Genomic DNA, 208,607 nt, shown 5'->3' with positions numbered 1-208,607 from the left:
GAGTAGTGGAAAAGACACGTGACAAAACAGATGGCCAGGGTCCTGCAGCCACATGGCTCCATGCTATCTGTTGAGGTCTTTGCATAGTTATCCCCATGACCTGGAAAGATGGCTCAGTGTTTTAATAATAGTGTTTTCTTAGTGATTTTGCCTAGGACCCAAGTTTGGTTCTCATTCAGCATCCACATTGTGGTGGCTCACAACTGCCTGTAATCCCAACTTTAGGAGATCTAACACCCTCTTTTGGCTTTGATGAGAAGTCAGTTGCACACGTGTATACACACACACACACACACACACAATTTAAAAAAGTCTAGTCAGGTGTGGTGGCTTACACCTTTAATCCCAGTGCTTGGGAGGCAGAAGCAGACGAATCTCTCTGAAGTTAAGGGCAACCTGGTCTACAAAATGAGATCCAGGTCATTCAATGAAACGCTATCTTAAAAAACAATAACAACAACCAAAAACTCACCCCACCTACCTGTATGAGCACGTCAGGAGACCACCAAGGACATACCAAATCCCTGAAGTGAATTAGCAGCATTGGGTCACTCCTTCTTGGGGCCATACCAAGTGTGCAGAAGCTGATCAGGTCGTGAGTATGTTTTCTCATAGAATGTGTTCCTTCTATCCTAGAACACCACCACGATAGCCATTAAGAGTGCCATGCTGCTGGCCAAGCCCAACATCCTCTGTAAACCTAAGAGACCCCCATGTCTCGCTTACTTTGCTAATAACCTACCCTCCACTGACACACCATGTAGCTTTCCAGGGGCAGAGAAGCAAAAAGGGGTCCAACCTCAGAGGAAGCACTGTGGAACAATAGAGAAATCAGGGACTTACTTGCATTTAGCCTCAGGATCTGCTTTATAAGTAACTGCCTGGGAAGAGCTTTGGAAAAGAAAATTCCAGAAGAACAGCAAATATCCCTACTTATCTAGTAAAGGTACTACCCCACCTATCCTATCATTGCTAGGCATCTTTCCCCAAGGCAGCATTTCCTAATCTACCCCCAGCTGGGTTTTCAGTAGCTGTCTTTGTTTCAGTCACTGGTCAGAGAGACTGCCTGTTTATCCTCCAGCCAGTGGTGTTGCTCAGTCGTCCCCATGGCAACAGACCGGAGAGTCCTGCCCCCTTCCAGAAACGGCCCAGAACCTGTCCCTGCTCTCTGCAGGACTCTGCTGGAAGTCCCTATCTAGAAAGGCCAAGAACGGGAGGGAAGAAAGACTACTGCTGTGGACTGGGGATACTGGGGCTGCCCAGGGGACCGCCCATCACAAATCATCCTGGTCCCATAGTGCAACTGAATGAAGCCTGCCTTAGTCTGCAGCAAAGACCCAGCCATGGGAGGGGCTCCTCACCCAGGCTTCCTGAACATAGCTTGGCCAGGTCTAGAGCCATCTGGACCTGCCCTCCTGTCCAGGCCTCTGCAAGACTGCCCTCCAGAGCTGCTCCAGGCCAGGGGCTACCTGCCAATTGCACGGCTGCCCCACCCCAACTGTCCTCCAGGTTTGTGTCCCTGCCAAGCCCCAACTGCCACTCCAGCTGCTATTGCCAACTGTCGCCCCATCTCCATTCCAAGTGCTCCCTCACCCCCAACCGTCCTTCCAAAGTACCACAGCCAACTGGCAGCTCCTTGCTCTCTAAGCCTTGCCTTCCACCTACCAGCTATGGGGCCAGGGCTTAGCATTCCAGAGTTCCCTGCATTTCCAACAATACTGGAAGGAGCAAAACCACACCTGCTGTGCTCATGGGCTGGGAGAAGAAGATGTACTGAGGCTCAAGACCAAGAGAATAGGTCAGGGCCAGGCCTCAGCAGACCAAGGGGAAGAGACAGGAAGAACAAAGCAGGGAAAGAAGAGAACAGGGGAAAAAAACAGAGCAGAAGCAGATCTATCAGCCAGACCCCTGTGCTAGAAGCAGTCTCAGTGCCCAGTCAGAAACAAGTATGTATCTTAGGTAGAGGCAGACCTTACTAGGCTGAGGAGAAGAGCCCTCATATAGTGCTTTCCTCTGAGAGTTTCTAAGCAGCTAATCCCAACCACAGGTCCTGGGAAGGTCCTGGCATAGGTCAGGACCAGTCCTGCTCCACCGCAGCCTCAGATGTACACCAGCCTTCCACACTTTAGAGTGGACCCTGTTCCTGGGTCTCAGCTGGTGTCCTGGGCCCTCCTGGGGCTCTCTCTGTCTTTGTCTCTGTCTGTGTGTGTGTATGTGTGTGTGTGTCCTATTTATTAATTTATTTTGGTTTTTAGAAACAGGGTTTCTTTGTAGTTTTTGGAGCCTATCCTGGAGCTAGCTCTTGTAGACCAGCCTGGCCTCAAACTCGCAGGGATCCACCTGCCTCTATCTCGGGAATGCTGAGATTAAAGGCTGGGCTGTCTCTTAAGAGTAGATTTTCCACACAAGTTTTAACCATTTCAGGTCCCAGCTATTGTCTTCTTTCCCCTTCTGCATCCCCAAAGTCCCTTCTCCACCTTTATTCAGTAGAAGTGACATGTCACTTCTATAAAGGGACACTTGCCTTATCTAACCACAGGTTGCAACCCTGGCTATCCCAGGGCACCTGGAGTCTTCACCAGGTCGTGGAGGCAAAATTGTTGCCCTCACTGGTACAAGTCTGGGGCTGTAATTCCATCTCAGAACAGACAATGAGGACTGGGCCTTAGTCCCAGCTTTAAAGCCACCGCTCCCCCAGAGGCTACAACCTTCTAGGCTCACATTGCACAGATTGGTGATAACTCCGCAGATAGCACCACAGGTGAAAAGGAGCACCTGGCTCCTCTTGGTATTCCATTTGGGAGTTCCCAGCTCTACTAGCCTGAGATATGCTAGAGAAAGAAAAATTGTTGTGTCAGACTAATCCTATAAGGAAGGAAAAGGCAACATTTTCCCTGAATACCTACTATGTGCCCAGCATCTCCCCATTGATAAATTACTTTCTTTTTTTTTTTTTTTTTTTTTTTTTTTTTTTTTTGGTTTTTCGAGACAGGGTTTCTCTGTGGCTTTGGAGCCTGTCCTGGAACTAGCTCTGTAGACCAGGCTGGTCTCGAACTTACAGAGATCCGCCTACCTCTGCCTCTCGAGTGCTGGGATTAAAGGCGTGCGCCACCATCGCCCGGCGATAAATTACTTTCTTAAAGTCACCCAGCCCTTCATCCTGAGCTAGGGCCTGGGACAGAAAGTGAACAGAGTGACTGTGACCCACAGAGGACAGTGGATGGGACTCTGTCCTGCCTTTTGAGATGTAAAATCTCAAAAAATAGATACATATAATTTAAAAATAAAACTGTAGGATCCAGCCATGACAAGCTCAATAGAGACCTGGGTCTCAGTAGTTTTCCCTAAGGCAATTCCTGGTTGCAAAAAAAGACCACAAACTGAGACTACGCAGGCACCACTCAGGAACAGACCATCCAAAGGAAATTCCTAAGGTTCCAACCACTGTAGATAGGATCGCCTGCCAGCACACACCCATCACTTTTCACCAGAACACCCCCACTCTTAAAACCCTGGCTGTCCTGGAACTCACTCTGTAGACCAGACTGGCCTCAAAGAGCCACCTACCTCTGTCTCCCAAGTGCTGGGATTAAAAGTGCATGACACCACACATCCAGGTGAGTGTCCAAAAGAGAAAGGGTGTGGGCTGGAGAGATGGCTCAGCAGTTAAGAGCTCTGGGTACTCTTCCAGAGGACCTGAGTTCAGATCCCAGCACCCACATGGCAGCTCACAATCGTCTTTAACTCCAGTTCCAGAGAATCTGACACCCTCACAAATACATACAAGCAGGCAAAACGCCAACGCACATAAAATAAAAATAATAAAGAAATATTTTTTTAAAAAGAGAAAGGGCATGAATGTGTGTTTGTACGTTTGTGTCCTTCCTATGTTGCCCAGTCTGGAGTGCGGTATTTATTCACAGGTACAGCCCCACCTGTGTTTTGACATGCTCCATTTCCAACCTGGGTAGGTTCATCCCTCCCTTAGACAACCTGGTGGTCCTGGCTCCTGGGAGGTCATCATACTGATGCTGAACTTCATGCAGACCTGATCCACACAGCTCAGTATAGCCTAGAACTCCAGGACTCAACAGATCCTCCTGCTCAACTCCCCAGTAGCTGGGACTACAGGTGTGCACCACCTCGCCTGGCAGAAGACACCTTTAAAAATACTGTACTGCCTTCTCAATTTCTGTCCTTCACCATTTCCAGTTGGAAACACTTAGAAGCAGAGTAATATTTTCTTCTAGCACAATCCAGCCCAGTTGTTTTCTTGACTTTGCTTTATAAAGAATGTCTTAGATCATCTAATATGAAGTTCACGTACTCATCAAAGCTAACAATACAACTCTTTTTTTTTTTTTTTTTTTTTTTTTTTTTTTGGTTTTTCGAGACAGGGTTTCTCTGTGGTTTTGGAGCTTGTCCTGGAACTAGCTCTTGTAGACCAGGCTGGTCTCGAACTCACAGAGATCCACCTGCCTCTGCCTCCCAAGTGCTGGGATTAAAGGCGTGCGCCACCACCGCCCGGCAACAATACAACTCTTATACAGTCACATCTGAATTTGAGATCTGAAAGACCCGGATAAATCCAGACCCCTCTAGCAGAAAGAATAGAGCCAAAAATCTAGCAGGGAGAGAAGAGCCAAAAATCTAGGTTAGCCGGTTCAGTGACTCTTCCAGGAACTAGCTGACCATAAAGTTAGATTATAATCTTGAGAATAATCTTGAGAAATGGGGAGTTACCCCCTTGTGATTCTCACTGGTATTTTTGGAATTTTCCAATGACGCCCTCCCTACCCACTTTGGGTTGTGGTTTCTTCCCCTAAATACCCCCTCTCCCAGCCACTTGGGGTCGAACTCCTCTACCCGAGTGGGAAATGAGTTTCAGCCCCAACTGGTTTAATAAACCTCGTGTGATTGCAGCAAGGATGGTCTCTAGTGAGTTCCTGGGGGGTCGTGTTATCCCGAGACTTGAGTGAGAGTCTCCCCGCTCCCGGGGTCTTTCAGATCTACTTTGCAAGTGTCTGAAGGTGTAGTTCCAAAGCCCAGAGCTCATAGGCTGCTGTGTAGGGTACAATGGGCTGCACAATCACCTTCTGTCCTTCTGGCCCTGGCCGTGGGTGTGATGTGGTGGAAGTCACAAAAGGTAACTGAGATCTTTTAAGGTTTGTGTATGTGCCTTCTTGTCTGTGTGTGTACCACATGCATACAGTGCTAACAGAGGCCAGAAGTGGATATTAGATACTCTGGAACTGTAGCTCAGTGTGCTTGTCTACTACACAAGGCATTGGTTTGTCCCTCAGTGCCTCTCTTTCTAGCTATATATGCATGTCTATGAACAAATTTGCATGTAGACAGATATATGTAACTGAGATTTTTTTTTTTAGACTAAAACATCTCACGGCATATAATAACATAAAGGCAGTTGTGAACCACTAGGAGCCAAGGGTTCTTTAGGAGCCATCCACTCTGTTTTATTTTTAAGAGGAGGTCTCTTATTGGGATCTGGGCTCCTGATTAGGCTAACATAGGCTAGATACATTGGCCAGTGAACTAGCTACACATATCTATTTGTCTTTACCTCTCCAGCACTGGGATTGCAGGCACACAGTCGCCACTGCACCTCAGCTCTTTATGCGAATGGTGAAGACTGAACTTAGGTCCTCCTGCTAGCATGGGGAGCACTTTACCAAATGGGAGCATTATCAAGGCTATGCCCATGTAGACAGAGGCCAGGATGGAAGGTGGCAGACTCTCTCAGCAGTGTTCCGGTGAATCCTGTGTGTAGCCTGAGAACCCAGAGCTCACCACACAACAGCACTCAGAAATATAAGACCAGCATCCCTGAATCTGTGGTTTGTACCCCATGAGAGAGTTTGGGTGATGAGTTGAGTAATTAATATTCTGAAGTGCTAATTCCTCTGTTTGGTTGGTTAGTTGGTTGGATTTTTGTTTTTTTTTGAGACCGATTTTTCTCTGTGTAGCCCTGACTGTCCTGGAACTCCCTCTGTAGACCAGGCTGGCCTCGAACTCACAGAGATCCAACTGCCTCTGCCTTCTGAGATTAAAAGCTATTAAAGGCATACTCTACCATGTCCAGTTTGAAGTGAAGTAGAAATAAACCAGTTTTGAGACAGTCAGTGGCTACACAGAGAAGCCCTATCTTATAAAAACAAAACAACAAACAGAAAATGGTGGAAATAAATAGCTGGCCTGAGAAATACTGAGTGGCTACTCAGCTCTCAACCCGAGAGCTCATGGGGGTTGTTTCGTTTTTGTTATTGGTTGGTTTTGCTTCTCTTCCCCCTTTAAAAAATAAAATTTTTTATTTTGTAATAACTTTAGTTTCATGTTGTACAGCACAGAGAATTCTTGTATGGCCGCTCCAGGCTCTAAGGTTGTCTGGCTTTGCCACAGGTATGTTATCAGGAAGCCCTTGCTGACACATCACTACACTGAGGCTTTCTTTGGACCTAACCCCTCGTTCCCGAAGCCCTCCTCTGTTCTCCAGTCCCTCCCATGGCACCATCATACTTAGAGATGTCATGTCTTACATTTTTGTAGGCTGAGGCAGGTTCTTATGAGCTTCAGTTTTAAGTCTCACTGATGAGGTGTTGAGTAGGCAGTACCTCAAGTAGGATCTATGGGGTGTCCTTTCTGTTGACTAAAGTAAGGAGTTTCAGAATCTCTAAGAGATGAGGTACCTGACATCCACATGATTACCCCCTAGTGCCTGGTGGGGTCACTTGTCTCCAAAAAACAAAACAAATAAAAATAAATAATAAAATAAAGGTGTCTTCTGCTGGGAGCTCAGCCTGAAACATTTATTTATATTGTTTTGGTGACCTGTTACACAGTGAAACCAATAATAATGATATAATAATAGTAGCAATAATAATAACTCAGTTACAAATAACTGCCCATACACAAATTTACAACTACAGAGAGAAAGAGAGGCACTGAGGATCAAACCAGTGCTTGTACATTAGACAAACACACTGCACTACACCCTCAGCTAATCATAAAAAGCATTTTATTATTATTTCTGGTTATTTGAGACAGGGTTTCTCCGTGTAACAGTCCTGGCTGTCCTGGAACTTGCTCTGTAGACCGGGCTGGCCTCAAACTCACTGAGATCCCCCTGCCTTGCCTCCCGGATGTTAGGATTAAAGGCGTGTGCCACCACTGCCCAGCACACTTTGATAATTTTTAAGAAAAATGCAAAACTGATCATGCTGATGTACACTTTTAATCTTAGCAGTCAGGAGACAGAGAAGGCAGATATGTATTGGGTTCCAGGTCAGTAGGGCCACACAGTGAAACCCTGTCTCAAAAATTTAAAATAAATAAATAAATAAATAGAACAAGGTAACACCTCAGCTATTTTATCTATATTGGCATTATGTACGACGTCTTGATGTGGGAGTTCCCTCTGTGTGCTGTGATTACCACTGATGAGTAAAGGAAACTGCCTTAGCCTGTTGATAGGGCAGAATTTAGGTAGTCAGGGAGGACTGGACTGAATGCTGTCCTAGAACTAGTCCTGTAGACTAGGCTGGCCCTGAACTCAGAGATCCTCCTGCCTCTGCCTCCTGAGTGTTAGGATTAAAGGCTTAGGTCACCACTGCCCAGCAGCATAGTTAAACACATCTTTAATCCCAGCATTCGGGAGGCAGAGGCAGGAGGATCTGTGTGAACTCAGCCAAATTAGCCCGTGTTACATAGCAAGTTCCAGCCGAAACAGAGCTATAGAGTGAGTTCCTGCTTAAAACATTATTTTTCTCCAGGTGTTGGTGGCACATACCTTTAATCCCAGCACTTGGGAGGCAGAGGCAGAAGGATCTCTGAGTTTGAGGTCAGCCTGGTCTACATAGCGAGTTCCAGGACAGGTTCCAAAACTACACAGAGAAATCCTGTCTTGAAAAATCCAAAAAATCACTCGGGAGGCAGAGGCAGGCAGATCTTTGTGAGTTTGAGGCCAGCCTGGTCTACAAGAGCTAGTTCAAGCTACAGAGGAACTTTGTCTTGAAACACCAAAAAAAAAAATTTTTTTTTTTCATTTGTGGCTAGAGAAATAGCCTAGTAGTTAAGAACACTTCCTACTTTTCGAGAGGACCGGAGTTCCGTTCCCAGCACCTACATCACTCACAACTGCCTGTAAATCCAGCTCCAGGAGATCCCTTCCTCTCTTCAGGCTTTCTTGGATATCTGAACATGTGTGGTAGCAGACAAACACACACATAAATAAAAATAAGCAACAACAACAAAAATCCCTAGCAGGATGACCTCCAGTTGTTGCCAAGCGAGACCAAAGAACTCTTGTCTCCTTTCTCAGCTGCACAGTTGTAGGTTAAAGCTTTAGTGTCCCTGTTATGTCGTACATTTCAGGAGGTCCTACAGCTCAGAATCTAAAACCTGTTCCTGGTCAGCACAATCTAGAGGAAGCAGAACACCTCCTCCCCAGGCTGGCTCAGATGGACTAACTCCATCCTCCTCACCATTGGTCCTCTGCACCTCAAGGAGCATGAATTCTACTGGGCACCAGCTTTGCACATAAGAGGTTGCCGGCTCGTTTTTTACCAGACCACCTGCCAGTCCCATCCCTCACCCCTACACTAGTTGGGGGTACCTCTAATATCCTCTCAGCCCCAAAGGCCTTTCTTGCTTCTGCCATTTGGTGACCCTCAGAAGACCTAGCAAATACTCCAAACTTGGTTCCTAGCCACCAAGATAAAGTCCTGCCAAGCTTCCCTTGGTATCTTGTTCACTCCCCTTCCTGTTTCCCTTGGTCCCTGTGACCTGATGCTCCACAGCCATCTTGGCCAAAGTTGAAGTCGCTCCATACGGTGCTAGGCAGTCAGAGTCTGTACCTACAAACCTTTCTCATCTTGTTAGCATCATTGTCATAGGAGAGTTGACCACTATACAGTGCAGGTGTCTGAGGGGTAGGAGGACTGGGGAGGAAATGCTGAGAAAGGGCTGAGATTTGGGAGGGTGTTTTTAGTCTTAGGTAACTGATACACATTTCCTTCCTAGGATCTGGGCTCAAAATTATCCTGGTTGCTCTTGGGAGGAGGAGGCTATATTGCAGACTCAGACTTGCTTGGTCCTGAGACCTGCCTGCTATATGGCAGAGAGCAAAATCTGAGGATTTTTTCCCCTGGGCCTTTGCCATCCTGAAATCCAACCCAGGATACACTCACGTCCTAGGAAACTCAAAGTTGAGGGCTAGAAGGGGCTGGAGTCTTGGTCAAAGCCTTATGGGAGAACGGGAGTCCTGCCCTTGGTTAAGCAGCACATTCAAGCAGCCACTCCACCTTGTGTGGTCCCCCCTGCTTCACAACCCCAAACCCAGATTGTCTAGGTGGTCAGAGTTCCCCTTTCCTGGAGCTATATGGAATATTGTCTTTCTACTGGGGTAGAAAACCAAAAACCAGGCTCTCTGACTCAAGCCCCAGGTGGCAGGCTCCATTTCCACCTCCCCTGGGGATCCTGGTGTCGGGGTGGAGGCTGGAGGCCTTATCAGACCACAGGTTTTCCTGAGGAAGGAAGGCTGGGTGTGTATTCCAGGACAGGCGCCTCTTTGGGTGTGCCTAGGCCAGTGAAGAGGGATGTGTGCTCTGCCATTCCTCCTGGAGCAAAGATAGCTTCTCCTTGGGAAACTCTAGACCACAAAGACAAACCAATCCATTCTGGAGGTTAGAAGCCTGCGGGGAAGGGCACACATTCCCTGAAATCTCAGACAATGCCTGTATCATCAGGGGAGAGTCCACAGCAGCCCCTTCAGATGCCCAGAGGGTCCTGTCACCTGTCCAATGGAAGAGATGTGCCCCACAGTCATGCATGGTTGGGGTCACCAAACCACATATATGACATGAACGAAAAAAAACAAAAGAATAGCTGTTATACGGATGCCAAACAAGATGCCTCAGTTTATGAACATTTATCAAGCTATATCCTTGGAATATGGACACTTTCCCGTAGGCATATGATATATAAACTACACGTGGGGTGGGGGGTGGTTTCTAAGAAACTCTCCACAGATCCTTTCAGAGGAGAAGAATGTTCCCTGAGGACTGCTTGCCCTGCATCCTGATTGGGCCAGTCCCTGAGCCTACCTTTCTCTCCTCAGGGAAGTCACAGGACCCTCAAAGAGGGAATAAACCCAAGGAGGGAAAGGGTGTCCTGGGAGGAGTTGTGGTTTGGAGCAGGGCCTGGCTGGCCAGGCTGACCACCAATGATGTCTCTGCCTTGCTAGGCAAGGCTTGTGAGCAGCCCTCCTCCTTCCCCTCTTCTAGAGTAGAAGGGTTAAGCTGTGTGGTTGGGGCCAGCAGATGCTGAGCCCACCTCACTGATGTGGGCAACTGGCCAAGGAGCACTAGCGTGAGACAAGGGAACTGCCTCGCCTCACCCACTAGAGGTTGCCTCCTACCTCCTCCCTCCTGGTCTGATCTCAGCAGCCTCTACCCCTTCCGCTTCCAGAGGCCCAGGGGCTATTTTTAACTTGGCCGAGCTGCCAGAGTAGAAGGTGGACCAAGCCCTGGGGGGAGGAGGGCCCAGGAGAAACGGCTTAGCAGTTGCTGTCCGGCTCCCACCCTCTGGAGGTCCAGGCATCCTAAGGGCACTAGTCAGTCATGCTTAACCTTACAGGAGAAATACTATTCCACTCACCACCACAGTTACAAAGGAAGTGCAGACAAATCTGAAGTTCAGAAATGTGCTCGAGACAGACATCAAATGCACACATCTACGATACTCAAATCATATTTATTCTTTCTCTTTCTCATGTTTGTGTGTGTGAGTGTGTGTGTTATATACCACACACACACACACACACACTCTCACACACAAACCCCAGGAAGACAGAGGCACAAGTGCCCAGAGGCGACCAGTTGTGGAATGTAAGGACCAGATGCTGACGTAACGAGGTGCACAGCTTGGCCAAGTTTGTCCTCCTTCACAAGTACCAGCCCATCAGGGATACTCCAGGATCCACGGCCTGGGACCACAGGCTTCCCAGGAATCTGAGTTGAGCTCCAAGGCATCCTCCAGCACCGTAGTGCTCACACAAAGGAAACTCAGGACTGGCTGGAAGGGCAAGGGTACTTAGAAGCTCTCCTTGTTCCCACCCTGTTCCCTCCTCTTGTCCCTCCCTCCCAGCCTTTGCTTCTTAGAGCAGCTGTCCCTGACCTCGGAAAGAACTGGAGTCTGATCTGCATGCCTAGGGGCTGGGATGGGGGCCTCATTTACTTCATCAGGTCCAGAGCGAAGAGGCAGCAGGAGAAACAGGGCCTCAGGATGCCATGACTCCAATTCCCTTCCACCCTCTCGCCCCATCTCCACTCTTGGGTGGCTCCTGGGAAGAATAAGGGTGGGGAAATGGGGGTGGACAGGACATCCTCTTGGCAGGACATAGGACGACAGGCCGGAGGTTCCCAGACCCTGCAGGGCCATAGGGGAAAAGGTCAGTGGGGCCTAGGGCTCACTAGTACTAGTGCCTCAACAGCCAGACCAGGGCACCGAGAGTGAGAGAATAGAGTGCCAAAGAGATACCCCAGCTACTGAAGTGCCTCTGGACTCCAGCCAGTTACACCCAGAGAAAATACAACCACTGACATACCCAGGCACCACCTCTGAGAGTGGCATCACAAATGTGTGGGAGAAACCAGGGCCCAGCTGGCCATGTCTACCTAACTGGATTTACAACAAGTTCTTTCTGTTCCAAGCAAGCCCACTGCCCTTGGAGGGTCAGCCAAGTACAATCCAGTGGGGGAGGGGAATGAAAGCCCTAGGGACCTTTTTTATGCACTTGCCTCAGGGGCTAAAACTGGCTACTGTAGTTTGAACCCTAGGCTAGGAGAGAGTGGTCCTTGGAGGAGCTAGAGGATGTCAGACAGAAAGTTTGCTTCACTACACGGGGCCTGCCAGGACTTGTAAGAGCCCCTATTTCCCTACTAGGACCTGAGAGAACTAACTTCCCTACCACCACTCATGAAAGCCCCATTCCCATCCCTTAACAGGATCTATGAGAGTTCCCCTCCCATATCAGAGTCCATGGAAGTTCCTCTACGCTATTAGCCTCCTTCATGCTTGGCATAGTACCCACTGGCTATCTGTGTGCCTGACTTAACTCTGAGAAGGAAATGGCACCTGTGAACACTTTGATACAGAGCTCAAGTCTGGATTTGCCTGTTCCCCTTCCTAAGAGGGTCACAATGAAACCCAGTGTCTCTGCTCCTAGGGGTCCATGCATGAGACATGCTCTATAAGTGGTAATGATGGTTCTGTGTTTAAGAGTACTGGTTGGGGGCTGGAGAGATGGCTCAGAGGTTAAGAGCATTGCATGCTCTTCCAAAGGTCCTGAGTTCAATTCCCAGCAACCACATGGTGGCTCATAACCATCTGGCCTGCAGGCATACACACAGACAGAATATTGTATACATAATAAATAAATAAATATTTAAAAAAAAAGAAAAAAAGAAAAAAAAAGAGTACTGGTTGTTGGGCTGGAAAGATGGCTCAGAGGTTAAGAGCATTGACTGCTCTTCCAAAGGTCCTGAGTTCAATTCCCAGCAACCACATGGTGGCTAACAACCATCTATAATGAGATCTGGTGCCCTCTTCTGGTATGCAGGCAGGCATGGAAGGAATATTGTATACATAATAAATAAATATTAAAAAAAAGAATAAAAAAAAGAGTATTGGTTGTTATTGGGTGGTGGTGGCGGCTCACGCCTTTAAATCCCAGCACTCGGGAGGCATAGGCAGGTGGATCTCTGTGAGTTCGAGGCTAGCCTGGTCTACAAGAGCTAGTTCCAAGACAGACTCCAAAGCTACAGAGAGAAACCTGTCTTGAAAAAAACCCAAAACACCAAAACCAAACAAACAAAGAGAAAGAATACGAGTTGTGAGCTAGGCAAAAGTGATGCAGACCTTTAATCCCAGCACTCAGGAGGCAGAGAGGGGTGGATCTCTGTGAGTTTGAGGCTAGCCTGGTTTACAGAGTGAGTTCCAGGACAGCCAAGGATACACAATAAAACCCTGTCTCGAAAAAGCAAAAACCAAAACCAAAACAAATAAACAGAAAACCAGAAGAAGAAGCACTGGTTTGCCCTTCCAGAGGACCAAGGTTCAATTTTCAGCACCTACGTGGTAGCTCACAACTGTCTATAACTTCAGTCACAAAGGATCCAAAGCCCTCTTCTAATCTCTAGAGCACTGTATGAATGTGATGCATAGAGATGCAGGCAGACAAAACACTCAGATACATAAAATAATTTTTTTTACCACAGAGAAACCCTGTCTCGAAAAACCAAAAAAAAATAATAATTTTTTTATAAATTTTTATTATCTTATTTTAATTTATTTATTTTGTTTTTTTTTTCAAGACAGGGTTTCTCTGTGCAACAATCCTAACTGTCCTGGAACTAGCTCTTGTAGACCAGGCTGGCCTCGAACTCACAGAGATCCATCTCCTTCTGCCTCCTGAGTGCTGGGATTAAAGGCTTGTGCCACCACTGCCTCATAAAATAATTTTTAAAAATTCAACAACAACAAAGACAGGTGGTGGTGGCACATACCTGTAATCCCAGTCCTTAGGGGGCAGAGGCTAATGGATCCCTGAGTTCAAGGCTAGGCTGGTCTACAGAGTGAGTTTCAGGACAGCTAGGGCTACACAGAGAGATCCTGTCTCATATATATATATATATATATATATATCTTTTATTTATTTACTTATTTTATATGTATGTGTCTGAGTATACGTGAGGACATTATATGCGTACAGGAGTCCATGAAGCTTAGAAAAAGGTATTGGATCCTCTGGACAGTTTTGAGCCACCATGTAGGTGCTTGGAAGTGAACCTAGATCCTCTACAAAAGCAATAAGCACTCTTAACTACTGAGGCATTTCTCCAGTCCCACCTCCAATTTTAACATCTTTTCAAATTTAATCTCTATAAAAGAATCTAATTTGTACTTATGATAGTCACCCACATTAAGCACAGTACAAATGAATTTTAACAAATTCATGACCATGTCCATTGTCATAGACTGCCACGGTTCTAGCATTTTATTTTTTTTTATTTTTTTATTTTTATTTTTTTTTACTTTTATTTTATTGTTTTATACGTGTAGGTATTTTGCTTGTGTTTGTTTGGATCCCCCAGAACTGGAGTTACAGACAGTTGTGAGCTGTCATGTGGTTGCTGGGAATTGAACCTGGGTCCTCTAGAAGAGCAGCCAGTGCTCTTAACCACTGACCCATCTCTCCAGCCCCGGTTCTAGCATTTTATGTGAACAGAATCATGCCTTTTGTATGGTGGTGGTATGTGGGGGGTGGAGGTGGGGATGGTGGTAGTGGTGCGTGTACGTGCGTGTGTTGCTTTGAGTAGTACTAGGAATTAAATCTAAGATCTTGTGCCCAGTAGGCAAGTGCTCTACCACCGAGCTACATCCTAAACCCTCTTACTATTTGTTTGACCTAGTTGACCAAACTGTACTTAAATTCACATGGTCGCCAAAGCAGATCTTGAACTTTAATCCTTTTGCCTTAGCCTCCAGAGGAGTTGGAACAACAGACCCATGACGTCGGCCTTGTCTCCATACGTGGCTCTATGCATGGCTGTTTTTTACTTAGCATAACATCTTTGAGATGCTTTCATTCCCATTGTACAGAAGCATCCAGCTTGTTTATTGGTCACCAGTGGATAGATACTTGGGTTTTCCTAGTTTTGAGACATTATGATTCATACTATGAACATCTGAGGACAAGTCTGTATAAACATGTTTAATTTCTTTCCAATAGACTCTTTGGAACAGAAGCTGGGTGTGTTGCTCAGTGGTAGACTGCTTGCCTAGCCCGTTCTAGGTTCTGGCTTCAATACCCAGCACTGCAAAACAACAAAAACAAAAGTGAAAAAGAAAACGGTTGTTCTGTATTTTTTTCTAAATTTTTTTACATATTTGTTTTTGGTGTCCAATATCAATTGCAGACCCCTAAAGGTGGAGATCTCACTTCTGTTGCTCGTTGTCTTAATCTGGTTTCTGTTTCTGTGATAAAATACTTACCAAAATCAACTTGGGGAGGAAAGTTTATTTCCCCATAGAGTTTATAGTCCATCATGAAGGGAACTCAGGGTAGGAACTCAAGGCAGGAACCTGGAGCAAAGGAACTAGAGCAGAGGTCATGGAGGAACACTGTTTCCTGGTTTGCTCACTCTTTTTTTTTTTTTTTTTTTTTGGACAGGGTTTCTCTTTGTAGCCCTGGCTGTCCTAGAACTTAGAACTCACTCTGTAGACCAAACTGACCTTGAACTCAGACTTCCCAAATCTTGGGATTAAAGCTGTGCATGCTGCCACTGCCACCATAACCACGCTAACACCAATTTTTTTTTAAAAGAGTATCTCACTATGCAGTCCCTACTAGACTCAAACTTGCTAGGCTGACCAGGCTGACTTCAAACTAACAGAGATTCTTTTACCTCTGCCTCCCAAGCATTGGGGGAAAGATGTGCACTGCCATACCCAGTTCACTATGCTTTCTCATAGAACCCAAGACCACCTGCCCAAGAAGTGGCATTGCCTACAGTAGGTTGGCCTCTTTCAAATCAACCATTAATCAAGAAAATGCCCTACAGCTGGGCGGTGGTGGCACATGCCTTTAATCCCAGCACTCGGGAGGCAGAGGCAGGCGGATCTCTGTGAGTTCGAGGCCAGCCTAGGCTACAAGAGCTAGTTCCAGGACAGACTCCAAAACTACAGAGAAACCCTGTCTCGAAAAACCAAAAAAGCCGGGTGATGGTGGCGCACGCCTTTAATCCCAGCACTCGGGAGGCAGAGGCAGGCGGATCTCTGTGAGTTCGAGACCAGCCTGGTCTACAGAGCTAGTTCCAGGACAGGCTCCAAAGCCACAGAGAAACCCTGTCTCGAAAAACCAAAAACAAAACAAACAAAACAAAACAAAACAAACCTGTAACTAATCAATAATTAAAATATCGGCTGGATAAGCTGTTCTGAGGGTGGTGAAGGTGGAAGTGAAGAGGGCAGAGAATGAGGCCCCAGATCACTATCACCAGGGACAAAGAAATGACCACAAAATGAGCTACCTTCATTTGCCCTGATGGTGTCCAGGGCTGAAACCCAGCTAGGCAGAAAAGGAAGTCTACCCTGGCATCTGATGCTTGTACGAGGGACCCTTGCTGCCCTGCTGGCACTACCCCCACCCAGGTCCACAGGCCCTGTCTGGGACTTTCCAAGGGCAGAGCCAATGACCTAGTCTTTGCTAGGGCAGTTAGGGCACCCAGGCATTTCCTGCGAAGCCTCCCTTCCTTTGCTCCCTACCTCCCACGCTGGGGGGTTTCCATAAGGTCAAAGCCTGCTGTTTTCACTTGAGAGAGGGATCAATTATTTGACCCACTGCTGCCCCTACAGGAACCCTGATGATGGGAATGGGACAGGGATGGCAGGCAGATCCTCCATTTCCCTGGTCCTCATACCTGGATACACATGGCAACTGCCAGGAGCCTGGCACAGAGGGTAGCTTCAGAGCTGTACTCCAAGCCTGCGTGCAAAGTTACTTGCCTTGGGGAGGGTGGACTCAGGGCCTGGCTGGGATGCCACCTTCTTCCTGCGGCCTTATTCTAGTGCTTCAAAGGCTTCTTGAGGCTTTGTGGTCACTCTGGGCTCCTGGGCAGCTGGAGCGGCTGGGCAGGCACATGCAGCCTCAGAGTTTTTTGTTTGTTTTGTTTTTTTCAAGTCAAGGTTTTCTCTGTGTAGCTTTGGCTATCCTGGAATTCACTCTGTAGACCAGGCTGGCCTCAAACTCACAGAGCTCCACTTGCCTCTGCCTCCCAAATGCTGGGATTAAAGGTGTGCACCAGCCACCATCACTTGTCTGCAGCCTCAGTTTTGACTCAGCTCAGGGCAGCTTCAAAGTGGTGAGGGTTAGACAGTTTTGTGGTTTGTGCTTATCCCCAGAGCTAGGGTGGTGGACATCAGAACGTCTCCTCTGCTCCTTTGCCCTCTCTGCCTCACTGCCTTCCCTGAAAGGGTCCAGACACTTTCCTGCCCCACAGATCCTGTCTTGAACCAGGTGCCTCTTGGGGCGTGTGATATGTACAGGTGTGGGTGGCCAGAACTTTGAAGTCCCAATTACAGGAGCCTCAGGAATCAAGGTGTGGGTACCTCTTTTCCTCTCTTTTGTCCCTTCCGTTCTGTTCCTTTTCTGTTCTCCTTCCCATAGTGGGTAGGTCCCAGAGGAGAGAGGAAGAAAGGGGACAGAGAGGGGCCAGTTTGTCTAGGTTTGCCCTGAGATTCTGGCCTTTACCATTCAGGCTGTAGTGGGTTGGACCCCACTATAGTTCCCTGGTCTGAGTGGATGCAGTGGAGTGAGCTGTAGCCCTGGTGCAGCTGTCCTAGACTGGGGCCAATGCTGAGAACAGAGAGTGCCTGGGGAATGGGGCAATTTCCAGAATCCCCTGGGATCAGCTCTGGGACAGTTGCCATTTTTAATCTGTGCAAGTGACTTAGAAGGAGCCGCGAGGGCCATAACCTAGATCGGCTCAAAGTAAGCTGGGTAGGTGAACCCCCTCCCCCAACCGTGAGCCAGAGTGCAGTAGAGGCCCTGGTCACAGTCTTTTTTCTATCATGTAGGACACAGATGTGGGTCTGGGATGGTTCTGCCTGTCTAAGGCTTGTCCACACTTCAAGGCTCTGGATTGGCTCTCTTCTCCCCGTTGGAACTCAGATGGCTATAAGGCCATACACTTCCCAGATTGGGGTTACCCTTGAACTCATAGTCCTGGATGCTTAGGCCTCACTGAAGCCAACTTACAGAGTACCATCCAGGGAGATTGAGTTACAGGCCCAAGGGAGGAAGGCACAAGGCAGGCAACTTAGCCAGGAAGCTGTTTACTTCTGCCTGGCTCCAGCCCAGACGTCACTCTTAGGAATCACTCTGAAGCGCTTTCATACTTTTCATACTTTTCAATGACTTCCCGGGGCAAGGGGGACTACGCAGCTGCCTGACTTCAGTCTCCCTTTCAAGCCCCAGTCCCCCACTTCCTGCCCCTGGGCTCTCCGGTTGTGACAAGCTTAGTGAGTGGAAGGTGACAGGGTGCTGAGCAGGGTCCTTAGGTCAAGCCTTGGTTTCCATGAGCTTAACATGAACTATCCCTTCTGTAGCACCTTCACTCTTCAGTTTTCCTATGGTTCCTTTGAAGAAGCCAGGAAAGGAGCTAGAGAGATGGCTCATCGGTTAAGAGCACTACCTGCTCTTCCAAAGGTCCTGAGTTCAATTCCTGGCAACCACATGGTGGCTCACAACCATCTGTAATGAGATCTGGTGTACATGCAGGCAGAACACTGTATATATAATTAGTAAACAAATTTTTTTTTAAAAAAAAAAGAAGTCAAGGGGGCTGGAGAGATGGCTCAGTGGTTAAGAGCATTGCCTGCTCTTCCAAAGGTTCTGAGTTCAATTCCCGGCAACCACATGGTGGCTCACAACCATCTGTAATGAGGTCTGGTGCCCTCTTCTGGCCTGCAGACATACACACAAACAGAATATTGTATACATAATAAATAAATATTTAAAAAAAAAAAGAAGTCAAGAAAAATGTGGATAACCTCTTCACTGTAGGGATCTTGGTACCCCCTCATGGATTTGAGCCTCTTTTTTTTTTTTTGTGGTTTTTCGAGACAAGGTTTCTCTGTGGTTTTGGAGCCTGTCCTGGAACTAGCTCTTGTAGACCAGGCTGGTCTCGAACTCACAGAGATCCTCCTGCCTCTGCCTCCCGAGTGCTGGGATTAAAGGCGTGTGCCACCACCGCCTGGCGGATTTGAGCCTCTTTTATGGGACCCTTTTGACTGGATTCTTTTCCAACATCTATAACTGGTTTTCAGGTCCCCACTGGTCAAATAACTAAGAGTCAGTGAAGTGCCCCAGGCTGGTGAGATGGCTCAGCTGGTAAAGGTGCTTGCTAATAATCCTGATGGCCTGAGTTTAATCCCTGGGTCCCACGTGGTGAAAGAGAACTGACTCTCATAAATTGTCTTTTAACCTATTCTCTCTCTCTCTCTCTCTCTCTCTCTCTCTCTCTCTGTCTGTCTCTCCAGCTTTATTGCCTCCCTTTCCCAAGACCCAGGGCTGATGATCTAAGTCCAGACCATAGTTTCTATCTGATCACCAGGAAGGTATCACAGGGTCTACAGGGGAAGGATCCCTATGGGCTTCTGACTGTCAGGGCTTCTGCTGCTGTTCTTGTCAAAGGTCATGACAGTGTCCATGAAATCTATACCCACAGGATAGACACCGTAAAAGTCTAGAGCTGCCCTAGGTGGTGTAGAGCTTTCATGTACAAATTCTTTTCCAGAGTGGGAAAGACTCACTAGTTCAGAAGGACTTCTACCTGGCGGTGGTGACGCACGCCTTTAATCCCAGCACTCGGGAGGCAGAGGCAGGAGGATCTCTGTGAGTTTGAGGCCAGCCTGGTCTACAAGAGCTAGTTCCAGGACAGGCTCAAAAGCTACAAGGAAACCCTGTCTCAAAAACCAAAAAACAAAATAAAAACAAACAAACAAACAAAAAAGAAGAAAGGGTCCTTGGAAAACAATGTCCCTGTACACATTGTAGCCACATTTGCAGAGGGGAAAGCTCTAGAAGACTCTTGGGGACAACGGGGTGAAAGATCCCCAGGAGTTGGGAAACTCTCACTCAAGTCTTAGGATAACACGACTCCCCAAGAACTCAGAAGAGACGGTCCTTGCTGTAATCACATGAGGTTTATTGACAGAAGCCAGCGCCCTGGGGCCGAGACTCATATCCCATGCAGGGGTAGAGGAGTTTGATCCCAAGTAGCTGGGAGAAGGGGTGTTTAAGGGAAGAAACCACAACCCAAAGGGGGTAGGGAGGGCGTCATAGGAAGATTCCGAAAATACCAGTGATACTCACAAGGGGGTAACTCCCCATTTCTCAAGATTGTTCTCAAGATTATAATCTAATTTTGTGGTCAGCCAGTTCCTGGAACAAAATTACTGAACAGGCTACCCAGGACAGTTTTACACAGCTTGCCCCAGCAGCAGTGAAGCTTATCATACGTTGCCAAGAAAAGCAAGCTACGGGCTGGGGAGGTGGCTCTGCTCTTCCAAAGGTCCTGAGTTCGATTCCCAGCAACCACATGGTGGCTCACAACCATCTGTAATGAGATCTGGTGCCCTCTTCTGGCCTTCAGGCATACACGCAGACAGAACATTGTATACATAATAAATAAATAACTAAATAAATGAAAAGCAAGCTACTGTGTACACTAAACTTATTTCCGTAAACAGAAATAACAAAATAAGAGGCTGTAGTTATGGCTCAATGTTCTGCTTGCTTACTGTGCAGAAAACTCTTAGTTTGCTTCCCACTACATAAGAAGAGTATGGTGGTACACATCTGTAATCATAATCCCAGCACTTGGGAAGCAGAAGCGGAGCTATCAAAACTTCAGCGTTATCTTCAGCTGATCTGGACCAGTCTGTGATACATGATATTCTATCAAAAGAAAAAAGGGGTTGGGATAGGGTTAAATATTGGTTAACAATATTAAAATTCACTTTATATAAAACCCTGGATATTTCCATAGTAGAATAGCTAAAGTCTTTGCTTTGAGATTTATAAGCCAGGAGTGAAACTGCCCCCTAACCACACAACGACCCTTCAAATTGTATCTGAGAACCCAGAGACCATCCATGGCTTGAATCCCATGGAGAGACTGCTCACTCTCACAGTTTGTAGAAAGGGTACCCTGACTACATCTGATCCCACCCTGAGATCTGTGGGAAGCAGCATGATCATTCTCCTCACTACTCTCAAGGCTCTGACACTGGCCTGTTCCCACTGGCCCACTCCCTCAGGTCAGGTAATACAGGGGGTGTCAGCAGCAGTACTGGGCAAGAATTAGTATGTCTTCCCTTCAGTCTCTGGTGGGGTTTAGGCTCTCATTTCTTCCTCTTCATTGTAAGATATGTTGCTCAAAAGGTGTCCAATGTGGCTATAGGGTTTCACTGTGACTGAAAGTTCAGAAGGGATAATTTGTGGCCTTATCACCCCAAGATGGGTGTTAGAGCCCTCTGGGGAGGGACAACACACCAGATCCTTCATCCTGGGCCAGGCAGAGACAATGGAGCAGCTCTTCAAAGAGCCAGGAAGGAGAGGGTTCCCCACCCACCCCACTGTCCTTCAGGGCGCTGGATAATTGATTCTCTGTGACTCCAGATGTTCAGCAGCTGTCTTGACCATTTCCGCCCCTTCTCTTGACCCCTTATCCGCCAGGAAGAGTCCCCTCCTGTCCTTGGGCTCCAAACCACCCCCACCTTCCCTGCACCCCATTTCCTGAGCAGAGGCGTTTGTATAAAGTCAGCTTCTTTTCCTGAAGGCAGCTTCAACTTTCCCAAAGCCAGGGTGCTGCCATGGTCAGCTAGTGCTGAGCTAAATATCCTCTTCCAAGGGGCTCTGATCCTGGCTCCTGCCCTTCTGGCCTCTGGGACTGGTTTTCTCTCTTTCCTTTCCTTCTCCAAGGGTAGCTTTTCAGACTCAACAGCATAAATCAAGAGCCTCTAGGGAGGTGAACAGAACTGGTCAGAGAGGAAACAGTGCCTCAGTGGGGGAAGGGGGACATCCTGGACTAGCAAGACCCAGTGGTGGTGGGGGGTGGGGGTATGGTGCATACTCAGAGATCTCCTTCGAAGGAATGAGTGACAAGGATTCTTCCACAAACTGATAAGCAGGGACACAGAGTCCAGCCCCCCATCCCCCACCCTGTTACACTGCTGTAAACAGAGGGAGCTGAAGGCAAAAGGATTCTGCTTGCTGCTGCTGTTGCTACTGCTGCAGTGGGTCCAGTGGGGGTGACGGTGGGGGTTCTTCAGCAGAGGACAACTTCAATTTTGTCACATGCTTCCTTCTCTGAACAGAGTTGGTAGTTCTGGGACAGTTGGGCTCCTGTGAACTGGTGGGATCAAGGACCAGGCCAGACACACACTACTGCCTGGAAACCCTTGCGATTGATTAGTGGCTCCAGTCCACTGACCTCTGCCTCCCAAATCTGGTCTCTAGATCTCCCTATATCTTATATCTTCCTTCTCTTTACAGGGGCAAGCTAAGGGCATTTGGGCTTGGCAGGAGAATACCCTGTTTCTGAAAGTCTCAGAGCAGATCAAGCTGAGAGACTGCGTTCAGGATTAAACAAGAGGCAGCATTTCCATGTGCCATGCATACGGCCTTTCAGGATACTGCCAGTGCCACTGAAGCTACTCTACCTGCAGAGTCTGCAGCTTCCAAATTCTCCAAGAGCCTTCTTTGCCAGTCGCTTGTACCTGGGTTGAAGAGGAAGGGACATTTGTTCTCTCTTCTGCTATGGAAGTCGCTACTGTATCTCATACAAAATGAAACTGATGCCTTGCTCCTCAAGGCAGGTAACATCAGCTTATAAAAAATTTCTAGAGAGTGAATGCCCATCCTCCCTAAAGTTTCTACCTTCATCCCTAACCTTCTTTCTTTCCCTACAGGGCCAGAGGTGGACATTTCAGGACTGTAAGAACCATGAATATCTTCATGATACTGTCAATCCCTTGACCAAAGGTGAGGTATACCCCAGGACCTAAGGAAAGGAGACTAAAGAACCTGAACCTGACCAGTGAGCAGAAAAACCCAACTGGAACAAAACCGGACAGTCAGGAGAATCTGGGACTTGGAGCTGGATGCATATGCATCTGGGGCAGAATTGCCAGATTTAGAAAAACAAACCTAAAAACAGGACATGTCATTAAAAAGAACTTCAGAACCTGTGATTGTGGCATGTGCCCTTAATCCTAGCACTCACAGGCAGGCGAATCTCTGAGTTTGAGGCCAGCCTGATCTACAGAGTAAGTTTCAGGACAGTCAAGGCTACACAGAGAATCTTTTGTCTTGAAAACAAAACATGAAAAAAACTTTAGATAACTTTAAAACACAGGTATCTTGGGCTGGAGAGATGGCTCAGTGGTTAAGAGCATTGGTTGCTCTTCCAAAGAACCTTAGTTCAATTCCCAGCACCCACATGGCAGCTCACAACTGTCTGTAACTCCTGTTCTAGGGTATCTGATACCTTCACAGATCTGCAGGCAAAACGCCAAAGTATACAAAATAAAAATGGATAAATAATAAAAAAGATAAAAGAGGGAACCCTGTGTTAGGATGGGGTGCTTAATTATAAAAAAACAAAAAACACAGGTATCTTTTGATTTTACATGCTGATAGATACACCATAAGTTGCAAGTATTCTTTTTTTTTTTTTTTTTTTTTTTGGTTTTTCGAGACAGGGTTTCTCTGTAGCTTTGGAGTCTGTCCTGGAACTCCCTTTGTAGACCAGGCTGGCCTCGAACTCACAGAGATCCGTCTGCCTCTGCCTCCCGAGTGCTGGGATTACAGGCGTGCGCCACCACCGCCCAGCTTTCTTTTTTCTTTTTCTTTTTTTTTTTTTTTAAGGGAAGTGGTGGCAAGGGTCTCCTTGTATGCTCCTGGCTGACCTGGAACTTTCAGCAATATTGTCTCACTCTCCTAAGTCCGGGGATATAGGTGAGTACCACTGTGTGAGTTAGAGGGTTTCTCTGTAGCTTTGGAGCCTGTCCTGGAACTAGCTCTTGTAGACCAGGCTGGCCTCGAAGTCATAGAAATCTGCTTGCCTCTGCCTCTGCCTCCGAGGGCTGGGATTAAATATGAGCCCCAGTTTTGTTTTGTTTTTCAAGCCTGGGTTTCTCTGTGTAGCCCTGGCTGTTCTGGAATTCAGTATACTAGGGTGGCCTTGAATTTAGAGATTTATCTGCCTCTGTCTCCCTAGTTCTAGGATTAAAGATGTGTGCCACCATATCAAGCTTATAAAACAAAAAGTTTTATTAAAAAATAATTTACTTAAGGGCTGACATGAAGGCTCCTAAGGTACAGGTGCTTGCTGCTAAATTTGACAATCTGAGTTCAATCCCCAGGACATAGATGGTAGAAAAAGGGCACCAATGTCCATGAATTGTCTGATGATGGAGTAACATGTGCATGCCCCAAAACATACAAACACACAATAAATACATTTTTAAAAATGTGTTTAATGCATCTAATATACTGAGCACCATAGTGTTGTCTAGCCTATTTTAAGTATACTCGGAACACTTATATGAGCCAATAGCTGGGCAAAATCATTGAACAGAAAGTCTACTTTTACAAAGAAGTGTTGACTACCTCATGTATTTTAGTAAATACTGTCCTGAAAGTAATGTCATGGGGACCACAGCTAGAACCCCAGCACTCACACCTGAGACAGGAGGACTGTGACTTGAAGCTAGTTGGAATTACACATTGAGACCCTATCTCAAAAACACACACAAACACAGACACGCCCACACCCACAGAGAGAGAGACACATACAATTTTGTTGTTTAAATTGAACTTTGAGCCGGGCGGTGGTGGCACACGCCTTTAATCCCAGCACTCGGGAGGCAGAGGCAGGCGGATCTCTGGGAGTTCGAGGCCAGCCTGGTCTACAAGAGCTAGTTCCAGGACAGGCACCAAAGCTACAGAGAAACCCTGTCTCGAAAAACCAAAAAAAAAAAAAAAAAAAATGAACTTTGAAAGGATATTAGGCATTTTATCTGTGTTTGGCATAGGGATGGGAATTTTATTGACAGTCCTACTCCTCTGTTTTATGAACAACAACATTCCTCAGCTGAATCCTGAAGCTATGGAGTTGCCTTGGGCGGTCAGTGCCTTAATTCAAAAGTAGAACAGGAGAGCAGAGAATGGTCGCTTAGGCCAGAAAACTGTCCTTAAAAGCCTGAGGTCTCTCAAGGAGTCCTGGCTTCTGGGCTCAGAGGATCTGACTGAATTTCTGTGCTTTTTGCATTTGTCCGCTAAGAGTTCCTGAGCACTGCGGTATGCTCTCCCCAGCTCAATCTGACCCTCAGGTGGGTTGGCCACCTTCAGTGCAGGAGAAAAAGGGGAACTCACCCACAAGAACCCTCTAGAAAAGAGGAAGGCACAGTTTGTGGGTTGGTTCAAGTGGGAGAGAGATGCTCAACCTGGGGTTGAAAAAGAGGAACCACAGCTAGGCAGGACCCACCTGGAGGTGATGGCTGCTGTTGGCCCAATGAAAGGAGGATTCAGAAAAGGTGTGTGTGGTGAGTGTGTGTGTGAGTGTGTCGATGAGTGTCTGAGTGTGTGTGTGTATGAGTGTGTGTATGTGTGTGTGTATGTATGTGTGTGAGTATTTGTGTGAGTGTGTGTGTATGTATGTATGTGTGTGTTTATATGTGTGTGTATGTGTGTGTATGTATGTGTGTATGAGTGTTTGTGTGTGTGTATGAGTGTGTGTGTGAGTGAGTGAGTGTATGTGTGTTGTGGGAAGATGTTCCTAGTCCACCCTTAGCTCCTTCCAGGGAAGGTAAGTGTGGAGCTGCAGGCGTAAGACTATGAGAAAACACACCTAACTCCAATGGCAGCTCTGTTCTAACCTAGATATTTGCAGGGAAATGTAAACCAACGAACCCCAAGGTCTAAGGAGGGGTTAAGAGTGTGTTACCCATGAGAAGTTTGGCCCAGGTGTGGGAAATCCCTTTTGCTTAATTCTCTCTTCCCCTCAAAAGGAAGAAGTCAAGGCTGTTCATTTCTAGCCTTTTTGGTTTCCTATCTTCAGTGGAGGAGGCGGGAGAAGCTAAAGGTGCTAGAAACATGGTAGGCAGCTCCTGTGAGGTCTTAAGGTTTTGTCCCAGGGTGTGGAACAGAACCTGAGATACACCAAGCCTTAAAACCCTTTATGAGCCCATTACCCGAGTGTCACTTTCCCCAGCAACAATGACTCACAAAACTGAGAGTGATACAGATATCCCTTAGCCCTGGAAGGCACAGGTCACAATGGCCATTGGGGCTAACCAAGAGGAGTAATGCTAACAGAAAGCCGTGCTTGGCGCCTGCTCCCGCAGCCGCCGGCTGGGCCCGGCCTGCGTCTCCTGCTGCTATTTCACTACCTGGACTGGGCCTTCTGGCCTTGGGGCTAGCAGGAACAGGGCAGAGCTTCACTGCCCATGTGTGTCATCTGCTTTGTGAAGGCACTAGTGCACGTGTTCAAGATCTACTTGACAGCGAACTACACTTACAATTTCCGCGGCTGGCCGGTGGACTTCCGCTGGGATGACGTGCATGCCGCCGGCTCTGGCAGCAGTCATCGAGCCTTGACATGTGCTGCAGCTGCAGCAGGTGTGTGGCTGCTACATGATGCAGCACTGGGCGCGGACACACTCACCAGGTCTCCACGTGGGGCTCGGAGCCAAGCACAGTGCCTCCTTCAGCAGATCCGTGAGCTGCCCAGCCAACTCGCCAGCTATGCGCTGGCCCATTCCCTGGGCCGCTGGCTTGTATACCCTGGATCTATGTTTTTGATGACGCGCGCGCTATTGCCTCTACTGCAGCAGGGCCAAGAACGCCTAGTGGAGCGCTACCGTGGGCGGCGTGCCAAGCTGGTGGCTTGCGATGGCAATGAGATTGACACGATGTTCATGGATCGTCGCAAGCATCCAGGCAGCCATGGCCGTGGCCTGCGACTGGTTATATGTTGTGAAGGCAATGCTGGCTTCTATGAGATGGGCTGTCTGTCCGCACCTCTGGAGGCTGGATACTCAGTGTTAGGTTGGAACCACCCTGGTTTCGGGGGCAGCACAGGAGCACCTTTTCCTCAACATGATGCAAATGCAATGGATGTGGTCATCAAGTATGCATTGCACCGCCTGAACTTCCCGCCAGCACATGTCGTGGTTTATGGCTGGTCTATTGGAGGCTTCACAGCCACCTGGGCCGCTATGACTTACCCAGAACTAGGTGCACTGGTGTTGGATGCCACCTTTGATGATCTGGTGCCACTAGCGCTGAAGGTCATGCCCCACAGTTGGAAGGGGTTGGTGGTACGCACTGTAAGGGAGCACTTCAATCTCAATGTTGCCGAGCAGTTATGCTGCTACCCAGGCCCAGTTCTGTTGCTCAGACGCACCCAAGATGATGTTGTCAGCACCTCGAACCATGTAGCTACTCTGCCATCCTGTCCAGGGGAGGGCGATGTGGAAGGTAACCGTGGCAATGAGCTGCTCTTGCGCCTGCTACAGCACCGATACCCGTCTGTGATGGCCCGCGAGGGCAGCACGGTGGTAACCCGTTGGCTGCGCACCAGCAACTTGGCTCAAGAAGCTGCATTCTACGCGCGCTACCGCGTTGATGAGGAGTGGTGCTTGGCAATGCTGCGTTCTTATCGTGAGCGCCGCCAGGAGGAGATGGATGATGCTGAGGCCTGGGGGCCACACGGACCTACTTTCCCCTGGCTTGTGGGTCAAGGCCTGAGTGCCCGGCGGCGCCGGCAGCTTGCACTGTTCCTGGCTCGCAAGCACCTCAAAAACTTGGAGGCAACACACTGCAGCCCACTGGAGCCTGAGGACTTTCAATTGCCCTGGGGACTGTAGCTATTGTTTATGGGACTCACGAATTTGGGCAGTTTACACCTTTCAGCTCCCATCAACTGTTCCTCTCCTTACACCCCTACAGAAAAGCTGGCCCGACTGGGGATTTTGGTGTCTGAGAGAGTGGGCAAGTATATATTGGACTGTACTTGTCTTCACTTTTTTTTCTCTTCTCCGCCACTTCTCTCCTTTCTCTTCCTTCCACACATGAATGCCTGTGTCTGGTTCTTGAAGGAATGTAAAGGTGAAACCTGACCCAATTTTTGGTAATGTGATGTCTGATAGTGGGAGGCCAGGGAGGCTGTGGGGCTACAGGAGGTGCCTTTCACATGGCTTGGACTGCAGGGTAGCTCCTGAGAAGAGGACACCAACCAAATATTCAAGTAGTTCCTAGTGAAAGGAAAATACTAGCTGGGCGGTGGTGGCACACGCCTTTAATCCCAGCACTCAAGAGACAGAGGCAGGCAGATCCCTGTGAGTTTCAGGGCCAGTCCGCTCTACAGAATGAGTTCCAGGACAGCTGAAGATAAACAGAGAAACCCTATTTGTAAAAGCAAGAGAGAGAGAGAGAGAGAGAGAGAGAGAGAGAGAGAGAGAAAAGAAAAAAGAAAGTAAGGAGAGTACCAGCCACTACTGACACTTGTAGGACCTCCTTGCTAGCAGATCTCAGCAGTTACAGTGCCCCCTTCTCATTTCCGTTCTATGAAGAGAGATCCATAGAGGGACCATAGACTCAGAGTAATAGCCCACAGGGTAGCCTGGATCCCAGAGATCCTGAATGATTGCTTGTTACTTGGGCCAGACCTGGGTTAGGTCTGGGCCTTGTTCATGGCTCAAGAATGAAAAGCAGCCAGGCGGTGGTGGCGCATGCCTTTAATCCCAGTACTTGGGAAGCAGAGGCAGGCGGATCTCTGTGAGTTTGAGACCAGCCTGGTTTACAAGAGCTAGTTCCAGGATAGACTCCAAAGCAACACAGAGAAACCCTGTCTCGAAAAACAAAAAACCAAAACAAACAAACAAAAAAGAATGAAAAGGAAAAGATGGGCATGGTGGTACATGCCTTTAATCCCAGCATTTGGGAGATGGGCAGATGGATCTCTGTGAGTTTGAGGACAGCCTGTTCTATGGAGGGAGTTCCAGGACAGCGTTATACAGAAAAACCTTGTCTCAACCTCCTCCGACCCCCACAAAACAAAACAAACAAACAAACAAAACCCTGCAAAGCAGAGCAAGTCTTCAGCTCACCACCATCTGTCCTGTACTCATTATATGGAGTAGAGACTGCTGACTGTTCACGCCATTTCCTGCCCTGTGGACAGGGCACGACCAGGCTGGGTTAATCAAGACAGTAAATGGAGAAGATATATTAATGGATATCCCTGAACAGGATACTGTCATAATCAGTGAAGCACCCAGTCCTGTGCAAGAAGACACCTGTAGGGAGAAGAGCCAGAGAACGGAGGGACAATGGGAAGCTCCCAGGAACTTCCAGAAAGCTGCTCACAGGGAAGTTCAACTTTGTAGGAGACTCAGTTCTGGAAGGGGGGGGGGATATCATTTAAGGACCTTTCTTCCAGGAAACTAAAGGCCAAAAGAAACCGTGAGAGTAGACAGCTGCCCAGTGGTCACAGCTCCCTCATCTGAAGTTGGAGGAACTTTCTCCTGTTAGTGTTGACACACTAACACCACAAGAACGTCAAAACTCTGGAGGGATCTTTGGAAAATTACTTTAGCCTCAGTTTGCTCACCTGAAAACTGGGAGGAGGCGTCAGCGCTGTGAAAAGAGAGAAAACACTTGGGTACGTGCACAGGACTGGGCTTCAGTTACTGGGAGGGTCCACCGGCCCCTGCTGTGTTCGGGGCTCTGTGAACTCTTCCAGTACCAGACGCCTCCGTCTGGAGAGAGCGGCGCCTGCAGGGCAAGAGGATGAATCGCGTTTTCTCTATTTTTACTGCAACCCCCAGACAATAAAAATGTCTTCATAAAGAGGCTGCAAATACAACTTAATTCGTAGAGTGCTTGCTTAGCATGCATTAAGTTCTGGATTCTCGATCCCCCAGTACGGTGTAAATCGGCTGTGATAGCTTACTCCTGTAATCCTAGCACTAGGGTCGTTAAATTCAAGGTCATCTTTGTCCACGTAGTCAGCTGTCTCAAAAATCAAAATCAAAACTAAAAGAAATTCTCGGAGGCAGGGAGAGGTTGACTGCGGGCTGGGGGGTGAACAGGCCTGAGTTTGACCCGCCGAGGTGCTCGGTTGAGGGGCTCGTGGGTAGCCGAGGACATGATGGGGTGAAGCGCACTGTGGAAAAAAAAAAAAAAAAACGAACCGTCCCTCGAGCTTCGGCTGCTCTGGCCTTTTTACCCAGGAATCTCACTGGCTAAACCAGCCTGGAAGAATTACTTCCCGCTTCGCCGTAGTTTGGAGCTCTAAAATTGAATGATTAGTCTCACGTAAGGCCAGAGGACGTTCTCATTGGACACCACTTGAGCGAGGGCCGGGAAGAAGGCGGGGCCCAAGCCCAAGCGGAAGTAAGGCGGCGCGGCGCTGATTACGTAATACTGCTGCGGCCCGACAGTTCCACGGGCTCGCGTGTACGCGGCTGCCTGGTTCCAGACCTTGGCTCCTGCAGGGCTTACGATCCTCGCTCCGACGCCAGCTACGGTGCAGCTGTCACCCGAATATGGACTCCGCCAGCCAAGGTACCAGCAGAAGGGCATGGGCTGCGTCGCATTCCGGCAGTCGCGGCTCGGCCCCTCGGTCCTCTCAGCCTCTGCGGGTCCGATTCACGGTCTCTCTTCGGCCGACAGGCCCTTGACCTCAAGGCTCCTGATGGTCGTGGTGTGGGTTCTGTCTTGCCACGGCGCCTGGGTCTCCCCTGGGATCGCCCTGTAGCGGCCTTTATCGGCGCCCTGCCGGTTCCTAGAGTTTGCTAACTCCAGACATTCTCCCTGTGCCTCCCGCCACTTGCGGCCCTCTATCTTTCTCCGGGCCCCTGGGAATACCCCATCTGGTGTTGGACTCTAGCCGAGGTGTTGTGGGCGGCTCTCTACAGGGAAGGGGCGGTGCAACCATCCTTGTGTTTAGAGCAGCGCCCCTTGGGTGGTAACGCCACTGTTACTTACTTAAGAGGTTGCCTCACGGGAGAAGGGTAGAGTGAATCAGGGCACACCCAGAACAGATCTGTTGCCAAAACAGACACTGAGAAGTGTGGCTCAGGCTCAGACTAAAATCTTAAGAAGATGGTATACAAGTGGGGGTGCTTACTCACGCTTACATTAGCTAAACTCAAAAAGCTTTTCTCCAGTTTAACCTGCACCGACACATTGCCTAAGCATTAGAATATTTTTGTTGTTGTTGTTTTGTTCTTTGAGACAGTTTCTCTGTGTTCCTTTGGCTGTCCTGGAAGTCGCTCTGTAGACCATGCTGGCCTCAAACTCAGAGATCCACCTGCCTCTGCATTCCAAATTGCTGGGATTAAAGGCGAATCTCCTTTCCCCGACTCCCAGGCAGAAATTCTGGGTTCTTATACATGCTGGACACTCTGGATGTTTTCCTACTTTGATGGGTGTTTGCAAATTCATTGAGCTTTGGGCATTCTCATGGAGTTTTCTTTCCAGGAGCCTCAGTTAGTCTAAATCTTTTCCAGCTTTGTCCTGATTACTGCTTATTCCAGGCAGCTGCCCTTGTCTCAAGAGTTTTCTTTGCAACCTTTCTCCCCTGAGAATCTTCTTTGCAGCTAAGTTTCACTTGTCTCTGAGGGACTTTCAGCTTTTATTGTTGATTCTGGCAGGGAGGGCCTTAGTAAATCTAGTAGGTTTCAAGGATTTCCTGAAGCTTTTGAGTTGTTTGCCTTCCTGCTGAAGGAGCTTTCCCTGCAGGATGAAGTCTTTGCATTTCAGAGGAAATAATTTACACAACGGTGGTAAAAACCTTTCCCTAATTGGTGTGAGACCGAGGTTCTAGCCTGGCACCAGGATGAAAAGGAAAACAAAGAGATGAGCGGGGAGAGGAAGAGAGCACAAATTTGAAACCACTGGCATCCTCAATAGATAGTAAACACAAAATTTGGTTCCTTTGTGTGCTGGCTAGTTTCCATGTCAACCTGACACAAGTTAAGAGTCATGTGAGAAGACATGTTTTTTTGTTTGTTTTTCCAGACAGGGTTTCTCTGTGTAGCCCTGACCTGGCTCTAGCTCTGTAACCAGGTTAGCCTCAAAATCTAAAATCAAAATATTTATTTTTATCTTAGGTTTGTATTTTGTCTGTGTATGTCTGTATACCTTGTGTGCCTGCTGCCTGTGGAGGTCAGAAGAGGACATTGGACCCTTGGGAACTGAAGTGACAGGTGGTTGTGAGCTACTGTGTGGGTGCTAGGAATTGAACTAAAGTCTTTGGAAGAGCAACAAGTGCTCTTAGCCACTGAGCAACCTCTCCTGTTCCATAAATAAATAAAATTTCATAAGCTACTTGCATGAAACAAACAAAGTCAGTTACTTAAAAAAAAAAAAAAAGAGTTGGGCCATGGTGGTGCACTCCTTTAATCCCAGTACTAGGAAGACAGAGGCAGGTGGATCTTTGAGGCCAGTCTGATCTACAGAGTGAGATCCCAGACAGACAGCCAGAGCTACTTTAGAAAAACTTTGTCTCAAAAAAACAAACAAAACCTTTAAAAAAAGATGTTACTGCTGAGTAGAACATCTAGTTTTTTAATGTTTTCAATTTATATTTAGTAGATTTTAGAATTTGTGTAGTTGACAAACTTATGTGTGATTAAGGATATTTTTCTTTCTAGTCTGTGCGTTTGACCAGGCTGGCCTTAAACTCACAGAGGTTTGCCTGCCTCTGCCCTCTGGGTGCTAGGATTATAGATGTGAGGCCACCATGCTCGAAAAGAATGGCTTGCTTTATGTGGTCCCTTCCAAGATATTTGTGCAGATAGGAAGATGTGCTGATGTGAAGTAAAGATGGTGACTGCAAGAATTTGAAGAATTAGTATTAGAGGTGTGTGGAAGAATGTACTTTTTCCTATCTTTGTACATATGGCAGTCTCCTGTTTGTGAGAGGATCAAGGATGGAATTAAAGGTGATTTTTGTTTTGCCGATTCCTTCCTGGGGCTGGATGACAAGCATGTATTCCATGCATGTAACCTTTAGCCTTCCCTGAGTTGAATTTCGGAAAGTAATAACGCTATATTTACTTTCTTCACTCAAAAAAAAAAAAAACAAACAAACCCAAAATTCAAAGATTTATTAGATTGGACTGCTTTCTTTGAAGTAGGGTTTCCTGCTGTAGATGGTAGTATTTCACAAGGGAAACGAGAACTATGGTTTGGCTGCCTTAGCTAGTGTTTCTTGTACTCTAGCAGTGCAGGTGGTATTGGGTTTGCATCTCAAGTGCCCAAGAAGTAGCTGTTCTGCATCCAATCCTCAGATCATCTTATGCTTTTAGAGGTATTTCTAGTTTCCATTGTTCTCCTGCCTTTTTTGGCCACCTATTTCCTTCTATTCTTGCATTTTTCCTAGTAGAGTAACAACTTGACACTTCTTGACTTCAATTTTTGTCTCTGACAGATATCAACCTGAATTCTCCTAACAAAGGTGTGCTGTCTGATTTCATGACTGATGTCCCTGTCGACCCAGGTGTGGCCCCCCGGACCCCAGCTGTAGAGGGCCTGACAGAGGTGGAGGAAGAAGAGCTCCGGGCTGAGCTTGCTAAGGTGCCTTGGTTTTATTTCCTGTTCTGGGGTAATCATGAATCCTTTTGGGTTGTACTGAAAGTAGAACAATTTATCCTGTGACCTGTATTGCTGGGGTGTTACCTGTTCTCTGTCTGCTGGGTTATCTCTTTGTATGTGCCTAGTTCTAAAGTGTGGACTTGAATCACCTGTTAGAGGAGACAGGGCCTGATCTCATTTCACCACCTCTGTCTGTCTGGAAATACTAGGTGCTCCATGAAGACGATGTCTACACAATAATGTCTCCAAGTGTACTGTTTTTTTTTTTTAAAATACTTATTTATTTATTATGTATACAGTATTCTGTCTGTGTGTATGCCTGCAGGCCAGAAGAGGGCACCAGACCCCATTACAGATGGTTGTGATTGCTGGGAATCCATGTGGTTGCTGGGAATTGAACTCAGGACCTTTGGAAGAGCAGGCAATGCTCTTAACCTCTGAGCCATCTCTCCAGCCCCTCCAAGTATACTGTTTGCAGATACTCACACTTGAAAGTCATTTCTAAGACCTCATGAATCTGTATCCACTGGCTCTTTTTAGTTTTAGTTTGTTTGAGGTTGGTCTCAATTCATAACCCTCTCTTCTGAGTGCTGGGATCATGGGCAAGTGGCACCATATTTACTTTTGTTTCTTTTTCTTTTTTTTTCAAGACAGTTTTCTCTTTAACAGCTCTGACTGTACTGTAACTCACTCTGTAGACCATGCTGGCCTCAAACTCACTCACAGAGTTCTGATAGCCTCTCCACCCGAGTACTGGGATTAAAGGTATGCGCCACCAACACCCAGCTCATTTTTCTTTTTATTATCTTTTTGATAAGGGGTCTCATCCCCTAAGCAGGGTCAAGGATGATTTGTTTCCTGGGACTATAATTTTTCATCATGCTTGACTGAAAAATTCGTTTTCAGTATAGCTGTTTATACTGGGACTAAAAATATTGGGAACACATTCTGTTGTGGGAAAGCTTCAAAGTTTTCTTTACAGAAGTTACTTTTCTTTTAGAAGTTCAGAGCCTGGCGGTGGTGGCGCACGCCTTTAATCCCAGCACTTGGGAGGCAGAGGCAGGTGGATCTCTGTGAGTTCGAGACCAGCCTGGTCTACAGAGCTAGTTTCAGGACAGGCTCCAAAGCCACAGAGAAACCCTGTCTCGAAAAACCAAAAAAAAAAAAAGTTCAGGTTCTTCTTATTAAGACTCTTTCTTGCTGGGAAGTGGTGGCACATGCCTATAATCCCCAGCACTTGAGAGGCAGAGACAGGTGGATCTCTACATTGAGTTCTGAAGGCCAGGGCTACACAGAGAAACCCTGTCTTCAAACAGAGAGAGCGCAGAGAGAGCACACGCTCTGCTAGGGCTCGTTTGGTTGTCTTGAGACTTAGGGAAAATGGGAAGAGTGGTTGGCAGTCCTGGAGAACAACTGACTAGCAGTTGGGTGCTGATGCCTGTTAAAGGCAGAGGAGCTGCCATTGGGGATGCTTTTTTTTTTTTTTTTTTTAAAGACAAACTGTTTCTGTAGGTGAAAACTTCTAAGAAAGTCTCATTATAACATGGGTAAGGATGTTTAATGGTCACTTCCTGTAGTAGTCATAGCCTCTTATGTCAACTACTTTTTTTTTTTTCTTGTGGTGCTGGGATTCTAATTTGGCCTCATATACACAAGCAAGCACTCTACCAACTGAGCTATATCCCCAGCCCTGCTTCTTTTACAGGTGGAAGAAGAAATTGTCACTCTGCGCCAGGTCCTGGCAGCTAAAGAGAGGCACTGTGGAGAGCTGAAAAGGAGGCTGGGCCTTTCTCCTTTAGGGGAGCTGAAGCAGAACCTGTCTAGGAGCTGGCATGATGTGCAGGTCTCTACTGCGTAGGTACCACTCCCACTGTGGCACAGTGGGGATGTTCCTTTGGCTAAGGAAGTGCCTCTCTTTCTTGTGGATGGGGTGTATGAGTGCTGGGGAATGAGATGCTCTACAACAGTCAGTATTAAATGAGACTGCTGGGAATAGGTGACCAGAAGACTTGAGTTCTTAGGGACTGTGCCTGTGTTTACTCAGAGGGTGAAATCTACATGTGTTTGAAAAGGAGCATGGAATTAGCTAGGTGTCCAAGTAGAAAATGTTTCCCCTGGGTCCAAATTCTTCAGAGAACCAATGAAGTCCTTAGACATGGGTACCAGTCTCACATGTCACTGAGCTATCAGAATCTGGTGAGAGTTTACCATGTTTATGTCCATGTTTCTCCTGTTACAGCATTGCTTTGTGGACGTCTCCAGAAGCTTTTTACTAAAGAAGCAAACATTTATACTTTGTAAATTTCACCTCTAGAAATCCCGTTTCTGTAGTAGGGTATTGAGGACTTTGGGTCCGGTCTTTTACCTGTCAGGCAGGCAGGGACCATGGGCTGTGCCCTTCCCAGGAGCCTTTTGCTCTTAAACGACCAGGTGCTCCTGTATTGTGATTGGAAGAGAGCATGCTCATCTCTGTCTTATAGAGTCCTAGCTAGCCCTGGGCCTACACACAGGTGTGGTAGTGGCTCTAGACTGTTTGGGTGGGCTGCACAGCAGGAGTCTTCTGTCTTCTTGGAGTCTTACTTACATGCAGCCTGCAGCCTGGGTTGGAATCGTTCCAGATATTCATCACAGACTTTCTGTTTCTAGCTATGTGAAAACGTCTGAGAAACTTGGAGAGTGGAATGAGAAAGTGACCCAGTCTGACCTGTGAGTGCCCATGCTGTCAGTGTCCTTCCTCTCTCTTCTCTCCGTCTTGCTGGGACAGGGAAGCTGTGCATCTTTGGCACAAACTGTCTTTCAGTGCTTGCTGGCTATTGTTCTCTTCCCAACTTAATAATTAAAGGATGTTTTAAACACCTGAAGGATAGAGTACAGTAGTTAAGAAATCTACTCAGTCACCAGACCATGCTTAAAATTCTCTGCCTGCTTATATGAGGTTCCTGACGTGAGTGGGCACTGTCTTTGAATATCAAATATACCCTGACTTGTGGCATTGACATGGTGATTGATGTCATTTGACCTGTTGGTGGTGGTAGATTTTTGTGCTTGTCTTCCTGCGCTCTACCCCAGAGTCACCTCCAGCTGTTGGTGTGTGAGAGACTCTTGGATGGGAGTAATGGTGTCACATGTTGGCGGGTTCATGAAGTTCTGTGGTCTGGAGGAGCTGCACTGTCAGCCTCATAAAATATCAGGGGAGCATAAGTTATTTGAGGAGGGCCCTTGTATGTCTGTCAAAGTTCAGTTTAGTGACGTCTGTTGTTTGGGGATCCTTAATCTAGGTAATGATGTCATCTACCCATGTACTAGTCTGATTATAATATCTTTGCTGGATTGATGCATAATTTAATCAGACTTCAAGAGATGGTTTCTGGCAGGATTTGACTGCCAGAGAATAGTCCTTTTAGAAGGAAATGATGAGATGACATGGTTACTTTAACACTTAGGGGAGAAATCTTTCCATGTTTGACCTGAAGGAAATTCTGATGAGCTTATCTTTTTTTTTTTTTTTTTTGCTTTTTCGAGACAGGGTTTCTCTGTGGCTTTGGAGCCTGTCCTGGAACTACTGGTACTAGCTCTGTAGACCAGGCTGGTCTCGAACTCACAGAGATCCACCTGCCTCTGCCTCCCGAGTGCTGGGATTAAAGGCGTGCGCCACCACCGCCCGGCTATGATGAGCTTATTTTAAAGGTGTCTGGGGACCTCCTTAGTTTCCTTTGTATGAAGGGCCTTAAGGTCTGGTGTCATATGGGAAGCAATCAGGTATAGAAAGCTCTGGTTTTCTTTGGTTCAACATTAGCTTTCCTATGGGTACTGACAATTATCTTTAGGACTGAACTGGACAGTTTGCTGGAATCATATATTCCCTAGGTGTAGACACTGTCATCTGTTTTGCTAGAGACCTAGACAGGCAGACAGGCTCATAATGCAGATTCAATGTGAAGGTAGTCTTGTGAGAAATGTATATTCATTGTGTTCGAAAAATTGCCTGACATAGAGTTGTCTGGTATGCCATCTCAAAGAACTCACAACAAATACATGGGATTCTATATCTCCCAGAGAAATCTATGGTTTTGTGTGGAAGTGTAGTTTATTAAACATCCATTCCAACTTCCTCTGGCAGAGGCTTTCTGGGGTTTTGCCCCATCTTTTCGGGGGAGAGCTGTCAGCAGTGATTCCTAAGATGGAGGCATTCTGCATTGAGAAATCAGGGTAATGGGAATAGGACTAAAGATGCCACTTCTTCTTATCCTCTGCTTGGTTAGTGCCTATCTTTTTTTTTAAAACAGATTTGATTCAATTTTTATTTTTCTTGTATAAAAACCCTTATCTTATGACCACAGCTGGAGCCTGGGTCCTCTGAACAGAGACTCTGGTGTGGGTTTTCACAAGATGGTCAGTGAATTCCTGATAAGGAGACTTGGTGAACACAGTCTCTTTCCAGAGGTCGGGGGTCATCAAAGGTGGCCTTGGCAAAGTTGCCGAGGGTGGCAGTGCAGCCCCTGGCTGATGTGTAGCAGTCATCAATACCAGCCATCAGCAGTAGCTTCTTGGGCACAGAACAGAGACTGTGACAGTGCCTCTGGGGGCAGGGATGAGGTGCACAAACAGAGCCACAGCAGCCTGTCACTTTGTGGCAGTGTGGGACTTGCCAATCTTGTTCCCCCAGTAGCCTCTTCACACAGGGACAATGGAAAGCTTGGTCAAGATGGCCCCTCGGATGGCACTGGCTACCTCCTTGGAACACTTAACACTGAGACCAACATGACCGTTGTAGTCCCCAGTAGCAACAAAAGCCTTGAACCTGGTCTGCTGGGCTGCCCTAGTCTGCTTCTGCCCTGGCATGATCTTCAGAACCTCATCCTTTAGGGATGCTCCCAGAAAAAAAAAAGAATCAATAATCTCCGATTCCTTAATGGGCAGGGAGAAGAGGTAGATCTCTTCTACGGACTTGATCTTCGTGTCCTTAACCAGGCCGCCCAGCTTGGTGATGGGGATCCATTCCTTGTCTTCGGCTTTACCTCTGCGAGCCCTGTGCCTCGGCCTCAGCCTCAACCACAACCACTGTTGAATCCTCCTAATCCTGGGCCCCCGGGTCCTCCCGGTCCTCCCGGTCCTCCCGGTCCTCCCAGTCCTCCCATTGCACCAGCGTCATCTGCCATTTGGTGTTTTCCAGAAGAAGAAGCTAGTGCCTGCCTTGACCAGAATTTAGGAACTGGATTGCTGGCAGGATTGACTCTGCCTAACATTTTCACAGAGGAAGGTCATATATACAAGCTTCCTGACCTTCTTGACCCATGTGTTTGTATTTTCCTTTTAGCCAGTAGCATGCTGGAGGACTGGAACAACATGGGGCTCATTAGGCATGAGTGTCTGCCCCTCTGTGTATAGCCATGGGAAAGTTGTACTGCACTTACACAGCACAGTCATTTGTGTATAAGGAGCATCCATATTCTGAGGGCCATGAAACTTTATTGCTTTCTTTTTATAGGTATAGTGTACCACTTAACTGTGTAGTTACTAGTTGGTTCATGTTTTACTTTGAGTTCTTTGGGCTACAGTTAGTGTCAATCAGGGTAAGTTGACAGAGAAGCCCCTGCTTCTAATTTTGCAGCCTAACAAGGTTGCCCAGGTGCGAATATTATGAGAATTAGTTACTGTGGACAGGGAATGGTATCCTCTGGTAAGCCTAAGAAAATGAGGTTAGCTTCAAAAGGAAGACTCTGAAAGGGCAAGGAAAGTACATCCACAATTGCTGACAGACTCGTGCCTGTTCTAGGTTCTTCTTCGTCGTTGTCGTCCTCCTCCTCCTCCTCCTCCACCTTCTTCATTTTAGTCTTTTTGTTTGTTCTGTTTTTCGAGACAGGGTTTCTCTGTGTAGCTCTGGTTGTCCTGGAACTTACTCTGTAGACCAACCAAACTGGCTTCAAGCTCACAGAAATCCACCTGCCTCTGCTTCTTTGAGTGCTGAGATTAAAGGTGTGTCCCTCCATCACCAGCTTGTTCTGGGTTTTTTTTTTTTAAAAGGTTTATTTATTGTGTATAGGGTGCTCTGCCTGTTGCATGTATGCTTGCATGCCACAAGAGGGCATCAGCTCTCATTATAGGTGGTTTTGAGCTATCATATGGTTGCTAGGAATTGAACTCAGGACCTCTGGAAGGGCAGTTAACCTCTTAACCTCAGCCATCTCTCCAACCCTCTATGTTGTTCTAAGACAGTGGTTTCTAACCTTCCTAATGTTGGTGACCCCCAACCATAAAATTATTTTTGTTGATACCATACCTGTAATTTTGCTACTGTTCTGAATCATAATGTAATTATCTGATATGCAGAATATCTGGGACAAGACTCCTGTGAAAAGGCCCTCCAAAAGTAGTCTTTTTTTTTTTTTTTAAATATTTATTTATTTATTATGTATCCAATATTCTGTCTGTGTGTATGCCTGCAGGCCAGGAGAGGGCACCAGACCTCATTACGGATGGTTGTGAACCACCATGTGGTTGCTGGGAATTGAACTCAGGACCTTTGGAAGAGCAGGCAATGCTCTTAACCTCTGAGCCATCTCTCCAGCCCCTCCAAAAGTAGTCTTGAACTAAAGGTTGAGAACCAGCGTTCTAAGAGGTCTAAGTCTCAAGCAGCACAGTACAGTGCTCTCTAGTTGTCTGTCTCTGATTTCTAGCTATCACTTTCTGAGCTTAGCTTCCCCAATATGCATGACATGTAATGATTCCCAGATTGCCAAGGAGTAGGTTTGTCTGGGTAGTTTGCCTGCAGCGATGGATCTGGGTGATGACCTTATGACATGCCTTCCTTCCCTCCCTCTCTTCCTTCCTCTTTTGCCTCCTTTTTTGAAATAAGGTTTTGCTATGCAGTTTAGTCTGGCTTCAGACTTTTCATTGTTCTTTAGCCTCCCAAGTGCTGGGATCATAGGCTGTGCTATCATGACTGACTGACTGGAATATGTTTGTGTTTCTCTCTTTCTCTCTGCCTCTGCCTTTTTTCTGCTGCTCCCCCCCTTTCTAGGTTGTAGTTACTTTGAATTTTGTAGCAGTGTAAATGAATGTAGACAGACTGTAATAATATATACAGCTTTAATGGGGAAATAGACTTACAGAATCACAGGTCCCTGAGGAGAACAGGAAAGCAGAAGAGGCAGTTGGGAGCAAGCCCACAATCTTTATAAGTAAAAAATATCCTTGGGGGACCCCGCCCCCTGCTAGCAAGTTGATTGGCTGGGTCTCTCCTACAGAATTTATATTTCTGCAAATAAATGCTGCAGTCCTTAATCACCTTGAACTTGATGTTTTAAAGAAATACTTTGTTTTCAGTGAAGTATACTTACAGAAATCTTGCTTCTCACTTCCCTGGCTTTGGTAGGAAAGTGCTATGTAACTTGGGTTTGTGTAGGCTCAGGAGGAGGCTGCAGGGCCTTTGTGGGTCATCAGTCCTGTCTTTAACCTGTGGGTTGGCAGGTGCTCTTACCAGACCTCCTATAGGAGTTAGGGCCAGGAAGGGTTTGGAAAGCCAGTTACTGATACCCTAACTTCAAGCTTTGCCAGGTATGTTGGAGAGAAGTTCTTTAGGTAGCCATGGTGATACTGAGCAGCCTCACGAGTCTTGATCTACTCCTGGCTCAGCTTCAAGTTCCCCAGCTCCATTCAATGGGGAGCTATGACCTAAAGGTTTTGAATGAGGCATTTGGTTATTTGGTTATGGTCTTTGTTTCTGAGACTGCTGTGTCTTTTATGTGGTAGCAGAGCCAACAGGGAAGCAATATTCTTTTTGGGGGAGGCGTTGAGACAGGGTTTTCTCTGTAGCTTTGGAGCCTGTTCTGGAACTTGCTCTGCAGGGGAAGCAAGATTCTTATGATGAACTCCTTAGTATCTCTGACCATAATGACATTCATCCCATTGGGTTAAGGCTGTAGAGTCGTGTCTCAGTGCGATGTGTGTATATGTGAATAAGCAACATAGGGAGTGGGGGGAGATGGGACTGGTGGTCTTTGCTGCGGGCCACGGCTGCCCATGCACAGTAGAGGGAGCATGAGCAAGGGATGTTCACATTCTGGAAGGATATTGTGTAGAAAGTGCTGGAAATCAGAGGGCTCTTCAGTGTAATGAAGGCACTGCACAGGTGCTAACCCAAACTGGGGACATCCTTCATGAATGCTCTTCAGCTTGTGCCTTCTTTTCTCAGAAGACTATTTATGTGGGAATTGGAAGGGGAAACTTTGAGCTTGAATTGGCTTGATCAGAAGCTGAGAACTTTGTTTGCTGCTGCAGTATTACCTGCCCGAAGTGCTGCCAGGGCCAGCATGTCTGTGCTCTGTTTTCTTTGTGGCCGGCAGTTTTTGGCTCCCTGAGCAGTCAGAAGTACCATAAGAAAACAAGAGAATGGCAAAGTCTCAGATCAGGTTTAGATGAACTGGAAGTTGAGGAACTGGAGTAGATCATCACTGTAGAGGCCCAGGGAGCATGGCCCCCACCACCCAGTGAGTGTTTACCCTGGTTTTCCCATGGGTGTTCTCTACACACTTGGTTTCTTTGGTGATGAACCATTGCTGCCCTTGCTTTGTATGTAGTTAATCTAAGTGGTGTGTCTTTTTCCCAGCTACAAGAAGACTCAAGAAACCCTTTCACAGGCAGGACAGAAGACATCTGCTGCCTTGTCTACCATGGGCTCTGCCATCAGTAGGAAGCTTGGAGACATGAGGTAAGCAGTTTCAAGTGGAAACCTGTTTCAAGTCAAGGGTTCAGACACATAACATAGGGACCCCCATGATAACCTGCCAATCTACCTATAGACTTGTTTGTGGGAATTCCTCTGACTTCCGTTGTTTGTCTTTGGCAGTTTATTTATTCCTTGGGGAAAGAAAGGTCACTAGTCTTTTTTTCCCTGTAGCTCTTTTGCAAAGCAGTGATGTGGCCTTGGAGTCATGATGGAATGGGGTGTCTGTTAGGGCAGGTGACATGTTGTCCTTAGGATCAGTTTGGGACTTCTTGAACGATGAGGTGGTGCTATGTCTAGTGGTGGGTAGTTGCTGGTTATACCACTGGTATCCTGGCCAACTCCCAGGAACTACCATCCTGTTCTTCCTGAAAAATAGGTTGCTTGCTCGTTTAAGGTGTTCTCACTCTGTGTGTGTGTGTGTGTGTGTGTTAGCATTTTTGTTGTCCTTTTGAGATAGTTCCTCACTCTGCAATCCAAGCTGGTCTTGAACTCATGGTAATTCTACTCCATCAGCTTTCTAAATGTGGGGATTATAGGTATGAGGTACTCTGAGCTCTTACTCCTTTTTTAGTGTGTTCAGAGCATTCTCGGTAGATACCTGATAGGGTGTTAGTGTTGATGGAAGTGGCTCTTGAGCCATCTTTTTTTCTTTCTTTGAGATAGAATCTCACAGTGTATACTTATCTGGCCTTGAACTCACTCTTGTGGATCAGACTGGTCTCAAACCCACAGAGATCTCCTAAGTATTGTACTGAAGTATTGGATACCATGTCTAACCTGTTTAGGCATCTTTTTGGTTTTTTTGTTTGTTTTTTGTTTTTTGGAGACAGGGTTTCTCTGTGTAGCCCTGGCTGTCCTGGAACTTGCTCTGTAGACCAGGCTGGTCTTAAAAGTTATGGAGAGCCGCCTGCCTCTGCCTCTGAATTGCTGGAATTAAAAGCTATGTTTAGCTATCTTGATTGAGCTGTTTTTTTATATGGCCTGCCTTTCTTTGGGAGCATAAATCATGATCCTGTGTTATTTCTTCTCCTTGTTGGAAAAGAAATAAAGTTTCTATTTTCTTTTCAGAGAACTGGGATTTGCTATTGACCCCGTGGTATGTAGCCTTAGGACTATGGCAGGCAGTTAGCAGTGCTCCTGTGGCAGTAATACTGGCATAGCATTGTCTGGTCTCACTGTTCTGGCTTGTGTGGACCAACCACAGTGATCAGGAGGGTTTTCAGAACAAGGTCAGTGAAGCTGGTTCTCTCCAGTTGGGTGGTGGTGTTGTTTTCACAGTGCCCAAAGGGCTTCCTGTTTACTGTGTGTCTTCCCCTGTGGAAGAGAACATATTTGTTGTTGTTCGTATTAGTGTTATGAACTCTGATCTCTCTGGTCCATAGCAGAGTTCCATCATCTCACAAATAATCACAGTGGTTTCTGAGGCCTGGGCTTATCATGCTAATAGTTTCTTGAGAATGCCCATTGGCCTCAGGAAATATCATGAGTTTAGGAGGAGCAGATGGATGTCTCTGTCCATGGTGGACCAGTCCTAGAGCCATTGAAGTTCCAGGCACCTCTGATATACCCTCCACTTGAGATGGGAAACTGGAAGTAGGAAGTAGGCTTGATGATCCTACTTAAACCTACAGAGTGATGAGTGCGTTCTTCAGTGGCTCCTTCTGTGTTGGGAGTAGCCTCTGCTCAAGACCACTCATAGAGTCCAGCAGTGTAGAGGGGGAGGAGTCGCCAGCTATGTTCTACCTGGTAAGCAGCAGCCCTTGGACTTGCATGTTCTAGGTTGGCCTTTGTGATGCAGCCTAGAACCTTAGTGCTAAGCCTCTAGTATGTTCTAGGTCATCTTATGGTGCTTGGGTTCCTGTTTAGCTTTCAGAGAATGCAAGGTGCTCCGTGGACATGAAGTGTTGACCCAGCCTGGCTGGCTCACTGTGTCATATCTCAAGTCTTTACTCACTGGGCTACTTATGTCTCAGGTATTTTCTTTAGACCTGTCTTTGCTCTCTGTCCTTTAACCTGTAATTGTATTATTATACATGTAACAGTGCTCAGAAATACAGTGCCATGAACCACATGATTGCCAGATTTCTTATTTGCTTTTTGTGGAGTCAGGATGGAGCTATGTATTCTGCTGTTCCTATCAGTTTAAGCACTAAAGAGTCATCCACAGAGTGTCTTCTCACATGCTAACCCTACTTAACCTTCCAGATTTTGAACAGAGGGACATAGGGCTTCTGTTGGGGGTCTTGTATGGTATTGGCCTCCCTTGCTTAATAATGCTGTCTTTCTTCTTTTCTCCTGCTGCTATCTTTCAGGGCTCATTCGTTCTCACACTCCTTTAGGTAAGGTGACGTTGGACATGACAATGGACACACCTGTATTAGGGCAAGGTGGACTCCGGTAGGCCTATGGGAGGCTTTGCTGGGTGAAAGTAGGAAAGCCAGTACAGTGGAAGCCCCCTTTGCCTCAGGATGGTACTAGTAGGCAGCTACTTGCTCATAAGGCATGGTCTATATGACTATCCCCTATGAGCGCCTCATCTGGACCTGACTGGACTGCATATTTCTGGGTCAGTAAAAGTGACTGACCTAACGTTAGTGGTAAATGTCCATACCTAAGTTTATGCCTGAGAATAAGCATTTGCACATTGGAGGAAATACCAACCCTGCACCTTGTGTTCTCAATCCTGTTATGTGCAGGCTGGACTTGAATTCAGAGATTTGCCTGCCTCTGCCTTCCTAGTGGTAGGACTAAAGGTATGCCCTGCCAGTTTCAGTTTTCCCGTTTTAATGCTCTTCCTGATCAGTGCCACACTGCTCAGCAAAGCCAGCATTAGAAACCCTTGGAGCTGGAAGAGAGAGAGGGTCCGTAGCTCACTCTGGTGCTGGGAGAGTCTTGCCTCCTCTTATATGATCTAAGCTGGCAAGTGTGGGCTGGTCTGGCGCCACAGGCTAATTCTTGCTTCCTTCTCTGCTTTCACCATGCTTCCAAGCAGCAGCTACTCCATCCGCCACTCGATAAGTATGCCGACCATGAGGTAATGTATTCCTGCTTCCATTTCTCCAGAAATGTCTCTGGGTGGGGGTGGGCAGCAATACCAGTCATACCTTGTACTTCTTTGTCCCCCGCAATCCATGTGTCTTCATTTTCCTGGCAGCTTCCTCTCAGCTAAAGACTGTCTGTTGGCTGGCAAGGAAGAGCTCATGGGAAGGAAACTTCTTTTGAGGCCTCCAGAGGAGAACCATTTTGTGAACCTTTGACCCAGACTTAGCTTTGCAGGCTCTAGCTCTGGGTGCCTGTGGTTTCAGCAGGGAGGGTTAGCAAGGCTGGCACATGGATCTCTGGAGACCTCATTCTCAGCCCAGCAGGACCATCTCTAGTATAGTCTGTTGCTTCCCACCTGTTTGACCAAGCATAATGCCTCAGCAAAGTCCATCCTTGTTAGGAAAATTGTTGTGTCTTAGTGTGTGAAGACCTTTCTCCTCTGTCTTCCTACCCTCTATTATTCCAAAAGTGTGATTTTCCTTTTATGTGGTTTGTCTGAAGATATACTTGAAGGACTCCAAGACTTCTCATCCCAACACAAAAAAGAAAAGGAAGAAAAAATAACTAGATGATAATATGACCAAGAGGTGGTTTTCTTAGGTTGATGCTTACTTGCACTCTGGGTGTGTTGATTCCAGTGATTTCCTAAAATGTGGGAACTGACTGCATGATTTATGATAATGGGGACACCCAAGAATGTCTTTTATTTTTTCAGTGCTTGAGGACCCCACTGAGCTGCATCTGAGCTTAATCAGGGCTGTCTGCTTAGATTAGAGCAGGGATCCTGCACACTGTAGTCAGGGGTTTACAGTACTCTTAAATGTAAATGTACGGTTGGAACATCTCCCAACCGTAAAACACTCAAAATTACCCTGTGTAGAGTCTGCAGGGTGTGTAGAGTCTGCAGAGTGTGTAGAGTCTGCAGAGTGTGTAGAGTCTGCAAAATTACCCTATGTAGAGTCTGCAGAGTCTCCTTTCTGTTGTGTCCCATTTTCATGGGGAGAGTTTAGAAGGTGGGCGTAGTCCTAGCCCTAGGTACTTCAACTTGAGGAGGGTGAGGTAACAAAACACCTTTTCACGCCATTATCTCCCTTATCTCTTTAAAGGAACTCTGCAACCTTCAAGTCTTTTGAAGACCGAGTAGGGACCATAAAGGTAACTTCCTGGGCTGTCTGTTTTCTTGAAGCATGGGTGTGATCTACTGAATCAACTTCTTCATTACTGAGGACTGTTATTACAGGAACTCCTGTAGAGGTCTTTTGTACCTTTCATGTTGTTCCTGCAGTAATAACATACTACAGAACTTGGGTAAAGTCTCTGGATACAAAACAGTGTGTTTTTGTTTGTTTCTGATTTTTTAATTTTGAGACAGGGTCTCATTGTATAACAGTCCTGGCTGGCCTGGAATTTACTATGTAGACTAGGCTGGTCTTGAACTCAGTTCACCTGCCTCTGCCTCCTGAGTTCTAGGATTATAATTGTAACCATCAAACCCAGCTAAAACTTATTCATCAGTGCCTCAGTGGTCATGCCCATCTTTTTCTTGGCCTTGCCATCTCCTAATCTGTTCTTCATCTCTATAATTTTATCCTTTCAAGAATGTCTCTTAGGTTGTAGAGATGACTCCTCAGTGGGTAAAACACTTGCAGCACAAGAGTGATAACTCAAATTTAGTTCTTTCTTGTAAAATGTATTTGGGGGAGGGTGTGTATGTATGCCTTGGCATACACGTGGAGGTCAGAAGCAAATCTGTCTCTCCTTTTACTCAGGTGGTCAGGTTCAGTGGCAAGAAACTTTACCTGCTGAGGCCATTCTTGATGGCCCAATAACTGGAAACCTAGATCCCTAACATGAAAATTCAGATAGATGTGGTAGCCCGCCTATAATCCCACAAAATTCTGGAATTAGCACCAAGGTGTCTTTAGAACAAGCTACCTAGCGAGATTAGCTAAGTCACTCAACTCAGGGTTCATTGAGATAATCTGCTTTAGTAAATAATGTGAAGAAAAATATCTAATATCAACCTTTTGTGTCCACATGCACTCATATATACTATGCACACAAAAGCAGAATGTTTTATCCCAGCAGCTGGGAGGCAGGAGCAGGCAAATCTCTGTGAATTCTAGGCCAGACTGGTCTACATAGAAAATTCCAGGACATATATTGATATAAAATATACCCTGTCTCAAAAAAAATTGTGTTTTGCTTGTAAGTGTGTATATGTACTTTATACGTGCCTGGTCTTGTGGAGGTCAGAAAAAGGCAGTTGTGGGCCACCATGTGGGTGTTGGGAACTGAACCTGAATCCTTTCCAAGGGTAACAAATACTTTTGATCAATCAGCCATCTCTCCAGCTCTTTCCCCCAGATACTTGTTTCTTAGTATACAGAATGTAATCAATCTAGTGGAACCACACAGTATGAATGTTTTTCTAAACACCACAATGTATAATTCTTAGGAAACCCATACAGACTGTTGTATGTCATTGACTCATTTCTTTTCATTGCTGACCGGTGTTCATGTTGCATAAACCTGTGTAGAGAGTGGAACATGGTCCCTGGACCTGTTCTGTTTTCTGTTGTGTTTACTTTCTCTGTTTTTTCTATAGTCTAAGGTTGTGGGTAGCAGAGAGAATGGCAGCGATAACCTCCCTTCCTCACCTGGAAGTGGTGACCAGCCATTACCGGATCATGCCCCTTTCTAAGCTCGTCCTAGCTTATCATCCACAGAATACAGAAGCACACCCTCATCATCACAGCTGCAACTCTGCATGACAGAGCAACCGGCCAGGGCCAGTGAAGAGCTGGTTTTGAAGACAGTCATACCCATCTACGTGCAGATGTGGCTGCTGCCTTGGCATGAATTAGAGAACAGTCTTGTGTATAAATATTTTACACTGCAGTTCATAGATGAAGCAGATCACTGCGCTGTCCTTTCCAGGGCCACAGGAAGTGGACAGGGGCCCACGTTCTTTTTGCGGTCTCACCAGGATGCTGAGGGAAGAGTTGTCAGGGGTATTGCCTGCCCTCCTCCCCATAGCTCAGAAGATCATACTGCATCATTTGAGAAATGAGAGAGTTCTCTTATTTTCTGAGGCCCCAGAAAGGAAACAAACAACCGCTTCATTCTTAGAGAACAACCTGGCTGTGACCGAAGCAAATCCACTATTTTTTAAATGTGATGGACTTTTCAAAAATTAAATAGAAAAAAGTGAGGCAAAACAACTTTAGCCTCATTATTGAATATTTCTTTGCATTCAAGCCTTACATTGCCTTATGCTTTATTTGTTTATAGTCTTTTATATCCCTATAAATGAGGAGTCTTTAATGGGTTATGGGTACTATGTAGAGTTTTATCTCTGTCCCATCTCATACTCTGCCAGTACCAGTTAGTACATTTTATTTCTCTAACACTTTCTCCTGGTATGCAAAACTTGGTTCTTTTGAAGAATGATATTTCCCAGTAGCTTTCCAGTCTGGCCCACAAGGCTCTTGTGCTGTGGGTGAGGAGGGCAGAGAGAAGGAAAAAAGCCTCAGTCTCTGGCATTTTAATGACATGTACCCTGCATAGTGTTGCTCTGCTGACAGCGAGCAGGGCTCTGGTCCGTAGTACCTGCCTGCCTGCCCGCCCATGACACAAAGAATAAATGAGAGGCAGAACCCACCCTGCAGGTCACCCAGGGGATGTGGTTTTCATTCAGCCAGAACTCTGCTGTCATCTTTTCTCAGGAGCTACAAAGATTTCTTTCTAAGTTTCCTTCTCCTGCCTCCAATTGCCACATTCTACATCCTCTCAACGCCAGGGCCCTAGCTGTTGGGAGGCATGGTCTGGAGGGAGGGGCAGCACTGTGCCTTAGTGGCTCTTAGCAGGGCAAAGACTTTGTTGTGTGCATATCTCTGCACTCCTGAGGTGAGGTGGGGTCTTTCCATTTTCTTGTCTGGTTTGATATGGTGTAATGTATCCTTTGATTATCAAGTACCTTGGTTTCTTCGGACACCCTTAGAGTACTATACCATACAAAACAAGGAAAGGTGAGGAACTGGGGAGTTGAAGAAGAGACATCGTGATGTCTTTTCTTCCAGGGTTAAAACAGTTGTGTGAAGAGGCGACAGGAGTGCAGGTCAATGATGTATCTTCCTTCAGGAATAACAGGAAACTTGTCAATAAAGCATTCCTTTGGAGGAAAATCCACATCCATTAGTTTGGTGTATCTTTTAGGATAATGACAAAAGAATTGGGGAGTAAATGCACATGATTCCTTGCTTTGAACGGGGGCAAGCAGGAGACACTCATGTACAAATTACAAGTCTTTGGTGTGCATATAAACAGAGCGAATTGTGTAGAAGCTGCATCTCTGAATGAGACCAGGGATGCATGCCAGGCATGCAGTTAAGGGGCTTGCAGTTCTTCATCAAGATTGGCTCCACTGAAGGGGCCTTTTTGTTCCTGTGATCATCTAGCATTTTTGCTGGCTTTTGCTGTGAGTCTCAGTCATCCTCAGGAGCTCACCTGGCAGAAGTGGGCATTGGGAAGACCAGCATTCTTAAGCCCTACTAAGAGAAGACTGTCACTCCATGGCACAACCACTCTTAAGAGGTATGATCCTGTTTCTGCCGGTGCGGGGTCATGTGAAATGATGAGTGATTTCCTCCTAAGTGCTTAGTGAACAGGGTAAATTGGAATTGTTGGCCTGATCAGGAGAACTGAGTGGTATGGTCAGTGAGTGGCTCTCACACTGGGCAAGTTCAGACAGCAGGGCAACAACTGGATCTGAACTAGAAATTCAGTATTTGCCCTGGGTTATATTGGAAGACAATTCAGTGCACTCCAGTCATTAAGCAGATACCTTAAATTAATCAGTGGATAAGAGACTGCTTGCCAGGCAGGCTTTGTGGGTACATGATTGTGTTCATGGATCCAGTTATCAAGAATTGCACTTCTTGAGGAAGATGTGTTCCTGTGAGTAACTTTGGCTCTAATAAAATGAGGTGTGATGAAGGTATTTTGACAGTATGGTGTCCTGGAATGAGTGGGATAGGTAGAACCAGGGCACATTTGAGGGGCTCGTAGTAGCAGAGAACAGCCATATTTGAAGACTCAGCTTAAGGGTAGGGTGCCTTAGTTAAATGAAGGGATAAGATAAAGCCCTTAGCATCAAAGGCAAATATGAAAACCCCCTCAAAAAGAATTTTTTTTTCTTTTTTTGGAGACAGGGTTTTCTGTGTTGTTTTGGTGCCTGTTCTTGGAACTTACTCTGTAGACTAGATTGACCTTGAACTCAGAGACCTACTTGCCTCTGCCTCCTGAGTACTGGGGTTAGAGGCATGCACCACCACTGCATGCCTTTAACCCCAAATTCTTTTTTTTTTGCTTTTTTTTTTTTTTTTTTCGAGACAGGGTTTCTCTGTGGCTTTGGAGCCTACCCTGGAACTAGCTCTGTAGACCAGGCTGGTCTCGAACTCACAGAGATCCGCCTGCCTCTGCCTCCCGAGTGCTGGGATTAAAGGCGTGCGCCACCATCGCCCGGCTTAACCCCAAATTCTTAACTACTGCCCATATTTGTCAGATAACTTCCTGTCAAATGCTGTCTTAAAGGTTGGCTTGCTAGCTTGGCATAGTGGTGCACACCTTCAGTCCCAACACTGAGGAGGCAGATAGTCGGATATCTATAGCAGGCTTTCTTGGACTCCCAGCCTTCAAATCATGACACAGAGGTTAATTATGAATGCTCTGCCTTATTTAAGCTTATTTCTAGTTACTTTTTTTAAAAAAATTTAAATTAGCCCATTTCTATTAATGTATATGCTGCCCCAAGACTCATTTACCTCATATATATACTTACTGTCCATCCTGCTTTCCTGCTTCCCCCTGTCTGTCTGCCCCCCCCCCCCCCAACTGACTGGCTGGCTCCCCTTTTCTCTCTGCCCACCTGTCCCTCTTCTGCCTAGTTATGGCCATTCTGCTTTTTATTAGACCGGTCATGTGCCTTACGCCTGCAAGTTGAAACAGCAATACATCTTTACATAGTTAAATACTCTTTCACAACAGATGTCTGTGAGCTTAAGGCCAGTCTGGTCTATGAAAAGTTCCAAAATAGCCAGGGCCACACAGAGAAACCTTGTCTTCAAAAACAAACAAAACAAAACAAACAGACAAAAAAGAATAAAAACAAAAAAGATTGGCTCATTTAATTGTGAAGTTGTAATTTTCTTAAACATCATGCTTTTGCAGTCGACTGAAGAGCTGTCACAAACAGTTATGTGTGTGTGTTTTGTAGCCATTTTTTTCCCTATAAGTATTTTATATATATATTTTTTTTTTTTTTTTGGTTTTCAAGACAAGGTTTCACTGTGTAGTTCTGGCTGTCCTGGAACTTATTATGTAGACCAGACTAACTTCAAACTCAGAGATCCGCCTGCCTCTGAGTGCTGGGATTAAAGGTATGTGGCATCACCACCCAGCTATTTTGTATGCACTTTAATGGCTATATTCCATTTGAATGTGCTTACTTGTACAGTTGGGTTGCAATTTTCCATTTTCACTATTACAATAATTATTTTCTTTTCCATTTTTGTTTTTCGAGGCTGTTTCTCTGTGTTGCTCTGGCTGTCCTGGAACCCACTTTGTAGACCAGGTTGGCCTTCAACTCACAGAGATCTGCCTGCTGCTGTCTCCTAATTAAAGGTATGGGATTTTTTCCATTTTCACTATTAGTTATGACACTGTTACAAACATCTTAGCACATAAAACTTTTGTATTTGGAGATATTAGAAAATCCTAGCTCTGGAGGGACTCACCTAAGGATCCCAAGGTGGACAGCTTTATAGCTTCAGTCTTCAGTCGGTTCCAGGTCCATTTTGCTATTTCTTCCAATTATGGAATCTTTTTTAAAAAAATTTATGTATATTGGTGCTTTGCCGCATGCATGTCTATGTGAGGATGTCAGATCCACTGGAACTGGAGTTAGAGACAGCTGTAAACTACCATGTGGGTGCAGGGAATTGAACCCAGGTCCTTTGGAAGAGTGGCCAGGGCCCTTAACCTCTAAGCCATCACTCCAGCCCCCAACTGTGGAATCTTTTCACTCATGTTCTCCCTCTCAAATGGTCTCCTTACATAGCTTCAACCTCAAAATTCAAGAGCCTTCTCTGTCTGCTGGAATGGCAGGCTTGTGCTAGTACACCTGGCTTTCCTTCCCTTGTGTCAAATAGATAAATGGTCTCTCTGCTTATTGATTTTTGTGAGCGTTTTTTTGTTACTTGCTTGATGTTGCACAACTTACTGAGTTTCTTGAGCTGTCTGCTCCTGACAGTCTGAGACTGGAAAATGTGCCAATTTGAGTTCAGACGGAGTGAGGAAAGGTAGAAGATGAAGGGAGAAGTAAGTGCATTATGGGTGCCTTGAGTGACATTTGCTTTGATTTTGAAAGCTGACTTATGGTCACATTAGTGGCACCTTGTTCATAACTGACAACTCTTAATTGTACTTAAGGTCTGCTCAGCAAGAGGGAAATCATGCCTGATACTGGAAACCTAGCCAACTCCCGGGATCACTTTACTAAAACAGCATAATCCCTAATCATATCCTAAATATGTATCCTTATACCCACAGATATGTGTAGTTTTCACCCTCTTTCCACAGGTGGAGATCATTACAGAAAACTGCGACTAATTAAAATGCAGAGTTATAGTCCAGTCCCGACTGATCAATCTACAGCACAACTCCTGCACTTAAGGCTTAGGGATCGTTGTGGAAAAGGGGAAGGAGAGATTGTAAGAACTAGGGGAACAGAAAGTTTGCTGTAAGATTGTGTTTCCTAGAAATGTCAGAGAAGCTACATCCATGAAGTCTAACCAACATGGCTGCCTAACTGGCTTGAACAAGGACAACAGGAATTCTCAGAGCTGGAGAAAGTCTTCCTGAGGAAAGAGCATAGCACTTGGTTATACCATACCAAATAGTCAGTCTTGAAAACATACTATTAACAGGTTGTATTCATATATCTAGGAATTATGTATGTAACAACAAGAGGCCATGAATTTGAAAGAGAGAGGGGGAGGGGAAGAAGGGAGGCGAGGGTATGTGGAAACATGAGAGGGTTGGGAAGGGGGAACTGATGTAATTATCTAAAAAAATTGTAATTAAAAATGGTAGGTAAGAATGAAAATGAAAGAGTAGTAGGTTTTTTTGGGATAAGGTTTCTCTGTGTAACGGCCCTGTCTTGGAACTCGCTTTATAGACCAGGCTGGCCTCAAACTCTGAGATCCGTCTGCCTCTACTTCCCACTATGCCCAGCTAAACAATAGGAGTATTACAGGGGGTAATTGGCAGGAGTGACTAGGTTTCTCCGTAATAAATCAACAGGTTGAAGAAGGATTGTACGGGAGAGCAGGAAGGAAAGTCCTTATCTTGTCCAGCACATGACTGCAGGTGATTTCCTAGAGGATGGTTAAGTAATGGCGGTTGGTTTTTCAGTGACTGGGGAGACAAGCAGAAGCGTTCTTTCTGGGTGGTCTCCAGAGATGACCAAAATCGTTAGTCCCTTAGCAGTGGCTAGAGATGAAGATGGTCTCCCTCTCCCCACCATCTCCGTCTCTAAATTTTGGTAAGGATTAGTAAATTTTTTTGAGGCTTAAGTGAAGCACTGAGCAAACTCAACTGCAAGACGGGTGCATTAACTCAGTGGAGTGCAGCCTCGGCTTTCCAGGGCATTTTGAGTCACTTCTTGTGCCCTCACGCCTAGATCCTGTTCCTGCGCGGTGGGGGCTGTGGCGTCCGGCTTCCCTTAGTAGCTGCGGGCTCCGCCCACCACCGTAACCTTCCCCGCAGACCCTCCCGTAGGGCTCGGCACACCGACTCAGCTGAGCCCCCGCGCGGCACTGTCACGTTGGCCCCGCCCACTCTGCGTGGCGCGCCGGGCGCCTGCGCAGCCGCCTGTGACCGGCCGAGCACACGTCCTTCCGGGGGCGCAAGTACCAGTTCGTGAGCGTGCGCGTTCTCGCCGCCGCCGGTGCCGCTTCCGCCGTCCTCTGCCGCTGCTGCCGCTGCTGCCGCTGTCGCCGCCCCGGATCCTCAGGCCGAGCAGTGGGACGGCCGGCTGCCCAGCAGCACCGCGGTAGGGAGTACGGAACCGCGGAACCGGTGGACAGGCGGGCGGGCCGACAGGTGAGCTCACTGCCGGGTGGCCCTCAAATTAGGTGGGGCGGCGGGAGCCGGGTGTAGGAGACAGGAGCGGGGTGACGGCGCCGCAGAACGAGGTGAAGGCTGCTTTCAGCCGGAAATGGCGGCCGGCCTTCGGTCGGGCTGGGTCCCGGGCGCCGCTAGGCCCCACTCGGCCCCACTCGACCTTGCACACGGCGGGGCTGCGCGGGGACGAGGCTTTCCAGGCTAACCCGGGTCCACACGCGCCGCCGCCTCCGCGGCACCCGGGACGCAGAAACTCTGCTGTAGGGAGGCGGGCAGTGGAGGCTCCGAGGCTTGTTCACAGCCCTGGGGCTCGGAAGATTGTCTTATAGTTGTTAATTCCAAAAGCATTTACCTGTAAAAACATATTTTATGTGCTTCACAACGGCATTTTAAGAGGCGCTTTTGTGTAATGCTGTTAAGCGAGACTTATTAAAGACTCATCCGTTTAGGCTCCAACTTGCGTTATGTGACTGGATTAAAAACTTGTTTTTCCTTGTGCCTAGATGATTTCTCCGAACTCTATTTTAAATGTATCTTCGGAAAAAGACTGCAAAGTAGCTTTGCTTTCAGATTGGACTTAAGGAAAATTGGGTCGCCGTTTGTTTGATTTGCAGCTGATCATACTTTTAGACACCATATCTGAATTGCTAGTGAGTTGTCTGTTTCAAAAAAACAAAACAAAACACTACTTAATATCAGAAAGAATTATATTGACCTATTTATTGTCATGGTTACCTAAAGGCAGAACTAACGGTTGTAGGATATTTTTTTTCATTTACTTGATTTAAAAAAAAAAAAAAAAGAAAAGAAAAGAAACAGTGGTCTGTTTGGTGACATTAAAAGCCAGCACTTAGGTGCTTCTGGACAGTTTCTAACTTATTAGGACTCCGTTACCTGTCTCAGTGTTTTATTTGGGAGGGGGGTGCTTTGAGGCAGGGTTTCTCTGTGTAGAGTTGGCTGTCCTGGAACTCGCTCTGTAGACTAAGCTGGCCTTGAACTCTGCCTGCCTCTGACTTTAGTGCTGGTACTAAAGGCCTATGCCACCACTGCCTGGCCTTCATCGGTGTTTTTTATGCTTGGGTTGGCCTTGTTTATGTGGGCTCTGAATACAGACCCTTTTGGGAAGAGGTGGCACATCACTCCTTGGAGAGTGAGTTCCCCACCTCACACTTTCCTTGCTCCAGCAGCCTCCTTGCTAGTCTGTGAAGAAATTTACATGCTCAGTCCTTGATTCTTTCTTGAACATTCACTTTCTGTTCTGTGAGACATTCTTAGATTCTACTACTTATAATTTCAGCTCTGCTACTTCCCATTTTCTCCCTTCCTTAATTTTCACACAGCACTTGCCTCTTGCTTAATGTATTAACGTATTTAACGTTTTTTTTTCTAGGTAAGGTTTTGTTTTTTAGAGAAGTCACATAGTAAGCCCAATAAGTATTTATTGAATGAATGCAAATGAACTCAGTAGGCTTCTCACCAGGAGGTCAGTCAGTGCCTTCAGACACTAGAGGCACTGGGTTCCTGGAAGAGTACTGGGAAACTTGTATTCTCAAGGACAGACCCACCAACTTTCCCCTGCCCATTGAAAACAGTACAGTCAGTTAATAGGGTATTAGAAAGGTGCTTAGGACTTTCCTGTAAATTTGTTGCAAGTTTTGATCTGTGATTATTTGAAAGTTACAAGCTTTTTTAAAGTCAAATATGCCCCACTGGTTAAAAAGTAAAAGAGCTCTTAGAAAATTTGTCTTTGGTTACTTGTCTGTTGGGACTTGAGGTTACAGTAAGATGAAGGATGAAGTCATCCGATTCTTATTTCTTTTGAAGGAATGTTTTGTTTTTGTGAACTGGATCTTACTACATAGCTCTAACTAGCCTGCAGCTTGTGATCCTCCTGCTTCAGCCTGGCAAAGGACTTGAATCATAGGCATTTACTATCATACCCGTGCAAAAGAGTGAGCAGCTACTGGTGCCCTCAGTTGGAAGCCCATTATCTGCCGTGTTATGACAACCCAGGAGAATTATTTGTGACTGACAGACCCTGGAGTCCTAAGGCCTTTGCTTACTGTCCATCTGAGCGTAGAAGAATATCCAGATTTCTCGGTGTTCTGGAACAGTTCTGTTAGTGTGTGGTATCCAGATTTCTCGGTGTTCTCGAACAGTTCTGTTAGTGTGTGGTTCAGTGTTGGATACAGGTTGCACAGTTCCAGCCACTTTTATCCAAGGGCGCACTGGAGAGCATGATGCTTCTGGGCATAGTTGTAGGCCCACCCTGACAACCTGCTGTGCTCAAGATGTAACTTAATAAACGTCAATGGAATTCAAGGCTTCTCAGCCAGATTCTTCCCTTCGTTGACCGATAGCTTAAAGTGTCCCATAATCTGTCAGTGCTGTGTCTTTAGGGCCCAGGTGCACGATGCTCATGGATGTTTGGTGAATAAATAACTAAAATGCAGCAAAGCTGGGGCCTTTTTTCTTTGTTTGTTTGTTTTTGGCTTTTTTTTTTTTTGAGACGGATTCCCTGTAGCTTTGGAGCCTGTCCTAAAACTAGCTCTTGTAGACCAGGCTGATCTCAAACTCACAGAGATCTGCTTGCCTCTGCCTCCCAAGTGCTGAAATTGGGATTAAAGGCTTGCACCACCTCTGCCTGGCTGAAGCTGGGGCTTATTGCTTCTGAAAGCAGAGAGTGAGGTAAGCATGAAGTGTGGGATTTGAAGCTTGTAATATTATGGGCAAATTGTATCAGCAAATGAAAGCAGTTTTTCTCTTGTAAAGAAACAAACTCCTGAAATTTTCAGGAACTGATTAGGGAACTGTTTGTATGGAAATGGAGTACAGGCATCAGTCCACAAGTGAGGAGCCTGGTGTTCCTGGGTTATAAAACATTTAAAAATGTAGTCTTCAGGGCTGAGGATGCAGATCAGAGGAGAGTGGTTGTCAAGCGTGTGCCAGGCCCTAGATTTGAGCTCTACACCTCAAAGAAAAAGTAAAAAGTTGCATTCTTAAAAATGAGGCTTATTATTCTTGTACTGTATAGAATCTGAGTGATGCATTCAAGGCCAGTGGCCTTTTGTTAGTCAAGCTTCCTACTCTTGCTGTCCTTCCTCCCTCTTCTCCGAATCAGCAGAATGTGCTGGGTTACCCTTCCTGAAAGAGGACAAGGCTGGAGCTTGCAGCACCAGGGTTGCTTCTGTCTCTGAGGCTCTGTACTCTATGAAAAGAGAGAGATGGTTTCCACCTCACCTGCCTTTTGAAGCAAAGGAAGGATAAGTAGGATATTTTCCTGATGACTTCCTAAATAGAAGTGACAAAGATTCTAAAAATGGTAATAGCCTTATTTTGTGAAAATGTCTACCCCTAAAACATCCTTAATCGGGCTACTGTGCCAGGCCAACTCCGATGAAGGCAACCCTGACGAGGATTAGCAGTTAGTCTGTTAGTTGGCAACTAAACAGGAAGATTTAAGGATTAGATTACTCAACAACCTTCGGTGTGGGTTTTGCCTCCTGACACTTTGCATTAACTTTGAGTGTATTTATTAATGAAAAGTGTGTGTTCTTCATTCATGACATTTAATAGGTATTTTTGTTTTTTTAGTGTGTGTGTTGTGTAGGTATGTGGTTTAGTGTGTGTGTTGTGTAGGTATGTGGTTTAGTGTGTGTTGTGTAGGTATGTGGTTTAGTGTGTGTGTTGTGTAGGTATGTGGTTTAGTGTGTGTTGTGTAGGTATGTGGTTTAGTGTGTGTTGTGTAGGTATGTGGTTTAGTGTGTGTGTTGTGTAGGTATGTGGTTTTGGTGTGTGCACCCTCCTGTGCACACAGAGGTCAGAACAGAATATTGGGTGTCTTCCTCTGGGTATTACTTATTGCCTTGAGTCAGGGCCTCTCAGTGACCCAGAAGCTCCTTCAGTTGTGTGGCTAGTGAATTTATAGGATATGTTTGATTCTGCTCCCAGTACTGGGGTTACAGGTACACAAAACTGTGCCAAGGTTTTAAAGTGGGTCCTGGGATTCAAATATGACTTCATCTTTGCAGAGCAAATGCTCTTACCCACTGAGCCATCCCAGTCCTCAGTATAAGTTTTTACAAAATAATGGCTTCAAAATTTTGAGTTTCTCAAACATTGATATTTTTATATCAAAATTATCGATTATAGAAATGAAATGATCTCATTCTTTAAAGAAGTAGAATGAGGCCAGTTTTGGAAGAAAATTGAAAGTTCCATGACCAGTTTTCTCTCTACTGATTTGTATGCAGTTTTATTTCATTCCATAATTACACTGCATCTTTCCTTTTTGTTCTTTGAGACAAAGTTTCTCTGCAGCTTTGGAACCTGTCCTGGAACTCCCTCTGTAGAATATGCTGGCCTCGAACTCACAGAGATCTGCCTGTCTCTGCCTCCCAAGTGCTGGAATTAAAGGCGTGTGCCACCACTGCCCTACTACCCTACATTTTTCCCAAGTAACATTTGTTAGTGGCAGAGAACTTTGTTGTTTATTTCTAGACATTTTTTAAATTTGGGCGTGGGTTTGAGACAGGGTTTCTCTGTGTAGGCCGGCTGTCCTGGAACTCACTGAGATCCTCCTGCTTCTGCCTCCCCAAGTGTTGGAATTTCAGGCATGTGCCTCCTCCATCCCCCTCCACCAGCTATTTTTAGACAGTTTAAACCCAACTAATATTCTTAGGTTTTTGTGATGTATTATGTTATGTTACTCATTATCCTGAATTGTTGGTGATGTTGTTGTCAGCTTAATTGCCAAACATTGAGATTGCACGCACGTGTACACACACACACATATCATGGTATTCTACAGTATAAACTGTACTGAGGTGTTTTTTTTTATGTGTTCTAAGGAATGCTTGCCTATTAGCTATAAGGTTACAGTCCTGGTGAGTCAGAGGATTGGAATGAGGAATCAGGTGTGTCCGGTCAGGCTAACTCGGGAAAGAAGTGTGGCCATCTTAGAAATCTTCCTTAGATGATTGCTCTTTTCATCAAGTTGAATGCTTTCAGTGAAGAAAGCATTATGGTATGGTTGATACGAGTCACCCTTAACAGGTGGTAGTCAAGTGCCTAGAAGACCCCTCATCTCATTCTGCTAAGTGAAAGTGAGGTGGAGGGTGTGGGCAGAAGTGGCCTGAGTTTTCTTAAGGAGAAAGTGCTGTTGCCTCCCTTTATTTTCTCTCTTTATAGGAAGGAAGTAGCAGGACTGTTGAGTTTCTTTGTTAAGTAGAAGTGCATTTTATTGTAGCTTTTCTTAGACAAATTCTGGGTTAGAATTTAAACGTTTTTTTTTAACATATTACCAATTTTTATTCTCTTCTGGTATTTGTGTCTTCTCTGTGTTTGCAATGCCTTGGGTTGCCTTTTGTCCAACTCATTAAGCACCCTTGAGATTTGTTTAGGTATGCCTCATAAGGGAAATGAATTTTCTTAAAACCTTTTAGCTACTCTTACAGCCCTCCCTGCATGGGAAATCTTTTGTAGAACAAAACCAGAAGACATGAGCCAAAGGTGGCTTAAATTCCTAGGAGGTATCAGAAATTTATCACCCATGGTCTTCATTGTATTAGAACTGTGAGTTTGACAAGCCAAGAAGCATTTTATACAAACCATCTTAGTAATTTTAATTATGTGTATGGGTGGTTTGCCTGTATGTACATCTATGCATTGCTTTGCGTGCCTGGCGGTGAGGCGACAAAGGATGTTGGATTAACTGGAGTTACATATATCTGCGAGCCACTGTGTGAGTGCTGGGAACCCAAAGCCACCTTTCCAGACAGTTCCAAAACAGTCACCCACCAATAATTCTTCTTCCTTTCTTTCGTGTGTGTGTGTGTGTGTGTGTGTGTGTGAGAGAGAGAGAGAGAGAGACAGAGACAGAGACAGAGACAGGGTCTTGTGTTTCCCAAACTGGTTTTAAACTTGCTATGTAGCCTGAGGATGACTCGTCCTACCTCCTCCACTTCCAGTAGATGTATCTGACTGTGTGATGGAAATTCTTATCCTGTCTATTGGTATGTTTTTGTTTTAATTAATTTATTTTTTAATTAAATCACCCTGAGCATGGTGTGGTAGCGCATGAGCCTTCGCTCCCCAACACTTGGGAGGTAGAGGCAGGTGGATCTCCGTGAGTTCAAGGCTAGTATGGTTTGATTTGCAAAGTGAGTTTCAGGACAGCTAGAGCTACACAGAGAAACCCTGTCTTGGGAAAAAACAAACAAACAAAAAACAAACATAATCACCCTGAATGAGTATTTTTGTTTGTTTGTTTGTTTTTGTTTTTCGAGACAGGGTTTCTCTGTGGCTTTGGAGCCCGTCCTGGAACTAGCTCTGTAGACCAGGCTGGTCTCGAACTCACAGATATCTGCCTGCCTCTGCCTCCCGAGTGCTGGGATTAAAGGCGTGCGCCACCATCGCCCGGCCCTGAATGAGTATTTTTTGTCTGCAAATACAACAGTTCTTTTCCCCTTCCTAAAACCTCTAAATTAGATTATTAGGTTAAACAGCCAAACTAAACAGCAACACCCTTCTGTAATAAGGATTTGGGAGTCTGAAGCACAGGGATTGTGAGTTCAAAACTGGGCTGGATAGTGAGCCTGACTTAAAAAAAATTATAAATTAGTTATATAGTGGAGTACTTTTATTATGTAAATCATAGTTGCAAAAGTGAAGCTGGCTCCAAAAGTTGTGTATGAGGTTCTGTCTCACTTTCTCTTGATTCTTCTTGTTGGCTTTGCTTCTAAACTGGTTGCAAGAGATTAATCACATTTTTGGCATCCCATCAAGACAGAGTAACCTCTTAGGTGAAAAGAACCACTATCTCTTTCTCAGAAACTCGGAGCTGATCTTCCTCCTCCCACAGAACATGAGGATCATGGATGACGTAAAGGCAGCTATGTCACTGGAAAGCCTGCCCTACTGGGGTGATCACTAATGAGCTCCCTGCATGACTTGCAGACAGCTCTCCACTGGTGTGTTTTCAAAGTAAAAAAACATGCAGTCCTTTCTGTGGATGTCATTAAAAGTGACATCAGATGGGCCTTAGTGACTCACACCTTTAGTCCCAGCACTTGGGGGCCAGCCTGGTCTACAGAGTGAGTTCCGGCATGCCCAGGGCGGTTAACCAGAGAGAAACCCTGTCTTGAACCCCACCTCACCCCTTCAAAAAAAAAAAAGTGAAACATGTTATAGTCCAAGAACGTACTATGTTAAACAACTATCCATAGATGTCAAAGCTTAAAATAGCACATTTAAATATCTGATGTTGGTTCGTTACACTAAAGATACAATGAGCAAGAAAATGTGGTTATTTCCATATACTATCTCAAACATATTAATGGCACAGTCGTATGAATAATTCTGAAGTTTTAGTGTTAATTTGATAGTGCTTCTCATGATTTACTGCATAGATGAAACCCAGTTAGTGTAGTATCGCCTGCCTCCCTCCCTCTCTCTCTTTCTCTCTCTCTCTCTCTGTTGAGGCATGGTCTCTGTGTAATTCTGGATGTCTTTGAATTCATTATGTAGACAGGCTGTAATTTTATTCTTTTAATTAAGAAGTAATTACATAGTTTTATCCCTTTTATTTCCTTCAGTCTCCCCCTCCTTGTCGTCTTGTTCCTTCTTGAATTTGCAGCATCTTTTTCTTTAATTGTTGTTACACATACATATAAAAATATAAATACAATCAACTCAGTCTGTTTAATGTTACTTGCACATATATGATTTCAGGACTGACCACTTTGTATTGGATAACCAGTTAGGGGAACTCATCCCAGGGGAAGACTATTTCTCCCTGTCTCAGTGTTCCATAGATGTCTGCCCCATGAGATCTCCCTCTTCCAAGTTAGCATGTTTTTTAGTGCTGTGTTTGTTCAGGTCTTGTTAAGGCGACCATATTGTTGAGGTATCATTGGTAAAGAAGGTTGCCTGTCATTTCTAGGAGATAAACTCCATAGCAGATTTCTGGTCTTCTGTCTCTTGCAGTCTTTCTGCTCCCTTTCCCAAGATGTTCCTGGTGTCTTAGGCTCCGGGGTTGTGTTGTAGGTTATCAGCTGGACTGGATACCCCATGATCAGTTTTTTGTTCTTTGCATTTTGACCAGTTGTGGATTTTTGATGTTTGGTTTGGTTTTTATTTTCAATTGGTTTTCTCTAATGGTCTTTGTCTGGTAAAAATGAATATTATTTTTTGAGACAGGGTATATTATAGCCCAGGCTTGCCTTGATTTCTTAGTCTTGCTGCCTCTGCTGTCCACTGTTGGGATTACAAAGTCTATACCACCATGTGTGTTTGTCCTATATATAATAGCTCTCTCTTTTTTGCATATATTATTTTTTACTGATATTTATTGAGCTCTACATTTTTCTCTGCTCCCCTCCCTGCCTCTCCCCTCCCCCCTTCAATCCTCCCTCAGGGTCCCCATGCTCCCAATTTACTCAGGAGATCTTGTCTTTTTCTACTTTCTACTTCCCGTGTAGATTAGATCTATGTAAGTCTCTCTTAGTGTCCTCATTGTTGTGATTAGATCTATGTAAGTCTCTCTTAGTGTCCTCATTGTTGTGATTAGATCTATGTAAGTCTCTCTTAGTGTCCTCATTGTTGTGATTAGATCTATGTAAGTCTCTCTTAGTGTCCTCATTGTTGTCTAAGTTCTCTGGGATTGTGGTTTGTAGGCTGGCTTTCTTTGCTTTATGTTTAAAAACCACCTATGAGTGAGTACATGTGATAATTGTCTTTCTGTGTCTGGGTTACCTCACTCAAAATAATGTTTTCTAGCTCCATTTTCCTGCAAAATTCAAGCTGTCGTTATTTTTTTCTGCTGTGTAGTACTCCATTGTGTAAATGTACCATATTTTCCTTATCCATTCTTTGGTCAAGGGGCATTTAGGTTATTTCCAGGTTCTGGCTATGACAAACAAAGCTGCTATGAACATAGTTGAGCACATGTCCTTGTGGCACGATTCAGCATCCTTTGGGTATATACCCAGAAGTGGTATTACTGGGTCTTGAGGAAGGTTGTTTCCTAATTTCCTGAGAAATCGCCACACTGACATCCAAAGGGGTTGTACTAGCTTGCATTCCCACCAGCAATGCAGAAGTGTTCCCTTTTCCCCACAACCTCTCCAGCATAAGTTGTCATCAGTGTTTTTGATCTTGGCCATTTTTTTTTTTTTTTTTTTTTGGTTTTTCGAGACAGGGTTTCTCTGTGGTTTTGGAGCCTGTCCTGGAACTAGCTCTTGTAGACCAGGCTGGTCTCGAACTCACAGAGATCCGCCTGCCTCTGCCTCCCAAGTGCTGAGATTAAAGGCGTGCGCCACCACTGCCCGGCGATCTTGGCTATTCTTACAGGTGTAAGAAGGAATCTCAGAGTTGTTTTGATTTGCATTTTTTGATGACTAAGGATGTTGAACATTTTCTTAAGTGTCTTTCAGCCATTTTAGATTCCTCTGTTGAGAGTTCTCTCTTTAGGTCTGTACTCCTTTTTTTTTTTTTTTTGGATTATGTGATCTTTTGGTGTCCAATTTCTTGAGTTCTTTGTATATCTTGGAGATATGGGGTTAGTGAAGATCTTTTCCCATTCTGTAGGCTGTCGTTTTGTCTTGTTGACCATGTCCTTTGCTTTACAGAAGCTTTTCAGTTTCAGGAGGTCCCATTTATTTATTGTTTCTTTCAGTGTCTGTGCTACTTCTGGGGTTATATTTAGGAAGTGGTTCCCTGTGTCATTGTGTTCAAGTGTACTTCCCACTTTCTCTTCTATGAGGTTCAGTGTGGTTGGCTTTATGTTGAAGTCTTTGATCCATTTGGACTTGAGTTTTGTGCATGGTGATAGATACGGGTCTATTTTCATTCTTCTATGCCAGCACCACTTGTTAAATATGCTTTCTTTTTTTCTATTTGATATTTTTTGCTTCTTTATCAAAGATCAGGTGTTCGAAGGTATGTGGATTACTATCTGGGTCTTCTATTTGGTTCCATTTGTCTTCCAGTCTGTTCTTATGCCAATACCAGGCTGTTTTCAATACTGTAGCTCTGTAGTAGAGTTTGAAGTCAGGGATTGTGATGCCTCCAGAAGTTCCTTTATTGTACAGGATTGTTTTGGCTATCCTGGTTTTTTTGTTTTCCATATGAAGTTGAGTACCGTTCTTTTGAGGTCTTTGAGGAATTTTGCTGGGCATTGCGTTGAATCTGTAGATTTGGTAAGATTGCCTCTTTTTTTTTTTTTTTTTTTTTGGTTTTGGTTTTGGTTTTTCGAGGCAGGGTTTCTATGTGGTTTTTTTGGAGCCTTTCCTGGAACTAGCTCTTGTAGACCAGGCTGGTCTCGAACTCACAGAGATCCGCCTGCCTCTGCCTCCCGAGTGCTGGGATTAAAGGCATGCGCCACCACCGCCCGGCTAAGATTGCCTCTTTTATTGTTTGTTTTCTTTTGTTTTTGTTTTTCGAGACAGGGTTTCTCTGTGTGGCTTTGGAGCCTGTCCTGGAACTAGCTCTTGCAGACCAGGCTGGCCTCGAATTTACAGAGATCCACCTGCCTCTGCCTCCTGAGTGCCGGGATTAAAGGTGTGCACCACCACTGCCTGGCCTATAATAGCTCTTTTTAATAAGTAGTATCTTTTTTAGATGTTCTAAGGGTCCACCAGGGAAATTAGTTGGAGAGAAATAAAAAGACTTAATTTAAAATTTGATACTGAAGCTGGGTGTGTGACACATGTCCACAACCCCAGCATGCAAGAGGCTAAGGTGAAAGAATTGACTGACTGTTTGAGACCAGCTTGGGCTGTATGTATGTAGCAAGGTCGAGATATCATTTTGAAAAGTTCTTTTAAAAAAATTACCAAGATTGTAAAATATAAAGCAGATCTCAAGTCACTGGGAACAATAGTCATTGTTCATTTAGCAACCAACTAGCTGATGGTTGAGATCGTGAAAAACTCCAAAAAATGAGCCGGGCGGTGGTGGCGCACGCCTTTAATCCCAGCACTCGGGAGGCAGAGGCAGGCGGATCTCTGTGAGTTCGAGACCAGCCTGGTCTACAAGAGCTAGTTCCAGGACAGGCTCCAAAACCACAGAGAAACCCTGTCTCGAAAAACCAAAAAAAAAAAAAAAAAAAAAAAAAAAAACCTCCAAAAAATGCCTTTTTTGTTAATTTTTTTTAAATTTGATTTTATGTTTATCAGTGTTTTTGCCTGTATGCATGTGTGTGCATTGTGTATGTCAGAAGAGGGTGTTGGATCTCCTTGAAGTGGAATCACTCATGGTTGTGAGCCACCATGTGGGTGCTCAACTGTTCTCTGCAAAAGCAGTGCGTGCTTTTAACCTCTGAACTGACTCTCCAGTCCTGAATCCGTGTTTTTAGTAACAGTGCTTCATTTTATGAAAAACTCAAACAGTTCTCTTATCTTAGTAATTTTCATATCTTTTTAAAAAAATTTATCTCCTAAAAATCCTAGACAACTTTGTCGCTCATGGTGTTTTTGTTTTTGTATTCATTTTCCCTTTTTTTGAAAAATAACAAAATAATAATATTTTGGGGCAAAATAATTTTTTTAGACTTTATTTTTTATTTTATTTTATGTGTAAGGTTGTTTTGCCCATACACATACATGTTTGGTGCCTCCAGAGGCCAGAGAGGACATCATATCTCCTGGAACTGCAATTGTGAGCTGCCTTGTGGGTGTTGTATAAGAGCTTGGGTCTTAGAAGTGTTCTTAACTGCTGAGCCATCTTCTCACTGGGCCAAAAAAAAATTTTTTTTTAAGAGTACGTGCTTTTCATTAACAGAAATGTATTTTACCTTCCTTTTATATTTGAATGTGCAATTTCCCTCATCATTTCTCTAATTATTGTTGGATCTATTGGAAATCTTACCCTTTTACCCCTTAAGGTACTTAGTTTCCAGTGAACACAAAGAAGGAAGCAGTTATAAATAGCCTGACATATTAGCAGTTTGTAGCTTGGAAAATCTATGAATCCCAACTGCTGGAAGCAGGTGTTTTCTTGTAGTAAAATCTGTCAGTATGGCACAAAACATAACATACTTGCTAGTTGTCGTAGCTACCTTTAGTCTCTGTGCGCTAAAGAACTGGAAGCAAATATTTATCTTTGTTTTGCTGTGCCTGAGAACTTTTGGTTCGCTCAGGTTTCCCTTAGCTTCAACTTTAGATGCTGGGAACCCTAAACTCAGTCTTTGTATTGCAGGGAGGGGTGGTTAGACAGGATCTCACTATATAGCTTAGAACTTTTGATCATCATTGCTTCAGCCTCCCAAGTATTAGGGTTATAGGTATGGGTCCCCAAGTCCAGCAATGGAGGAATCTCTTTTCAAAAGCATATACCTGAGGCTTCTAGCTGTACTATTTAATCTACAATGTAATTCAGTTTAAAAAAAAATAAAATGATGAGGTCATCACAGATTTGTTTTGCTTCGTTCAAAAAGTAAACTCAGCCATGATCCCACTTGCTTTTGGAGAGTCATGGACACAGTGATCTTGGTAAGGTACCTTTACTTGTCTAATTGCTAGGACAGGAGAGAGTGGGGGCGTGGAGGAATGTCCACTTGGGACATTTGCTTGAGATTCCCACTCCTAATACTAAACTGTTAAACAAAACCATAGACAAGCTAGTTTGAATAGGCTTATAGCAAAGAAATGATTCATGAATTGGGCAGCACTCTGAACCAGTAAAGATGCAGGGAACTCCACCCAGCAACTAGGCAGGTGGTATTTATATACAGGAGAGAAATTGTGGAACAAAGAAATAGTTTGTTGGTTACAACTCAATTTCAGCATTATCTTTTTGGGGTATTGGGTGTTTTAATACTTAGCCCTTTGAAATTTGGTGTGTCTTTTTCAGTTTGTTATGTTTCAGTTGTTGTATCTGATTTTAGGCTACTTACATGCTGGATTTGATGTTGCAGCATGTAGGCAGTCACTCTAAATGCATGTTCATTTGCTACTTTAAAATCATCCTCAGGGGGCTGGAGATATGGCTCAGTGGTTAAGAGCACTGACTGCTCTTCCAGAGGACCCGGGTTCAATTCCCAGCACCCACATGGCAGCTCACAACTGTCTGAAGATCCAGTTGCAGGGGATCTGACACCTTCACACCAATGCACATAAAAATAAAGTTAAATGAAGCATAAAAAAATTTAAAAAAAAAAAAAAAAATAAAATCATCCTCAGGGGCTGGAGAGATGGCTCAGTGGTTAAGAGCACTGCCTGCTCTTCCAAAGGTCCTGAGTTCAATTCCCGGTAACCACATGGTGGCTCACAACCATCTATCTGTAACGAGGTCTGGTGTCCTCTTCTGGCCTGCAGACATACACACAGACAGAATATTGTATACATAATAAATAAATAAATATTTTAAAAAATAAATAAAATAAAATCATCCTCAGGTGGATTATACTGGCCAGTTAGGTATCCAACATGAATTTCTCCTAAGAGTAGTAGCCTTAGGCTAGGGTATAAGGGCAGAACGCTGATGCCATGTTTTTATTTGCAGAGGGCGGGGGGTTGAAACAGCATTTCTCTGTAGGTTTGGAGCCTGTCCTGGAACTAACTCATGTAGACTAGGCTGGCCTCGAACTCATAGAGTTCCACCTGCCTTTGCCCCCGATTGCTGGGATTAAAGACATGTGCCACCACAGCCCGTCTCTGATGCCACTTTTTATCAGTTATGTCTCAGAATGTATTCCATTAAAATACTTTTTCAGACCGGGTGGTAATGGCACACGCCTTTAATCTCATCACTCGGGAGGCAGAGGCAAGCGGATCTCTGTAAGTTTGAGACCAGCCTGGTCTACTTAGTGAGTTCCAGGACAAGCTCTAAAGGTACACAGAGATATCCTGTCTCAGAAAGAAAGACAGAAAGACAAAATACTTTGTGTCATCTATAGTATTTCATGAATTCCGAGGTAGGTATTGTATGTCTTTTTTTTTTTTTGGTTTTTCTAGACAGGGTTCCTCTGTGGTTTTGGAGCCTGTCCTGGAACTAGCTCTTGTAGACCAGGCTGGTCTCGAACTCACAGAGATCCGCCTGCCTTTGCCTCCCTAGTGCTGGGATTAAAGGCGTAAGCCACCACCGCCTGGCCGGTATTGTATGTCTTAAGCTTCAGCATGTTTTGAAATCTGCCCCATTAAGTCCGTTATGCAGTGGGAACTAGACCATGATCAGGGTGAATGGATCATTCAGTTGACAATATTCTAGAACGAATGAGCATTTGCAGTGCTCTGAACATGTGTCAAAAATGTTTAAATAGATGTTGTAGTCTATATACTGTTCTAACAGAATTTTTGGTTTGCTGTGTTTTCTTGTGTTTTGAGACAGTTTGGCTATGTAGCCTAGATTGACCTTGAATTTGGAATTCTACAGCTTTAGCATCCCTTCAGGACATTACAGTATGTACTGCCGTGTTTACCATCAGAAGTGTTTTTATAAGTCTATATGTTATTTGTAGTTACAGATTTGAATGTTGCATATCTTAGTTTTGTTTTCTGTTGCTGTACTAAAACACCCTAGCAGAAGCAATTTAAGAGAGAAGGGGTTTAGTTCGCATACAATTTGAGGTTACAGTCCATCATTTTTTTTTTTTAAATCATGGTGGTAGGAACGTGAAGCAGCTAGTCACATTATATGCACAGTTAAGAGTAGAGCACATGAATTAATGCATACTGGTGTTCAGTTCATTTTTTCTTTTACACAGCCCAGATCCCATGCCTTAAGGAATGATTCTTGTTTTCCTGTAGACAGGTAGGTTCTTAATTTTGTGACCAATCACAACGCACATATTGCTTGAAAGATGCTGGGTGTTTTTTTGTTTGATGTTCTTTGGGGAAAGGTAGAGACAGTATTGATGTTTGCTGCAATTGCATACTTGAAATATGCTGATCATACTGTGTTCTAAGTTATTGGCTCCCTCACACTCTCATTGCCAGCTGATACTCAAGTGTTAACAATGTGGATTTTAGTTTAAAAGTCCCTCCAGAAACATCATTGTATTTTAGTCTTACTGGTTGATTGGTTGATTGATTGATTATTGTTGTGATTGATTGATTAGTGTTGCACCACCACTGCCTAGTCTGTGTGGCTGACTAGTGTGATACAAATGAGATATCACTACATTTCCTCTTTTTTGTCTAAAATAACTAATATAAGAAAGACTATTAAGTACTATAACTCTGTATAATATATACAGGCAATAAATATATTAACATCTAGTCCATATGCATTTGACAAATTCATTGAAAATACTCTATTATCTGTCCTATCGTGGTGAGTCCAAAGTCTTGTACCTAATTTACTTTCTATCCTAATTTTCTGCATCTGGTAAACAAGAAAAACTATAACTGTCTAGTCTTCAACTCCCTCAGAGACCCAAGAAGGAAATAACATTAACTGGGTAAGCAGGATGTTTGAGCAAGCGACTTCCAAAAATTGTGAGAAATGACAGAAAGCTGCCTGCCTGGACAGTCACCCAAAGTTCCTCTGCAATGTTGGCCATCCATCTTTGGCCTACAGGCCTAGAATATCTGACAGACTTTTCTGTGAAGCAGAGGTTTTGAAGCACTGTCCTACCTTGTCTGGGCAAGGTTTAGGAGTCACTGTGTTTTGTGTCCTGCTTGTCCAATTAGGACAGCAACAGCGTACTGGTAGCATTCGAGGCAAAGGCATTTTCTTGCCCAGTGGCTTACTTTTGCCACAAACAAAGTAAACTCAATGTGTAATTTCTTTGATGCCCATTATCTTCCCTGAAGTAGATTGGTTCTGCCAGGAGCAGACATGTCTCATTGTCATAAAAAAAAGGGCTGATGTTTTTAGAACATTTTAAATGCTATATTTTGTTGATCCCTGAAGTGAAGATGACCTGTCTATTTAAAATATATCTTTTTTGACCTTGAAAACATACTTTTTCAGACTACAAGTTTGATTCTAATAGGTGATTGACTACTAACCTGTGTTCCCTTATTATTCTAAACAGCTGGTAATACTAATCTACAAGGACTAGAGAGTTGCATTACATTGTTGAATGAGTTGAAAGGGTACAGTGATTTGAACAAGAATAGAAATGTATGTATAGTATGTTCCAACAAAATTAATCTAAAATTTGTATAAAATATACAAAAGCCCAATCAAGTGTGCAGCATTTAAAATTAGTAGTTGCTTTTTAAAAGTAGATTCAATAATCTTTTTATTTTATTATCTATATCCTCCCTTTTTTGTTTTCAGAGTAGATTCAGTAATCTACCCTTTTATCCTATCATATCTATATCTACCTTTTTTAAAAAAAAACAAGAACCTTGAATCTAGTTTCCTTATTTATTTATTTATTTATTTATTATGTATGCAATATTCTGTTTCTGTATATGCCTGCAGGTCAGAAGAGGGCACCAGACCCATTACAGATGGCTGTGAGCCACCATGTGGTTGCTGGGAATTAAACTCAGGACCTTTGGAAGAGCAGGCAGTGCTTTTAACCTCTCAGCCATCTCTCCAGCCCTTGAATCTAGTTTTCTTTGTTTAGCTTTTTTCCTGACCGTTACCAATAACAAACTTGTAACCAATCCCCTACATAATGACAAACATCCAAAACCCATTGAATGACCAAAAACTGCCCCCCACCTCCGGGAATGTGGGCGTCATATTCTTACATTTACTTCCTGCTGTCTGGGGGTGATGACATCTTTAGGGCATCTTGAAAAGAAAAATTTGGGTTAATTGTCAAGTCCTGGGAGAGGTAGCTGTATCATTTATTGTCAAGTCTCTACATAATGGGAAAGTGCAGGACTTGACTCAAGTCTGGGGTAGAGTAGTCTGTTAGGCTGGATCATCTCAACTAGTCACCTCAAAATTGTTCTGAGCAGTTTTTAGTCCACAGCTGGTCTTTAGGGGTAGTGTTTTTCAACTTGGTGGTATTATCATAGTCCTGGAGGAATCGTCATTGTGGGGCCCCATCCTCTTCTTGGAGACTTCAGAGGTTGCTGTTAGGTATGCTCGTGGTTCACTACAGAAAACCCAAAACATGTACAGGGATGAAGATGAAACCTTTTCCTAGATTTAGTTATTATTCTATATATTAATATCATGACAAAATTTAAAATATGTGTGTATATATAATATTATATAATAATATATAATATTATATATATATAATAAATCCTTTTAAAGAACTTTTTTTTGGGGGGTGGGGATTTTCGAGACAGGGTTTCTCCGTAGCTTTTTGGTTCCTGTTCTGGAACTAGCTCTTGTAGACCAGGCTGGCCTCGAACTCACAGAGATCTGCCTGCCTCTGCCTCCTGAGTGCTGGGATTAAAGGCGTGCGCCACACCGCCTGGCTTTAAAGAACTTTTTATGATTTATTTATTTTATGTGCAGTTTTGTGAAGGTGTAAGATCCCCTGGAACTGGATTTATAGGCAGTTGTGAACTGCCATGTGGGTGCTGGGAATTGAACCTGGGTCCTCTGGAAGAGCACTGAGTGCTCTTAACCGCCAAACCATCTCTTCAGCCCAAAGTTTTTTACCTTTTATACTGTTAAAGAGTCAGTATAAAACCAAAGGATTATGAGATGAGTGGCCATAAAATAGTTCTTAAATTTTTGTTTATCGCCGGGCAGTGGTGGCGCACGCCTTTAATCCCAGCACTTGGGAGGCAGAGGCAGGCGGATCTCTGTGAGTTCGAGACCAGCCTGGTCTATAGAGCTAGTTCCAGAACAGGTTCCAAAGCCACAGAGAAACCCTGTCTCGAAAATCAAAAAAAAAAAAAAAATTAATAAAGCCGGGTGATGGTGGCGCACGCCTTTAATCCCAGCACTCGGGAGGCAGAGGCAGGTGGATCTCTGTGAGTTCGAGACCAGCCTGGTCTACAGAGCTAGTTCCAGGACAGGCTCCAAAGCCACAGAGAAACCCTGTTTCGAAAAACAAAAACAAAACAAAAAAAATTTTGTTTATCTTCTGTCCCATATCAGGTGGCTTTTCTAACATGACACAGAGATTTTGGATTTCACTTTAATTTAATAAGCCTGCTTGGGTTTAGAGAAGGAGAGAGCCACATTCCAACTCCAAAGCCAGCTTTAATCTTTGATTGGACTGGGACTACAAAAGGACCATTTGCATTATATGTCTGTAGAGAACAGCAGAAATAAACATTTGGGAATATTTATGAAATTTTATTCTGTTGGAAATGTGATGTACCAATAGGCCAATTTACTCTTTCCTTGAGACATCTTTTCTGGATGATTTGTCCTTTTTCTTCAGATGTCTCATTTGTCCATAGTCTTCAGATTCCTTAGCTGGATGTCTTCCTTCTCCTGAAAAGACAGAAACAAAACCCTTCCCCACCCTAACTTTGTGGAGATTCTCTTTTGGCAAATTATATCTGATGAAATGAAAAGCATTTGTTAGTTTCATATGTAGGTTTCGATTAAACAGCCATGGTGCTTTATGAAGTATCTTCTCTTGTAGATAAAAGCTCTCTCCTGTTCAGATTGAATCTTCATCAGTTTTGATGGTATCCATAGCTTTTCTTCTCCTGTAGAAACAAAAGTAAAACCCCTTCCCCAATGTAACATTATGTCCTGGTTTCCATTCTGAGGTCAGTACATCTTTAAAGTATATTGGCTGATATTCTGAAGTTTTTTTCCTAATGAGACTATTTAATGTCTTCCTGAAGCTGCTATTTCTTTGTTATTAGCATTTGGAAAATTCAGAGTAAAGCATTATGCAATCTATTTCTAGGGGTGTTTATCATCCACGTCTGTTTATTTAACATCCTTTAGAGTTCAATTTGATCTTTCTTTAACTGCCTACCCTGTAGGATTGTGTGGAATACCTGTAATATGTATATTTTAATAACCAAAAAACTTTTTTTTTTTTTGGTTTTTCGAGACAGGGTTCCTCTGTGGTTTTGGAGCCTGTCCTGGAACTGGCTCTTGTAGACCAGGCTGGTCTCGAACTCACAGAGATCCACCTGCCTTTGCCTCCCTAGTGCTGGGATTAAAGGCATGCGCCACCACCGCCCGGCTCTGTTTCATTTTTTTTTTTTTTTTTTTGGTTTTTCGAGACAGGGTTTCTCTGTGGTTTTGGAGCCTGTCCTGGAACTAGCTCTTGTAGACCAGGCTGGTCTCGAACTCACAGAGATCCGCCTGCCTCTGCCTCCCGAGTGCTGGGATTAAAGGCGTGCGCCACCACCGCCCGGCTCTGTTTCATTTTTTAAAGAGACATGCTGGAGCATTGTCTGTCTTTATTAGTGCAGGTGTACCCATGTTGACCATAGCTTCTAGCAAATGTGTGATTACCAAATCAGCATTTTCTGAACTCAAAGCAGTTGCCTATTGAAAACCTGAATAGGTATTAATGGTGGTTACATATTTTAGTTTTCCAAATTCTACAAAATAGAACGCATCCATCTGCCAGTTTTCATTTCTTTGAATACCCTTTGGGTTACTTACTGCAGGTGGTGGTGTTTGGCTGTATAAAGAACAAGTAGGACATTTCCTTATAATGTCTTTGGCTTGTTGCCACATGATAGTAAAGTCTTTTTTTTTTAAACCTTTGCTATTGGCACGAAATCCTGAGGTCTTCAGCACATTTCCAGTCAATAATTGATCAGTTTCCCATATGGGATCAGATATGTGTTATATATATGGGATAATGCCTATTTCTGATAATATGTTGTAACTGGATAAATAATGAAGTCACTGTATCTTCTGGTATAAATTCATTAGTGAATGACTTGATTCTCTTTCCTGTTTCTCCAATTCTGTCCCAAGCATTCCAAGCTGCTGTGTGGCATAAATCCAGAGTGGTCATCACATACAGCTCGCCTCCTTATAGTAGCATATTCTCCTCCAAGGATTTGATCTTGGGAAGTTTCCCCCCCTGTAGCTTTACATTGTTCTTCAATAATATTAGCCTCTTCTCTGAACTGGGTACTCAAACACTGTTCGCTGGTTCTATGTAGTCGTTAGGGATAATTCTATTACAAACTGACCCCGAGTTTAGAATTTGCTTCACAAAAGGTGAATGCATGCCATATGAGACTATTCTTCCTTGAATCTCCTTAAATCTAACATTGGCACAATAGTCCAGTTAGCTGTAACAGCATATGCCATTTGATGATTCCTGAAACGTTACTGGATATTTTAAGGTTGGTTATCTGAAAACCTTAGGCTGTTCCTCTCTGTTCTTATAATGCAATGCTGAAATTGGCTCTCCATTAAATTTCTCTATCTGGATTTGAATATCTCTGTGATGTGTTTTGTTAGGTTTTTCTAAGGCCTGTTTCTTAGCACTCAGATTAACCAGCTTTCTTAATGATGAGACAAAGATGATAAAGTTGATAGTGTTTACAATTGATATCATATCAATCCAATCTAAATTAGATACCCTCTCAGTTGGTCCATTTTCTCCCGCCCCCCCCCCCCCCCCACAGGGTTTCTCTGTAGCTTTGGAGCCAGTCCTGGAATTAGGCTGGCCTTAAACTCACAGAGATCTGCCTTCCTCTGCCTCTCAAGTGCTGGAATTAAAGGCGTGCGCCACCACCGCCCAGCCAGTCGTTCCATTTTCAAACTATCTAGCATATTATCATACAGAGACCAAAATCCTTCCATTGAAATGGTTTCTCTCTCTCTCTTTTTTTTTTTTTTTTTTTTTTTTTTTTTTTTTGGTTTTTCGAGACAGGGTTTCTCTGTGGCTTTGGAGCCTGTCCTGGAACTAGCTCTGTAGACCAGGCTGGTCTCGAACTCACAGAGATCCCCCTGCCTCTGCCTCTCGAGTGCTGGGATTAAAGGCGTGTGCCACCACCGCCTGGCTCTCATTTTTTTTTTTAAATTTTGCTTTTTGTATAACTCTGTGTAAGCATATGCCATGTGTTCTGAGAGGCCAGCAGGAGTTGGGCAGTTGTGATCTGCCCAACAAGGACAGAGGGAACTCAACCACTGCGTCATTCCTCCGCCTGCTTTTTTTTTTTAAAGGTCACCTTCCATTTCTTTTTTTTTATGTATTTATTTATTTATTATGTATACAATAGTCTATCTGTATGTATGCCTGAAGGCCAGAAGAGGGCACCAGACCTCATTACAGATGGTTGTGAGCCACCATGTGGTTGCTGGGAATTGAACTCAGGACCTTTGGAAGAGCAGGGAATGCTCTTAACCGCTGAGCCATCTCTCCAGCCCCCTCCTCCGCCTGCTTTAAATTGTATTTATTTGTTTGTTGTGTCTTTAATCCCAGAACTCAGGCTGGGTTCTCTGGCAGAAGGGTGGGGGAGCAGAGCCGGACCTGCCATACTTTTCCTGGGGCTGAGCAGAAGGATGGCTAGTGTTGACCACACACACACACACCACCACCACCACCACCACCACCACCACCACCACCAACCAGGGAAAAACACATACATCATTTAATTGCATCCAGCCAGAATTTAAATAGGGCTGAGATAGGGGTGGGAATCTTGGGATGGGTTGAGGCAGAGTAAGGAATAAGGGCCAATGATATTTTGCCACATTAGCTGTGGCTGGACAGAGGCAGGTTTAGGTTGTACTTTGCTGAGTCACTCATATGGAAGTCATGGCCAAAGACAGGTCTCCAAACTCTGGGATCAGGAAGTTATACTGAGCCTCACGCCCAGGCCTTATGAGGCCCAACACTGGTCTACAGAGTTTGTTCCAGGACCTAAATGGCTGCACAGAGAAACCCTGTCTTGAAAGACCAAATAAAATACCTGTTTGCTTGTCATTTTCATTTTCTTTTCTTTTCTTTTCTTTCTTTTTTTTTTTTTTAAATTTAAGTAGGGTTTCTCTACATAGCTGTGGTTGTCCTGGAACTCACTCTGTAGAACAGGCTGATCTTGAACTCACAGAGATCTGCCTGCTGAGTGTTAGGGTTAAAGATATGTGCCACCACTCTTGGCTTAACTTTTATTTTGAAATGAGGTCTTGTGGCATTGTCCCTGTTGACCTCAAACCTGTGGTCTTCTTGCAGTAACTGTGGTGGGTGTGTAGTCGGTCTCTGTTTACTTTCCTTTGCTGTTATCCCTCTTCCTGCTTCTCAGCCTCAAGGGAGTAGAGTGTCTTCTGTCACAGTTGAAATTACTTGGCGTGAGTGAGAGGAAACGTGGGTAGCACAACAAACCCGCAGAGGAGTTTATTAAGGGGGAGGTTACAGGCCTGGTGAGGTTGGGGCGGGGGGGCTGAAAGATGGCACCTAGCACATGCCTACAGGGGATGCTGTGGCTGCAGCTGCATCATACATAGATGACAACCATGCCGCCTGTGGACCATGCCTGAGGGCTTGTCCGCACACATGGCCCTGGAACCCGGAAGTGTCAGCCATATTGTGCCTGAAATAACAGTAGTTTAAAATTGATCATATTGCATTAGTAGTCATTTTTTATAGATATAAACCCATTTTGTTTATCTGCTTACTGTTGATATATTTCCAAGGTTTAAATATTAAGTGTGCTTGGGGATCAGTGTTTGTAGCAGTAGAATTGCTGAATCATGGAAAGTACATGCTTAACTTTTGGGGGACATGGTTTGAGACACGGTTTCTCTGTATAGCTCCAACTGTCCTGGAACTTGCTCTACACACCAGGCTGGCTGCAAACTCACAGATCTACCTGCCTCTGCCTCCCAAGTGCTGTGATTAAGGGTGTGCACTACCATGTCTGGCACATGTTTAATTTTTTTTTAATATTTTACTTAACTTTATGTGTTGCTGTGAAGGTATCATATCTCCTGGAACTGGAGATACAGACAGTTTGAGCTGCATGTGGGTGCTGGAAATTGAACTCGGATCCTTTGGAAGAACAACCAGTGTTCTTAACCCCTGAGCCATCTTGCAAACCCCCATGTTTAATTTTTTTTTTTAATATTTATTTATTATGTATACAATATTCTGTCTGTGTTTATGCCTGCAGGCCAGAAGAGGGCACCAGACCCCACTACAGATGGTTGTGAGCCACCATGTGGTTGCTGGGAATTGAACTCAGGACCTTTGGAAGAGCAGGCAATGCTCTTAACCTCTGAGCCATCTCTCCAGCCCCCATGTTTAATTTTTTAAGATACCGCCAATCTTTGTTCTAAAGTGGTTGTACATTTTACATTTCCAACAACATGTAAAGAAATTCATACTGCTTGCATTGGGCAAACGTCCTACCTGTTTAGCTGGTCCTGTAAAATATTATACTTAGAATTTGTGCCATTGAAGCATCACAGTGCAACACATTTCTTGAATGTGTGGTGATGCTGGTGTAAATAAACTTACTGCACATCTCTCACAAGAAAATGGAACACACGTAATTGTATACAGTACATAATACTTGATAATAGCAGTAATTGACTGTTGCTGGCTCATATATGTTTAGACTATATTTTTATTGTTGTCTTATAGTATTCCTACATAGGTCCAGCAAGATGGCTTAGTAGGTAGAGGGTTATATGGCACAACAGGTCTAAAGACTTGAGTTTAATGTGTCTGTGATGTTCTCATGGTGCTAACTGACACAGTTCTCACTTCACAGTGAATAAACTGGCTAAGCCTTTCTAGTGGGTGTGTATTGCTATTTTTCCTGGTTCTATTTTTAATTATCCCCACTAAGACTGGCTGCTTTGGCTTGGCTCAGAGCTAAACCAAGGCACTTTGTATATGCTAAGCATCCTTGATTCAGAAATTCAGAGCATCAAGGAAGAAAGGAGTGGAGGACAGTGGAACATAAGAAGGAATATCGAAGAAGAATACCCAGTCTTGGACTATAACAGTCTTTATTATAGAAGTGATTTTAATAATCCTATATCTACTAATGATTAATTTTTCTATGCTCCTATCCCTTTGTTTCTGCTTCTTTTGAGTCCTTTGTTATAAAACTATTGTTATATAGGCAAGTTGACATATGCCTGTAACCCCAAAAGTTTAAAGGCTAAAGCAGGAGTCTGAGCACAAAGCTAGCTTGGACTACACCATCTTTACAACTTTTAGTTTACAGTGTTGCTCAGTTTTAGAATTGAAAGTAAAGCTAATTAAAATATTTAAATTACAATTTCATCATTTTGTTGTTTGTTTGTTTTTATATCCTGACAGTTCTTCCTCTCCCTCCTTTCCTCTAGTCCCTCTTCCTCCACCTCCCCCTTGCCATCACCCATTCACACTTTCTCTCCAGTAGGAGGAAAGGGTCCCAGAAGCAGGCAACAGAGTCAGAGACTCTGCTTCTACTGTTAGAAGACCCACAAGAAGACCACGCCATACAGCAATTAATAAATGGTGATGTGGGATTCCTCTGTGAATGATGTGAATATGTTTTTATTACCATTGGTTAACAAAGAAGCTGTTTTGGTCTATGGAAGAGTAGAATAGAGCTAGGTGGGAAAACTGAATGCTGGGAGAAAGAAGGTGGAGTCAGAGAAATGCCACGAAGTTGCTGAAGGAGAAAGACACTGGAACCTTACCAGTAGGCCACAGCCTTGTGCTGATACATAGATTAATAGAAATGAATTAATTAAGTTGTGAATGCTAACTAGAAACATGTCTGAGCCATCGACCAAATAGCTTTGTAATTAATAGTTTTTGTGTGATTATTTGGGTTTGGGCAGCCGGGAAGCAAAACACAGTCTCCCATTACAAAATGGGACCTCATGAAACTAAAAAGCTTCTTTATGGCAAAGGGCACTATCAAAAAGACAAAATGGCAGCCTACAGAATGAAAAAAGATTTTCACCAACCCTACATTTGACGGAGGGCTGGTATCTAAAAGATATAAAGAACTCAAGAACTTAGACATCAAAATACCAAATATTTTTAAATATTTTAAAATATGGGGTATAGATCTAAACAGAATTCTCAATAGAAGAATCTCAAATGGCCGAAAGTCACTTAAGGAAATGTTAAACATCCTTAGCCATGGGGGAATTCAAATCAGTGATTCTGAGACTCCATCTTACATCTGTCAGAATGGCCAAAATCAGAAACACAAATGACACTTCATGCTGTTGGATATGGAGCAAGGGGAACATTCCTTCATTGCTGGTAGAAGTGCAGATTTGTACAGCCATGATAGAAATCTGTATGGTTTCTCAGAAAATTGGGACTTGATCTACCTTGATCCAGCTATCTCACTACTGGACACACACCTAAAGGACACTCCTTCATACCTCAAGGACACTGGCTCAGCTATGTTCATAGCAGCTTTTTTCATAATAGACAAAGTGGAAACAACCTAGATGTCCCTCAAGTGAAGAATGGATAAAGAAAATGTGGCGCATTTACCTGATAGAGTTATTACTCAGCTGTTATGATAACATAATTTCATTCCTTTGACAAGGTTTTTAATACAAATTAAATTTTATTAACACATAAAGCTCTTTAGATATTTTTTTTCTCACCCTTTGCCAATTTCAGTCAATTTGGTTTTTCCATTTATTCGCCTTTCTGATTTCTTGGCAGGAAGTTAGTCAGGGTAGGAGTCAGAGGGGATGGAGAACACCAGGAGAGCATGGCCCCCTGAATTAACTAAACAGGGCTCAAATGGGTTCCCAGAGTCTGAAATGGCAAGCACAGGCCTGCGTGGGTCCACACCAGGTCCTGTGTGTGTGTTATGGCTGCTAGCTTGGTATTTTTGGGCTGTTCCTAACAGTGGGAGCGGGTGTATCTATGACTCTTTCGCCTGCTCTTGAGATTCTTTTCCTCCTAATGCCTCCAAAAACATACTTTGAAAGATTCCCAGGATGGAGAAAAGGCTCATTTGTTGAAATTGAGTTCCCAGCAGCCATTCTGGGTGTTTAACAACCATCTGTAACTCCAGCTTTAAGGGGATCCACTGCCTCTAGTGTCCACAGAACCTACCTGTTCTCGGGGCACTTATCTATACATAGATGCACACATACATAAGTAAAAAATATTTTATTTTATTTTTATTTATTTTTTTTCTTATTTATTTATTATGTATACAATGTTCTGTCTGTGTGTATGCCTGCTGGCCAGAAGAGGACACCAGACCTCATTACAGATGGTTGTGAGCCACCGTGTGGTTGCAGGGAATTGAACTCAGGACCTTTGGAAGAGCAGGCACTGCTCTTAACCTCTGAGCCATCTCTTCAGCCCCAGTTAAAAATACTTTAATGCATAGGGTGAACTTCTGATTGGTTCCAAGCAAGATACTTGTGTCTCTTGAGTATTTCCTTATTCACCTTCCTGAGAGCCATCTCATATTCTATCTAGTGTGCAGTCTCTCTCTAATCTGAGTTTTTATGAAAGCTTCAGAACTTCATTGCATAAGCCTGAGAGTAAGTCAATCACAAGTTGGTCTTCTACCTGTTCAGACTGGCTTCAGGAACCGGGGATCAAGAATCCAGAGTCTCATGAATGTGGGCACACACACACAAATATTAAAGAAAAAGTCAACTTTTGTTAATTTCTCGATTTTTTTTTCTTTCTTCTTTGTTATTTAGTTTAAACTCAAACACTGCAAAAGTAAGAAGGACTATTTTATTTGGAATCTCAAGAATGACAGTTCAGGAAACATGGATGTAGATGATTGTTTGGTTTTTTCAAGACAGGGTTTCTCTGTGTAGCTTTGGAGCCTTTCCTGTAACCATCACTACCTGGCTGATGTTGATGATTCTTAACCAGTGTTCTGGCGATAGGTGGAAGTGTTCATGTGAAACACTATTGATTTATTACATGGCAAAAACCACTGGGCTGTGATGTGCACCTTGTTTTGTTTTTTGAGACAGGGTTTATCTGTGTGACAGTCCCGTCCTGTAGACAAGGCTGGCCTTGAACTCACTGAGATCTGCCTGCCTCTGCCTCCCAAGTGTTGGGATTGAAGGTCTGCACCACCACTGCCTGTCTGCGTGGTACACGCCTTTCATCCCAGTACTTGGGAGGCAAAGGCAGGCGATCTCAGAGTTCCAGGACAGTCAGGGGTACACAGAGAAACCACATCTCACAGCCAGGCTGTGTTGGCACACAGCTTTAATCCTGGAATTAAATCCTGGGAGGCAGGTGGATTTCTGTGAGTTTGAGGCCTGCTTGGTCTACAGAGAGACTTCCAGGATAGACTCTAAAGCTAAACAGAGAAACCGTGTCTAGAAAAAAAAAAACAAAACAAACCGTTCTCTGGGCACACTTCTGAAATTGAGAACAGGGCTGGAGAGATGGCTCAGTGGGTTAAGAGCACTGTCTGCTCTTCCAGAGGTCCTGAGTTCAATTCCCAGTAACCACATAGTGGCTCCAAACCATCTGTAATGAGATCTGGTGCCCTCCTCTGGCGTGTGGGCATACATGGAGGCAGAAAGTTGTATACATAATAAATAAATAAATCTTTAAAAAAATGAAATTGAGAACAGATACAGGGGTCGTTTTGTCAATAAAAGAAGTAATTAGTGAAAACAGAAATGGCCAAGTAGCTTCTAAAGGTGTATTTCAGGGCCCAGTTTCTTCACCACAGAGACCTGGGTTCCAGGGTTTGCTTTGAGTAGCTGCTGAAGGGTTTCTGAAAAGCTCATTAACTGTTTTTTTATCATGAGCAATCCTCCCCCGCTTTGACTTTTATTTTTATTTAATTTACATTTTTTCACTTATTTTACCTACTGACCAGTTTCCCCTTCCTCCTCTCTGTCTTGTTCCCTCCCCTACCTCCCATCTATCCCCCTCCCAGTCCACTCCTCCTCTGTCCGTCTTTTGTTCATATTATATTGGTTCCTTCCATTTCTTTAAGGTTTTGTTGTGGGTTTTTAAAGATGGGGGTCTTGGGCTGGAGAGATGGCTCAGTGGTTAAGAGCATTGCCTGCTCTTCCAAAGGTCCTGAGTTCAATTTTCAGCAACCACATGGTGGCTCACAACCATCTGTAATGGGGTCTGGTGCCCTCTTCTGGCCTGCAGGCATACATACAGATAGACTATTGTATACATAACAAATAAATAAATAAATATTTAAAAAATTAAATTAACATAAGGATAGGCCTCAAACTAGATCCTTTTGCCTCAGCCTTCCCAATAGCTGGGGTCACAGGCATGTACTAGCACATCCAGCATAATTTTTTGCTTTTTTCTTTAACCTTTGTAGCTATATACCTCTTTGCTCTGTGTGTGTGGGTGTACGTGTGCTTGCAATTTTGATTGGTGCCTAGTGTGCATGCATACTAGGAAAGTCATCTGCCACTAAGCTGCATCAGCCCAGCCCCTTTTTGCATTTTGCTGTAGTGATTGGGATTATAATATTTAACACATACTCACCCCACATATTTATTTGTGAGGTAGAAGAGGGACACAATTCCACAGCACACTTAGGAGATAAGAGGGTAACTTAGGAGTTATTTTCCTCTTCTACCATGTGAGTTTTGTCAGGATGACAGCGGTGCCTTTATCCACTGAGTATCTTGCTGACCGGTTTTCAATTTTTCTTCATATTTTCCTTTATCTTCTTTTGTAGATTAATCTAACATGGCTGACCAGAGGCAGCGCTCACTCTCTACCTCCGGGGAATCATTATATCATGTTCTTGGGCTAGACAAGAATGCAACCTCAGATGACATTAAAAAGTCCTACCGGTAAGCAGCTGTGTTTTAAGGAAAAATACAAATCCTCATCTGCTTTCTTGTATACTTTCCCCAAGAACCATAACATACATTTTTCTTGACAGACTTTTTTTTTCTTCATCTTTCCCCAGGACAGGTTTCTCTGTGTAGCCCTGGCTAGATCAGGCTAGCCTTGAACTCAGATATCTGCCTGGCTCTGCCTCCTGAGTGCTGGGATCAAAGTGTTTAATCCTAACACTTGGGAGGAAAAGGCAAAAAGGGTATCTGTGGGGTTTTTTTGTTTTGTTTTGTTTGTTTGGTTTGGTTTGGTTTTGGTTTTGGTTTTACGAGACAGAGTTCCTCTGTAGCTTTGGAGCCTGTCCTGTAGACAGGCTGGCCTGAACTCACAGAGGTCCGCCCACGTCTGCCTCCCGAGTGCTGGGATTAAAGGCCACCATGCCCAGCAAGGTCTTTTTTTTCCTATCCTGTTGTGACTTACTGGATTTGAAGAATGTAGCTTTTAGGTACAATATTATACGGTAACCTAAAGGGGTCAGGGGGCTCTCCACCTCAGGTATTCCTGTGGTCGTCTACTTGTGTTGGACTAGAATGCCATCAGTGTACACTCCTGCCATCACTGTTTATCAGATATGCAGTTAGCTGATCAGGACACCAGGGGTTAACAGTAGGATTTCCCTTTGAAAGTTAGAAGTCTGTGCTATAAGCTGTGCTCCTACCCTAGTACCTCAGGACTCCCTTGTGCATGAATCCTAGTGGGGGGAGGCTTACCCCAAAGCAATTACAGAGACTTCTTTTCATTCTAATGAGCCAGATCTCTGGAAAGCTGAAAACTGAAATGCTAAAGGGTAAGCATCTCTTCCCCTGGACTCTGATGGATGAATGTGAGACCAAGGTAGAGCCAGGAAATGGTTTTGGTTACAGGAAGCTGGCCCTGAAATACCACCCTGACAAGAACCCTGATAACCCAGAGGCTGCAGACAAGTTTAAGGAGATTAACAACGCCCACGCCATCCTGACAGATGCCACGAAAAGAAACATATATGACAAGTACGGCTCGCTGGGGCTCTATGTGGCCGAGCAATTTGGGGAAGAGAACGTCAACACCTACTTCGTACTCTCCAGCTGGTGGGCCAAGGTGAGGATGGGGCAGCAGTCAGTGTGAGCTGCTACCCTGAAGGCATTGAAAACTTTAGTGCTTAGTAGGACTGCAGGCACCGAAAGATCTGTGTCTCCTTTCTCTTGACACGGTTTCTGGTCGAGCTGTCCTGCGTGTGCTGTGCAACTGTCAGCCATGTACAAAGTCAGAGTGACCTGTGCCGTAACCCTTAGGTTAGTCTTCAATATTTATAGTTTTAGAGAGAAATCCATTGTAGAGGGGAATTTAAGAGGGAGAGAGCTATGCCATTTGGGTAGGTATGGAAGTCAGCTACATACCAGCAGACAAACTGCATTACAGAAAGTTGGGAGTAAGACTTCAGAGAAAGAGTAAGAAAGCCCAAAGTACCAGAGAAAGCATACTTGGGTTCTGGCCAACATCTGAATTAAAGAGAGAGGGGGAGAGGGAGGAGGGAGGGGGGAGGGACACAAAAGGGAAAGTTAAACCTTTTTGAGTTCAGAAAGGCAGGCAGATTCAATAGAACTTCATGGCAGCCTGTGCTCAGTCCCCTCTTTACAAATTACTTATTATTCTATTTTTCCTGCCTTCTCCCTGCAAGTTCACTCTGTCTATACCTTCTCCTGAAAGCTAGATACCTTAGCATTAGCTGTCTATTCTGCAGTTCTTGTCCTGTTTTCTCTGTGGGGTTATGGCCTCTGGGCCTTTGAGGCTGTACAGTGCTGGTTTTCTCTTTCCCAGGCCCTGTTTGTTGTCTGTGGCCTCCTCACCTGCTGCTACTGCTGCTGCTGTTTGTGCTGTTGCTTTAACTGCTGCTGTGGGAAATGCAAGCCCAAGGCACCTGAGGGTGAAGAGACGGAGTTCTACGTATCGCCTGAAGACCTGGAGGCCCAGCTGCAGTCTGATGAGAGGGGTGAGTGCCCATCCCTGGACCTTGTGAGTGTGGGGTGGAGTCAGCACTGGCCCTGAACGGTATCAACTGTCTTGTCAAACAGGAGGGCACTGACACTGTGCCGAGAGTGTTTGTGGTGGCATCTGGGACTGTTGAGGTGTGAACGTGGACACTTGAGGTAAAGCAGGTGCAGGGAGCTGTTCCTGCCCGTGAACTGTGGTAGCCGTAGATCTGAGGGACCAAAGGTGGGGAGGGTGACAGGCAGGTGGGGAGGGCCGGGGGCTGGTGTGACCTGAGGAAAGTGTGTTGGGTGGAGGTCTGCAAGTAGCCTCTCCCGAGTGTCTGTCCAGGTGGTCGAATGATGTGATGCAAGGACCATGTCGGTGGGCACACAATACGGCTGCTGCCCTTGTGCGATGAGGCTGCCTGCTTACTTTTCAGAGGCTACAGACACACCGATTGTCATACAGCCAGCATCTGCCACAGAGACCACCCAGCTGACGGCTGACTCCCACCCCAGCTACCACACCGACGGGTTCAACTAAATTCAGGAGAGGCTGTGATTAGAGGACGAATCAGCACCTGGCCACTGCAACCTTAGAATCATGAACTGTAGTCACTGAGATGGGGAGGCAACCGTCAGCCTGACCTGCTGTGGCTCGTCAGGGCTCCTCCCACCTCCTCTAAGCCCACCCATCTGTCAATCCTTGATACACGAAGTGCGTAGCATGCAGTATTTAAAGCAGTGTAGCTACGGTCTTCTTCTGTTTTATCCTTTTGTTTAATAGCATGTATGGGTTATGTTCAGTGTCTGTATTGTGGATGCGCTGCAGCTGGGCTGAATTAACTGGATGGCAGTGCTGTCTTGGGTTTTCAGCCAAGTGGGTCCAGTGAGGTTCAGCTGTCTCCTTGTGCTTACAGGAGTCAGGTAGGCACCTGGAGCTACATCTTCATGTTGGCCTCTGTGTCCTGTGACATGGTCTAGTTCATGGCTCTGATCTCATTCTCAAGGCTGCAGACAGGGTTCTGATTTCACCTGTGAAGGAGGGAGCTGGGCCCTATCCTCCCGGCAGCTCCAGCACCTGTCGTTTGCCCAATGTTCCTGTTAGATCTGCTGTGGAGAGCGCAGGTATGCCCTTCTGAAAGGGAGAGCACACGCTGTAGTGTGTCTGTCTTGGGTCTCCTGGCCTTGTGGACTGAAATCCTGTCATTGGCGGCCGGTCCCTTGCTGGTGTGTGGGAAATCATTTGTCTCTGTTCTGCACCTTTCCAGGTCAAAAGCTGGATTGACGAGGCCACAGCCTCCTTTCCTCATTCCTGGGTCATCTTCCACATTCCTTCAAGCCAACCTTGTTAATTTTTATTTTTTATTTTTTTGGGGGACTTTAAGAACCACAAATGGTAGCACCTGCCACTTAGCCATAGTCAGAAAGTCTTTGAGTCCAGTTGTGGGTGGCATATAGCTGCTTATAAAGAGTGAGTGCCCAGGATCAGAACCTCTTCCCTGTGCTTGCCAGAGCTCCATCCATCCCACTTGCCTTCGCTTCCACCTGTCATCATCAATGCCTCCGGCAGTGCTGGAGTGTTGGGTTCCTGGTGCCCCTGACTCGGAAGGGTTGACTTTTAGGGAAGCTTTGGTGACAGTTACTGGACCTGGGATGCCAGCTGCAAGCCACAGAATTACTTTGTGAACTTCTCTCCAGTCAGTATTCCAGTCTTGGTCACAGGTACCATGGTGGGCAGAGTTGGAAAATGTGGTTACCAGGGATTCCGAACCACCCTCCCCTTTTACAGTTAGCTGGATTAGCTGTGCCAGACTAAAGTGAGCCAGGTTCCTCCAGAACCTTCTGCTGGCTGCTACTGACCGTCCGCATTTCCAGTACAGAGGAAGAAGGAGAAAGCTCATGTGGTGGCCCAGACAAACCACCATGTGTTTCCAAAGCCACCATCCACCTCCTGGCCCCTGCTCACCAGGGCCTTCAGGGATCAGATCAGGTTGACAGGAAGTTGCAAGAGGTAGCATTGTGAGGGCAAACTTGGCAGTGATTGAGGGTGCCTATCCAGGTCCTGGGAGAGAGACATTGATGCCAGGGTTCCCAGCTGACCCTACAGGGGAACTACATGAGCCAGAAGCTGGCTTCAAAGTCCTACTATGGGTTTGTAAGTTTGTTTTATTCTTTATAGGATTTTAGGGATATTCATTATCATACTGAGTTAGAAATAATTTGTAAACATCAGACCTATGGCTACATGTAGTGGGACTTGCCTGTAATCCCAGCACTAGGGAGGCTGAGGTAGAAAGATCTTGAGTTGCAGGCCAGTCTGGGCTTTATACAGTAAGACCCCTACTCAAATAAATTTAGTAGAAGGATGAGAAATTAGCGGGGTGGTGGTGGCGCACCTTTAATCCCAGCACTCCAGAAGCAGAGGCAGGCGGATCTCTGAGTTCCAGGCCAGCCTGGTCTACAGAATGAATTTCAGGACAGCTAGGACTGTTGCACAGAGAAAGCCTGTCTCAAAAAACCAATCAAAAACTGAGAATTCATTGCTGGGTCTATTGTTGGAACAAAGGAAGAAGAGGCCACTGGGCAATCTGGGGTGCTGGTCCCATCATCACCCTAGTGTTGGTGCCCTTTCACCATGATGGCCAGGAACCAGGTTATGAGTAGAAAGCTGCAGTCTGGTAGCACGTCCTCCTGCCTGCGGCTCTGTGGCCCTTTCTCTTACATCCCAGTGAGCCAGGTGCTGTTGGGTGAGAACACAGAGGTCGAACCTGGTATCTTTTTGAATTTGTAAAGCTAAGTAAATCATGTTGAACTTAAAACCATCAATACGTGCAACAGTTTCAAGGTGATAATAGTGATTCCAAGGCCACTGAACTCCCTGACCTATCCCTGAACGCAGACTCCCTTGCAGGGTTTTGCTGAGTTGATCTAAAGTCTCCTTGATTTCATTTGCCCCGACCTAAGCATAACTGGTGAGTCTTAGGATCAGCCTGACTATTCCTGACCAAATACTATTAAATGTAAAGAAGTTCATCCAGTGCAGTGAATCCCCCTTAAGAACCAGAAGCCGACCGCTTCTGACCCTGGGGACCCATCTCACAAGGCTAGAGTAGATTTCTGTTTGTGCCCAATGATGTGGTCTTTCCTAGTCTTCCTTTTGACTATGTTTTTAAATTACTTTAGATAATTCTGTGCAATGTTTATAACCTTTCCTAGTCTTCTGATGTTCAGTTAACACAGCCAGCACCCAATGGGGGACCTGTTAGGAAAAGAAATCAGTGCTTAATGTGGTTAGCAGGAAACTTTCCCAAAATTGTTGGTTACTGGGCTTGTTCCCGAATCATAAAGCCAAGTCTCTTCTCAGATGTTCAGGTGCCAGGTTTTACTAATCCCAGTGCCCCTTGTCCTGCTGACCCATGACTTTTATTCCAGGTAAATCTTGTGCAAAGAAGCTGCCGTTGTTGCAGCTGGTAGTCTCCATCATTCAAGCTGTCCCTGGAGAGTCTAGGTGCTGTGGTACGGAGAACTGGTGGGCCATGACCATCTTCCTTGGCTTTCCATGCACCTTTTATTGAAGGATAGCTGTGAACAGTGTAAAACATGTCTGATCTCATTCTTTTCCCAGGGTTTTGAGCTGTGAACCCATGTGTCCCAGCACTGGCCTGTTCCTTTTATTTTGGTTCAGTTTCCTCCTACAGAAATAGCAAAGCTACATCTTTACTATCCTCACAAGCACAGTATGTGTTGTCACATGCTGTGAGTGTGGCTGTGGTGTGTGTTGGTGTGTGTACATATGTGTATATGTATATATCATGCGGCAGGCCTGTCATGCTGCTGTTTGGTGGCAAAGCAACAAGTACAATAAAAGTCGGCTCCAAAACAGCCTGTGGTTTCTTCAAGTGTTGGGCAGGGGTAGGGTCTCTTGGCAAAACACCAAAGGAAACCCTAAACTTACTATGTACAGACAGGTACATGTACTTGAATGCACTGCACTGCATAGGCCCTGGCCAGCATTTGGCTTCAGCTGTGTATGTTGGTCACAAGGGTGACCATACCAAATATATCCCTCGGGACCATGCCAAGCTCACCCGATCATCGAATATATGAGGTCTAGCACATAACTAGAAGCTTTCCTCTCTTGAAACACTAAAACCAATTTATGAGCACCTGTTGAAATCAGTAATCAAGGTGCACGCAGAGGACAGCCTGGGAAGGGGCTTTCTGTGTCCAGTGCCCCATAGGCTGTGCTGCTGGGAGATGGTTTTCTAGGGAACTGTCTTATGCTAAGTTGGAGGAAGAAATTTTAATTTAAAGACAATTTTTAAGAGCTGAATGTAAGTGCATGGAAAGCCTGTACCAGTTTTACCCATTTACTGAAGTCCGGATAGAGCAGAGCACAAACTGCTGTCGGCCCAGGCTACCTGACTTTGGTGTGCCTCCAGGGGCCAAGCTGAAAGCTGTGGTGGTTCCGCATGGTGACCTGTCTAAATGTTGACCTAAAATAAATGTTTTCACTGAAGACCAGATGTGTGTCTTATTAGTGATTCCTGCCTAATTCTGTTCATGAATTTGGCATTGAAATGGCACCTGGTGTTAGCCCCTGCTGGGTCCCCTGTGGGCTGAGGCCTCATTTCCACTTTTCTGATCTAGCTGTGAATACCCCTCCTCAGTTCTGACACCTCATTTCTAAATGCTTTGTCCAGAATAAAGAAAAGAACTTGGTTTTTTTATTGAGAAAAGGAAGAAAAAGAAAAAAAACAAAAAACAAGTTTCCACCTCCTCCCAGCCTCCCATTTCCCTCCCCCTCCTCCCACCCTTCTCCCACTCCTCCCACTCCTCTAAAAAAAATAAATATTTAAAAAAAAAAGAAAAGAACTTGTTAGTCCCTCATGCCTTTAATCCCTGCTAAGGCAGCTGGATTTTGTACACATATGTATATTGGTTTGATTTGTTCTCCAGAACCAATCATCCTGGTTGGACTTGGGTAGAACCCTCCTAGGAAGGACCTGGTTTCTACCCAGGTTCTCACAGTATTCCTAAATTCTTCCTCTGGGAAAACCTAGCTGGAAAGAATAATCTATCTTCAGTTTTCTAGCATAAAGTGCAGGAGAGCCTGGAGCCATGGGATAGGGTCTACTTACCATGTTACAGAGAAGGTGCTCCTGACCTCTGCTTTGGCCCTCTGTCACTAGTGCCTGGCTGCCCCTTGAACAAACCACTCACCTTATCTCCCCACCATTGTAAGATCACCTCTACTCAGCAACTTCCTGTCCCCAACTTGTTACAAGTAGGAAAAAGGCACACACCAAACTTGAATAGGGTTTTTTGGGGAGCCTGTCTTAGGTTCCTAGCCTACCTGTCACAGCCCATATCAAGTACCTGTCAGTATGCACTTGTCTGTCATCTCATTGGGATAGAGTCATCATGACAGCAAGATGCCCAGCAGTTTCCAGAGAAGCTTGTCTTACCCTCTAGAGTCTAGTAGCAGCAAGGTGGGGCCAGACATGAGACTCTGGTTCTGAGAACCTGAGGCTCTTACCATCTTTAAGCTGGGTTTTCTCCCATGGCTCAGTCCTTGCCATAGCTGCCCACACCCACTATGGTAATGTAAATGTTGGGAGGAAATGGTCACAGAGGCTGCCTCCTATATAGATCTTAGGTCGCCCTGTCTCTGGGTCCAAGTCAGGTGGGTATCGAGCTGTGTGGTTCATTTAGACTCTACTTATCCCCATCAGGCAATGAGTGAACTTCAATCGTAAGGAAAGCAGGATGCAGGGATAAGAATACCTTGTCTCTCGGACAGAAGCTGGACCTCATTCTCAACTTCTTACAGTTTCTATTGCTGTGCAGAGACCATGACCACAGCAACTCATAAAGGAAACCATTTAATTGAGGCTGGCTTACAGTTCAGAGGTTTAGTCCCTTATCATCATGGCGGGAAACATGGCAGCGTGCAGGCAGACACGGTGTTGGAGAAGACGCTGAGAGTTCTACATCTTGTTCTGCAGGCAACAGAACTGTACTGGGCGTGGCTTGAGCATATATGAGACCTCAAAGCCCACCCCCACAATGACACTTTCCAACAAGGCCACACCTAATATTGCCACTCCCTGTGGGCTAAGCATTCAAACACATGAATCTATGGGGGTTAAACCTAATCTACTACAAACACTTTGGGGAGACTGCCTCAGCAGAGCCCACCCAGAATACATTCTGCTACACCTTCATTTTTCTAAAGCTTTATTTATTTTGTAAACTGAGTATCATTGGTAACATTTTTACATTCAAATAAGTTAATGTGTTATCTCTGCAATCTGGATAGAAATGAGAGTAGCTCCGACTGGGAACTAACCCACAGAGGCTGTCTCTTCCTCATCACTGCCATCAGGAACTGCATCTGTCCCAAAGTAGCGATCACCAAAATTCCCTGCGAAAAGAAATGGCCTTGTGTGACTGGGTCCTCCTAGATCATCAGCCGTGCCCCTGGACTATGACAGCCTCACCAATGCCTGGGATGATACGGAAAAGGTCATTGACACGCTTGTCCACAGCTGTGGTGATAATCCTCACACGTGGAAACGCATAGGCCACAGAGTGCACACCCATCTCTGCCATGAGCAGGGATAGCAAGAAGATCTTGTCTTCGGGCACATCATGGTCCTGTGTAGCATGGGAACAGGGTAAGTTCCAACACCAAGGGAACCACCTGCAGCCCATCCAGGTCCACTTACCAGGAGCACACGAACAGCCATCATGGCTGCGGCTCCTGTGGATACTGTGCAGTCCATCAGGATCACGTGGTCATCACTAATATCCTTGGGAAGTCTTAGGTAGTGGAGCTGTAAATGTTCGTAAAGTCAGAGTAGGGCCCCACTCTCCCCATGGGCTGGGCATCACTGTAACACCCTTCCCAGCCCTCCCTGGCTGGACACCTCAGGCTCCCCTGTGAGCTGGTTGGTCTGGATGAGGATAGTGCCGATGCGCACATCCTTGCACACGGCACGCAGCGCAGGCTCCATGGTTTCCCCTGCTCGCAGGATGGACACGCCGGTGATCTAGCAGGGAATAGAGGCTGACTGGGCTGCAAGCAAGATGCCTCAGCCTACAGCTTCCTACCCCAGCAGCTACTGCCCTTACCTGCTTTCCAGCATAGCATTTCCCCACGTAGTCCTGCCCCTGTGGGGTCTGTACAGTGCAGTCCTATATAGGGAGGTGGGGTATCTATGAACAGCCAGAGCTGAGCACCCCCCCCCCCCCATCGTAAGCCCACCAGGATGGCCGGACACCTTCCACCCATTCTCCCACAAACCCACACCTGGAAGGGTAGGAAGGACAGTGCATGTTCAATAAGCAGCCGCATCAATCTTTTGGAATAGAAAATGAATTCATCCCGGCTAGTCTCCTTGTCCCTGATGGTGGAATAAGGAAGCTTTAGAACAGGATGGACCAGAACCTGGGAGGGGGAGGAGGACGACGACAGAATTGGAGGTAGCACTCCATAGGTGGGCCTTTACCTGATGATGGTGTGCATGCCTCGTACCTGTGGTGTACTCTTGAGGACACTCAGTGTCTGGGGAAGGGGATGGCACTGGTGGGCTGAGGCCAACGCAGCCCTAGAGATACAAATTGATTGGAATATTTTATCCAAAAGTCCCTTTCTAACCCAGAGGACATCTGAACATCACTGTGGGGATGGGCATGTGCAGGGTGGGAGCTGTCTGCTGGCTATGGCTGACCCAAGAAAAATGCCTTGTCTCCTAAAATGCCAGGCAAAAGTGAGAATGCTCAATTCTGAACATGGAACACACTCTCAGTGAGGCGAATGCTGGGGGGCTGAGGCATGAGGTGTCCCCTCCTAGACTCAGATAAAGTAGAGAGGTCAGACATAGGGAAGAAAGGAGCTTACTGTGGGAACAGATTTCAGCCTCCAAATGGACAGCTTGTCCCCAACTTCTCCTGGGAGCAACATGTAAGCTGTAGGGCCAAGCTCCACTCAGATCCATCCCCCAAGTAGTGTGCAGTCCCTCGGGAGGGAGGGCAAAGCAAGGAGGGCTCAGTGCCAAAGGCTACCCCACCCAAAACCCAAGCCTGGAGAGGGAAGGGCCAAGGACTTGTCAGAGGCAGGAGGGCAGGCTGGTTAGGGGGAAAGGTACAAACAGTGATCTTGGAAGGGAGGGGTCACTGAAGTACAAAGTGCAGGAGCAGTGCAGGGCGTGGGCAGCACACAGCGCGGCACAATCAGAGCTTGCTCTGCTCACATATCCCAACGCAGCTTCCTCTGCTCGCCAGGTGAAGAGCGTGTTCAGGGAGGGAACAAGGCAGGAAACAGGTTTACAAAGAGGAAAAGAACAGAGAGAAGAACACTTAGTGGGAGATCAGCCAAGTCCCTGCAGAAGGTAGCCTGTGGGCCACCAGCTGGCTGAAGACTTGAGGCAGGAGGCTGGCAGCTGTCTTGGCACTGACATCCTTGGTGCCTGAAGGGAGAGCACCACCTACACCGACGTTTTTCCCTTCTGCTCACCAGTAACTTCCCGGAGTTGGAGGAGACCAAGGGGGGTCAGCCACCACTTCCTTGGCTGACCAAAAAAATGGAAAGTGGAGCTGGCTGTGCCTGGAGATTTTTCTCAGAATTGAGGCTTTGTAAGGGCCCTGGCACAGGTCTGTGGCACCCTGGTCTTGGTGAGGCCAAGTGGAGACTCATGCAAGGACAGGAAGCAGGGCTGTTTAGAAGGTTCTGGAGGCATTTCCAACAGTGGCTTAGAACTTCTGGGGCATCCAGTGGGACACAGTGGTTCAACGGGCTCTTCCCAACTCTGAGGAAAGCCTGGAGGAAGGGTAGTTCCCTGATGCTACCTATGACTCTTGCCTGGGCTTTGATCAGCAGTGGATGATAACGGCGTAACAGCCTATCCCAGCTTCATGCTGCAATTGCTCCTTCTGCCTGAGTTGTGCTACAGCTTGAAGACTAAGCTAGGATAGGGCAGGGCCTAGGTGGAGAAGGCAGAGCCAAACCCTCACTCCCCACTCCCCAGGGAGAGTCAAGGGAGCCTTGGCCCATTGTACGGTTCATTTTACAAGATACATCAGCCTAGATGCAGAGCCAGGCTTTACGGTCGCAAAGACATGTCAGGGTGGTCCCTGTCTTGGATCATGAATGGCAGTGTTGTTCCAGGAGAACAGCTTTGTTCTCTGTGGATGGACCCCAAGTTAGGCTGTATGGGGAAAGAGCCTCCATGACACATCTGGCCAAGACAGGTAAAACATAACCCTGAGAAAGGCCAGGCAGTGGTGGCATGTGCCTTTAATTTCAGCATTCCAGAGGCAGAAGCAGGTGGATCTTGAGTTTGAGGCCAGCCTGGTCTAAAGTGAATTCCAAGACTACATAGAGAAACCCCATCTTGAGAAAACAAAACAGTCCCCCCCCCCCCCACCAAAAAACCAAAACCAAACAAACAGAAAAAACCTGGGGAAAAGTCCTTAATTTCTTTGTACCTTAGTGTTCTTATCTGCCAGCAGGGGAGCAGCAGCAAGGCTGCTTACCACTCTACCCCTGTGGTATGGACTGACTGACTGCTTGGCTAGGTGACAGTCGACCCGGAGTTCTATGAAGATGTTGGAAATGCCTCCAAATCTGCAGAGAGTTGTGGAGTCTTACCTGACGCTGAGTTCACGCTGTGGCAGCAACGCAGGGAGACACAAGGGAACGGGTGATGCATCAGTGACCAGGGCAAGCAGCCAGGCTACCCCTAACCCCAGTGACAGACATCCACAGCCCCACGTGGAAATAGCAAACTACAGGAGGAGGCAGGCTTCTAAGGACCTCTGAAGTGGGGACAGGCTGGGCTGCAGCAGTAGTGCCAAGGCAGAACTAATGCCAGACACCACAGCACAGCCATGAACCACCTAATGCCGGCCCCGTAGCGGGAAAATCGGACTCAGTGCTGAAGCCTATAATCCTAGACTAGTGGTCCACCCTTGTTACTCTCAGGGCTGGCAGGGACAGGAGTGCACCCTTTCATGCATGGCCAAATCCCCTTGCCTATCACAGAGGGCTGGGCCATTTAAATAAGCTTAGGAGGCAGGCTCAGAACCTGTAGGGGACAGTGGATGTGTGGGGTGGAGTGCGCAGGCTGCTGTGGGGGGGAGACAGTAGAGAGACAGGGACTTGGGTATTATCAGGCTGACTCACCTCTTCCAGCTGGCTGTGAACGTGCTGCACAATCAGGTCAATGGCTACTGTGTTCCCGCTCCCTGGAGGGGGAGAAAGAGGATAACTTAGAAGCCTTCTGGCCCTTCTGCCCCGCTGGCAGGAAGACAAGGCTGGCAGGCTCACCTCTGGGCACTACAATATCTGCCAGGCGCATGGTGGGCTGGATATACTGATCGAAGGCAGGCTTGACAAACTTGTTGTACTGCTTAATGACGCCCTCAATATCCCGACCTCGCTCGCTGATGTCCCGGCGTAGCCGCCGTACCAGTCGGATATCAGAATCTGTGTCTACAAAGATCTTCATGTCTAGGAGCTGGGTGGGGACAACAGGCCAGTACACAGGGCTGAGGCAGGCATCAAATAGAAGAGGAGCCACAGAGCTAGAGTGGCAACATGATCACCTCATGGTCTATGGGCTGTGATCACTGGGGTCAGCTGCTACAGGACACCCACTGGCCTAACCATTAGTATAAGTAAGGGGCACTCATAGGAAGTGTGCATTAGGACGCATGTGGGTGTGAGGTACAGATGGAGACACCTGACAAGTCAGACAGAATTGGGACTTGGCAGGATGATGGACATATGACTCATTATACCTCCCATGAACACCGGAGAAGTGGGGCTTTGAGAGTTCAGGGTATGGCCTTCTCCAGTCAGCATGTGATAGGTAATCCCTGAAGGAGCCATGTGGAGATTGGGGCTGCCATGTGGAGATGGTAAGAGTCCTCTTGGCCTGGGCCAGGGTCTTGCAGCAAACTCACTGGCTTTAAGTCCTTGTTTGTTCCTCAACAAGGAAGAATCTCAAGAGCAGGGGAAATAGAAGTAGAGCTCTCAACATCCCATATTCAAGGGAACTATGGTCCCCAGAAGCCACATCCTCCTACAGTGGTCAGTTAGCTAATGGTACAGAGCAGTTGTGAATGTCTAAGAGACACCAGGAGGGTTCATCTAGAAGCATCTGATTGGGAGCAATCTGTTCAGAGAGCACAGAGCATGGAAGCCGTGGGGATGGGGCAGGGTATTTAAAAGAACTGTGTTTCCGGGGATGCCTGTGGGGTGGGTGCTCCCAGCAAGCTCTCACCTCCAGCAGTGTCTTGTCAGCAAAGGCCATGATGCCTTCAAAGATGATGACATTTGCACCATATAGTGTTTTCTGCAAAGGAACCCAGGGAGTTTCAATGTTCAGCTCAGGCCCCTGCAGCCTCTGGAAGAGCCCCAAGACCATGGGCCTACCCAGTCCTTTTTCCGGCTATGGGTGGTGAAGTCATAGATGGGTATTTGGACGCTCCTGCCCTGCTTTAGTTTCTTGAGGGTCGAAATGATGAGGTCAAAATCGAAGGCATCAGGGTGGTCAAAGTTGAAGTTGTTGCAGGCAGCCTGTTCCTGCTGCTGCTGCGTCAGAACCTAGGGGAGCATGATGAAGCCCTGTGACCAAAGGTCTACGTTTGTAGGGGTGAAGGAGGTACTCTGGGGAGATGAGCAGGGCCTCACCTTATAGAAGGAGTCCATGGACAGCAGGACCACCCAGGGCACATCTAGCGCTTCAATGATCATCCTGGCTACGGTGGTCTTCCCAGATGCACTGCCACCTCCCAAGCCTGTAGGTGGAAGGTTACCTTGCCATTAGTTGCACTGGGCTGACCATGTAGACTGACCCCCAAGGTGCCTTCCCACACTGCTATTACCAATGGCAAAGGCCTCCTTGGACTGTGTGCCATGTTCATTGTACCATGGTGGCCGCCCGGCTGTGTAGATGGTGCGTTTGCTCGTGCGAAGCAGGGGTGGCTCTGACTTGCACTGGCTGGTGGTACGCTTCCGGGGCGAGCGCCCGGTACCCACTGGTGGGAAGAGTCTGTCCAAGGACCCTGCGTTGCTGCTGTGAAGACGAATGTGCTCAGCCTCAGTCAACAGTCGTCAATCTCCCTGGTCATGCCCAACAGGGACAGGTACAATATGGGCTCAACTGGGGAGAGTGTGCCCAAGAAACGTACCTGTAGCTGGTCCAAGGAGTTAATGGGGCCACAAAACCTTAGACTGTTCACACAGCAAGGACAAGGGACAACAATGAGTGACAAGAGGGCATAAGAAGGTATACACATCTCTGAGTCACAATCCTATCCCTCTGTGGACTATGGTAGGTAGGGCCTCATGCCCAGGAAATGAATACCCAAGGGTAGGGAAGATCCCATTAAGGACTGTGCCCCTCTCCCTAACATAGTCCAGTTACTGCTGCCCTGGAGGATGGTTGTTGCCCCAGGAGGTGAGAGTACAATGTACTGGCCACATACCAGTGACAAGTTATATATTCTAGGGATTTCTCTGGTCTGGCACGCCCTGGTCTGGCACCCCGTCAAGGAAAGTAGGAAAGGAAGAAGGGAGGCTAGAAGACCTATGAAGAACCCACTTTTCAGTATGACTCCTTCTGTGCTCCAAACCAGACAACGTCCAGCAGCCTGTAAATGCCACCTGTGTGGCTGATGTGTGTATGTGCACACACGTATGCACGTTATGTGGTGGTGGTTTGAGATGGTGACCCAAGACGGAGAAGGAAGGACTAACCAAGAGTGTGCAAGAGGGAAATGCAACCCGAAGAAGGTTAGAGCAGCTCTGTAGCTTTGTACATAGCCTACCACTCATGCTAGGTGAGCACTCAGAACCCTGCTGATACCGCAGTTAGTCTGCCTTTCTCGATGGTGCCATTTCCAGCCATGGCCTTCACATCTGAGAATGAGCAGTGGTGGGTTGAATAAAAAGGGCCCCCAGAGTCCCATAGGGAGTGAAACTATGAGGAGGTGTAGCCTTGTTGGAGAAAGTATGTCACTGGGTCCCTGGAGGTGGGCTTTGAGGTTTCAGAAGTTCAATCCAGGCCTACTGGCTCACTCTCTTTCCGCTGCCTGTGGATCCAGATGTAGAACTCTCAGCTACTTCTCCAGCACCATGTCTGCCCCCATGTTTCCTGCCGTGATGATAACGGACTAAATCTCTGAACTATAAGCAAGCTCCGATTAAAAGTTTTCTTTTACGAGAGTTGCTGTGGTCATGGTGTCTCTTCACAGCAGAAGAAACCCTGAGACAAGGAGCGTCTGCAGAGGCTCAATGTGCTACATCACCTTCCTATTACTTGCCGCTTTCCCTGAGGTACAGCCTGATGCAGAAGTGCTAAGAGAAGGCTGGAGAGATGGCTCAGCAGTTAAGAGCACTGGGACTACTCTTCAAGAGGACCCAGGTTCAATTCCCAGCACCCACATGGCAGCTCACAACTGTCTGTAACTCTAGTTCCAGGGGACCTGACGCCTTCACACAGATACACATGCAGGTGAAACACCAGGTGCACATAAAATAAAAATAAATCTTAAAAAAAAATTATTTAATTTGCCAGGCGGTGGTGGCGCACGCCTTTAATCCCAGCACTCGGGAGGCAGAGGCAGGCGGATCTCTGTGAGTTTGAGGCCAGCCTGGTCTACAAGAGCTAGTTCCAGGACAAGAACCAAAAGCTACGGAGAAACCCTGTCTCGAAAATCAAAAAAAAAAAAATTAATTAATTTAAAAAAGTGCTAAGAGAACAAGACATATGCTTAACAGAGGCACTTTCTGGCCAACTGCCTGAAAGGAAATCTGGGTAGGTCACATGATCCCAGCCTCAGCTTTCAAACTTCTCAAGAGGCTCTCGGGTCAGTGGCTTTGCCTGGCATGCTGTGTCTTACCCATGTGGGGTCAAATTGAACTGGCCACTGATGATACACAGTAGTGTTTGGTGGGTAGGGGGGCTGCCTATAGAAATGGCAGGTGGACGTGCCTGTCTAGCTCCTTGTGCGATGCCTCCTACAGTGGCTGGTAAGTAAAGTCTGGAGTACCGCAAGAGAAAGAACACTGTATGGAATACCAGGTAAACCTGAGGTGAATGAGGTAGATTGGCAGGTCCAGAGGGGAACAAGTATCCTGGCTAATGTACCAGGATGTGGCCCTAGACAGTTTCTTTCTACCTCTGGGATGGCCCAGTTTGGGGACAGTGAGCATCATAGAAAGAACCCATCTGTATCCAACCAGGAAAACACACTGCACACATCCTTGGGGACAGAGACAGTAGGCCTGCTTGTTTCTATACCATCCATCCGTACCAGATCTCAGAGAATGAGCACAGGGAATAATTAGTCAGTCTGTTAAGTTCAGCCTCACCTCCATTGCTCTGGAGACAAGTGCAGGAGCTGAGAGCATGGAGCCAGGCATAAACAACACATCTGAATACGGAGACCTGAGTCTGCCAGACAGGGGTCTTAGGGACAGATAGCATGTAAGGGACACAGGTCACGAAGGGGCATCACCTGCATCCTAACTCCGGCCTGCCTGAATGTCTCAGTCAGAAAGGGACACAACTGTAAACCCAAACAATGAGGTCCCCAGATCCCAGACAGAGGGTAACTGGTTGCTCACTTGAACATACTAATCCATCCACGTAAACAAACGGATCTGTGAAGCTTATCTACTGGGCTGTCCTTTCCAGTGGGCAAGAGCTGGGGGGCCCCAGCTAGAGGAAAGAACAGAGATTCCCTAGGGTTCCAGACTGAGTCTTGCCTTGGTCCCTAGGAGCAACATGACCACAGCACGCAGAGTAGCTCTGGGAGGCCACAGAAAACAAAAATCAAATTCAGGTCCTCTGTCTCCCCACTGGGCCTCCTCCACCTACCCCAGGGAGCTGTCCTCAGCTTTTGGGAGGAAACTACTCCAAAGCAGAGCATCTGACTTGCAAGAGGGCCAAACAATCTGATAAAACTCCTAGCACTGCCTGCCTGTAGACTGTGCCCTGGGCATCACTGGTAAACACAAGGACACACAAAGCCAAGATATTCAGACAGAAATTGAGCAAAGGAGGTAACAGGCAGGGGTTGCCTTCCTGGTCTCCCTGATTTTCAGAGTACCAGCTTCCTTGGGGAAATTTAAGTTCCCTCATGAAGATCCCTTCCAAGGCTTGTTCTGCTGATGGGCAGAGTGCCCAGGTGCAAGCAGATCATGGAGAACTTGGCCAGAAATCTGCCTCATGCTACATCTGTACCTAGCCCAGCCCCCCGTCCTCCTCAAAGCTAATACCCGTCTCCTGGAGCCAGAGATAAGGCATCACCCCAGTTCCCACAAAAGGGAAAGAAGCACAACATACTTCATCTCTTATCCACAGACAGACAAAGGGGTTTCTGGCCTCAACAAAAGTTCATTTGTACCAACAGAATTAAGAGACACAGCGAATGCAAGACGCTACCACAACCCACAACCCCAAGCCAGCCACATCTGCAGCCCTGAGCTCTGTTCAGCTCCCAGGAGTACCTGCTGGCTGGTTTGTTTTCAGATATCCATGGGCATGCATCAAACAAGTCAGGAGTGGTCAGTAGCATTGGGAAGCAGGGTTCTCATCAGCAGGGACTCTGCTGCAACTCACCTGCCTTCTGCTCCAAGAGTCCAGCACCCTGAGATCCTGAGGCCAGGGTAAACTGGGGGGCTGCTCATTGCCAAGGACGCAGGGAGGTACAGAGGGCTCAGAGGTGGGTGTCCCTGGACAGTGGGTGGCCCAAGTATGTGTGGTCTAGGTGCTAGCAGTGAGAGTATCACTCCCTCTTAGAACTACTGTCGTCCCCAAGGACAGCTTGGGCTTTCTGGCCACCTGAACTAGTCCTCCATGGGTAGAATCACTCCTATGGACGGCACAGCAGAAGAGCTAGGTGGTATTGGACCCCTACCTAGGCTGGCAGCAGTAGCTTACTATATACAAGGGGTGGGGCACAGCAGCTAGGTAGGCCCAGGAGCCCTACTGCACTAAGGGAACACAATGTTAGTCTCAGAGGCCAAGGCCACATGTATAAGAGGATCATCCTGTTAGGACTCATGTACCAGATATTAATAGTACTGAGTCTGGCCTGCACAATCCCCAGGCCAGTTGGTGTGAAGTGTATTTCAGTGTTAGCCAGTACGCTCATTGGCTACTTGTGAAGGCCCACTGTATTCTAGTACCTTTCCCCCAAATTTCCTGGAAGAAATACGGTTGTGCCCGAATGCACAAACAGGGAGACAAGGAAATCTGAGGCCCCTCCAGACCAGGATGAATGTCAGTGCTGAGTTGGTTGCCTCTCCCATGGCCTCAAGGTGCCTCCTACAATGATAAACAAATCTGAAACTCTACCCTAGCACACCCAAGAATAACTGTGCCATCCCCCACCTTACAGAGGCTCCAGCAAGTCCTATGGTCACCCAGGCCTCATCAGTCAGCAGGGAAACTGGCACCTTCATGTCCACAGCATAGAGAGAAAGGGAAGATTTGGTCCCAGCCTCAGCTGAAATCTTTACTGACTTAAGATCTAGTCAGAGAAGTTCTGCTGGTCTTGGTGTTCTCTTCCAGAGGTGGGTTGGCCTTACTGCAACCTCATCCTACCCAGCTGGCCTCTAGCACAAAGACGGTCTGGCAGGTACTCAGGAAAAAGGAAGTTTCCAAGTGGACTTCACACACCTGAAAAGGAGCCACTCTGGGAGCACCTTGGCGGAGCTCTTCCCACTATCTAGGTAATTCATGGCTATGTCTACATCCCTACTAGACACCTGGAGCAGGACTGGAGCCTATGTATGTTTACATGTATGTGTATGTGTTTAGAGTTGGTCCCTCCGCCTCCACTCTCAGGTGGTTGGCTGGATATGGCCTAGGATTGCTCTGGGAGGCTGACGTTGTTCTGGGCAGGGATGCAGAGTGAATGGGTCCTAGGGAATCCGTTCACAAGTTTGGCTGGCTGATCACAACAGAGAATCCTGTCATGTTCTTTGAGTACCCCATCAGGTGAGGATCACGGAATATAAAAACAGGCCACAGGTCTATGGGAAGCTAACACTGTGCTCAGAAAGGGAAGGACTAATTCCAGGTTTGTTACTGTTCTAACAGAATAGATCCTACTTATTGATTCACTAGCCTTGGCCCCAGAACATCAGACCCTGACCCCTGAACTTCATCTTAACCTAGGATATACCAGGCTATCTGGCTAATAACTCTGGCCCCTGAGGTTTCCTCCTTTTAGGCCTCTATTTTAGGTCTCAGGGTTGTCTGAGGTAGGAAGTAGTGTTGGAAGCTGCTACTCAGTCTTCACTTCCCCCTGGCTACCCACGAGGTGACAGCTCTGTCAACTATGACTCAGATGCCACCACTCACCAGGGAGTTGTTGCAGTCCTCTATCCTTATCAAGGAAATAGGGTTACTGAGGACCTCATTGATAAGGAACCTGCATATGACAACATCATGGAAATAGAGCTGCCTTATAATTTGCACTCCCAGGGGCTGGAGAGATGGCTCAGTGGTTAAGAGCACTGGCTGTTCTTCCAGAGGTCCTGAGTTCAATTCCCAGCAACCACATGCTGGCTCACAACCATCTGTACTGAAAGCCTTCTTCAGGCAGAACACTGTATACATACTAAGTAAATTTTGGGGAAGGGGAGTAATTTGAAATCCGCCTCCCTTTAAAAAAAAAAGTAATTTGCATTCTTCTATGTAGAAACCAGAATCAAATGTCTACAGCGGGGTCTGCAGAGAGGAAGGCTCATCACTGACTACCAAAGGGCTAAGAAAGGTCTCAAGGTTCCTCTGCCATCACTAGATCTATAATCAAGCTACCCCTTTTGGTGCTTCTATGGAAGGCCTGCAAGAGGCAGGGAATGGCTCAGAGATAGTCATCAAGGCCACAATCACAAGATAGAGGCAAGACTGGGAGATTAGAGGCTTCCACGGCCCACTTGCCACACCGTAAGTAAGCCTTCACTCACACACCTCCACCTGCATCCCAAGACTCTGGGTGGGCACCATTAGCTTCCCTCCACTCTATAATTTCAGCCCAATATCCATTTTTCCAGGGCAGTCTGTAGCTTCTCAGTGTTTCCTCAGGAACCCTTGGAGGATGTGGCCATGACCTCTTTGCTTCTGGTTATATCGAGACATTCTCTCTTTGCTTCTGGTTATATCGAGACATTCTGAACTACAAAGTATCACAAACTCAGCCTTGTTAGACCAAACCAAGTCTTTCGGGCTACCAGTTAGAATGCCTTGGAGTGTGTGAACTAGCCGGGACTGACCTTTTCCACCTTCAGCACCTGCCGACCCGAAGTCGTCCGGGCTCACAATTCCCTAAGCGGTGCTCCTAGGTCCTAGAGCCGGAACAGACCAAAAGTGGTGCCACGCGCAGTTCCAAGCGCGGTCACCACCCCCTGGCGGCGGTGGCCTGGAGTTACTACTCGTGATGATCAGGCCGAGCCCTCTCCATGCTCCTGAAAGCCTCGAAAGGGCCCCCAAACATCACCACCCCATCCTACATTTCACAATTACGACTGGCCGCCAGGTGGGTGTGAGCTGGTGAGATCAAATTCGAGGAACTCAGAAGGTCGAGCACGCCCACCAGCCACCTGAGAGCCTAGAGTCAAGTGCGCAAACGCTAGGGACAGAAATCCAGGCCACACCGGTCAAACAGGTTCCCACTCTCCGCGCCTCCAAAAGCTAAGGGCTCGGGCCAGTTCCGCTTTCCATCCTGCTGGGGCCCTCCAGGCCACCTGCCACCTCCCTCTTCCCAGGCAGAGGGTTGCCGACACATGGCCCAGGAGGCCCCAAGGCTCCGAGAACTGGCAAAACCTGTCCAGGAACCGCGCGGCTGTGGACACCGAGCTGCCTATCTGCGGAGATACGGCGGAACCACCCGGGCTTTAAGAAGGGATGCAAGCCGGAGCGCTGACCCCTCCCAAGAGGCGAGCGCGGCCCCTGCCTTATCCAAGCCTGCGCCTACCGGTCCTCACACGCGGTCTCAGTTTGCTCGGCTGGGCGGCCAGGCACGTCTGGGGCCACAGCAGATTGTAGGGGCGAAGGGGCAGCGTCCGCGGAGGCCGGCGGCGCAGCCATGGCGTCCCGAACCTGGCGGAGGCCAGGGAAGCGCGCAGGAAGTCTGGCACGCTACGGACTACGAACCCCACAAGGCCATGCGGCAAGCCTAGGGAAGGGCCCGGGCTTCAACACAAACTCAGCCGCACAAAAGCCCTGGAAAAAAAAAATCAATAAACATTTATTTGATACAGTAATTTTAATACATACAGTTGACGGCCCACCACCGCACCACTCTGGGCCAGGGGATGAGGATGGGGACAGATGATCACAAGGCGGGCAGGACCCAAGCTCACCTCAAAACATCTTGCAAATAAAACACTTTGTAGATAGAATATATATGCATGTATATCTATGGTTACAAGTGATAGCCAGAAATGCACTTGTGTAATGAGAACTGCATTAAAACCAAACCAAGGAACCCAAAGTTTAGGAGGCGCTGCAGTCAGGTATGAGGGGTGACCTGGGAAACCAGGCCTCCAGGGCAAAGGGCCTGGGTTCCACCCAGCAGGGGAACACAGGAACTACTCTCCACTCAGAACCACCATAGGGACAGGAAGGCCCAAAGTCCCCAGGAGGCACCAACATCTGCCTGTATAGGAACATAAAGTGCACCCTGGTTCTGCATGAAATGTCTGCCCTTGGCACTTTTCTGTTTGTTTTTTTTTTAGGGCAGGGCAAGCACTGAGCCAGAGGTAGATCTGTAGAGACCCTGACTTTTGCATTTTGCCAAGGACGGAGGGTTTGTTTGGGCCTCTAAGTCCAAGTCCATCATCTCCTGGAGATCTGCCACGATGGTCCCCTCTTACTGAGGGTCTGTGTAGGCTGGTGGTTATCTTTAGGCAAGAGTAGGGAGGTGGGCAAACTGATGAACCCTGCCCAGGGAGGGCCTTATCACCTTGGAAGAGAGCTTTATGGACTAGCTTGCCAAAACCCCTTACCAGCCACCACCAGCTGGTACCTATCCAACTGCCACGTGACAGCTGCCCCCAAATCCACCTCAAAGACAAAGGAGTTAAAGTGCTAAACATCAAGTTACCAGAACCCCGAGTCCCACATCAAAGCCTACATTCTGGGCTTTGAGGCATGTCCTGGAAAACAGCCCCCAGCAAACCCAGGTACCTGAGAGGCTGGGGTGGATGGTCACACCCCACGGAAGTGTTGTGAAAGTGCACTTGGGCCCTGTTCCCTTCCACAATTGCACACCACCACCTGGAAGTCCCAGCCTACCTATTTACCCACCTCTGTGGCCACCCTCTCATCATGGCAAAGGTGTGTAGGAACTGAAGAGTCCATTAGACAACCCAGCACATAACGCCCCAGCTGCCCAGAGTCAGAGCCTTCCTAGACATGAGTGTACAAGGATTCCATCCCAAAGCTCCTTGGCACCCTTCCCCTGAGGTTAAGGGGCAGGTGCCAGTTAGCTCAGCTCTACCTTCGGCACCAGGAAACCCTTAGCACCAAAACATAAAAATTTTGAGTTTTGTATAAAAAAAAAAATTAAAAAAGGTTGCTACTTGTCACAGCAACAAGACTGGCATCAACAACATCCAGGAGACACACGCGGGCAAATATCAAAATTCACATCATCCAGGATCAGAAACAGGCCTCAGCCCAACCCTATCCACACTGGAAAAAGCCTGTTCTCACCCCTCCAGCCTTTTTCTGGTGTGGCTCACAGAGTGGTGGGGCAGAGTCAGAAAGTAGAACCAAGGAGGCCAGATCTCTCTTCCAGGCCTTGCCCAACCTGCAGACCCTGTTATCCTCAGGGCCCCTAAAGGGGTGGGGTCCAGCCTAGAGCTGAGACCCCATCTTTCACTATCCTTCAGTTTCTGTATCAAATGACTGACACTAGATACTGAGGGCAGATAAAGCAGGGAAAAAAAAAAAGAGGGCTTCCACAGAACTGGGCTTATAGGCCCACCCAACATGGCAGACATAAACAGTCTCTCATAGGCGCTCTTGGGCTAGAGGCTCCTTCTGGCCAGCCTCCGCTTCCTATTGCTGTGGCCCCAAGGAGGAATCCCTTAGAGTGCCAACAAGATCAGAACTAGAAGCTGGAGGTGGAGCATTCTAGTCCTTTGCTCTCAGGTTGGTAGCTACTGGTCTGGGCCTCCCTGAAGGTAGAACATACAAAGTTCTTTCCTTGCCTGGAAGGCTACATACTCCACCATGACAACGCCAGTCAGTGGGGTGAGGCCTGAAACACAGCAGGGATGACAGAGCAGGGGAGCAGGCCCAGAGAGGTAGAAAACATAAGCAAGGGGTCATAAGTGGACGCGAGAGGACAGATGGGTACCCGGGTGGCTGTCAGGGCAGCATGGCAGTAGCTAGACAGGGTCTGTCCTGGGAGGTAGCTGGGAGTACTGGAGATCCAGTGTCGGGTGAATCTGAGGCCTAAGTGGTGGCAGCCAAGCTGCTCAGGTGCCTCATCAGCCCACAATTATGGGTCACCAGGAATGTCTGGGCCTTGAGGAAGTCAGAGTGGGGACCCTACTGGGCCAGAGGGAGGTGGAGATAGGGGCCATTTGGCTGTTCAAGCACACTTCATGCCCCATGGCGCCAAGGTTCTAGATTCTGCAAGGTCCAAGAATGTCCTTGTAGGGACGGCTGGGGCATCCCAGCCTATTGCACTTTTGCTGCTGCCCCTGGCACTCCCGGGGAGCCCCACCTAGCCATGTGAAGTAGCCTAAACAGGGGGAAGGACCACTTTCAGGGAGATCAGAGTGGTTTGCCAACCCTCTGGACAGATGGGGGTGTGTGTGGAGGTGGAGGACAGGTCTGGAACTGGCTCCCCTAATTTGGACAAAGCTGGGCATGGTGGCTAGGCCCTGTGCACTGGGCTCACTTTTCAGGCGCCTTCCCAATTCCAGTCTTCTTCCCAGTGGAGCCTCGGGCCCCCCTGTCTCTGCCTCCTGGGGGCCAGTCATCCCTGTTAGGTGGCAGTTTAGATGCTGGCTCCTCAGAGGACCGTTCCTTGGGCTTGCGGCCCCGCTTCTTTCCTCCGGACAGACTTTTCTTCTTCTCTTTTCTAGGCATCAAGGAATCCTGGCTCCTGGGTTTAGGAGGTGGGTCAGCTGAGGTCCGAAACCAGTTCTAGGGAGAGAAAACTTGCAATCAAGACTAGGGACCTTGATCCAAAGCTACAGAACTCTTTTTTTCCATTAACTTTTTTCAAAGATTTATTTATTAAGTATACAGTGTTCTGTCTGCATATATTCCTGAATGCTAGAAAAGGGCACCACATCTCATTATATAGATGGTCGTGAATCACCATATGGTTGCTGGAAATTGAACTCAGAACCTCTGTAAGAACCGCCAGTGCTCTTAACCTCTGAGCTGTCTCTCCTGCCCTAAATTTTTTTCATTATTATTATTTTATTGTTGTGTGTATGTCTGCATGTGGGTATGGAGGCCAGGGAGCTGGAGCTATAGACAGTTATTAGCCTCTTGACATGTGTGCTGGGAAACACACTCTGGTCCTCTGGAAGAGCCAGAAGTACTACTCTTAACTACTAATACATTTTTCCAATCCATTTAAATTATTTTTTGGTCAGGCATGCAACTACTAGAAGTGGCTTAAGATTGGGTTTCCCCTGCCTTGGGAGACTCCCCTCAGTGGCTAGGTACCAAAATAGGGCATTTTTCTTTTTCTTTTTTTCTTCAAGATTTATCACTCCATGCTCTTGACACTTCAGGGGAAGTGAACTGTATTTTGAGAGAACACCAGATTTCTCAGGGTACACCATCTGAGAATGATGTGGGAGGGTCTTCTATTTTGAGTTGATTTCATTGTTTGATAGGACAGAAAATTAGGTAGGCGGAATAAACAGAACAGAATGCTGGGAGGAAGTGAGGCAATTGCCATGCCTCTCCTCTCTGGTCAGATGTGATGGAGCCAGCCGCCAGGTCAGACATGCTGAATCTTTCCTGGTAAGACACCACCTCGTGGTACTACTCACATTATTAGAAATGGGTTAATCAAGATGTGAGAATTAGCCGATAAGAGGCTAGAACTAATGGGCCAGGCAGTGTTTAAAAGAATACAGTTTCCATGTTATTATTTCTGGGGCTAAGCTAGCTATGCAGGAGCCGGGCAGGACGAAAAGCAAGCCTGCCCACACCTCCTTTCTACTGAGCCACCTGTTCTCTACAGCCCACTCCCAAGGCCAGTCTCCAGGACTAAAAGCCCAGAAGATAACTTTCATACCTCTGCATGAGTCTTAAGGATGTGGTACTTGACACCGCTCTCAGAGCTGAACTCTTTGGGACATAGCAGGCAGCGGTACTTCCCCACCAGATGGTCCCCCTGCAATGCACAGTGGTCCAGTACCCAACCTTCCGAAGATTCAAAGCACCCACATCTGGTCCAAGCCCTTATCCTGTTGCTAAAAGGTTAGGACTGGGGTCAGCTAGAGAGAAGCTCTTCTGTCTTCTTGGATGTGTGTCAATGGTGGGTTTAGGGACTGAAACACTACCCTGTAATAGGATTATTAAACCACAAGAGTAGGAAATAAGAGGAGGATGGGACGAGTCCTTTGGTGAATGTCCTCATCTCAAGTCAAGTGTGCCTTCTGCTCAGGTCAGGATGAACACTTAAACCATATAAAGAGAATCCAGAGTTGGATTTGGAACCAAACAACTAAAGTAGGGAACAGAGAGGGATTCTGGGCCCTCTGTTGAGGACCTTCTCGTCTCAAGCACGAGAGCATTTGCAGTGGACAGGGTAAGGATCTGACACCTATAGAGGTAAACGCTCAGTGCCCCACCCACCTGTTGGGGTAACCCCAGGACTGACCTTGCTGCAGCTGGCAAGATGGGCCTTGAGGCCGGACACACTGGAGTAGATGGCTTCACAGCACTGCAGGCAGGAGACAGCTGTGGAAGGAGCCCTCCCACAACTCTACACAAGGGGCATCCCACCCTCAACTCCAGAGTACTATGGGGCTTCTCTGGGGGCAGGTCCCTGAAGTCCTGGATTTTAGGCAGGGTAAGTAGATGGGTCCTCAGGCTGAAGTCCCTTTTGTTGACATGGTATCTATCTATGTGAAGACTCTACAGAAACCCAGGGTCAGAGATAGGCTGGTCACATTAAATATGGTTACTTCCCAATAGGACACTCACTGTCTTAACCTCTACTGTAGCCTGAAGGGTCAAACCTAAGTCCTCTATCCTGGAGCCCCAATGCCCACTCCCACTATATGCTGGTCCCAGCTTACATCATTGGGACAGTTCACATGGCCTTTCTCCTTGACTTCATTCTTCCATGCCTCCAGCAGCTGGGGGTTAAGTGTAGGGAGGCCTGGCCGAGTGTAGTTGAGCTGCAAAGCCAGGCACAGCACCAGGTGAGCTTCAGGCTGAGGCACATGTTGCTCTGACACAATGCATGTGCTTCTGCAGCAGGCTCATTGCCCCTTCACAGATGGGGTTAGATGGCCAAGGTCACAAGAACATGGCTGCCACAGGGGAATCAAATGAGGCCTGTCCTGGTCAGAGACCAAGAAGTTGGGGGAGCAATTAGGGAATGACCAAGGGCCAAGATCCTGCCCATCCCTTAGGTGGGCCACTCACCCGTGCAGTCTCAGGCACGAGGTCATCCTTCATGCGCCGTTTGGTCCAGTCACGGGCCAGCTCATCCTCTGCAATCTCCTGTAGATGGAACACGGCAACCTGGGCCGACGTACGACGGATGCGACCACTTGGGGTCCGTTCTACTCCAAGCAGGTCCCCAGACTCAGGGATTTTGTCTGTGGGCTCCTCAGGGGGCTAGAGAGCAAGGACACACAGAGGCCGGTCTAAGTCATGGAGAAGGAAGACATCTAGAGACCAGGAATTAGAGTTGGCATGAGTTGTAGGCCATTCGTGGTCTCTGCAGGTACTGGGGGACCCAGGATACATGCCAGTGGTGGGAGATATAGACACACACACACACAAAAACAAGACCCTGGGGCACCAGGCTGCCATCCTTCCTCCCGGGAAACACAAGACCAAAGGCTAGGATTACATCTATCAGAGAGCACATGAACTCACAAACACACGCATGACACAACACAGGCCATTAGAGCAAGGACATGGCAGATTATAGGCCACTCACCGGGGCTGTGTGCTCTGAACGTACATGATAGTCATGGCCAGCTTTGGATCGGTAAGTCTTGCCACAGTGGGAACAGGGGAAGGAGGGACTGTCTACCTCACATGGTGGCTTCCCACAGCGCCGCTGATGGTACTGATAACCCATGAGGCTGGAGAAGGCGGCTCCGCAGCCCTGGGAATCCAGGTCAGAAACCAGGTAAGTAATCATCCAGGTTCCCAAGTCCTGAACTCCCACACATGGGCCAACACAGACCTCTTGGGGGCAGCGTAGCCGTCCCATCTGCTTCAGCACCTTTCGAAGCCTCTCTCGTTCCTCTTGTTCTCCCCCTTCAGAGGCCTCAGCATCAGTGGGCTGGAGACAGAGCAAGCCTCAGACCTGATGCCAGCCAGGAGTTAGGGCCACAGATCCAAAATCAAGCATAGAGGAGCAGCGGTGGAATGAGAGGTCAGCAGTCAGGGCTGGACAGGGAGCGGGGGGTCAGGCAGTGTACCTTGGCACTGTGTTCAGCCATGGTGTGGTAGTTGAGGCCAGCCTTGGACTTGAACTGTTTCCGGCAGTGCTGGCATTTGAGAGCTTCCTGCAACTGTGGACAGGGCATAACTATGAGAAACCCATCAAGGTCAGGGCATCTTCCCTCCCAGTACCCTGGGGGGTGGCGGTGGGTGCAGGAAGCTTACCTTATGGCATACTTCCATGTGCTTTTTGAGCCCCACGAGGGTCTTCCGGGTAACCACATTGCAGGTAGGGCAGATGGCCTCCCCCCGTTCATGGATGGCTCGCTGCCACTGTTCCTCAGGGCCACCTGTGAGGCAGGGCCAGGCCTCAGGCTTGTGGGGCTCCTGAGTGCCCTGGACTCCAGGGGCAGCCCCCATGCCTTTGCTACAGGATCCAGCCCACCATGGAGACCTGTCCTGGGTCCTGCCAGGCAGCCCCCACCTGGGGCTGGGTGGGCCACAGGAGCTGGTGCCTCCTTGCTGACAGTGACAGGGGTGGCCAGCACCTTCTTCCGCACTTCCTCGGAGCCTGATCCTTCTTGTTTCTTGGAGCGATGAACTCGGGCCTTGTCTTCAGCTTTGGCCAGGCCTGTGTGCACACACAATGTGGATAAGACATACAGGCTAAATACTGATAAACTCAGTACAGAGGTCTCCAGCTGGCTGGGGTCTCACCTTTGAGCCCAAAGGTCCCTGAGATAGATGGCTGCTCCCCTGTAAATTTCTTGGGTGTTTTCTGTTTCCTTCCTGACTCAGGGGAGAGAAAATGAGTGCCAAGATTCTGGTCACCGACCTACTGAAAGCCAGAGCCCGCCACGGCAAGCCTCCCAGAGCTCTTATCTTACTGTGCTTTGTGCGCTCAGGGTCCTCCTCTGGGGGGGACGCTGGGTCTGCAGGCCGCAGTGCCTCTTTGCCCACCAAGGGCTTGCTTCCTGGCAGTAGGGAGCTGTTGTTGGGATCTGTACCCAGCTGGAAAGTCACATTCTGGCCCATGGTGGATGGGCCATACTGTCCATTCTCTGACCTTGCCTGCTTGGGCAGGATGGGGCAGGTGTCCAAACTGTCTGCAGCCCTGCAAGTGGCAGGTAAGGTGAGGTCCAGGCGAATCCAGGGGCCCTCTCACCCCCCAGGCACATCTGACAACTTACCACCCCAAATGACTTCCTGTACCTTTTCTTATTGCTGTTCTTGCCTGTAGCACGAGGTGTTTTGTTCTCAGATTTGGTCAGCAATACCATTTTGCAGGGTGGTGTGTGTCTGCTGATGGCAATAGGCCTGCTGACCGGCACTGGCTTGCTGACCACAATGGGCCTGCTGACTGGTACTGGCTTGGTGAGTGGTACAGGTTTTGTAACTGTCACAAGTTTGGTAACCGGCATGTGTTTGGTGAGTGGCACAGGTTTGGTGATTGGGATGGGCTTGGTGACTGGCACAGGCCTAGAGACTGGCATGGGCCTACTGACTGTGACAGGCTTGGTGACTGGCATAGGCCTGCTGACTGTGACTGGCTTACTGATGCCAATGGGTTTGCTGACTCCCACAGGTTTGCTCACTCCGATGGGCTTGCTGACCCCAACAGGCCGGTTGATGGTGACCGGCCGGCTGACTGGGCCAGGCTTGGGGGCAGGCAGGGGATGGTCCATGTGATTCCAAATCCGGTGCTTCTCCAGCTGGGTCTTGGAGGTGAATGCGGCCTCGCAGAAGGGGCAAGGGAAGGCCAGCCTATCTGAGATAGCACCCTGGGCAGGGAGGGCAGGTGTGGGATGGGGCCCCGGGGGCCTCTGCCCAGATGCACTCCCAGGCCTCCTCTTCCCCGACCCAGAGCCCCTTACCCCTTGGCACCGCTGATAGTGGTACTTGAGCCCGTAGATGCTGGGGAACTCTAGCCAGCACCCTGAGTTTGGACACTTCACCCTTGAGTGTGCCTTGAATTCATCTTTCCACTGGTTCATTAGGGAGAGCTGGAGAGAGGAAAAGGTCAAGCTGGTGACCTGCAGCTATCCAGGCTCAAAGCTCCCCCAAACCAAATGAGCTCTTTAACCTCAAGAGCAGACCAAGAGTCAGACCTATGCCATGGACTAGTTAACATAGCCCACTGGGATCTTGTAGCAGTCAGATTCAAGGGCCCTTGGCCACATGCTGAGACAACCTGGCACAGGATGTGTAGGGGGCAGAGAAGGGCAGGGCAGTGGCCTTCACAGGCTGAATAGTATGCTCCCACCCCCATCCCCACCCTCACGGAGCTCACAGGAATATCTCGGAGAGCTTGGTTCTCAGCTTTCGGTCTCCCTTTTTTCTTCCCTTCAGTCCTGTCATTGGCTGGGTTTCCGGGATCAAAGCAGAGTGAGGCCTGGCTAGGCACTGTGTGTCCACTGTGTACCACCGGCATACCTACAGCACAAGAGACAGCAAAGTTTAGTGGCTGTGTGACACCAGCAACTCCCAAGGGGCAGCAAGCCCTGTCCGAGTCTTGGCTTACTTACACCAAGGCCCAGGGGCTATAGTTAACCCAGGCCAAGAGTCTAAACCTCGGGCTAACAATCTCTACTCCATAAAGGTCCTCAGGATACCCAAGGAGGTAGCCTACTTTACCACCTGCTATCTGTATCCTCTAGAATTGATTTCTGCCCTAGCTCCTCACCCAGCTTTGGTGGGTCCTGCAACATGGGAAGCTGGACCTCCTTCCGGCTGCCACCCTTTCCAGATCCACTTTTGCTGGACCCTTGAAGCCGGCGGCCTCCTCCAACACAGAAGGATTCAGTCATTTCTGTAAAGCAAGCGCACAGACCTATGAGCTGAATGGGCCCAACCCAGGACTTTACTAGGGCCATCCTAGATGCCCACACGGGGACTCTAGCTCTGGCCCTCTTTATATGTCACATCCAAAAGCAAGACCAGGGGGCGTCTAACTAAGGGAAGGGGTTTGCGCAGACAAGGTCTCTCCAGATAACTCAGAAGGCATGAGCGCTGTGCTGTGGAAAGAGTCGAGACTCTCACTACATTGGATACACTCGCGGCACCCTCATCTAGACACAGTGCCGTACTGTGTTCAGAAAGGGCCTATGCGATAGGAGGGAGGCTAATAAAATCCCTCTCGGGGGACAATCAACACCAGTAATGGTTGCTGGCTCAAAAGCAGCCATGCCATGATGCCTTATGGACACCTTCTCCTCAGCGCCCTGGACCCTGCCCATTCAGACATCATGTGATACTAACGTACCCAGATGGGCACCCTAGAAGACCCCTCTATGGACACAGAAGCAGCCAACGTGGGTGTTGAAGGCCCACTTCCCCACCACGTGCAACCCATCTCTCTGGTGGGCAAAGTTAAGACTCACTGGAGCTCCATTTTGGTCTCCATGCTTCCTGAGCCATCCCTACCTGCCTGTCTTCTCAGCCTTCTGTGTAGTCAGGGCTCCTCCACCCAGATGATGGCACTGGTTCTGATCCTAAGCCACCACAGGCCAGCAGGCCACCATTTCCTGCTGTTCTCAACATCTAAGTTCCTTGCCTAGGAACCCACTTCAGCTAAACGAGTTATGGCCAATACTGGCCCAAGCTCCAGAGCCTGCCAGGCTGAAGTCACAGAACATGCCTGCGGGGCGAGGGGGTGGGAGGCATCTCACACCCCCTACCCCCGCTCAGATGTCCCAACCCTGGAACATCTCAAACCCTGAAAACTGAGGTGGGGGCGCTCAGCATAGCCATGTGGAGGCCTCTGGGAGGCACCCAAAGCCACAGAAGGGGGCGGTACCAAAGAGCAAGGTTCAAGCAGGTGAGCCCTCTCCTGACAGTTTTTGATTAACTCAAATCAGAGGGGATGTATAGGGGCTGCTATATACATCAGGAGCGCTCAGGTTAGAGGTCAGGACAGTCATTGTCCACTGCCAAGGACAACACCCCATCCTGGGCCTAGGTAGGAGGGAAGGGAGGGTCTTAAATCAACCAAAGTTCTCTGAGTGTCCTCGTTTTGTAGCTTCAGAAGGAAACGACTCATTCAGAATCCTAATAACATTTAAGGCCAAGGGTAAAGGGCGTGCTGCACCCTTCCAGTCCTTCAGTGCCTGAGCAGAGATCAGAGTTAGGGGTGAGGCACGGTGGCCAGAGAAGGCAAAAAAAAAATCCCTCCACCACCTGGGGTCCCCAGGTTCTCGCTTGTAGCCTGCAGGGAATAGGGTGCCGCCGCGGACTCAGGCCACTCGCCTAGCCTGGCGAGCGCTGCCAAGAGGAGCACCTGAAGGCCCGTGGCCACCCACCTGTCACCTGAGGCCGGACACGGACGGCAGCCTGGCCCGGAAGCGCCAACCGCGGGGGGGCGAAGGCAGTGAACCAAAATGGCGACTTTTTCTGGAGAAGGAGGAGGCGGGAGGACGGCGCCGGCGCGGGGAGCGGGGCGCGGCGCGGGTCCGGGCGCGGCGGGGAGGCGGGGAGGCGGGCTGGGCACACAGCTGGTGCGGGGCGCAGGGTGGCGCCGGGGCCGCGGTGGGGCGAGCAGGGCCGGCGCTTACCTGCAGCGCCCAATGGGTGCGGCCGGGCCAGGCCGGAGCCGGAGCCGAAGCCGGGGCCGGGGCCGGGGCGCGGGGCGCGGGCGCGGGGTCCGGGCGGCGCACACTGCGCGCCGTGCTGCGCACATGCGCGCTCCCGCCCCTCCCACCTTTGACAGTTTTACTGCGGGGGGGGGGGGGGAGGGAGGGGGCGAACTCTCGCGGTATTCACGAGGCAGCCGCTGCGGGGAAGGGGCCAGTGGGGCCTGCCTGATCCTCGAGGCTTAGGCTGTGAGCTCAGAAGCTTTGGTGGTACTTGTCTCCAGGACCAAGAGGCCTGCCACGCGTGCCTAGGGCAGGAGTCGCTTTGTTGACAATCCGGTAAACTGAGGCATGTCAGGAACTCTCTGGTTGCACTAGTTGAAGTCGGTCTATGAAGGAAGGTTGCTCTTATAAGACCTCCATAGACTGTCAGTCAGGCTGTGCCCCAGCCTCTATCTGTTTCTGTGGCCACTTTAGTAATCTACACACTGTAAAATCATTGGGCTTTATTGGGATTACTGGCTATTGAATCAACTCCCATCATTATAACGGTGGTCCTAGAACAATGGCCAATACCTAGCTTCTCTGGCCCAGAGTCTGGGCTGCGAGTGTGAGATCTGGGAGTAATGACGCTCCAACCCACAGGATTTGTTTATAAATAAATAAGAGAGAAATAAATTCTCCTTTGACAGACTGGGGAAGGGAAGCTCTAATAAGAGATGAGCTATCACTTGTTCACAGCCTCCATCTCCTAGTGAGGAACTTAGCATTCAGGACGGAAGAGAGGAAAACTGGGCTTTTATTTGGTAACCACAATACCTTTGCTCTGGTTCCATCTGTTTTTTTTTTTTTTTTTTTTGAAACAGTGTCTCCCTGTGTAGCCCCTGGCTAGCCTGGAACTCACTTTGTAAACAAGGCTTGCATCAAATTCAAAGATCTGCCTGCTACTGCCTCCCGTATGCTGGGATTAAAGGCACTTGCCATCTCTTGCCATTTCACCAGGGTGTGGAACATCAGAGTGTTGATGGGGTCAGTGTGCAGACTGAGGTACATTCAAGGTCATCAGCTTTCCCTGTATAAATCTGAGTGTTCACAAGTGTGATATGCCAGTACTCACAGATTAGTATGTGTCTAAGTGACCATGTGTGTCAGGTGGCAGTCGTGTGTAGGCATCATAATGCCATGGTATATCTGCATGTCTCCTAGGTAAAGCTGATGCTCCCCTGTGTTTAGTATTCAGGGCACTAGATGTCAGGGTGTGTGGGGTGTGTATAATATATCCAGGCTATGAACATCCATGTGTAACTACGTGTCAGGATTTAAAGGGCTGATTTTTAAACATTTGTGTGTGTGTGTGTGTGTGCGCACACACAGAGGCCAGAAGAGGACATCAGATACCCTGAAGTTGGAGTTACAGGCAATTGTGAGTTGCCTGAAGCAGGTGCTGGGAACTCAACCACTGCAAGAGCAGCAAGTGCTTTTAACCACTGTGTTATCTCTCCAGTCCCAGCTCGCTGTAACTGACTTTTGTGTGTATCTAGGTGCCAAGTCATTCTGCAACATAGTGTGCTTATGTGCACCACGTGGTATACTATGTCTTGTGTGTTTGTGTTAGTGGGGGATTATGCATTAGTATCTGTGTCCTTGGGTAATTATATCTGTGCATATGGGGATGTTATAAATCTTTGTAGGTATCATTGTTTCTGACCAAATATGCAAATGTGAACCAGGCGGTGATGGCACGTGCCTTTAATCCCAGCACTCGGGAGGCAGAGACCAGCCTGGACTACAGACCTAGTGCCAGAACAGGCTCCAAAGCTGCACAGAGAAACACTGTCTCGAAAAACAAACAAAAAAGGATGGAAGTGTGTTTGTATGTATTCAGGCATGTCTGCGAGCTGTGGTGTCACTGTGTTTGTGGCTCATGCCTCTGTGTTCTTATTTTCATGTCTGATCGTTGTGTTCAGGATGTATGCTTCATATGTTATGTATGTCAGGGCTGTCAGGCCTGGCTGAAAAGTGAGCCCCAACAGATGACAGTGTTAAATTTCTAAACCTGTAGTGATATTTTATATTGGGGGGGGGGGAGAGTCTTTTTAGATGTGACTGAAGTTCTTGAGATCTGTCTGGATTACCCAAGTGGACCCTAAATTTAAAGGGGATATGTAAGTCTGAAGAGAGTGATCACAGAAATAGATTAGTGATGCAGCTTGAGCCCAGGAATACTAGACAAATACAATAGATAAGGATTCTTTACTTTTAGAGGACCTCTGTTTCTGTGCTGGGAATCAAATCTAGGCCTGGGTCACAAACCATGTCCAAGCTTCACTCCCAGACTATGAACCAACATGAACCCACTGTTACATCAGCTCCAGAGAGCCTCATTCCATGTACCCAGGCTGTTGTGTCCCCAACTGGGGTAACATCCACCTCTATGCTAAGAGGTGTCCTGGAGTTACCAGGTAGGTCTCCAGAATGTAACACTACTGCCCTCTAGTGGTTCTATCTGTAGGCATTGTCCTAGACACCCCTTTGCACCTCAGAGATCCAACACCTGGTGGCATTTCAGAAACAGATTTATTTCTGATTTTTTTTTTTTTTTGGTCATAGTATAAAAAGGTGACCAAAAAACCAAAGAAGACAGGACAGGAGCATAGGGTAGAAAAGACAGAGGAGAGAGAAAGGGGGCAGAGAGAGAGAGAGCGAGAGAGAGAGAGAGAGAGCGCGCTCTCTGGTTGCAAGAACAAGGACTGGGGAATTCTAAAAGCAGGCAGACACAACAAGGTGGCCCTCCCATGGGTGGAAGGCATACAGGATGGGAGATGCCAGGTCAGTGGCCTAAATTAACAATAATGAGCAACCTTGAATTGAGGCCAGCTTCTGGCACACAGAGGGGACTGGAGGCCAAGCATCAACTGTCCCTGAGATTTTAGGGTCCCTGGGAGAGTTAGCAGATGGCAGATTGAGAGGGAGCTGCCAGGGACATCCTTGCTATCCCTCTTCCCTGGCAGCACTACTGCCCAAATACCCAAGGAAGAGTTGTTCAGGTGTCTGGTGACACCTGAGAGGAACAGCCCTCCATAATTTTCTTGGAAAAATTATACAGGCTTTCTTGGGAAAGCTGTAGAGAGGTGTGCGTGTATGTACACATGTTTCTTCAAGGTGGTCTCTAAGAGCCAGAGAATAGGGAAGATGCTTAAAAGCAAGACTCCTTCAAAGGTAAGGTTGAGAACATTGCTGAACTGGTGGGCTATGCACGGAGCCACCTGTACAGCACTGGAATCTATGCTGTACAACATACTGACTTTGGAGCTTGAGCATCTTGGACCCCTCTCAACTTCAGTTCTCATGAGTGGATAGGATATGCTGAAGTCTCATAGTCACTGAGTGACACACATGGCATCATACCTAGCTGGGCTGATGACCATCACTGTGGACAACAGGTTGGGCCTGCTGTACTCTGAGAGGGTTAGGGAAGGAATACACCTGAAAAGAGAGTCAAGAAAACTTGTCAGCCGGGCGGTGGTGGCGCACGCCTTTAATCCCAGCACTCGGGAGGCAGAGGCAGGCGGATCTCTGTGAGTTCGAGACCAGCCTGGTCTACAAGAGCTAGTTCCAGGACAGGCTCCAAAACCACAGAGAAACCCTGTCTCGAAAAACCAAAAAAAAAAAAAAAAAGAAAAGAAAACTTGTCCTGCTGTGTGGCTGACCTGGACGTGCCTGGGGAAAACACAGAATTGAAACACTTAAGGGGAGGACTCAGGACTCAGAGGATGGGGGATGGTCACATGTTGGAGGGAGCATAAATAAAACAGACTCCTTGGGAGTCTGGGGACATTCAAACCCCACGCTTGCTCCAGGCAGCTGCCCTGTTTGCTGCCAGCAGCACCAGGGGGTGGACCTGGGCTTGGATCCCAGAAGAAGGGTCTTCAAGGAGGCAGCAACCACCCACCCAGCCATAGGACAGAACCTATAGGGCCTCTCCAGAAGAACCTGGAGCTGGCAGTCCTGTCCCCTCCCTGTTCACAGGGCTAAGTTTAGCCACTAGGGTATCTTGCAGGATCCAAAGGGGCTGTAGGGCCAGCTCTGCCTCATCCTTGGCTGTGGGCTCTGGTCACAGTGTTGGGGTCTGGGGTCCAAGACTAGGCAGCAGCTAGGACATGTTTCCAAAGGAAGCTGTGGGATGGATAGGAGGGAGAGTTGGATTTCTGGTAACACCCCAGGATGGTCCTTACCAGATGCCCCCAGCCACCCTTCTATGGTCAGAATAGTTATCCTACACCCTCAGCCTAGTTCCTTCCCCTCACCTTGGCTGAGCAGCTGCAGGCTCCGCCCCTCCTCGCGCACTTGCAGGTGGAGCACCTGCTGTAGCACCTCCTGCCTCTGGGCCTCTTGGGTCAACCCCATTCTCTGCAGCTTATCTGCATTCAGTCGAAGCAGAGCTCGGCCTAGGGAGAAAGAAGGAAGAAGGCAGTGAGGCAAACAGAGGCTAGGCAGATAGGCCACTTGATAGACTCTCCATCAAGATAAAACAAAACACCGAAGACTAAGAAAGCAGAGCAGATTTTCAGGGGTTCTTAAAGGCAGAAAGGCAGAGAGAAAAACAAGACTGATCAAAAGATAGAGGCCAATCAAAGAAGCATTAAAAACAGAGCAGAGAGAGTGGGAGAGGCAGAGAGACACACACACAACAGAGACACAGAAAAGGGGCTGATTCAGAGGATACAGGTGGAGACAAAGCAGACCAAGTGAGGTGGAGGCTCTCTCTCTCTCAAGCACCCTGGTCCTCCCTAACCCATGACCCACCATACCAGTGATGGCATGCTGGGAGAATGCCTCGACATAGACGAGGTAGTTGTGAGGACAATGCTTCTTGAGCCACTTGCAAACATCCTGCTGGCTCCACAAGACCACTGGCCTCGTCAGACCACCCAAGGAAGGGCTTGTATGGTACAAGCCATAGTGATCAGAGTATAGCCGTGCCTGCAGGTGGGGAGGAAAGGTCAGCAGAATGAAGGTGATCAAAATTGAGAGCAAGGGCTAAGATTAGGTGAGGTAGGTGGGTACCTGGGGGATCTCTGAGCCCGGCTGTTGAAGGAGCTTGATTGGCCTGCTGCTGGATACCCTCTGGCTACGGGAGTCATGCCAGGTGAGGCTGGTGCCTGGTGTCCGAGGCAGGTGGCAGGGAATGTTCTCAGCCGACACTGTGTGCTCTAGGAGGGTCTGGCAGAAGCTGAAATGGGCAGTGGCTGTATGCAGGGATTCCTAGTCAGAGTGGTCAGGGGTAGGCTCCTCTCCTGTGAGCCATCTTCCTGACAAGTAAATCCTTTCTCTACCAATGAGTGGGTAATTTCTCCTCTGGGGGAATCTCAAGCCCCTGAGGTGGAAGAAAATGTGCAAGAGTTGTCTTCAAGACTTCTTTCAGAAGATAAAGTGGACATGCCTTTACCTTTATCAGCTGATAGCTCACTCTGTCTCTAAGGGTGCTTCGATTAGAGGGTGCACTTCCCAAGCCAGGGGAGCCATCATCAGGGCTGCCCTGACTTGCTTTGCCCTTGTCTTGCTTAGGCTGACACATAAGCCTCCCACACGTCATTCAGGACCAGGGTGTATACACACATTTTGTCTTCAACAGTCACTAACTATGACTCATTGACAGCAAAGTTTGAACTTTGGGGGAAAGTTCCTGACAACAGGAACTTGCCAGACACATACTTGATTTCTCTTCCGTGTGGCTCCTGCAGGGCCTACCCCAGAACAACGAGTGTGAATGCCAGCTGGGACTGGACTGGTCAGCACAGATGTACTGAGGACCTTCTTCCCCACTAATTCATTGCACTTGTTAATGAGTTTTAGAGTCATTTATAGGAATTACTACTGACATGAGTCTGGGGATGACCAGTGTCTGGATCCCTGAGGCTTGCCCAGATCTTGGTGCACAGAAAGCACCCATAAACACTTTATATGGACAGATGACTCTATGTGGTAACTGCAAGCCAATAGAAGAAAGAAGGCGGGCTTAAGAAGAGTGTGGCCACCACTCTGAGGTAGCCTGTAGTACTGTAAGACTTATTCTAAGGGAGCAAAGTCCAGGGAATAATAGGCTTTGTAGTCTGAGGGCTTTTCAGAGCCTTCCCTGGACTTCCCTGCATCTCATAAGGGAAACCAGTCTAACGTCTTAGCCACAGCCAGTCGCACCTGCCAGGGCTGCCCAGGCCCCGCCTCTTTCCTCTCTGCCCTGGGTCAGGGTCTGTTTTCCCCAATATCAACCTCTGAATTATATGCCTCTCCGCCCCAACGTTAGGGTTTGGGGAGGGTTTTCTCTGTGTGAAGTAAAGGGTGATCAGAGCGTGGTGTCAGCTTTGTGAAGAAGCTCCTGCCAGTCATCCCCACCCCAAGTCAAGGCCTGAGACTGACCGCCGCCCTTCTGCCCCCGTAATGCTGGACAAAGACTTTCCCGTGGTGGCCGCCCCCGTAAACCCTCTGAGTCCAGCCCCAGTGTTCTTCTTGGGCCCCGTACCCCTCCCGCTCCCACCCAACCGCCCACGATATTCCTGCTCCTGGGTGCATCCCAGCTCACCGTCCACATCCGGGCGCTCCCCGAAGCCTGTACGCACAGCCCCGGCGCGAGCTCGCGGGGGGCTCAGCTTTGACCTCAGCTCGGTGAACATGGAGCCCGCCAGTACGCGGCTCGGGTACACGCCCCTCGCAGAGTACTAGGCGGCCAGTGCGGCCGATGGGCAACGCGCACCGCGTCCCTACCCGCCGGAGCCGGCCGAGCCCGAGCCGGTCTCTGCGGCCCGGGAGTCTGCGCGGCAAAGCACCTGCCGCCCAGCCCTGGGCGCAAGGCGCGCTCCGGGAGCTCGGAGGTGTATCGGCGGCGCGCGGGGCTGCGAATGCTGAGGGTGTCCGCCAGGGCAAAAGGCGTCCTTGCGGACCTGGGTACGACTCCGCGGACAAGCCTCTTCTGCAGTGTACTGGAGGGTCTTTGTAGTTGGCAAGCGAGGAACTGTCGGTCCCCTCGGTGTGGTAACGGTGGGGGCCCTCACCACACCTGTGGCCTCGTACTTACCGTGTTCAGCCAAGGACCGGATCAATCTCTCCCCAACACCCGTGTGTCCTTATTCATCCCTTTCAAAAATTTTATGAACGTTTTGCCCGAATGTATATGTCTGTGCACCATGCACGTACCCGGTGCCCAGAAGCATACATAGGTTCCCTGCCACTGGGGTTATGGTCAGCTGTGAGCTGCCATGTGGGTGAACCCTCTGCCAAAAAAATTAAAATAAAATAAAATAAAAAAAGAGAAGTGCTCTTAATCACTGAGCTGTATCTCCAGCCCCATTTGCTCATTCTTTACTGGAGCATTCTCTTTTCTTAGACCCACTTCCCAGAGACACTAGCTGACTCGCCTGCGGGCCACTTTGCTTTGAACCCCAAGGGGTGCTACGCCTCTCTGTTGAGCCCCTGAATCAGGCTCAGTTCCCAGGGGTTCAGTGTTCGGAGTCAATCCTGTTCCTAAGAACTTGAGGCAAGAATGGTTGAGTCAGTACTCCACTAAAACGCAGAAGTCTGGTTGCCTGGTCCAGCATAGCCTGTAGGCCATAGCAACTTGCAGTTTTTTCTGTCTGCCCCTAGAGCCTGATGCTCTCCCCAGGTGTGGGTGGTGTAAGAAAAGTAGGGCAAAGAGGCAGATTCTATCTCAACAGGTTGAGACTGCTTTATTCAAACACTGAGGGGCCCCAACCAGGAAGTTACAGCTATTTTTGGGATTTAACTGGGGGCAGGGTTGTTTTCCAAACCCCTGGCAAATTGCTTCTGCAGGTAGAGCCCACTGTCCCTGGATCTAGGCAATTCTTTATAGCTTGGGGTTATTGCCCAGAACAGTCTGACCTGAGGCTATTATTACCCAACAGGAAGGACTGACATTGTCTTGCAGGTAGAGTTGCACAGAGGCAGAAAATATCTGTGTAGAGTACAGTGGTGCGCGTCTACTCAGGTCACTGGGCACACAATCACTCCCAAGCTTGTGACGCCGGCCCGCAGTCTCTCGACGGTCGGTGGCCCCCCAGTACAGCCAGACAAGTCGGAGTCCTGGTTATGTTCGCTCAATCAGTCTTCTAAGGCCAGGCGAGTACGTGGTTAAGCCTGCACTGGGACGTTCCTGAGCACTTGTGTTAAATGTTGGGCTCAGGCCGCGTTCCGTTCCTGGCACTGCAACAGAACGCACGACCCTTCCGCCCGCCTAAGCGGCCCTCTGCGCTCTGATAGTTAGTGCCTTGCGCGCTCGCGCGCACGCGTGCTCGTCTTCCCACAGCAAACCCACCCGACCGCCACGACCGGAAATGCCTTGCAAACCCACATCTTTGACTTCCGCTGAGGCTCTGAGTGGGCGGGGCTTGTCGCGCTCTCATTCTCTACTTCCGGGGCGCGGGCGACGTAGTGCTTGCATCTCTTCCAGCTGCGACACCGGGAGGATTCTGTGCCTTTTGCCGCGTACCTGCTCCTTGGCTCAACAACACCACCATGAACAAGAAGAAAAAGCCTTTCCTGGGCATGCCCGCGCCCCTCGGCTACGTACCTGGGCTGGGCCGGGGGTAAGGCAGTGGGCGGAACTTGTACCAGGACGGGTGGCAGCTCGCTTTAGGCCTATTGAGAACTATACTAGTGACCACTAGGGCTACGGAGAGGGACCGCATCTCAAAACAAAACAAACAACAACAACAACAAAAAAGTGCCTGGGAGCTGGGCGGTGGTGGCGCACGCCTTTAATCCCAGCACTCGGGAGGCAGAGGCAGGCGGATCTCTGTGAGTCCGAGACCAGCCTGGTCTACAGAGCTAGTTCCAGGACAGGCTCCAAAGCTACAGAGAAACCCTGTCTCGAAAAAAACCAAAAAAAAAAAAAAAGTGCCTGGGAGGCAGGGCGCAATGGGGGAGGTGGGGGTAATTTAGTATCTTTGAGTTAGAGACCAGTCTGATCTACTTAGCAATTCCCAAGATAGCTAGGTCTACCTTGCGAGTTCCCAGACAGCTAGGGTTACTTAAAGAAACCTTGTCTCAAAACAAAAACAAGATTAACGTTCATCGCGACATAGTCCGGTATAATACCTGCCAGACACAGTGGCCTTTTTTGTCAGAATAAGCGGGTCCATGAGATCTAACTGCCACCCTGAGATGTGACTCATATTTCAGGGATTACGCAGGGGTTTGAGCCTCAGTGTTTTGGTGTTTGAAGTAATATGCATGAAGCAAGTTGGCTGTAAGGAGCACTTAGTCTGCTGTGTATAGTAGGAGAGTGCTACCCCTTTATTCCTAAGCATCTTTTTCCTTTAGGACGTGTGGCCATAGGTCACCTGTTAAAATTCTCATCTCTCGGGACCGGGATGGCCTATGCCTACCAACCAAAGGGCATTGGGTGAATGAATAGCCTACTCCTTTATGCATTTGATTAGACGTAAGTCTCTTGGTTATACTATTTAGATAACACCCATCGTCGGGTGACCTGAATTCACTAGAAGTGGCTTGTTGTTTGTATCAATAAGCACACAAAGAGGAACAGAAATCAAGAGATACTCAGCAGTGTAGCATTTTAGTCAGGTTTATAAACAGGATTTTGAAGTGTCAGATTTGGGAGAAGTAAAGAAAAGTGGAATTTGTGCCATGGGGTGGTGGTGCATGTCTTTAATCCCAGCACTTGGGAGCCAGAGGCCAACCTGGTCTACAGAGCAAGTTCGAGGATAGTCAAGGATATACAGAGAAACCCTGTCTCAAAAAACAAACAGAAAGTCGAATAAAAAGTCAGGTATGTAGCTGGTGAGATTGCTCAGCGGGTAAAGGCTCTGTCAAGCCCGAGTTTGATCCCCAGAATCCACATGGTAAAAGGGGCGAACTGATTCTCTGATGTTGTCTTCTGACCTCTACACACGTGCCAGGTCACACACACTAAATAAATAAATAACAAAAAGTTTTCAAAGGCAGATGGAGGTGTAGCCAGGTGTACCATGCCACAGCCCTGGGTTGATTCCAGCGCCTTGCTCAACATCTTTAATAAAGATAGAAGGGAATAGACTGAGGTGGCTCAGCAGTTAGAGCACTTGCTACTTTTGTAGAGGACTTGAGTTCCATTGCCAGCACCCGCATTACGTGACTCACAGCTTATAACTCCAGTTCCAAAGGCTCTGGTAACTTCTTCTGACTTCCACAGGCACCTGCATGCATGTGGTGTGTATAAACACACAGTTCACACACATACACATAAGTAAAAATAAATTCAAGAGGAAAAGATCAGTTTCAGTGAGGCCAGAAAAGAAAGGAATCCAGAATAGTGGGGTTGACCGCAAGGAGCTGGAGGCTGCGGGAACCTTAGCGTTAGGATAGAGCTCCCATAGTTTATCAGCTACTTTTTATTTTTAATCTTTGTTTGGTTTTGGTTTTTCAAGAAAGGGCTTCTTTATGTACCCTTGGCTGTCCTGGAACTTGCTCTATAGATCAAGCTGTCCTCGAACTCACAGAGATCTGCCTGCCTCTGCCTCCCAAGTGCTGATATTAAAGGTGTGCACCACTACCTGGCTGCGCTATATTGAGGGTTGAAGCGGAGTAGATTGGGGACAGGGATGTTAAACGGATTTCTGGCTGTGGCAGGAGTTGTGGTCTTGAGCAATTTGGGTATGCACAGGATGGAGAGAACTCAAAAGGGAGAAAGATGATTGTGTAGTGTCTCTTACGGAATGGCTGTTAATGGCTGATCATCCTGGAACAGCTGCAGAGTGCATAAAAGGAAACTCAGTTTGGGCCCGGATGAAAGTGGAGAGGTCGTGCTCAACAGGCAATTGGAAATGCGAGGTCAGAACTGGAGAGGAGGGACTTCTGAAGGCCTGGGCAGTGATGTGGAGGAGAAATGGAGACACCTTGGGGTGAAGGAAGCTTTCTCTCACCTACTCATTGTCGGTTAAAAGCAAACAAAGAAGACCAGTATTGGATAAGCACTTCCTTAGTACTAGAATCTTTGGAGGCTCCCAGAAGCGTGAGAAGTGACGTCACTAAACAGTGATCAGAAGGAAGCATAGGATCAGGTCACTCAAATAATGATGTCTTTGGGCTCCCTTCAGTGCCACTGGCTTCACCACTCGGTCAGATATTGGGCCTGCCCGGGATGCAAACGATCCTGTGGATGATCGCCATGCCCCACCAGGGAAGAGAACTGTGGGGGACCAGATGAAGAAAAACCAGGCAGCTGACGATGATGATGAGGATCTGAATGATACCAACTATGATGAGGTGATTTTTTTTTTTGAATGGCTTTTAAAGCTTCCTTCCTTCCTTCCTTCCTTCCTTCCTTCGTTTTCTGAGATGATTTATTTGTGTAGCCTCAGCTGACCTAGAACTATCTCTGTAGCCCAGTCTGGTCTTGAACTCACAGAGGTCTATCTGCTTCTACTTCCTGAGTGCTAGCATCACCACCTGTCTGTTTCTGTTATCTTTAAGTTATATGTATGAGATTGTGTCTGTGTACATGATTGCATGTGCTTGAACCTTCTGACCTGGGTGCCAGGAACTGAATTAGGAGCCTCTGATAGAATAGTGTGTTTGTTTTCCCCCTCCCCGCGTTTCTCGAGATGAGTTTCTCTGTGTAACAGCAAAGGGAGTAGGTAAACCAAATTCAAGGTGTATGAAAAACTCTTATGGAGGCCCAATACCTTGTAAGCGAATTAAAGACTATAACTTTTGTTTATTGTTTCCAGACAGGGTTTCTCTGTGTAACTGTCCTGGCTGTCCTGGAACTCGCTTTGTAGACCAGGTTGGCCTCAAACTCAGAGATCCACCTGCCGCAGCCTCTCAAGTGCTGAGATTAAAGCCATGTGCCACTGTGCCCAGCAGCAGTATGTATTCTTAACTGTTGATCTGTTGCTCTAATCCCCAAAGAAATAGTTTAAATTTTTTTTAGAATATCTTTTATTTATTATTTGACAACTGCACATGTGTATACAATCTATTTCGATAATTGCTCCAGAGCCACCCCAGCCTAGTGCTTCTCAACAGGTCTCCCTCCCATTTTCGTGTTCTCTCTTTTTTTTGGTAACACGTGACGTCCAGTTAGTGCTTCCTGTTAGAAGACTGGCTGATCTTGCTAGCTTTATCTTGTGCAGGTAGCAACAGATGCAGTGTCTGTGCTACACCTAGAGGACAGCATTTCACAGCATCCTCCTCATCCCCTGCTCCTAAATTCTTCCTAATTAATGCCCTTCCGTGCTCTCGGGAATGATGTAGACGTCCTGTTTTAGGTATGAGCGCTTACTGCAGTTTTTTCTTTGCACGTTGACCATTTGTTAGTTTCTTCCTTAACTGTTATCCACTGCCGAAAGATTTTATGGTAAAGGTTGAGAGCAGCACTGGTGTATGGTGTGAACATAAGTAGAAGGCAGTTTATATATCCATTAGAAAAGCAGTAGAGGTAGGCTCCTCCCTGGGGCCTGTGACCTCCCAAGCCGTAGGCTTTTCTGCAGGTTTACAGACCCAGGCATGAATTTATTCCAGTAGAGCAGGCCTCAAGCATTTGACTCTATTGCAACCATGGGTCCATCTTGCTTGGAGGGCCTATATTGTAGATTTCAAAGTTAACTTCTGGGTAATGCTATTAATGACATTTCTCCCTCAGTGGCCTGCATAGCCCCTTCAGGCACTATGAAATCTAGTCAGCGGAAGGAAGTTTCAGGTTCCAATTTGACTGGAATTTTCTATGTGTTGCATAGAACCACATGGTGGCTTAGAACCATCTGTAATGAGGTCTGGTGCCCTCTTCTGGCCTGCAGGCATATACACAGACAGAATATTGTATACATAATAAATAAATATTAAAAAAATAAAAATGCTTTTAAAAAAAATTATGGTCTTCATTTGAGAGGCAGAGGCAGGTGGATCTCTGAGTTCGAGGCCAGCCTGGTCTACTGAGCAAGTTCCAGGACAGCCAGGGTTACCCAGAGAAACCCTGTCTTGAAAAAATAAACAAAAATTACAGTCCTTTAATTAGCTTACAAAGTAGTGGGTTTCCACTAGACTTTTTCACACACCTTTACTTTTTGGTTAACCAACCCCCTACACCTCCTCTCCCTTTTCCCCGCACCCACATTCCCAATTAAATCTTTAAATTCTAATATTCTCTGTGTTCATATTGTATTTAAATACTTTACACATATAAATACAACTTTAAAAGTTTCACAATCAGCCAGGTGGTAGTGGTGCATGCCTTTAATTCCAGCACTCGGGAGGCAGAGGCAAAATCTCTGTGAGTTTGAGGCTAGCCTGGTCTCAAGAGCTAGTTCTAGGACAGGCTTCAAAGCTACAGAGAAACCCTGTCTCACTCTCCTCCCCCAAAAAGTTCTACAACTTTTAAAAACTCCCAATGCTCTTAATTGTGAGTTCTGTAAAATCAAAAACAAGTTATGTATTTTTTTTTTTAATTCCAAGAAAGACACAATCAGATTACAGTAAAACAAAAGCCCAGCAGCGTATACCCATTTTCTGTAGTTCAGTATCCAGCATCTGGGATCACTCTTGATCTTCTGGGCTCTAAAAGGCTTGGGCAGTTCCACCTCTCCAGTTTACCAGGTGTAGCACACATAGCTTGTCTAGTTGGCTCAGGCTGGCTCTACGTCACACCTGCCACTATGCTTGGTGGTCGTCTCTCCTGGCATTTTCTTCTTCAGGGTTCCTGACCCTATCACATAGTGCATTTCGTGCCAACAAAACGAATACCGTCTTACACATTACCAGGTTTGGCTGTCAGCCTGAGATGCAGCCTTAGCTCCCTCTGGATCACAGTTTCTGAGTGCTGACAATACTTCCCAGAAGATCTCACCTTGGTGATGCTGGTAACAACTGATTTTCTTCAGGCCCAGCTGATGAGCATCTATTGACTCAGTGAAAATAGAAAGACCTTCACAGAATAATACATTATATACTGTGAACATTCTTTATAGGGTCCTTGTTTTCCTCTGAGATTTCAAAAGCCAGGGCTCCAATGTCTGCCTTTCTCTCAGCACTGTTCGTCTCCCACATTAAGCTTTGAGCGTTAATGACTTTTCCAGCCCGAAGTCCCACACATTTCTATAATCTTTCACCTAAACAACATGATCAGGTCCATTGCAGCAACAGCTCTGCTCCCCCCTTTTTTTAAAAGATTTTTTTTATGCATTTAATGTATATGAGTGCTCTATTTGCATGTATGCCTGCATGACAGGAAATCCCATTATAGATGGTTGTGAGCCACCATGTGGTTGCTGTGAATTGAATCAGGACCTCTAGAAGAGCAGCCAGTGCTCTTAACTGCTGAGCCATCTCTTCAGGCTACACCCCCTACTTTCCTAAAATATCTGTCTATCTATCTATCTATCTATCTATCTATCTATCTATCTATCTATCTATCATGTGTACAGTGTTCTGCTTGCATGTATGCCTGCAGGCCAGAAGAGGGCACCAGATCTCATTATAGTTGGTTGTGAGCTACCGTGTGTTTGCTGGGAGTTGAACTTAGGATCTCTGAGCCATCTCTCCAGTCCCCCATACCTATTTCTCATCTAGTTTGCTTTCTGTTGCTGTGATGAACACCATGACCAAAAGTAACATGAGGAAAGATTTTATTTTATTTTTGTTTTGTGGGACAGGGTTTCTCTGTGTAGCCCTGGCTATCCTAGAATTCACTCTGTAGACCAGGCTGGCCTAGAACTCAGAGATATACCTGCTTCTGCTTCCCAAGTGCTGGGATCAAAGGCATGGGCCTCCAGGCTGAGCAGGAAAGGTTTTATTTGGCTTATACTTCCATGTAACAATCCGTTATTGGGGGAAATCAAGGCAGTACTCACTGACTTTTTCACCTAGCATTTTGTATAGCCCGTGCCCATCTGCTTAGGAATGACGAGGTCCACAGCAGTGGGGCTCTCCTTATCCATTAGTAACTAAGAAAACGCCTTAGCTGGGCGTGGTGCGCACCTTTGTGAGTTCAAGGCCAGCTGATCTACACAGCAAGTTCTTGGCCAGCAAGGCTGCGTAATGATTCCCTGGCTCACAAAGAAAAAAGAAAATGCCTTACAGACCAGTCTGATTCTTCAGTTAGGTTTCGTCTATGGTGACTCTAGGTTTGTGTTGACAACTGACTCTAACCATGACAGCCATGCCTGGGGTAAATTGAATATTCAAAGTGGTTTTTTTGAGACAGGGTTTCTCTGTGGTTTTGGAGGCTGTCCTGGAACTAGCTCTTGTAGACCAGGCTGGTCTCGAACTCACAGAGATCCACCTGCCTCTGCCTCCCGAGTGCTGGGATTAAAGGCGTGCACCACCACCGCCCGGCTTTTTTTTTAAAGAGGATGCAGGATCTCAGTCTCACAATAACCACATTCACACAGGGTAGCCTGAAACCCAGGAGGCTAGCTTCATACTCAAAGCACCAATCCTGCCTCAGCCTCTGGGACTGCTAGGATTATATTACAGGTGTGTGCCACTGCACACAACCTAGTGTTTATTAGCTATATGTATGTCTTTATTTTGAGAATCTTTGTTCTGTTCCATAGGCCTTTTTTCTCTTTTCTTTTCTTTCTTTCTTTCTTTCTTTCTTTTTTATTTTTCAAGACAGGGTTTCTCTGTGTAGCTTTGGAGCCTGTCCCAGAACTTGCTCTGTAGACCAGGCTAACCTCAAACTCACAGAACTCTGCCTCCCTCTGCATCCCGAGTGCTGGAATTAAAGGCCTGCACCACTACCACCTGACCATAGACCTTCTTTAGACCTTTTGACAGGGGTTTTCCTGCCTTTCTGTCTGTCGCTCTTTCTTTCTTTGTTTTTATTTTATTTATTTATTTATTTTGTTTTTTTGGGGGGACAAGGTTTTTCTGTGTAGCTTTGGAGCCTGTCTTGGAACTCAACTTTGTAGACCATGCTGGCATCAAACTCACAGAGATCCATCTGCTTCTGCCTCCCAGGTGCTGAGATTAAAGGTGTATTCCACTACAGCCTGGCTGGGTTGTTTTCTTGATGTTTAGTTTCTTGGATTCTTTGTATATTCTTCCTCTCTGTAGGCCATCTCTCTCTTTTTTTTATATATTTATTTATTATGTATACAATATTCTGTCTGTATGTATGCCTGCAGGCCAGAAGAGGGCACCAGACCTCATTACAGATGGTTGTGAGCCACCATGTGGTTGCTGGGAATTGAACTCAGGACCTTTGGAAGAGCAGGCAATGCTCTTAACCTCTGAGCCATCTCTACAGCCCTGTAGGCCATCTCTTGTAGAAGGAGTTTTTTGTCCCTCCAGCCGTTCCTAACCACACAGAGACTTATTAATTATAAATGTTCGGTCAATAGCTTAGGCTTGTTACTAACCAGCAGCACTTACATCTTAAATTAATCCATATTTTTGTCTATGTTCTACCATGTGGCTCGGTACCTTATCTTAGTATGGCATGTTCATGTCCTGTTTCCTCTGCATCTCCTGGCGACTCTGTCTTCTTCTGTGCTCTCTTTTTGTCTTAAGCCCCACCTAACTTTTTTTTGCCTAGCTGTTGACCAGTCAGCTCTTTATTAGCCAGTGAGAGTCTACCAAAAAATTGTTCCACAACACTCTCTTCATTTTATTGACATTATTTTTTGCTGTGTAATAGCTTTCTAATTTCATGAGGTTCCATTTGTTGACTATTGGCCTTAATTCGTGAACAAATGGAGTCCTAGTCAGAAAATCCTTACTCCTATCTAGTCAAATATACTTTTTCCTTTAGTAACATTTCAGGCCATATGTTAAGGTTCTTGATCCATTTAGAATTGATTTTTTTTTTTTTTTGCAGGCTGAAAGATAAGGATTTAGTTTTGTTCTTCTACATGAAGTCCAGTTCTACTATAACATTTGTTTAAGATCTCCTTTTCACAGTGTGATTTTGGCATCTTTGTAAAAAATCAGGTATCTGTGTGTACTGATAGGAAATTGAGACCACTCATATTCAGAATTCTTGCTGTGTGGTGGTGGAGCACACCTTTAATTCCAGCTCTCAGGAGGCAGAAACAGGTAGGTCTCTGTGAGTTCAAGGCTAGCCTATTCTGCAGTGTGAGTTCTAGGACAGTCAAGGCTACACAGAGAGACCCTGTCTCAAAAAAGCAAAAATAAATAAATACAAAATAAAAATATTCAAAGTCCTTATAAATGGTGTGTATGGATTCCTGTCATTTTGTTGATTTTTGTTATATGTTTGTTTTTTCTTCCTCTCTTGCTTAACTATAAATAACAAAAAGTTTATTCTTTCTTGTGGCCTCATGGGCAATCTAACTGGGCAATGTATAAACAAAAACAAAACCACCATGAGACAGAAACGCAGATTAAATCAGAAAATAAGAAGTAAAAAGAATACTTATAATACCTGTAGAAGGCATTGCTGGCACAGCTGTGCTTTTAATTGAAAGGTTAAGTTCTGGACGAAATTAGCTTTAACTTCCACAGGAAGGAGCTAACCAGCTTCCACAAGAAGGAGGGCTCAGGTTCATTTTCCATCTTTAGCAGTATGAGAGAGAGAGAGCAGAAAAAACACAAAACTCTGCACTACTTTTGTCTCTTTTGTAAGGTTCAGAACACTACATGTTGGTGTTTTTCCTGGATGTTCCTCTGTAACAGGAGGAGGAGAGGGCCCCTTGTTCTATTCCAGCTGCCCAGCTAGCTTACACCCGAAATAACCACACAGAAACTGTATTAATTAAATCACTGCCTGGCCTATTATCTCTAGCCTCTTATTGGTTAACTCACATCTTGATTTAACCCATTTCTAATAATCTGTGTTCACCACAAGGTCGTGGCTTACTGGGAAAGATTCAGCATGTCTGACCTGGCAGCTCCATAGTGGCTCTCTGCTTTCTTCTTCTTCCCAGAAATCAGTTCTGTCTTCTCCGCCTACCTAAGTTCTGCAGTCTCTTTACTAACCAATGAAAGCAACACACAAACAGAAGGACTTCCTCAGTGTAGATGCTGATGCTCACTTTATTGTTGAATTTTGTTGCTTGGTACAGGCAGCTGAGATTTTTTTTTTTTTAAAGATTTTCTTTATTATGTATACAACATTCTGCCTCCATGTATGCCTGCAGGCCAGAAGAGGGTGCCAGATCTCATTACAGATGGTTGTGAGCCCATGTGGTTGCTGGGAATTGAACTCGGGTCTTCTGGAAGAACAGTCAATGCTCTTAACCACTGAGCCATCTCTCCAGCCCGGCAACTGAGATCTTTCAAGGGACTTTTTTTCTTCAAGACAGGGTTTTGCTGTAGTTGTCAAGCCTGTTCCGCCTGGCTGGGCAGTGGTGGCGCACGCCTTTAATCCCAGCACTCGGGAGGCAGAGGCAGGCGGATCTCTGTGAGTTCGAGACCAGCCTGGTCTACAAGAGCTAGTTCCAGGACAGGTTCCAAAAACCACAGAGAAACCCTGTCTCGAAAAACCAAAAAAAAAAAAAAAAAGAAAGAAAAAAAAGAAAGAGATCTGTCTGCCTCTGCTGGGATTAAAGGTATGAGCCACCACCACCCAGGTTCAAGAGTTTTTTTTCTAAGTGTCTAAGGAACATCTTTCCTTTGAGAAAAAAAAAATGTTTTGTAGAATGTTAATTTTGAAATAATTTTAAACTTGCAGGAACTTGGAAAAATAGTATCGTAAAATTTAGGAAAGGAGCTAAAGAGATGGCCCAGGAGTTTAGAGGACTTGCTGTTCTTCCAGAGGACATCAGTTTTCTCACACTGCTTGTAATTCCATTTCCAGGGGATCCAGTGTTTTCTTCTGCCCTCTGTGGTTGTCTGCACACATAGTCCTGCAAACGTGTGTGCAGACATCATACACACACACACAGACACGTAAATAAAAATAAAATAAGGCAGTTGTTGTGATGTATGCCTTTAATCCCAGTATTTAGGAGGCAGGGGCAGGTGGGTCTCTGTGAATTTGAGGCCAGCCTGGTCTACATAATGTATCCCAGGCCTGTCAGGGATGCGTAGTGAGATCCTGTCTCAAGATAAATAAAATAAAATATCGAGAATAAATGAAAAGATTACTAGGCATACTGGCCTGTGCCTTTAATTCCTGCAGAGGCAGGTGAACCTCTTATGGTTTCAAGACTAGTCTGTTCTACAAGTTTCAGGCCAGCCAGAGCTACATAGTGAGACCCTCTCTTCAGAAAAAAAAATTCTTCTATGCTCACTCAGATTTGTTGCATCTTACACAATTTTAGTAAATTATAGAAACCTTTTAATTAATATTGGCACTATATTAACTACAGATTTTATTTCAGTTTTACAATATTTCTATAAATATGTCTTCTGTCATAGAACCTGGTCTAGGATTTCCCAATGTATTTTGTCTTTTTTGTGCTGGTTAATTTTAACTGTCAGTTGACATAATCTGGAATCACCCGGAAGAGAGTCTCAATAAGGAAATGCTCAGGAACAGGCTGGCCTGTGGGCATGCCTGTTGGGGTTTGTCTTGATTATTGTTTGAGGTGGGCAAACACACCCTGAATGTAGGTGGTACCATTCCATGGGCTGAGCCCTGAATTGTATAAGGGTGAAGAAAGCTACCTGAGCGGAAGCAAGTGAGGGTGTGTTTATTTTTTGCCCTTGACTGTGGATGTATGTGGTCAGCTCTCTCAAAGCCTCTCCTGCCATGATTTTCCTGCAGTGATGGACTGTAACCTGGGGTCCAAAGTCAGATAAACCCTTTCTTCCTTAACTTGTTTTTTTGATTTTTGTTTCACCACAGTGTTATGTGTTGTGTAGCCTTGGCTGTCCTGGAACTTATTCTGTAGACCGTGCTGTCTTTGAACTGGAGACCTACCTGCGTCTGCCTCTGCCTCTGCCTCTCAAGTGCTGGGATTAAAGGTGTGTGCTTCCACTGCCCAGCTCCTAAATTATTATTATTTTTTTAATATTTATTTATTTATTATGTTTACAATATTCTGTGTGTATGCCTGAAGGCCAGAAGAGGGCGCCAGACCTCTTTACAGATGGTTGTGAGCCACCATGTGGTTGCTGGGAATTGAACTCAGGACCTTTGGAAGAGCAGGCAATGCTCTTAACCACTGAGCCATCTCTCCAGCCCCTCCTAAATTATTTTTTAGCCAAGGCATTTTATCACAGCAACAGAAAAGAGCTATAATGGTTAGTTTCTTCCAGCTGGAATAGCTCCTCTGGATATGAGCGTTCTGCTTTCTGTGCTGGTGGGAAAGCTGACCCTTTATTTGTGTTGTTTGGTTCTTAGTTTAATGGCTATGCTGGGAGCCTCTTCTCAAGTGGGCCTTACGAGAAAGATGATGAGGAAGCAGATGCTATTTATGCAGCTCTGGATAAAAGGATGGATGAAAGAAGAAAAGAAAGAAGGTATGTTATTTCATACTATGCTTATCCAACTTCCAGACAAAATAAATTTCTTTTTGTTGTATTTTATTTTGGGCTAGGAAGAAAGTTGTAAAACTTGTCTATATGTCTACTTGACTTCAGAAGCTACGTGGGCCTTGGTCTGTAACACCTGTTCCTGCATAGCTGGGTATTTCCAGAATAGCCTCAAGGCTTAGACTAAAGCTGCCACAAAGGGAGCAGAATTTTGGGTATTGCTTTGACTATGATCAGGGACAGGGTCTCATTGTGAAGCTTGACTGGCCTAGAGCTCACAGAGCTCTGTCTGCTTCTGCCATCTTAGTATGTGCACCACCGCGTCCACTTGGGTCACCCTTTTTTGGAGAAGGATGGAGAGGATTAAACCTGGGATCTTTTTTATTATTTTTCTGAGATAAGATCTTACTATGTAACTCTGGATGTTCTGGAACTCTGTGGAGGCAATGCTAACTTTGAACTGAGAGATCCACCTGCCTTTGCCTCCCAAATGCTGGGACTAGAGGTGTGGGCCACTATGCCCACCTTTGGGGTTTTTGTTTGTTTGTTTGTTTTGTTTGATTTTGTTTTTCAGAAACCTGGGATCTTACCTTGTTTGGGCTATGCAGATACTTTCCACCAAACTAACCCATACCTTTTTTTGGTTATTTATTTATTTGGCTTGTTTTGTGGTACTAAGGAATTGAATGTAACACCTCATGTATGGCAGTCAAATTCTTGACACCTGAGCTATATCCTCAGCCTTTTTTTCCCCTTTTCCTTTTTTTTTTTTAAATGTATTTTTAAAAGTTTTTCTAGACAGAATTTCTCTCTGTAGAACTCAGAGATCTACCTGCTTCTGCCTCCTTAGTGCTGGGATTAAGGGTGTATGCCACCACTGCCCAGCTCTTTTTTCTTTTTTAAGTATTATTATTTTAAACTTTTGAAAATCTCTCTCAAACATTATTATGTTTTAAAACATTGCACTCATTATCTATATGAGTGTTTTGTCTGCATGTGTATCTGTGCAACATGTTCCTTGAAGGAAAAAAGAAGGTATTGGATCCCCTGGGTCTCAAGTTACAGATAGTTGTGAGTTGCCATGTGGGTGCTGGGAATAGAATCCATTGAAGAGCAGCCAGTGCTCTTAACATTGAGCCTTTTTTTTCTTTTGGTTTTTCAAGACAGGGTATCTCTGTAGCTTTAGAGCCTGTCCTGGAACTAGCTGTTGTAGACCAGGCAGGCATTTTACAGAGATCCGCCTGCCCCTGCCTCCTGAGTGCTGGGATTAAAGGTGTGCGCCACCACCACCCGGCAACATTGAGCCTTTTCTCTAGCCCTTTTTTAGTTTTTTGAGACTGAGTTTCTGTACATATCCCTCACTATCATAAAACTTACTTTGTAGACCAGACTGCCTTTAGACCACTTATATCTTATATATTATATCTTCCTTTAAATTGTGTGTGTGTGTGTGTGTGTGTGTGTGTGGCACCCTTGGAGGCTAGAGACTCAAGCTACTTAATATGGGTGCTGGGAACTGAGCTCAAGTTCCCTTTAGAGCAGTATGACCTCTTAACACTAAGTAATTTCTCAGTCCTTTCCTTTCCCTTTCTGTTCTTGAGATGATGCTGTTTCATTATGTAGTCCAGGTTGACCTTGAATTTATGGAAGTCTCTTTCGTTGGCTTGCTGCATTATCAGATTTGTAGGCTATCTTTATTTATATGAATATTTGATATGCATGGATATATGCGTGTAGTTGGATTGTTTTGTAGGAATTATCTGCTGTGGAATAATCCTTTTGTACACTGAAGAATTGTCATTCATATTGGTTTAATAAAAAGCTGAATAGCCTATAGAGGGGGTGACCAAACTATGGATGCTGGGATGAAGAAGGGCGGAGTCAAAAAAAATTACCAGCCAGACACAGAACAGGAGATGAACATGGCATATTAATAAAGGTACCGCCATGTAGCAGAGTGTAAATAAGGAATATGGGTTAACTTAAAATATAAGAGCTAGTTAGTAATAAGCCTGAGCTATTGACCAACCATTTATAATTAATATAAGCCCCAGTGTGTTTGAGTGACTACAGGACAAGAAAACTCTGTCTGCCACCATTGGTTTCCCAGTAATGACATGGAAACTTATTATTAAATATGAAAGATTGGCAGATAGCTTTGACTTGTTTATAACTAGCTCTTATAACTTAAATTAACCCAATTCTATTAATTTACTTTCTGCCTCATGGCTTTTTTTATCTCATCTCCACATTGCTCTTCCTGCTTGCTCTGCATCTCCTGGTGTCTCTGCCTTCTTTCCAGCATCCTTCCAGCCCAGAATTCCTGCCTATCTGTTGGCTGTTTAGCTTTTTATTAAACCAACCAGTGACATATCATCACAGTGTACAAAAAGATTATTCTACAACATTTACCTTTTTTTGTCTAAATTAAAAGGAAAAGTTTTAACTCTAACATTGCAAAACTATATACAATAAGAATCATCAAGTAAGAATTACATTTCCTGCTCTGCATTCCATGTGCTAGGATTAAAGGCCTGTTCCATGTGCCCAGTAGAAACCATACTTTGAGCCTGCCATAGTGGTACACACTTTTAATCCCAGTACTTGGGAAGCAGAGGCAGGCAGATGCCTAAGTTCAAGTCCAGCTTCCTCTACAGCGAGCGTTCTAGGACAACTAGGGCTGACTACACAGAGAAACCATGAATTGAAAAAAAATAAACCATACTTTGAACTTTTGCTTTTTTTGGAACTAGTAATATGGATAAGATAGTTAATAGATTTTCTGTACCCCAGTAGTAGGTTTCTCTGTCAATGCAATAAGCCAGATCAAGCCAATTTGGAAAAGAAAAGGAACAGGTTTATTTGAGCAGAGCAACTCCTGGGTGAGTCCTCCAGTCCCAGAAATGGGGCCAGAGAAGTCACACACCTGAACTAGAGCAGGGAGCTTATCTAGCCTGTAGGTGAGCTGGGTTCGTGCCCAAGTGTGGTCAAAAGCTGGAGTGTTTGGGTGGGGATTTAGGCTGCTGGTGCCTTCAGGGGAGGAGTTGCCATAGCCGCCAAGAATTTGGAATTGGCCTTTTTGGTTCAGAGATTTGGTTCAGAGATTCTCTGAGAAGGTGTGGTTTGGAGGGAGGGAGGGGGGGAGGGAGGGAGAGAGAGACAGACAGAGAGACAGGGATGGGACTATCTGGATTCAGCAGGAGTGAGCTGAAGGTTCCAGCTGAACAATAGTCTCTTGAGTTTTTGGACAGTGATATTGTTGCTATAGCTTCTCGTCAGCAAGGTAACCAATGGGAGGAAACAACTGTTAATTTAAGTCTACCAAATGAGAGTAAAGACCATTACCTAAATCTTTTCAAATTAATAAGCAAGTTTTATTTTCTGTCAGACAAGCCTATCTCCCTAAAGTAGGGTTTGAAAATATAGCATCAGATGCAGGAAAGGATAGGGTTTATATTGTCTAAAAAACTGCAAGAATAAAGGGTTTTTAAGGGTCAGGGGGCAGTTTCAGAGGAATTTTGGTTACATAGGAACTTGGCTGAACATTTTAAAATTAATTTGGTAGAACATCTTATTGGTATATTCAATGTGTGAGTCAAACTCCGTAGTGTGGAGAAGAGCATGTCAAATTCCAGAAACAGGTTAAAGCATGATCAACTTGAATTTTGCAGCAGACAGAAATGAGCTTGTTCTGACCTTAAAACAAAATGACTTCTATCCTTAAGATGGAGTTAGGCTGGTCCATCACAGCTGACACTGTGGAGTACAGTGTTGAAGTGTAGATCAGGTGTGCTGTTTAACGGAGTAAAATATGTTTTTCTTTATAATGGATTTTTATTTCTTTTTTTCTGGACACACAGTCTCTGCATAGCCCTGGCTGTCCTGGAATCATGCATCATTATATAAATGCATAGACCAGGCTAGCCTTGAACTCACAGAGATTTGCCTATTTCTGCCTCCCAGTGTTGAGATTAAGGATATGTGCCATCATACCTGCCTCTAATGGATTTATTTTTATATAAACATATTATCACTCAAGGAACATCTAGGAAAGTAAAATATCTGATTTCTCTAGTTTCTGTTTTCATTTGGTAAATAATTGAACGATTAGATTTGTGATTATATCTACAGTTGCCTAAAATATATTCTAGGTAATTATTAAGTGTGTGGAATTGTTTTTGGTTGCATAGTAAAGATAGACAACAAGACAACTTTATTTTGCATTGGGCATCCAATTTTAAAAAAAAAATTTTTAAAGACATTCATTTTGTATGTATGACTGCTTTGTCTGCATGTCTGTATGTGTACTGAGTGCATGCCTAGTGCCCATGGTTGTCAGAAAAGAGTATTGGATCTGTAGGTGAGCTCTGGAGCTGCAGAGGGACAGCTCTGGAGGGAAAGGTATTCTGATTTGTCTGGAAATCAGGCTATACCTGGAGCTGCAATAGTATAACTCTGGAGGCTGGATAAGGCATCCTGGTATATTGTGAAGTCAGGCTACACCTTAAGCTGGGGTGCAGTGGGGCGTGGTCTCCCGGCAGGATGTAGTACTCCTGCTTCTGTCCCAGAGAGCTGTTACAGCCGAACTGTGTATGGTTCCTGTCCTAACAGAGCTATCTGTTTCTTCTGCTCCACTTTGGCCCAGGATACTGCTTCTGCTTCACCTTCACTCCATTAAAGGGAAGCTGCTGCAGAAATGTTGCATCTCCTCTGGTTCTGGCAAAAAGTTTTTCTGCTCAACTCCCCAGAGTTTCCTAGGAAGCAGCAGATGTAACTGTTTCTTTTGGTTTTTATGCTCAGCTCCTCTAAGGGAGGTTCTTTTCTGCACTTGTGAAAGAAGATCTTCACCCAAAACTCTTTTAAGAAAGAGATTTGGGAAGGAGGAGTCCAGGAGAGGGGCTGTCTCTGCCATGGTAGTAAAGGACAGCCAGCAGCTGAGCAGGCAGAGGGGCTTCTGTAAGGCTTCTTAGGGACGGAGTTTTCCCAGGGAGAAGATTTTCTGCTCAGAGATTGGCTGGTTTTCCTGTTCAGGGATTAGTTAGTTTGTTCAGGGCAGAATTGGCTGTGGTTTCAGGGTCAAACTGTGTTTCTTTCACTGACTCTAGCTTTTTGGCTCTATTTTCAGGGCTAAGGTGTATTTCTTTCCCTGGCTGTCCTTCTAGGACCAAAGTGGTTTCAGAGTTAGGGTGTGTTTCTTACATTCTGGGTTCAGAGCTAAAAGTGTTTCTTTCACTGGCTCAGGTTTCAGGTCCAGGGCATGTTTATTTCACTGGTTCTGGGTTCAGGGTCAGGGTGCTAGGTTTTGTGCTCAGGGATTGATTGGGTTTTTTTGACTGACCCTTTTATCCTGCAGGATCTCTTAGAACTGGAGCTGTGGATAGCTGTGCCTTCTCTACAAGAACAAGCGCTCTAAGCCTATATCTAATACTTCTCCAAACCCTACATCTAATATTTCTAATGCAGGCACATTTTTTTTTCCTAGAGAGCAAAGGGAGAAAGAGGAGATTGAAAAATACCGAATGGAACGTCCCAAAATCCAGCAGCAATTTTCAGATCTTAAGGTGAGCAGATGGGTTGGCACTCTGGTCCTCAGGCCCTCATCTTAGCAGTGGAGGCCAAACTGCTCTGCTGTTGCTACACTGTTGAACCTTTACTAACCTTGCTCTATACTTAGAGGATTAATTGCTTAGGGGAGGTTTGTGCTTCAGTGTATTTGATCATCTGTCCTATGTTTTAAAAAGCAAAGCTACTTTTTTTTTTTTAAGATTCATTGTTTATTTTATGTATGAGTGCCCTTAAATATGCTTTTGTGCCAGAAGAGGGCACCAGATCTCATTACAAATGGTTGTGAGCCACCATGTGGTGCTGGGAATTGAACTCAGGACCTCTGGAAGAGCAGCCAGTGCTCTTAACCTCTGAGCCATCTCTCCAGCCCCTCATTTTTTTTTTCAAATGGGAAACCATCTCTACATCAGTCATTCTAAGGAACAATAGGCCAGAGCCTTGAGGAAGACAGTTATGAAGTTCTGTAGATGACTAACATTTGGGTTCTGCATATTTCCAGAGGAAGTTGGCAGAGGTCACAGAAGAAGAGTGGCTGAGCATCCCAGAAGTTGGCGATGCCAGAAACAAACGCCAACGGAATCCGCGCTATGAGAAGCTGACCCCTGTTCCTGACAGTTTCTTTGCCAAACATTTACAGACTGGAGAGAACCACACATCTGTGGATCCTCGACAAACTGTGAGTATCTGAACGGGCAAATGGGGCTTTTTTAGTCTGAAAAGGGTGCAGTGAGAGGTTGGATGTTGAATGCTTCTGTAGCTGTGATGTGGAAGAGTCTGCATAGCTGTACCTATTTGGACATGGGGAGTAGGGGGCAGTGTTTAAAGGTGGTGGAATCCTCAGCATGACAGTGCAAGTCAGTGTTTTATTCTCCTTAGCAATTTGGAGGTCTGAACACACCCTATCCGGGTGGCCTGAACACGCCGTACCCTGGTGGAATGACACCAGGGTTGATGACACCTGGTACAGGGGAGCTGGATATGAGGAAGATTGGCCAAGCAAGAAATACCCTGATGGACATGAGGCTTAGCCAGGTGAGAATTTGTCATGTGTATTTTCTTAAAAATGGTACTGAAAGGAGGAGAAAGGAACAAATTTAGGGGATGTAGCTTAGTTGGTAGATCACTTGTCTCTGACATCAAGGCCCTTCATTTGATCCCCATCATAAACAAAACAAAACATTCAACAAATTAAAAACATATATGTAAAAATTTTTTAAAAAAAGATTTATTTATTATGTATACAGTGTTCTCCCTGCACGTATGCCTACAGGTCAGAAGAGGGCACCAGATCTCATTATTTATAGATGGTTGTGAGCCACCATGTGGTTGCTGTTGAACTCAGGACCTCTGGAAGAAGAGCCAGTGCTCTTAACCTCTGAGCTATCTCTCCAGCCCCCGTAAAGTTTATTCTTTATGTTTTGTCATGAAATGATACTCTGCCCTTGTCATAGTGTAGATGAGATTCTGTACGCAGGTGAGTACAGGGCATGTGCACTTAGCACAGCAAATAAAAGGCCAGAACCAGGCCGTGGTGGCACACGCCTTTAATCCCAGCACTCGGGAGGCAAAGTCAGGAGAATCTCTGAGTTTGAAGCCAGTCTGGTCTACAAGAGCTAGTTCCAGGATAGGCTCCAAAGCAACAGAGAAACCCCTGTGGCTCTGTAAAAAACAAAAAAATAAAAAAACAAACAAGCAGATGAATAAGTAAAAGGCCAGCCCTGTGTGGCATGCTAGTCTGTCCCTTGGAGGTATGAGGCCATCATACCTCCCAACAACGTCACATACTCTATTGATAAAGCTTACTGTCCTTTTTTAAGCACTGGGAATGAATCCAGGCTCCTACACTTGCTAGGCAAGTGTTCTATCACTGAACTAAATTCCTAACCTTTTGTTATTGTATTTTGGAAAACTTATAATAGAAAGTATTTTACAATAAAAAACCAATAGCTGCTGGGCATGGTGGTGTATACCTTTAATCTCAGCACTTGGGAAGTAGAGGCAGATGAATCTCGGTGAGTTTGAGGCCAGCCTATGCTACAAAGCAAGTTTCTGGACAGTCGGGTTGTTTGGTGGTGGCACAGGCCTTTAATCCTGGCACTCGGGAGTCAGGCAGGTGGATCTCTCTGAGTTTGAGGCTAGTCTGGTCTACAGAGTGAGTTCCAGGACAGTTAAGGCTATACAGAGAAACCCTATCTCAAAAAACAAAATAAGAGGCACACATGACCATGCATTTTTTAATATATTAAACACACACACACACACACACACTTTTTTTTTTTAAATATTTATTTATTATGTATACAATAGTCTGTCTGTGTGTATGTCTGCAGGCCAGAAGAGGGCACCAGACCTCTTTACAGATGGTTGTGAGCCACCATGTGGTTGCCGGGAATTGAACTCAGGACCTTTGGAAGAGCAGGCAATGCTCTCAACCACTGAGCCATCTCTCCAGCCCCCCCACACACACACTTTTAACATGAGTGCTGGGTATTTTAATTTAGGCCCTCATGTTTACTATTAGCCAGACAGCTCACAAAATCTCCAGGCCTTTTCTATTTTTTTTTCTCCTAAATCAGGCTCTTACTTTTTGACTGACCTCCTGGATATGTAGACCAGTGCTCTGGAGCTTTATCTAATTATTCTTTATCAATAAAAACTCGGGAGTCAAATATTGGTGTAAGAATGTTGAATGACCAGAGAAGCAGGGGAGAAACAGCTAGTGACCTTCTGACCTTCACCCTCTCTTCCTCCCTCCCATTACTTGATCCAAAAAGGCTGAGACTTTCTCTGAGCCCTACCCTACTGTTTCCTGTATGTCTCTCTATCTGTCCTCCAAAACCTAGTACCTAGCTCTGCTCTCTGATTCAAAGCAAACTTTATTGGCACACTCAAGAGCATCAGAATGCAGTCAAAATATCCTACAGCAGTGCTCTACCTGCCTCTGCCTCCTGTTTGCCGATTTTAAAGCAGCATGCCCTTGCTGGCTGTTTTTAGGTTGTGGTTTTTGTTTTTAGACAGGGTTGTCCTGTCTTAAAACTCACTCTGTCGACCAGGCTGACCTCTCAAACTTATAGAGATCCACCTGCCTCTTTCTCCAGAGTGCTCGTATTCAAAGCATGTGCCACCATGGCTGGCTAATTTTTAGTTTTTAATGTTGGATTGATACTCAGTAAGTTGTGAAGGCCGTGAGCTCACTGTGTAGCGAGGTGGGCTTTGAACTTTGCCTCTTCCTGCCTCAGCCTTCTAAGTAGTTGGATTATAGGCTTGTGCTACCTGGCTTATCTTGGCAGTTTAAAAAACTCACATTTATAATAGTAGAATGAACTGCTGTATTGAAATTAAAATATTGTAATTACCAACCTTTAACTTAAAATTTCTTGGTTTAAGTCAGTTTTGGAATGTAGATAGGATTTTTCTTTGGGCTGCCAGCTTGGAAAAAAATGACACAGAGACTTCTGAATTACAAAAGCTTGGCCTTGACTTAGGCTTGTTCCTAACTAGTTCTTATAACTTACATTAACCTGTGTCTCTTAGTCTGCGTTCTTTGACTAGGTTATCTTGACTCTGTGCTGCCCATCTGCTTCCTCTGCATCTGGCTGGCGACTTCACCTTTCTTCTTCTGAGACTCCTCTGTCCCCAGAAGTCCTGCCAACCTGCCCCGCTGTTCCATTCTGCTCTTTAAACCAGTAAGAAGGCACTTTGGCAAAGACACATCACAGCATATAGAAATATTATTCCACAACATTGGAAAGACAATTTTTTTAATATATGTTCACTTGAGTATTTTTTCCCCTGGAACTTTTGGGTTCTCTTTCTGTCTTTGTTGCTTTTCTGTTTTTTCTGTTGATGTGATAAAAGACCATGACCAAGGTCACCTATAACCTATAAAAGAAAGCATTTCATTTGGTTTGTGATTTCAAAGTACATAGCACACTTTCTTTTGGACCACCAACAAGCTCTCAAATCATGATGTGGAAACTGGTTATTGGTTCTGAATGTTTGGCCTTATCTTAGCTCTGTTTTAATCTATTTTTTTTAATCTACATTTTGCCTCAGGACTTTACCTTTCTTTCATTCCGCATATCTTACTTTCGTGTTTGTTCTGTGTCCTTCTGTCTGGCAGCTGCCTGGCTTCTGGACCCAGGCATGTTCCTCTTTCTCCCTCATTCTCTCCTCCTCTTTTTTTTTTTAAAGATTTATTTATTTATTATGTTAACAGCATTCTCCCTGCATGTATGATGTGTGCCTGTAGCCCAGGAGAGGGCACCAGATCTCATTATAGAGGGTTGTGAGCCATCGTGTGGTTGCTGGAAATTGAACTCAGGACCTCTGGAAGAGCAGCCAGTGTTCTTAACCTCTGAGCCATCTCGCCAGCCCCTCTTCTTCTCCCTTGAACCTAGATTTCTCCTACTTATTTTCTCTGCCTGTCAACCCTGCATATCCCTCTGTTCAGCTTTTTATTAGCCCAATCAGGTGCCTTAGGCAGGCAAGGTAAAACAACAACACATCTTTACATAATTAAACAAATGCAGCATAAACAGATGCAGCACATTTGCATAGTTAAAGTGATATTCCACAAGAGTGTAAGAGTCCATGGTGGAGTGAAGGAAGAGCTGAGAGCTCAGGTTTTGATCCACAACCACCTGCCAGAGAGAGGGGCGCACTGAGAATGGCACAAGTTTTTTTTTTTTCTCCCGAGACAGGGTTTCTCTGTTATGTAACTTTGGCTGTCCTGGAACTCACTGTGTAGACCAGATTGGCTTCTAACTCACAGATCTGCCTGCCTCTGCCTCCCAAGATTAAAGGTATGTGCCGTCACCTCCCGGCTGGCACAAATCTTTTTTTTTTTTTTTTTTTTTTTGGTTTTTCGAGACAGGGTTTCTCTGTGGCTTTGGAGCCTGTCCTGGAACTAGCTCTGTAGACCAGGCTGGTCTCGAACTCACAGAGATCCGCCTCCCTCTGCCTCCCGAGTGCTGGGATTAAAGGCGTGCGCCACCATCGCCCGGCCGGCACAAATCTTTTGAAACCTCAAAGCCTACCTCCAGTGAGCGTCCTATCCCCTAATTCTTTCCAAATAGTTTCACCAACTGGGGACCAAATATTCACACATGGGCCTATGGGAGCCATTTTTCCCTCAACTCTATCCCTACCCCCAATATCAATTCTTGTAGAAGATTTCTACACTTTCTCTGTAGAAGACATTTTCCTAATCACCAACTGTTGTCTGAGTTACAGTAAGGTGATTTTCCTCCTGACTCTTTTTTCTTGGGTAGATTTGTTAGGAGGGTCTCCAGGGTCCTTGGTAATTCATTCTTTGTTTTAGACATTGCTGGTCATGTCTAACTGATTCTCACCTTTACCTATCTTGTAGGTATCTGATTCAGTGAGTGGGCAAACTGTTGTGGACCCCAAAGGCTATCTGACGGATCTAAATTCCATGATCCCAACCCACGGAGGGGACATCAAGTGAGTATGTTGCAGAATTGGTAGGTTGAAATGGGAACTCGAATTGCCTAGTATGTTGTGGAGTTTTAGAAAAAAGAATATACAGTCAAAATATGACATGGATCTTCTGGCAAATGTAGAAATATATTTGTACTTATTTACTGTATGTGTTAACTATTTTACAAATAGTAAGGTCAGTGCTTATGGTGAGCTAGAAAGCAGCTTGTATTTGTCTCATTTTTCCTGTCTGACATTCAGGCCTCAGTTTGTTTGCTCAGGGCCAACAGAGCTCTTTTGGATTTTGCATTTTCAGAATGTTTTCCTTAGCAGTTTATGCCTTGTGTATGAAGGAGGTGCCTTCTCCCTGATTCTTGTCCTATCTCTGGTCGTGTGACCTGATGTGCCTTCTCATTCTTACAGTGACATTAAGAAGGCACGGCTACTTCTCAAATCTGTTCGAGAAACAAACCCTCATCATCCACCAGCTTGGATTGCATCAGCTCGCCTGGAAGAAGTCACTGGAAAGCTACAAGTGGCTCGGAACCTTATTATGAAAGGGACAGAGATGTGCCCCAAGGTGAAGCCTATAGCACATTGCTCTTGACAGAAAACCCTCTGTGTTCTGCCAGGCATGGTACCTATATGGAGAAATGGAGCCGGAGCAAGGTTATAAGCAGAGGGAAAGGAGTTTCTTGCTTGCTTTTGTATGGAGCAGAGACTGACCCACCATTATAATGGCAGGGTGAGCTGCACTGAAAGGGAAGAACTAGGTAGCTTGTCATAACAAAAGAAACCTAGAGGCTCAGCATTTGAAAGTGCTGACTGCTCTTTAGAGGACCTTAGCTTGATTTCCAGAAGCTACAATGGCTGCTCACAACTGTCTGTAACTCCATTTCAGAGGATCTGATGCCCTCTTCTAGGTATCTGGGGGCCCCAGAGGTAGTACTTACTTCTCCCTTGTGGTTTCTAGGCTGTTCTTACTGAGTTTTTTACTTTTTATTTTTCCCCAGAGTGAAGATGTATGGCTAGAAGCAGCCAGGCTGCAGCCTGGGGACACAGCCAAGGCTGTGGTGGCACAAGCTGTCCGTCATCTCCCACAGTCTGTCAGGATTTACATTCGAGCAGCAGAGCTAGAAACTGACATTCGAGCAAAGAAGCGTGTTCTTCGGAAAGGTAAGCCTTCCTGGCAGGTGTTCTTACTTTCTGATGCTTTGTTCTCTTGGAGAACAGCTTTGCTCCTCTGCTCAGGCTTTCTGTGAGAGTAGTTAAGAAGCTGGTGATGTTGTCTAGGCCTTTTCCTGGACTGGTCCCTCTGCCCTTGAACCTTCTGTAAGGAAGGGACTCTGGTGGGGAGTTCTCACCCTGGTTGGAGCCACATCCCTGCTTTATAAAGTGTGAGTCACTGTCATCCTGATTTTCCTTATTTGCAGTACAGGGACAGCTTGAATTCCAGCCTGCTTCTATGGCTCTGGAGGCTAGGTGAGAGTGTCCTCAGGCAGGCCCTCTGACATGTTCTAAGGTGTTTCTGCAGGGTAGTGTACCCCTTGGTGTAGGTCTGAGGTGACTGATGGTCACATCTGAGTACATGGTCATTGAATTCCTTCCTGCACTGATTGAACTGCACCTCCTGCTACCCATCTGTAGTAATAAGAGCGTTGGGTGCCGTTCTGTAGTAGGAGCGGCGGGGCTGCGTCCTCAGCACCCCGCCACCCGCACGGCTAGCTTTGCCCGAAATAATAACACACAAACTGTATTCATTTAAACACTGCTTGGCCCATTTCTATCTAGCCTCTTCTCGGCTAACTCTCGCACCTGGACTAGCCCATTTCTAGTGTAGCCCACGAGGTGGCTTACCAGGGAGATTCTAGCCTACGTCCATCCTGGGTCGGAGCTTCATCGCGTGTGTCTCAGAGAGCAGAGCTCTCGCGTCCGCCCTGGAGATGGGAGCATGGCGTCTCTCTCTAGAGAGCAGAGCTGTCAGTCTGAGCTCACTTCCTCTTCCTCCCAGCATTCTGTTCTGTTTACTCCTCCCACCTATGTTTTAACCTATGAGGGCCAAGCAGTTTCTTTTTATTGCTTAACCAATGAAATCAACAGATTGATATATGACAATCCCACATCACCCATCCATCGTCAGCTAAAATACAGTTTTGCCTTCGTTTTTTAAAAAGAAAATTAAAGATTACCAGGTAATGGTGGCACATGCCTTTAATCCCAGCACTCAGGAGTTAGAGGCAGGCGGATTTCTGTGTGTTCGAGGCCAGTCTAGTCTGGTCTACAGAGCAAGGTCCAGGAAAGCCAGGGCTACACAGAGAAACCCTGTCTCAGAAACCAAAAAACAGAAGAATTTGTGTGTGTGTGTGTGTGTGTGTGTGTGTGTGTGTGTGTACATATGTATACTAGAGTCCCAGAGGCTAGAAAAGTGTCCATCAAATCCCCTGGAGTGGCGTTACAGTCGAGAACAACCCTACAGGGTACTGGGAACTGAAATGGGTCCTCTGGATGAGGAGCAAGCACTCTTCTTTGAGTCATCTCAGAGAAGTTACAGCATTTGTAGGCAGTTTGTGAATTGCTTGTTACTCTAATTCATAAAAGTAGTGCTGTTGTTCCCTGTACCAGATCTTATCATAAATGCTGCTTTTGAACTTGGCTTCAGAACAGAAGCTGGTATCCAGAGTAAGCACTTTACCTGGATGAGTCATCTCCAGCTGGTAGTTTTACTGGGATTAAAAGCGTGCATCACCACTGATGCTCCCCATTCTGTACTTAACATGTTTATCTAAAATGTGCAGACATTTTTTTCCTTCTATTTGTGGCTTTAGAAAATTATATAGTGTGTATGTGTGTGTCTGTGTATGTGTGTGTACCACAGTGTACATGTGGAAGTTAGAGGACACCTTGCATGACTTGGTTCTCTCTTAATTATTCATCCCAGGGATTGAACTCGAGCTTTCAGACTCAGTGGCAGGTACCTTTACCTGCTGAGCAGCCCTTTTGTGGGTTTTTGAGACAGGGTCTCATTGTGTTCGCTAGCTAGCTGACGCCTTGAACTTAAGGCTGTCCTCTCCTCTGCCTTCTGAGTGCTGAGATTACAGGAGTGCACCGCTGCACTGGGTTTGTGGACACAGGTGGTTTCCCCCTGCAACATCTAGAAGAATATTTCACAGGACTGTCTTACTGTAGAGGTAGTTGTCATCTCCGCACACCGTGTGCAAGCATGGTCAGTGTGCATTAAGGTTCTTGAAAGAGGCAGATTAATTCTGTAGGCTCCATGCTCTGCAATCATGGCTCTTTTGTAAATTGGAAGGTAGATCTGGAAGCTCTGTTAGAATCAAGTGAATGTTTTGTTTTGTTTTTTAAAATAAAATATGTGTATGAGTGTTTTGCCCACATTTACGTCTCTGTATCATATGCGTGCCTGGTTCCCACAGAGGCCAGAAGAAGATGATCTTCTGGGACTGGAGTTAGAGAAGGTTGTCAGTCACCACGTGGGTGCTGGGAATCAAAACCCGGTCCCCCCAAAGAGCAGCCAATGCCCTTCATCGCTGAGACATCTTTCTAGCTCAAAGATTTATTTATTTATTTACTTGTACTGCATCTCTGGCCTCTGAGGTACTGCATGCGCCACATGAGGAGAGCCTCAGATGCCCCTAGAACTGGAGTTCACAGACAGTTGTGAGCCACCAAGTGGGTGCTGGGAACTGAATCTCTATTCTCTACAAGAGCAGCAAGTGCTCTTAACTACTGAGCCATTTTCCAGCCCTTAATTTTTGCTATTTGTTTTTTCCCCCCTCAAGACAGGATTTCTCTGTAGCTTTGGAACCTGTCCTGGAACTTGCTCTGTGGACCAGGCTGGCCTCAAACTCCCAGAGATTTGCCTGTCTCTGTTTTCAGAGTGCTGGAATTAAAGGCAGGTGCTACCACTGCCTCACAATTTTTGCTTTTTGAGACAGTCTTACTACATAGCACTGGTAATTGTGATATAGACCAGGTTGGTCTTGAACTCATAGAGATTCTCTCTGCTTCTCAAGTGCTGGAATTAAAGTTATGCACTACCATAACTAGCTTCCCCCCCCTTTGTATGTGTAAGCAGAGTGTGCTCTCTCTCTCTCTCTTTCACTCTCTCCCTCTGCTCTCCATTGTGAGGTGAGATTGAGCAGTGACTGAAAGGCCTGTGTGGAATTCTCTGTAGATTTCAGTTGCCATCTGGAACAGAGGTAGGTACCCCCTCTCAGTCATTGGAAGTGATATTGATGATGTTCTTTCCAGTATTTTCCTTTTCTTTTTTTTTTTTAAATATTTATTTATTTTATTATGTATACAATATTCTGTCTGTATGCCTGAAGGCCAGAAGAGGGTGCCAGACCTCTTTACAGATGGTTGTGAGCCACCATGTGGTTGCTGGGAATTGAACTCAGGACCTTTGGAAGAGCAGGCAATGCTCTTAACCACTGAGCCATCTCTCCAGCCCCCTTCCTTTTCTTTTCTTTTCTTTTCTTTTCTTTTTTTTTCTCCAAGACAGGGCTTCTCTGTAAACAGCCCTGACTGTCCTGGAACTCACTCTGTAGATCAGGCTGGCCTCAAACTCACAGAGATCCACCTGCCTCTGCCTCCTGATTGCTGGGATTAAAGGCATGTGCCACCACTGCCCGGCTACCAGTATTAGTCTAAGGAGAATTTACTTATATTAAGATTTAGTTACTCTTGATTTTTAGTAAGTGCTTGATTCATTACTGGTTTTTTGTTTTTTTTTTTTTACTGTGTTCTGCCTGTAAGTCTACCAAGAGGGCACCAGATCTCATTACAAATGGTTGTGGGCCACCATGTGGTTGAACTCAGGACCTCTGGAAGAGCAGCCAGTGCTCTTAACAGCTGAGCCATCTCTCCAGACCCCCCCCCCCCCACTTTTGGAATAATGAGCTGCTCTCTAGTATTAATGATGCTTATTTACTTAAGATTTAAGGGTTTTGTTTTTGTTTTTATTTTATTAATCCAGGATCTCGTGTACTGGTCAAGCGCTTCGCTACTGAGCTATAGCCATCCCCAATTTTTAACATTTTAAATATTTTTAAAAGAGACATTGTCTCATTTAGCCAGGTTAACCCCAATCCTGTTATTCGGTTTAATCTAGGAATCTTCCTGTCTCAGCTTCCCAAATACCTAGGTCTATGGGTGTCCATCACTGCACCTGGCTCATGTTCTCTTTTTAGCATTGGTCATGAACTCCTAGGTTCATGTTTGAACACATCACAGAGTGTGTGTGTTTGTGCATGTGTGTGTGTGGTGATGGGAAGGTGGTGTTGATTCCGGGGTTTCATACATGCCAAGAAAGAGCTTTATCCGTGAGCTACACTGCAGCTTTTGTTTGTTTGTTTTGTATTTTAGAGACAAGATTTCTCTGTGGCTTTGGAGCCTGTCCTGGAACTAGCTCTTGTAGACCTGGCTGTCCTTGAACTCACAGAGATCAGCTTGCCTCTGCTCCTGAGTGCTGGGATTAAAGTAGTGTGCCACCACCGCCCAGCTACACTGCAGTTTTTTACAGTGGTCTTCATCCACAGTTTCACTTGTTTCAATTTCTGACATTCATACACAACATGAAAACTAATAGACAATTGTGGAAGTAAGCAGGGTATGGGGACACATCCCATCCTGTGAAAGGTAGAGACAGGAGGATTAGGAGCTCAAAGTCTTCCTTCACTACGTAAAGACATCCTTAATTATATAGCAAATCCTGGAGCTTGGGGGAGTAAGTCACAAACCAAAAACTTGCAGACTGCCGAGATAAGTCATTCACAAGTTTAAGTCACAATATATTCTAGGAATATGGTGAAACTTCTGCCACCTGCCAAGAACCTGGACTGCCTCTGTGGGGTGTCCATGCTACCTCTCATGCTGCTTGCCAGTGAATGCGTCATTGTCTTAGTTATCTAATGATGACACATCACACACACACACACACATCTTAGTTATCTAATGATGACACATCGCACACACACACGCACACGTCCTAGTTATCTAATGATGAAACATCTCTCTCACACACACACACGCACACACACACATGTCCTAGTTATCTAATAATGAAACATCTCTCTCACACACACACGCACACGTCTTAGTTATCTAATGATGACACATCACACACACACACACACATCTTAGTTATCTAATGATGACACATCGCACACACACACGCACACGTCCTAGTTATCTAATGATGAAACATCTCTCTCACACACACACACGCACACACACACATGTCCTAGTTATCTAATAATGAAACATCTCTCTCACACACACACGCACACACACACACGTCTTAGTTATCTAATGATGACACATCACACACACACACACACATCTTAGTTATCTAATGATGACACATCTCACACACACACGCACACACACGCACACACACGCACACACACACGTCTTAGTTATCTAATGATGAAACATCTCTCTCACACACACACACGAGTTTGGTGCTCATGGAGTATTCCATCCTCGTTCTGTAGGAGTTCCTTCCAGAGTTTGCTTATGACTTTTTTTTTGAAGTTTCAGGTATTCTTAAGGGAAAATATAATCAGTAGGTCTTTTTGATACTGGTTATTTAAAATATATATTTAGTAACCTATGGATTTTAGGTTTACAGTTTGATGTCTTACTGAGTATGTGCCCATGTAACCCATGTAACATTGCCCTCAATCTAGACAACAACTAGACAACAAGTCTTTCCCTGTATATAGCCTGTTTTCTTGTTCATCTTATTCTCAAGTTTCAGTGGAGCTGTATAGTATCGATGTGACAAGTCCTGTTGATACAACTTCAATGACCTTCAACTGTTTCTTCTTTCTGGCTTTATGTCTACGTCAACATCAAAGGGCTGACCAAATGGACATGTTTGCAGCTTTTGATTATCACTGTGGGGGGCGGTCTTACCCAAATGGCAGCGTCATCCTGACACCAGTCTCTTATTTGACCGTTCCTAGCCCTGGAGCACGTTCCAAACTCTGTCCGATTGTGGAAAGCTGCTGTTGAGCTTGAGGAGCCTGAAGACGCTAGGATCATGTTGAGCCGAGCAGTGGAGTGCTGTCCCACTAGTGTGGAGGTGAGTCTGCCAGGCTTAAGCGAAGCCCAGTGCCTGAGACTGCTATATGTATGCTGCTTACTTAAGCTACTGTTCCTGGCATTAGAGGGCATTATGAAACCCAGAATGGTATTCTATATAGTAGTTGCTAAGTAAGGTATCGGGTGGCTTCAATTAGTCATGTTACAGGTAAAAGTGCATTGCATGTGGTGGGTGTGAAATACAAGTGGTGCACAGTACACGTTGGTGCACAGTGTATGTGGTAGATGGACAAGACTGAGTCTCTTTTTGCTCATCCCTCATAGCTATAGAGAACTGTGTTGGGCACTACTCAGGCACGTGCACACATTCACACTCAAACTAAAATATTCTGCACATTTTAGGGGTGGAATGTTGCAGTTAGTAGTTTTGGGGCATGAGAATTCCAGAGGGCTAAGCATCATCACACAACTGTCTGTGAACCCATCTGGCTCACTGTTTTTGTTTTTTTTTAAAGATCTGTCTATCTATCTATTATGCAGTGTTCTACCTGCACATCCGTCCGTCCGTCCATCCATCCATCCATCCATCCATCCATCTATCTATCTATCATGCAGTGTTCTACCTGCATACCAGAAGAGGACACCAGATCTCATTATAGATGGTTGTGAACTACCATGTGGTTTCTGGAAATTGAATTTAGGCCCTCTGGAAGAGCAGCCAGTGCTCTTAACCTCTGAGCCGATTCTCCAACCCCCGCCCTCCATTCTGCTCACCTTTTACCCTAGCACCTGCTGTCAAGTCTGGCACACTGCACATTTAAACAGTGCTTAGAACCTCTGATGTAGAGTTCCATCAACTTTCTGTGGTCAGAAAGCACAGCTGATCAGTTGATGTAGTGAAGGGGGCTCCTGTGAATAATTTCAGGCTGTTTATGCTTGAGAACTTTCAGAAAGCACTTTGTAGAAGTGCTGTGGGCTAGTGAGACTGGCTGGCCATCCAGCCCGGAAGATGCCACTTGGTGCCACCAGCCTTCAACACACTTCTCCCTTTTTTCTCCCTTTTTTGTGTAGCTTTGGCTTGCTTTGGCAAGGCTGGAAACTTATGAAAATGCTCGTAAGGTCTTAAATAAAGCACGTGAGAACATTCCTACAGACCGGCACATCTGGATCACAGCTGCCAAGCTGGAGGAGGCCAATGGGAACACTCAGATGGTGGAGAAGATCATTGACCGCGCCATCACTTCCCTGCGGGCCAACGGTGTAGAGATCAATCGGGAACAGTGGATCCAAGTAAGCTGTTGCTCAGTGTTCTTCTAAATACATAGTTAGGCTTTGGTGTTGCATACCAGCACCCAGGAAGCTAAGGCAGGAGGATTACAAGTTTAAGGACAGCCTGGCTAGGCTATATAGCAGGACTCTATCTTGAATGAGTGATAAGTAAATATTTTTCCTTTTTTTTTTTTTTTTTTGGTTTTTGAGACAGGGTTTCTCTGTAGCTTTTGGAGCCTGTCCTGGAACTAGCTCTTGTAGACCAGGCTGGACTTGATTTTTTCCATTTTTATTTTATGTATATAGATGGTTAACTGCGTGCATATCTGTGCTCCAAAAGAGGAACTGGAGTTAATGACAGTTCTAAGCTGCTGTGTAGGTGCTGGGAATTGAACTCAGATTCAGTGCTCTTAACCACTGACTCTCAGATGATTTTTGTGTTGAGGTCTCATATAAGATATAGGCTGGCCGGATGGTTGTGGCACACACCTTTAATCCCAGTAGTCAGGAAGCAGAGACAGTAAGATCTACACCGTAAGATCCTGCCAGATTTCTCCTTTTAAGGCAAGAGTGTGGACAGAACACTGCAGATTGAAAGGGCTGTGGTGCATGTATATTTTATATCCAGCACACATATCTATAATATCTTATTACTACTATACCCAGAGAGGAGGCACAGAGGGGGAGAATCTTCAAAAGGTCAGAAGCTAGCTGCCCTAGAGCACACAGTACGGTATAGCTGTAGCTGGTTTTGAACACTCAGTCTTCAGCCTCAGCTTCCTAAGTGCTGTTTTGTTTTTAGCAAAATCTCAATTGTTTGATTTTACCATATGATTCTGGAGCCAGATGCTGGGGTGAAAGCCTGCTAGCTTAGAGAGGCAGAGAAAGCACCCTGCTGACCTCCCTCCTCTACTGATGTGATAGAAAAGACCTCTCCTATGCTGTCTCAAGCAAAACTCCAACTTGGTGTCCCTCCCTTCTACTTCCTGTGTGTCTTCCTCTCCATCCTTCTGACTCCCTCTTACTCTCTGTGGCTTTTTTCTTGATCACTTCCTGTCAACTGGTTGCTTGCTCCACCTTGTTATCGGCTCCTGCGATGGCCCTTGTAGGAAGTGTTTGTTCTCTTAGCTTAGCCTAAGCAGTGTGGTTCTGACACGCCAAGCACTTTTTCATTTCTTTCAGTTGTTGTTGTTGTTGTTGGTGTCTATCTATCAAATAGATAAAGATTTATCTATTTGAAATACTTAGATGCCAGAGGAAGACATTGGGTTTCCTGCTCTAGCACTGGGGGACAGGGGACTTTTTAGATAGGATTTTTCTGTGTAGTTCTGAACTATCCTGGAACTCACTCTGTAGACCAGGCTGGCCTCCAACTCAGAGAACTGCCTGCCTCTGCCTCCAGAGTGCTGAGGTTAAAGGCGTGCACTATCATGTCTGGTCACGACCAACTTTTTTGTTTATTTTTTTAATTTTGCTTTTCGAGTTTGTTTTGGGTTTCTCTATGTAACAGACTTGACTATCCTGGAACTTGCTCTGTAGACCAGGCTGGCCTCGAACTCACAGAGATTTACCTGTCTCTGCCTCCCAAGTGCTGGAATTAAACATGTATATCATCATCGCCCAGTTCATGCCAGATTTTTATGTGGGTGCGTGGCAGGAATGTGAACTCAGGCACTCATACTTGTACAACACTCTTAACCCAGTCCCTCAGTAAGCTTCTTTGGAAAGTTTTTGTTCACTGTGTCTAAAGATATCACCTCCCCTGCTGAAAGGAGGCATTATTATGGGACTGAGATGTATTATTAATTTTAAAATTAGAGTCTCTTTTTTAATTACATCTGTTATGAGAGTCCACCGTAGGTATGGGGAAGTCACTGGACAGCTTGCGAGGGTTGGTTCTGTTTCTGCCATGTGAGTGTCAAGCTTGGTGGCGTGTATCTTCACCACTGAGTCGTTTCCCCAGTCCTAGAATTTAATTTTGACAGTTTGTTAAATTATAGGTAACATTATAGGGCTGTGGATAAAGCTCATTTTACAATATTTATCCATCATATGGGAGGCCTAGAGTTGAATCTCCAGTATTACACATGCACAGGAAATTCTATAAAATTCATCTTTTATCTGTGTGTGGTGCCGGGGATTGAATGCAGGCATCATGTATGTTAGAAAAGTTGTACCACTAAAGACTGTAGGTGAGCCCTGTCTGAAGCAATATACAGGACTCAAAAAGAATCGGCACTAAATATAAAAACTAGATGAATAAAACTTTAGAGATCATAGGACTTAGAGTCTTGTTTTTAAAGACAGGGTCTATATAGCCCAGACCAGTCTGGAACTTGCCATATAGCCCAGCTGTCCGGGGAACTCAAGATTCTTTTGCCCTAGCCTCCCAAGTGCTAGGACTGTTGGCGTTCTATTGCCCTGCCTAGCTTGGGTTAACGATTTCAACTCTTCTTTGATGGATGAGTACTGAAACAGTCTAAGCAAAAAATAGCTATTTGTTTGCTTGTTTAGACAGGAGCTCTGCTAGCCTGGAATTTGCTGTGTACACCAGTCAGTTCTTCAGTTTAGAGTTCTGTTTGCCTCTGCTTTCTGAGTGCTGGTATTAAAACTGTGAACCACCATGCTCAGCTACATGACTGTATATTATATGATTCTATTGGTATTCATTTCCCAGCCAGGTGTGTGGGTGAGGCCTTTAATCAGAGCACCTGGGAGACATGGGCAGCTGGATCTCTCTCCATTTGATGCCAGCCTGGTCTTCAGAGCGAGTTTCAGGACAGCCAGGGTTACACAAAGAAACCCTATCTTGTAAAGCCCAAAGAATTTTTTACCAAAAAGATTAGAGGTAAAATAGAAAAGGAAATCTGTAGAGAAAAAAATGATTACTTAGAGGTTAGGGAGTTAATGGCTAATAAATTTTTTAATGTTTATTTTTTATCATGTATATATGACCAAGACAACATATAGAAGGAAGTGTTTAATTGGGGCTTAAGTTACAGGGAAATAGTCTATTATCATCATAGTGGGGAGCGTGGTGGGGGGAGGGGATGATGACGGGAACAGCTGAGAGTTTTCATCTATAAGCAGGAGACATTGAGAGTATGCTGGGGATGACAGGAGGCTTCTGAAACCTCAACTTTTCTTCCAGTGGCACACTTTTTCTGAAAAGACCATACATCCTAATTCTTCCCAATCAACCACCAACTGGAGACCAAGTAGTCAAGTATATGAGCCTGTGGGGGCCATTCTCATTTAGACCAGTATGTGCACGTGAGTGCATGCTCTCTCAGGGGCCAAACACTGGGTCTCCTGCACATGAAGTGTTATATATATATATATATAGTTGCTGGAAATTGAATTTGGCTCTGGAAGTGCAATACATGCTCTTAACCACTGATCCAAACCCTGAGAGCTAATGATTATCCTTGCCCCATTGAGTGGTCTTAACACCCTTATGAAGAATCAATTGATAATAAATGTTGAAGATGTATTTGGGAACTCTTAGTTCTGTTCTGTTGGTCTGTATGCGTCTCTTTAGGAAATGTGAGGCCTGCATTCACTCATTATTTTTCTAGTGTTGGAGAGCAAGCCAGGCTCCTGTGTATACTGGGCAAACATTCTACCGTTGATCTACAACCCTATCCCCTGCTTTAATCTTTTCTCATTTGGTGTAATTTGTAGGCGGACTTTTTCCTCCCAGGAGCCAGCTCCTAGATAATCACACAGAGACTTCTTATTAATTATAAATGCATGGCTGATAGCTTAGGCTTGTTTTTAACTAGTTCTTCTGGTTTAAATTAACCCATTTCTCTTAATTTGTTTGCTGCCACGTGGCTCAGGGATTGTTACCTCATCTTGTACACATCCTGCTTCCTCTGTGCTTGGCTGGTAACGTCGTCCTGCTTCATCCCAGTGAGCTCTCTCCCTGTCTGCAGGTCTCACCTTGTTGTTAGTTGTTTTTACTCTTTTGGTTCTTGGTTCGTTGGTGGCCCACCACCCAGCTCCCAAATAAATACACATAGATATGAATGCCTTGCCTTAACGGCTTATTTCTAGCCAGCTTTTCTTTTTTTCTTTTTAAAGATTGATTTATTATGTATAAGGTATTCTGCCTGCATGTATGCTTGCAGGCCAGAAGAGGGCACCACATCTCTTTACACTGTTTTTTGAGTCACCATGTGGTTGTAGGGAATTGAACTCAGGATCTCTTGAAGGGCAACCAATGTTCTTGAAAAGCCCTCTTTCCAGCCCATAGCCAGCTTTTCTTAATATAAATTATTCCGTCTACCTTTGGCCTCTGGGCTTTTATCTTTATTCTGTATACCTTTCTTTACTTCTTACTCCGTGGCTTGCTGTGTAGCTGGATGGCTGGGCCCTTCTTGATCCTTGATCCTTTCTCCCCAGATTTCTCCTCCTATTTATTTTGTCTGTCTGCCAGCCCCACCTGTTCTTTCTTCTGCCTTGCTATTGGCTGTTTAGCTCTTTATTAGACCACTCAGAAGTTTTCAACAGGTAGAAGTAACACAGCTTCACCGAGTTAAACAAATGGAGCATAAAAGAACGCAGCACATCATTGTATCATTAAACAAATGTTCCACAGCGTAAGCAACTGTAGCATATCTTTAACTAATATTCCGCAGCCCCACCTAACCTCTTCCTGCCTAGCTATTGACTGTTGTTGGAGTCTGCTTGTTTGTTCCCGGCTGCCCAGACTCGAAATAACCACACAGAAACAGAAAGTGTATTAATTAAATCACTGCTTGGCCTATTAGCTCTGGTGTCTTATTGGCTAGCTCTTACATCTTAATTTAACCCATTTCTATTAATCTGTGTATTGCCACGTGGCTGTGGCTTACTGGCAAGGTTCCATCCAGAGTCTGTCTCTGGCAGGCCTACATGGCTTCTCCTGACTCTGCCTTCTTTTTCCCAGGATTCAGTTTAATTTTCCCTGCCTAGCTCTGTTCCCTTATAGCTCTGCTATAGGCCCAAAGCAGTTTCTTTATTAATCAGTGGTAATCACAGCATACAGAGTGAAATCCCACATCACCTCCCCTTTTCTGTCTAAATAAAAAGGAAGGTTTTAACTTTAACATAGTAAAATTACATATAACAAAGCAGGTATCAAGCAAGAAACATAATTACAATATTTATATCCACTTTATCTTTTATCATAACTAAGGAAAACTATATATCTATTCTTCAACTTTATCAAAGACTCCAGAAGGGTATGATATTACCTAAGTTTACAGGAAGTGCATTGTAAGCAACTTCCAAAACTCTAGAATGAACAGAGACATCTCACTGCCTGGACAGTCACCCAAAGGTCTTCTGTACCATTGGGCACACATCTGCAGCCTACAGGCACATAGTATCCATCAGACTTTTCCATGAATCAGGAAATTTGAAGATCTGTTCTGCATTGTAATGGCAAAGTCCATCGGTTGCTTTCTTCTGTGTCCTGCAGAATATCTGGAAGACTCTTTCATGAAGCAGGAACCCTGAAGGACCATCACACCTTTAGGCAAGTTCAGCAATCATTTCTCTGTGGGTCCTGCAAGTTCAGTTCATATAGCATACCATCAAGCAGTCTAGGCAAGAACAGTTTCTTGCCCAAATGGCTAACAAACTCCATAAGGAGCCTCTTCAATGCCCTTCTTCCTCTTGAAGTAATTGGTGCTGCCAGAAGCAGATGAGTCTAATTGTCTTGAAAAGTTCTAAGTTCTTAAACATTTTAAATGCCATATTCTGTAGTCTTTGAAAGGTTTGAAGAATGCCTATCCATCTGAAATACATCTCTGTGTATCTAGAAAATCTTAACTAACAACACTACAAGTTTGACTATTATAGATGATTATCTATTAACCTATATTTCTTAATTATACATTACATTTTTTTTTTTTTTTTGGTTTTTCAAGTCAGGGTTTCTCTATGGTTTTGGAGCCTGTCCTGGAACTAGCTCTTGTAGACCAGGGTGGTCTCGAACTCACAGAGATCCGCCTGCCTCTGCCTCCCGAGTGCTGGGATTAAAGGCGTGCACCACCACTGCCCGGCCATACATTACATTTTTAAATGAGCTGTACACACAATACTTTAATCAAAATCAGAAATACATATACACAGTATAGCAAAATTGACCTTAATTTTCTATCAATAAAGCAAGATCTATACCAATGCACAATATCCATCTCTATAGCATATTTACCTTTAAATGTAAACAAACATTTATAAACAATTATTTAGGGAATTTAGGTGTACCTCTCCAAACTGCTTCCTGCTGTTTATTGGGTGAAGTAATTTTTAGGGGTGTTCACAGCAACCTTTTGGGGAGTCTTGGTCCATCAAATCACATTATTTGGGAAGGATTCCACAGGTTCTCATCCTCTGTGGAAACAAAAGCAGAACCTCTTTTCTAAAGCAACATAACCTTAGACTCAAAATTCTGAAAGTCAAGATACCTTTAAAGTACATATGTTGGTTACTTAGCTCCTTCACAGTCAAAAAATTCAAAGACAACACAAAATATACATAATCCAGACTCTGTGTATATTCCACCTTTTTTTTAAGATTTATTTATTTATTATGTGCACAGTGTTCAGCCTCCATGTATGCCTGCAGGCCAGAAAAGGGCACCAGATCTCATTACAGATGGTTGTGAGCCACCCTGTGGGGGCTGGGAATTGAACTCAGGACCTCTGGAAGAGCAGTCAGTGCTCTTAACCTCTGAGCCATCTCTCCTGCCCCTGTATATTCCATCTTTATGTGGCTTGTTTTTACTCTATTACTTTTTAATATTTATTTTATTATCTTTACTCCTTTAATCTATGACTGTCTGTACTCTGTCTCCTTAAAGACTTTGTTTTATTTTTTTTTAAACCATTTACTTGCTTTTATGACTTTCATACTCTTTATCTTCTCTTTCCCAAGCCTACATAACATTTTTAAAACATATTGTGACCCATTTAGAGGTCTTTTATGTCTGAATTTGTCCTTATTGTGTATCAGTAATTTTTTTTTTTTTTTTTTTTGCTTTTTCGAGACAGGGTTTCTCTGTGGCTTTGGAGCCTGTCCTGGAACTAGCTCTTGTAGACCAGGCAGGTCTCGAACTCACAGAGATCCGCCTGCCTCTGCCTCCCAAGTGCTGGGATTAAAGGTGTGCGCCACCACTGCCCAGCTCAGTAATTATTTTCTGACCAGAAGTGCTTCTTAAAATGCTAAGCCCTTCTGCCGGGCAGTAGCACACGCCTTTAATCCCAGCACTCACGAGGCAGAGACAGGTGGATCTCTGTGAGTTTGAGGTCAGCCTGGTCTACAAGAGCTAGTTCCAGGACTGACTCCAAAGCAACATAGAGAAACCCTGTCTCAAAAACAAAAAACAAACAAAAATAACAAAAAATGCTAAGCCCTTCTTATGAACTAACAACGCCATTGCTAGGGGAAATACAGCACTACCTGCTTACCCCACCCAGTCCAGCATGGCGGAGCTGTTTGCTGACTCTGAGAGCCATGCTCACAGCCCCATTTTCAGGCACACAGACAATCTATGTTGCCATTAAGCAAGTTGTAGCACTCTGTTCACAATCCCCATTTAAATGCTCCATAGCTGAACCTCCAGAGTCAAGAGTTCACTCTGGCAGCACAGCTCAGAAAGCCAGCATTTCAAAACCTTGGCCTTTTTTCTGCTACCGCTGAACCAGGAAAACTGCTCTTAAAGGAGCCGCAGCATGCCGCCAGCAAGTAAAGCCCATTCAGGAGAATAAATGTGGCTAAACTTTATTTTTTAGTGTCTAGTATTTCTTTCCAAGCTCTCTAAGGTTGTAAATGGATTTTAGTTGGCCGCGTGGGCACCAATTTGTCGGAAGGAGGCTGGCTGATTGTTCGTTTCCCAGCTGCCCAGCCCCAAAGTAACCGCATAGAAACTGCATTAATTAAATCACTGCTTGGTCTACTATCTTCTTATTGGCAAACTCTTACGTATTAATTTAACCCAACTCCATTAATCTGTGCATCGCCATGAGATCGTATCTTACCAGCAAAGTTTCAGCACGTTTATCTCCAGCAGTGGCTCCATGGCTTCTTCCTGACTCTGCCTTTCTTTCTCCCAGCATTCTGTTTTCCCCGCCTATCTACGTTCTGCCCTATCAACAGGCCAAGGCAGTTTCTTTTTCTTTTTTTTCTAAGCAAAGGTGATGGTTACAAGGCAGTTTCTTTATTCACCAACGGTATTCACAGCATACAGAGGGGAATCCCACATCACCTTTCCTTTCCTCTCCCCTCTCCCCTTTCCTTTCCTTTCCTTTCCTTTCCTTTCCTTTCCTTAATGCTTCAGGGAGGGATAAAGTTCCTGTCTTTCCTTGCTTATTTCTTATCTTGTTCCCCCTAGGTCAGAGCCTGTAGTGTACCTTGACCATTTCATTGGTTTGTGTGTCCCTCCCTGCACATGTTGCTGTGGACGGCTTATTAGTAGCTTTTCCATTTGCTTCAAAAGTATATTTGCGTATATGGGCATATTGTAAGGTGAATTCCATAAGGTGGGATTTCTGGTGCATACATTGTTTTGATAGAGGAAGTAAAGTTGCCTTCTATAGAGGTCAGTGATAGTCCTCAGCTTTCAATCCATGCCCTCCTTTAACTTGGAGGCTGGAGAGATGGCTCAGTGGTTAAGAGCATTGCCTGCTCTTCCAGAGGTCCTGAGTTCAATTCCCAGCAACCACATGGTGGCTCACAACCTTCTGTAATGAGGTCTGGTGCCCTCTTCTGGCCTGTAAGCATACATACAGACAGAATATTGTATACATAATAAATAAATAAATATTAAAAAAAAGAGCGACTCAGCCCACTTGCTGTTGCTGATCTTAAAATGGCACTGAAAACAGTTTAGCATCTTACAGACAAGAATAGCTTAGAGTTTCTTTTCAGATATTTAAATTTGTAATATTTTGGTTTCTGATAAACTGTAAATGCCCTGTAACATTTGTCTGTTGGGTCAGTTGTTTGATTCCTAACCTATTACCAGGATACTTTATTATCCCCAACTTTCAGTAACATATTCCTGTGCCTCATAATGTAGAACCTTTTTTTAAAAAGATGTTTGGATACAGATATTGCTTCTTCTTTGTGTCCCAAATCTGCTGTCCTAAAATTGGAAATACCGTGCTACATGTTGGCCTGCCCGGTGGACTGCTCCTGTGAGTGGTCATCTATTGTGACCCTCCCCCGCCCAGGTTTTCCTCTAATCTCCCTTGCAGCATCCCCACCAACACTACTTCTTGTCTAGGTCAGCGTGTTCCTCCTCTTTTTGCTAGTTTAAGTTGTGAGTTCTAGTCCTAAGAGTACAGATACTTTTGAACTTGTCTTTTGCTTTCACTCCTTTCAAAGTTTCTTTAATGTAAGGTGTATGCCTTGCTACAGCCTCATTTTAGTATGTGTAGGTGCACACGCTACAGTGTAAGAAATCAGATGACAGCCTTTGGATCTCTCCTCCTGGGGATTACTTTCAGGGTATCAGACTTTTACCCCAAATGCCTTTACTGTCTTATCAGCTCTACACTTAAATTAATTTTTCCCGCAGTTTCAGGGATTGAACTCAGAGCCTTGAGTACTCTAGGCAAGTCAGTGCTGTATACATAATCTCCAGCCCACTTTTCATTAATTTTGAGATAAGGTCTTAGTCAGTATTTCAGGTTAGCTTTGAACTGCGGTCTTTATGCTTCTTCTACCTTACAAGTAGCTGATATGACAAATGTGTATCATCACACTTGCCTTTTTATTTTGAAATAAAAATAATTTCAGATACCCAGGAATGCTGCAAAACCTATTTTTAGATGGTCTTTAGTGTCAGAGCTTATTATAAGTTCTTTATGCAGCAGAATCTTGCTCAAAATGTACTGGATGAATAAGTGTGGTTTGATTCAGTCAAACCGTATTTATTGAGCATGTCAATGCGGGGACATGAGGGCAGGAACATCAGTGAATAGAACGGCATGGCAGATAAACTGTTCAGGGTTGCCAGGCTTTATGCCCAAGGCAGCAGGTCTTTTCATCAGAAATAACAGTCACTTTAACAGAAAATCCAAACAAGATTTCTGTGCTTCTCTTTCAGGATGCTGAAGAATGTGACAGGGCAGGGAGTGTGGCCACGTGCCAGGCAGTTATGCGCGCTGTGATTGGTATCGGGATCGAGGAGGAAGATCGCAAACACACCTGGATGGAAGATGCTGACAGCGTAAGCTCACCTGCTTGCTTCCCAGTCTGTAGTCTTGCCAGGAATAGTGACCCCTTAAATGAGTCAGGTTGCTTTCTATATCTTGAGACAGGTTGACCTTAGAGACTTCCTCATTTCTGGGACTTCAGACACATGTATTACATTTAGCTCTGATACACTTACTTTAGGTGGGGTTGCAGTCATAAGGGCAGCAGACTTTTATAAGCCCGGTTTAAGTTTTTGAGTGCTTACTAAATGGAGAAAGCAGCTACTGCAAATATGTGCCTGTTGGCAGCTATGTGTAGCGATAGTACAACTTTGTTAGTTAGGTGGCAGACAACCTTTATGGAATCAGGTTTTCTCCCACTTTGTGGTTCCCACTACTGATTTTATTTCAGGAACATTTAAATAGAATTGCTGCCTCTTAGAGATTATTTCCTCAGAATAGTTTCCCAAAGAGAAAACCATAAAGCTAGATGATAAACATGTTTAAGATACTAAAACAGGGTGTGCACCTTAATCCCAGCACTCAGGAGGCAGAGGCAGGTGAATCTCTGAATTAAAGACTGGTCTGTTCTACAGAGTGAGTTCAGGACAACCAGGGCGTCTCAAAAACAAAAAAGGTTTGTTTTTGTTTTGTGTGTGTGTTGTGGATGTGTGCATCATCCCACTGCATAGGACGTAGAGGCCATAGAACCACCTGTAGAAGTCAGTTCTCCTTCTATCACATGGGTCCTGGGGATCAAACTCGGGTCATTAGACCCTGGCATTAGATGCTCTTTCTTACCCTTGGAATTGACCCCTAGTGTCCTATTAGTAAAATTAAACAGTAACAATGAAAACAAAACTATGTTTTCTTTAGACGCTTGCAGGATCATAGCCTCAGGTCAGCCCGAGAACAGACCTTAACAGGGCTTCATTCTGTTTTTGTTTTATGAATCTCCTTTTTATTATTTATTTATTTGGTTGATTGGTTATGTGGTGCTAGGGTGGAACCAGGGGCCTGCGTATATTGGGTAACTGCTCTACCATTAAGCTACATCTCCTACCTAAATCTGAATTTTGAGTACTAGAGGCCAATGGTTTTACAGAATATATTTTGACCTGGCTGTCTGTTTTATTTGCTTGTGGCTTGTTTGAGGTTTGTCTTTGGAAATAGTGTAGGATGTCAGGTCTTCCTTCGTACAGAGTTCTGATGGTGATGTGTTCTACAGAGGTATAGGTGCTTGTTCACGCTGATCAGCTGTTCCAGGTGGCTGCTGTTAGGATTTTCTTGTATTTTCACTGTTGTTTCCTTTGTGATTAACAAGCATTTTTGAGAAAGCATTTTAAAATTATGTTGTTATCCTCCAGGCATCAACTTACTAGTTTGAGGATCTGTTAATAATGGTTGGTTTTGTTTTTTAATTTGTTTGTTTATTTATTTGTTTGAAGTAATAAGGGCGGCGGGGCCGCTTCCCCAGCACCCCAGCCGCCCGCTCAGCTAGCTTATGCCCCAAAATAATTACACAGACACTGTATTCTTTTAAGCACTGCTTGGCCCTTTAGCTCTAGCACTTACAGGCTAATTCCCACATCCTGATCAACCCATCTCTAATAATCTGTGAGAACCGGTCTTACCGGGAAGATTCTAGCCTATGTCCATCCTGGGTCGGAGCTTCATGCCGTGTGTCTGCCCGGGAGCGGGGCATGGCTTCTCTCTCTGAGGCGTCTGCTCCCGAGAGGAGAGCTGTGAGTCTCTGAGCTCACTTCCTCTTCCTACCAGCATTTTGTTCTGTTTACTCCTCCCACCTATCCTCTAACCAATAAAATGGGCCAGGGCAGTGCCTTTATTAGCCAATGACCTTCCTCCATCATTTCCCCTTTTTCGGTTTAAACAAAAAAAAGGCTTTAACATAGCAAAATTGCATATAACAAAACAGTTATCAAGTAAAAGTTACAATAATCTTTATCATAACTAAGGAAAACTATAACTATAACTAACTATTCTTAACTCCATCAAAGACTCCAGAAAGATATAATATTACCTAAGTAAACAAGAACTAAGAAACTTCAAACTCTAGAAATGACAAAGACATCTCGCTCCCTGGACAGTCACCCAAAGTTCTTTTGTACCGTTGGGGCATCCATCTTCAGCCTTCAGGCCCATGGTATCCAGCAGACATTTCCATAAAGCAGGAAAATTCAAAGTCAGTTCAGTCACTATCTGTTGTGTCCTGCAGAATGTCTCGCAGACTCTTTCAAAATGAATCAGGAACCCCGAAAGATCATCTCACCTTAGGCAAGTTCAGTAGTCCTCTCTCTGCGGGTTCTCTGTGTCCAGTTTATGCAATAGTCCAGGCAAGAGCAGTTTCTTGCCCAAATGGCTATCAAAACTCCATAACGAGCCTCTTCGATGCCCATCTTCCTCTTGAAATAGATTGGTGCTGCCAGGAGCAGAGTGTCTCATTGACATGAAAAGTCCTCAGTTATTAAAACATTAAATGTCCTATTCTGTAATCTTTGAAAGACATGAAAAATGTCTATCTAAAATATATCTCTATATATCTAGAAAATCTAACTAACATGACTACAAACTTGACTATTATGATTATCTATTAACTACCTATATACATTACATTTTTAAATGAACTACACAATCACAATACCTTAATCAAAATCAGAAACACTTATACATATAACAAAATTGACCTTAAATCGCTATCAATGAAGCAAAATCTATACTAATGCAAATTATTCATATCTATATCATATCCCCCTTTAAATGTAAAAGAACATTTATATAAACATTTTTTGGGAATTTGGGCGCAGTTATTTCTCTCCAAACTGCTTCCTGCTGAATGGGGGCGTCGTTAATTTGGTCTTTCATGGTATAACCTGTGTGCTAGTTTCATCTCAGTTGGCAGTTGAGCGAAGCAATTTTCTGAAGGCGTGCACAGGAACCATTCAGGAGGACGTGGTCCATCATACCAAATCGGAATAGAAGAAATGAACAGCGTCTCATCCTCTGTGAAAACAAAATAAGAAACTCCTTTCCAAAGCATCATGTCCTTAGATCCAAATTTCAAAGTCAAGGCATCAAAATATCTATGTCGGATTAGTTCAGCAGCATTTATAAATAAATATCTTTTAGCAGCTGTTGCTCCTTCCTCAGCATTCAAACAATTCAAAGAGAGCATAATAGCATACAGTATCAAGATTCTCTGTGTATTTTCCATCTTTGTGCAGCTTTGTTTTAACCTCTATTTTGTTTATTTTTACTTTTAACTTTTTGCTTTTTGAGACAGGTTCTCTGTATCTTTGACCTGAAGTAACTTTGTAGACCAGGCTGTCTTTGAACTCTCAGAGATCCGCCTGTCTCTGCCTCCCAGGCATTCAGGATTAAAGGTGTTTGCTACTACACCTTGAACTCACAGAGATCTGTTAGTCTCTGCCTTCTAGGCACTGGGATTAAAGGCGTGTGCTACCACACACAACAACTCTCTTTCTTTTTTTTTGTTTTTTACTTTAAGAACTTCAAATTTTAGTCTGCATATATTTTTAACACACTTCAAACCATTTAGAAATTTTCTTTGTCTTTGAATCTCTCTCTACTGTATATCTCTCTTTTTCTGACCACATGAATCTTTAATTTACCAAGCAATCTCAGTAGGACTAAAGGCGTGGCTTTGCCGGCTAGATCCAGTCCATTCCTTAGCTTTCCAGCCTCATGGCGGATATACAGGCTGTAGCTATGTTTACTGCAACAACTGTATGGCATTTCAAGGTCTCTGCCAGCCAGCAAGCTACAACAGACAACACTCAAGTCCTCTCTTGGTAGCCGGCCCTCCTGCCTCAAACAGTCAGAGTTTGCCCTGGCAGGATGGCCCAGAAAGCCGGCATTTTTAAACGGCGCAGCTTTTTTCCTGCTACGGCTGAAAACTGAAAAGCATGCGTTCAGCTTTTCGTCAACACCATTTAAGTGTTTTGTGGCAGGACCTCTTAATGAGCTGCAGGCTTTGGAGCTAAAGCTGAGTCAGGAAGCCTCTCTTATATGAAAGCGCATGCTTGTCTCTAACAAGCAGAGCAGACCCGAGAACACAGCGAGTCTAGTTGCCATCAAACAAATCGTAGCACTTTACTCCAAATACTCTAGTCAAAAGCTCTGTCTCCCGCAGGAGCCAGACAGAGATCTCAATGGCGACACAGCCCCAGGAAGTCGCGCTTTAAAATGACACAGCGTTTTTTCTGCTACTGTTGCCGAATCAGGAAATCTCTCTACAGCACGCCACCAACAAACAGCAAAAATCTGTGTTAAACTCTCTCTCCCTTATTTTTAAGCCTTCTCAGGTTTTTTAAGTGGATTTAGTCCATCACGTGGGGCGCCATATGAAGTAATAAGGGCGGCGGGGCCGCTTCCCCAGCACCCCAGCCGCCCGCTCAGCTAGCTTATGCCCCAAAATAATTACACAGACACTGTATTCTTTTAAGCACTGCTTGGCCCTTTAGCTCTAGCACTTACAGGCTAATTCCCACATCCTGATCAACCCATCTCTAATAATCTGTGAGAACCGGTCTTACCGGGAAGATTCTAGCCTATGTCCATCCTGGGTCGGAGCTTCATGCCGTGTGTCTGCCCGGGAGCGGGGCATGGCTTCTCTCTCTGAGGCGTCTGCTCCCGAGAGGAGAGCTGTGAGTCTCTGAGCTCACTTCCTCTTCCTACCAGCATTTTGTTCTGTTTACTCCTCCCACCTATCCTCTAACCAATAAAATGGGCCAGGGCAGTGCCTTTATTAGCCAATGACCTTCCTCCATCATTTGTTAGTTTTTGACAGTCTCACTATATAGCACAGACTGACTTCAAACTGACAAGAATCCTTCCTTAGTCTCCCAAGTGCAAAGTTTACAGACGAAAGAGCATCCAAGCCAAAGTAATGAACACTGTTTTCCACTGATAGGGTTGTTTCTAGGGTATATGCCAAGTGATTTTCTGTTTTGATTTGGCTTTTATGAGTGGTTTGGCTTCATTTGCACCATATGTGTGTCTGGTACTCACAGAGGCCAGAAGAGGGCGTCAGATCCTCTGGAATTAGAGAAGGTTGTGCAGAGTCCTCTGGAAAGGCAGCCAGTGCTTCTAACTGCTAAGCTAAGTTTTCAGCCCCCACTTTTATTCTTTTAAGATAACATCTGTTGTAGACAAGTCTGGTTTTATACTTCTTGGGTAGCTGAGGATGATCCTCTTACTTTACCTCCCACATACTAGAAGTATAGGTGTGAACCAATATGCCTAGTTTATGTGGTGCTAGAGATTGAACCCAAGACCTTGTAAATGGCTGGCCGTGAAGCATTCTGCCAGTGGAGGAGCTCCATCCCCAGTCTTTGCTTTTGGTTTTCTGAGAAAAGATTTTTCTGTGTAGCCTAGGGTGGTTTTAAACTTGTGATCCTCTTTCCTCGGCCTCCCGCTCAGCTCATAAGTTTTTAGTTTGCTTACTATTTTTGCTACCAAGGATTAGACCCAGAGTCTAGTGCATGTTAGGTGAGTGTTGTACCACAGACCTAGATCCCCAGCCCTTAAAAATCTTCTGTGAGTTGAAACTACTTAGTAATGAAGAGCGTTCCTGTTCACCTGGGTAGGCCAGTGCTTCGTCTTTCTCTGCAGACTGGTGTGACACAGAGCTCAGGGACAAGCTAGTTTACTCTTTGACTCTGAAGGTAGGTCAAAGGGTTTCATCATATTGTAACTGGAAGTATCACTCGGTGGTAGAGCATATGCCTAGCATACACAAAGCATTAGATTCAACTTGTAGTACTAAAATACATACGTAAACTATATACATATAGAAAACATAAACACATGCTCTCTGTGTTGAGTGAAAATTTCTTTGTATCTAAAGGAGCCTAGCACTTCCACAACTTCTTTATTCTAAACACAGAATAACGAGCTTTGCATCTCTCTCCTTTACTGCCTTTGTTAGACACCTCTAAAGATAACAAAAATGTGGGAAGGCCAAGAATGATTTTAGTTTGTTTGATGTAGCCTAGGGTAGCCTGAGCTCAGAATCCTCTTCAGCTTTCTGTGCTTCTGGAGGGCTGGGGTTTCAGGCATGCAGTGTCATGCCCAGCTTTTCTCATTTTTTATTGTCACTTAACCACATTTACTCAGTAACTATAGCTGTTTTCTTTTTCATGCAAGAATGAGAAGTAATGCTTCTAGTGTGCTTAGAAACAGGGGTCCTCTCCTAGTGCTCTTCTTTGGGCCCTGCACACCGTTACTTGATGCTGTAGGCAGTTAAGCCAGTAGAGGTTCTAAAAATCTTTGCAGCTGACCTCATTGTTTTGGTCAGCAGCCACACAGAAGGTTTTTCCTCTCTAGAGTCTGAGCCTTCTAGATATTCATGGTCAGGATATAACCCTTCTTGAGTTCTCTGGTGGTCGAGTCAGAATCAGGCTATGTGATATAGGAAGGATTGGGTCTGATCAAAATCTGGGCATACTTGTGTTCCTCCCACACCTGTTTCTACATACATTGTGGGTCTTGGACACTCCCAGGCTCATTGGCATCTCTCTCTGTGAAGATACCTGACCATCTGAGGAGATGTGGGTGACCAGTTAACTTCCCTGTGGTGTATATGCAGCTGTGAGTACAGCTCTACCTGGGATGTTTTACTGTGTAGTTCTGTCTGGCCTGGAACTCACTGTGTAGGCCCGACTGGCCTCAAACTCGCAGAGATCCTTCTGCCTCAGCCTTCTAAGTACTGGAATTAAAGGTGTGTACCACCGGGGACTGGAGAGATGGCTCAGAGGTTAAGAGCATTGCCTGCTCTTCCAGACGTCCTGAGTTCAATTCCCAGCAACCACATGGTGGCTCACAACCATCTGTAATGAGGTCTGGTGCCCTCCTCTGGCCTGCACCACAGATAGAATATTGTATACATAATAAATAAATAAATATTAAAAAAAAAAGGTGTGTACCACCACACCCAGCTCCACTCAGGCAATTTTGTCATTTGCAGTTGTAATAGTTTGTCCCTAGTGACCATTACATTAACTTGACCCCAGGTTCGTACTCCTTTTTATTGTTGTTGTTGTTGTTTGTTTGTTTTTCCGAGATGATTTCTTTGTGTATCCCTGGCTGTTCTGGAACTCCCTCTGTTCAGGCTGGCCTCAAACTCAGAAATATACCTGCTTCTGCCTCCTGAGTACTGTCTGCAGAACATAGAAGGAGATCTTAGTCTTCTGTGAACCTAAAAAACAGGTGTCTGAACCTGCCCAGTTTGTTGTTGGGTCTCATGGTCACCATGAAGATCATCAGTTAAACTAGTTCTCACCGGAGCTGTCACTACATTTGGCGACTGCCTTTGTTATTTGATGTTACCTATCACTAAAAAATTTTTGAGTGTGTGTGTGCGTGTGTACATGCTACAGCATGTATGCAAAAGTCAGAAGACAGCTTGCATGGGACTTGATTATTTCTTTCTACTATGTGAATCCTGTAAATTAAACTCAGCTGTCAGGCTTGGTGCTATGTCCCTTAACCTGAGCCATCCTGCTGATCCATTACCTATCACTTTTTTTTCTATTTTGTTTTATTTTATGTGTATTGGTATTTTGCTTGCATGTGTGCACTGTGTGTGTATTTAGTGCTCTAGGGGACTAGAAGTGCTGGATCCCATGGGACTGGAGTAACAGACAGCTGTTGTGGGCCACCATGCGGGTGTTGGCAGTCAAACTCTTGGGTCTTCTGGAAGGACAACTAGTACTCTTAACTGCTGAGCCATTTCTCCGGCCCCTACCTGTCACTTTATGTATATGAATGTTGAGGGTTTTTTAAGACTTATATTTAGTTTTGCACATGTATATATATGTGTGTGTATGTGTGTGTGTGTGTGTGTGTGTGTGTGCGTGTGTGTGTGTGTGTGTGTGCATTTGCTGTGTGTCTGCAGATACCTGCAGAGGCCAGAGGAGGGTGTCATATGCCCTAGAGTTGGAGTTTTGGGTGAACTACCTGATTTGAGTGCTGGGAACCAAATTTGGATCCTCTGTAAGAATAGCAAGTGCTCTTAACCACTGAGTAATCTCCCCAACCCCTAAAATCACTTGAATATAAAACAAAAACCAACCAAACAAAAAATCCTAGAGAATCCAGACCTGATGGTACCAGAGCTATTCAGAAAGCTGAGATTGCAGATTGGTTACCAAATAACAGATAGAACGGGCAAGGAGTGTAGCTGGGTGGCAGAATGCTTGTTTACCATTACAAGGCCCTGGTGTGGGAGGATGGGGTGAGGGTGGGGAAACTTAAAGTGGTGTCTGCTGTGATTTTACTAGATTGGTGGGCTTCTCATCCTCTTTATGTTGATTTGTCTTGTACAGGTTTTTTTTTTTTATTTATTATGTATACAATATTCTGTGTGTATGCCTGGTGGCCAGAAGAGGGCACCAGACCTCATTACAGATAGTTGTGAGCCACCATGTGGTTGCTGGGAATTGAACTCAGGACCTTTGGAAGAGCAGGCAATGCTCTTAACCTCTGAGCCATCTCTCCAGCCCTTGTACAGGTTTTGAATGGCTTAAACTTTTTAATGGAAAATACATAGTAGTCTTAATAAAAAGCAGCATGCAAGGAGGGCTGGAGAAATGGCTCAGAGGTTCAGATCACTGATTGTTCTAATTCCTGTCTGTAATAAGATCTGGTGCCATCTTCTGGACTTATATATAGGCAGAACACTATAAATAAAAAATAATTTTAAAAAAGAGCAAATAAAACTCAATGAGGAGATTATTTATAAAGTAGTGTGCAATGATGCACACACACACGAGTGCACATGCACACTCTTGCCTTAACTGTAGCCTGACATATGCATATTTGTGTGCATTTGTTATCTTGCAGGTAGCAACTGGTACTCCTCTTACCAGCTCTTCTTGCATGCCAGGGGACCAGAAGGGTGTCTGTGTCCCCATTCTCTTGTGTTCTTGTCTTAGATTGTAGTTTAATTAGATCAGGGCCAGTGCACATTTGTTACTTGAGGTCATTACTTATCATCTGCCCCATGCAGTTCTACACTACTTTCCTCATAGTGTCTCTTTTCTAGTGTGTGGCTCACAATGCCCTGGAATGTGCACGAGCCATCTATGCCTATGCCCTGCAAGTCTTCCCCAGCAAGAAGAGTGTGTGGTTACGAGCTGCATACTTTGAGAAGAACCATGGTACCAGGTATGTAGTCAGTTTCCACTGTCTATCTGCATGGTACTGGATTCAAACCTCTCTTTCTTTTTTTTTTAGAATAACAAAAAATATTTTACTAAAACATAAGATTTACAGAAGTTTCCAGACAAGCCATACAAAATGGTCACAAGCTTTTTTCTTCTTCTTCTTCTTCTTCTGGGGGGATGGGGCAGAGAATCTACACTTGACAGCAAAGTCACAATATTATTAGTGAGGGCTGTGATGTTTATTTAATGTTCCCATTTTGGTTCAGACAATCAAGCTTGTCCATCTACAGCGTCTAAAGTTAGACTTGGCTAGAGAGCATATGCTAAAAAACTGGTTAGCTGCATTTAACCACTGCAATTAGATCCCATAAGAGGGGGAGGGAGAAAGGAAACCATAAAATTAAAATAAAACTTTCCCCCTAAAAAATAAAATAAAAACACCCATACCCCTGGCAGCTAACCCTGACAACTACCTTCATTCACAGTGCTTTGTACTTAAACCATGATGGGGAAATGAATCCAAGCAGAGTCACTGCTTTTAAACACTTCACAACAACCCGGATGACACTTCTAGCCTCTGCTCATGCTTTCCAACAGTGAATCAGGACAAGACATAGATTTGCTAATGTGCATGTAATCACCAAAGATGAAATGCCTGGGCTTTTATTCTGTAATGTTTCTAAGACTGTGTCCATTAAATGCAAACAAAAAAGGAAGAGTCTTGGCAGAACAGGAGAAGTGATGTACACTTGATGATCTGATGGACTTAAATATTATTCATGGCATATAGCCTAGTCCATGCTCTCGCTGTTTCTATGGCTTGGGCTTCATTGGTCTTCCACTGCTCGGCTACATCATTTGCTAACGGATCATCTGGATTAGGAGCACTTAACAAAGCCTGGATTGATAGCAGAACTGTGCGAATCTGCAGTGCTGGGGACCATTTATCTTTCAAAATATCTAAACATATTCTTCCCAACTTGTCTACATTAGGATGATAAATTTTGGTCATGAAACGTACTTTAGGTGCTGCCATTGGGTATTCTTCTGGAAGGAATAGTTCAAGTTTAAAAGTCACTCCCTCAAAGGGGGAATCTTGGGGGCCAGCAATGACCACATGAAAATAACGGGCGTTGCTCTCATCTGGTTCTGCTTTAATGCCAGGAACTGGTTCTGCCAGCAAACGCTGGGTTTCCTTGATGATCCTGCGGGGCAGCCCGGCCATCTTGTCAGAACCCGAGTTCGGCCTCTGCTCTTGTCCAAACCTCTCTTTCTTGAAGATCAACCAGTGACAGTTTTGGGTCTGTCCCTCTGTGATCATGAACAAGTTACAGTGAGAGTAGATACTTTTGTGGCCCTTGGGACTCTGGAACCGTCTCATTCTTTATAGCCCTTCTGTGATTTGATTATCACTTTGATAGTTGAGAAACGAAGGCATGAAGGAAGCCTGTCCTTTACTAGTGCCGCGTGGGTCTAGGAGTGTCCAGTGCAGGCTGTCGGTGCTCGGGCACTGTCTTCAGCAGTGGGCGGGACAGTGTCAGGGCCCATGCGGTCTGTTTTTCATTTAAGCTGCACTGGCTTTCTGGGGTTTGGCTGGTTTTTGTACACAGAAGGAGGTCCCTGACAATTTTCTTTAATTGTACTCTTTAATTGGAAAAACCTTTGGGTCTGCCTTATTGGCTGTAAATGCTGATTAAATTAGGCATTGCAGTTTCTTGTTTTAAATATGTAACTCCCTGGGGTATTTGGACTCATGTTCCTGAGCACCCTATAGCATTCTCTTTTGGGTCCTCAGCTCTTCCCTGTGTTGGGTGGGCACGGACCTTACTGGTTCACCAACATTGCAGCTGGGACTTTGAGCCCTTGTTTCTTTTCTGGTGTTAGTTAATGTTAGTTTCTACAGGGCCTCTTCCTACCCTGCCAGCTGGCTGGTATTTCAGAGTTAACTCCTTAGGGAACTTGAGAACTTTCTGAAATGATCCTGATGACTCACCTTGTAGAATGTCACTTGGTTCAGTCTTAAGTGCTGATTTGCATGGGATTCTATCATGTCAGGTGTGGGTTGAGACCTCATGACTCATGCCCAAAATGTACACTGCTATTTACTCAAGTGTTTTAATGGTCAGTTTCCTCCTACTAACCTGTTTTTTCTTTGCTGCTAACTTACACACTGATAAAGTCATCAATATTTGGGCCCAGGGCTGTGGGAAACTTAGTGTTGCTTCTGTAGGCACTTTCTGTGTGTTCTTTCACTTGCTGCTGAACACATGAGGCCCATGGGGGTCATCAGTGAAGGTGTTATGACCAAGAGGTGGTGGACCATAGATAATCCAGAGATTTCATACCCAGTATCAAGGCTGACAAGTATTCTTTCTCAATAGTGTTCTAAAGTCACTCTCAATAAGACCTCTTTTTGAGGGGAGGGAGGGGTTATGGGTGTCAGGGACCTTAATCTTTATCAGCGAATCCAGGGTGTCCTCTGTGCTTCAAGATAAAAGGGCCTTCGCTGTCCCCAGACTGCCGTGTTATCACTGCCCCCAGGATACATGACTGTAAAAGGCTCTGCTGTTTAAACAATGCTCTGCTTTATAGAGCCCACTTCAGTAGTTGATTTTCGATTTTTTTATGGGAAAGAAAGATTTCCCCACACTCTCCCCATTGTAAAATCTCATAAATCATTAATAGTATCGAACTTTGGAGTGGTAACTGTCTTTTCAGCATCTTGATGGCTGTATGCTCTCATTTATGGCCTTGACCCTAGTGACTGTGGCCTCTGTTTTGCAGGGAGTCTCTGGAAGCACTCTTGCAGAGGGCTGTGGCCCACTGCCCCAAGGCAGAGGTGCTGTGGCTCATGGGTGCCAAATCGAAGTGGCTGGCGGGGGATGTGCCTGCAGCAAGGAGCATATTGGCCCTGGCCTTCCAGGTAGGTGAAGGATGCCTGTGCTGGGAGGGGCCATGAACATAGCTCTGTTTTGGTCCTTCTGTGGCCCTAGAACTTACCCTGTGCATATTCCTTGGGATATACCATGGTCTGGTCTAGAGACCCTGGATTGTTCGGGTGCCTCGTCTGTGGGGCCAAAGCATGAGGAACACCCCAACCAGCAACACTGACCTCTTAGTCCCTTTTACTTCCTATGACTATAGGCCAGGTAGTCCAGGGTACAAGACTTACATTAGTAAGCTGCCTGGGTGCTTTAGTGCCTTTGTGAGACTGGAGCCCTATTAAAACAGCTACACTTACTTGGCCTAACTAGGCCTAGCTGTATAACACATCCAGTGTGTGTGTGGCAGTGATGGTGACAAATGCATGTGTGTGTGTGTGTGCGTGCGTGTGTAAGCTCGAGGTCAACCTAGGGTGTCTTCCTATTTCACTTTGCACTTTTCTTTTCCTAGACAGGGTTTCTTTGTGTCCTGGCCATCCTGTATCTCACTCTGTAGAACACACAGAGATCCACCTGCCTCTGCCTCCTGAGTGCCACCTGGCCCACCTTATCTCTTTTTAAGGACAGGATCTTTCAATGAACCTGGAGTTTAGAGCTCACCATGGATACCAGCTGTGTTTAGATTTCATCTGTCTACACTCCCCAGTACTGGAGTTACAGATATGCATTGCCATGCCTGGCTTCTGTCTGGGCGCCCAGCGAGCAATTTTTCCACTTAGCCATTTCCCTGGTCTCCGTGTAGCATTTAAAAAAGCATTTTTACCACAAAAAAAATCCTAATATTTTATGATAACATGTGTTAAATTCTTTTTGGTGGGTTACAGTGCTATAATAAATGTCAGTCTGGTATCATAGCCCAGGGCAACAGTAAAATTTGACCCAGAAGCGCTACCTCGGGTCCGTCTTTTGCTCCAGCTGTCACCTGGAGAGACACAGGAACAAGGGGTGGTGCTGTGTGGGATAATCAGTTTTCTCCTCTAGTTGTGTGCTAGAATTCTAGGGTGGTTCTCTTTTCACATAACCATAGACACCTTGGCCGTGTTGCAGAAATATCTAAGGAGGCTAGGTACAAGTTTTGAGGACACCACTTTTATGTCCCCTGAACTCTGAGTTTGTGTAGCTTGGTCTATGCCTGTGGGAGCCTTTGCACAGCATTATCTGTATCTTGATCTACCCTGACCACATGGGCATGCTGGTATGGTTAGCTGAGGGGAAGGGATGAAGATAGATATACAGGCCCTGACACAAAGATGTGAGCGATCTACTCAGGGTTTGGGAGGATTCTAGAGGGATGGCTCTTCAATGCTAGCATTGTTGCTTCATCTCCGTACAAGAGTAAAAGCAGATGTGTTTTTCCCTTTATTTCCCAGGTAAGCTTACTGAGGTCTACATTCCCTAGCTTGCACCAGGAACGCACTAGTCCTCCATCAGGGCGAGGCCCAGCTTAGTTCCCACTGCTGTTCCTGATTAAGTGTGATCTAGCCCTGGTGATGCAGCTGTGCTTGTTCTCCAGGCCAATCCCAACAGTGAAGAGATTTGGCTGGCGGCTGTGAAGCTGGAGTCAGAGAACAATGAATACGAGAGAGCCCGGAGGCTGTTGGCCAAAGCACGGAGCAGCGCACCCACTGCCCGAGTGAGTGGTGACTGGTGGGTGGGGCATGGTTGGCAGGGTTGGCAGGGTGCCTCTTGGCTCATCCATTGCATTGGGAAGGAGTGAGATGAGTAGGGCATGTTATTGGGCTTTACAATGCATTTCTTCAGCCGGGCGGTGGTGGCATATACCTTTAATCCCAGCACTCGGGAGGCAGGGGCAGGTGGAGCTCTGTAAATTCGAGGCCAACCTGGTGTACAAAGCAAGTTCCAGGACAGCCAGGGCAACATAGAGAGACTCTGTCTCAAACAGACGTGTGTGAAAGATGTCTATGACTTCCAGTGTGTGATGGAAAGGCCGTTAGCATCCAGATAAATGGTGGGAAAACTCTTGTGTAATGGTGCTGGTCTGCTCTGCAGGTGTTCATGAAGTCTGTGAAGCTGGAGTGGGTGCTGGGGAACATCACTGCTGCGCAGGAGCTGTGCGAGGAGGCGCTGAGGCACTACGAGGACTTCCCCAAGTTGTGGATGATGAAGGGGCAGATTGAGGAGCAGGGAGAACTGATGGAGAAGGCCCGGGAGGCCTATAATCAGGGGGTGAGCCTCTGTGAAATGGTGGCACACACTTTTAATTCCAGTACTCAGGAGGCAGAGGCAGACAGATCTTTGTGAATTCTATTCCAGCCTGTTCTACAGAGTGAGTTCCAGGACAGCCAGGACTACACAGAGAAACCCTGTCTGGGGCAGGGTGGGGGTGTCTTAGGGAACTCAGCATTGGTCAATTCCCCACACTTTTGAACAAAGTGGAAGGACCAGTCTATGATAGAACTTTGTGCTTGGGACTGAACCTTTATCCTTCATTTTTCTACAAAGCTGCACACCCTATATTTGGGATGTATGGGATTTGGTACATCAAAAGTAGTATAACATACATTTGATGTATGCTTGTGTATGCAGCATGGCCACATACATGCAAGTACGCATCCTGTATACACGTGTGCATGACACATGTCTACAGACATTCTTTGTGTACATGTACATAATACAACTACACACAGTAAACTGCTACACACCGCATGTGCACACAACAGAGCCATGTCTGTAAACCCATGTCAAGAGTATGAAGTACATGTCTAACAGCCTCAAAAGCGTTCTTGGAAACTTAACCTCAGTTCTCACAATTTCATGGATGCTTTCTGAACTCTTATTTTGCTGTATTTTTTGGTCACAGCTGAAGAAATGTCCTCACTCTACACCACTGTGGCTGTTACTTTCCCGGCTAGAGGAAAAAATTGGACAGCTGACTCGTGCTAGGGCCATTTTGGAAAAGTCTCGTCTAAAAAACCCAAAGAATCCTGGGCTATGGTGAGTCCTTGGTAATTGGCTCAGCTTCCACGTTCAGCCCAGGCTCCTGGGCATAGCAGTAAGTGACAGCCTCTGTGAGGAGTCACAGTGCCTGCCTTGGGAGAGCTGGGTCAGGATGGGGAGTGGGCTTCTCGTGAAGGACTCTCAGATGTCAGGAATGAAGCTGAGAAAGTGGATTATAGAAGAGGTAACATAGGCAAGACTTTGAGGAACATGAAGACACTCACCAGAGGGAGCAGAGTGTGGTGGTGAGCACCTGTAATCTTGGGACCTGGGAGGCTGAAACAGAAGGGTGATGAGTTATGCCACCTTGGGCCACCTTGTGTTACAGGTAATGCCTGCAGAGTCCAGCTAGGGGTTAGGCTGGAATGAGAGAGAACACTGCTGAGCAGGAGTAGTTCTTAGGTCTGGGCTTGTTCTGATATCTTCACTTATATCTGGGTCCCCAGACCTGTGGGGTCTGGGATCTCAGGTGGGGCTGCTGCCTTGGTACTAGGCTGTGGGCACCAGTGCTGCCATATCTGCGCAGTATGGAATTCCAGCCTCCTTCCAGGAGGTTCAGTACAGGAGGACTTGCTGAGTAAGCCTGGCAATCTGAACTTGATCCATGGAGGCCATTGAGGCAGTGGTGGGAGCAGTTTCCAAAAGTGATCCTCTGACTTCCACATGTGTGTGGTGGCACGTATATACACATGCATGACAACAATAATAAAGTAAAAAATGTAAAAGCCTTTAAAAGGGTATTTGGCAGAAGGCCAGCTGGGGTAGTGGTTGTGCTGTGATAGATGGGGCTGGGACATCCCTGGGCTGTCTTCCTAGGTTGGAGTCAGTGCGACTGGAGTACCGTGCAGGGCTGAAGAACATTGCCAACACGCTCATGGCCAAGGCACTGCAGGAGTGCCCCAATTCTGGTAAGGGCTTCTGGCTCTCTGGCATAGCACAGAGGAAATCTGTGGGATGAGATTGACTGACTCTCAATGACTCCTTTAAGATGCAGTCTGTGTGTCCCATTTTAGTCTTAGCTTCACTGATTCGGTTATAAAGAACTTCAGACCAAATCCTCAGTCTCAATATGGGAGAGTTTGATTTCATGTTCTGAAGCACCATCATTTTTTTTCTTAACCAAATTTAACTTCTATTTATTATTTTACTTACATGTGGTATATAAGAATGTAGCTGGGTAGTGGTAGTGCACGCCTTTAATCCCAGCATTTGGGAGGCAAAGGCAGATGGATCTCTGAGTTTGAGGCCAGTCTGGTCTACAGAGCAAGTTCCAGGACAACCAGAGATACACAGAGAAACTGTGTCTCACGGGGGTCGGGGGGGAGGGGGAGAAAAATAAAGAAATGTATATGTCACTTGAAAAAAATTGGAATTTTAAAAGGATATAAAGATTGCCTCCAACCTAATATTCAAGAATTTCTTTTCTTAGTGTTTAAAGTATTTCTTTGTTATTATACAGAATTGAATTAAAGTTCTAGTAGGTATTTGATACCTTTTTGGGGGATGGAGGACAAGGTTTTATGTAGCCTGGAGTGGTCTCAGACTCACTATATAATAAAGGCCGGCACTGAATTCTTTACTCTTCTGACTCCACTTCCCAAGTATTAAATTACAAGCCTGCACCGCCATGCCTGGCTACAGTTGTTGTGGTGATTTTGTTGTAGCTTTTTTGTTTTGTTTTTGCTTTTTTTCCTCGACTCTTACTTTGTAGCGTAGGTTGGCTTCTAAGTCATGATCATCCTACTTGAGCTCTTGGCTTCCCAAGTGCTGGGATTACAGGCACGCGTCACAAGCCTAGTTATCATCTCTGCGTGCGCGTGCGGGTGTGTGTTTCAAGGCAGGGAGTCTCTGTGCAGCCCTGCTGTCCGGAAGCTGTAGTCTATTTTTAAAAGCGGTGTGCGATAGTGCTTTCATATTGCCGTTGCCTGTTGCCTGCTCGCTGACTGACTGAGAGTGAAAACTTGCAGCTGCCATACAGAGCACTGTCCAGTCTGCTCTGGCAAGGCCGCTGCAATTCAGGAGGTTGCTGGGTAGGTTGAGGCCCTTGTGGCTGCCTTCCGGACACCCCTTTTAAGGCAGCCTGAGAGGGAGGGTGCATTTCTATGGTAGAAGGGCAAAATTCTGCTTCTGAATTTCAGGTATCCTGTGGTCTGAAGCTGTTTTCCTTGAGGCAAGGCCCCAGAGAAAGACCAAGAGTGTGGATGCCCTGAAGAAATGTGAACATGACCCCCATGTGCTTTTAGCTGTGGCTAAGTAAGTAGTAGTTCTTTGGGGGTTGCTTATCCTTGGGGGTCCTGGTGTAGTGTTGCCAGCATCTTTATCTGGCCATGCTGACTTTGCAGAGTGAGCTGCTTGGGCCTCAGCTGCCAGAACTCCTGCTTCAGTCTTCTGGGCAGCATCTTCTTGAGGTGTTGAGGGACTGTCTAAACACCTGTCTGGTTACCTGTCTTCTCAGGCTTTTTCTCAGCCCCAGGCTTCTGGGTGGGAACTGTTCTCTTTGTTTCAGTACCAGATAGGGCCTGGATTATATGCTGGACAGATTTGTTGATATTCCAACTAGAATTTAAGTATTAAGCAAAACCCCTTTGAAGGGGCTTCAGCCAAGAAGTTTTACTTTCCTTGTGTTAGCAGAACTCAGACCCTTTCAGCTGGTCCTGGGAATAACCCTGGCTGTAATCCGTCGTCTTGTTTAGCCATGGATCATCTGTGATCTCCTGTTACCTCCCAGCACAGGATTGTGCCAGTGGTGGTGATGAAGGCAGAGCCTTAGAACCAGTTTGGTTCTGTTTGAGTGGCACTGAATACCCAGGGTCTGGTGCAACTGCCTTCACAATCCTGCTTGGGCACCTTTGTTATCTGTGGCCCTAGCAGATGAGGGAGGCTTTAGACCCAGCCTTCCTAGCCTGGGCTTCCTTTTCCCAGTGTAACTTCTATATGCCCTCAGACAGAACAGCCATAAACTTCACAAAGGCTTTGTTAAAGTAAATAAGTCACTCCTTGCTGTTCCCAAGGTGATGATCCATGTGCCCGTTATCTTGAGTTTATGCTCTTTAAATCACAGTTTATCTAACACCAAGCAATTAAGAGCACTACATGGCTTAAAAAACAATCAAGTTATCAGCATGAAATTACCCCATTTGGTACGTGAGCACAGCTCAAACAGCTGCCTACAGTGGAAAGGTTAGTTGTTCTCCAGCTGCCTCAGTAAGGGAGGGAAGGTGAATCAAGCCCAAGTCCTTGACTGCAAAAGGCTTCTCCACAGCATGCTGGGCCATCTTTCTCATTGTTCGTCCTGCTGTCCTGTACTAACTACCAGCTGGGGAAGGGAGCCATGGAGACCCTGGTTTGGGTCCTGTCCTGTCCTTTTTCTTTTTCTTTTCCCTTTTCCCCTTTTCCCTTTCCCCTTTCTCCTTTCCCCTTCCTCTTCCCCTTTCCTTTCTCTCTTCTGTCTTCCTTCCTTCCTAAATTTTCTGTTTGTTTTTTTGTTTTGTTTTGTTTTTGTTTTTGAGATAAGGTGTTTTTTTTTTTTTTTGGTATCCCTGGTTACCCTAAAATTCTCCCTGTAGACCAGGCTGGCCTCAGACTCAGAGATCTCCCTGCTTCTGCCTTCCAAGTGCTGTGTGTGATTAAAGACGTGTGCCCCCACACCCCAGAGCTGACCTTTAGGACCCATCTTTGTGTTTGTGTTTGCTCATGCTGCTACAGGGGACTGGACAAGGCAGGATACTCCAGGGTTTGTATGTTGTTGAAGAACAGTCTGAAATTTCAGGTTTTTATAATCAGTCTTAATGTTTGTTAAAGTTAGTTTCATATTTATTTGACCCAGAAAAAATATTAGGTTTAAGAAGTTGAGATGTTATTGTGTGTAAATGTTATAAAAAGCAATGAGGGTCAGTGAAGGACCTGGAGTGATCTCCAGGTATTCCTGGAGCATGGCTCAGGCCTTCTGTAACACATGCCTGGGCTTGCAGATCTCACTAGGAACTAGATGCAGCTGACTCCCAGTCCCAGCAGTCACTATCCTTATCCCATAACAGGCTGTTCTGGAGTGAACGAAAGATCACTAAGGCACGGGAGTGGTTCCACCGCACTGTGAAGATTGACTCAGATCTGGGGGATGCCTGGGCCTTCTTCTACAAATTTGAACTGCAGCATGGCACTGAGGTGAGGCTACCCTAGGATACCAGTGTGCAGTGATTTCCTGCCTGTTCCCCTAGACATTAGAAAGCTCTGTCCAGACCATGGGGAAGGGCAATAGGAAGTGGCCAGGACCAGCAGCTCGTTCCCAGTTGAGGTTTGTTGAAGCCATGCTCATAAGGCAAGGGTGTCCAGGATGTCCTGGACCTCTCATTGGAAGTAGTAGCCAGACCATGTCGAGTCCAGGAAGTACTTAGCTCAGAGATGATGCGCCTAGGGTTCTGACACAGTTCGGCACACAGGTGCATGGACTTGGATGCCATGTTCCCCAAGAGGAGGGGATAGCTTGAAATCTGCTGGGGCCAGATCTGCAAGGGGACAGACAGGCAAGGCTCAGTGTGTACCTAACCCTACCTAAAGTACCCTTTGGTCTCTCCAGGAGCAACAGGAAGAGGTGAGGAAGCGCTGTGAGAATGCAGAGCCCCGGCATGGAGAACTGTGGTGTGCTGTGTCCAAGGATATCACCAACTGGCAGAGAAAGATTGGGGAAATACTAGTGCTGGTAGCCGCCCGTATTAAAAACACCTTTTGATGGGGTGGAGGACAGGGCCCTTTGGGGCAGCACATGGACAATGGACCCAAACCCTATACTGTGTATCTTTCATTCATTAAAGATTTTTATAGAGTTATGTTGGGGCTAGGGTGTCTTTTTCTTTTTCTTCTGTTTGGTCTTTCGCTCCTATTCCCTTGAGTGGTGGTCATGGCCAGTCTGGTTTGGATATAGCCTCCTGCAAGTTCTTTTATGCTCCAAGGGCTTGCTGAGATAAGGACTTGGGAATACAGGTTGTATATAGAATGGGGGCTCTGTCATGGGTCTATGGCACAGAGGCTGAAGGTCATGTGGGGACCAAGCTGTAAAAGAAGGAAAGGCATAGAGAAGCTCCTATGTTTTGTAGGCACCTTTGCTTGTCTTGGGAGGTATGAGCTCACTGGCTTAGGGAAGTACCTCCTGTTCCTGTCCTGAGAAATATCTAGAATTCCTTGGATATTTCTACAGAGAGATCCATGGGGTTCCCTATGGTTAGGGACCATATCCAGTGGTTCCTTTACAGTTGGAAGGGAAAGGACCTGACTACAACATCAGGCTGTTGGGCTGCTGGTGGTTTCTGCTCCTTCTGACTGTTCCCAACTCTCAAACTGAGGGCATTGAAGCAGTTACCGAAGAAGATGCTTGGGTAATGTTTCCTGTAGGGTTGTGGAAAGGTCTGGTGAGCCTGTAATGTCCTGGTTATTTTTCCTCTCTGTGCAAATGAAGGGTTTTTTGTTGTAGTTGTTGTTGCAGTTGCTGAGGTGATCAGCAACTCTTTGTGTATTGATGTAGGATGTCCTTCTGTACACTCTGAATATGTGTTGATTTTATTGGTTGATGAATAAAGCTGTTTTGGCCTATGGAAGGACAGAATATAACTAGGAGGAGAAAGCCAGCAGCTGCCGGAGAAGATGCCAGAGCACCGGTAAGCCATGGGCCACATGCGATACAAAGATTAATAGAAATTGATTAATTTAATTGTAAGAACTGGCCAGTAATAAGCCTGAACCCTCAGCCAAACAATTATAATAAATAAGTGATTATTTTATAAGTGGCTGCAGGACAGTAGAAAAGTCTCTGGCTATAGTGTATCACATTTATTTATTGGGGTGCCTGTATGCCACAGCATACTTGTGGAGGTCAGAGGACAACCTACAGGAGTCTTTTCTTCTTTTATGTTGGCCCCTGAGGCCAAACTCTGGTTGTCAAGGCTTTGCAGCAAGTGCCTTAGCCTGCTGGGCCATCTCACGAGCCTCACACCATTGCTTTCCTTCATCTGGAAGTTGGGCTTTGCTGAGCAGGAGATGAACTGTGTTCCAGAGGCTGCTGTGCTAGGGCAAAACAGCAACCCTGGGACTGGGCCTCCTACTCCTGGATGACCCCAAGGTCTAGAAGGATGAAGTGGGGCCAGCAGTAGAATTTGGGAAGTCCCAAGTTCCAGGCCTGCTGGAACAGGTCTGTCTGGATATGAACTGGGGACTAGTTGCTGGCCTGCCTATCAGGAGAGACTATTGCTCTCTGCCCATTGAGACAGCGCGGGGGTCTCAATGGGGCTGGAGACTCAATCCCAGACCCAGAGCAGCCCTGGATCTGCTGCAGCAGGCAGTTGCTCTGCCCCAGAGTCAGGTTAATTGAAGTGACTGGAGAGAGGGTGGGGAGGGGCTAGGGGCAGGGCTGACTTACTGGACTTTCCTTCCCTCCTTTCTTGCTCCCTCCCTTTGTTGCTGGAGGAGCCAACTTCAAACGCCTCTCCACCTGCCCCCCCTCCCCCCCCCCCCCCCCCCGCTCTCACCAGGGAGGCCCCATCAGCCGATAGAGGACCTGGTGTGACTGCCAGTTGCCTGTTTCATTGTCAGCCCAAAGACCCAGAGGACCCCAGGATCATGTGTGTGGCCTGCTAGAGGGAATAAGAGAAAGCCATCCTGAGAGGCCTATGGTGAGCAGCTGGGGCCTGGGGGAGAGGGCTGGCCTGGGCCAAGAGTCTGGGCATGGGCACAACCCAGGGGAGGCTGTTTCCCTGTGCCTCATAGGAACCCCCAGATGTTTATCAGTTCCAAGTAAAATGACCATTGTTAGTGCTTTTGTCTTGGCCTTCCTACACCCCTTTCTCCTCATACTGGGTTAAGCCTGAGTTATAGGATCTCCCTAGCAGCCAGCCTGTCCCTTGTTGATGCTAGATGTCTTTCTAGGAGTCTCACTGGCCAAATTGGCTCTTGTTCTTAGTGTAGTTTGATGGACTGTTTTCAGCACCCCTCCATTGGTCATGGTTTCAGATGACTTTCAAGAGGGTGCTACTATATTTGTTCTTCAGTGTTGGTGCTGGTATACTAGGCAGAAGCCCTCACCCCCACCCACCTCTATGTGGGAGCTTGTGGTGTGTTCAGTTCAGCTTTCCTGCCAGGGCTGGGAAGCTGAGGCCTGTCATTTCGCTGGGCTCACAAAATTAATTTTCTAGCCCAAGTAGGCTGGAGGCCTAGAGGCAGGTTTAGAAACTGCTCCATTTGGAGGAGCTGCCTCCCTAATGTCACCAGTCCTTTCCCGTTTGGGGTGGGACTTTGCTTCTTCTGCTGTCTCCAGTACTTCCTCCCGCCTTCCCCTTCCAGTGGGGGTCTTGGAGCTCTGAACCATTGTTTCTGCCCTAGTTGGTTTGGTTTGGGGTTAGTGGAGGAGCAGGGTTGGTTCCTGTGGCTGGTTGTAGCAGAACCATCGAAGAAGAGATTGGAGTTCCCATACTGCATGAGATCAAAGTGGCTCCACCCCTAGATCAGGGGTGAGGTCATCCTGGTGAGGCTGTACTCACTTCTTGCTGTATCCCTTCTGATCCCACTCCCTGTACAAGGCCAGTCAGTGAGCCTTTGTGCATCCACGGTACTTAGGTGCTAACTTTTCTGCCTTTCCAATGTAGACTATAGTGCCACCCCTTGTCTGTGGCACCTGTTCTCTGTCTCCTTCCTAGTCCTTCAGAGGTTCAGTGAAAGTATTTCCCTGTGCCCCAATACACACGCCACAAATGTTCACAGAACGTGGCAGTATTTAGTGTTTACGTCTCTTTTCTCTTCCCCAGGACTGCCAGGGTTTATCATAAGCCGTAGCTAGAGTCTGATGAAATTTTTGATCCTACCATCTCACAGATGAGGGGACACCCTTGTGGTGACTCCGAGTGTCTATGGAGCCACTGCTTGTGCTGGAAGCTTAGGTTCTGAACCCTACCTGGTGTCCCCTCCAGGTGCCCCTCAAGCCCACTCTCTACGTACTACCAATGCTGCTGGCATTTCTTGAGTCGGCTCTGGGCTGGGCCGGGTCCCAGTCCTGCAGTGTCCAGGAGGTACTCCGGCACTACCAGGCTGTCATCTTCCAGGACTTGCAGGCTGCCATGCAATGGGCTGGGACGAGAGCCCAGCATACAGAGCCTGGGTCCCGGCACCACCACCTGACTGGAGCTGGTGGAGGTCAGGGACAGCCAGGGGCCTCCTGTGATGCCCAGAAGGTATGGAGAGGTACCCCCACCTACACCTATCTGTACACCTACACCTTCCTCAGGCCCCATCCCCACCCCCGTCCTGCCTTTCCTCCCTTTCCATCTCAGGAGCATAGCATCCTACTGTCTATTGAGTCCCTGGGTCAGACCCTTCTTGGGAGCGTGGCTGGAGTTCCCCACAACGCATTAGAGAAAGCGGCATGGACAGTAGCCGTGCGCACCAAGGCAGTGATGCACAGACACTGCCGGACATCCAGCAGGGTATGTGTCCTCAACTGCCCTTCCACTAAGGACTGCCATACCAATGTCCCGAGGCTTTGGGCTCGAGTAACTCGCTTCCCTCGGGGCTGAGTACAGGTTGTGAGATAAAGGCAAGGGTTCAGGATCTGTATGCACTCACAGCTGGTCCCCACTACCAGATCCTGCAGCCCAAGAGGCGTCCAGAACAGCAGCGTCCCAGTCGGAGGAGACTCCTGCTACGTGCCCTGCACGCTGTCGCCACCTGCTGGGAGAAGCTCTTTTCGCTGAGTGCCATGGCCACCAGAGAATTCTAGCGCTGCCCCTGTCCTTATGCCCACATCTCACGGAAGACTGGAAGCAAGCTTTGGTTCATGTTTTGACAGTGCCCCCCCCCTTCAGCTCATACTGCCTGCACTCAAAGGCCCAGGATGTGGAGAAGAGACCACACTCCTTCATGGCTATTCTTCCACATACCCAGTGAGGCCCCAATAAATGGAGTAAGTGGTGTGGCCTGATTCTTCTACCTTTGCCTGACTGGTTATTGGCCCTGGACCACCCAGGGATTGTGGCAATAGTTGTACCTCCCAGCGTCATACAGCAGGGGGTGCGGGTGGGACGTTGGACCTGTCCTCACGTAGTGTCCAAGGCAGGGAAGCCCCAACCCGCCCCCCCCCCACACACAACTTGGTTAGGGGTTTTAAAACGTCATGCATCCGTCCTGCCCAACACTGGACCGGAGGAGAGGGTGGAAATGGAGAGGAGGGGAAGGCTGAGCTTGGTGGATTTAGAGCAAAACAACCGGATAAAGGAAATAGGACTTAGAGGAAGCCAGCCTTGCTGCCCTGGCCACAAACTAGACCAGGCCATTTCCTGCCGCCCCTGGGGGATGGGCAGAATGGGGTGGGGGACAACTCCACAGACTGCCCCAGACTTGTCTGTTGAACTGACTAGGCTGACCCCACTACCTACATAAGCCTAAGTGGAATGGTTTTAGCCCTGAACAGAAAGAGACAATGTCCCTCAGGCTCCTTGCCCCATCATAGTATCGTGCTCTGTGTCTGTCAAACAGGCAAACAAGAGACCGAAAAGACAGTGGTAGGGCAATCTACAAGAGCAAGAAATAGCCCTGAAGTTCTTCATGTCTCCATTGGTGCACATGTGGTCTGCCCAGTGGGACCTTTTGTTTCTTTCCACAGTTGAAGAAGCTGAGACATGGAAAGGGTGTAGGACCTTCGTTGATCACACAGAAGAGTTGGGATCAGCTTTGGACCCAGAGTGTGGTGTGTAGGAGAGAAATAGAGCTTTCTGGATATCAGTATGCATTTAAATAATTTGATTCAGATTTCTAATGGTCTCACAAGCCACCTTGGAGCACATTTTGGTTCTGCTCCATGGGGTAGAAGAAGTTCCAGTGTGGAAAAGTACAAGGTAGGGCTTGCCAGAGAGCTCCTAAGTACACATACCTTCAGCAAAACCAGTGGAGGAGGGGCGGATGACTGTGGGCCTGGGCATGCTGGGGTATAGCCAATGTCCCAGTAGAGAAAAAGGCCCAATTTTGTTGAAATGTAAGCCATAGGCAGCAGAACTTGACTTGAGTGGAGTCTGGAGAAAGTAACAGTCCGGGCACTGAGCTGGAAGAGGGCAATATGGACAGCCCTCCATGGAGATATCCGTGTACCCATTTTGCAGGGCTACCTGTACTTATACTTGTCCCAACTTTAGATCCTATTGGGAAATCCCTTGAGTCGTAGTGAGCATCCTACAGCCATCTTGCTGTCCAGTTCCACTGTCCAGAGCAGTCAGACTGGGGAGGTAAGGAACAGGGTGTCCTGACTCCCACCTTCCTCTCTTCAAATGAGGAAAAACCCAACAAGCCACTGTCTCCTGGGACTGGAGGTGAAGTAGACGCCTCGAGAGTTTCGGGGAATAAATGTTGATGCCTAAACCCTGTGTCAGACTGCACGTTTAAGACCACCTGAATTCTGTGCCCATGGCTCCTGGACACATCAGCCTGTGGTTATCAACACACTGGAATGACTGTCCTCCTGCAGGATGAGGACAGGTACAGATTCAGGATCAGAGCTGAGGGACAACTAGAATGTTACTGAGACCCTAGGTCCTTTACTCTCAGCCCAGGTACCTAAGTGGAGGAGGCTCCCTGGAACTTCTTTGTAGTTGAGGGTAGGGCATCATCCTCCTCATGCACACCTAACATGGCCCAGCGCAGAAACTGCCCCACAGTTGCTGGCTGCTGACAGAAAGACCTTGGAGATACTGAGGCTGAGACGTGGAACTGAAGACTACTGGTGCTGTCCAACCCCACACAAGCTTTCTCAGGGCTTGACTTTTCAGGGAGGTGGGGTGTGAGGATTACAGATGGGACCCCCCAAGGCACTGGCCAGGCCTGTGCAATTTCCTGCAGCCCAGGAAACAGGCCTCCATATGTAACCCTGGAAGACAGAGACTGGCAGGCTTTGAAGGGAGTCTGGGTACCACGGCCTCCCACGACTAGGAGCCTTTGAAAGAACATCTGGAACTTGGGCAACAGCTATGGATGACAAGCTAGTCCTTTGGTTTGCAAATCCCAAAGTTAATCTTGACTTTGCTACTTGTGTGTTAACAACCCCGCTCCACCTCCCATGATGCAGCAGGGAGTGAGGGCTGCAGCCTCTTCTGTGTTGGGACAGCACTTCCTATCCTGCCACCTACCACACTAGCATAGGAGTGTGGGCAAGCTGAATAAAGGGAGCAGTAAGAACGGGCATGTCTGTCTTGTGCCCTGTGAGAGCAGAGCCACCGTGAAGCATGCAGAGCTCTGAACTTAGCTGCAGTCCTAAAGTTGGGCTCGCTTTGGCAGCACACACACTAAAACTGGAGTGCTATAGAGATCAGCATGGCCGCTGTACAAGGGTGGTGCACAGATTTGTGAAACATTCCATATTTTTTTCTAGTTACCAGTTCCTTGAATGGGAGACAATAAGTAGACCCGGGCCTGGTTCAAGTTCATCATCCTTAGGCCAATCCATTGGTAGGTATCACACCACCATTGTGAAATCCTGTGGTACATGTAAAGGAAGGTTCAGCTAAACAAAATAAAAACAAAAATAAAAATAAACAATTGGGCTCCTACAGGGATTGGGTAGCACTATAGTCAGGGCTGTGGAGGGGAAGGAGATATCTCCCTGGCCTGCAGACTCCCTGGCCTTGTGGGCTTGTGGGTACTCCGCACTTGCAAGACCTGCAGGTGTGCAAGAAGGCTGCTTCAGCTGTAGCTAACTGGAAACAAACAAGGCCCTCTACTCCAGGAAGCACACATTACTGGGGCAGGGGTTGGGGGGGAGTGAGGCAGGTGTTGAGGCCTATTGTCCCTGCCAGTAGCCTTCAGGATCCTGGGGGTGGGGAGAAAGGGACAGTCCCCATCCTGCCCTCTCCTCGGGAAAATTTAGCTTTGTAAACAGAAACACCCACATACACCACACACCCTACTCCACTAGGATCTGGAATAACTAGCAAAGAGGTAACACCTGCTATGGGAAGTGAGTCCTTGTTTGGGTGGAAATGGGAAGGGTCAGGCTCTTGGCAGCAGTGCCCTGCCTGCTGTGGGGGAAGTGGGACATCCTGGGGTACCAACTCCTGGGTCTCTTGCTGTGTAGATGGGATTTCTGCTGCTTGTCTGTTTGATGCCCCCTGTGCTCAGTGGTGCACTGGGTAGCATTCCAGTCCAGTTGTTAGTTTGTGGCTCAGAGAGAGAGAGGCAGCCAGGGCTCCCAGGTGAGCAGGCTCTGTCCTTGGACTGCCCCTGGCGCCCCCTACCCGGCACAAGGCCAGGGGTCAGGACTGCAGAGCAAGATAAGCCCAGTTTCCTGCACTTACTCCCAGAGCTGTGACTCCCAACACTTCCTGTTTTCTGGAGGGCAGACAGGGGTGTGGGAGATTGGGCAAGGTGGTGGGGGCTGGGGTCATGAGACAGAGGGTGGGGCTGTGGGGGAGGGGCCATAGGAGATGGGATGAAGTCATAGAGGGGAGGGCTTGAATACTGGGTGAAGTAGCGAGTGAGAGCAGATTCTTGGGAGATTGGGTAAAGTTGTAGCGGCCAGGGTTATAGGAGGCATGTCCCTAGAGGCAACGGTGGGAGGTTGAGTTGTGGGTGGACACAAAGCGGAGCTGTGGGCAGCCAAACCCAAAAGAAGTAGTGAAGTCATGAGCTAGGGTTCTGGGAAACCTGTGAAGTCTTAGGGAAAGGATCCCTGGGAATGGGAGCCAAGGGGCCAGAAGAGCACTATGGACCTGGTATGCACTTAGGCCTTTCCTGATCCTCAGAGACACTTTTCCCTCCTTGGTGAATTCCCTTCCTAACCTGGAGCACAAGTTTTGTAGGCTTGGTAGTGGTTGACCAAGCCCTGCATAATCTTAGTTTGGAACCAGGCATGGTGGTACATGCACTGAAATACTTGGAAGACAAAAGTGGCAGATCTCTGTAAGTTCGAGGCCAGCTTGGTCTACACAGGATGTTCCAAAACAGCCAGGGTGACAGAGAGACCCTATCTCTAAATAAATAAATAATAAACAAACACATGAACATTTCTAAAAAGAAAAAACAAACAAAAAAAGAATATGGGTGTGGTTCTTAACCTATGGTTCAAATATTGTCAGAAATATAAATTCAAGAAATCTTAATGACAAACTAATAGAAGTTTGTGACATGGTCTCTCTTAAAATATATTGTTTTTACTTTTCTTGTAATAACTGAAACCTCAAAAAGTGAATCCAAGGGCTGGAGAGCTGGTTCATTGGTTAAGAGCACTTACTGCTTTTCCAGAGGACCCAAGTTTGATTCCAAACACTCACATAGGTGGCTCATAACTGCCTGTTACTCCAGCTTCAGGGACTGGCCTCTGTGAACACCCACATAGATGTAGTATATTCTCTCTCTCTCTCTCTCTCTCTCTCTCTCTCTCACACACACACACACACACACACACACACACCACGGGATGGGCATGGTGATGCACACCTTTAATCCCAGCACTCAGGAAGCAGAGATAGATCACTAAGTTTGAGGCTGCCACTCTACATAGCCAGTTCCAGGCTAGCCAGGGATACATAGTTTCAAAGCAAACAAACAAAAACCCTCGACCCCAAAGACTATTAATACCCGTTACCAGTATCTATAACTATTAGGTAATTAAGATGTATTTAAGATAAAGTTTCTAATTTTCAATTTGAAATATAATTATCTTATTGAAAAGAAAGTGTTTTCTAAATTTGTAATTATAACAATAGTTATAATGAGACATTAAAGAACCACCAAGTAAAGAAAAAGAGATATAAAGTTATAGGTATGAAATATACTTTTGGAGCCAGGCAATGGTGGCGCACGCCTTTAATCCCAGCACTCGGGAGGCAGAGGCAGGCGGATCTCTGTGAGTTCGAGACCAGCCTGTCTACAGAGCTAGTTCCAGGACAGGCTCCAAAGCCACAGAGAAACCCTGTCTCGAAAACAAAAAAAAAAAAAAACAAAACAAAACAAAAAAAAAAAGAAATATACTTTTGGTAAAAGATGACTAAAGAGAAAGAACATTGCTTTCAGATGTGAAAGGGTTTCATATGGTGAGGTGAAGATGGTTTCACATTGAAGACAGACAACAAAGTTGACTATGAGAATCAAACTTAAAGGACATGGACAGAGCTACAACTAAGTTAAAGTTATTAAAAATATACAAGGCAAAAATTCAATACCCTGAGATAAAATTAATGCTGGATTCTCTGTTTACAACAATAGAAGTTTTTAAAACTATTAATCTATTCTTAGTAAATTTTACCAAAATAGACAACAACAAAAACCGACTTGGGGTCTAGAGAGATGGTTAAGAATGCATAGTGATCTTGTAGAAGATCAGAGTTCAATCCCCAGAGCCTACACTGTAAGTCAAACTCCAGGAGGAGCTGAATGCCCCTGGGTTAGGTATCTACAGTCATGTGTGCACACCTGCCCCCAGCATGTATACAAAATTAAAAATAAATAAAAATGACTTGCTTAGAAAAACAAAGATGTTGTTTTATACTTTTATTAAACACGACATTAAAAACCTGTGATTAGATTTTATTTTTATATGTTTTAATTTTTTTCCCCATTGGTTCTGGCTTTCACTTGCTGAATATCCCCTGAATTAACAATAGGGAAAATTCCATTTAAAATAATTATTCCTGTGCTGGAGAAATAGCTCAATGATTAAGAGAGAATATTGCTCTTGTGGAGGATCTGAGTTCAACCTCATGAATACCTGCCCATACATACATATGCACATGTGTGTGCATACACTCACGCACAACACACACAAATCTTTAAAGGAAGAATTATTTCCAACACCCACATAGCAGCTTACAACCATCTGTAACTAGTTCCAGGAGATCCAACACCCTCTGGCTTCCAAGGGTACCAAGCATACATATGGTGCACAGACATACATGTAAGCAAAATACCTATTCACATTAAAATAAATTTACAGAGTGAGTCCTTAGATAAGGGGACTATTGTGTATAGCATATCTGATGGCCTTAAGTTTTAGCCCCAGTACCCACATGGTGGAAGGAGAGAACTGACTTGTGCGGGTTGTCCTCTGAGCTCCACACATACCCCATGGCATGTGCATGCCCACACACTTATACACTCGCACACAAATAAAATGTAATTCTGAAAAAGAATAGGGGGTGAAGAGATGACTCGGTGTAAGAGCTCTTGGTTTTGTTTTGCTTGTTTTATTTTTGTTTTTGTTTGAGATAGGATCTCTCTGTGTAACAGCCCTGACTGTCCTAAAGTGCTCAGTATAGAACAGGCTGTCCTTGAACTCACAAAGATCTGCCCACCTCTGCCTCCTGAGTTTGGGATTAAAAGCTTGCATCATCAGCCACCACCTCCAGGCAAGAGCTCTTGTTTTTTTTTGTTTTTTTTTTTAATTTTTTTTTAAATTTATTTATTATGTATACAGTGTTCTGTCTGTATGTATGCTTGCTGGCCAGAAGAGGGCACCAGATCTCATTACAGATGGCCGTGAGCCACCATATGGTTGCTGGGAACTGAACTCAGGACCTCTGGAAGAACAGTCAATGCTCTTACCCTCTGAGCCATCTCTCCAGCCCCAAGAGCTCTTGTTTTTGCAGAGGACTCAGGGACAATTCCCAGTGCCCACGTCGTGTGGTGGTACTGTCTTTAAGTACAGATTCCTTGGGTCGAGTGCCCTCTTCTGGCCTTCATGGGCACTGCATGCAGGTGGCACACATACTTGTAGACAAAACACTCAAAAATATTTGTTTAATTTTATTTTATATGTATGAGTAATTGCTTGTTTGTTTGAGATGGGGTTTCTCTGTGTAGCCTTGGGTGTACTAAAAATCGCTGTATAGACCAGGCTGGCCTCGAACTCACAGAGATCCACCTGCCTCTATTCCTGAGTATGGGGATTAAAGGCATGTGCCACCAACCACCCAGCAAAACAAATCTTTTAAAGCAATTAGTAATTTAAAAATAGGCAAATTCAAGCCGGGCGATGGTGGCGCACGCCTTTAATCCCAGCACTCAGGAGGCAGAGGCAGGTGGATCTCTGTGGGTTTAAGGCCAGCTGATCTACAAAAGTGAGTTCTAAGATCACTAAGACCAGCCAAGACTGTTACACAGAGAAACTTTGTCTTGAAAAACATAATAATAATAAATAGTAGTAATAGGCAAATTCAGAAGATAGAAAAGATTTTTATTGTTTCTTGGGGAAAGTAATGGGTTTCTCTGGAGATGATGAAAAAAACCTCTGAAGTTACATAGTAATGTTTCCCAACTCTGAGAATATCACACTGAAGGTCTTGTGTAGGACAGAAAACAGGGCTTTCTAGTTGCCATTCTTCCAAGTGAGAGAGCAGAAGGCAAGTGGGGCCCTATTTGAAACAAATTCAAGTTGGAGCAAATCCTGGGCAGAGCAGAAACTAGTAGACATTAAGTGATTAGGTTTTCTAGAGTGCATTTTGCTGGGAGCAGGGGAGGTCTGAACCCTAAGTAGGCATGCCCACCTGTCTGTCTGCCCCATCTTGGCCTGGTTGGGGCAGTAGTCTTTGTGTGATATGCGACTGACTGTTGGTTTCCTCAAGAATATTCGAAGTGAAGATTGTATATGCTGGGGAAACCTTTACCTGTTCTCAGACCCATTTCTCTGCTGGGGATTACTTCACATGTTGCCCAGGCTACTCCAGGAACAGACTGTTCAAGGGCTGAAAAGGGCGGGTGATGGAAGCTTAGACCTTTTGGGCAAGAGGCCGATAGGATGAGGAGTTAGGAGTATGACTTAGTCTGTGGGTCTACCTGGGAGGGTGGGGATTCAACCTTGGGGGGTGAGAAAGGTTTTCTCAGGTAGGATGACAGGAACCTCACCCCCATACACAGCCCAGCACTGATCCACGGCTGTCTTTGGTGGTATCATCCTCTACCCATTTCCTTTTCTGAGCTTGCTAAGGGGTATTTTCTGTCCTTTGGAACTTGTAAGTTTGAACCTGGACCCTTGGTAGCCTTGTTCCATGACAGATGGGAAAAAGGCTTTTAGGGAGCACCCTGCGCTATCTTCTCTCCACGGAGACAGTGGGACCACACCAGCACCCTTTGGACCTCCATCCTCCTAACCAAGGAAAGAGGATCCTCTGCAGGAATAAAAGTATAGAACCTAGAACTGGGGAAATGCCCTGGACCTAGGAACATTGCTTTGGTCTGCCTGCTCTGGGCTGTCCTGTACTTCTTGGTGTGTCCATAGGTTGATGGGAAAATGCCCCACTCCAAGTAGATAAACACTTGGGGACTGCTCTCCTGGATTCAGGCAGCAGGACTGGTCAGGCCCATTGTATTTCTCTGCATGGAACTTGTCTAATTTTGTCCCTTTTATGTGTCTTTGTCCTCTGTCACTGCATGCTGTCTATAGAGGATAAGACCCCAAGTGCAGCTCCCCTCACACCGTTATTTGAGGTATGTAATTCATACTTGTCAATGTAGAGGTGGTACTACTTTGCTTCAGAGGCAGAATACACCTTGTGTACCCATCCTAAACGTGCTGAGAAGCTGGATCCCTATGCATGGACCCAGATGAACTTCTAGCCCCCAGGCTTGTTGCTGCTAAGTTACAAATGGCCATCCTCGTGGAAAGCCATATAGTTGGTTACAGCTTCATAGTCATGCTAGGCCCTTCACACTTCATGTGGGTGAATCTTGGAACCAGCTGACATTGCAGGGCTCATGGGAATGCGGATAGGACAGGTCTGTCCTCCAAGAGTGGGAGCTCCTGACTAAGAAGACTTACTAGAAATGAAATATTTATGTGTGTGTGCAGGGCCACCTCCAGGGTTACTGTTCCATCCCTTTCTGGATGCATATGCTTGTCCAGTAAAGGACTTTCAAAAGGAGATGGTCTAGAAAGAGGCCCCCCCAAGCCTCCCGAAAGGAGACCAAGCACGGCTAATGTGATGAAACTCAAGCTAGAAGGCTTAAGGTCTAAGGTTTGAGCACTAAACCTATGTCTGAGTCAGCTGCTCCCTGGAGGAGCAGAACCAGAGTAGCATGGTGCTGCCCTTCTTAGGAAATAAGAATCTTTCTGAGATCTGGTAACGTATCTGTATAACCCTGCAGTTCTGCCCAAGTGAAGAATGCTGTCCTCGGCAGTGCTCAGGCTTATAGAAGAAAAATGGGATGCAAGCTGGGGGCTGATGATATCTGAGAGCACAGGTGGAAGGATAGAGGGCAGCTGTGTGGCTCACCTGGAAGCCAAATAATCTCTGTGGTCAATATTTATGGGAAACACTGCTGTTCCTGATGCACGGATGCTAGTGCTCACGGAAACCCTTTGAAAGAAAAAAGTTTAATTAAAAATTAAATATAGTGTATTATATATGAATATATATATATATATAAAGGCAAAGTAAAAAATACAGTCTCATTCTAGAAAATACATGACAGAAAAGAATTAGATGGTTCAAAAACTTAACCCTGACAGAGGCAGCTAGCACATCCAGGGCCTGGGCTTCCTAGGGAAGGCACACTGCACAGGAACTCCCAGAAGGAGGCTTACGAATGACAGACGTGGTGCCCTTAGGCCACCAGCTCTATAGACTGCTGCATAGCCTAACATACATCTGCGAAAGGAAAGGAGAAGGCAGAGCCCTGCCGTTTGGCCACATGCTGAAGCGCTGGAAGGCAGGGACGGTGCCTAGCCTGAGATACAGGCACTATAATAGACTGCGCTGCTGGCATCAGACAGCGCAGAGATGAGGCTACTCTCCTCTGGACACGACATGGCGCGTGGACCCAGTTTGGCCAACGCCACGTGGTAGGGAAGAGTAGTGGCATCCGGTCGAGTCCGGCTGCAGTTGAGATACTGGTCGAATTCGGTGAGGTCTACATCAGCCCAAAGGTCGGCGGTAGGCTCCAGTTGCTCTGTTCCCTCAAGAGGTGCGGCCTCAGGTGGTGGTGACAGAGGACTGGGGTACGGGCCTGGCGTGCCAAGGGTGCCATAGTAGAGGCCCGCGAGCGGCGCAGCAGGCGGCACAGTCCTGAGCGCCTCAGCCAAGGGCGCCCCGTAGCAGAAGCTCGGGTCCCGTGCTAGGTCGGGGGCATAGGGTGCCCGGAAAGCCCTCACAGCGCAGTCCTCGGGTGCCAAAGGCGGTGGGAAAAAGGAGGCCTCGCCAGGCTCCAGGCCGTCCAGAGGCGAGCGCTCGGGCGTGGGTAGCCCCAAGCCATCGAACTCTGCGCCCAGCGTGGGCAGCTCGCGGAAGGAACGTGCTGAGCCTGGAGCTGCAGGGAAGGGCTCGGGCGGCGCAGTCGGCTGCACGAGGCCCGGGAGCAAGAGGCCAGGCTCCAGCCTCCGGGCCTTGCGTGCCTGTTTCTTGCGGCGAGGCCGGTACTTGTAGTTGGGATGGTCGCGCAAGTGCTGCACACGCAACCGTTCGGCCTCTTCCACGAAGGGCCGCTTCTCCGCTGTGTTCAGCTCCTTCCACGCTTTGCCTGTGGGCAGCAGGAGCCTGTTAGTGGACCGCCGTCGGGGGCACGACCAGCCGATCCCGCGTGCGCCCTGGGCGCGCGGCGCAAAAATGGCATCGAACCCTGCGCCCGGCCCTGGAGCCCCAGATCCCGACCCCCTCCCAAGAGCCCCCTCCCTTCACCTCCCCTCTCTGCGCTCTCAGCTCTCACCCAGCATCTTGCTCAGCACTGCGTTGTGCAGATCCGGGTTTTGTTGTGCCAGTCGCTTGCGCTCATCCTTCGCCCACACCATGAAAGCGTTCATGGGCCGCCGGATGCGCAGCTCATCGGCCGTTTGGCGCTCTCCGCGGCCGAAACCATAGCGCCCTGACTCGGGGCTGCGCGGTGGGCTCCGCGGAAGGCTGGACGGCGAGGAGGGCTCGGCGGGCGAGACGTTGGTGACAGGGAGGCCGCGCGGTTCAGCAGCGGCCCCGAGTCCCGGGGCCCATGCACAGTCGCGGCGGGAGGGCGGGTCGTCCTGTGCGCCGTAGCCGGGCGGCGATCTCTGCATTCCAGCTGGGCAAGGCCTGGGCAGAACGCAGCGCGGGAGCGCAGAAGACAGTGGCGGGCACTGTGAGGCCAAGTTCGGAGGGCTGACGAACGTCGGATGGAGACGGTGGGGACGTGGTAGCTTGGTGCCAGGAAGGCATCCCAGATATAGAGACATCGGGCCAATCCGCAGCAGAGCGGGCGGGCCGGGGCGGGGCTGCCCCCTCTGCGGTGGCTCCCTTTTTTCTTCCCGGCAGGATCCAGCCGAGGCCTCCCCAGCGCAAAGTCCCCCGCCCCAAATGTCTCTGAAGAAGAGACCCCCGAGTAGGAGAGGGCTGCTGGTGTGGGCTGAGGCTCTAAAGGAGGGGTTCTTCAGGGTTGTCAACTTTCAGAGTGGAGCTGCCACCCCACCCACAGAGACAGACCCCCGGGCAGAAATGAGGGGAGGGGGCAGCGGCATTGTATTGGATGAAGGAAGATTTATTTTAGCACCAAGTTCTTGGGAGGTCACTTTCATCGTGCACCTCGGAAAAGGGGATGGGATTTTGGAGATGCTCTTTCCTCTTCCTGTCTGTTGACCCTCCCAGATGCTGAGCTCAGTCGGGTAGTTCGGTAGTTCGAATGCCTCTCCCAAGTTCTGCCCTTGAGGCTGGGGAAAAAGTGAGCCTTTTCTTCCTTCTTCCATACCCAAACTCTGGGACAAGGCAAAACCTGGACCTGGCCCACAAGGGAAAGGTAGGTGCAGGGCACAGTCAGTCCCTGCTCCTGTGTGCGGGCTGCTGTAGCTGGTTTCCTTGCCTAGGCCAGACAGCTATCCCAGGAAGAGATAGGGGTCTGGGCAGGTGAGACAGAGAAAAATTGGGTGTTTTCCAAAAGAACCCTCATTCATTTTCTTTTTCTGTCTGTCCAGCCACTCCACCAGGAAGGGTTCTGGGCTCCAGAAACTGATGGCTTTCTTCCGAGAGCCACCTCTTGTCCATTGCCAAGCGTAAACTTTGTAAAGGAAAATCCAAAGTTCTTGACAGCTGTCGGTGACAAGTGCTCTGGACACCCTGCAGCCTTCCCTATCACGTCACGATACTCCATCTTGCACACTGAAAGAGTGAGCCCGTGTGGTTTCTAGGACTGTTCAATGGGTTCTACAGAACCCTGCGCTGTTCCTAAGTAGTCCCTTTCTGAGCACTCTTGCCACGGGGAGAGTCCCAGAGCTCCCTCCAGTCCTTCAGACTAAGGGATGGTAAATATCACTACCTGATATTTTGTCAAGTAGATATGGGATAAAGATTCCGTTATAGGCCCTGCACCTGCTGCAGGGGCATGAATTTTGAGCAGGGTGGATCTAGTGGGGGCAACTCAGTACTTTCTCAGAGGGCAGGCAGAGGTGTGGACACCAAGGTGAAAATGCTTGCAGGCCCTTGCCAGTGGTCAGCTCCCTTTCGGCAGGTGTGTGTGGATGGGTAGACTGAACAGGTGGTTCAGGAGGGTGGTGAGTGAGGACATGAAGAGCTATGTGAAGATTTTCATTTTGAGAATGGGCACAAAAAACTAGAGGTGAGGCTGGAGCACGGGTCAGTGGTAGAGTGCTTGCCCAGCAAGCAAAAGGTCCTAGGTTCCATCTTCAGTACCACAAACAAACTAAATTACTCCCATTGTTTTTTATCAGAAGTTACCCTAGCTCCGTAGCCATGGATACAGGCTAGGGTTCCCAGAGCCTAGCTCCGCCAGGACAGTAGCTACTTTGAGATGATGTTCACTAGGGCTCCAGAAAAGGATCCCCAGATTCTTTTGCTGCTGCGCCCTCACATACTGGGCTGGGCTTGGAGTTCTGTGATAGCTCAGAACGAGCCTCCTGTTCTGAACAGAGTATCCAGCATAACCTCATTGTTCCACCTCTCCTGTCGCTAGCCAATGACCCTCCTCATAGCCAAGCTGTGGCTCAGATGTCAGCCTGTCATATCCTGTAAGCTGGGCTGGGCAGAAGCCTGCGGGGTGCTCCCTTTTCTCTGTAGGGTCAGGCTACCCTCCCTGCCCACTGCTTGGCAGTGGTGATCCTGGCCGCTCCCACCCTCTTTCCAGATGGGACAACAATGGGGGAGGTGACTCCAGTCTGCCAGCAGGGTGGCCCTGACCCTGGAGCCCCAGGGATGGAGGGACTCCCCAAGGCTGTAGAGGGCTGCTGTGGGTGTGGCCAGCTATGCTAGGAGAGGGACATTCCATGTGAATGTCTATGTGTCTGTGTGTGGTCTACATGTGTGTCTGTCAGGTTCCCAGGGTGTGGGATGAGGTAGACCTTAGTCCTAGAGACTGTCCAAGTCCTTGGGAGTCAGGCATGATAGACTCTCCTATAAGCAAAAGGAACTCAGGTGTTGAGGACAGGAAGTCCTACTCATGAAAAAATGTTCTCAGTACCCAGGGAAGGGACCCCCCACAAGACTTCTTTGTTAGATGAGCTGCAGCCCTAGATCTGGCCAAAGAGAGAAGGGAAAATCTGCTGTCGGAACTCCACTTGGCTTACATGGGCACTTACCCATGATAGGAGCTTGTCTATAGAACATCGGAATGGTAGGGCAAATCTTTTCTGCTAGTGCGGGGCTGGTTTGGGTGTCAAGTGGACCCTAGCCCCCTTCCTTTCCGCCTCCATCTACTCTCCTTCGTCAGACTCCCTGGACCCCAGGCTTCCGTGAGGCCTGAAAAGGATGCTGGATAGTTCCCCTTAGTGCCTATGGTGGGGGATTGGCTTGGCTGTGTTCCGCTTGGGGGTGGTGAGACCTCCCAAGCACTGCCTGGGCACAGACCTCCCAGGCTCCCACCAGACAGCTCTGGCTGCTGTACAGCAGTGAGGCTGGGACCAATTACATAGTCCTGTAGGGCTTGGACCCTCCCACTCCCAAAGGGTGGGGTGGGGTCCCTGTCTGAGGGTAACAGAGGTCCAGGTGGATGTCTCTTTTTTGCAGTTAGCCTTCCAGTCCGGACCCTTCTGACATACGACTCTCGGCCCCAAATCTTGCTGGTCTCCCAGTCTCTGGTAGCTGGAGCTAGGGGAATATGAAGATAGGGCCAGGCAACCTTTACTGCTCTCCTGGGATCAGAGACTTTAGCAGAGTCTTGATGACTTAGAACATTAGGCATATGTGACTCTCAGGCAGGGATAGGTCTGGTTTAGATGAACTAGGCCTTAGCCTAATAGATCCTTCTACTCTGTGTTCCCAGTTTTGGAAGGCGGCATTGTGTTAGGTTTCTGACATCTTTCTTTTGGGAAAGGACTTATTTAGGAGACAGGCTGCCTTGGTTTCATGGGTACATGCAGCATGCAACATGAATATGTGTGTGAGTGGGGATAGAAGTACTTTAAAATGTTGTTTTCTTGGTAAAGTTCACAGCTTCAGTTCCCAAGCATACGGAGCCAGAGTCCCACTCGGAACATAGTGGGAGGGGGAGTGTTGGGGTGAGTGGGTGTTGGACTGGTGGAAAGGTAGCATGTAGGGCACCAGTGGTGGCGCACACCTTTAATCATAGCACTTGGGAGGCAGAGGCAGGCAGATCTCTATGAGTTTGAGGCAGTCTGGTCTACAGAGAGTTTCAGGACAGCCAAGGCTACACAGAGAAACCTTGTCTCAAAAAGCAAGCAAGCAAAACAAAACAAACAAACAAAAAGATTGAAGCTCATTGTGTTATGTAGCGATGACTTGGTTCTCATTCATTCTGTGCCCTTTGGGCAGCAGGACTGGGTAGGAACAGTACGGATGGGAGAAGCAAATGCAACTTATTACTGCAGGGCCACTATGGATAATGGCAGACCAGAGTGCTATGGACATGCAACAGAGTGGCTTCTGTGGGTGGGCCAGGGATCAGACATATTTTGAAGGCTGTCCCAGAGTTTCAGAGTTATTATACTGTGGTGGGTATTATCACAGGCACTGTCCACTTTGAGAGTCGCTGGGTGAGAGACTGGGTGAGCCATATTAGAGAAGGCTGAGGTTGCTGGGCAACGTTTTGGAGTGTTCTGGTCCTGGATGACTGCAAGGACAATTTGTGTCCTCCAAAGTAGTCGCCTGCTGTCTACGACCTCGGCGGCGGCGGCAGTGCTGCTCCGGCTCTGCAGGGGCTCCATGGGAACCTGGCTGGGGAGCTGGGCTACTCATGGGTTTCCGTGGCGACAACAGGGCGGAGCCAGGAAACAGCCGCTCAGGAAGGAAGGCTGGCCTTCAGGCCAGAGAGAACCCACCGGGCTGAGGAGGCGCCAGACATTCTGTCCAGTTTCCCCAACCCCTGCTGGCCGGTGCTCTCGCCCATTCCGTTGGCCTCACCCTCGTCCCGCCCCCACACCTCAGAACTGCGGGGTCTTTACATAAATAGTAACTTTTATTCTCAGCTCTGTGCATGGCCTGGGTTTGTGGATGTTGCTGTCTCTGTTTTCATGAATGCTTCGGTACCCTTTGTGGCCTTTGACTATAAGGTGGGCTAAATGCAGACATACTCGGGTCTCTTGAGGCTTCTGGAAGGTAGTACCCATTCTGAATGCCCTGCCATGTTGGTCTGCCCCTTCCTTGCTTTGACCGACTGGGAAATAAAGATAAAGAGAGACCAAGGCAGAGAAAGAACACATCTATCTCCTCTTCCTCTCTCCCTATTCTTTTCCCTCTCTTCAGGTCATTTTTCTTCTTTTTTAAAAATGTTGCTAACTGGGCCAGGTACGGGGGGTGTATGCCTTAAATCCCAGCACTTGTGAGGCAGAGGTAGGTGGGTCTCTGTGAGTTTAAGGCCTGCCATGAGTTCCAGGACAGCCAGGACTAAGTAGAGAGACTCTGTCTCAAAAACAAACAAAAATGTTGCTAGTTATGGTGGCATTGGAACTCACTATGTATCTCAGGCTGGTTTCTGTTTTCTGAGTTTCAGGGTTTTACCTGTAGAAATTACACCCAGCTTTGTATGCTTCCCCCACCCCTTTCCTGGCTGGTGACAAATGGCTTTGGTGGGAACCCGCTGACTGTTTAGGGACAGAATTCATTGGGGTCGGGGTTATTGAGCCCCCTTCTGACTACAGTCTGCCTTCCGAGGTAGGAAAATTGGTAGCTCCAATTCTTACTGTGACATGTTTCCATTCTGGTGTGGAAAGGTTAAAAATCAATAAATCACAAATAAGTCCTGTTGTTCCTTTTGGAGACTACAGCACCCGGTATTCCCAGGCGGTCTCCCATCTAAGTACTAACCAGGCCCGACCCTCCTTAGCTTCCGAGATCGGGCGCATTCAGGGTGGTATGGCCGTAGACGGAGGCGTAATGGGAGTGCTAGGTATGAGAAGGGGCTATGCCAGTATCTACACCCTGTTTTTTCATGAGTGGTTTTTGAGCCCACACCTGAAAGAAACGTGAAGAAACCATACAAGAAGCATGCTACCCAGATGGGGAGCTGTTTAAAGTCACTGCGGGGGGTGGGGGGAAGGGATGAAGCATGAGAGTTGAGGATCAAGAGGCCCAGTGCAGCCTGGAAGGATCTTGTTTTTTCCTTTGAATGTGACTTTGGAAGAGCTTTCAGTGACTTGGCATCCCACAAAGCTCAGCTCGGCTTTGCTCCTGCAGGGGCTTGGCTGTGGCTGACTTTGTCCAGGCTGGTCTCTGCAGGATGGCAGGCAGGCCAGGCAGGCAGGCAGGCTGCCTTACAGTTCCACAGGTTTGCTGCCTCTGAGTCAGACCTCCATGCTTCATCCACTGTCTCTGACCTTGTGGCTGCCTGGGGCTCCTTAGGGTAGAAGGGTGGAGTGGCCGCCAGGCTGGCGGGCTGGCAGGGCAGGGGGGCGGCATTTCTGGGAATTGTGTGGGGGGAAGCACATTCACATTGTTAGAGCAAGCCTGCAGCTAGGGCCTCAATGGCCTCTAGGGGATGCCTCCTGCCTCCCTAGCCCTGCCTCTGGTGGGGGAGGAGGGGGACAAAGCTGGACCCTGGCCAGGCTGTGGGCTGGCGGGGGACTTTCCAAACAGACATTTCCATGAGCCCATGGCTCTTCCCATTCTGTAGACTAGGAGACTGAGGCTCGGAGAGCTGGCATCTACGCAGACAAAGGCAACACTCATGTGCCCAGCCTCCACCTCCTATCCCCAAATGACCAGAGACTCGGATCTGTTTCTAGTCACTGCCCTGTCTGATCACAGAAGCCAGTGTCCAAGGAGAGCCTAAGGTGGGACTGGCAATGGTTATAGCCCTGTGGTGGAGACCTGTGACCCCCCAAATGGGCCGGAGGGCCCGAGACCTTCATGCAGGGGAGCGATTACTTTATGGTGGCAGGATTAGGACCTCCTGGGGCTTAGGATGCCTCCCAGTCTGTGATGATGGGGAAACAAGGGGCTCCGTGTGAGCTTGGCAGTGTGAGTCTTCCCACCCACCACCGCCCTACCTTGGCCAGAGGGGAAGCATTCAGGCCACCACTGGGGTCAGGGCCAGCTCTGGGCAGACTGGGATTGGGGGTAGGGATCACAAATAGAAAAATAAATGGCTTGAGCTTCCGCTGTTTCCTGAACTGAGGAAGGGGGATGGGCAGGCTTTGGGCCAAAGGTGCAGTTGGCTTGGTGGGGCAGAGCCTGGGGATGTCCCATGATCCCACCCCATTAGGGCATTATCTGCCCTTTTCAGACCTTCGAGCTGGAATATCTCCTCCCCAGGAACCCTAGAGTAGGGCAATGTTGCACACTGAGGGCTCCTGAGGTTGGAGAGCCACTGCAGGAAGGAACAGGTTTTTAAGGAAAATTGGGTGTATCCCAGGGAGGTTGGGTGCAAAAGCCAAATGATGAACCGCGAAGAAGTCTCATCTAGGTGTTCTGGGAACTTGGAAAAGCCCTCTGTGGTAGATAGGATGGGAGGGTAAGCAAGGCTATCTCCCAGAAGCAGGCAGGTGTGTCCCTCTCCATCACTCTCAGAGGGTTAGGGTAGAGGACAACACCATGTTGGAATGAACACCTGTTGGTCTTTGGTGGGGAGGTTTCACTGAAGATTAAAACTCCCAAAGTCAGCAAGGGGTGTGTGTGTGTGTGTGTGTGTGTGTGTGTATGTATACTGATGTTGTGGGAGGTTCTCTGAGCAAGGGCCAGAAGGTTGGATTTGAAGCTCCTGTAGGGTCTGGTGTTAGCGTTTTTTTTGTTTGTTTGTTTTTGTTTTTGAGACAAGGTCTCTCATGTAGCCCTGGCTGCCCTCAAACTGGATATGTATCTGAGGATGACTTTTTTTTTAATTTATTTATTAAGCATACAATGTACTGCTGGCAAGGAAGGCACCAGGTGAGCCACCATGTGGTTGCTGGGAATTGAACTGGGGACCTCTGGAAGAGCAGCCAGTGCTCTTAACCTCTGAGCCATCTCACCAGCTCCCTGAGGATGACTTTGAACTTCTGATCTTCCTGCCTCTGCCTGTCAAGTTCTGGGAGTACAGGCTGGGTTACAGTACAGTACCTGTGATGCCTGGTTTGATGCAGTACTGCAGATTGAACCCAGGGTTTCCTCTGTGCTAAGCAAACACTACCAAACTGAGCTAATCCCCAGATCAGGGAATGAAGTTTTCTAAGGCCGAGATGTGGAAATATCTAGCTGGTCAGTGCCAGCCCCACAAGTGAGGACCCCTAAGGAATGAATACATCTTTGATCTGGTTTTTATTTTATTTTGTTATCATAGCTCCCCTGCTGGTGATCCTCTGGACTTTCCTCTAAAAGAAGCCACTGTCTGAGCAGGTTTGTGGGTTGCTTCTGCCACCTACAGGCTGCTGTTTTTCACACTGGGATGACTACTAGGAGGTGGACAATCCCTTCAGCCAAACAGCATGGTTGAAGGCCATGTGACTCCTTTATTCCCTGTGCTATGGTGGGGTCCTGCAAGCATCAACTCGATGATCAAACACAGAGTTCCCTTTCTCAGAACTTATTTGGTTGGGTTTGGCTTAGAGCAAGGGCCCAGTGCCAGTAAAGGGTAGAATCAGAGTTGGAATGGAAGCTGCAGAGCTGTATTTATCCTTCACTGCACCCTGGAAAAGCTTTGTTTGTTTGTTTCAAGACAGGGTCTCGCCGGGCGGTGGTGGCGCACGCCTTTAATCCCAGCACTCGGGAGGCAGAGGCAGGCGGATCTCTGTGAGTTCGAGACCAGCCTGGTTTACAGAGCTAGTTCCAGGACAGGCTCTAAAAACCACAGAGAAACCCTGTCTCGAAAAACCAAAAAAAAAAAAAAAAAAAAAAAAAAAAAAAAAAAGACAGGGTCTCATTACGTAGCCCTGGCTGTCCTGGAACTCACTATTTAGACCAGGTTGGCCTCGAACTCACAGAGATCTGCCTGCCTCTGCCTCCCAGGTGCTGGGATTAAAAGTGAGCACTGCCATGCCCAGATTTCTTTATTTATTTATTGTCATAGTGCCAGGGCCTTGTGTGCGTAGCCAGGGTTCTTCTACCTCTGAGCTACTTCCCCAGCCCTTGCCTGTTGTTTTGATCTGCATCTCCCTAATGGCTAACGAGGTTGAGTGCCTTTCACATGCTTGCTGGTGTGTACGCTTTCTTTGGGAACATGTCTGTTCAAATCCTAGTGCTGTGGGACAGGGTGCTGAAGATGTCATAACTGATTAAATGGTCAGCCCAGGCCATCTGTCAATTCCGTTTGCACCCTGGCCTCGTGGT

At 46.4% G+C, this 208,607-nt stretch overlaps 10 protein-coding genes, 1 non-coding gene and 1 pseudogene across 30 annotated transcripts; 6 read left to right on the top strand and 6 right to left on the bottom strand.

The window, feature by feature from the left end:
* The first annotated feature begins 26,091 nt into the window (after positions 1-26,091).
* Positions 26,092-27,513, top strand: Abhd16b (abhydrolase domain containing 16B). Its single transcript, XM_041641920.1, has one exon. It carries the CDS (start codon positions 26,092-26,094, stop codon positions 27,511-27,513), a length of 1,422 nt encoding a protein of 473 aa, XP_041497854.1.
* A 2,550-nt stretch (positions 27,514-30,063) lies between these two features.
* Positions 30,064-49,211, top strand: Tpd52l2 (TPD52 like 2). 8 transcript variants are annotated; one of them, XM_041641770.1, is made up of 9 exons: positions 30,064-30,214; positions 33,087-33,232; positions 34,956-35,104; positions 35,897-35,956; positions 41,859-41,960; positions 44,291-44,317; positions 44,971-45,012; positions 46,127-46,175; positions 49,103-49,211. In XM_041641770.1, exons 1-9 carry the CDS (start codon positions 30,196-30,198, stop codon positions 49,106-49,108), a joined length of 600 nt encoding a protein of 199 aa, XP_041497704.1. In that variant the 5' UTR covers positions 30,064-30,195; the 3' UTR covers positions 49,109-49,211. The 8 variants fall into 8 exon arrangements, with proteins under 8 accessions (XP_041497704.1, XP_041497698.1, XP_041497700.1 ...); XM_041641764.1 differs by having other exon boundaries at positions 47,629-49,211; XM_041641766.1 differs by lacking the exon at positions 35,897-35,956 and having other exon boundaries at positions 47,629-49,211.
* Positions 49,212-53,986: 4,775 nt separating this feature from the next.
* Positions 53,987-88,628, top strand: Dnajc5 (DnaJ heat shock protein family (Hsp40) member C5). 3 transcript variants are annotated; one of them, XR_005973386.1, is made up of 6 exons: positions 53,987-54,185; positions 82,631-82,748; positions 83,658-83,871; positions 84,592-84,763; positions 84,846-84,920; positions 85,184-88,628. XR_005973386.1 is itself a non-coding variant. In XM_041641718.1 (6 exons), exons 3-6 carry the CDS (start codon positions 82,642-82,644, stop codon positions 85,285-85,287), a joined length of 597 nt encoding a protein of 198 aa, XP_041497652.1. In that variant the 5' UTR covers positions 53,989-54,185; positions 68,911-68,957; positions 82,631-82,641; the 3' UTR covers positions 85,288-88,628. The 3 variants fall into 3 exon arrangements, 2 of the variants coding, with proteins under 2 accessions (XP_041497652.1, XP_041497651.1); XM_041641718.1 differs by lacking the exon at positions 84,846-84,920 and adding an exon at positions 68,911-68,957 and having other exon boundaries at positions 53,989-54,185; XM_041641717.1 differs by lacking the exon at positions 84,846-84,920 and having other exon boundaries at positions 53,991-54,185.
* Positions 88,629-90,669: 2,041 nt separating this feature from the next.
* On the bottom strand, positions 90,670-103,924 carry Uckl1 (uridine-cytidine kinase 1 like 1). Of its 5 annotated transcripts, none has more exons than XM_041641689.1 (15): positions 103,749-103,924; positions 96,642-96,832; positions 96,448-96,554; positions 96,190-96,360; positions 96,038-96,109; positions 95,080-95,269; positions 94,936-94,997; positions 93,005-93,024; positions 92,287-92,359; positions 92,062-92,199; positions 91,884-91,946; positions 91,679-91,801; positions 91,478-91,585; positions 91,250-91,406; positions 90,670-91,173 (listed from the first exon to the last, which is right to left on the bottom strand). In XM_041641689.1, the coding sequence occupies exons 1-15, from the start codon at positions 103,859-103,861 to the stop codon at positions 91,094-91,096; spliced, it is 1,668 nt and encodes a 555-aa protein (XP_041497623.1). In that variant the 5' UTR covers positions 103,862-103,924; the 3' UTR covers positions 90,670-91,093. The 5 variants fall into 5 exon arrangements, with proteins under 5 accessions (XP_041497623.1, XP_041497627.1, XP_041497624.1 ...); XM_041641693.1 differs by lacking the exon at positions 103,749-103,924 and adding an exon at positions 103,048-103,201; XM_041641690.1 differs by lacking the exon at positions 93,005-93,024 and adding an exon at positions 94,402-94,418 and having other exon boundaries at positions 90,671-91,173; positions 103,749-103,923.
* A 20-nt stretch (positions 103,925-103,944) lies between these two features.
* Znf512b (zinc finger protein 512B) lies at positions 103,945-115,068 on the bottom strand. Of its 7 annotated transcripts, none has more exons than XM_041641681.1 (17): positions 114,937-114,960; positions 114,685-114,775; positions 113,070-113,195; positions 112,677-112,819; positions 111,599-112,389; positions 111,274-111,500; positions 111,104-111,175; positions 110,832-111,017; positions 110,612-110,736; positions 110,425-110,517; positions 110,187-110,285; positions 109,935-110,105; positions 109,412-109,606; positions 109,060-109,161; positions 108,639-108,701; positions 108,051-108,149; positions 103,945-106,936 (listed from the first exon to the last, which is right to left on the bottom strand). In XM_041641681.1, exons 3-17 carry the CDS (start codon positions 113,191-113,193, stop codon positions 106,685-106,687), a joined length of 2,742 nt encoding a protein of 913 aa, XP_041497615.1. In that variant the 5' UTR covers positions 113,194-113,195; positions 114,685-114,775; positions 114,937-114,960; the 3' UTR covers positions 103,945-106,684. The 7 variants fall into 7 exon arrangements, with proteins under 7 accessions (XP_041497615.1, XP_041497619.1, XP_041497616.1 ...); XM_041641685.1 differs by lacking the exon at positions 114,937-114,960 and having other exon boundaries at positions 111,599-112,167; positions 112,261-112,389; positions 114,685-114,797; XM_041641687.1 differs by lacking the exon at positions 114,937-114,960 and having other exon boundaries at positions 103,946-106,936; positions 110,871-111,017; positions 111,599-112,167; positions 112,261-112,389; positions 114,685-114,797.
* A 3,575-nt stretch (positions 115,069-118,643) lies between these two features.
* Samd10 (sterile alpha motif domain containing 10) lies at positions 118,644-121,769 on the bottom strand. The gene is made up of 5 exons (XM_041641773.1): positions 121,535-121,769; positions 120,022-120,203; positions 119,766-119,937; positions 119,262-119,402; positions 118,644-119,130 (listed from the first exon to the last, which is right to left on the bottom strand). Exons 1-5 carry the CDS (start codon positions 121,623-121,625, stop codon positions 119,108-119,110), a joined length of 609 nt encoding a protein of 202 aa, XP_041497707.1. The 5' UTR covers positions 121,626-121,769; the 3' UTR covers positions 118,644-119,107.
* A 1,619-nt stretch (positions 121,770-123,388) lies between these two features.
* On the top strand, positions 123,389-184,814 carry Prpf6 (pre-mRNA processing factor 6). The gene is made up of 21 exons (XM_041641811.1): positions 123,389-123,551; positions 126,063-126,231; positions 135,215-135,333; positions 140,828-140,906; positions 141,410-141,586; positions 141,787-141,942; positions 146,282-146,376; positions 146,776-146,932; positions 147,366-147,528; positions 153,345-153,463; positions 154,495-154,713; positions 164,795-164,917; positions 173,968-174,089; positions 176,873-177,011; positions 178,544-178,663; positions 179,041-179,217; positions 179,852-179,985; positions 180,805-180,896; positions 182,127-182,241; positions 184,026-184,152; positions 184,565-184,814. The coding sequence occupies exons 1-21, from the start codon at positions 123,481-123,483 to the stop codon at positions 184,715-184,717; spliced, it is 2,826 nt and encodes a 941-aa protein (XP_041497745.1). The 5' UTR covers positions 123,389-123,480; the 3' UTR covers positions 184,718-184,814.
* Positions 174,147-175,342, bottom strand: LOC121440844 (ubiquitin-conjugating enzyme E2 N-like). The gene has a single exon (XM_041641812.1). It carries the CDS (start codon positions 175,311-175,313, stop codon positions 174,855-174,857), a length of 459 nt encoding a protein of 152 aa, XP_041497746.1. The 5' UTR covers positions 175,314-175,342; the 3' UTR covers positions 174,147-174,854.
* A 759-nt stretch (positions 184,815-185,573) lies between the features above and the next one.
* Positions 185,574-188,746, top strand: CUNH20orf204 (chromosome unknown C20orf204 homolog). The gene is made up of 4 exons (XM_041641695.1): positions 185,574-185,639; positions 187,941-188,201; positions 188,301-188,453; positions 188,612-188,746. The coding sequence occupies exons 1-4, from the start codon at positions 185,574-185,576 to the stop codon at positions 188,744-188,746; spliced, it is 615 nt and encodes a 204-aa protein (XP_041497629.1).
* Positions 188,747-191,273: 2,527 nt separating this feature from the next.
* On the top strand, positions 191,274-191,377 carry LOC121440917. Its single transcript, XR_005973399.1, has one exon. It is a non-coding gene; the product is annotated as a U6 spliceosomal RNA (small nuclear RNA).
* Positions 191,378-198,297: 6,920 nt separating this feature from the next.
* On the bottom strand, positions 198,298-200,087 carry Sox18 (SRY-box transcription factor 18). Its single transcript, XM_041641930.1, has 2 exons — positions 199,645-200,087; positions 198,298-199,458 (listed from the first exon to the last, which is right to left on the bottom strand). The coding sequence occupies exons 1-2, from the start codon at positions 199,982-199,984 to the stop codon at positions 198,665-198,667; spliced, it is 1,134 nt and encodes a 377-aa protein (XP_041497864.1). The 5' UTR covers positions 199,985-200,087; the 3' UTR covers positions 198,298-198,664.
* A 5,036-nt stretch (positions 200,088-205,123) lies between these two features.
* LOC121440914 lies at positions 205,124-205,232 on the bottom strand (annotated as a pseudogene).
* Between the last annotated feature and the right edge of the window lie 3,375 nt (positions 205,233-208,607).

The sequence above is a fragment of the Microtus oregoni genome, unplaced genomic scaffold (assembly GCF_018167655.1).
Source record: "Microtus oregoni isolate MIOR12 unplaced genomic scaffold, Mior012 000071F_ref0000514, whole genome shotgun sequence".
In the NCBI taxonomy this organism is placed as follows: domain Eukaryota; kingdom Metazoa; phylum Chordata; class Mammalia; order Rodentia; family Cricetidae; genus Microtus; species Microtus oregoni.
Note: the sequence above shows the minus strand (reverse complement) of the source record. Positions and strands in the feature narration are given on the sequence as shown.

Coding starts and splice junctions, on each gene's coding strand:
- Abhd16b (XM_041641920.1), top strand. CDS start 26,092: ATGTGTGTCATCTGCTTTGTGAAGGCACTAGTGCACGTGTTCAAGATC.
- Tpd52l2 (XM_041641764.1), top strand. Junction 35,105..35,896: donor GATGTGCAGGTCTCTACTGC/GTAGGTACCACT, acceptor TTCTGTTTCTAG/CTATGTGAAAACGTCTGAGA. Junction 41,961..44,290: donor AGGAAGCTTGGAGACATGAG/GTAAGCAGTTTC, acceptor GCTATCTTTCAG/GGCTCATTCGTTCTCACACT.
- Dnajc5 (XM_041641718.1), top strand. CDS start 82,642: ATGGCTGACCAGAGGCAGCGCTCACTCTCTACCTCCGGGGAATCATTA. Junction 82,749..83,657: donor GACATTAAAAAGTCCTACCG/GTAAGCAGCTGT, acceptor TTTTGGTTACAG/GAAGCTGGCCCTGAAATACC. Junction 84,764..85,183: donor GCTGCAGTCTGATGAGAGGG/GTGAGTGCCCAT, acceptor CTTACTTTTCAG/AGGCTACAGACACACCGATT.
- Uckl1 (XM_041641689.1), bottom strand. CDS start 103,861: ATGGCTGCGCCGCCGGCCTCCGCGGACGCTGCCCCTTCGCCCCTACAA. Junction 95,270..96,037: donor CTGACAAGACACTGCTGGAG/GTGAGAGCTTGC, acceptor GTCCCCACCCAG/CTCCTAGACATGAAGATCTT. Junction 91,407..91,477: donor TGGCTGTTCGTGTGCTCCTG/GTAAGTGGACCT, acceptor CATGCTACACAG/GACCATGATGTGCCCGAAGA.
- Znf512b (XM_041641682.1), bottom strand. CDS start 113,193: ATGACTGAATCCTTCTGTGTTGGAGGAGGCCGCCGGCTTCAAGGGTCC. Junction 110,518..110,611: donor ACATGGAAGTATGCCATAAG/GTAAGCTTCCTG, acceptor CCCTGTCCACAG/TTGCAGGAAGCTCTCAAATG. Junction 110,106..110,186: donor GGCTACGCTGCCCCCAAGAG/GTCTGTGTTGGC, acceptor CTGGATTCCCAG/GGCTGCGGAGCCGCCTTCTC.
- Samd10 (XM_041641773.1), bottom strand. CDS start 121,625: ATGTTCACCGAGCTGAGGTCAAAGCTGAGCCCCCCGCGAGCTCGCGCC. Junction 120,204..121,534: donor GGAGCGCCCGGATGTGGACG/GTGAGCTGGGAT, acceptor CCCTGCATACAG/CCACTGCCCATTTCAGCTTC. Junction 119,131..119,261: donor CCTGCAGCTGCTCAGCCAAG/GTGAGGGGAAGG, acceptor TCCATCCCACAG/CTTCCTTTGGAAACATGTCC.
- Prpf6 (XM_041641811.1), top strand. CDS start 123,481: ATGAACAAGAAGAAAAAGCCTTTCCTGGGCATGCCCGCGCCCCTCGGC. Junction 153,464..154,494: donor GCTGTCCCACTAGTGTGGAG/GTGAGTCTGCCA, acceptor TTTTTTGTGTAG/CTTTGGCTTGCTTTGGCAAG. Junction 164,918..173,967: donor GGATGGAAGATGCTGACAGC/GTAAGCTCACCT, acceptor TCTCTTTTCTAG/TGTGTGGCTCACAATGCCCT.
- LOC121440844 (XM_041641812.1), bottom strand. CDS start 175,313: ATGGCCGGGCTGCCCCGCAGGATCATCAAGGAAACCCAGCGTTTGCTG.
- CUNH20orf204 (XM_041641695.1), top strand. CDS start 185,574: ATGGAAGGACAGAATATAACTAGGAGGAGAAAGCCAGCAGCTGCCGGA. Junction 188,202..188,300: donor CCTCCTGTGATGCCCAGAAG/GTATGGAGAGGT, acceptor TTTCCATCTCAG/GAGCATAGCATCCTACTGTC. Junction 188,454..188,611: donor ACTGCCGGACATCCAGCAGG/GTATGTGTCCTC, acceptor CCCCACTACCAG/ATCCTGCAGCCCAAGAGGCG.
- Sox18 (XM_041641930.1), bottom strand. CDS start 199,984: ATGCAGAGATCGCCGCCCGGCTACGGCGCACAGGACGACCCGCCCTCC. Junction 199,459..199,644: donor AGTGCTGAGCAAGATGCTGG/GTGAGAGCTGAG, acceptor TGCTGCCCACAG/GCAAAGCGTGGAAGGAGCTG.